This window comes from Anolis sagrei, chromosome 1 (genome assembly GCF_037176765.1).
Source record: "Anolis sagrei isolate rAnoSag1 chromosome 1, rAnoSag1.mat, whole genome shotgun sequence".
NCBI classification, from domain to species: Eukaryota; Metazoa; Chordata; class Lepidosauria; order Squamata; family Dactyloidae; genus Anolis; species Anolis sagrei.
In genome coordinates this window covers 279,465,070-279,749,046 of record NC_090021.1, presented here as the reverse complement: position 1 = coordinate 279,749,046, position 283,977 = coordinate 279,465,070, and the positions used below count along the sequence as shown (strand labels likewise).

Below are 283,977 nucleotides of genomic sequence, written 5' to 3'. Positions count from 1 at the left end.
TGTACTGCGTTATTTTACTAGTCAAAAGCTTGGTTCCATAACCATATCTTTGCTCTCTTTCTAAAGGACGGGAGGAAGGGTGCTGATCTAATCTCACTGGGGAGACAGTTCCAGAGCTGAGGAGCCACCACTAAGAAGCCCCTGTTCTCTCGTCCACACCAACCGTACTTGTGAAGCAGGTGGGACCGAGAGCAGCGCCTCCCCAGAAGATCTTAACCACCTTGATGGTTCATAGAGGGAGATGCGTTCGGATAGGTAAGCTGGGCCAGAACCATTTAGGGCTTTACAGGCTAAAGCCAGCACTTTGAATTGTGCTCGGTAGCAGATTGGCAGCCAGTGGAGCTGACATAATAGGGGAGTTGTGTGCTCCCTACAGATTCAGTTATGCACAGATTGAAAATAAATATTTTTAAAACTCAAAAAGCAACTCTATTTTGCCATTTTCTATAGGAGACACAATTTAACTATGCCGTTGTATACAATAAGAGTTGATCATCTGTGGATTTTGGTATCTATGATGGGATCATGGAACAAACAGCAGATACCAAGGACGTATTGTGTTATATTTAGGATATATAGCAACAAATGTGACACTATATCAACTATGGGATCCACTACTTTGTTGCTATAGGGCCTAAATGTAGTAGGTCCTTGGTATCTGCTGGTATTTGTTCCATGGCTCCTTCATAGATACCAAAACCCATGGATACTCAACTCCTATTGTATATAATAGTGTGGTGAACTCATAAATATACAGCATATTCGTGTCAATATTCTGCCATGTGTATTGACTATTGTTGTAATGGTATTCTCATTTTTTTAAAAATATTCCCCATGCCCTATGTCTTTTCCTAGAAAAGGAAATGCCATTAGAGCAATAAGTCAATATACATAATGTATTTGTGATACCAGTTCATGGCGATCACTTCTCAATATCAGTCAACAGACTGTATTTGTTCATCTAAAGCTACTATTTTTATGGAAAGTTCAAAGTTAGTATAGATTAATGTAAGGCTACCTCCCCAATGAAAAAGCATATCAAGAGGAAAGAAAGGCTTTGTTCCTTAAGAAAGAGGTTTAGATGGGCAAACAATGAAATACCTTACAGGTTGAGGTGATGCAGTTCGAAAAGAATTACATCCTGTAATTCAAATCCTGGTTGTGTTTAATTCTTGGCTTCTTCGTGCAGGTGGGACTTTTCTGCCAATTTCTTACATAGAAGTTTTGCTATGGATTTCAGCACTTGAGAATTTCTGCCTTCTGAATCTTGAGGCATCTCCAGATGCTCAAAATCTGGGACAAGTAATTGATTACCTCCACTACTAACTCTTTTCCTCCTCCCCCCATCCTGCCCTGTATGATTCCAGAGTTCTGGTGCACAACTCAGCAAGGAAATAGTGGGGAAATCTGCATTCTCTGGATGCTGCCAAGCAGCAGATGCTGCAGATTCTGGAACCAGTTCAAGGTCACATTTTATGGTTAATATAATCACCTTCCTGGCCTCAAACCTGTTCTAGAATGGCCAGTCTCATTGTCCGTACAACAAAATTAGTTCCAAACCAAACTAAGTGGTTAGTGTACATGAGCCCCAGTTTAAATAATAACGGCAACAATATATTTAATTTGTTACCTGCCTCTTCCTATGGTTTGAGACAGGCACAACACTAACACATCATCATAAAATATATTCAACAAAATGCATATATTAAAACACAACTCTATAAAATACACATATTTAAATACATGGAGCAAAGATTAAAATATAATCGTCATGGAATGTAAATTTTAAAATTAATAGTTAAAATTGACTAGATAGGCCTGTTGTTAGAGATAGGTCTACAGTTGTATCTTGAATTCTGACAGCTGATTTAGCTGTCAAATCTCTTTCTGCAGATCATTTCAGTCTTGGAGAAGCCAGTTATAAAGCCCTGTGGTTTTAAGTTACAGGAGGGTAGATTTTGAAACTAATTGCCTAGATAGGTGGCTAGGTTTCTTCTCTGGATGTCTTCAAAAAGTTGGAGAGCCTGCACTGAGCAAGGAATTGGACTGGATGGCATATGAGGCGCCTTCAAATTCTTTGATTCTATAGTTCTTGTGCACACATAATTATTATACAAGTTATACCTTGAGAAGCCAGACTTGGCCACGGTGGTCCACACTCTCATTACATCTCAAATAGACTACTACAACATGCTCCGCATGGGTTTGCCTTTGAATACTGTTCAGAAGCCTCAAATAGTCCAACGGGCATCAGCCAGGTTCCTTACTGGAGTGGCTAACACAACCCCCTGTTGTGTTAGCTCTACTGGCTGCCAGTCTGCTACTGAGCATAATTGCTGGCTTTAGCCTATGAAGTGCTGGCTTTAGCCTATGAATCCTTAAACGGTTCTGGTCCAGCTTTCCTGTCTGAACACATCTCCCTTTATGAACCAGTTTGAGCATTAAGAATGGCTGGGAAGATCCTGCTCTTGCTCCTGCCACCCTCATAGATGTGATTGGTGGGGACGAGAGAGAGGGTCTTCTCGGTGGTGGCCCCTCGGCTGTGGAACTCTCCAGAGAAATTAGATCGCCTCCCTCACTCCTGGTGTTCAGAAAACAACTAAAAACCTGGCTGTGCAAACAGGCATTCGAAGAGTGATAGTACTACTGAAACAGTTAAATAACAACCACGGGATTGGTGCAACATCTAAATGTTTTAGGTCCATGTTTGATGTTTCTGTACAGTTTTTAATGGTTTTAATTCATAGTTATATGTTATTGATTTAGATATGTTACGTATGGCTTTTATATGTTTGTCTGGCATTGAAGTTTTGCAATTTATTATGTTGTACACTTCTTTGAGACCCCCCCCCCCCCGGGGTGAAAAAAAACCCAGTATAGAAATGCAATAAATAAATAAATAAATAAATATGTGTGCAGGCTGTGTACATGTCTTCTCAAGCCCTGGGTCCACCAATTTCAGCAACTTATTAAAGTTGCCTCTACATCCTGCAAGCTAAAACATGCAAAAGATATTGAGGATTCTTTGGCATTTCTATAACACGTTTACATTATCAGAGTTTTTACATATTCTGTCTATAAAAACACTCTTGAAATGTGAAGGGGTCACATCACTGAATCAGTCTTAGAAAATCATAACTGTGGGCAGTGGTTTTCTTCTGGAAGGAAAGAAGAATCAATCAACAATCTCTGTTAAATTACTAGCATGCCAGCATCAAGGAGGTAAAACGCCAACAAGTTCAAACATTGTTCTTGTAGTCAACAACGACAGCAAAAATTACACCAAGCATATTTTAATCTATGATTGATGCTGCACTTGATTAGTTTGGCTTTTTAATCAATTCCATTATTTCAGCTCTAATTCTTTATGATTTATTTCAAATACATAGACCTACAATCAAAGCTTGTGTGTTTAAATTAGAAAGGACACATTGGCTATACAGGCTGCTTGGTTACAGTTACTTCATTGTCTTAACAAGGCCCAAAGGGAATCTTTTACCGGGGATAATTAATTCCTTTTTATCCAATCAGATTGCAATTTGTTCTTGCTTTGTCTTTGAAAATACAATATGCAAAATAGATACTCTTCTGAATTTGCAGGCCAAGTCAATTCGTATTTACTCACAATTAGGTCTCACATTGTTCAATGGTTGCAATGGAATGTACACAGTGGGGCTGTAGTTTTGGGACCGTCTGTCAGAGACAAGAGGGAGAACAAATGTTAGTAATCCTGGGAGCAGAATAAGATAATGATTTAAAGACTCAGATATGTGGCTTTTTAAAAACGAAAAATTAGAGATTATGTACTTTCTTTACTTGTTATGTTTTAAAATTTTCAGACTGTTTTTCATTCAGTGCTGTTTTCAATATGATACTCATTTAACTTTTGTATTATGGTTTATGTTAGCTTCACTTCCTTTTAGCGTATGTTATAAACCACCTTGAATCCCACACTGGTAGAACAGTAGGAAATAAATAAATAAATAAATAACAATGTTTTGACAAACAATTAAGAAATATCTTTTGCACCATTTATTCTCATAACGTTATTTATTTATTTATTTATTTAATCATTATGCTGGCTTTTTTCCAATATGGGCATCAAGGAGTCTGACAATATATGTTATAAGAAAAAATAGATATGCACAATTCATACTAGTTTTTTAAAAGTTAAAAACCATAAAATAAATTATTCTATTAAAATAGCACTAATTCAAAACTATTTTAAAACTCAAAATATAACAATGTATAAATTGCAAAGTATAGCTATTGCACAACGGTCTTTCCATTGTGAGTGCTATACTTTGCAATTTATACATTGTTATATTTTGAATAACTCATTAATGGCCAAACGTTTATGGAAATAAAATGATCTTTGGGTTACTGTGAGTTTTTTGGGTTGTATGGCCATATTCCAGAAGCATTATCTCCTGACGTTTCACCCACATCTGTGGCAGGCATCCTCCTAGGTTGTGAGGTCTATTGGAAACTAGGCAAGTTGGGTTTATATATCTGTGGAATGTCCAGGGTTAGTGAAAGAATTCCACAGATATATAAACTCCACTTGCCTAGTTTCCAACAAACCTCACAACATAGGAGGATGCCTGCCATAGATGTATGTGAAACATCTGGAGATAATGCTTCTGGAACATGGCCATATAGTCCAGAAAACTCACAGCAAACCAGTGATTCTGGCCATGAAACCCTTTGAAAACACATTGAAATTATCTTTGCCTACTGAAAAAAGGAAGCGGGAAAGCAGCTTATCCTTCCCATGGCAGGAAATTCCATAGCTTGAAGATAACCACCAAGTCCTTTCATGTGTCCTCATTAGACATATGTGACAGTGATGAAGCTGGCATAAAACCCTCCCTTGAGGATTAAAAAAATTGATAGGATCACATAGGAATGTATAGTATTTCAGCTATGGACTAGCTGATAGGGATTTCTGGGTCAAAACCAGCACTTTGAATTGTACCTGGAAGGAAATTACTGTATATGCTTCCCTATTACAACAGCTTCAGTGGTAAAGAAATAGACACTGGTAGTAATAACAATAGGAAAGGCCTCTGCTGGAAGCTTTGAAGGGCTGTAAAACTGAGAGCATACTTTGCATGTTCAAAAGGAGTTCAGCCAAACAATAAAGGAAGCCATGAAGTTTAAAGAAGCTGAACAGGCATCTGTTACAGATGTTACTGTATATTCTCTCAGAGTACATGACTTAGTGAATTGAATAAACAGATTGACTATGAAGCCAGAGTCCAAGGTTAACTTGGGGTATTCCCTCTCTAATTGTGCTTGTACTATGCAATTTTGGTGGGAGCATTTATCCTCTTTCAGAGTTCTGGAATTTAAACTGTTGAGTTTGGCATCCAGTAGTTCCTGTTTTGATTTATAAAGGTCATTTCACCGCAAGCTTGCTGCTAACTCAATCAATTTCCATTCATTACCACCTGCAGTCAACCCATAGCAGAGAGAAGTTGTATCAAAATCATGCCAAGAATGTGAAAGTAAAGTGAAAGGTCACGTTTGCGTTGTTTCAATTTATTTTTCAGTATCTTAAAACTCTAATGAAATGTGTATATTATAGTATGGTATATAGATCTAAGAATCTGTACATGTGTAATCATGCTAATTAGAGCAGATTGTGCTTTGGATACTATTTTTCGTTGCAAAGAATCCAGAGAATGCCAGCATTCATATATTAAAGGAGGATGTTTCTAGCTTTCCTTTCAGGGTGAGGTGGGGAGGAAATTGAAGTGTACATGATTTGAATGCAGAAGGTCCCAGGCTGAATAATCCCTGGCATCGCTAGTTAAAAATGAAGAAATGTGTCTGTGTCTATTTTTTAAACTGCTCTTAAAAGCTGTACATGCTGATTGAGTGGTTATTAGTGTCCATTTAAATGCACTTTGGCACAGTTGTTAATGATGACTTGGTTAATTGGTTTCAAGAGAATATGTAATTCAGATTTTATGTACATCCTAAAGGCATCAGAGCTCATCTGATCTAGGAAGCTAAGTAGGGTCATCTCTGGTTAGTACCTAGTTGGGGGACTGCCAATGAACACCAGGTGCTGCAGGATATATTTCAGAGGAAGGAACTAGCAAAACCACTTTTGAGTATTCCAAGCCTTTTAATTTCATGGCTTGGCATAAATTGGGATTGACATAAATTATGTCAATTGGGATTGACATAAATTGGAATTGACATAAATTGAAAGGTTTAATGAAAGCACATACATTCAGAAGTAAATCCCAACAAGTTCCCTGGAACTTATTCTGAAATTCATGTTCATAAGATTGTAACCATAGAATCTAAAATATCAGAGCCAGAAGGGGCATCATAGGCTATTGAATCTAAATCCCCTGCACAATGCAGAATCTCCAGCTAAGTATCCCCTTCAGGAAGTTGTCCAGTGTCCTTTTGAAGACATCCAGAAAAGGAGAACCCACCTCCTCTCTAGGTTTCAATGCTAAACTGCTGTTACTGTCAAAATGTTCCTTTTAATATGCAATCAAAATTTACTTTTCAGTAACTTCACACCATTTGACCTGGTCCTATCCTTTAGGGCAGCAGAGAACAGGCCTGCCATTTCCCTCTGTGACAGCCCTTGAGGTCCCTAATTACTGCAGATCATGTCACTTCCCAGTCTTTTCTTCACCAAGATGAACAAGCTTGGCTCCTCTAACCTTTCTTTATATGTTTTGTTTTTCATTCCTCTTATCATCCTTTTCGACCTTCTCCGAACCTGTTCTTACAGTTGTCTGTATCCTTTTTAAAATGAGGTGCCCAGAGCTGAATGCAGTACTCCAGATGAGGCCTGACCAGCATAGAATATGGTGGGAGTATTACTTCCCTTGACTTGGAAATATCAAAGATGCAAGAATTAGTAAATTAGTAAAGAAATCTTGCTACCAGTATTTAAAAACTCTAAAATCAGGACAGTAAATAAAGAGCAACACTCAAAAAACAGGGGAATTCCAGATAAGAATCAATCAGGGCGAGCAAACACCTCCTAACAAAGGACCCCCCAGGCAGCAACAGCCAGGCTTTGAAGCTGCAAAGCCATTAAATGCTAATAAAGTTGGCTAATTGCAACATTCACACTTGCCTCAAGCAGACAAGAGTTCTTTCTCCCGCCCTGGACATTCCACAGATATATAAATCTCACTTGCCTAATTTCTAACAGATCTCACAACCTCTGAGGATGCCTGGCATAGATGTGGGCGAAACATCAGGAGAGAATGCTTCTGAAACTTGGCCATACAGCCTGGAAAACTCACAACAACCCCAAAATTAGTAGTTTCATAAAGATATAAGTTTTAATTGTAAAATGTAGTAAAAGAGCACAGCAACTAATGTATTTCATTCATTCATTTTTAAAGGTCTTCGCATAATGATATTACCCAAGCCCTCTGTAACTAACCTTGGAATGAGAGACCTCATAACCTCAGAGGATGCCTACCATAGATGTTGGCAAAATGTCAGGAGAGAATACTTCTGGAACATGGCCATACAGCCTGGTAAGCTCACAGCAACCCAGTTATTCTGGCCATGAAAGCCTTCAACAACACATAGAAGCCATTCAGTTGCTTCCCATATTGTGCCCCCTTTAATTATGTGGGTATTAAGAGAATAGATTCCTTCTGATTTGCACCATAGTATATAGATATGAATAGAAATTAACTGAAAGATAATTATATGGAGGTGAGGAGCATGGCACTCTTAGTTGGCAAAGGGATGTATAAGAACTTTCAAGCATTTTCCTTATACAATGTGTGCAGAGTGACTTTCACTTATCACTGAGCAGCCAGCTACTAGGCCTCACCCATTTCTGATTAGGAACAAAAGTATATAGAGTACAAACACCAGTAACTTTACATTTGGAAACAGGGGTCTTTTTTATTGTGGCATATGAAAAAATAAAATAAAAGCTGCATCTGTGCCATATGTAATAAGAAATAATCAAGACCGTAAGTGGTAGTGTAAGCAGAAGAAAAAGGTTGAACATGAAAATACTGCAATTAGTTTTAAAAATGTCAAGTGGTCATTAAACTAGTTCAAGGAAAGGAGAAAATGTCTCGCCAGTCTAGAAGGCCCAAATGGCTGTAAAGGGTTGGAAATGAAAATGTTCAGGATGTGTCAAAACATTCATAGGGCATTTTACAGTGTTGCTGTTGGTTTTAAGCCCCAAACTGAGGAAACCTGGGCCATTTAAGGGCAGAAGTCGTTTACTACACGTTTAAGATAGTTCTTTAAATATGGCAAAAGAAGTGGAGACGGAGGGGGTGGAAAAAGACATGTTGGCGACACCTGTGGTTACTCTTCAGCTACATATTTAATCCTTTGCTTTGGGACAACAACTTATTGGCTGATACCCATTGCCAGTGGAGAAGTCAACTGAGCTGCAGAAAAGGTGAGCTGGCTTCCAAAGAGGACAGTGCCAGCAGCTTCACTCTTGCCAGCCTAGTCACACCACTAAAGACAGCTTGAAATGACTCAGGAGCCTGGATGAATCACAGCTTTTTCCTTCTTTGGCAGGGAAAGAGTTGGCGAAGCTGAGCCAGTGCGTCTTGGCACTCTCCTGCCCATTGCAGGCGAGAGAGAAGCACTGGCCCACCCTGCTGCCTTGTTGCCTTATGAGCTCCAGCCCAAGAAAGAAGACCCTGCAGGACAGCGGCAGCCATTGCTAATCCCCTCCACTCTATTTATCTATCATAGTGTTTCTCAACCTAGGGGTTGGGAAACCTGGGGGGGGGGGTGTCACGAGGGGGTGTCAGAGGGGTTGCCAAAGACTATCAGAAAACACAGTATTTTCTGTTGGTCATGGGGTTCTGTGTGGGAAGTTTGGCCCAATTCTATCGTTGGTGAGGTTCAGAATGCTCTTTGATTTTAGATGAACTATAGATCCCATCAACTAGAATTCCCAAATGTCAAGTTTATTTTCCCCAAACTCCACCAGTGTTCACATGTGGGCATATTGAGTATTTGTGCCAAGTTTGGTCCTGATCCAGCATTGTTTGAGTCCACAGTGCTCTCTGGATGTAGGTGAACTACAACTCCAAAACTCAAGGTCAATACTAACCAAACCCCTCCAGTATTTTCTGTCGGTCAGAGAAGTTCTGTATGCCAAGTTTGATTCAAGTCCATAGTTAGTGGAGTTCAGAATGCTCTTTGACTGTATGTGAACTATAAACCCCAGCAACTATAATTCCCAAAGGACAAACAATCCTCCCCTCACCCCACCCCCACCCCCAACCCATCAGTATTCAAATTTGGCCATATCGAATATTTGTGCCAAATTTGGTCCAGTAAATGAAAATCCGTCCTGCATATTAGATTCATAACACTAGTAAAATTACAGTTATGAAGTAGCAACGGAAATAATTTTATGATTGGGCATCAGTACAACATGAGGAACTGTATTAAGGGGTCGTGGTATTAGGAAGGTTGAGAAGCACTGATTTATTGCATCAGAAGTGAATTGAGAATATGGTTATAATGCACACAAAAACCACAAACAAAGTTAAAAGCTTGACATTGTACTAAATTTTCTTTGACCAGAAGCTGGCCACTTCTCTCTGCCCTGATTTCAGCTGTTCAATTTATGAATTAGAGAATGTTATTTAAAAGTAGAAGTGTGATTAAATAGTATTATCTAAAGCACTATTTTTAAACTGCGGGTCTTGACCCCAAATGGGGGTCCCCCAATGCGAGGGTCATGAAAAAGGTTTCTGACCCATTTAAACAGAAATGCAGTGTTTACAGTGGACTCAGCAAATAATGCATCAGCTGTACTCAACAAAACAGCCTGTTTAGAAAGCCTTACAAATATGGCTCATGACTAGTATGCTTGTGTTTTTTTAATACTTGGGATCTTATACAAATTTCTCAAGCAGAAAGGAGTCACGAGTGGAAACAGTGTCAGAAGCCCCGATTTGAAGGGTGGGGGGTTATAAGGGGCTAAAAATCAACGGGGAAGGAGTGTGAGGTTCGTAAAATAGTTTTTGCAGTTCTGTGTTTAGTATGTGTACATTAATGTAGGTATGCGTTAGGTTGGTGAGTTTTAGTTTTGTAAGATGTAGTAGTAATAAATAATTGAAAATGAATAAATAATTGAAAATCCCACCACTTGTTTTCTCTTTCTAAGAGAAGGGAAGAGGGAGATGAAAATGACCAAAGGCTTGGAAGCCATGCCCTGTGAGGATGGGCTGAGGGAGCTGGGTATGTTTAGCTTGGGGGAAAAGAAGGCTGAGAAGGGACATGAAAGCCAGGTTCAAATAGTTGAAAGAATGTCACATTTTGAGGAGGAGACAAGCTTGTTTTCTGCTGCCCTGGAGACCAGGAAACAAGGGAGCAAGGGATTCAGATTCCAAGGGAAAAAGTTTCAGCCTAAACATTAGGAAGAATTGGGTTGTATTGTAGAAGGCTTTCATGGCTGGAACCTCAGAGGATGCCAGCAGCCATAGATGCAGGCGAAACATCAGGCGACGTTTCTGGATCATGGACATACTGCCTGAAAAACTTACAACAACCCAAGAACTGGATTGATGTGAGTTTCCTGGGCTGTATGGCCATGTTCCAGAAGCATTCCAGAAGCATTATCTCCTGACGTTTCACCTACATCTATGGCAGGCATCTTCAGAGGTTGTGAAGTCTGTTGGAAAATAAGAAAATTGGGTTTATATGTCTGTGGAATGTCCAGGGTGGGAGAAAGAACTCTTGTCTGTTTGAGGTAGGTGTGAATGTTGAAGCCATTGAAATCCACAAGCATGTGGACAATTTCAACAGAAAGGAAGAAACCATGAAAGTGAACAAAATCTGCCTACCGGTATTAAAAAAAACCCTCTAAAATCAGGACAGTAAATAAAGAACAACACTAAAAACAGGAATTCCACACAAGAAAACTCAGGACCAGCTAATCACCTCCCAACAAAGGATTCCCCACAGGCAGGAAGCAGTCAGGCTTTGAAGCTGCAAGGCCATTCAATGCTAAACAAGGTGGCCAGTTGTAACATTCACACCTACCTCAAACAGACAAGAGTTCTTTCTCCCACCCTGAACATTCCACAGATATATAAACCCCATTTTCCTATTCCTAGTTTTGAACAGACCTCACACCCTCCGAGGATGCCTTGTCATAGATGCAGGGCAAAATGTCAGGAAAGAATGCTTCTGGAACAGAAAACTCCCAACAACCCAGTGATTCCGGCCATGAAAGCCTTAGACCAGTGGTTCTCAACCTGTGTCCCCCCAGGTGTTTTGGCCTACAACTCCCAGAAATCCCAGCCAGTTTACCAGCTTGTTTTTTTGTTGTTGTTGTTTGTTTTTAATGCAATACAACTGTTTTGGTTCGCTTCTGACACGATAAATAAAATAACCAGTTGTTTGGATTTTTGGGAGTTGAAGGCCAAAACATCGGGGAACCCACAGGTTGAGCACCACTGCCTTGGACTATACATTTGGAAGAATTTCCTGAGCTGCCTCAGAACCTGGTGGGATCTGCCCTTCTAAGGGGTTGTAAACCGAGGCTGGATGGCCATCTGTCGGGAGTGATTGTGCTTTCCCCGCATGGGCTGGATGGCCCTTGTGGTCTTTCCCGGCTCTGCAATTCCGTGAGTTATGCCTTTAGGGAAGAGTGGAAACTTCCCTTGCCGACCAGTCGAGAGAGAGAGCCGAGTTCTGGCTCGCGCTGCCGTGGAAAGTCACGCACTCTTGCCACGCGCAGAGGCACTCTCGCGGTTTGCAAGGCTTCAGAGTGTCCAGCTCAGCCCCCGCTGGGCCGGGCCTCTGCTCATCCCCGGGCTAATTGGATCAGGCGCCGCTTCCCTCCTCCACTTCTTCCCTCCTGGAGAGTGGCAGAAGAAGACCCGGGCGCTCCTTTTGCGCCTCCTCCTCCTCCTGCTCTCCCAAGCCCCCCGGAGAGGCTCCAAGGGGTCTGCCTGACCCCGCCCACGGCTTGGGAAGGGGGCTGGCCCGGGCCTGACCCTCCCCGCCATTCCCCGGAGCTTGAAATACGGGGGAGGGGCGAGGGAGAGCGGGAGAGGGAGCCTGTGCTCCAGCCCGGAGAGCAAGAGAGGGAGGAGGCAAGGCGGGCGGGAGGCGGACTGAAGCGCTGGAGCCAGAGCCTCCCCGCCGGCCCCCACCCGCGGATAAAGAGGCAGCCCCTGGCTCCGGACGAGCCCCGGGGCTCTCCCTCTGCTGAGCGGGAGTCTCCACAGCAGCCTCCGAGAGAGGTAAGGGGCGCTTTCGTGGCGGAGTTGCGAGAGAAGAGGGAGAAGGGACTTGGTGAAGAAGTCGGATCCGAGTGCCCCCCCTTCCCTTTCCCTTTCCCCTTCCCTTCCCCTTGTGCCTTGGGCTCCCTTAGCAACCCACGAGGTTGCAGAGCAACAGTCCTGGCTCGCTTTGCCTTTGGGAAAGGCGAGAGGGCGATTGTCTTTCCTCGCTCAGGGCAGACAGCTGTTGCTGCTTAGAGGAGCTCTCTTTCTGCGCCTCCTTTGCTCCCTTCCAAGGGCTTTGGGCTCCTCCTGGGCTCTTCGGTCCCATTCCTCTGACGGGTTTTGTTTTTTATTTATTTTTAACCAAGGGCCCGAAGAGCCCAGGGGCCACCCAATGCCTCCTGGGAAACACCCCCCCCCCCGCCCATTTGGGCATGAGTTTCTCTCCCCCAAAGGACAGCGAGGCGCGCCCAATTGGGAGTTGTTCTTCTCGAGGAGTGAATCAGCAGCGTCCTGTAATGCCTTTTTCCTTCCTCCTTTATTTCCTCTTCCCCCTTCCCTAACTCTTCTCTTCTTGAAGTAGGGACCCCCCCCCCCCATCTCTCTCGGAGCAGCCTCTTTTGATTAGTGGGGAATGGGAGAGAGAGAGAGAGAAGGCCACAGAGCTCCTTTGTGAAGGCTCTGCGGTGAGCTTCCTCCCTTCTTTCCTTCTTCCCACATGGAAAAAAGTCAGGCCTCCAGTGGAGTTTGGCAGCTCCAGGAAGAGGCGATTTGGGGCCCTTCCAGAACCCATTTTCTTTAGTTCCAAGGGGCTACATTTTTGTATTGTCGAAGGCTTTCATGGCTGGAACCACTGGCTTACTGTGAGTTTTCAGGGTTGTATGGCCATGATCCAGAAGCATTCTCTCCTGGACGTTGGCAGGCATCCTCAAAGGTTGTGAGGTCTGTTGGAAACTAGGCAAGGGAGGTTTATATATCTGTGGAAGGTCCAGGGTGGGAGAAAAAACTCTTGTCTTTTGGAGTCAAGTGTGAATGTTGCAATTAATCACCATGATTAGCATTGCAAAGCCTTGCAGCTTCAAAGCCTGGCTGATTCTTGCCTAGGGGATCCTTTGTTGGGAGGTGTAAGCTGGCCCTGATTGTCAAAGGCAATTGCTGGCTTGCTGTGAGTTTTCCTGGCTGTATGGCCATGTTCCAGAAGCATTCTCTCCTGGACGTTTCGCCCACATCTATGGAAGGCATCCTCAGAGGTTGTGAGGTCTGTTGGAAACTAGGCAAGGGAGGTTTATATATCAGTGGAAGGTCCAGGGTGGGAGAAAGAACTCTTGTCTGCTTGAGTCAAGTGTGAATGTTGCTAGCCCTGATTGTCGAAGGCTTTCATGGCTGGAATCATTAGGTTGCTGTGCGTTTTTCGGACTGTATGGCTATGTTCCAGAACCATTCTCTCCTGATGTTTAACCCAGGCATTCTCAGAGTTGAGGGGTCTGCCTGCCATAGATGTGGGCAAAATGTCAGGAGAGAATGCTTCTGGAACATGGCCATACAGCCCGAAAAACGCACAGCAACCCACTGGCCCTGATTGCTTCAGAGTGTTGTTTTTATTTACTATCCTAATTTTAGAGTTTATGAATACTTTTTTTTTATGTTAGTGGGGATTTTTTTATCATGTCAGAAGCAACTTGAGAACATACTTCGAGTCGCTTCTGGTGTGAGAGAATTGTCCATCCATGGAGACGTTGCCCAGGGGACAGGCAGCGTTTCTGTAGATGGCCAATTCTCTCACACCAGATGTGTTACCATCCTTCTGGGAGGCTTCTCTCATGTCCCCGCAAGGTAGAACTGACAGATGGGAGCTCACCCCGTCTCGCGGATTTGAACCAGCAACCTTCAGGTCAGCAACCCAACCTTAAAGTCAGCAGTCCAATCGGCACAAGGGTTTAACCCATTGCACCACCGCAGCTCCCTGTTAGTAGAAATGATCATATAGAACCAGAGCATTGGAAGAGACGACAAGGGTCATCCAGCCCACCCTCCTACCATGCAGAAAAATACACACCCAGAAACTCATATCTAGACCAATTTACCCATAGAGGAGCAAAATCGCTTCTTTAAAAATAGAGGGGGTGGTTTGATTTGCCTACATAGGAAACTCCAAGCGCAATAGCATTTCAGATTGCCGCAAGCTTTGGAAGGATAGAGACAGACTGAAAGATGTGCTTGGCTCTCCTGATTTCTGGTTTGGCATGCTTTGGGAACTTGCATTTAGAGCCAAACTCTTTCATGGTCCTAAACCAGAAGAAGCTATCCTTGGGAAAAAAAGATATAGTGGAAAGATGGACAAAAGGGGAAAGGAGGAAGGAAAGAAAGATGTGTGTGTGGGGCGGGGGGTTGATTCCAAACTATACCTTGTACAGATGTGAATCCAGTGTAAACAGTCCTCTTTTTGGCATAAGGGAACGTGATGAAGAACCACACTATTGCGGTCTTGCTCTGACAGATCATGTTGACAGCAACTACCCCTTGTGATGCTAAGACTTGTGTTTCTGTAACTGCAGATATTGTAATTTGTAATTTATCTGTAGCATTCAGTTGAAGACTGAACTGTGAGCACATATTTCCTATGTGATTGTGTTAAAAAATATCTAGCTTTAGAAGTTTTGCGTTATTCTCGCCTGTGGAGGAAAGATGCTAATGTGCTGCCCTGGTATTCTTGCACAGGGGAACTTAATATTGATTTGGCCAAGGGAAAAGACCATCTGTGGTTTGTCCTTTCTTGGTCTCAGAAGAGGTCAGAAGCGCCTCAAAATAAATGTCAGAGGAGCTTTGCAAACTGTACATGCTGTGAACCAGTTTGACAGCTTTCTCTGCCAGCTAATTCTTTCCTTGCTTGTCGCACTTAACAAAATCTGTTTCGTTGAGGGGTTGGTCAGAGAGAGAAGGTTGAAGGCTCCAAGTCACTTCTTCATTTCTCATTCAAAGACAAATACCAAAGTCATACTAAAATCAATCAGAATCTATTAGAACATCTTTGGAAATGTCTGATGTTCTGGGGATTGTTAATACAAATCTCTCAGAGTATCACTTCCATCTTCTTAATTAAAAAGCATATGTTCATTTGATTAGATTGACTCAACATTCAGAGGATCTGGAACTGTGATACAGGGAGGTAAAATGAAAAATCCTGGTTGGAACTACCTGTTTCTAGGAGTCCTTCCACACAGCCCTATATCCCAAAATATCAAGGCAGAAAATCCCACAATATCTGCTTCGAGCAGGGTTATCTGAGTCCACACTGAGATAATGTGGGATTTTATGCCTTGATATTCTGGGATACAGGGCTGTGTAGAAGGGCCCTTGGTGTAAGCCGTCCCTGGAAGGTTCAGAAATTGAATTCTTCTGAGCCCTTTGCACAACTAGAAGAGATTTTTTCCTCCTAGTCTTTTAATGAATGACTGTTGAAGAAATATTTAACAGTGACTGTTATACAGCAGAAATCTTCCTCCTTTCAGTGTATATCTGGATCAGCCACCAGTTTGAGCCATACCTTATTTATTTATTTATTTTGGCAATAGCCTAAGTTCAAAAATGCATGACACCCACATGCTTCAGTATGTCAAGTCTTACAACAACTCAGACCACTAGCTGCTGCTTGTCATCCTTATATGTCGAAGCCTAGCCACTTTGAGGTGTAAACTGGCTTGGGTTATTTGGAGAGACATAGTTGTATCCATTATAAGCTCAGTATGCCACTTTGTAAAATGTAGAATATCTCTGCCTCTGTGCATCACACATAACTGCAATGCATAAGCAAAACAAATGTTTACTGGAAACAGCTTGGTTGGCTAGGAAAATGTACGTGAGCTAAGTTAACAGATTTCCCATTGATTGCACAGGGAGGTATGTGTTCTTCACTCTTTTGGATAACTGAAAGCAATGGGGGTACTAGAGGTTTCATTTAAATTTTATCCGGCCCAACACATGTTGGGTCAGATCACACTTTGGTCTTGTTTGTCTTGTGGGTCACATGTTGGTCTTGTGTTCTTTGTTGCAAAGTTCCAGAGCTACAGGAGCCAGTCCCTTCTGCCTCCCTTTTTATTTGCAGAGGCTACTAGTTTGACATGGACTTTCTAGTCTTGCTTTGTTGTTGGCTTTAGTGCTGAGTTGGCTGCTATGTTCTGGACTTCCAGAGAAGGCTTTATGAATTGGGAATCAGGAGACTGGTGGCCTGATTGCACCTGCTTTCTCTTCTCCCACGCAACTGCCTTAGAGCCATCAGCTGTGATGTGTGGGAAGCCTGAGAAGCAGAGAGCAGTATGACTGAGTAGCTGCACTGGTGCACTGCACAGGCGCCGGAGGGCAAGAAAGTGCCCAGTCTGGGCATCTGCTTTGGAATTTGGCGACCCCAAAGAGAGCTGTTTCTCTCTCAGTGGAGAGACCCACTTCTATTCACGAACAAGGTGAGACTACTGAATTTGTTAAGTGGGTGACTGACTGAAGCCTTGCTTAAAAATTAAGAAGTAGGCCAGGAGAAAAAGATTGCAAAGGTCTCCAATTGAGCTGAGTATACAACATCACCTCTGGAAAAAATCCCCTCCCCCTGCAATTAACTTCACCCTAAGATGCAGTACTTCCTTTTCAGATCCAGTATTATGTGCAATCTTGTCTTCTGTACTGACTAGAAGTTATTAAATTATGGGTAGACTAAGTTTACATTTTGACCACTTGCATGGCTGTATAGCCTATTGATCAGATCTGAGCTCTGGGTCTGATTGATTCAGATTTCCTGATGGCTTAGTTTCCTACAGATGTTGTTCTGCTGAAGAAAAGTGTTTCTGCCTGGGTCTCTGTTGAGGGCCACTAATATGGCCTCACCCTAATCTCAGAGGCAGGTTTGTTTCTTGGTGAGCTGCAGTAAATTAATATTTTGGCCAACAGTGTGAATACAAGTTGGGGAACATTTGTGAATAGCATTACTTAAATACTCCTCAAAAAAGGGATAGGATTTAGTTTCTGGTTGTGATTGTAGCTTGGTCGTGTTGTGTCTGTGGAATCCCAATCAGTTGGCTTGATTGTGCAATTAAAACCCTTTTTATTTTTCCTCTCTTTTCTTTTATGCTTCTTAGCCTTTGGAATCAGTTGACAGAATACACAAAGGCTTAGTCTTAGAAACTTGTGTTGGGTTTTATAAAATCATTCACATTAATTTCATCTTGGAATGCAAGATTTTGTTGAAGTTAGAGATGGACAGAGTGAGAACTTGGACTGTTTCTGTTGTATTGTAGACTTGTATAATCGGGAGATCTGAAAGGCTCCTAAAGATGGACACCTACTACAGATCTTTTAGAGACTAAAATCTGTGAGATCTAGGGTGCTTCTATGTGAGCTCTTGTAATCTTGAGCAATTACTGCCATGTATCTAATACTCCAATATTGATCTAGATGTCAGAGAACTGCTTGCTCCTGTAGTACTCCAAAGCACCTGCCTAAGCATTAAGATCTACAATATGGTGGTTTGGTTTGCCCACCATTAGTTAGTGGCATGGCCCTAACTCTCATGTATTAGGATATAACATTGTCCAGAGTCCCGCCTTTCAGAACAATCCACATAGAAGTAGATTTACAATGTAGATATTCAGTAATTATGTCTTTGAAGAATTGTAAACAGGGTCTCTAATCTAAGCCACTTGCCATGTACATTTTTTAGACAAAGCTGAGGAAAAAATACTGTAACAATTTGCTTTAAAGCATTAGGACACCTTTTCTACCAATCATTACAATGTATTGAAATGAGAAAAATCCCATGCCATATTTCTACAAACCATGATGCCAAGAATCCATGTTTAATATTTGGAATGTCAGTAGGTTGCCCTCCTGGGGCAACGTCAGAATTTAGAGTGGATTCAGGAAATAATTGAAAGGTATTGTATGCTAATTCCTATTGCTTTCTTGACTACAAGCATAAACATATCTCTAGTCTTTGATACATTGTAACTTCAGCATAGTCATAACTCACTTATTAAAAGTTCGGGTTTTTAAAATTCTGGTGCATGAGAGTTAATACCAAAGGGAATTTGATCCTGCCCTCATCTAATTCTGATGTGTCTTTTAAGCGAAAGCTTCTATTTTATACACTTTTGTATTTCCTAAATATACTTAATATACTGTTATTAATGTAAACAGTAATAGCTCATAGACTCTGTTTTCTCGTAGTCAGCTATTTAAAATTTATATCCATCACAGAAAAGATAGCCTGTCTTTTCACGATGGGTCTTTTTATAGGGGAGAGTGAAACATTACTCTGTCGTGCTTTAGTTAATTAGGTTATATGTCAAATGAGTAAAAGTGAAGCACAAGTTCAAACTTAAACAGGCTATTTGTGGGCCATACAGGACAGAATGTCTTGGGCAGAAGTTGCAACTTTGCCTACAAGATTTTCCAGAGGTTTCAGTAATTTTCACCATTGATGGCTAAAACCATCCTGTAGCTCTATGCAGCGGTTCTCAACCTGTGGGTCCCCACGTGTTTTGGCCTACAACTCCCAGAAATCCCAGCCAGTTTACCAGCTGTTAGGGTTTCTGGGAGTTGAAGGCTAAAACATCTGGGGACCTACAGGTTGAGAACCACTGCGGAACAGCAAGATTCATATATGGTGTCTTATCCAAGAGAACACAATTGCAACATAACAGCATGTACTAATGTGTTTTGTTATGTTTTTGTTAACCTGCTTGTAACCTTTAACTATGAAAGATATTAGTCTCCCTTTGAAGATACAGTTATAATAGCTTTGTGAGACTTCACACTTCACATAAAAAAGGCCAACGTTCTGATTCTTGTTTTCCAAACTTGGGCTAGCAATATCATAGAGGTTTGATTAGCAATTATATTTGTGTTGATTAGCAAATAAAGTTCTGGAAAGCCAGAGGTTTTAGAAGAAAGCAAACTGCATCTTCCAAACTCCCTCAGCCATCTTGACCAGTTGGGGGACAGTGTTTTTAAAGGGTACCTTTTGGATGTTTAATTACCCCAAAGGCACCAGATTCTGTCTGATCTTGGAAAGTAGTATTTGAATGGGATGCTGCCAATAAATACCAGGTGCTATAGGCTATATTTCAGATAAAAGAACTGGCAAAGCCACTTTTGAGTATTCTTTGCCTTAAAACTCCCTATAAAATTCATGTGGTTGCCATAAATTGACACACACTTTCCCCAAACATTGGAATAAATGCTCTTCAGAATGTAGAAGTTGGCCTTCCCATCTCTAGCCTTTTATACTGACATATTACTTGGCATTTGCTATTTCTGGTGGGAAGAAGGGAGAGGTGAGAATGCTGGCTGCCTGCCCCGGTATCTAGTCATTTGTGCTAAGACTTGCCTTGCTTGATCCACAGTCTTTGAGCCCAATGCTGACCACAAAATGCTTTCTGCACAATTGTTTCTAGCCAATTATGGGCCCAGTACTAACCCATAATATTGAGCTGCCATGTCAGCAAATGAGCAGAGACATAATTTAGCTTGTTTGTGTCAGAACTATACAGGAAAATGCCTAAGGAATGCATGCTTTAAACAGAAAGCATTGCCTTGATTTTTTGTTTTGTTTTTATGTTTTACAGTGTTGTAGTATTGACATTTCCTTCTCTAGCTTACCACAATGGTGCAAATCAGCTTTTCTGATAGGTTGACATGTTGTAACTTCATTACAAGTTAAGGCAAGATCTGTGTTCTGCTGCATCTGAAATAGCTGTGCCAGGAACAATCTTGTCAAAATCTCTTGCACAAGTCATGAAAGTGAGAATTTAAAAATGGCTAGAAATTTGTATGGTGCTCTACTCTAAAAAATAATCTAGCAGACTATAGCCTGCAGGTTGATAGGAACTCTTACATATTCATCCTTCTATAAGTTGCCCTATCAAGCTCTTTTACATACACTGTCTCAGTGATCTTTAGAAATATCTCTTTCCCTTATATCTCCCTCAATTTATTTGGTATAAAAGTATGGATTGGGTACTGGTGTAAAACTCAGAAGCCTAAAACAATATTTGGGATACAGTTTGCCTATACAATATTTAGTTTGATACATTCCAGTCTTGATATTTGTGTATTTCCAAATGAAAATTGTGATAATTCTGATTCAATATGTTTAGCAACTATCTTAGGTGACACATGTAAGAGTGAGCAGAAATGTATATGTGTAATTGCCAAAATTGCTCAAATGCTAGTATAAACTGTTAGATTGTTCTACTTAAATATTTTATTGGTTGTCATACTCTTTAAACGTAATTGCCCTGCTGATTTGTGTGAATAAACTGCCACTTTGCTAATGGGCACAATTCAAAGTGCTGGCTTTGGCCTATAAAGCCCTATATGGCCCTGGACCAATTTACCTGTCAGGACACATCTCCCTCTATGATCCATCATGGAGACTAAGATCGTCCGGGGAGGCTCTGCTCTCTGTTCCGCCACCATCACAGGAGCGATTGGCGGGGACGAGAGAGAGGACCTTCTCAGTGATTGCCCTTCGGCTATGTAACTTCCTCCCTGGTGAGAGTAGATCAGCCCCCTCCTTCCTATCCTTGAGAAAGATGGTCACCAAAGATGGGACCAAGCCTTTGGGACAGTGCAATAAGGCAAAATTAGGAAACCCACTCTGCTGATTTGAAATTGCTTAAATAATTGATTTTAAAAGTGGAGGTGACTGGTTGTAGTGTTTATGTATACTTATAGTTTATTTTGTTTATGTTATGTTCCGGCATTAAATGTTTGCTGGAACATATAAGACTACTTTTTAACCCAGGAAAATCTTCTCAAAAGTCAGAGGTCATCATATACACCAGGTGTCATCTTATAGGACAGGTGCTGAAACTTCCGAGCCAGACTGGAGGATCTGCAGTCACTACACATGGTAGGGGGAAGCTAAAAAATGGCCACAGCCGCATCCCCACCGTGTGCAGCGACTGTATGAAAGCAGCAAGGTCAGTGCTCTACAAGTATGGTAGAAGAAAATCCACTCACCAGGATTCATGGAAAAAAGGGACTTAACACGGTCCCAATGATGAGGTGAGGGAGAACCTTTCCAGGAAGGTGTAAGTGAAGGGTGGAGCAAGCTGCAGGTGTTCGGGATGCCCGGGTTATGGAAAAAAGAGATAGAGCGGTGCTGTGCCTCTTTCACCTGTCTGGCCCACCCGTGTATCTCATTATTGTATTTCCTTCTCTGCCTCTCAGATCTCGCTCCTGAGGACTGCAGTGAAGCAGTGCAGGTGCGCATGTGTGAGATCTGAGAGGCAGAGAAGGAGGTATGATAATAGGAAAATTACCATATTGAAATCAAATCTGATGTTTTTTAAATTTTTATTTGGTGTGCATTGGAAGAGGGGTAGCCTTATATGGTGACTATATCCCAAACTTTATATTTTAAATAGAAAAGTTGGGGGTCATCTTATACACCCAGTTGTCTTATACGCTGGAAAATATGGTATGTTGTGCTCCGCCCCGAGTCCCTTTGGGGTGAGAAGGGCAGAATATACATGTTTTAAATAAATAAAGAATAAATAATCTGGTTGCTAGAAAAATAATTCAAAGTTGGTCAGAACACAGTCCACCAAGCTATAACTGAATGCATAGTATGTAGCCAACTTTCTGGCTCGTAAAAGAATTGCTTTAAATTTGGTTTTTATCCAGCTCAGCATTCTGAAATATTTAACTACCAAAAGGATTTTGCTTGAAGAGAGCAACAGCTCAAAACCAAAGCAATGTATTTTGTGTGAGTGTTTTATTCTGTTTATTCCTTGCTTTCTTGTAGGATTGTTTTGTTATATCTCTCTGCTTGGGAATTTGGGATGTAACACAACAATGCAACCCCAAATCTATGGAGATTGGAAAATGAGTTCTTCGTAAATTCCCTGATAAAGAATACTGTTTTTAGAACAAAGTAGTATGCTGTAGCATATTTCCAAAGAAAGGCATACATTTCTTTTTGCATTTTGAAATTATTATCCCGATATTTTTATAGAGTAGGTTTTCTGTTGTTAAGGGTCCCACAGATACTGCTTTTTCCAGCCGGAGGTCTTTGGCATTTGCCTGTGCCTTGCTATGGCAATGGCTGCAACTGCTATTCTAGGAAGTCACAGGGTGTGCTAGAGGACTTTACACAGAGCTTGCTCTCTCTACATCTACTCTCTTCTGCCAACATCTAAATGAAGCTGGTTGCACTCATGAACAGACTTAATGATCCAAAACTAGAGCCTTCTTGAGGAGCAGTGCCTCCATTTATATTATGGCTGGCTGACAGAAGGTTAGAGAAATGGTGACTGAAATAGAAAACCTGGGATTAAAATTGTGAATTGGACAGCCCACAGAGAAGTGCTATGCTTCTGGAATGAGATCATGAGTCTTCGTTTATAACTGGAATGTGTTGGGTGAGGTGGAATGGGGAGTGGGACCAATGTGCTGGCAATGCAAAGTGTCTGAAATTTCTTCTCAAAGTGTGGGTGGATGACTTAGGGTCACTGGGGGTGCAGTAACCCTCCTTTTGGGGTTTGGCTCAGTTGTGGCCACTGTGGAAACTGACAGCATTGCATGAGCCATACAGCTAGTTCTTCATATTCATGGTTCTCTTTTATGGATTCAACAAACCATGTCTTGAAAATATCCAGGGGAAAAATTACAAAAAGGATATCTTGATTTTACTGCTCTCTGAACACTATAGTGATATACAGGCATACCTTGGTGTAGCCACTCTCCATTACGCAGACCCACAGATTCTCTTTAGCACTTGATTGCCATTTGATAAATGGAATTCCATTTTACTACAGTATTGTATACATGAGATGTAAACATCCATGGATTTTGGTAGCATCCTAGACCAAACTCCAGCAAACACTGGGGCCCACTGTATGCTGACAGGGGAGACAAAGGACCTATAGAGTATGCTTGTCAAGAGTGGTAATTACATTATTTGAACCAAGACTGTCAACTAGAATGGTTTTGGTTCAGCTTTTCTGCTGTCGATGAATACTGGTGATGCCTTTCCTCTTGAGCCTATGAACTGCACACTTCTTAGTGTCACACTTCTTCAACCATGTGCATCATATGTATGTGCTTGATCAATATGGTGATTGTTTTAAAGTAAACAAACCGCGTTCTCCAGTTATAGGACATGTGACTACATTGCCAAGGAGAGAATATGCTATGGTTTATTTCCTGTGCCAAAATCCTGTCTTTTTTTAAAGTCAGTGTAAATATTTATCAAAGAAACACTTTAAGAGAAAGTTTTACATTACACAGTTGTGCCTGATTGATGAGTATTATGTGGGAGTATTTTTTTTTCTTAAAGGGGAATTAAGTCCAGCAGTGGAGCAGTTTTAGGATCACAGCCTGATTTTTAAAATGAAAATTGTTCTTCGTGTCCATTGTCTTAAGAAAGTCATTGTTGGGCAGAAATAACATAGCTGCCTCTATGCATCCTGGGTTCCTGAGCAATAGTGAGGTCTCCAAAGCTTTGTTTGTATGTGGCATGGTATACAATTTTGGTAAAAAGTTAGATTGTTTCTATCAGCTGTTGCTCTGTGCGCAAACAACAGGTTTCTGTAAATGTAAGAAAGAATGAATCTAGCTTGGCTTTCTTTCTGATATGACCTCTTTTGTGAACACTTAAACACATTAAAGCAGTGTTTCTCAACCTGGGGGTCGGGACCCCTGGGGAGGTAATGAGGGGGTGTCAGAGGGGTTGCAAAGACCACCAGAAAACACAGTGTTTTCTGTTAGTCATGGGGGCTTTGTGTGGGAAGTTTGGCCCAATTCTCTCATTGATGGGGTTCAGAATTCTATTTGATTACAGTTGAACTGTAAATCCCAGCAACTACAACTCCCAAATGTCAAGATCTTTCCCCAAACTCCACCAGTGTTCACATTTGGGCATATCGAGTATTTGTGCCAAGTTTGGTCCTGATCCACCATTGTTTGAGTCCACAGTGCTCTCTGGATGTAGGTGAACTATAGCCCCCAAACTCAAAGCCAATGCCCACCAGACCCTTCCAGTATTTTCTGCTGGTCATGGGAGTTCTGTGTGCCAAGTTTGGTTCAATTCCATCATTGGTGGAGTTCAGAATGCTCTTTGATTGTAGGTTAACTATAAATCACACAACTACAACTCTCAAAGGACAAAATCTATCCCCCCAACTCCACCAGTATTCAAATTTGAGTATATCGGTATTTGTGCCAAATTTGGTCCATTGAATGATAATACATCCTTTATCAGATATTTATATTATGATTCATTACAGTTCTAAAGTAGCAATGAAAAATAATGTTATAGTTGGGGGTCAGCACAACATGAGGAACTATATTAAGGGGTTGTGGCATTAGGAAGGTTGAGAACCACTGCATTAGAGGATGTTCAGAAACAAAGCTTGACTAGCAAGTGATAAAATCTATGTAAAATTTGCTACCTGTCATATAAACCAGGCTAGAAGGTAGTGGAGAACTTTATTGGGCTTTTAGATGCAAAGCCCCTCTTGAGCAAAATGTTGAGCACACTGTCTCACAAAGCGTAAACAGGTTTGTCTTGTAGCAATCCTTCTACCTCAAGGTAGGCAAATTATAAAGAAGCTGTAATAGGTTTCAGGACATAGTTTAAACAGAAGTAAAAAAAAATTATAGTACTATCTAAATTCCTTCAAGGCACCAGATCCTGTACGATCTTGGAAACTAAACAGTTATGGTGACTATTTGGACAGGAGTCCACAAAGCTATAATTGAATGCAGATGCAATAGGCTACATGTCAGAGGAAGGAATGGGCAAAATCACCTCTGAGTATTCCTTACCTAAGAGAATCCTATCAAATTAATGGTGTCACAATAAATTAACAGGTGTCTTGAAGGTTCACACATACACACAAAGCTATTACCAGGACATTCTGATCAGTCAACAGCAAGATTTCAGATACAGGTGTCTGTTGTACCAAACTGAAAGGAGGTAGTAAGAGGGGCAGTGGGCCTTGGGGCCTAGTCGGGATTGTGCATTGAGGAACTGACATGTATCTTCAGTGCCATGCACAATAAATGTTTGTTACACTCAAATGGTCTAATTGTGTCCTTTTCAGATAATGGCTTCAAGTTAAATATGCAGGATTTTCAGAACATTCCTAAATCTTTTAGTTATTTGTTGGATGTTACTTCTATTGCAAGAGTAGATAATACAACTTGTTTTATATTGAGAAGCACTGATAAACCATTTATATCTGGGCTGCTATAGAAACATCATCATAGTTGCTCATAGGTGGTCCCTCTCTGAATCTTTCCCATCTGTTCTTTCCCAACATGCTTGTTCCAGACCCTGAGCTTCTAAATTGTTCAGAGCAGGCTGGTGTCCATCTGGTGACCCCTAGAATTGCTGCGTCTGGATGGCTCTGAACTTTGCCTTTCATGTTGGTTTGGTTTTTTTCTTCTTCAAGGAAGCAAACTAATACACTTGCTACAATGACCGGCATGGAAACTATGACTCTCTTCCCATCATCAAAGTGGAGGAACTGATCACAATGAGTAACAGAAATAAGACGTTGTTCTTCCCTTTCTCTCTGCCTTGTTGTGTAATAGGGAAATACTCCTACAGATTCAGGAATCCACAGAGAAATCTGCCTCTTTGTCTTCAAAAGCAAATCATAAAAAGTCCATTAGTTAGTTCTTTAATATATATATATATATATATATATATATATATATATATTACATAGGAGTTTGAAGATGTTTTGCAATCATTTGATTTATTCCACTAAGTAGTATAACACAAAAAGTTTGATGTACAAAGTTGTTAATACTTTTCTGAATACAGTATAACCCCCCCCCCCCTTCCATCTTCGGGTTCAATATCCACGGTTTCAGTTAGTCCAAAAATATCCCTCCCACCAAACATGCTTTTAGGCCTCTGTAGGTCCTCCAGTGCGGTTCTATGGTATGCTTCCAGTCTAAGTATAGTCAAAATAAACAGTGTATTTTAATGCTGAGATAAATGTTTTTAATGTTTATATATGCATATAATGAATTCATGTCCTGGCATTGAATGTTTGTGGTTTGTATGTTGTGCTCCACCCCGAGTCCCCTTTGGGTGAGAAGAGCAGAATATAAATGTTTTAAATAAATAATAAAATACTATCATAGTCATAGGGAGGAGGTAGCAAGCTTGATTTTTGCTGCCCTGGAGACTAGGATGCGGAACAATGGCTTCAAGCTAAAGGAAAGGAGATTCCACCTGAACATTAGGAAGAACTTCCTGACTGTGAGAGCTGTTCAGCAGTGGAACTCTCTGCCCTGGAATGTGGTAGAGGCTCCTTCTTTGGAGGCTTTTAACCAGAGGCTGGATGGCCATCTGTCGAGCGTGCTTTGAATGCGATTTTCCTATATCTTGGCAGAGGGTTGGACTGGAGGTCCCACAATGTCTCTTCGAACTCTATGATTCTATGAAAATACAGGGTTTGCTTATTATCTACTGTTTCAAGTACCTACAGGGGTCTTTGAATGTATCCCCAATGGATACAGAAGCCATACTGTATACCAAGATAAAGTACTGAGGTTAAAAATGTATCAACAGTACTCTTCTGTATTAATCATAATAATAAATGAAGCACTGTAAAGGGAATTAGTGAAAATTGTGCCAACATGGCAGGGTTGCTGGAAAATGTGGATGGGTTGCCTGACTGATGCAAAATCTGAGTCCTGAGCAATTTGAAAGGGACAGAGAAACTCATAGACATGATCTTCACATTGAATTAGATTCTGAACAGGATTTATTTACTGACATGTGTCCTTTTTTTCTTTCTTTCAATGCTCCAACAATTAAAAATGAAACACTAAAATTACTTTTCATTTTTATGTGCTGAAATAAAATATTCATTTAGCTTCATGGGTTGGTTTTTGGGGGGTGGGTGGTTTTTGTTTTTGTTAATGCACATTTTTTCTGCTCTACTTGGCTCAGCTTGTTCCTTGGCTGGGGGACAGTGCTCAGTTTGTGGCATAATTGTTCACAAAAGTATTTCCAAGGATAGAGAAAACCCAGGAAAGAAACAGGCATTCTACACTTTTGAGAGGGACACGAGAATACATCTTTCCTTGGAGATATAATTGTCTGGTTCAGCACTTGGGGGAGAAAAGAGGCCAAAGAATGTATGATCAATTTCTATCACTGATCAAGTACAGAAAGCCTTGGAGGTTTCAGAAATCAGAAAAATGTAGATTTAATATTAGGAAAAATCTCTAGTACTGGCATATGGTGCCAAATAATAAGAGAACAGTTCACAATTGAATAGATGGTTTGGGGATTAAATAACTCTTGTCACAACACAGAAATAGGAGGGAGGCAAATCAACTAAACTTTTCCAGTTTTAAGGGACCTTGAACAAAGTCTCATTTAGAGGCCAGTTTTGTGTTCAGTAGAGATTAGAAATGTACACAGCAGAAATCACAAAGGAAATCATATAGTCACACTGTGGAGGTGAGTCATTATAGACCATAATATTAAAGATAATGGTGCCTTTAACTTTGATATGTAAAGTTTCAGCTGATTTGGATGGCAACTAAGAAGTATTGTGATTATATATGCTCTAAATTGTGGAAAATTGTGCTATTTTGGGACTTGTAGTTTAAAGGTTTGTACTGTCACTTGTTATGGTATACTATGTTTTTGGGCAATTCTAAATGATTTTTTTTTTCATGTCAGGAGTGACTTGAGAAACTGCAAGTCACTTCTGGTGTGAGAGAAGTGGCTGTCTGCAAGGACGTTGCCCAGTGGACACGTGGGTGTTTTGATATTTTACCATCCTTGTGGGAGGCTTTTTTCATGTCCCTTCATAGGGAGCTGGAGCTGACAAAGGAAGCTAATCTGCACTCTCTCTGAATTCGAACCTCTGACCTGTCAGTCTTCAGTCCTGCTGGCAAAAAGATTTAACCCTTTGCACCACTGGGGGTTCCTTCTAAATGATGATACTTGTGTTTCTTCCTCTAGCATGGATACATTTGTCCATGGTTTTAAATGTCATGGCTCTCAATAAAGAAGGGAGAAGTCAGAGAGAGATCAGATATCACAATAAATGTAAAATACCTTGTAGGCCACACAGTCCAACTTCCTGTCACTGCAGGGAAGTCCACCACTACCCATGACAGAGGCTGGATGACTACTTGCTTTCTAAGAAGGTATCCAATGCTCCATTATCAAACAGTATGGACAACCAGGAAGTACCGTATTACCTAAACTTTAGTCAAAATACCCTGCTCACTGTTTGAACTGGTTGGCTCTGGCTCTACCTTTTAGAGCAGCAGAAAATGAAGTTGCTCCATCATTTACGTAACAGTGATACGAATACTTAAACATGGATGTCATATTTCCTGTATAGTGATTCAGCTCGCTATTAACTCTACGTAACAGTATCACCAAAAAGGCCAGTATCATTTTATAAGCATGCCAACGAGAATATTTCAGGGGATTTTTGGAATCAAACTATAAACCAACCATAACATTATATACCAAGCTAGCAACTATTTGCATTCTCCTCCAAGCTAGTTAGGAGAGAAAGTTAGTCTTTCATTACTTGTTCTTTCCTAAATGTTCATAAACTGACTGCTTAATAATCAGTTATTCTCCTATATTCTTTATCAATGTCTTAGATGATGGAGTGGGGCTAATCTGTATCAAGTTTGTAGATGATACAAAACTTGGAGGGGTTGCTAGCATATTAAGAAGTTATGAACAGAATTCAAAAGAACCTTGATAAACTAGAACTCTGGACAGAAATTAATAAACTGAAATTCAATAGAGACAAATCCAAATTACTACATTTAGATTACAGAAACCAAATGCACAAGTATAGACATTGCTCAGCAATACTACAATGTGAAAGGGCCCTTGGGATTACTATTGTTCATAAGTTGAACATGAATTAGCACTATGGTGTTGCAGTAAAGGAGGTGGGTGCTATTTTACCCCGCATTAATAGAAGCACACAATAGTTTCCAAGTTGAGGGAAGTAATAGTCCCAGTATATTCTGCATTGGTTAGGCCTAAACTGGAGTATTACATTCAGTTCTGTATGCCTCATTTTAAAAAAGATATGGAAAAGTAGAAGCAGGTTCATAGAAGAGCAACAAGGATAATAAGAGGCATGAAGAACGAAACTTAGGAGGAAAGGTTGAAGGAGTTGGACTTGTTCAGTTCATCAAAGAGAAGATTAAGGAGTGAGACGAATACACTCTTGAAATACCTCAAGGATTATCATGGAGAGGAGGCCTGATTTGTTTCTTCCCCCAGAGTATTGGGTCAGGTCTAATAATCTGAAGTTACAGGAGAGTAGATTTCATCTGAAAATTAGAAGGAACTTCTTGACAGTAAGAGTTTAGCAGTTGAACCAATTGCATAGAGCAGAATTTCTCAAACTGTGCTCCTCCAGATGTTTTGGACTTCAACTCCCAATATTCCTAACAGCTGGTAAGATGGGTGGGATTTCTGGGAGCTGAAGTCCAAAACACCTGGAGGAGCACAGTTTAAGAAACACTGACTTAGAGGGTGGTGGGTTCTCCTTCTCTGGATACCTTCATAAGGATTCTTTAACTGGAGATCTTGTATTGGTCAGGGGTGGACTTGATGGCTCCCAAATCACTTTCTAATTGTATGGTTCTATCTGTAGAACTTTTCCAATAGTAATGTCAAGGGGATCGATTAGTAATTGTTTCTTCAGAATTTCCTGTTGAAGTTTCCATGTTAAACAGAATCCTTGAGTTGGAATGGGCTTTAAGGGCTGTTTTGTCCAGATCCTTACCAGAGGCCATGTTGAAAAATGCCCATCCAAACTTTGTTTTAAAATGTCCAAAGGAGAGCTCACCCGCTCCCACCTCTATACAGCCTATTCCACAATCAAGCAGTTCTTTCAGTAAATAAATTTCTCCTAATGTTTTGATCTACTCTCCTTTCTTATATGAATCTACTGGATCATCAGAAATGATTTTAGCCAGCTGCCTTGTTTCTTTTTTAGATACCTCCCATTTTTCTTTCTCAGTGGAACCATTGCAGTTGTGCCTTCAGTATTTTGTTTCTGGGTCATCCATATCTACCTTAAACTCATATCTCCACACATGTTTCTGTTCAAGGGATCTTATAAAAGAAGCAGCAGAATTTGACTTCAGGGTGACTGAAGTCTTCATTAATCCGATATATTTCATCCTTTAAAGGTGAGCCATCTGATATTAGAAGATATCAAGCAAGACTTCTCCTGACTTGGCAGTCTGGAACAATGTACTACAGTACATAAATACACATAGATGCACATAAATTATTATATGTTTTTCCATAAAAAAACTGTTCATGTGCTCAGCTGACCTTCCTCACTCCAAATATAATAATAGTAATAGTAGTAGTAGTAATAATAATAATAATAATAATAATAATAATACTTTATTTATACCCCGTCACCACCTCTTATAGGGATCCAGGGAGGCTTACAAAATAGCACAAAAGATGCTATACATAAAATACATAATACATAAAATAAAATATATCAACATGAAAACAATAATACATTACATAAACCAGGTATATAAATTGGATAAAACAACCTCTATTAAAATGCAATCAGTTAAAAGATATAGGACCCTCTTGGTGCAATGGGTCAAACCCTTGTGCTGGCAGGACTGAAGACCGACAGGTCAGAGGTTCGAATCCGGAAAGAGTGCGGATTAGCTCCCTCTGTTAGCTCCAGCTCCCCATTCGGGGACATGAGACAAGCCTCCCACAAGGATGGTAAAACATCAAAACATCTGGGCATTCCCTAGACAATGTCCTTGCAGGCAGCCAATTCTCTCACACCAGAAGTGACTTACAATTTCTCAAGTCGCTCCTGACATGAAAAAAAGTTAAAAGATCCATGCAATCAATATAACAGCCCAGCTGGATGCACAGAATGTAGATATAAAGTGCTAAGTGGCAATCAATTCTGGTTACTTTCTAAACATTATAAAATATATGGATATCCTGATAAATATGTAAGGTTGCCTATCTTCCTGTCTGATCTATTCCTTTTTAGTAAGGCATATCTTTGGGTCATTACATTTGGTAGTCAGTGAGAGCCTCTATCTACACTGACAATTTAATGCAGTTTCAGTATTGAAAATAGCAGTTTCATTGTGCAGATGATTACATAGGAAATCCTGGAACCATTTTGAAACCTGTATGGTAATTACATAATGCACAGAACACTGATATGCATCAAGGGCTTTCTTTTTTTAATGCACTTTTGTGGGAGTTTGTTGTCCCGCTGCTGAAGTTTGAAGCTAGCTTAGATGTGCATTAACTGGTCAGTGTAGATGATGCCATGGAATTCTGTGAATCTAAAGATCCTCCATAAATTTCTAGCTAACAGTTGTGATGAAAATGAATGGATAATATTTCAATGAACTGTTGTAAAGAAAAGTGGTTCTGTTACTTGACTGTCCAAATCACAGTATCTTATAATGAAGGAATATGTATACTTAATATTTGGAAATGAAACCTCAGTCTAAAGATTTAACTTGGAAAGCAGGAGCTTGGCTGGGAATATAAACTGTGGCCCAGAAATTGATGTAAACCAGGGCCAGTACATAGGCTCATGGGTGAGCTATTTTGAGTAGACACACCCTCTCAGCCTTAGGCATCCAATTTCATTCAGTATCCAGCTCTTTGGGGCATTTAAAAATAGAGTTCTCTGGATCCTGTTATGTATCTAGGTTTACTATTGTCTGCCTTACCTTTGCACCAAGGTTTCTGCTGAGGAAATGTCATCCAGTGTGTCACCTATGGGGCTGCAGCATTTGGCTAGAGCCTTTCTAAAACTGGATTAGGCAGTTCAGAGAGGCATTGGTTTCTAGGGAGAGGCCGGGAAAAGGTTGAATCCTGGCTACCTTCTCAACCAGGTGACTCCTCCAAGGGAGTTTCCCCCTGCAGAAAAAAAACTATTGCAAACATTTGCATAGGACATTCTTACTGCTGTTCAGCGTAGCAACAAAGACTGCTTTGTGGAATGCTAGATGATGAAGCTCCTCTTTGAAATCACACTGCAGTAAATACACTGGGAAGGAAGTGAATTTTGGGCACTGAAAAAGTGTGAGTACTATTTTGGTCTCTGCATTAAACTCAGTGATAATAGCAGCGATGCGGGTCTTTTCTCCAGACTTTTTAAAAATTGTAATTGAAGTGGACACACTAGAAATTTGAATAATTGCAATGTTAGGTTCTTCGTTGTCCAAAGCCATACTACCCCCTTAATGCAGAACAAGTTTAATCCCCAGTAATTTACATTGACATCTTTGCTAATATGTTAAGCAGATCCCCTTTTAACTCAAATAGTCAGGAAAGATAAAGGACTGTTGCCCCTAGGTAATGTGTCACGGCAAAAAATAAATTAAAAAAAAGGCTTCTTGTGTCTGAATTCATTATTCAAAGTACCATTATACATACGGTATAATTGAATGTTGGTGTCACTAATGTTTATATTATTGAGTATTGGTGTTGAGCTTTTGTGAGGAATTTTTTGTCTTGAGACATGAAAGGGAAAGCAAATGATAACTAGTTGGAGATCCTGTTCGGTTCCTAACCCAAACTATTCCAAACTAAACTGCCTTATATTCTGTTTTGTTTAAAAGGTAGAATATAGATGGTGATGATTATGCCCATTGTTGGGATTCAACCCCACACTGCCCAAGTCTCAAGTCCTCAATGAGGAACATTTTGGTTAGTTCCGTATAGACTAAGGGTTTCCCTTCTCCCATGTCTCCTGTATGATAGTTGGGAATGTATCTATTTCTTTTCCCAGTTTCAGCACTTATTCTGATTGCTTATGTAAAATTGAAACTTTTCTACTGCAAGCTTTTTTTGAATCTGACTTCTGCCTTCTTACACTTTGGTATGGAGAGTATGTGCTGTGTGCTTTGAGATCTCTCTCTGCTTGTGTGATTGAGTTTTCGCCTCTCTTGAAACCTTAGCAGAGATGGGTGTTAGAGTAGCTCAGACCCAGTTCTTGATTATTAAGATATGCAGTTATTTCTTATTATTGCAAATAAACCTTTTTTTTAAAAGATTGGACTCTACATGTTTGCCTCTTAAGCTCCGAATTCTTTACGGCCACATCACTTCACACTTTGCTAGCTGTGAGCTGTTACTCAACTTTTGTATCCTGTTTGTTTTTGGATGCTCTGCTGTATATTTAGGGTAGTTTTCCCTAACAACCACAACCACTTCATCTTAGTTTGGAAAATACACTGGTCTTTAAAAGAGAATGCAGATAATCATCTAATTAGACTATGACCTGAAGTCCTGAAAAGCAAATCTTTTACTTGTTTCTGCACTATATAGTTAGATGTAACATTGGCTGATAACAGTTTCTATCCATAATAATAGTTCTCTCATTTGTTGTTCCTGAAGGGCTATATATACATCTTCCCTGGACGGAGTCTCCCCAGAGAAGGCTTATCTGTTGCTTTGTCTGTGTTCCTGCCTACTTTGAAGGAGTCCACTACCTCATTGGCAGAATGGATTTGCTTCTTTAATACACCCAGAAAGTGCCTGGGCATTTCAGTGGAAACATTGCAGGGTGGTGCCCTGGGTGAGGCTGTTTTTCATTAAAGCTACAGAGGTGGATAATTACTGGACAGGCTTCCTAGAATATGTAGGAACACAAGAACAGTTCACAGATCTTCAAACCTGTTCAGAATAACTTTTTCTGTCTTCACATTTATGTAGCATATTTTGTGTTTGTCTCAAACTAAATCGAGAAGTTCAGTCTGCACAAACATTACAAGAGCACATTTATCTGCTGGTGCTTCATGAAACAACTCCCATAATTTCGTAGCATTTAGACATGGCAGTTACAGTGGTGTCAAAGTGCATTAATTCTACAGTTTAGATGCATCCATAGTTGAGCTGAAAGTTTGACTGTGCTTCTACGGAGCTTCTTGCTATATTATGCAGTTTCATGCTTTTGGACCTGAAAAAAGTTTGGGTAACAAGAAGCCTTAATGGATGCAAAGTGGCTGTGTAAATCTGGCATGGGAAGCCTTGGAGAGGCATAATTACTGTATTTTGAGAATTATAGAATCTTAGGACCATCTAGTCCAACCCCCTGCCATACAGAAAATGCACAATCAAAATACCACTGCCAGATGGCCATCCAGCCTCTGCTTAAAAGTCTCCAAAGATGCAGCTTCCACCACACTCCGAGGCAGAGAGTTCCACTGTTGAGCAGGTTTTACGATCAGGAAGTTCTTCCTAATGTTCAAGTGGAACCTCCTGTTCTGTAGTTTGAACCCATTGCTCTAAATCAGGGGTCCTCAAACTTTTTAAACAGAGGGCCAGGTCACAGTCCCTCAAACTGTTGGAGGGCCGGATTATAATTTGAAAAAAAAAACATCAATAAATTCCTATGCACACTGCACAAATCTTATTTTACTTTAAAACAATACAGTAATTAAAATGAAGAACAATTTTAACAAATATAAACATTAGTATTTCAGTGGGAAGTGTGGGCCTGCTTTTGGCTGATGAGATAGGATTGTTGTTGTTGTTGTTGTGTGCTTTCAAGTTGTTTCAGACTTAGGTTGACCCTGAGCAAGGGCCGGATAAATGACCTTAGAGGACCATATCTGGCCCCCGGGCCGTAGTTTGAGGACCCCTGCTCTAAGTCCTAGTCTCCAGGGCTTTAGAAAATAAGCTTGCTCCCTCTTCCTTATGGCATCATTTCACATATTTATACATGGCTATCATTTCTCATCTCAACCTTCCCTTCTACAGGCTAAATATACACAGCTTTTTAAGGCTCTCCCCATAGAGCATGGTCTCCAGACCTTTGACCATTTTAGTCACCCTCCTCTGGAAATGTTCCCGCTTGTCAATATCTCTTTTAAATGGTAGTGCCCAGAATTGGACACAGTATTCCAGGTGAGGTCTGACCAAAGCAGAATAGAAGGACACCATTACTTCCCTTGATCTAGAGAGCAAGGGTTCTCAAACTTTTTCAGCCACAGAGCCCTTTTTGAAGCAAAAGTTTCTCATGGAGCTTTAATAAATGTTTATATATTATATATCATATTATATTATAGATAATGTATATATATCAGGCATGGCCAAACTTTTTGACAATTGCATTTTAAAATTTGACAGATGGGCCAGGCCAGTGGCAGATGGATGGAGAGGATTTGGGCAAACTATTTGAAAAAAATGAACAAATTCCTACACACACTGTGCACATCTCGTTTATAGTGCAAAAAAAAAAGGGGGGGTGGGGAGAGAGAAAGAACAATACAATATTTAAAATGAAGAACAATTTTAACCAACATAAGCTTTAACAGTATTTCAGTGGAAGGCCCCAGGGGGCATTCAGTTCAACCCCTTTCTGCCATTCAAGAAAAACACAATCAAGGCACCCCCAATAGATGGCCACCCAGCCTTTGTAATAATAATAATAATAATAATAATAATAATAGGAGCAACCCCAGGGGCCATTCAATCCAACCCTTTCTGCTATGCAGGAGAAGCACATTCAAAGCACATTCAACAGATGGCCACCCAACCTTTGTAATAATAATAATAATAATAATAATAATAATAATAATAATAGCAGAAACCACAGGGGCCGTCCAGTCCAATCCCCTTCTGCCATGAAGGAAAAGCAAGAAAGAGAAATAGGGTTTTGGAAGCAAGCAAGGCAACGGGGAGAGAATCTGGGTGGCCAGGAAGGTGGGAGGGGTAGCTTTTGGGGGATGAGGGAGACACAGGAGAGGGAGGAGCAGGAAAGAAGAGGGAAAGTTTGGAGGGGAGGGGGGAACCATGGAGTCCTTCAGAATGCTTTGCCGAGCCCCAAGGGCTCCACAGAGCACGCTTTGCGAACTGCTGATCTAGAATCTAGACACTATACTCCTTTTAATGCAGTCCAGAATCCCATTGACTTGTTTCACATGTAGTGTTCTTGAGCCAGGCCTCACCCATCCTGAATCTGTCCATTTAATTTTTCTGCCTAAGTGTTGTATCTTACATTTCTCCTTGTTGGCATTCATTTTATTACTTTGGGCCCAGCTCACTAATCTGTTAAGGTCGTTTTGAATTCTAATTCTATCTTCTGGAGTTTTAGCTATTCCTCCTAATTTGGTGTCATCAGCAAACTTGATAAGCCTGCCCTCTAAACCTTCATCTAAGTCATTACTAAAGATGTTGAACAGTACTGGGCCCAGGACCAAACCCTGTGACACTCCACTAGTCACTTCTCTTCAGGGTGAAGTGGAACCATTAGTGAACAACCTTTGGGTTCAGTCACTGAACCAATTGCAATTCTTTCTAGCAGTAGTACTGTGTAGCCCACATTTTATTAGTTTGTTTGCAAGAAGGTCATGGGGGGCTTTGTCAGAGCCCTTACTCAAATCAAGATATGCTACTTCCACAGCAGTCCCTGTATCTACCAAGCTTGTAACTTTATCAGAAAAAGAGATAAGATTAGTTTGGGATGACTGTTTTTGAGAAATCTATGTTGATTTTTAGTGATCACAGCATTTTTTTCTACATGATTACAGACTGCCTCCTTAATGATCTGCTCCAGAATCTCTCCTAGTATTTATGTCAGGCTGACTGAATGGTAATTGTTGGGTCTTCTTCTTTTTCCCTTCTTGAAGATAGGGACCGCATTTGTTCTCCGCCAGTCTGCTGGGACTTCTCCTGTTCTCCAAGAATTCTCAAAGATTATTGCCAGTGGTTGTGGAATGACTTCTGTTAGTTCCTTCAGTACTCTTGGATGTAGTTCATCACATCTTAAAGAATTGAATTCATTTAGAGTAGCCATTGTCAGTTATTTCTTGACTACTTCTTTACCTATTTTGGGCTGCATTTCCTCTATAGCCCCATCTGCCCCATGTTGCTCAGGTTGAATACTGATTTTCTTTTGGGAGAGCCTGAATTCATTTTGTGCCTTAGCCTTTCAAACCTTTGCCTTACATTTGTTGTATGTGTTTCTCTTTGGTGATTTCCCCCCTTTTCCATTTGTTGAACATATCTCTTTTAAATCTTAGCTCAGCTGAAGGTTTTTTGGACATCTGTTCTGGTTTCTTTACACTTCTCCTATTTTTTCTCCCTGCTGGCACTGTTTGCAATTGTATCTTCAGTATCTCACTTTTAAGAGACCGCCATCCATTGTTATCTTCCTTTTAGTATTTCTGTCCATGGGATCATGCTCAGTATTTCCTTAAATTTTCTGACGTCTAGAATGCATGTCTGACTTCCCTTAGTTTCCGCTTTCCTTGTATCACAAATTCCAAATTCCATGGTCACTCCCAACTAAGGATCCTACCGCTTCCACTCTATTGACCAGGTCCTCAGTGTTGGCTAGGATCAGATCCAGGAGATCTGATCCCATTGTTGTGTCTTCCACCTTCTGGTCAATAAAATTGTCTGCAAGACAAGCGAGGAGTTTGTTGAACTTTGGCAGAATTTGTTTTCCAACAAATATCAGAATAGCTGAAATCTTCTATTATGACTACATCTCTTCTTTCTGCATATTTGGTCATCTGTTTAAGGAAGGCTTCATCCAGTTCTTCAGTCTGGTTTGGAGGTCTGTAATAGGCCCCCACAACTACATTTTAAAGAGATGAACATTCTTAGAACAACAAACGATTTCCATTTCCATAATTTGAAATGTTTACGGTTAACAAAAAGGATTTCTACATGAACTAAGAGTGACGAATTCCAGATTTTGTCTGTCAGAAGAACATTACGTTTTCATGATTTGTCTGTGAGTTACCTTTTTTTAGTTTACAAGAAATAAGTTTTGCCAATCGTTGATACGTGTAGATTATATAAGTATTTCCCCTTTTCAGAATTCCCATGTGTTATTGTGCACCATTTGTGTATAATTTTTTGTTTTCTCATGTGGGACAGTCAGTCAGGTTTTTGAATCAGAAGGTTGGCGATTGTCCCCCCCCTCCCCAATTTGGAAGGATAGATAAATCTACGCATCACCAGTCATATAACTAGGCTTGGACCATCTGTATCTATCATATTTTGTCCTAGTTTTGGAGGTGTACTACATCTTAAATCATATTTATAGCCTTTCTATTTGTAGAAGAAATGTATGATAGATAATTGCTGAGCATATTTTTCCTTCCTGTGTGACAAGCATGTGATGGGTTTTTCAACATTATAGTCACGTTTGGTGCTTGAGCACTTATATAATAAAGACGACTGTTTTGAAGCATCTTACTATTCCAAAGAGCGTAGGCCTAAATCCAATTGCCAGTTCCAACTAGAATAGGCCCATTGAATCAGTCACTGAATGGTAACTCAGTCTTTATGCAAATTCCTTCAGTGGGTCCGTTCTAATGCGGACTTGCAATTCAATTTAGATGATAGATTTTCTTCATTCCGATCTGGCAATTTCTTTTTTGTTTGTTTGTTTGTTTGTTTGTTGTTGTTTGTACGAGTATTTAAAAATTCAAAATAATGATAAAGTGCTTCTAATAGTTGTGGGACTTGAAATCTATGAAATCTTGATCGTGTTCCAAACAAACAGTTGTTTTCCTCACTTAAGTCCCTCTCCAAATTACCCTTCATTCCACTGATATTTTTTCTTTTCTGTAGAAGAACACAGTCCTTCTGTAAGGATGCAAGACTGGGGTAAAGTCTTGATATTGAGATTTCCAGAATCATAAGAACCCCACTGACTTTGGTGACTTCTGGATAGTGTTCCCTTCCATATAGACTCAAGAGGTGTCAGGTGAAAACTATTTGTATTTCCCTTTGTAAATAATTTTTCTGAATAATTATAACTTAATTCTGGTTATTGTGACCTGTCTATTTTAATTTAATCTTAGTAATTGGCACGTATTTATGTTTAGCTGTCCTGAAAATATTTTGTATTCAAGTTTTGAAGATATATATCTGCACAAATCACCCTTGCACTGTGGCAGCAGAATACCCAGAGGAGGAAGTAATGAGGATTTATAGGGGCAGGTGGGAAATCTGGGTCTGCTGCCAGGGCTGCCCTGATAGGAGATCCATGTCTTGTGTTGGCTTTTTCCGGTTGATGAAGGACTGTTGCTTTGTTCAGCTGTTATTACTATGACTAGGCCCTTTTCCTGCTACATGTCGTCATGCCATCCCAATGTGTCTAAATGCTGGGGTCATATCTTCTTACGTTTGGATATGTCATCCCTCCGGGATACTGAATAATGACTCCTTGGGAAGCACGGGTAGCTGATGCTGTTATTTTGAGTATGCCCCTCCCTGAATTCCACAGAAAGCAAAAAGGACAGTCGTAGTTATCAAGTAACTATTTGGGTCAGACCAAATAGTATAAGTTATAAAGCTCTCCTGACACCTCATCTTCCAGCAAGAACCTAGAGATTTTCCTGCCACCTCTGGTACCTGTTCTTACTTCTGGTATGCAGGCTGGTAACCAAAGATGGGAATGTTGCTGTCTGCTTTGTAGAAATCAGGGAAAATGAATCCATGTAGCTATATCTCTTCACTTGTTTGAGAGGTGATTTTGCTTTCTTGTAAAGCTGTTGGAATTGTCAATATTCAAAAGGCAGGGGCATGCATTTTTTAAAACCTTTCCTCGTGTAATAAGAGAGAGCTGATGTGGCAGGTAGTGTAAACTGGCTGAATGTGTTTCTGAGTCTCTCTCTCTCTCTCTAAAGGAACCCTTCTGAGGACTTAAACTCATGGAAAACAACATGTTCAAGGGAAGGTGAAACATCAGTCCTTTGTGTTGTAGGAGTTCTGCCTTCCCAATGGGGGCAAGTGGATACCTTTCAAGGGTGCGGAGGAGCTTTTTATAGCCAGGAATGCACAAGAGGCAATGAGCAGCAACCAAGCATGTCTGCCAGTCATTAACTATGAGCTAATATTTAATGGGTTGCTCTCTAATAAGGGGGCAAAGGGGATTCTACTGTCATCAAAACAGCCAGTGATGGATGCATAGGAATTTCTATTTTCTGTAGGCAAAGCATTTTGTCCAAATTGTGTGTGACACACATGGTGTGTCACACAACCATTATATCTACAGCAGGTGGATTAGCAAGACTCCAAAATTATCATCCAAGTGTATATGGGGCAGTCTGAAAAATAGCCAAGTGCATTGCAATGCAAGCACTCTGCTGATGTTAGGACAGGTTAGAAGTCATAGAAAAATACAATTATTCAAGCCTGCACATCTTCTTTTCATTGATAAGCAGCATTGGATGGACGGACACTTTCACAAAACAAAAACAAAAACCAAAACAACAAACAATAGTTGGTATAGGGCCATAAGAGTAGTAAGGGAAGAGGTTTTTTGGATACAGAAAATCTTGTTCAAATTGCTTATGTCTGGTGGCTACTGCCCCCAGGAGTTGGAAGTATATCTCTTCATTGATGATATAAGCTTAGGAATAAATAACAGCCTTGGAAATATCAATATTCTGCATATTAGTCTCATTTGATTATTTACTTGGGTAGAGGGAAGACCTTTCTTTTGATCTATATTACTATCTAAACCTTTTAAAGAAGCTAATACGCATCTTAAATGACATTGCTTTTATCCCATAGATCTTGCTGTCTGTTATATGTGGTATTTTTAATCCTCTTGGCTTCACATTAAGAAGCCTGAAGTTTTCTGTCTGGCACAAACATTACTTGGCAGAAGCATTATCAGTGGCCTGTTGCCTTTCTTATATGCCCTGGTGATTTGGAAAAAGAAAAGAGGTGCATTTCTTGGTTCTAATATTTGAGAGTATCATAAAACTGAAGTCTGCAAAATCATGGAGGATAACTGATGGCATGTCTCCCATTATAGGATAAGAACCCATCAGCATTTATTTAGGATGTGAATTGAAGCAACACATTCAGTCCCTGAAACGTCTATAGAATGTGTTGTTTTAACGGATAGGGCCATTGTTAAACCAGGTCCCAGCTTTTCATGTAAGGTTGCATAGAAAATAAAACTATACTGGTCTTTCCATAGGTGTCTTATTTCCTGCAATATAATCAAGAAGTGCTGTTGGGTGGGTATGACCTGGAACAGGGGCAGGCAGAAGATAGATTAGATTCTACTGGTTATCACTGAATGGTTAGCAATAGATGTGCTAAATTTCAGATTCCAAATCTTCCACAATAACAATCACAAAATAATTCTCCTTCTGCTCTTGATTATACGTCTAAAATGGCAAAAACTTTGGACAGCCAGAAGTGAATTTTCCTATGTATTCAAACCAAATTCCTGGGTTTGAAATTCTTTAAGTCAAAGTGCATGGCAATTGTACCAAACCCCATGGTTTTGGGAGATCCTATGAGGTATTTCTGTCCATTCCATTTATGATTGTGTCTAAAGGTACCCAGCTACCCTGGATGTCTCATTTTGGCCTTGAAGAGCACAATTAAAGACTTCTCACTTATGTGATATTGGTGGTGCTCGTAGACCTGGAACTCCCCAGCAAAGGACCCTTCCGTGTTCTCCTTCTGCTGACAAGGAAAAACCCTGTATGTTTAGTCAGCTGGCCAGTTTTTGAGGAAGAGGCTTCTTATCAGTTCGATGTTGTGTTTTCCTTAGTAACTCCTTTTTAAGAGTTAATCTAATTTTGGGTTTTAATTTAGCTCTTCATTCCGTATTATAGTCCGTTACCTTGATTTCCATTTTCGAGAGAAAGGAAAGACATCGAACCCACGAAGTGAAGGTTGGGGGAGGGGGGAACGAGCAATATCTTGTTGGAGTCAGTGTATTTCCTGATTTCAGCAACACAGGTAAAATATTATACAGTGGTATGTATATTTGCTTCATGTATATTGTTTTTGTCTTCACAGCTGCATCATAATCTGCAAAAATTCTTTGCTGCAAGGAAACCGCAGTGATGTCAGCAGAGGAGGATGCTGGTGGGGAAGTGCCCAGTGGCAGTTTCTGGGAGGTAGGAATGATGAATGAAAGTTAGGGTGCTCATTTGTGAGGAGGGGGTGGAGCAATGGTTAGAAACACTCCTTGTGGTCTAAATATTTCTGAAGATAATGAGCAAGCCTGAAGGAACTCTAGGAAAAGCTGACACCAGCTGTTCAGAAAGATCTTTAGTGCTTTGTAATAATTATATTTAGTGTTGTATAGTGATAAAAAGTCTGGAATCTATTACCACAATATCCAATCCAACTACCACTCCCTATTCTCTACCCATTTTGAGAATTTGGGTAGGGTCTTGAATGGAAATGTTTCTGCAGTTTGGAAGTCTTCAGAGGGATATGTGTTCTACATAGGAGCAAAATGAATTGCCTCTGATTCTGAAGTTAATTTGTGATACAATAGAGTCTCACTTATCCAACATAAATGGGCCGGCAGAATGTTGGATAAGTTAAAATATTGGATAATAAGGAGGGATGAAGGAAAAGCCTATTAAACGTCAAATTACATTATGATTTTACAAATTAAGCACCAAAACATCATGTTTTACAACTAATCGACAGAAAAAGCAGTTCAATACATGGTAACGTTATGTAGTAATTACTGTATTTGCGAATTTAGCACCAAAACATTGCAATGTATTGAAACAGCTGTGGATTCAGGCAGGAGGCAGGCTACGTTGAATAATACAGAACGTTGGATGAACGAAGGTTGGATAAGCGAGTCTCTACTGTAATTGCAAGAAGAACTAATGCTGCTGTCTAATTTCAGCCTGGCAACTACAAGAAGACAGTGAAGCGAGTGGATGATGGGAACCGGCTGTGTAACGACCTTGTCTCCTGCTTCCAAGAGAGAGCCAAAATCGAGAAGAACTATGCACAGCAGCTAACAGACTGGTCCCGCAAGTGGAGGAGTGCTGTAGAGAAGGGTATATAGTACAGGGGTAGACAGCTTTGGTGGGTCTAGATTGCCTTCACCCCAGTAGTTTGACATAATTTGAACCCCCCCCCAAAAAAAACCCCCAAATAGTGGCATGCAGTAACAAGTGATCTGAAGGAACCAAAATACTTGCTTTGTATGGGAACTTTCCCAGGTTCTAACCAAATTCAGTGTACTGTATTGATGTGCTCTAGTTTCCAGAAGTATGATTCCTACTGGTTTTTTTCTCAGATCACCACATTTCCCAGCTAGTGGAGTAGAAGGTGTACATGTCTCAGGATGAGACTACCTATTGCCTTTTGGTATTCAAAAGCTCCTTGTGATACTGAGATGCATGTTGCTAAATATTCACAAAACAGACATGTTTTATTCAATTTCTCCAATATTCAATACCACAGGAATGAATTATCTCCCTTAATAATTATTCTACAAGCAGTAGATTTCTTACATTATGGAAAGTTAATGAAAGATTTTGGTTCTGAGGGTCTCTTCAAAAGGTCCATTGGTTCAATTTAGAGAAGCAGTTCCTTCTTATAAGAACCTCATGTATAGTGGTTTTCAGCAATTGGGTGAATGCCAGTTCTCCCAGCTTAGGAAGATTTTGTCAATACACAGAATATAAGGTTTAGAGAAAGGAATAATAACAACCTAGCATAGTGGAAAGGCTATGCATGATTATAAGTACGCAGTCTTGGGCAAAGCCCTTCTGACAATAAGACTTGAGAAGAGTGTCATTTTAAATTGAACAATCATTTCTCCAGAGCAGAATGTTTGTTTATTGAATTGCAAAGTTTGCAAGTCCAAAAAGTCTTTTTGACACAGAAATTAAGACAGGCTTTTAATATACCCTCATTGCTAAGCATAACAAACCATATGCATGTAGGAGGTAGTCACTTCTTCTGTCAGCATACGTTCCTCCCATATTCTTATTCTCTAGACTGCTGCTTCTTAAACTGTGGGTCCCGACCCCAAATGAGGTCCCCTTAGCTCAATGTTGGAGTCATAAAAATTTGGCAACAGTAAAAAGTTTCTGAACCATTTACACAACTCTGTTAGCAACAATATGCAATGTTTACATTGGACTCTGTAGAAAATGCTTCAGCTGTACTCCATAAAACGGAAAATAAGCCTGTTCAGTAAGCCTTGCAAATGCTGATTTATTATCAGTAAATGTTTTATTTTTATATCTATTTTATCTACCTGGAGTTGCGCAAGAATTGCTTGGATGGAAAGGGGTCTTGAGTGGAAAAAGTTTAAGAAGCTCTGTTTTAGACCAGTGGTAGGCACCTGTCAGGAGATAGGGGATTAGATTAGTCTCCTAGAATATTTTTTTAAAATTCCAAATAGGGGTGTGTGAAACGGCAGAAATCCGTTCTGTTTTCGTTTAGAATTTTGGGTGCCTCCTCCTGGTTCTGTTTTTGAGAAGATTCTTCCTTGAAACGGAAACAGAACTCCAGATCCTGAATTACAAATCTGAACGGCCCCCCTCCTAATCTGGAATTTTCCTGAAAACGGAATGGGGGCAGATGGGATTCAAAATGAAAACTGAACGAAAACTGATTTGGAATATGAAAATAATTTTGGCATGCTTTGGCGGATCTTCAGTGCAGTTTAGGCCCAGAAGAGGGTTTTTCTACAGCAGAAAGTGAAACAATTTTGGGACGAAAAAATTGCAAAGTCCCTGGCAGCTACAAAATCTGACATGTAGAGCATTCATTTTCCCCATGTCTGCTTTGGACAGCACACATTCCACAAACCTTTGTAGTATAAACAGTTTTGGGGATAGATGAGGTGTAGTTTCTGAATCTAGTTCCTTTGTGCCTGCCTGGTACCACTGTACTATCATGTTGTTTTTGTTGGTTCCTCTAGGCCCTCAGTATGGCACTCTGGAAAAAGCTTGGCATGCGTTCCTGACTGCTGCAGACAAACTTAGTGAGATCCACCTAGAAGTCCGGAACCAACTGGCTGGTGTAGACTCGGACAAAGTGAAGGCATGGCAAAAGGAAGCCTTCCACAAGCAGATGATGGGTGGCTTCAAAGAAACTAAGGAAGCAGAAGATGGATTTCGTAAGGCCCAGAAGCCCTGGGTGAAAAAGCTAAAAGACGTGAGTGAAAAATGCAACCAGGAGATTGGTACTGTATGGAAAAGGAGAGCCTCCTAAGATTCCTGAAGATGATTAGTCTGGGTACCAACACCTTAATTAGTTGAATATCTGGTGGCTTCACAGGGGACTAAAGTGCATTCAGCGCATTGCTGCTAGTTGTAGGATGGTTATTGCTGAGATGTGGTATGATTTTGAAGCTGGACAAACTCTTCATGTATTTCAACTTGAATATGATACATTTTTTGCATGCGTAGGGTTTAGTAGAATGTTTTTAGCATTCCCTCTTATGTCTGAAAGTATGGATGCTTAATCCTACCCCCTGCATTTGATTGGATATGTATAGTTCCCAGTCATGCTGGAAAATTCTATTTTTAAAGTGCAGTCCACAATCACAGTTTTCTATTCACATTGAAGTGAGTGTCGGTAGAGCAACCTTCAGGCTATGCTGGTCAACGAAATAACATCCACATTTTATTTATTTGTTGGATTTATATCCTGTCTCCAATGGGATTCAAGGCAGTTTGAGAGCTGGTAATGATGTGTATTCCCTTGCACCATGCGGACATGAAAAATATACTGTATTCAGGTTGAATGGGTAAACATGGCTTATATCTGTGCGTGCGGGATTGATGTCTTCACTGTATGATTGGTAGACAAAGTTAGGAAGTCACTTCCTGTTGAATGGCAGATGGGTATGATGCATATGATGTGTATGATGAAAAGCAGGAGAATATTCAATGCAATGTCTTTTTAGGTGGAAACAGCAAAAAAGAATTACCACACTGCTCGGAAAGAGGAGAAGACTGCACAGACAAGAGAGAATCATGCCAAAGCAGATTCTTCTGTGTCACAAGAGCAGGCGCGTAAACTGCAGGACCGAGTGGAGAAATGTACACAAGAAGCAGAGAGGGTAGGTCAAGTTGGAGATGGTATGTGGGTGAGGGAAAATCTTAAAACTAGTTTTGGAATTAGAGACCAACCTGGATTTTGGTGCATGGTAGTGGACTAACGTCTGCGGATGGGGAACATATGCAGTTTAATGGCTAGGTCTTCAAGTCTTGAAATACTTGGTGATGAATGCATTGCTTGCCACATCTTAACCAGCTGTAGAACTCAAGGGACCAACACACACACACAAATACACACACTGAATGGAGTCTAGATAAGTCGCCTGCTAGGTTTTTCCTGAAAGGATAAAACTAGTGGTATAAACAGGAGGATAATATTTGCTAAATATTGGCCCATCCTCAGTCCCTGATACTTCTAAGTAAAAATTGAGATCTAGAGAGATTTTAGGATTTTTTTTAATGTCACATCTTTCAAGAACTGAGCAGTTTGTTCTCTGCAGTGCAAAGACCTATATGAGAAGATGCTGGAGGAGCTGAACCGCTACAACCCTCGCTACATGGAGGACATGGAGCAGGTCTTTGAGATCTGCCAGGATGCTGAGTGCAAACGCATGTGCTTCTTCAAAGAGATGTTCTTGGACCTGCACAATCATCTTAACCTGTCCACCAACGAAAGGTATAAGTTCTAGGAAAAACAGAACTCTCACACATGCAAGACTATTTTTGTTCTTTTCACAACCTACTGTGAGCTAAGTATAATCTGTCATCTTTTCAATGAAAGGCTACGTCTTTGTGTTATGGAAAACTATTCTAGCATTGTCAAAAGCTTTCATGGCCGGAATCACTGGGTTGTAGGTTTTTCGGGCTATATGGCCATGTTCTAGAAGCATTCTCTCCTGACGTTTCACCTGCATCTATGGCAGGCATCCTCAGAGGTTGTGAGGTCCTTACAACCTCTGAGGATGCCTGCCATAGATGCAGGCGAAACTTCAGGAGAGAATGCTTCTAGAACATGGCCATATAGCCTGAAAAACCTACAACAATCCAAACTATTTTAGCATCAATGTAGGCTCCTATTCTACATGCCAGTAAAGTAGAGTTTCTTATACTTACTGTTGTGTTATGTTTCCTTCTTCCCTCCCCTCCTTACCAAACTGCAGCTTCCATGCACTTTACCGGGATTTGCATCAGGGTATAATGAGTGCAGACGACCAAGAGGATCTGAAGTGGTGGCGTAATACCCATGGGCCAGGCATGGCTATGAACTGGCCTCAGTTTGAGGTAGGCTGTTTCTCTCCAGCAGTAATTTCCATGAAATGACATCTTCCTTGGGGTACAAATTCTGTCTTGACTTGTCCCATTTTACTGAAATTATTGTGCTTTGGCAGAGTTCTTAAACAGAGAGCATCATAATATAAGCACAATAATAATCAAGGAAGCTGCCAGACAGACCATTGGTCACCCTATCTTCTCCCAATGACACCAGCTTTCTAAGGTTGCAGGTTCCAAAGTTCCCATTGTCTCCTAATCACACTTTTTAAGTGGAGATTTCAGGAACTGAAGCTGGCATATTTGGTATGTAAAATATGTGTTTTACAAAATAAGCAGTCTTTCCAGTCATATCCCTTTTGCTTTTGATACCAAGCTGCAAATTGGTGGCAGGCCTACTGACATCATGGCAGCACAGCCTGAGGAGGACTGTGCAAACTTCCAACCAGTCTGTTTCCCATAGTCACGATATCCTATGTATCCCAATGCCCCCACCCTCTCACTCAAGGATACACATTAATTGGAATTCAGCAACTATGTGATTTTGACATATAGCAGACCAGGTCTGTCGACATCACTTCTAGTTTGGCCTTGAGTGTAGTCCCTAAAAGTTTCTGTTTCCTTTGATCAAAATTTGCCATTCCCTTGATATCTGGGTGTGTGTGAATTTCAGTGAGCATTGGACTTTTATGAAGCTGAGGGTCAACATGTTTCTCTCTCTAGGAGTGGTCTTTAGAGACACAGCGGCCCATCAGCAAGAAAGAGAAAAGTGGCAAGAGTGCAGAAGATGTGACTTTGACCAGCATTGTCCCTGCGGGAGACGATGTGAAACAGAGCCCTCCACCAACAAAGCAAAGGTAAAGGTTGCCATCAGCACAATCCTGCATAGGTATAGGTTAGATGGCTAACTACCCAGAAATGAGTGTCATTCTATCGTTGAAGACTTTCATGGCTGGAATCACTGGGTTGTTGTAAGTTTTTTGGGCTGTATGGCCATGTTCCAGAAGCATGCTCTCCTGACGCTAGGAAAGAATGCTTCTGGAACATGGCCATGCAGCCCGAAAAACGTTCAACAACCAAATGAGAGTATCATTGTTTTTTTAAAAAGTCTTCTACCCCCACTATATGTGACTTTCTGAGCATATTAGTGGCTGTTGGACCAACATTGCACAATAAATAAAGTATTATAGGAATTTACAGCCCCCTGTTCAGTTGTCATAACACTTAACTGGAATGTAAGATCTGCTTTGTTGACGTGAGTATCGATGGAAGAAGAGGACTGTGACCCAGTCTTATCTCTTTCCTAATTTAAAGGGTTTATTTGCCAATTCGCAGGTTTTCATACCAAGAGGAACAAAACAGCCACCTCTATGACACCCTGAGAGCCTCAGCTTGTATGAAGTTAGTATGAAACTAAGATTTTTTAGGGTAGCTGTCCTTTTGCTTCTCATTTCTGTAGCTCTTCCAGTGTTTTCTAGTGAAGGAACAATGCAGCGTATATCCTCCCCACCCAAATAGATGTGGCCACTTTGTCTCCATCCTGCTGCAATAAGGAGTCACATGTGGGGCTCTTTATGTTGTTCAACACAAGTCCAGATTCCTGGAAAATGGAGTTGTTGAAAACCTACCTTTCTGCTTGTTCTCTTGCTTTTTTCAAACAGGGCTAACAATGACTTCATTGGGATATCTCTGCCTTTCCTTTCTTGCACCTGCCTCTTATTTTAATTCTAGAAAACTGCATGATTTGGGTGGTGGAGCACTTGCTATAAACTATGAACTTGAAATTTGGTTGACTTCCTTTCCCCTTCTCTTTCTCCCTCTCCTCTGCATAGCGGAGGGAAAGAAGAAATCGCAGAGTGGTCAGATGAGGAAACTCCCAAGAAGTGCCTGGACGTTAATGGCCATGAGGACATAAAGGTACCAGGCGTGCGGGTGCGAGCCCTGTATGATTATACAGGACAAGAGGCTGATGAGCTGAGCTTTAAAGCAGGTACATATGCACTAACCTTCTAACTTGCTTGCTACTGTGTTTTGGGCTGATGGATGGAAAGTTCACAGAAAGATCTGGATGGCCCCGGGACTTAGCTCACCATTATTTCAGGTCTTCAGGAAGAATCCTGTGTTAACTAAGCTGTCTCGAAAGAGTTGCCGTTGAAGAGGGACAATTTATAATTTCAGCACTTTGGAATTGTGAGGCAGGGCAGGAAAAATGTTAAGAAATTCATGTTAAGTCATTTGCAGAAGGATGAGAAAAGCACAGACTGAATTAGAACATGTCTTGGGCAATCTGTTCTAAAAATCTCTATTAAAAAAGAGGCACGAGTGCTTCAAGTTTCTGTTCTCCAGGCACCTGCTATATATATACCCAGGCTGTTTCTTCACCACTTGTATACATTATTATTTTGAATGTACAGTGGTCATTGCTTGACTTTCTGGAACTTTATTCCCTTGCTTATAGTATAAGCTTTAACCAGAGCCATGCTGGCTAGGGATTCTTAAAGATATACAGTAGAGTCTCGCTTATCCAACATAAATGGGCCAGCAGAATGTTGGATAAGCGAAAATGTTGGATAATAAGGAGGGATGAAGGAAAATCCTATTAAATGTCAAATTACATTATAAATTTACAAATTGAGCACCAAAACATAATGTTTTATAACAAATAGACAGAAAAGGCAGTTCAATACACAATAACTTATATAGTAGTTACTGTATTTACGAATTTAGCACCAAAACATCACAATGTATTGAAACAGCTGTGGATCTGGGTGGGAGGCAGACTGTGTTGGATAATACAGAACATTGGACGAGTGAAGGTTAGATAAGTGATACTCTACTGTAATTCAAAAAGTATTTTTCTCCTCAAGCCCTAAGGAGATCGGTGACATAATCCTAGCTTTCTGGACTTCTAGCCAGTAATGTAGTTGGTAGATAGCCTTTCTGTATTAGGAAAGAGTATTTAGAAATCTTCACCAGAGGTTTGGTGCCTCCTAAAACTAGAAGGTGCAGTTCTGTGGAATGCTAGAGTTTATATAGTATGAAAGTGTGTAATGTGAGATAAGAATTTTCTCTACCATCCAGATCTATGGGGAGAGGTGCAAATTGCACATGTACAAAAGGGGCCATCTGGAAGTGTGTTTCAGTCATGCCATTAAAAACCACTTTGTTCCATAGAAATGTGAACTTTTCCTTTTTCAGGTACTAAAACCTTTCAGACCCAATGCTGGGACTGCATGAGGCCTGTATCTGGGTCACTGAGTTTTATCTGTGACATGCTATTAGTAGAAGTGCTTGCAGTGATATAACTCAAACTAAAGTGTCATGAAAACCTCTGTAGCATGATGGTTAAAGGATGATTGTACAAGAACCAAGTCACTTTTGGGTTTCCCTTTGTGTCCATCCCCCAAATGCCACATCTGTTATGCTAGGTTAAGAATGAACCAATGGCTTTTGGAATGCAAAACCCTTCTAGGTGCTTTTTAATTGTTTTTTGTGGTCAGCCTTCCTTTTTCTGTTTGGTAGGGAAGGATAGAAAAAAGGAACATGCCCTATCAGTTTGTGTTTGCTGTGCAAATTTCAGAGGATATACCCAAGGGAAATAGGCCACTCCTTTTTTGAAACCTGCTGGCACACTGGAAACATATTTTCCTTCATACATGCCACTGTAAACTTGTGTCCATATTGATAATACTGTACATTGGCAATTTCCCAATGCCTATCCAATAAGTATACAAGGTTTTTGTTGCTCCTGGGAACTATTTTAAAATAAACACTTCTCCGTGAACACAACATTGGAGTATCTAGCGGTTGGGTTTCTAGCACATTATCTGGTAGGGGGTAGTTACACCATGCTCACTAATCACGTCACTAATTGCTATGTTTGAGTTCTGCATGGTGCCTTGTAAACTAGAAGGTTGACTACGCAAGGTACTCCTGGTCAGTCGCAAGGCCGAACAGGGTATAGGGTTACAGCCTGTGCTGGATGGGGTCGCACTCCCCTTGAAGGCGCAGGTTCGCAGCTTGGGTGTGACCCTGGACTCATCGCTGAGCCTGGAGCCTCAGGTTTCAGCGGTGACCAGGGGAGCATTTGCACAGCTTAGGCTCGTGCGCCAGCTGCGCCCGTATCTTGGGAAGTCTGACTTGGCCACGGTGGTACACGCTTTGGTCACATCCCGCCTCGACTACTGCAACGCTCTCTACGTGGGGCTGCCCTTGAAGACGGTCCGGAAGCTTCAGCTAGTCCAGCGCGCGGCAGCCATGTTGTTAACGGGAGCTGGACGCAGAGAGCATACTACGCCCCTGCTGTCCCAGCTCCACTGGCTGCCGATCTGCTACCGGGCCCAATTTAAGGTGCTGGTGTTATCCTACAAAGCCCTAAACGGTTCCGGCCCAAAATACCTTGCAGACCGCATCTCGGCCTACGAGCCCACGAGGGCCTTGAGATCTTCCGGGGAGGCCCTTCTCTCGGTCCCGCCTGCCTCACAGGCACGTCTGGCGGGGACGAGGGAGCGGGCCTTCTCGGTGGTGGCCCCCCGGCTGTGGAACACCCTCCCTGCTGAAGTTAGACAGGCGCCCTCCTTGATGGCCTTCCGTAGGGGCCTGAAAACATGGCTCTTCGAGCAGGCCTTCAATTGAGTTGTATTGAATGACATTGGATTGAACTAGGACTACGAATTTGGCTATGACCCCAGGACTTGACGAAACGGATTTTTAGTATAAGTATATGTTATGTTGTATTTGTCTGGTTTTGTATCGTCTTGACGCACTGTACACTGTCTTCTTCTGTTGTTGTTCACCGCCCCGAGTCGCCCTCGGGCTGAGAGGGGCGGTCAATAAATGCAAAAAATAAATAAATAAATAAATAAATAAACATGAGTAAATATTGGATAATATGGATACCACAGAGGGAAGAAGGGACAAGAAAACATCTCCCATGTGCTCATTTCCAAGAGCCTAGTGTTTTCTTCAGATGTGCCTCTATAGAAAGACTCTTCCAATAGGCCACAATGTTGTTTTTGAAGACATTTGTGCAAATAGTAATTTTGAAAATGAGATCCATGGAATTCACTTCATATGACTGTATGCTGTGCCTCAGACTCAGATTCATTTCTGTGTGTGCATGAACAGGCATTTTTAAAAGCAGGAATGTTGAAGGCTCACTTTAATGCAGAGGCGGAAAACCTATTTTTTGTCAGAGGCACACGTCAGCAGTTGGCAGAGCCAAAATAAATCCATGCCAACCCTCTTTTTTCTTTACATGTCTGTCTTGTCTAACTCTCATCCTTCCTGCCTGCTCCACAAGCAAGTTGGGGAAGGGTAAGATAGCTCTTGAAAGAAGTCTGTACAGATTTCCATTCATAATTCTCAAAACTTGGAAAAATCACTTTTGGGGGTATAATTCCAAGAAATCTTCAGCTGGCTAGAAGAGTCTTACTAAAGTAAAAGGACAAAAGTAGCAGGTCACACATCATCTGTACTAGCTTCCCATCACTCGCTTATTTTTTTTCCTTTTTCACCAGTTGAAATTACCGCATCTAGAGAAAGGCCCCACACTTATTTTCTACCATTCTGTTTCTCTGCTGTCACATTTTTCACTTTTGTTCACCTTTTCCCCTGGGTTCTTTCTGCCTACATGGAAATAGCAGCATATACCCAAAGAGACACGGGTTGCCCGCCCCACTTTAGTGAATGCCCAAATGCCACTTAAAAAGAGCTTTGTGGGTCCTTGGTTTGTTTCATTTCAGCTGGGCTGTTTTCCTCCCGTTTAGGAGAAGAGCTCATGAAGATCAGTGAAGAGGACGAACAGGGATGGTGCAAAGGCCGGCTTCTGACTGGTCAAGTTGGACTCTATCCTGCTAATTATGTTGAGAAGGTCGTTTCATGATTGCTTCCCCATTCCCCCATAACGACCTGAAGGTGTGTAGCCTGTGTGCAATTTCTCCAGAGGTCACCAAATCATTGGCCTCTAACTTGCATCAAAAAACCATGTGCAAAAATTTGGACCTTTTTGAGGTCATTCTTTTCTTGTAACCTGTACTTCATTTTAAATATCTAGAAATATGGTGATCTTTTTTTCTAATAAAGTATATAAAACCGTTCCGGCTCTTTTGTGTATTCTATAATTAAGGGAACAAGAATGGGAAAGAGTTCCCAAGGAGCAAAACTAGCATGCGGGATGGGGAGGGGGTTGAATAAGCAGATAGGGATCCGTATCACCACTTATAGCAATAAGGGCAAAAATTAAAAACTTTTCTTTTTAAAGTTGTTGCAGCCATGTTCCATACTACCACTGCTACAAGACAGACTGAGTATCCTTCCTAGTCATAAACATATAGTTGTGGTAGTTGGATTTTGCCCTAGGAACAGAGAGCGAGATGCAGGGAAAATATAAGCAACCCCAGAATACTTAACATGGTATGTCATTAATCTTTGGTGAAGGATTTTTCCTTTTTATGCTTCTGCAACAAAACTCTAGAGATGTCTAATAGGAGTACAGGCCACAACTCTCTGAAGAAGAATGCAACACTCACCCAATAAAGAAAACACCTGACTCAGAAATATAGGAAAGTGCAGATATAGCACAAAGACTCATCTTTCAAGGGTCCTTTCTACCTTTTAAATGGCATACAATTGACTTGAATATGAAGGGGGGGAAGGGTAGTAGAGATGTAAAGATTGGGATAATAGTGTGTAGTTTACTCCCACTGTAGCTTTGAAACTTGTTTTAGGACTCAGATGTCATATAAGATTGGCTCCAATTTAGTCTTAGTCATTTTTTAGTTGTAAGCAACCAATCGGATGGAATGAAGATGTGTATTTTTAAATATAATTGCAATGGAGAACAGATCTACATGCATCAAGACAGATGAACATTTTCTATACTGTGTGGAATTTATGAAGGGAAGTATTAATATAGCTTCCAGAGGTACTCGAAGTCTGCAGCTGCACTGACCCTTCAAAAGGAAAGGAACTGCACTCCAGGCTATGCCGCAGTTTGAATGTTTGAGCTGCCTTCTTCAGCTCTCTTCCTGTTGGCCTATGGAACTATTTCAGAGAAAATCAGGCAGAGGGTGGGGACTCTAGCAGGCTTGCCAAAAGCTGCACAGGCCACTGGCTGTAGCTGGTGTCTTACTTAGCAGACAAGAGAAGTCTCATGGCTGAAATTTTGGAGCAGGTGCAGGTCTGTTGAAATCCCGAGTGCAGCTGTTGTACAAGCAATCTTGCATTCCTGTCTTGTTTACTGACCTGGCCCAAGGCCTGAACCACTTGCTGGACTTTGCTTTCTGACATCCAAAGGTCAGAGCTTTGGTCTAATTTGAGTTAGTATCTCAGCTTTGCTTCTGCAGAGCAGGGTGGAGCTGGCAGTAAAAAAAAAAGTCTTGGCAATGAGGGGTGGGGGAGAAAATAATTTGGGGGACTATTGATTAAATGATAAAGGATTCTAGAAACATCAGAGCCAGAACTGTTTTAACACAATGCAGGTTTCTTCACCTCAAATGTATTGGTGCAAACTTTTTTCTTTACTCCCGTTCTTCTCTTCATTCTCTCCGGATGCAGAACTCAAGGTTTCCTATTTCATGGCACATAAAAATGGTGTTGTCTAATCCAAGTTTAACTAGATAAATTAGAGCTTGGTATCTGAAAGGTGTTTATTTTTAAAAACTTACATATCTCTATCCATAAAAAAAATCATTAACAATAGGAGATTTCACACGATGATTGTTTTGTGACACCCGTCTAAGAAACTGAATGACAACTGGCAAAAGCCATTCTACTTTCCCAGCTTTAGGAACCTTTGAAAGAAATATACCATCATTTCTGAAACATAACGGATACAGGTGGGCAGTCTTTCAAAACCCATCTTGTGGTGATATTGGTACTGACTCGGTATGGGACTTCACTGAGGTCCTTAGTCTTGTACCCAACATGGCTATTCCTATGATGTTTCCTGATCAACAAATCCAAGGGTTTTTGCTCTGGACATGCTGCACAAGTTGCAACGATACAGCATGTATCGTTGCAGATTAGGAATCCCCATCCCAAGTCCTAGATGCACTTTAGCACAACTATTGTTGCTGCACACCGCACTTTTAATCTTACGTTCCTCCTGCCATCTCAGCACTTTTAACCCTGTACCCCATTGCGCTGGCCGAACCAGTTTTAATAGTGTCTTGATGTATTGTCATTGTGGTTATTTTGCTTAATTGTTTTGATTTGCTTTGTTTATTGTTGTGTTATGTTTTCTATTGTATTGTATTTGAGGCTTCGGCCCGTGTAAGCCGCATCGAGTCCTTCGGGAGATGCTAGCGGGGTACAAATAAAGTTAATAATAATAATAATAATAATAATAATAATAATAACATAATTTCAGATTTGGAGAGACCTTGTGTAGGCCCTATCAATAATCACCATTTTCAATTTCAGTTCATTTAAATTTAGCTCAGCCCCAACAGCTATCCAACAAAACATGACACAATAGAATCAATACCGGAACTGCATTCAGAAACAGACAGCCAAAAGAAACCCCCAACGATCAGCTTAGAAAATGTGCTGTGGTTCCACCATTTGAAACCTCAGGAAAGGCGTCAAACAAAGCTGAACACAGTTGGATCTTATCACTTTCGCCCTGGGGCTGGTCTTTCTTTCCAAAATCATCATCACTTTTCTGGTGCTAAAATTAAACATATCTTGAAACTACACCATTTGATGCAAGTTTCCCGAACCAACCAACTGAAATTCATCTTTTACACAATGTGCTGAGTAAAGTCAATGTTTACCTGTCCCACATAGCAGATTCTGCAGCCAAACAGCTTTGTTGACCTCTGTGGACCTCTCAAATTTGGAATTCCTATAAACCTTATGTCAAGATATGCAGCACAAAACAAGCATTTTGTAGAACACATACCTGTGTCACTAATACCTCCATTGTGGGGTTCCACTGTCTGTCTCAAGCTAATTTTTACAACCTATGTAAGTTAATATGAGTCAACAAGCCTGCATATTGCAGAATCACTCAAAATCATACAATCAACATAACCAATGTTATTTCTTCCTCGTGTAGTCTGTGAAATGCGCACTAATGGGTTTCTGTGCGCATGCGCAGAGATTTCGGAACATTCTAGATAGAAAGATTTTAGGCGGGAGTCCCGCCCACCCTCCCAATGGTATAAAAGGCAGTAGGCGGAGTTCCGCTTCAGTTCTTCTTTCCGCGCGACAGCAGAAGCATTTCGGACTCTCCTCTCTGTTTTACTTACCTCTTATTGACTCGGACTTCTCTCGACGATCCTCCATTCTCCTACCCTCGACTTCGGACTGATCACGGACAGGCTAGCTATGTCGGCTTTATCTTTTAAAAAGTGCTCGGCTTGTGGAGTTAATCTCCCAGAAGCCGATAGACACAATAAGTGTCTTTTGTGCCTTGGGGAAGCCCATAATCGCTCTGCATGTGAGATCTGCAGAGCATTTACATCTCGGGCTCAAAAGAGCAGAGACTCCCGTCTTAAAGCTCTTTTATATGAGCAGGCACTGGCCCCTGAAGAGACTCGCCAAGCCGCGCATAGTCTCTCTCAGCAGCCCTCTCCCTCCCCCCTCTCCGGGGAACGGCCGGGCTCCTCCACTCAGCTGGAAGGAAACCCTGTGGCTGAAACTCCTCCCCCTGGGGACGAGCCGCCGCCGAAAAGACCCAGGGCCTCCAAACAAGCTGCTCATAAGAGCAAATCTAAAGAAAAGCAAAATAAGAAAAAGGGAAGGCAACTCTCTGGCTTGCAGCCCCTGAGTCCTCCCGCGCTGGCGCCGCCGGCCCAGCTGCTTGAGCTCTCGCCGACGGAGCAAACCGCTCAACTTTTGGAGCTTCAGGAGCCCCCGGAGCTCCTCCCGATAGATCTCCTGGACTCCCAAACCGAGCCCAACCTGCCTTCCTCTCCCTCCCTCCTCCAGCCTGCCCAGCCTCCCAGAGAACAACCTCCCTCCCCGGTACCGGCCCCTCCCACCTCCCAGGCTGAGCGTGGCCACTCTCGGCCGAGCCGCTCCAGGCGCCGGTCCCGATCCTCCTCCTCCTCTCACTCTCGGTCCCGATCCCACACTCCTCCCCCCAAGCGCTCGCGCGGACGCGACCCACGCGATCGCGATCCGCGCTTCCCTTCCCCGTACGAGTATCCCTTTCCCCTCTATCCCCCCCCTCCCTTCTACTACCCTTACTATCAAGGAGAATACTCGAGGGACCATACCCCTCCTCCTCATCCTTATCCTCATTCCTACCCTCCTCCTTCCGCCACTATCTCCAGGCCCCCTCCCGAACCTCCTATCCTTCAACACCAGGGGGCACCACCCCCGGATCCTGCTACTCCTCAACAGGACCTCCAACCTGACCCAGAAACGGTGGACGCTGAATCCTCCAATGATTCTCCTCCCACTGCTGCTCTCCAAACTGAACCAGATCCAGACCCTCTACAAGCAGAAGAGTTTAAGAACTTTTCTGCTTTGTTAATCAGACTCTCCAGATCACTCAATCTGGCCGTTCCCCAGCCTACTAAGGCTGTGGATGACCCCTGCTTTACTTCATCTGAACAACAACGGCCCATGTCCACCATATTGCCCACTTTACCTTATCTTTTAGAGGTTCTCAAAACAGAAGGTGTTTCTCCAGCCCTGGTTCCAGCCACGCCTAAGCGGGCTGAGAATCTTTATCGCATTGACCTCACGGCAGCTTCATGGCTTGCCAAACTGCCCAGAGCCAATTCAGTTGTTACAGACGCCCAACCCAAACCAGTTCAGAGGAATCAGGCTTCCCCCTCAGACAAAGAAGGGAAGAAACTGGATGCTATGGCAAAAAAGTTTTATTCCTCTGCCTGCCTATTTGCCAGAATGGCACATTATGGCGTCTACATGAGTGTATACCAGACACACCTCTGGAACAAAATCTTGCCTTATCTTGATCTCCTACCAATGGCTGATCAACCAATGGCAAAGGCCTTTGCTCAAGAAGCACTTCTTCTCTCTAAGCTCCAGAAGGACTTAGCGAAAAACACAGCTGACACATCTGGCAAACTCATTGCTGGAGCAGTGGCCTTGAGGCGTCACGCCTGGCTCAGGGCATCCACTCTTTCTCCTTCAGCTCGCACGCTGATTGAAGATCTCCCTATGGATCAAACAGGATTGTTTAACCCAGAAACAGATTCCCAGTTAAAACATTCCCATGAGATGAAACAAACGGTCACTAAATATGACCAACAACCTTATCAACAGAGGCAGAGATGGGGCAATTATTATCATTACCCCACCTATCAAAGAGGCCGTTACAACCCTCACTCCTACAGAGGAAAACAACGTCCTCATTCATCTCCTGCCACCACCGGGAAGCCACCTGTTCCCTTTAAGGGTCAGTATCGGGGCACTAAACCACCAGATAACAAAAAGCGGCGTTTTTAGCCCCCCTCCATCCCCACCATTGCATCTACCTGACCCTTCCCCACCCTCCACGCACACCACATCCATATCACCACTGTACCTCAACAGACTCCATCCATACTTACCTGCTTGGCAGTCCATAACCAATGACACCTGGGTCCTCCGCATAGTAGATGAAGGTTACGCCATTGAATTCCATTCTCTCCCTCCACTGGGAAAAGTTTTACCAACTCAATCCTCTCCCATGCTCTGGGACGAGATCTCCTCTCTTCTACACAAAGGGGCGATTTCCCCTGTACATCCCGACCTGGCTCACACTTGCTTTTTTTCCCGCTACTTCCTAGTAGACAAAAGGGACGGAGGTCAACGCCCCATCTTAGACCTCCGAGGCATTAACAAATTTATTTCACCTCGCAAGTTTCGCATGGTTACACTAGCCAACATCCTTCCTTTCATCACGAAGGGAGCATGGCTCGCCAAGGTTGACCTCACTGACGCATACTTCCACATCTCAATCAGACACGATCATCGCAAATACCTCTCCTTTGCACTGGACAATCACATATTTTCTTTTTCCGTATTACCCTTTGGTCTTTCCTCTGCCCCAAGGGTTTTCACTAAATGCATGTCAGTAGTAGCTGCTCACCTACGCCAGAACGGTGTAACAGTTTTTCCATACATAGATGATTGGCTTTTTTCAGCGAAATCTCGCTCCCAGCTCCTCTCTGACATCTCCTTCACCTTGTCTCTCCTACAGGAACTTGGACTTGTCGTAAATTTCGACAAATCCCACCTCATACCTACCCAGCGCATCCATTTCATTGGTGCCCTGATAGACTCCACATCCCAACGGGCTTACCTGCCAGAAGACCGCTTCTCCAATCTCTGCCAAGCCATCAACAGCCTGCTTTCTTCAGGCCGGTCCTCTGCATGGGCTATCCAATCTATCCTTGGCCACATGGCGTCCACTACAAGTGTGACTCCCTTCGCCCGGCTTCGCCTCCGCCCACTCCAGTCCTGGTTCCTGGGCGTATTCGATCCCATTCACGACTCACAATCCATGGTTCTTCAACCTCCCGCTCACGTCCTGAGCTCCCTCCTGTGGTGGACAAAGGAATCCAATGTGTGCTCAGGTCTCCCATTCACACCCCCACGCCCGTCTCTGTCACTCACAACAGACGCCTCCTCCCTCGGCTGGGGAGCACACCTCCGGGACTTGACGATCAGCGGCCGCTGGTCTCCCTCAGAACAGGAACTCCACATCAACGCACTGGAGCTACTAGCTGTGGGAAAAGCCCTCCGGGCCTTTGCTCACCAAGTCTCCAACCGCACCATCCAGGTAGTCACAGACAACACATCAGTAAAATTTTACCTCAACAAACAAGGGGGAACTCACTCCCCAACACTCCTCTCCATATCATCAGAGATCTGGGAATGGTGCATTCGGAGGAACATATTCCTCATTGCAATCCACCTTCCGGGGAAAGACAATATCCTGGCGGACTCCCTCAGCAGGACTCCGACCACGACCCACGAGTGGCACTTGCACCCCAGAGAGTTCAACCTCTTGACCCGTCACTGGGGCCAACCACAAGTAGATATGTTTGCCTCCCCAGACAACACACAGTGCACACTCTTTTGCGCGAGGCTCCACCCTCACGTATTCCCAGGCTGCTTAGGAGACGCCTTTCTCTTTCAGTGGTCTCAGGGGTTCCTCTACATCTTTCCTCCCCTTCCCCTACTCTCCAGAGTAGTGGCGAAGGTCATCACAGACAAGGCCAATTGCATCCTGATAACCCCATGGTGGCCCAGACAACCATGGTTTGCCCCTCTCCTTCACGCATCACGAAGAACGTTCCTTCGCCTACGATCCAGCCCGGATCTCCTCACCATACAAAACGGTCTGATCTGCCACCCAGATCTGCCAACTCTACGCCTCACGGCGTGGAGGATCACACCATGACCCATCTCTCTGAGGCTGCACGACTTATCATCCAGGCAGCCCAAAAGACTTCCACCAAAAGAGCTTACACCTATAAATGGTCAAAATTCAAGTCTTTCACTCACCCCTTGGGCTTTGAGCCTGACTCAGCCCCAGTACATATCGTATTAGACTTCCTAGTTCACCTATCCTCACGGGGTTTTTCCCTCTCCTCAATTAAGTGCTATCTCGCAGCACTCTCCTGGTTTCGGAGGAAATCAGGACTACCGTCCCTTTTTCAAGATCCGTTGATACAGTTATTTGTTAAAGGTTATAAAAATGTTCACCCCCCAGTTTCCCCTCCACCCCCGGCTTGGAGCCTTGAGCTTGTATTGTCTCAACTCTCCAAACCTCCCTTTGAGCCCATGGCCTCCTGTGACATCTCCCATCTTTCCTGGAAGACGGCGTTCCTAGTGGCCATTACCTCGGCAAGGAGGGCCAGTGAGCTCGCTGCTCTTCGCTCAGATCCTCCCTTTATTAGGTTTCATGAGGATAAAGTAGTCCTTCGGACTGACATCACCTTCCTTCCCAAAGTTGTCTCCAAGTTTCACATGTCCCAAGACATCACCCTCCCTGCTTTCTTTCCTAACCCTTCCTCTCCCTTGGAAGTTGCACTCCACGCGTTGGATGTCAAAAGAGCCCTCTCCTTCTATATATCCAGGACAGCCTCCTATAGGAAATCTCCTAGACTTTTCCTAAAATACCGGAAAGATGCCTTGGGGGAGCCAGTAACATCTCAAAGACTATCATCATGGATAGTATCCACAATTCGCTTAGCTTATGCTTTGGCGCACAAAGAGCCTCCTTCAACTATCCATGCCCACTCTACGAGGTCACTTTCAACATCTCAAGCCTTTCTCCACGGTGTTCCTGTCCACGACATCTGCAGAGCAGCAACCTGGACGACACCTTCTACCTTTGCCTCTCATTACAAGCTTGACATCCTCGCCAAGAGAGATGCAGCCTTCGGCAGAGCAGTTCTTTTCTCCTGTGTGGCATGACCCACCTCCAGGTTGGTAGCTTTACAGTCACCCATTAGTGCGCATTTCACAGACTACACGAGGAAGAAATATGGGTTGCTTACCTGTAAACGTATTTCTTCCAGTGATAGTCTGTGAAATCCGCACGTCCCGCCCGTCCTCCCCTCTTATGTCATGCCTCTTTTCCTGGCTGCTGTCTGGCGGCAAGGAACTGAAGCGGAACTCCGCCTACTGCCTTTTATACCATTGGGAGGGTGGGCGGGACTCCCGCCTAAAATCTTTCTATCTAGAATGTTCCGAAATCTCTGCGCATGCGCACAGAAACCCATTAGTGCGGATTTCACAGACTATCACTGGAAGAAATACGTTTACAGGTAAGCAACCCATATATCCTTCATATCACAATAAAACCAGTAACACCGTCCAACACACATGTTGGTGCCTAGGACCAATGGTGGCATAATGGGTTAAATCCTTGTGCCAGCTGAACTGCTGTCCTGAAGGTCGGCGGTTTGAATCTGTGAGATGGGGCGAGCTGTCTGTCATCTCCAGCATCCCATGCCGGGACATGAAAGAAGCCTCCCACAGGATGGTAAAACATCCAGATGTCCTTTGGGCAATGTCCTTGCAGACGGCCAATTCTCTCACATCAGAAGAGACTAGTAGTTTCTCAAGTCACTTCTGACATGGAAAAAAAGGTGCCTCTAATGTTAAACCTTTTTCTGGGTATATTTCACATGCTGATCACAAAAGCAGTGCTAGTTTTCCCCTATTAGCTGTTGTTTTTGAGATACAGAATACATGCCATATAGCAGTCTTCAGCTGCTTGGCCATAGAAAGTCATGATAAACATATCTATGAAATTACTTCTGATGCAGTCTAGCCAATGCAATTTTCTGAATCAGTGCCCCAAATAGCCCCATAAACAGGCTTAAAAACCAAGACACACTTTTTTTTTTTTGGTTGGGCTATGTAACTGTACCACACATTATAATTTCCTTCATTTTGCAACTATCAGAATATTGAAAGTGTAAATACAATCTATTCTTCCTTCAGGTTTCTTCACTGTGATGTCATGTAATCTAATAATTACAATTGACATTGTTAAAAGCAGTATTGGCCCTACAATATTTATCCATTCTTTGTATATCTAGAATGTTTCCAAGTCCTGGTGGTGACAGGTTAGAGTTTAGATGTTTTTAGACATTTTTTTTCTCAGAATTCCTCACCATTTTACTATTCTGGTTAGGTTGCAATCCCACAGTATCAGAAAGGCTGAACTTTGCCCTTTATCCCCACTGTAAACCCTGCAATTATGATCAGCAAAGCCCTTATCTCACTTGGCCACATGTGTGAGCGCCGTTGCCCACACCATGCAACAATTTTACTTGAAAAGCTGCCTCTAGAAAGGCCCTTCTGTATATCGATTATCCTTGCCTCTATTTTTGCATTCCCAACAACACCGTCTCACCATTTTCTATGAGCTTGTATCCTATGAGCTTCCTTTTCACTCACTAGGTCGCATACTGGTATTTAGAAGTGAACTCTTGTCCATCTTCAGAGAGCTCGGTACCATTCCTTGAGTCCAAGAATTTCCTGGGGCCACTTCCAAGGGTGTCCCAAGGGTTTCCTGGGGCCCCTCATGCTTTGCTTACGGTCCGCCTCCTTCGTGGAGTGACATTCTTGAGCCACTGGCATGCATTGTGGTCCTTGCACTAACTTAAACCAGAGCTCCAAGAAGGTTCTCACAAGAGCCTGTAACAAAGTGACATAATGGTTGGAAACCAAAGTGTTGCTCTCAAAGACATGATCCACCAGGGATGGGAAAAGATCAGGTTCCTCGCTCACTTCTGCCAAAATGGCCAACTCCTGTGCTAAGTGCCCATGACGCCAGGAGTTTTTGAGAAACAAGGAAGAAAGGCCAACAATTTGCTTTGCTCTGCAGATCACTCTTTGCACAGACTTTGCTGGGAGATATTTTCCACCCTTGCTCTCCACAAACATCAGGGCAGAGTCTGTAGGCACTCCTCCACAAGGGCGCAAAAGGGCAGCGCGGCATTTGGCACAGGACAGGAGTGGCAGCAGCTTCCCCAAAATGGCACAAGAAATATAGGTGACTGTGTCTTCCTTTAACTCAGCCAGAAAAGCTGGGTCTACACTTACATTATTCATTTTTTGGGGAAAGCCAGACCCCCATTGCAACTGCCAGATTTGTCCCTGTCCTAGAGGCCAAGAGGCCTGTAACTGGAGGCTAGCCCGTCTGCATAAGGATATGTCGAGCAGGTTTGGTGTGTCGAGACCCAGACCAGAAACAGCTTTATTTAAGACCAGCTTATATGCATCCTTGAAATTCCCTGCTGTGGCAATGTTCTTGGTCCCACACTCTTTCCGTATGGCTCCTCTGCACCATTCCAGAGCATCCAAGCTCCACCAGCAAGGAAGCAGATAAGTCATGGGGCTTTCTTCTACCAATAAATGGGCCTGCACCAGCCACTGCAAGCTGCGCAGATTCACCAGGAAGCCTAGGAAGCCCCATCGATGCTTACTCAACTCCAGGAACTCCCCTGAGGCAGTGCGCAGTTTGCGAAGCAGGTTCTCATACTCATTGCAAAGATTACTGAGAATGTCCACACTGGCAGAGGATAGTGGTGCTTTGGAGCCTTTCCCAAAGGCACTCCAGCTGTTGCATATATCAAAAACATTACTCAGAAGTCCAATGAATTGAGTGGTTGCCTCATGACCTTGAAACTGGGGCAGGCCTAATCTGGCAGCAAAATCCAATGCCTGAACAGTTCCCTCGCTAAAAACCTGTGTGGTGCCATTTAGCCAAACTTGTTGATCCTGCAGCTTGATCCCTCCAGCATAACATGCTGCCTGGAGCAATTCTGTTTCCTGCAAAGCCCCCAGACGTAGAAGGTAGTCCCAGCAGACAGCCTTGCTGCTCACTTGAAGGCTGCCATTCGTCTGCAGAAAGTTATGGATTAGTGACAAGAGATGACTAGAGTCAAAATAGTATGCGATTTCCAGCATAGGGGTGGCTGGATGGAAAAATGTAGACTTAACAGTGAGACCATCTACCACTACTCCCAATCGCCTGGCAGTGTCAATATTAGGAGCTGTGGCATCAGATGTCACTGAGATTACCTGCACGCCAACATTATGCAGTTTGAGGATACAGTGCCGGAGGAGCTGGGCCTGTATGTCACCTCTAGGAGTAGCAAGGAGGAAGTAGCCCAGAGGCACAACCCACTGATGTTGAAATCCAACAGCCACAAACAGGAGTGCTTCTCCTGCTGCCAAAATCTCATCAGCATCATAACTCCCAGCACCAAAGTCCACCAGGCCTTGGAGACGCCTGGTAGATGGGTCATAATAGATTCTCTTTTCCAGAGGCATTGTGCCAATAAGGAGAGAGCACTTCTTGCAGGTTTGTTGTGCTGGTTGAGACCTCTCAGCCAAAGCAATGAAGGCTTGTTCACTGAATCCCGGTTTGCAATCTGAGTTTGAGAGCCACCTATCATGGAAGAAGCATTGGAAAAGAAAATGATCAAACCCTAGTCCTGAACAAGGTTTATGTATTAATCATAAGTATGGAATTAAGACTCCGCACTTTATAGGTTTTTAATCTGTTTTTATTGTCCTATGTATTTTATTTGCTTATGTGTTTTAATTGTTTTATAGTTTGATGGGGTACGTTTTTATTGTTCTGTTTATATGCTGCATTGAATTTATGCCAGAGTTTGTAAGCCTCCTTTCTCACAGTGTGGGGTGAGAAAGGTGGGGTATAAATGAAGCAAACAGATAAAAATAATAGTGCTTAGTTTAGACAAGCCTCCAACCATCAGTGTTTCTGGACGGAGTTAAAAACATGGCTTTTCAAACAGGCCTTTGATAATGGCTAAGACACCAGCTAAATTAGATGACCAAACAAACAGATATTGACAGATATCAACAAGCTCCAAAACTGCATGCTTTCATTTCCATATTAACTGGGCAAAATGGACTTATGATGAAGACATAACAACAGTTCCACATAGGGAGGCAGAACGTGGGTGGATTCTGCTTTTGATGCTGAAATGAAGGACAGAAATTCTATGTATACCTTCAGGAGAGATGTAAATCTGTTTTTTCCCCAGCCTTCTCAGTGTACAAGTAAAGAAAACCTCATCGTGAATAGTCATGATAGATTTCTTAGTTTTAACAACACTTCTGGCATAATAAGTATCATACTCTGTTGTTAGATGGCACAATGGCATTGGAGAGATATCATCCAGAAATATATGGGAAGCTTAAATGCTCTATATTCAAGACCTCAAGTTCCTTTTCCGGCATGACAAAATCACACATTTTCAGACATTTTATTCTTATTTCTTTTATCTTAAAATGCTGCATAAAAGAAAATGAATATCTTTTACCACCTTAAAATTCATAAGTAATAAACAAATTGGTATATTATCACTTTATGAGTTTGACACCCTCATTTCAGGTAACCCAAAAAGCAAAACATATACGTAAAAATACATACGTGTGCAAAGTTGCAGTCTCTGGAAGTTGAAAGGTCTTCTTCATGAATTCATAGGCCTTGGCTGAGAACAAGTGCAGGGAGACTGCAAAGTTGCGGGTGACAGTTGGGTAGCTTTCACACCGTGCTTCCTCATATTGCAAGCTGAGTTGCAGATCTGCTGGAACAAAGAGAATACCTCAGATATCTTATGTGCTCATCACACTAGTCAGTTGTTTTTAGTTGTTCCAGCTGAAAACCACTTCTACAGTCTGAAAGGAAGCAAAATGGCAATGTACTCGTTCGCACTATCAATACGTTTGTCTTTCAATGGTGCTAGTTCTCGTGCTTGATTTATTGTATTTGAAATATGACTAAGTCATCTACACCACCCTATTTGCTCCATTCCTGCTCTATGATTGACATTTTAAATAAAAAGGTGGGAGTAATTATTTCAAGTAGGAAAAGAGTCAATTTCCAAATGACTCAATAGTACTACAGCATGGTACAGCACTGGGAGAGCAGCAACAACATCCAATAAGCTCCAGTTGAAGACAGGACTAAGTGGAATTGCAACATAACAATGTTGAATGATAAGCTCCTCTTTGAAAGATGGATCTAAGTTTCCCTGTCTGTTTTTGAATGGCCCACTTAGAAACCCTGAATAATTGCACCAGTCTCGTTATAATACACCCTGACATTGAAGGAGAGCCATTTTGGCAATCCTTATAGCTCCCTGTGCCCATATTCTGTCTCACCGCTGAACTGAGATTTCAGCATGTGCTCGGCCTCCTCCTGGAGGAGATGCTGCTCCCGCAGGCTCCCCAACACGTTCCATAGCTCCTGCTGGTAGTAGGAGAGGCGGCGCTGGGCTGCATCTTTCCCCCTTTCACTCCCCAGCTTTGGGCCAGAGAAGCCAAAAGATGTTGTTCTTCCATCCATCAGTTCATTCAGACTGTACTGATGTTCAGCTTGGATGAGTTCCACCTGCAAAGCAACACAGGAAATCTAGTTATCCAGCCATTTATTCCTTACCCGTAACATCCATGTCCTTCCATATGAAATGTTCATCAGAGTCTTTAGGTTGTTCCAGAGTCTTTAGGTTGTTTGTTTACACATTGAAATATAAGTCATCTGCTTTACTCTGAATCTCCTGTAGCCCTTCCTTATGATCCTGGCCATTATAAAATCCTTCTTGACCACAAACAGAGAGTATCTTTACTGTTTAAAGCTTATCTCAGGATATTGTGCCATAAGTCAGCTTCTGGAACTTGTACTACATGCTTGATAGGACAGGGATGCTGAACCTTTGGCCTTGGTTGTTGGTGGAGGTGCATCTATTTATTTACTTTATTTCTTTATTTACTTTATTTCTACCCCGCTGAATCTCACCCCGAGCGGCTTCCAATTTTGGCAAACATTCAATGCCACAATTATACATAAATCAAACAATACATAATACAATTAACCATTAAAGTCAAATAAATGCATAAAATACAGATTAAATCCTGTTTAAAACCAATAAAAACATATTAAACATAGCACCAATCCTGAAATCATTGTCCAGGTTGCTTTTATGTTGGTTCCGTGAAAGTCTATTGCACTTTAATTTTTCTACTCGCCAAACGCCTGCTTCCACAGCCAGGATTTCACTTTTTTCTACCCTATAGAATGAATGCAATCCAACATCACTTTAACTGCCATGGCTCAAACTACGAAACCTAAATTGGACAAAGCATTAACAACTCCTTGCCAACATACATACCACTTTGGATTGTACTGGAGATGTGTCAGCTGATGAAGCCGCCTCCCTAACACTGGCTGCTGGACAATGGATGCCCATGGCTTTAAGGGACTTTGATGGATGTTGCCCGTCAGCGAGTTCCTGCATTAAGAAAGAGTTCAATTAACTGGATATGGCAGTTCAACTATAAGGACAAAGATCTGCCTGAAACTGAGATAATGTTGTTGTGTGGCTATCAAACATCATCTTGATCATCTTGGCCACTGCATCCCTATTCAATTCTGATACCTCCCCTTCATTTACTGTCCTAAAGAAGGAGTTTGCAGTAGCACGATGGACACAATGGGTTAAACCCTTGTGCTGGCAGGACTGCTGACTGACAGGTCAGCGGTTCAAATCTGTTGAGAGTGGGTTGAGCTCCCTCTGTCAGCTCCAGCTCCCCATGCAGTGACATGAGAGAAGCCTCCCACAAGGATGGTAAAACATCAAACGTCTGGGTGTCCTCTGGATAATGCCCTTGCAGACAGGCAATTATCTCACACCAGAAGCGACTTACAATTTGTCACATTCCTCCTGACATGAAAAAAAAATGTCCTAAGCTCTCAAAGCATACCTTGCAAGTACCTTATGGCAGGGAATTTGTAAATTATAAGTTCTTCTTGTATTCTTGACAGCAAGATGCACATCTTTGGCATGATCATAACCATTAAAGTTCTCCCTTCCATAGCTCAAAGATATGGGATCACAGGAGTTGTAGTTTTGCGAGCTATTTAGCCTTCTCTATCAAAGAGTGCTGGTGCCTAACCCAACTATAATTTCCAAGACTCCATAACATTAATCCATGCCAGTTAAAGTGATATCAAACTGCATTAATTCTATAGTGTAGAATTAATGCACTATTCAGTGGTAAGTCAACACTTAGGTAAATCCTGACTCACTGGATCTACTTTAGTCACAATTGGGTTTAGGTCTCTCCCTCACCCCACCTAAGGCCTAATGTTGTTTCATAAATACTAATTTTTCCTTTCTGGTTACTATGTTTTCCTTCTTAAGACACACAATTATAAACTGAAGCAGATTACACACACACACACCCAATCATCATTCACATTTGCCACTCCAATAGATTTCATATTGGAAAATGTTCCCCCACACTCATTGGGATTCAAGGATAAACACCACTGCCCATAGCTTATTTCAATTCATGCAACTGTTATATTGTAATAGATTCTGTGGGAATCCATCAGTTCCTGAATTGTTTTGGCCCTAGAGAGGTCCTGGTACTGCTGCAATGGGAATTTATTTTTTCTTGAAAAACCTGAACTGAGCCATGATCTGCCTCGGATGAAAGTCTAGGGAAAAACAGGTTCTGGTTAAAGGGATTTGGAGATCAGGAAGCAAAGATAAATGTGAAGCTCAGAAACCTTTGCATATGACAGATTTCCCAAGTCCGTCATCTGCCAGAAACACCAAGATGAGTTTATCTGCGCTGCCCGACAGCATTCTCTGCCAGGGAACTGCCATCAACAGGAAGCTTTGCCCGTCCTGTTCAAAGAAGTAATTATCACATTTCTGCTGCTTTCATGGAAAAGGCAGGGGTGAGATCAGGAGGCAGCTGTCTCTGCTGTTCACTTTTGCCAAAATCTAGGGCTGTTGATGGAATGGTTCTTTTGAGGGACTCAGCAAAGTATTTGGGGAAGACAACTAGACCTTTTGTTCCTGCGTGACTTCTCCTTTCCCCCTTTAGAAATAGGGCAGCAGGATGCCTTGTCTTTCCAACACACATGAGAGACAAGCTCATGGAAAGTTATTGCACTCTATGGACTATTCAATACTGTACTATTTTCCCTTTTGTTATTAATATTTAATTGACATCCCATCTCAGTGAATTCACTTAAAAGTTTCAAGAGGAAGCAATGAGACTAGACTTTCCTCAGGCAATCATTTTTGGACTGAGATAGCAAACTGCATAGCACTAGTGCCTTCTTGCAGGGTGTTATGGTTATATCTCTAATCCAACCCAGATGTTGAACATTGGAAAGTCTTTTGCCTTCTAAAAGCAGTTATCTAGTCATCTCTCTAAGAAATTTTGAACAATACCAACAGGGCATTGTTCGCACCTACTTAATTCTTCATTCAGATATGTCAACATGCAATTTAAAAGGTTATAAAGCAGACAAGCATGTGGACAATTTCAACAGAAAGGAGGAAACCATGAAAATGAACAAAATCTGGCTACCAGTATTAACAAACTCTAAAATTAAAACAGCAAAGGGAAAACAATCAGGGACATCTAATCACCTCTCAACAAAAGATTGCTCCAGGCACTGCCAGGTTATCAAATGCTAATCAAGGTGGTCAGTTGAAACATTCACACCTAGCTCCAGCAGACAAGAGTTCCTTGTCCCACCCTGGTCTTTCCACAGATATATAAACCCATTTTCCTAATTCCAACAGGCCTCACTACCTCTGAGAATGCTTGTCATAGATGCAGGCAAAACGTCAGGAGAGAATGCCTCCAGAACATGGCCATATAGCCCGAAAAAACCTACAACAACCCATAAAACAGACTCTTTTGCAGCCATGAAGCCATACATGACTGAATACCAGGATGCATCTGGATAAAATCATTCATCTCCAGAGGCTGTTATGTAGCTTTGAGATGCCTTAGGTGTTCCATTAAAGCCTGGCCTCATTTTCCTATCTGTTCTATTGTTGCTATCTGGACATCGTAAGAAGCTGTTGAAATATCTTATATCTTCTGGATAAGAGTTTTCAAATATATAGAAGAGCAACACCATAATACTGGGCCAATCTCTAGCATCTCAAGCTAGAGATAGGAAAGAATATAACCTGAATCCTATGGGAGCTGCTCCATACCAGGGTTGCCAATACAGTAAAGTTCTAGGAGCAGTACCCACAGTTTCATTTATCTTGTCTGAAAAAAACATATCCTCTTTAGCAGTGGTCCTCAAGCTTTTCTTCACCATAGAACCCCTTTCTTCAGTATATTTTGTGGTCATGGACCCCAAAGACCAGGAATCATCAAATGCAGCCCTCCAGCTGTTTGGGCCTTCAACTCCCAGATTCCCTGAGCTTGTTCAATTGTCAGGAATTCTAGGAGTTTGAGGATGCCTGCACAAGACTTAACTCAAGACTTAAGGCGCTAGACTGCATCAAATCATTATTTCAATTTTCTCAAAGGTCCTTCAAATTTAGAGAGAATGGGATACAAATTAATCTGTTAATGCTCACACTCATATTTTGATTATAATGATTTAACACAAATTTAAAGTAATAGTATAAACACTAATAAGAACTCATAATTTAATCCTTTGCAGACCCCCAGGGAATTCTGGACCCCAAGTTGAGAACCACCGTTCTACAGGAATTTTCTAGATCTGCTAGAATAGTGGTTCTCAACCTGTGGGTTTCCAGGTGTTTTGGCTTACAACTCCCAGAAATCCCAGCCAGTTTATCAGCTGTTACGATTTCTGAGAGTTGAAGGCCAAAACATCTGAGGACACACAGGTTGAGAACTATTGCAGCACCATTCTATGGTATTCTTAGGCCAGAAGTCCTTCATTTCAATAGGTTTTGCACATCCACATGCAGTCCAGAATTGTATCTCTTGCAGATACGGGAGTCATACTGTACTGAATTAGCGCATCAGGGAAATTGTGGAAGCAGAGAAGGAGGTGCTATCCCCCCACCAAGAGAGCTTGGACAGATCCATCCCCACCTCACCTCCTTGTATTAGAAATATGAATCAAGATTTACTCTCAAATACAGCCAAACACACTTGGGAGGGTGGGGGCAAGTAGGACCCTTTCATGGTGCTTTTGTCTCCTCTAAGGTCATTTCAGGCCCTGAAGAGGCCTCCTTTTTAGCTACAGGAAGATAACGAAAATCACATCCTGTTCATTTCTTTTTTCTTTTTAATAAAGAGATTATCCTGGGCTGAAAATAGTCCAAGGGACAAAAATATTCCCTATCCTTAATACAGAGCATTTCCTCCAAAATATGTTTTTTTTTTTCAAAAAACTGACCCCTGGAGGTCACAAAAAGGCTCCACACCAGAGTTTTCTAAATGTGTGTCATGTTACTTTAGTCTGTCTGCTGCAGTGCGTAGGAGTGCCACACGAACATAGTGAGTCTATGTGAAATAAACAATAAATCATATATTTTTAAAATATGTATATAAATGAAAGGTTGAGCTATGTTTCCTTATTAACATTTCCTTATTACAATTTATGTATGAGTCTGTATCTCTCATAAGGGATTGATTCAATCTCCGGTTTGCTAGTAAAACTGAATTACTGTGTCACAAAATGATGCAAGTTTAAAAAGTGTGACAAAAACATGCAATTATATTACTGTTTATATTAACATTATATTAATATTATAATGTTATGTGCTGTTTATATAATTCATGTTTAATGTCTATTATGTTTGATTTATGTTTCTATTTGTGTATTGGATCTGACATTGATTGTTTGCCATGTTTTGTTGCAATTTGCCCTGAGTCCTCTTGGAGGGACTTATTATTAAATGCTTGGAACGCTCCGCTCTAGGCTGTGTATGGGCCCATGGTCTGCACTTTGCCCATTCCTGGGCATAATAAAAAAGTATTGTAGCATAAGGCAGCTTCCTTCTAACAGACACAGCTTGCATTATTTAGAGATGAGACATAATGCAGGACACTGTCCTAAATAAACATTTGCAAGTTAAGAGCAGAGGACATCTGTCATGCCTCTAGAGGCACACAAATAACTCTTTCCAAAGGGGGGGGGGGAACAGAGCTGCCAAAAAGGAAGCTTCAGAGGACCATACTTTGGTGAAAGAGAGAGAGTGCAAGGAAGGAGGGGGAAAGTCCCACATAGCAGTATATGTTATATCCCCTATTGTGGCAAAATCAGATATTTATTCTATGCCTACTGTTTTAAACTAGTTAATTAAAAACAACAAACCTACAACTTGTGTGGAAAAGAAAAAGAAATCAAATAACTAAACATAGTTGTTGACATTGTCGTCATCATCTTTGTTTTGCATAAGAAATTCACACTAATAAGAATGGCAACAACAGATATGAAACACAATTTTAATTCAATTTATATATAAATCCATACAGCTTCAACTGAGACTTTTAAGCCCTCAAGAAATGTAAAAAGGTAACATATCCTTAGTGTAATTCTTCTCATGCTATCATTCATTACACAACAAACCTCACTGGGTTTTTTTAGAGATGACTATCAGCAAGAAATACTAACAAATCTAGTTCTGCATTTGCTCAGTTTGCATCTGTTGTGACTGCCGCTTCCAGAAAATGGGCACATTCCTATTTAATTTAAGCCAACAAAGATGGAGCTGGAAACACAACAATCAGGGTGTGGTGAACTGTACTGCAAGCTCAGTAAAACTTCACACAATGTGGCCATTGTCTGCTTACCCATCATGTGTGGGTTTGTGCACTTCAGCATTCCCTATCAACCACCAGAAAATTCAGCATTCACAGACATCCCAATAGAAAAGGTTCACTCTAGTGAAAGAGAAATCTCTAGTGGGATATATTTAAAGCCCTCTCAGAAATGCATACTGCTTGGCTGGTGCCAAAACATTTTGGAGGAATTCTCAAGAGTGGGCAATTTTAAAACTGGAAGTAATACATATCTGGTGTGACAGATCCCTTTACCAAAGATGACCACAAAACTCCTACCCCTAGAAATCCTGCCCATCACCATGCCCTTGTTCCCCCAACTGCTTCCTTACAGGATTGGGTCCATGGGCTTCAAGGCAAGCCCTTTAAAGGGGATCTTGTGGCTGTGTTTTTGTATAGGTTCTTCGGTTTTGGGATGTGTGGCCTGAATCCAATTCAGGTTTGACATGGAGCCAGAGAAAATTTTAGAACAACAACACATTATTAACACAGCAGGATAAATTAACCTCTAATATTAGGAGTCCCCGGTGGCACAATGGGTGAAAACCTTGTGCCGGCAGGACTGCTGACCAAAAGGTCGGCGGTTCAAATCCGGGGAGCAGGGTGAGCTCCCGTTTGTCAGCTCCAACTTCCCACGTGAAGACATGAAAGAAGCGTCCCACAGGATGGTAAAACATCTGGGCTTCCCCTGGGCAATGTCCTTGTAGAAGGCCAATTCCCTCACATCAGTTTCTCAAGTCGCTTCTGACACACAAAAAAACCCACTCTACTATTATATTCCTTTAGCTTTCCATAGGTAGTTCTCTCCTTCTCTGAATAAAACCCTGTTTCTATCAACTTTTGGCTGTGGGGGGGGGGGGGGGGATGAAAAGCAGATTTCCTCTTTAAAAAAACTCAGTGCAACACTGGGATGGTAGCATGTAAAAGAGCGTTATGAGCTCTGTTCCTCCCCTCCCCTCTTTTGTCCTACTTATCTGAGTTTTTTGGTTTTGGATTTTTTTTCTATAGCAGCATAGAATCATAGAATCAAAGAGTTGGAAGAGACCTCATGGGCCATCCAGTCCAACCCCCTGCCAAGAAGCAGGAATATTGCATTCAAATCACCCCTGCCAAATGGCCATCCAGCCTCTGCTTAAAAGCTTCCAAAGAAGGAGCCTCCACCACACTCCGGGGCAGAGAGTTCCACTGCTGAACGGCTCTCACAGTCAGGAAGTTCTTCCTAATGTTCAGATGGAATCTCCTCTCTTGTAGTTTGAAGCCATTGTTCCGCGTCCTAGTCTCCAAGGAAGCAGAAAACAAGCTTGCTCCCTCCTCCCTGTGGCTTCCTCTCACATATTTATACATGGCTATCATATCTCCTCTCAGCCTTCTCTTCTTCAGGCTAAACATGCCCAGTTCCCTAAGCCGCTCCTCATAGGGCTTGTTCTCCAGACCCTTGATCATTTTAGTCGCCCTCCTCTGGACACATTCCAGCTTGTCAATATCTCTCTTGAATTGTGGTGCCCAGAATTGGACACAATATTCCAGATGTGGTCTAACCAAAGCAGAATAGAGGGGTAGCATTACTTCCTTAGATCTAGACACTATGCTCCTATTGATGCAGGCCAAAATCCCATTGGCTTTTTTTGCCGCCACATCACATTGTTATAGAAGATGAGCAGCAAGAAGGATGGGCTGCACAGAACAGAAGGGAGGAAGGGAAAATAGGAAAAGGAAGCCTGAGATGCATTAGCTTTGGATACAGAATGAGAAGGAAGGAAGTGGATGGAAGCATGACAGGAGAAAGAGATAAGACAGAACAGAGAAAGAGAGATAGGTTGAGAGAGTACAAGGTGGGAAACATACAAAACTAGAGACAGAAGACGGGGCACATAGAGGAGGGAAAAGACAAGAGATTGGCTGGACAGAAGAACATGAGGAGAAGTGAGACAACCTAAAAGGGAATGAAGTTGGTGAGAGGGAGAGAAAGAGGCCATCCACTGGTTGCAAAGGAAGGCAATCCAGGGAAGGATGCTCAGAATCTGGGTATGAGGTAGGTCTGTTTTTTTGTTTCCTACATCCTTCCTGTGTATAGGTGCATTTCCTTTTAACTTCACTCATTTCCTTTCAGTTGAGAGACTGGGTTTTCAAAAAGAACTCTTTCCTTTTGCTTTTTCCTTCTCTCCCAAGATCAAAATCAAGATATATGGGAAGGAATAAAACAGTTTGTGGACTTTTCCACTTGCATTCAAGTAAGATTTTAAAGGGAATGTTATGTAAAAGTAAATGGTAGATCAGAATTAGGTGAATTAAAATAAGTGACCGCCTTGCAATATGAATTCAATCAACACAATTGGGGGGGGGGGGGGGGGTCGACAACAGGATTTAAGGTGCATCTACACTGAAGAATGTATGCAGTTTAAGTGTCATGGCTCAATGCTATGGATTCATGCCAGTTGTTGTTTGGTGAGGCATTAGCACTCTCTGGTAAAAAAAGGCTAAAGACCTTGTAAAACCACAACTCCCATGTTTCCATAGCATTGAATCTCTACATCCAAAGTGGTATCAAACTACATTAAATCTACACCCAGAGTGAAAAGAGCCCCCAGTGGTGCAATGGAATAAACCCTTGTGCTGGCAGAACTGCTGACCTAAAAGTCAGCGGTTTGAATCTGGGGAATAGGGTGAGTTCCTGTCTGTCAGCTCCAGCTTCTCATGTGGGGCATGAGAGAAGCCTCCCAAAGGATGGTAAAACATCTGGGCGTCCCCTGAGCAATGTCCTTGCAGACAGCTAATTCTCTCACACCAGAAGCAACTTGCAGTTTCTCAAGTAGCTCCTGACACAGAAAAAAAAACCAGAGTGAAAAGATAATTTAATGGTATTTTTCACTAAGCATTTTTTGGTGTTTACCATAATTGTAACACAGTAGTAATTTTTCAGCAACTTTTGTATCTCTGACTTATCTGTAGAAGGATGTATGTTATATTCCTGACATCTCAAATTAAAATGATGAGAGCTCTGGGAAATCGGTGAAATAACTACTGTAGAGCCAAAGAAAATACAACAGAGCTGGAAAAATGCACAACATGTTTCAATGTAAAGCAGTCTTCGGAATTGGATAGATGATCATTTTAAATGTAATCTATCCAAAAACTACATCTACAGAGCTGCTGGGTATTTTTAATATCCTTGAGCGGGAGTATAAAATAACCTTCCCACTCTGTGTATAAAGTGTACATGAAACATAAATGACATTTGTCTTTAGACTTGGATCCCATCTCCAAGATACGGCCATGCGGGTATTCAAAAATATGGAACTTTTCTGGTCCCAAACATTTTGGATAAGGGGTTCTCAAATGATAGTCTCTTCCTTTCAGATAAGGATAAAATGTAAAGGTAAAGGTTTCCTCTGACATTAAGTCTAGTCGTGTCCAACTCTGGGTGGTGGTGCTCATCTCCATTTCTAAGTAAAAGAGCTGGCATTGTCCTTGGACACCTCCAAGGTCATCTGGCCAGGATGACTTCATGGAGCACCGTTACCGCAGCGGGAGCTCACCCTGTTCTCCAGATTCAAACCGCCAACATTTTGGTCAGCAAGTTCAGCAGCTCAGTGGTTTAACCTGCTCTGCCACCAGGGGCTCCTGTGCAGATTTAGACTTGGGTATTTGTCTGAAATTGCTTCATTAGGTTTTATAAAAGGTAAAGGTTTTCCCTTGACATTCAGTCTAGTTGTGCCTGACTCTGGGGGAGGGTGGTGCTCATTTCCAACCCACTGCATCACCAAGAGACCCTCAGATAAGGGCTACTCAGCCTATACTCTCTTCCTTTCAGAGAAGGGATATTTAACTCATACTTTCTTCCTTTCACAGAAGGGATACCCAACCTACAGTCTCTTCCTTTAGCTGAGATACCTTGAAGGAGAACACAGAGGGGATCACGCCGGCCTTCAGCCTCTTCTGACCTCCATAGACCTCAAACTCCTCTTGGTTGAAGTGCTCTGAGCAAAGGCAGGCGCCAGAACCGGGGATCCACAGCTTCCTGGAGCCGGGTTCAATGCGGTTCACAGCAAGCATCCACTTCTTCCTCAGTTCGTGAGCCTTGGGGAAGCTGCAGGGAAGAGAAAATGTTTGAAACAGTACCACAAGAGCCTCAGCCTAACAATGGAGCTTACATCGGGGGGCATGGCCACACCGTAGAATTCATGCAGTTTGATGTCACTTTAACTGCCAGGGTTGAATGCGATGAAATTATAGGATTCATAGTCTTGTAAGTTTTCTCTGTCAAAGAGCGAAAAGACTAGAAATCCCTGTATTTCATAGTATTGAGCCATGGCCATCAAAGTGTTGTCAAACTGCATTAACTCTACAGTGTAGATCAGGCATGGGCAAACTTGGACCCTCCAGGTGTTTTGGACTCCAACTCCCACCATTCCTAACAGCCTCAGGCCCCTTCCTTTTCCCTAAAAAACCTAATGAAAAGGAAGGGGCCTGAGGCTGTTAGGAATGGTGGGAGTTGGAGTCCAAAACACCTGGAGGGCCCATGCCTGGTGTAGATGCATCCTCAGTCCCTTGGGCCCTATCACTCTACACTATTATATCTCTACTATTCTACTTCAGTTGCCATAGCAACATTCTATAGATTCCTGAGGCATTTAGGTTTATCAGCCTGGCTAAGCTACAAACTTCAGAAGACCACAGAATGTTGCCATGCCATTTAAAGCGGAGTAATAACGATATAACAGTGTGATAAGGACCTTATTGGAGGTGGCCATTCAAAACTCCTGACCTGTGGAAAGAGAGGCCTTTGGCCCGGTTCTCCCGGGTGTCCCGGTTGGGGCAGTTAATGGCCGAGCAAGCTTTGGGCATCGCTCCCCCTCTGCGCTCTCGCCTACTGTGCCTCAAGTGTCATGGCGGCGGCGGCGAGGGCGCACTGCGGATTGACCCTAGCGGGGACCCGTTGCTGGGAACGCCCCGCGCGCGGATTGGCTCCTGGCGGTGACCCGTCGCCGGCCGCGGTGGCTGCTGGGAGGAAGAAAACATGGCGGACGGGCCCAGCAAGACGGAAGTTCAGACACTGTTCAAGCGGCTGAGGGCATTGCCGCCCAACAAGGTATTTCGAGAGAGGGGTGAAGGCTGAAGGGTCGTTTTTGCGGGGCGGAGGCCTCTCTTGCCTCCCTTCTTGGGGTGGTTAGGACAGCCCTTTAGAGCGTGACATTGTGGGCAGGTTTAAGGCAAATAAAAGAGCCGGCCTATGAGTTGGGAAGGATCGTCGGTCAGTGGGGCGGCACAGCATCTCTCTCTCTCATAGTGCCCGGGTTTATATTCTCGCAGTTTCTCTCATTTTGAAAGGCTTTGTAGTATTAGGTCTCTTCCAAACAGCTGTATAAAATCTCACATCTGCTTTGAACTGGATTATATGGCAGTGTGGACTCAGATAAGCCAGTTCAAAGCAGAAGTCATGCTCCCCCTCTGTTCTGCCTTGGTTAGACCACACCTGGAATATTGTGTCCAGTTCTGGGAACCACAATTGAAGACAAAGGAGATATGGCAGGAAAAACGAAATGCAAAGATACAGAATGGGGGACGCCAGGATTGAGAGCAGTATGTGTTAAAAAGATATTGGGGTCCTCATGGACAACAAGTTAAACATGAGCCAACAATGTGATGTGGCGGCAAAAAAAGCCAATGGGATTTTGGCCTGCATCAATAGGAGCATAGTGCCTAGATCTAGGGAAGCCATGCTACCCCTCTATTCCGCCTTGGTTAGACCACACCTGGAATATTGTGTCCAATTCTGGGCACCACAATTGAAGAGAGATGTTGACAAGCTGGAATGTGTCCAGAGGAAGGCGATTAAAATGATCAAGGGTCTGGAGAACAAGCCCTATGAAGAGCGGCTTAAAGAGCTGGGCATGTTTAACCTGAAGAAGAGAAGGCTGAGAGGAGATATGATAGCCATGTATAAATATGTGAGAGGGGGCCACAGGGAGGAGGAAGCAAGCTTGTTTTCTGCTTCGCTGGAGACTAGGACTCGAAACAATGGCTTCAAACTACAAGAAAGGAGATTCCATCTGAACATGAGGAAGAACTTCCTGACTGTGAGAGCCGTTCAGCAGTGGAACTCTCTGCCCCGGAGTGTGGTGGAGGCTCCTTCTTTGGAGGTTTTTAAACCTGGTCATCTGTCAGGGGTGCTTTGAATACAATTTTCCTGCTTCTTGGCAGGGGGTTGGACTGGATGGCCCATGAGGTCTCTTCCAACTCTATGATTCTATGATATTGTGTGTGGATTATTTGCCTTGATATTCTGGGTTATATGGCTGTGTGGAAGAGCCCTCAGCCCTCAGCTAAATAATAATAATAATAATAATAATAATAATAATAGTAATAATAAACTTTATTTATACCCCACCACCATCTCCCCAAAGGGGACTTGGAGCGGCTTACATGAGGCCAAGCCCAGCGATAGATTACAGCAACATAAAATATAAACTACAAAATAACATCACAATAAAATAAATAAACCAATCAAGTAAAATAAACTGTACAAAATAACATAAGGAAAAGTAAAACACAGTGGGCGGGCCAAAAGCACGACATAAAATGATAAAACTCTGGATGAGATAGCAATGAAAAAGTACATTTGTGGAGGTGGGACAGTAAAAACATGGGATGGATGGTAGCCTGAATTTGCACTGCTCCAGAGCTTCTGGAGTGCGTCTGCCCTGTAGGATAAATGCAGTTTGATACTGCTGTGACTCACTGCTATAGAACCTTGGGATTTGTCGTTCAATGAGGCAAAATAACTCTTTGGGGTCTTCCACATCCCAATATTCTAGGAAATAAAGTCAGGAAATCTCACATTTGGATTTGTGGACTCAGATAACCCAGTTCAAAGCCTATATTGTGGGATTTTCTGCCTTGATATTCTGGGATATTAGGGCTATGTGGAAGGGCCCTTTGTCAGAAAAGGCTAAAGAGCTTTTTGAAACTACAACTCCCATGATTGCATAGCATTGAGTCATGACAGCTAAAGTGGTGTCAATTGCCTAACTATGGAGGCAACCACGGAATACAAATGAATACACAACAACAGACAGGAAACAACCAGGTCCAGCTAACACCTCCCATCAAAGTTTTCCCCTAGGCAGGAAGCAGCCAGGCTTTGAAGCTACAAGGTCATTCAATGCTAATCAAGGTGGCCAATTGCAACATTCACACAGTGTGTGGAATTCTTTCACCCTGGACATCCTACCTCACTTGCCTAACTTCCAAGAGACCTCATAACCTCTGCGGAAGCCTTCCATAGATGTGGAGAGAATGCTTCTGAAACAGCGCGGAAAACTCACAACACTCCAACAAGTATATGGACCCCCAGTGCAAGGCTTTCAGCTCCCTTAAGAGTCCCATCAGGCCTAATACAGGTTGAATATACCCCATAAAAGATATTTTGAATTTTTTTGGGGGGAGGGGGATGTTCAGTAACCAGTATTTGTATGTACTTACTGGATTTCTTCACTTCTAAGATTCACTTTTCCCCCCATATAAAATGGAAAAACAGGGGCTGTTTTTTTTCCTGTTGGTACTGGAATTAGTGTCCATCTTACAATTGATGGCATCTAGGAATCAACGAAATACATTATATAACAAATTATCTTGAAGATAAGATCCAGGCCTAAGCCCAGATTCATTGATGTGCCATATATCTCTTAAATACATGGTCTGTATTTTTCACAATATTTTAATTATTATGTGAATAGAAAAAAAGGTGGTGTGCACTGAGCCACCAAAAAGCAAAGGAATCACTGAGGGCCCTTCCACACAGCTCTATATCCCAGAATATCAAGGCAGAAAATCCCACATCATCTGAATGTGGGCTCAGATAACCCAGTTCAAAGAAGATATTGTGGGATTTTCTGCCTTGATATTCTGGGATATAGAGCTTTGTGGAAGGGCCCTATCTCAGTCACCCATCTAGACAGTTTTGATTTGGTAGTACAGGCAGTCCCCAAGTTATGAACAAGATGGGTAGATTTGTTCTTAAGTTAAATTTGTTTATAAGTCGGAAGAGGTACAATTTAAAGTGTATCTCCAGCCATATTTCATATGTATGAGCAAGCTTTGGATTGGGAAGTGTTAATGCCCCTATGGTGTTTGTTTTGCTGTCTGTGCCCCCTGTTCAGAACATTCCTCCCTACTTTCAGCCTCTGTGATAATTGGATTTTGAAAAATTTGGCTTTTTAGGGAAACAATGTAGATGAATGTGAATGAATTGTTTATTGTACCAGCCATAGGCCATGACATCAAATAATATACAACTTTTAAAAGTACAATAAGCAATTTCCACTATAAACATTAAAACTTATTCCTTATACTGACTCTTTAAAATTATATTAGCAGTGATATGATAACAATAACAAATGTCTGATTTGTATCATCCCAGACTATCTCAATTGGTGAGAAAGCTTCTGTGGAGACACATTTTCTCTATATTTCAGATTTTGGAATTCCAGATAAGGAATGCTCAGCCTGTTGTAGGAAAAAAGTAGGAGAAACAAACCAGAGTTTTGAAAACCTGGCCTGGTGGATTAGCCAGGCCTATCTCATTCTCATCATCAATAACCAGATTCTGATCATCATTCTCTGGTTTGCCCTTCTCTGTGAACAGTGGATGGCCTCCTTTCTCTCTGTCTCTCCAATCTAATTCTCTTTTAGGTTGCCTCTCTTCTCCACATATCTGCCCAACTAATCTCTTACATTTTCCCTATTCCATCTGTGTGGTCACTGCAGTACAGTGCAAATGTGTCAAGGTATCAGCTTTCAGGTTGCTGGCGAGATCTTGGCAGCCTGGGAGCGACTGCTCTTGTTAAAGCTTGGGGGCTTCTGAATTAATCTAGAACAGAAACAAAAAGCAATATGGCTATCTTTATATCAGCAAGTTGCAAAACAAAACAAAAGGAAGGCAAACTGTTAAGTGTTGCTCCATACTGGTAAGCTCCTGGATAGAGAAAAAAATATTTGAATGATTGATCCAGCCCTCCTGGCTAATGAGAACGTTTTATAGAATGCTGTGAGGATAGAGGATACTGGGTTAGATAAGTTAGTATACACACATTGTGCTATGTACATTCCCCCTGCTCTCTTGGTACTACATTGCTATCTTGTAAGCCTTTCTTTTTTTTTTCTTGTAGTCCTGCTTTGACTGCGGCGCAAAGAACCCAAGCTGGGCCAGTGTTACATATGGAGTGTTTCTCTGTATCGACTGTTCTGGAGTTCATCGGTCTCTCGGTGTGCATCTCAGCTTTATCCGGTGAGTGCTGGTTTTCTGGAAGGATGACTTGTATCAGGCATAGGGCTCTCTTTCACCTCTTCAACTTGGGACAGATTGTTGCCATGCTTTATAATAATAAATAATAAAAACTTTATTTGTAACCTGCCCTGTCTCCCCGAGGGGACTCACAGCAGTTTCCAACAGAAAAATGGCAAATGTTCAATGCCAAAGATGAACAATAACCAATAAACAACCAAACTAAAACCAATAAACAAAACAATATAAGAACTTATGACAACAAAACAAGATATTCCAATAGTTAAATTGAACATAATCCAAATCAGTCAAACATACACCCACATAATAAGGATCTAATAAAACTGAAATAATTTAAAATTATTAAATAAGTACTGCAGCTCAACAAGCCAGGGTAGGTCAGCCTGTTTCCAGTTGAACATATAATACATGATGTTCTATTCCTCCTCCTCTCCATAAGCACATAATTGTGTTTTCAGTTTTTTTAAACAAGAGGAAGGTGGAGGACATTTTTACCTCTTTGGGGAGAGAGATCCAGAAGCAGGAGGTGATAATGGAGGAAGCCCCCTCTCTCGTTCCCACCAGCTGCACTTGAAATGGGGGTGGGACCAAGAGCAGGGCCTCCTCTGCAGACTGCAGTGCCTGAGCCGGATTGGGCCCAAACCATTTAGGACTTTATATGTAATAACCAGCACTTTGTATTTAGGCCAGAAGTGGACCGGCAGCCAGTGGAGCTGCCGTAACAGGGGAGTGGTTCTCTCCGTATACAGTGCTCCAGTTAGTAACCTGGCTGTCAATCTCTAGACTAGTAGAAGCTTCTGAACTATTCTCAGCCCCACGTAGAGAGCGTTGCAGTAGTCCACAAGGGATGTGATTAAGGCATAGACTACCATGGCCAAGTCTGGGGTTTCAAGGTACGGGTGTGGCTGGCGCGCAAGTTTTAATGGGGTTCCAAGTCAGCAGTGAATCCAGGATCACCCTCAACTTGCAAACCTCTCTCTTCAAGGCTGTAACCCTATACCCTGATCTGCTTTCTGGCTGACCAGGAGTACCTCTGTTGGCTGACTTAGTTAGCCAGGATGAGCAAGGGTCTAGAGAACAAGTGGTTGCCTTCATTTACTGTATGTCTCCAGCATTTTGTCTGATTGTAACTGAATTGATTTTACATGTTTTCTGAAGTCTTTTGCCCATTTTAACATGTTTGGTCAGTTCATCTTTGAGGAACATAACAATAGCAAAATCCTCCTCATATCCTAATTTTGATATAGGATTCATAGTAAATACACATTTGTTATACCAAAATCCTTCTTGATTATGATGTAAAAAAGGGGGATGGTTAAATGTTGGTTTTTGCCATTAGAGGAATAGAGAACAAAGTTTACTAGGAGGAACTTAAGTTTGTGAGCTCTACCTGAGCTTGAGAATCACCAATCAGAGTCCAATAAAAAGACATTCAATTAAATTTAGGACATTTATTGCATGCTAAAATCTGTTTCTTGTCCAAAACATGCCTTGATTCAGTAGAATTTTTAAAAAGAATATGAAACGTTTTGGCTTCAGTAACATCATTTATTTTGTTTTACGTTATAGATAATGCCTTACATGTTTCTACCTGTACAAAACTTAGAATGTCATGACATAACTATTACAGTTATTAGGAAAATAATCTTCCTTACTTCTGTTTGGAGACAGTAACTGATGTTGCAGTAGTTGTAGCCACTAACTGATAAATTTATTCTGCATCAAAAGTATGGAGCTGTAGCTAGTGTCTGTTTTCCCTGATTTTTCTCCTTACATTTTTTCTAAGCTGAATAACCCTGACTTGATCTTTCCACATAAGGAACTGAATCAATCTCTTGATCCTTTTGCTTGTCCTTTTTTATATCTATTTACTTGTTTCGTTTCACTATTTTGTTGGAGATTGAAAGCTAGCACTTAGTGTCCCAGAAGTAGGTCAGATAAAGATGGTAAGAGTACCTGCACTGTTTCTACTTAACTCTACTCCTTGATCTTGTAGCATAATCTCTTTAACCCTTAAATTTCTTCTCTATTTAAAATGCTCACAGCTTTAATAAATAGAAGTGAAATTCTGTGTTTGAATTGAATCATGTAAATAGAAGACCTTTATCCTCTTGAGACTTAAGGCATTTTGGATTTGTATAAACCTCTTCTCATTGCTAGATCATGTGACAGAAATGTGAAAATTTAAAAAAAGATTGATTTCTAGGTGTCTTACAGTAGATTGGACCATATCGAGATAAATGGAATCTTGAGATGAGGGCAAATATCATGGGTGACAGAGAACCAATTTCTTGTGCCTCTGAATTCTTGGACTTAAATAAATGTGCAAGGCAAGGCCACAACATTTTCAGCAGGAACTCGGGTTCTCTGAAGGTTCTGTCCTATTTCTCCATTCTACACCAGAAAACAACTCCCATGAACTAGAGGTAGGGCAACAGTGGAGGCAGCACAAAGTCCTGACTTCCATTCTTCAGGGTCTCCTGCTTCTGGTGAACCTGCTCATTTGTCCTGCAAGGGACAAGCAGAAGCACTGGAGCTGCTTCCTCAAAGGCAAACATGGGTGGCTGGCATGCTCTCAGAGGGAAGGTAGCCCAAAGAATGGCAACTGACACTTGGTTCCATCTCCCCTGGTGTCCTATACAATTTCATTAATAGAGACTTGAGCATTTGGTTTTTTTCTTATCTGTGTGGGGTTATCAATTATCAAACCAAACTCCTGTGGATACTAAGAGCCCAATATAATTACGTTAATTATGTTCTTATTGAAATATAGACAGTAGATTTAAACAAAACTTGCAAGAACATGTATAAGAAGTTGATATGAAGTAGCTGTCAACAACCCTAGGGTCTATGCTGTATTACTGAGAGTGAAATGCTTTTCAGTAAGTGCTGAAGAATATAATGTATTATTTAACAAACAGCTTTCATGTTTGTTGATATGTATGAATTTACCCATCTAGAAATTTGTAGCTCTTTTGGGGCTTTGCCATATCTCTTTTTAGTAGTTTGGCATTTGATCTTTTATGGTAGAGAAGAAAGTTTGTGATCCAAGATAGCTAGGCATATTTAAATAATAGGTTCATCCATGTGTTGCCTAATGTGAACACTTTAGTAGCTAAATAACAGTCTTTACAACACCTTGAATTCAAGACGAAACAAATATTTGACTCTGATCTGAAACCATGATTTCAACTTTTCTTCTCTTGTCAGATCTACAGAGCTTGATTCCAGTTGGACCTGGTTTCAGCTGAGATGTATGCAAGTGGGAAGTAATGCTAATGCGGTAAGGAGCCATTTGAAGTTGTTCTTTGATTACAGGCTTGGACTTTTGGGGCATGTACTTTTTTGAAGGATGCCATGATTGGGGGAGATGTTGGTATTGTGTTCTTGAAAAAGTACCCCAAAAGCTGTCGATCTATAAAGTGAAACAAGTTGATGAATTCCAATGAAATGCTAAATTATTGCAGCTACATGACTGGAATTGGGTTCTTTAGTTGCAAGGAATTTGTTCACTTCTTTGACTAATTTTTTAAAGCTAAAATTGCATTTCCTCCCCTTTGCCCAGATTGCTTTTTTCCGCCAGCATGGTTGCACCACCACAGATGCCAGTGCCAAGTACAATAGCCGTGCATCTCAGACGTACCGAGAGAAGATCCGGCAGCTGGCAAGTGCTGCCATGGCCAAGTATGGGAATGATGTAAGTGCAGATGAGGCAGTTTCTCCTTAGAATGGAAGAAGGATCATGTTGCTTGCTGTAAATTCATTGGGTCATCTTCTCCTGTTTCAGCTTCTAATTGATGGGCTGAGTGGAACTCCAGGCCACTCCCCTGAAAAGAGTGATGCTGATTTCTTTCTAGAACATACACAGGTAAGAGGCATCAGGTTGGAGATTCGCTTTCTTTCAGGGTTTCTTGATCGCTTATCTGGGAGCATTGCATAAAACTATGAATTGATTATTATTTTTTTTAAAAAAACTGGTTTTTGTTGTTCAAAATCAGTTTGAATAATTAATCTTGTATGGGTCTGGCATATTTATTAGGTTTGCTCTCCAAAAGTTGTGGACTTAATTGACATATATGAAGTTGTGCCACATTGAGTCAGAATGGTGGTCTGTTTTGCTCAGTGGTTTGCTGGCGTGTCTCAGGCAGAGTTGCTATTTCAAGAATCTGTCTGAAGACATTGGGTGCTGAATGCTCACAAAATCTATGCTTTTCCATGTAACTTCCCATATTATATAGTCATCCTTTATAGTAGTAGAAGCAAAGCAGATGATTGTTCTCCCCCCCCCCCCCCCCCCCCGGTCGTGCTTGTAAGTTTCCAAGACGTCTCTGCATGGCCAGAAAAGCTGTGTAATCTTACACATTTAGCTGTAACGTGTATATAGACCTCATACTCAATGTGCAAAGATCTAGGAATCTGGGTATGATATTTGTTGCAGGGCTTAGGAGCTTGCACACATCCATACTTGTGAAGAGGCACAGGGCAGTAATGTGTTTTTTGTCTGGAATGCTTCCTCTGTGGGATAGAAACAAGATTCTGTTTTGACCCCTCAGCTGGAATCCCCATTAATTTAAGTGGCACTTCTCGGTAAATATTTATAGAACAGTATTGCTAGTCCCAGGGGCCTTGTCATGGGAGTATAACTGTGCAGCTGTTAACCATCCAGGGAATACTACTGGATTTAAAGAACCCTGTATATACAGTGTGGTGGCCTCCCCTATTTCTCAGGAGCTATGTTGTGATTGCTTTGGAGCATATAAAGGACATTGATGATAATTGCTAGCTCCTTGTTTACTTCATTTTAAATTAGTACCTCATTAAGCCAGGATTTATAATAACCCTATTGCTCCTTTGGGTTGTGATCTAATTATGATGGTTTATCAACATTATTGATTCTTCCTGAACGTTGGCTCATTTTCTTTTAAGGCTTGTAACACATGGGACGTGACTGAGATAGGCCAGGGCATGACAGAAGCTTCACTGGAGCTGGAGAAAGTATCTAAACCACCTGAAAGCAGTGAGGAAACCCCACGTGAGTATCTTTACTGAAAGCAAATGCTTAGCTTTTCTTTGCACTTCATCTCCCTAGGCGTGGGTGGAAACAGGCTTGAGTCGGAAATGGATGGTGATTAAAACTTTGACGTAGTATGATTAAAGGAGAAAAGGAAATTGCTTTATTGACTGATGCATGCCATAGCATCTCCCCAGGAATTTTTAACATTCTGATGGGAATTTGTTTTTTATTAAAAATGAGGGTTATTATTACAAGTCAATTGTTTTGTCAATATGACTTCCAGTGTTTTCTGAATGGTGGTATTGTTAGAGATGAACAATATACCTAGAACACCAGTTTCAAGAGGGAAAAAGAGGCTGGGACCTCTAATAGAGAGATGGGCAACTGCATGTGAACTAGGGCCATTTCCTGCCCTGACTCCCCATGAGCTGCACCCCCATCCACCAAAATACCTCAGTTTTCCTCTCTTGCCTCCAAAATGGGGGAGGGAACAACAACTTTGCCACTTGTTGTAGCTATATTGTACTGGAAACCAGAAAAATGGAGGCATTTGTGGAATTTGGAGTTGGATTCTTTTTTTTAGCACAATCAAGTCACTTCTGGTGTGAAAGAATTAGCTGTCTTCAAGGATATTGCCCAGGGAAGGCCCAGATGGTTGATGATTTACTATCTTTGTGCAAGGCTTTTCTCATGTCCCTGCACGGGGAAGTGGAGCTGACAGAGGGATCTCATCCCACTCTCCGCAGATTTGAACCGCTGACTTATTGGTCAGCAGTCCTGCCGGCACAAGGGTTCAATCCATTGCGCTACCGGGGGCTCCACGAAGCCCATGGAATTCTTATTCCACACTTTGCTCTAGTGATTCTAAAATGCAATTACAAGTATCCAAGGAACTGTAGCTTCCATTTTAAAAAACATACTTGCATATTTTTATTGCAGAGTCTGATCATGGTCCTTCTATTGATTTACTGAGCACTTCTCCCAAGGGGCCTCTTGGTAAGTATTTTTTAAATCAGAAGTGCCTCACCATTCAACTTCATCAGGTAGTTTCCATTAACAATGCTACTTAATTTAAAGATGCTGTATAGGATAATCAGCATTTCTGATATCAACTTTATCTGATTCTTCTGGCACTGTAGGTGGATTTAAGCCATTAGGCTTTCTTTGCAGAACTATAGAATCATAGTATGGGAAGGAATTCAAAGATCCCATAGCCAGAATCATTGGAAAAGCAAGAAATCAATAGCTACAGCTTCCCCACCTTCAGAAACTTTCAAAAAGGAGAGTCTGTCCCTATCCATGCCGTTCTGTTTTTAAATTAAATAGCTCACACCATTCGGCCCTTTTTTCTTTGAGCTTGAGGAAAGAGTATGCATTTAAAGGTTTAAATTTAGTATCCAATATATGCATGTCTTTTTTCCCTTCAGACGCATCCATGTGTCTGTCTTGACAAGGGGCTGCTCCTGCCAGAGGTAACTGGCTAACAGCTTACACTGGCTACTTGTGGTGCCTTTGCCTTCCCTTTCTGAAGTTCTGTGCTACAGCCCAGTGTTTGCCTGTTTTTATTCCAAATGAGAAGGAAGTTGCTATATGTATCCTCACCAGTGAGATTGGGAATACATCCTGCTCTCTTTACACTTTTGCAGTCAGCTAGTTGGAAGTACGTGGCTAAAGTTGGGAGGCCCTTAACCTGATAGCTGCTTTAGTTCTCTGCAGTTGCTGGGAAATCTCCCAGAAAACAGCTCTACAGTGTTGCTCTATTGTTGGACTCTTCTCACGGACAGATCCAATGCCCCCAAACTCTGAATTCCAACACAGCCATTTTTACTGTAGGGCCTGTTATTTCTTGGGCAATGAAGTCTCTTTTCTAAACTGTATTATCTGAAGCACAGCTTCGTGGCATGACCTTTTGTGCTGTTTCTTGACCAGGAGAAAAGGCCCAAGAGGAGATTACTCTGGCATTGCATGGTGTGGCCTGTCAGGCTGGGTGTGCATTCCTGCGCTTTGCTGCTGGGTACATTAACCATGCATATGGCACACTAGCAGCCCCTGTGCAGTACAACTTTTAAACTATTGCTGCAGGCGTCAGTACTAACAGCAGCTTATCTATTGCTGTTTTGTAACCCTGCTCATTCTTCATTATTCTTGTTGCAGAAATAAAACCTTCCCTCATTGGAAAGAAGAAGCCTGGGGCTACAAAGAAAGGGGTATGTCCCCTAAAGGGGGTTTCTCTCTTACTGCAAGCATCCACTTTTTCCTCATGGGAGTTTTGCTTCTTGGTCCATTCACAGCTCAGTGATTCTTTGGTGTCACACTTTGCCATTGCATTCCAGTGAAAATTTCATATCCTATTTTATCATCTTTATGTCTTCTGTATTCTGCATATACCTTCTGTAAGTCTATACAGCACTTAAAGATGTAATGGAGAACAATGTCATCATTTAGGCAATGGTCACAGCACCCGGTTTGTAAAGTTTATAAAATATTGGAAAATAGAAAAAAAAATTATTTATTTACCCTATTTATACCCTGCCTTCCTCTACCCTGAAGGGGACTCAAGGTGGCTTACATATAGGCAATTATTCAATGCCTTAAAACATATACAATTCCAGTAACATTAAAATTAAAATTATATTAATACATATTAAGCATTTAAAAAACATTACATTCAATATAAATCACGCCATTCATAATTGTAGTCCAAAGACATTCCGTAGTCATTGCACATATCTGTTATTGCACTATACTATTCTCCAAAAGCCTGATCCCAAAGCCAAGTTTTTACAAAGTACTGGATATAACAGCGAATCATATTTATTTAAACGTATTTTGACATGATTTCTAGACTTGAGGCATTAGACTGCTTATGACTTAGCCTGTACCACTTAATGCCAGCTCAAACAAGTTTCATCCCAGAAATGCAGAGACTCTAACCTCCAAAGACATTGTTAACACTTATTCCTCTTTGCTTTTTGCTGAGTTTTGGTGACTTAGCAAAAAGCAAAGTGGAAAAAAGCCCTCATAGCCACAGTGGATAGGCTAGGAGAGTGCCACTTAAAGTGGGGGTCTCTAGACTGGTGCCAGTCCCTAGCAAATTTTCAGGAAATAAAAAATAAATAGCTGCCAAGGGCAAAAATATGGTGTCAGTCAATGGTGCAATGGGAAAAAACAACCACTGGGCTTGGAGGTGTTTTGAAATACATCTAGATTCCATTAACAGAGATAAAGCTCAGTCCAGTGTACAAAAAGCTCCAACTTGGAATAATAATTGAGGATCAAGAGAATCAACCAACAGCAGAGCCTGCAAATGATCAATTCAGGTTGAGTGCCTTTTTGAGATGGGCAGAATTTGACTCATCATTTGATATTCTTTATTACAGTATAATTTTGGATCTGAATTACAGTATAATTTTGGATTTCTCAACAGAGAATTGTTCACTTAATGGCTATTATAAATGTCTGAACTGACAAAATGTCAGATTTCTTACCAGACTCTGATGGTAAGAAACATGTCTAGCTGTCTCTGAAAATCAAATCCGTCTGTTTCAAGTTTATTGAATATAGGGTCACTTAAGAGCTGTGAGCCTCTTATCTGGAAAAGGCAGATCCAGAGAATTGTTGGCCTCGTGGTCTGTCCAGGATCACTGTTTCATTCTTGCCTGGATTTCATTACAGTTGACCGTGACTGCTGTTCGCCTTTCAAATAAACTGGTTTTCTAGGATTTTTTTTTTGCAAAATTTGTTCAGAGGGGTTTTGCTATTGCTGTTTTCGTAGTATGTGACTTTCTTAAGGTTGTCCAGAGAGACTTGAATTATTAAATGGGATTCAAACTCTGGTATCCCAGAGTCCCAGACCGTCACTCAGATCACTAGACCACACAGTGGATCTATTGTTTCCCATGACAAAATAATAATAATAATTAATTTCTATTCTGCTCTATCTCCCCAAAGGGACTCAGGGCGGATATAAAGAAGTGAGATTGGGAAACCTGGTATGTGTCAAGGCAAACACTCAACATTTCAAGTATTCATATCCCTTCTTCCAGTATAGCAGGCAAGGGAACAGTGAAACCTCAATTTAGCAGTCCTTATGATGTAATACAATTATCACTTGTTCTTTCCTTCCTTTTCAAGAAGCAGTGAGTTACTCAAATGGATCAGGAAATGGCTAAATAAACAAACTCTAGATTGGGTTCTTCGAAGAGGCCCCTAGCACAGCTTCCTTTTAAGATACCCTTGTAACTCTGGTGCGATGATTTTAATGACTCAAGAGGTTTGGGGAGTCCTGATTATGCTTCTTGTTCTTCTTCTTCCAGCTGGGTGCCAAAAAAGGCCTTGGAGCACAAAAAGTGAGCAGCCAGAGTTTCACTGAAATTGAACGGCAAGCACAGGTGGCTGAGAAACTGAAGGAGCAGCAGGCTGCGGAGTACAAGAAGCAAGCAGAGGAATCCTTGTGAGTGGAAACTACCTGTAACAACTTAAAAGAAAGAGAAATTGGTCTATTTATTAACCTGACGAGCTGCTGCTTTGAAGAAGGCGAAAATAAAAGGGTTCTCAACCTTAGTCTGAGCATTTTTAAATGGCTAGTTCTTTGCACAGATATGTCATGATACCGCACAGTTTCTTTTACAGTTGGCCCTCTTCAATTTTGTGTTTTACTTTGGTTGATTTAATTCATTAGTCTCTCTAGGAATCTCCCAACACAACTCTATGGTAAGCGTTGGGTAGAAATTGACCTGTTGTTGCATTGAAAGTGATACACATACATAATGACACAGGAAGAAATTCCTAGAGGAAATCTTTCAGGTCCTCCAGTGTGATTCTGTGGTCAACTTCTGATGGAACTCAGAGGCTTAAATACCACTTATATCAGTAAATACATCAGTAATTATAATAATCATGATTAATTATTAATCAGGGGTTTATATCATGTTTTATGTAAATTTGTTTATGTAAATTTACATTGCCATTTTTATATGCTTATGCACTTTATTGTATTTTGTGTATTTACTACACTACTGAGTGCTTTTGTAAGCTACCCGAGCCCCCTTTGGGAGATGGTAGCATAATAATAATAATAATAATAATAATAATAATAATAGTTATTATTATTATATAAACCTCTTAAAAGTGCAAACCTCAGAATTTGAGATATTGAGAATAAGGTGTACGTATCATAGAGAAAGTCCATCTGAACTCCATGGCTAATGGATATTGCTGCCCTTTCAGAGTGGCCTCCATGAGACTGGCGTATCAGGAGCTGCAGATTGATCGGAAAAAGGAGGAGAAGAAACTTCAAAACCTGGAAGGGAAGAAGCGTGAGCAGGCAGAGCGGCTGGGCATGGGCTTGGTGTCCAGGAGGTACTTGCTGTTCTTAAAGAACAAGAGGAGGGTGCATGTTGCAGCTGTTTTTCTCCTGTCTCAATACATATGACTATTGTAGTTTAGAAAACCATGCTGAGGGAACACAAGTCTATTCTGTTAACTGTGAGTTGTGGAAAGTGAGCCTTGTTTTGGAGAATATGATCTGTATCACTGCCCCAGTCTTTCCAAAGGAGTCTGTCTTACTACATCAGAGCCCCTTTATTACATTCTATAGGATTAGAGTCCTATAGAATGTAATAAATCCAGATGTATTAGAAGAATATGCAGTACTGTCATAGCTACCATGCAGAAAATTTAGAGGGCTTCTTCATGATATACAGTACATGTGTCAAACTCAAGGGCTTTGGGCCAGATCCGTGTCATTTTAGATTCTGGATTACAACTCCTGTATTCCTCATCATTAGACATCATGACTAGAACTGAGGGGAGTTGGGATACAGTAACATTTGGGAGGCTGTAGTTTGTTCTGTTTAGTCAGGGTGGGGGTGAATATAGATAAGCCATAAGCTGCTCCAAGTCCCCTTGAAGAAATGGAGCATTGTTGAGATTGGCTTGATACAGTTTTACAGTGTTTTTATATTTTGCCATTTTCACTTGTTTTAATTAGATTGTTTGTTATATTTTGTTATGTTTTTAACTGTGTTTCAGCTGGTAAATTTTGCTGTATGTTGGGCTTGGTCCCCATGTAAGCTGCCCCGAGTCCCTTCAGGGAGATGGTGGCGGGGTATAAAAATAGTTGTTGTTGTTGTTGCTGTTATGGATTGGGGTACAAATAAAGTTTTTTATTATTATTATTTGTGAATATGATGTCTGACTTGCAATTCTCATCATCTCCAGTCCATATGGGGATAATGGAGTAGTTATTTAGTAACATCTGGGGCCCAAATTGCGCACTGGCCACTATGGTAAAAAAGTATACTTGTCCCTCTGTATTCAGATTTTCTGTCCATAGATTCATTGTCCCTTTGAAGGCATTGTCCCTTTGATGTGGCCCTCGATAAAATTGAGTGTTTGACATCCTTGAGAATAGGGTTAATAATGACAAAGCTTTCCATACTACAGTCAGAATCCTATATATGTTTGTGCTATGATCTCTATGAGCTGGCCTAGGTCAAGGCACACTCCATAAAAAACAGTGTAGTAGCCTTACTGAAGCCAAGCAGTTCTGTTTAATGCCAGAACAGCTTTCAACTTTATGCTTTTACTTGGTGCCTGCCATGTTGGAGTCTTTAAAGGAAAGTGAGGTATAAGGATAATAAATCTAGTCCCTTTTGTAGCAAACTGGTGCTAGTGTTGAGGAGGAAGTATCCATTGATGAGTGCTGTTTTAATTGAATTTTTAAGTTGTCATTTAATATGTCTATACATTTTTTCAACTGTATTTTAAATTGTGTTTTATTTTATCTTCTGTTTTTGGCACTTGGGCCATGTGTAAGCTGCCCCGAGTCCCTTCAGGGAGACGGTGGCTGGCTATAAGAATAAAGTTATTATTATTATATATGGAGTTCTACTCGACATTTATTTGGTGCTGCTTCCCCACTCCCTCCCCAGCTCCATTTCTCACTCTGTCCTCTCTGAGATGCAAGTGATAGAACAAGAAACGCCAGTAACTGCAAAGTCCACACGGTCCCAGCTAGATCTCTTTGAAGACACCGGAAGCTTCACATCTGGACCACCAAAGTAAGACAGCTTTGTAGGCAACTCCTTTGGTCTTGCTTCATCCTTCTTCATGTGGCTTGCATAAATCCCCCTCTCTTCTTTGTTCTCCAGGTACAAGGATAATCCCTTTTCATTGGGCGATGCCTTCAGCTCACAGTGGGAGACAGATAACTCCTCTTGGGGGATGGACAAAGGGGAAGAGGAGGCAGACATTGCCATCTCCAGCATCCGGCCCATTGGTGACAGGTAGAGTGCATGAGATACAGTCACCTTTACTTCTAGAGAGTCCTTACAGGCATGTGGTGTCACTGTTCAATCAGCGGTTGAACGTAAACCACCCCTTTATGCTTCACAGTGCATCTGTTCTGAGCACTGTCCAAATAACAAAAGGAGTCAAAACACTTGTAAAATGGAGAAAAAATAAATAATTTGTTGAACTAAATATTTGAATTTCTAGGGGATAGAATGAATGTGCTGTTGTTGACTTAAGACAAGAATTGTTCTTTAAACCAGACTACTTTTGAGACTGTGGGTCCCATTATCCCCAGCCAGCATGCCTATTATTGTGGTGGTTGTAGTCCCAATTCATCAAAGAAGTGGTTCTCAACCTGTGGGTCCCCAGATGTTTTGGCCTTCAACTCCCAGAAATCCTAACAGTTGGTAAACTGACTGGGATTTCTGGGAGTTGTAGGCCAAAACACCTGGGGACCCACAGGTTGAGAACCATTGATCTAAAGTGTCCTAGATTGGAAAGGCTGGTTGATGAACAAGTATATGGCCTGTCTCTTAGCAGAGAAGATGGTTTGACATAATTCAATTTGTCATAGTTGTGGCTGTATTTGTCTGTATCAAGCAGGGCACAAGGCATGTTCTTTACTGTTGTACTGAATGCTCTTTAGTGTCTCCTCCCTTGTCTTCTGCTCAGACCCATTAACAGAAGAGAGACAGAGAGCAAGATATCGGTAGTGGAGTCCAATGAAGCTCGGCAGAAGTTTGCAGGGGCCAAAGCCATCTCATCTGATATGTTCTTTGGACGGGAAGCTGATGCTGAGGTTAGTTCTGTGTGATTCCTCTATCCTTTAGTCTCCTTCAAGCCATCTCCAAAACAGTTTCCTGTACCTTGCATTTTTTTCTGGTTTTCCAGTATGAAGCCAGATCTCGACTCCAGCAACTTTCAGGCAGCAACGCCATCAGTTCAGCTGATCTCTTTGGTGAATCTGAGACAGTGAACTCAGGTAGGTCAGCAAACAGTCTGAGAGAAGTGTTCATTGGGAGCCCTGTGTTGGGGGACAGTAGCCAAGGGACTAGCACAGTCCTTCTACCAATGCTGTGGGAAGCTAGGTGGTTTTGACAACTCCTTTCATTTGCCTCTTGGTATGGAAGATTGAGTTAAATTGAACTTGGGGTTATGAAATGTTGTGAATAAATCTGAACACAGGTGTGCAGGTGGTGGGCTAGGTTTTTGTAAGAAATGCTACTTCTTAATCTAGTGCAGTTGTCTGATATGATCCTGTCATCATTATTTTCCTATAGACATTGAGGTCTGCTGGAGGGGTCCTTCTCTGTGTCCTATCAGTCAGGACAATGTGCTGGTGGGAAGAGAAGGCCGCCTCTGCTGTAGCATCAGTTGTGAAATGCCTCATCTTAAGGCTCAATTGGTGCTAACGTTGCTGTCATTCCAGCACCAAGTGAAAACATGGTTAATAATAACAACAATAATAACAATAACTATTATTATTATTATTATTATTATTATTATTATTATTATTTAATGCCTGCCTCTCCTTTCAGCTTGAGGTGGGGCACAGCAGTTTGCTCAATGTTTTGGGGCCTAATTAATTGCTTTTGTGCACATGCACACATAGTAAACTACTATAGCTCATTTTCTGTTTTCTTTTAACTTATTAAATTGTTTGATATGATTTAATAATAATAATAATAATAATACTTTATTTATACCCTGCCATCATCTCCCCAAGGGGACTCGGGGCGGCTTACATGAGGCCAAGCCCAACAACACATCAGTAAAACAACAAAGCAGCAAACAAATAAAACAGAACAAATAATATAACTAACATATAATCAGTAACACAAAAAAATTTAAAACACCATGGCCGTGCCAGATGTAATAGATTAAAAATTTAAAAACAAACACTGGGCGTGAACAGAGGTAGGGTATATCTAAGCAGGGGTTTTAAAAGGGTAATGTAGGGAGATCAACCCAACAGGTAGATAGTCCTTCTGAGGACATTTGGCAGCGATTTGGTCAGAACAGGGCATTGTTTCCTTTATTCAGAGAAGGCACACTGGAACAGCCGCATTTTCAGGCTCCTCCTAAAGAATGCCAATTTGGGGGCTTGTCTGATATCCTTGGGGAGTGAGTTCCAGAGTTCGGGGGGCCACCATAGAGAAGGCCCTCTCCCTCGTCCCCACCAATCATGCCTGCGAAGGGGGCAGGAGTGAGAGCGAGAGCAGGGCCTCTCCAGATGATCGAAGAGATCACGTGGGTTCGTAAACAGAGATGTGGTCACACAGGTAGGCAGGTAAGAACCTGCACCTTGAAGTGGGACCAGAAAATGAACAGCAGCCAATTGTTGTTTACATTGTTTAAAAAATGTGTTGTGAGACAAAGGGCTATGCTGCTTCTGATAGGGTATCCCATGTTTACATTGGTCAAGTTGATTTTATTGTATGTTGTCCTGAGATCTTTAGATGTCAGGCAAGATTCTAACAGTTTAATGAAAATAAATAATTTTAATAGGTGGTGTGTCAATTGGAAATGTACTGCCTGCTGCTGATATTGCCCAGTTCAAGCAAGGGGTGAAATCCGTCGCTGGCAAGATGGCTGTTCTGGCCAATGGTGTGATGAATTCTCTCCAGGTGAGATATGGGGAAATAGTACGTATGTGCAGTGTAAGAATGGCAAGTGGGTTTATATAATGTACTCCACTGAACATGTATTGTCCAATGTCACAGTGCTGGAATCACCATGTGAGTTCTACAGATTTTCTTTTGTTCAAATGTTAGCAGCTTACAACATACATATATACTTAAATTAAAGAAACAGATGTTTTCCTGGGTATTTAACAGAAACTTTAGTACCAGAGGCAGAAAGAATATGGAAAGAATGGGGATAGGATCTACACAAAAAGAAGAACAATTCAATGTGCTTCAGTAACTATTTTATTAAAACAAATAATATCTATATGTGAAAAAAATCAATGTCTGAAGAACTTTAAAGTGAGTTAAGATTTAAAAGGACCATGTAGAAAAATGGAAAAAGTGGGAAATCACCAAAGAAATTCAGAAGACTAGCTTATATGTATAGAGAGTAAGTCAGAAAATCTAAAGCACAGAATGACGTCAGAATTGCTAAATATGTTAAAAACAATTAAAATGTCTTTTTTGGCTATGTCCACAGCTGAGGGGAAAAACAAGGAAATGGTAGGGCCACTATGTGGAGAAGATGGCAAAATGCTAATAGGAAAACAGTGCTACACCTGGGGGAAGCGGAAAAGACAGTACAAGAGGGAAACACAACATAGAATAGACAAAGAGATTTATTTATTTTGTGTCAAAAGCTACTCTGAATGAATTCAAGCCTAGAGCCAGTTGATCTACATCCAAGATTATTAAAAGTATTGGCAGAAGTAATCTCAGATCCTCTGACAATAACATTTGAGAATTCTTGAAGAGCAGGAGAAGTCCCAGTAGCCTGGAGGAAGTTAGATGTTGTGCCCATCTTCCACATGGAATGCCATGACTACTAAAAGTCAACATTGGTTTCTTCAATCATGTCAGGCTTCTTTCTTTCCTGCATAATGCTGAAAGTTCAAAGGGCCGTTAGAACTCATCTCGATGGACTTAATTTTTTCATACCTGGAAATGTATCTCTTGGCATGATATTCAGCTGATTGTTTTTGGACTGGATTTAGTGTGCACACACCTAGACGGCTTCCAATTTGCTAAGCTTTCTTTCTTTTTTCTCCCCCAACTCCCCCTTTTCTTTATTTTAAGGATCGGTATGGTTCGTATTGATGACTCAGGGGAATGTGCATCTCATAGCTGCTGGTGAAACACCACTTGCACCTTGAGCTCACCTGGAAAAATCTCAACAGGATTACTTTTCAGCTGAGCATGATTGGGGGCTGCTTGAGAACAGAAGGAGAAATGGACATGGCTGGCATTTGCTCAAAACCTCTATGGACATTGTTTTGTAATAGACACAATATTCTTTCAAAATCCAGCTTCCAGTCAATGGAGTTCATGGGTCCTTCCAGAGAACATCCCTCTGGGCCACGGTGGAGCTACTCTTTGCGCTTTTAAACTGCTCCCTGGTTGCTGTTGGTGTAATGCATGTTGTGGAAGCAGGAGGTCGTCTTTAATACACTTCACACTTCTGCATGGGGAGAAAGGGCAGTAAGCAGTGCACTGCTGGGGAAGTCCCTAGCATCCAGGCTGTCCTCTAGAACAAGGGGAAGTTCCCACTTCTGCCTAAGATAATTCTTACGGCTTCTTTGAACTAATGTGACAGGCGTAGCCCTTTTGAGGACTATGACTTGAAAGACAAAACCTAAAACAAGCAGTAACGGGTCATGACATGTTTGAGCTTAGAAAATCCTCACAGTATTGTGCAACCATGGCAATGGCTGGAGAATTATACCCCACTACGGCACCACACCGCCATGGAAGGAGTCTCTTCAGTGGGAAGGAGGGGCGATCATCAGATGTGTCATTTCATGTAACCGACTGCTTTGCCTCATTGGTAGTTTCTGATTTTTTTTTTAGATCTTTTAAGGAAATGGAGAATGAAATGAGCGGGTTTATATCTCCCACTCTGCTCACTTGCACACTGTTCCCATCATGCAACCATTGCTTCTCTGCCCTCTCTGAATTTTGACTTGCCTGGATGTCACAGCCTTTCTGTGTGCTTGCGTGAGGAAGGGAAAGAAACGCTTCTCCTTTTCAAGATTGATTGCTGTCCCTTTGCTCCTTCTAACCTAGAATTCTGGGATTTTTCTCAAACCAGTTCCACTTCCATTAGTGAAAGAGGAGCTGAAGCAGGTTTAAAATTAGTGCCCCTTTCCATACTACAAGGCTGCTTTCCCACTTGGGGGGAAGTATTCTACCCCGAGAGCACCCTGTTGCGTCTGCATGCTTTATCCTATCTTAAAGTTGGTTATACTTTTCCACTGTAAGTGGAATATTCTCAATGCACTGGAGCACTAAGTCCATGTGAAACAGAGCTTGCTGTTGTAACCATTTTGCACTTAACATTGCATGATTCATGCAGTTGTGAGTTCATCTTGAAGCTTTCATCAGTCTGCTGTATTCCATGGAGTACGAAACCATGAAATGGGAGAGTGACCACTAGCAGTGCAGTGGAGCAATATCAGGGATTTCAGTAAGATCCCCTGGCTGGAGAAGGAAGTGAGCTTACAAGGGGGGCTTGACCTTTTTTTTTGAAGAAACGGCACGTTGCCCACTTTCATATTCACCAGTATTTGTTAGTGCAGTTGACTTCCTCTTATGCTTCCTAAGAAGGTAAATGTCTGCATGGATTTGCTGGAAATCTCTTAGGCTCCGCTCCACTTCTCAGTTTTTGCTCCCACAGTTCTGAAAAAGCACTGTTTGACTATTGCAAATTTGTCTTAAAGTACTTGCTCCTTTCCTGGGCAAAAGAGTTGCAGAACTTCAGTTTGGCCCATTGCTGTCTATTCTGAGATGGGAAGAGGGTTCTCTTCTTGGGCTTCATGTACTTTGAGTTAATGGTAGTATTAATGAGCTTTGTGTGGCCAGGGTTGGGCCTCTGCAGTGTGGGGGTCTGAAGGGGAGTGATGTAGGTTTCCCCCTCAACCCCTCAAGTGAATAAAATCAAATACCTGTGTGTTCAATCACTGTGGCTGTTCATTTCTTCCTATGTAGTTCTGAAAGCCATTCCTTGACTTATAGAAACAGGAACTTGATTTCCTATACATTAAGGATGGGTGAGCAAGTTAAAGGGAGGAGGACAAAGTTCACCATCTGGTAATAGGCTAAATATTCGATAGTTTGTGATAATTATGTGGAAGCGATTTGGAAAACATTCTACTCCACTAAGATACAACTTTAAATTTCTCCCATAATTATTATCCTGCGTAGAGCATATTACCTTCAAGGTGGGATTGCACCTCTCCTTTTTGGGCGGTGGAAGAAATCAGACAACTTCCTTTGTTCAACATGCTTTATTTATTACAGTTCACATTCGCATTTAAATGTTTTAGAAAGTAATAATAAATAATGTTCTACCATTGTCTCCTAAACAAAGGCCAGTAAGAATGGGCTGAAAATTATCAATCGCACAGAATTCTCTTAGCTAGATGTCCTGCAAAGATCATGCAACATTGTCTTAAATAGAACTGAGTTTCTGGAAGGTGTCAGAGTAAATAGGAAATGTCACATACAGAAAAACTACAGTAAACCTATTTAGATAGCAAGGGTCAAGGTGCTATGTTCTTAAAAACAGGTTGACATTGTAAGTTAGACATTGGTAGGTTTATGTTCTCATTTGTAGTTCTATTGCTACAAGTAGAAATGACCCTGAAACCCACCTTAAAAACCAGCTGTCTGGAGCAAGAAAGGTTTCTACTGCTAGTGATTGGGGGCACCGCTGGATGAATGACCAACAACCTCCAGCAAGTGACACTCTGAGAAGTGAAGAAAACACCATTTGCAGGGGGCTGTTATAACTTAACTGCAGCTTACTTCATTGATGGGTGAGAGCCGGTCACATCATCCTTCAGGACTTGCCAGGAGAACAGTCTCCCTATTGCTCTCTCTGGCTGACCAGCTTTTAAGGTGGGCTTCTGGGCTCAAATGGAGACAAAGTAGAGCTGCTACAACATCATGGCTACATGTTTGATGCCGAATCCTGATCAGGTTTTCTTCTATCCTGGTTGAGGATGAAGAAATGCTGTATGGAGCACAGTTTCAGGATTTGGATTGATTTTTTCAAAGCTGAAAATAAGACACACTCTGGCTGTAGGGCAGTGGTTCTCAACCTGGGGTCCCCAGATGTTTTTGGCCTACAACTCCCAGAAATCCCAGCCGGTTGACCAGCTGTTAGGATTTCTGGGAGTTGAAGGCCAAAAACATTTGGGGACCCCAGGTTGAGAACCACTGCTGTAGGGCAAGAAAAACTAATTTGTTTGCCACAAGAGGGCAATAAAACCCTGCAGTTGTAATCAGCTTTATTTAAGGTCTACCCAGTACATAAGCGAGTATTCCTTTACCAGTATTATACAAGAGGGAACTTCTGTTTAAGCAGAGAGGGTCAGGCTTCTTAAGAGGGAGATTTATGAGTAATATTTTGCGACTGGGTGGAGAAAGAAGTACATGCATTCCTATTTCACCCTCTTCTTCAAAGCCCATGTTACTTTGATCACAATGACCTGGAATGAGTGAGCACACTCCCATGCTGTTCATCAGTTCTCAGAGGAATCTGTCTCTTCTGTGGAGCCATCACTTTCAGCATCCATTTTCCTGCGATGGTGGAGAGGCCTCCATGGGGAGCTGATCCGGGAAGGAGGTCGGGAAGGCAAGTTTGCATTATCCCCACTAGCATTAGCAGAATTGGATAGAGACAGCCCTGATACTTGGGTTATTCTGAAAGAATAATATGCCAGGGAAAAAAGGTTTGATGTTGGTTACATGCATTCTTTCTGAAGTAGAATGAGGCAAGAGAAGCAAAGAACTGTTAACACTTGGGGTGGTAATGGAGGGAGGGCACTTAGTTCTCAGCCACATAGCGATCTTTGCATGTAAAGACATCATTTTTTTTTAAGCCATGAACTTTTCTTCCCCAAACTGCTCTTCACTAGTCAGTAGTCTAGTATAGAGTCCAGAGGCAACCACTAGCCCTAGTCTTCTGCCCCATCAGACATGCCTTTGAAAGTGGGCACACTTCTATGTGAAGCAGTGTTCAGTCAGACCCAAGCTACAGTATATAGGGTTTTACAATACTTTTACAGTAAGTGAAATTGTAAGAAAGGTGTCCCCAGTTAATACTGGGGTGAAATATGCCGACAATGTCATCTATGCTTCTTTAGAACACCATATCAGTTATCAAGAGGAGAAAAATAATTTCTTTTAAATTTTCCTCTCAACTGTCTCAACCAGCATAACCAATGACATAGGTTATGTCATATTCCAACACCTGGAATGACATTTTGCCCAGTCCAAGCCCCCTTTAGATGTTGTAGTTTATGTAGCTCTTCTTCCAGGATTCATACCTACCCTTTTGCTAGTGATGTGCTATAATAACCACAGAGAGATAGTGGCTGGCTGCTCAGCCACACCTCTGCTTTGTGAGCAGATTAAAGAAAATGTGATACTATATTGCTCATTGCCCTTGTTACTTAAACCTTTAAAGTAACTTACAGTTTCTCTAGTTCCTGATCCATAAGTGGGTCAACTAGCAGCTCAGCTTTGTCTGGGAGGGCTCCTAGAAAACAGTTGGAAGGAAAGGATCAATGTTGAGCCAAAACAATGGTCACATACAAGAAGTACAAACTATGTGTATATCTTTGCTCTTCAACTGAATTGTTCGTAACAGGGTTGGTGGTTCAAATACAATTATCTGTGCAGTGTATCATACACTTCATTCCATATGACAGCAATCAGTTAATTTTTGGGCATGTTTGTCAGCCTGCCTCAAAAAATAACAGACTTTGTAGGCCCACATTTATCCCGCTCACTGACAAATTACTTCTTTTCATCATTGCTGCATTTTCCCCATTGTGAAGTCTGCTGGTTAGGGATATTGGGAGCTGTAAGCCAAAGTCTCTGGAGGGGCCACAGCTGTTCACTCTTTAAACCCAACTCTGGAAGTCATTTGGGGGGCAGGCTGGATTCTCCTATAGGAAGGATGGTGTCAAAGGGCACAACCATGTCTCCATCTGTAGCCAAACTGTTGGTTGGACCTTTCCCACCTGGCACTTAACTGTGTTTTCGTGCACTCTCGTAGACCCTTGGCAATGCTGGTTGAGGGCATGCCGCTGGTCTGAGGGCATGTCGCAGGAGCCCCATAAGCCATTGTTCACTGTTAGGCACCCTCTGTCTCACTATCATGAACCCATCCCAGTACTAGCCTAGTCCGTGCCTTTGTAAGGAGGATCGAAAGACCTGGAGGGTGCTCCAATCTCTTGGGAGCATTGGCAAACAATACTTAAGGAGGGCTGAAAAATCAATATTGACACAGGCTTTAGGCTGGGCACTGCAATCCTCCTGACACACTCATCACAGCCCTGTGCTAATCCCCAGCCTGCTCTTCCCTTTCACGGCCCTGCTGAGACTCAAGGGAGCGTGGGCCCCTGCCTGAAAACCCCTTCCCGCTCTGAAGCTCTCGCCTGGAACTGCCCTCGCTGCAGGGCTTTGGGGAGCCTGTGATCCCCCGCAGACCAAAGCCTATTCAAATCAGCCTGCGTGCAGCAGGGAAGATGAAAAGGCACCAAGAGAAGAATCTGCCTTGCCTTGCCAGGGAGAGAGCACCTGTTCGACTTGCGGCAGCTGCCCCTCCCTCCGCGAGGCCTCAGCAGGAGACTGGCGGTGGGCCAGGAGGACAGGCCTTCCTGAATGAAGGGGAAACCCATGCACTTTGTACATGGCACGGTGGGCAGGGCTTTCTCAGCCCATCTGTTTTCTTTGCACCTTGCTGGAAGAGAAATTTGCGAGAAACCAGGAAGAAAAGCCTGGCTGGGTGCAATCCAGGCGGCCCGTAAAAGCACTGCTCTCTAAGCCTGTTTGCAAAGGGGATTGCAGGCTTGTCTGCATGTCCCCTTTGATATATAATCTATGTGGTGCTGCTGGGTAAACAGCCCTCCATCAGGAGAGCATTAGCAGCTCAAATGGTCAGTAGGGGCCTGGGGCACCGGGAAGCAGAGAAGAACAACACTGGTCTGTGTTGTGATGATGACATTCTGCTTTGACAACAAAGCAACAGCCAGCAGCTCTGGATGGCCGTTTGCAATGTCCAAAAAAGGGAGCACTCGGGACTGCATGTTCAAAGCTACATTCAAAAGGATCAGTAACAATCCCCAGCAACATCCCCCCAAATACTACCAAACCTAGTTGGAAAAGTATATTGGGCAGTGTTTTCATTGATATGACTAGCTGTCCCCCGCCCCGCGTTGCTGTGTCCCAGTCTGTTGATCTGGAAAATAAAGTAATGAGAAAGTGTTGGTTTCTAATATATGTAATTTCTTTATGCTTGTGGGTAAACAGTATTTCTTGCTGTTTCTTGTCAGTGTTGATGTGGAGAGTGTCTGGTTTGCCCACCTTGGAACATGCAACATATCATTGTCCTTCTTTAAGGGTCCCTTTCAATTCTATGATGCAATATCTCTCTGTGAATCATATCTATTTTTAATGTGCAATACTTTTATGAGACTGTACCTCACTCTCCTTATGCTAGTGTATGACGGTAATAAAGATTTTTTGAACTTTGAACTTTTGAATGTGCAAAACCTCTAAAGGCAGAGGGAGACTTCATGGTGACATCGCAGGAACTGGCCAACCATAGTCATGCACATCTGCTGCATGCTTGTAGAGCTGATACTCAGTTCCCCAAATGATTGAGCCCTGAAATGACTGCATCGAGAATTAAATTTGGAAGAATTGAGGCAGAAAAGGTAAACATTTAAGGATTCTAAATTCTTAAACATCCCTTTTTTAGATGTCACACTTGCCCTGTTATGATGCACTACTATGACACCTAAAATGTAATGTTTGAAGAATTTATTAAACATCGAGAAAGAATGAAGATAATTCTGAAAGTGATTCCTCTGTGTTGCTTGGCACCAGGAGGCCTGGGTTTGTTGCTTGAGCCATCATAGGTTCATTGTTCCCAAAGCACTTTTCTACAATGCCTCTACACTGTACTCATAGGATAGTGGGATCCTGAAAACGGTAGAGATATTAAAAACCAGCCATCATTTCTATATAATCCAACACATAATAATGGAAGAGACATTTCTTTACCAACAGCTCTGTTGATCCCTTGATGCTTTGCAAGAGCCATCAGAAATTCATAGAATGTCAGTCTCTGCATGCTGCTCAGAATTTCCTTGATAACAGCCGATGGAGGACAGCTAGACAAACAAAGAGCAATACAGGAAAATATAGCAATGTGGCATCAGTTAGTACAATGGTCCCGTGTTTCAAGATACACCTGTAAACTCCATAAGACCTAAAGACAATTGGATTTCTTTCTTAGCTGGGCATCCCTTGCCTCTCCTGGTTTTATGGTACCTAAAAACTCCTACCAGCAATTCTTGTATTGCAAATGACATATGGAATAGGTTAGCATGTTTACAGAGAAAGCCATGGACATGCCAAACTCTCCCAGATTTTTTGCAGTCACTGGGGATTTTGTGGAAGTAGCAATGTGCATGACAACAAATCTCATGAGCATTCTGGTAATTTAGATTTAATGTATGAAACCACTGTGAGATTCCATCCTACTTTTTGGTTAACTGTAGATCTGAATGCTTCCAAACAGGACCCGAAATGAGAACGCTTTCTCCTCAAAGTACTCCCGTGGTTTCATTCATCAATAGACTACTCAATTACAAACACATGGTAAAAGTAACAGTTAAAAGATAAAAGGGGGGTTTTTTTGTTTAGTTTTTTCCCCTTTTCCTGGTGCTAAGGTGCCCACCAAGTTTTCACTTTCTTCAACTGACTTACATTTCAAAGAAAATATTCTCTGTGGGGTTTTGTGTATATGTGCTTGTGTGTGTTTTCTTACTTTCTCCCTCTCATTCTTCACTCTCTCTTGGCTATGTATGGACAAATGAACGAGAATACAATATAGAGAATTGAACCAAAATAAAATACCAGCAACGGATGGCACACTTAGCATATTATTATTGCCATGGTGCAGCCTCCATGGCTGATACTGAATGAGAGACTCCCCCCTGGGCACACAGAAGACTAGGTGTCATGGAAGGTGCTGAACAGACTGCGCTCGGGCAGAGCCAACCTTGCACAGTGAACCTTAAGAAATGGAGCAACAAAGTGGAGTCCACGACATGTGAGTGTACAGAAGAGCAAAGCACAGACCACCTATTACAATGCAGTCTGAGCCCTGTCACGTGCACAATGGAGGACCTTCTTATAGCAACACCAGAGGCACTCCAAGTGGCCAGCTACTGGTCAAAGGACATTTAGTATAATGCCAGGTTTAAAAACTTTGTGTTTTTAAATACATCACAACTGTATTCTTGATTCGTTTCTGATACAATAAATAAATAAAAACAGTACAAAAAAGGAAAAAGTATCTGTAGACAATATACACTTCCTTCCAAATTGAGGGTTTTTGCTTCTCATTCTTGATATTTGTCAGTAGACTATGGCTACTAAGTAATGGGGAACAATACTTTGCTTCTTCTCAGAGACACTCTTCTCCATAAAATATTAAAGGTTTCATTTCTGGCCTCAGCATTTGTGCAGCAATGTAACATAGATAGTAAGTCCAAAGAAGAAGACTAAGGCAGGACATTTCACAAATCTGGCCAATATTAGCCAGTAGTTTCATTTCTGATATCCATATAAACATATACAGTACCATTTTCCTTGTTTCGGGAAGCAGAATGACAGCTGATGATACAAAGCAAGGCAAGCCACTTGGCCAGCATCCACCTTACCTGTACTTGGACCGGTCACATAGAGACTCAAGGCACTGGTAAAATGCAGGTGCCTCCACCCCATCAAGAGGGCTGCTCTCGGTCAGAACTTGGCGTGAACGATGCTGCCCTGAGGATGACGTTGGCACAATGACGGTGTTGGGATTCTTACCCGTCAAGAGTTCTTGATAAATTGCAGCCACACTTTCCAGGAACTCTGAACAATAACATAGAAATTATGGGCATCAGCCTACATGGTGAAAGTCACCTAGCCTAAAATATTATGGGTTGTGTAACAAACTGATACTATTTCTATTCTTTTTTGTTTAGTTTTTTAGTTTAGTTTAGTTTAGAGGGTGACTAAAATGATCAAGGCTCTGGAGAACAAGCCCTATGAGGAGCGGCTTAAGGAGCTGGGCATGTTTAGCCTGAAGAAGAGAAGGCTGAGAGGAGATATGATAGCCATGTATAAATATGTGAGAGGGGGCCATAGGGAGGAGGGAGCAAGCTTGTTTTCTGCTTTGCTGGAGACTAGGACGCGAAACAATGGCTTCAAACTACAAGAAAGGAGATTCCATCTGAAAATGAGGAAGAACTTCCTGACTGTGAGAGCTGTTCAGCAGTGGAACTCTCTGCCCTGGAGTGTGGTGGAGGCTCCTTCTTTGGAAGCTTTTAAACAGCGGCTGAATGGCCATCTGTCAGGGGTGATTTGAATGCAATATTCCTGCTTCTTGGCAGGGGGTTGGACTGGATGGCCCATGAGGTCTCTTCCAACTCTTTGATTCTATGATTCTATGATTCTTGCAACTATGCACCCATGGAATCCTCTTGACAGCACAGATGGTATGAAAGAATACGATTTGACTTGCCTTGCTATGCAACGAGATGCTCCCAGATCTCACAGTGATATAGTCTAGTAACAAATTCAAGATGTTGTTTCAAATTCAAGATGGGACAAAAAAAGTCCACACAAGGTTTACAAAGGTTGATCTCTAAGGGCCTTGTGGATGGACTATGTCAATCTTTTTCTTTGACCAAGGGTTTAAATTAGACTGTTTTCGTTCCTTTCCTTGTTGATTCTAAGGAGGCAAGTGAAAGTCAAAGCCACCCAATCAGAGTAGTGTCATAAACACGCAAACCTCTGTGGTCACAGAGATAAACACGACGGAGTCAGAAACAGGGCTGTTTAGAATTGTTGGGAAGCCAAAGGAGGTGGATTCTGCAGGCTCCAGTCGGCATCCCAGTCTTCTTCAGTACAGTTCCAAAGTAAATACAACATGGGGCCCAAAGGGAAAGATGAGGGGAGAAACTGGCCAAAAGCACTCTCCTCCAGGCTCCAAGCCTCCCTTGCTGTTTATTCCTAGAATCTAAATTTAAACAAGACTGTTTATGGACCTGGCGGGCCATTTACAGATGTAGATTCCACTCAAGAGTGGTTTGTGTCCATGTGGGTCGGTAGAGTAGCATGGAAAAGGGCTGAGTGTAGTTAATGGAAAGAAGAATGGGCATGGGGTTCTGTGGTTTGGATCTGCAGAACTTTACACATGACCCAACAGCCTGGAATACGTACAGAAAGGAATGGTGTCCAGTTAAGGATGTTTTGATGGCTAGCAACTTTTCAAGTATGATACCTATATAAAATAGTCCCTCCTTTATTCTCCTGCTAGTTTTGCTCACAAATGACACTCTGTGTAATTGAAGTGGTGACAGATCCTACAAAGAAGGTATTAAACGCTATGATGCTAGATTTTATCCCTCTCCAGACGAACAACAGAAAGACTATGTATTGTCGAAGGCTTTCATGGCCGGAATCCATGGGTTGTTGTAGGTTTTTCCGGGCTATATGGCCATGTTCTGGAGGCAATTTTTCTCCTGACGTTTCGCCTGTATCTATGGCAAGCATCCTCAGACTTCATTACCTCTGAGGATGCTTGCCATAGATGCAGGCGAAACGTCAGGAGAAAAATTGCCTCTAGAACATGGCCATATAGCCCGGAAAAACCTACAACAACCCAACAGAAAGACTGCTTCTGAGAATGAGTCTTAAGCAAAGCACAAATCCATTTTCAGAAACAGTATGACACAAATAAGCATTTGCACATGGTTATCACAACTTAAATTGTGATTGGAAGGATTCTCACGAGATAGTCCCTATTGCCCTTGTTCAGCCTCTTGTTTTTACTAAGTTACAAGCAGAAACAGAAATGCTTTCTAAAAGGTCAGGCCTGCTTTGCATTTTTCAGATTACTTTTATACGACTTGTATTGATGAAGGAGGTGTGAAAACTATATAAAGATCAATATATGTGGTTACTGTCTATTGATATGCCTTTTGGTATGGTTTTATCTTTGCAATCGCATCTTCCACTATGAACCTGCACGAGCTTTAAGATCTGCTGGGGAGGCCCTTCTATCGCTCCCACCTCCATCACAAGCACCGTTAGTAGGGACGAGAGAGAGGGTCTTCTTGGTGGTGGCCCCCCAGCTCTGGAACTCCCTCCCCAGAGAGATTAGATTAGCATCCACTCAGTCCACTTTCCAGAAAGACCTAAAAACTTGGTTGCTCCATTGTGCCTTTGATTAATTGGTTCAACAATTATTATTTACATTCCCACTAAAGAACTGGGGATTTGGGATGAGTGGGAGGGGTATTCCTCCCCCTGGAGAGCAGGAGTGTGTATAAGCAATTTCCACAGCATGCAGACCTTCATTCCAAAAGAAAAGTTTAAATGCTCAACAGAATGTGCTTAGACCTCTTCCTGAATCATGGAACCAGGGCTTGTGATTAGCTGGAATGAAGTCACAATCTGAAAAGTGGATTTTCCGCCTCCACCCAGCACTATCAGGATGACAGGTTACAGGGAGGTTTCTACGATTGTTTAGCCGAACACAGTTATAATTCCCCTTTGGAATATCCCACTTAATATGGGAAGGTTGGCAGTGGAATGAGTGTATGGGATGCTGCTGAAGGTAGGTCGGGAGAACATGGGCTGAAACTAGAATTTGCCCAAGTTCCAAGATTGGCTTACGGTCTGATACTATTTTAATGGAGATATTTCTCAGATGTTTTGTTTACTTAAGCTTTTTCATTAAGCTGCTTTATAAGGGTTTACCATAAAAGACATCACAGACATGACTTAAATATATAAAGACACAAAGGAACCAGACAGACAGGTATCCAATGTTCACACATGATGTTTATGCTTTATCTTCCATGGAAGCATTACACTGGTCAACACACATTTGGGTGCTTCAAATGTTAGGTGTCTTTCCAGGTATATTTGACCTGCTGATTCCAAAAATGGCACCAGTTTCCCCTGGTTTCATCTATGCTGACGATCGTGCCATTACTGCTCAAGCAGGGAGCTTTGAGATGGTAGAACAGAAGCTCTCCGAAGCTCTAGGTGCTCTTACTGCCTATTACAGGGAAAACCATCTGATCCCTAATCCATCTAAAACACAGACATGCGCCTTTCACCTTAAGAACAGACAAGCATCCCGAGCTCTGAGGATTACCTGGGAAGGAATCCCACTGGAGCATTGCAGCGCACCCAAATACCTGGGAGTCACTTTGGACCGTGCTCTGACCTACAAGAAGCACTGCCTGAACATCAAACAAAAAGTGGGCGCTAGAAACAACATCATACGAAAGCTGACTGGCACAACCTGGGGATCACAACCAGACACAGTGAAGACATCTGCCCTTGCGCTATGCTACTCTGCTGCTGAGTATGCATGCCCAGTGTGGAACACATCTCATCACACTAAAACAGTGGATGTGACTCTTAATGAGACATGCCGCATTATCACGGGGTGTCTGCGACCCACACCACTGGAGAAATTACACTGCTTAGCCGGTATTGCACCACCTGACATCCGCCGGGAAGTAGCAGCCAATAGTGAAAGGACCAAGGCAGAGACATCTCCAGCTCATCCCCTGTTTGGGTATCAGCCAGCACGTCAACGACTTAAATCAAGACATAGTTTTCTTAGAACTACAGAGACACTCGCTGGAACACCCCAGCAAGCGAGAGTCCAAAAGTGGCAGGCCCAAACCCAGCACCTCAATTCATGGGTGATACCAGATGAGAGACTCCCCCCTGGGCACTCAGAAGACTGGGCGACTTGGAAGGCGCTGAACAGATTGCGCTCTGGCACCACGAGATGCAGAGCCAATCTTAAGAAATGGGGCTACAGGGTGGAATCCTCGGCATGCGAGTGCGGAGAAGAACAAACCACTGACCACCTGCTGCAATGCACCCTGAGCCCTGCCACATGCACGATGGAGGACCTTCTTGCGGCAACCCCAGAGGCACTCCAAGTGGCCAGATACTGGTCAAAGGACATTTAACCAAATACCAAATTTGCAAAGTCTGTGCGGTTTTTTTCCCCTTTTTTTTCTTTTTTTTTCTTTTTCTTTTTAATCTCTGTGTTTGTTTTGCTCTGTTAGAATTGTAAAACAATGGTTGCTGATGACACGATAAATAAACCAGTTTCCCCCTATCAGCTCTAGTTTTTAGGATGCAAAACGTATGCCATGTAATTGTCTTCATCTGCCCGCCCATTTGTACACATAATAAAAGTGAAATTATGTATGTTTGTGTGTGGCTCGGGTATCCACTTACACAGACAAGCCCCCATTCCACAAATAGCTATAACTTCCACTACTCTGGAGACACCAATGGCCCTCCCTCCAATGACACTGCAGATTATAGAGAGAGCTGTAAACATGTCCAAGAGCCCTGCCAATGTCCTCCACAAACGCTATACTTCCTACCACCCAAGTGAAGGCTTTCATACGGGGACAATTTCATCCTAGATTTTCTGATTTTCCTCCACCAAAGACATCCCAGTGTTTCTTACTTTCTCCATTGGTGTGGAATTTACATGACTCCGCCCACTGCTTCTCCCTTAATCTTTTCCTATTCCTTTCTATGGCACACAGCAAACAGAGGAATTGATCAGCAACTGAACATACTAGAGAGATTTGGGGAGAATTCACCATGATTTAAAGGAGTTGTAGGTTCAAGGACACATAGTTCACCTGCAATCTAAGAGCACTCTGAACTCCACCAATGATAGACCTAGAACTAACTTGGCACACAGAACCCCATGACCAACAAAACATACTGGAGGTCTTTGGAGGGATTTTATAGGAGTTGTAGTTCACCTACATCCACAGTGCACTATGAACCAAAACAATAATGGATCTGGACCAAACTTGGCATGCATACTGGATATGTCCAAATTAGAATACTGGTGGGTTGTAAGGGGAATTGGCCTGGACATTTTGGAATTTTAGGTACTGGAATATATAGTTCATCTGCAATCAATGAGCACTCTGAACTCCACCAAAGATGGAATTGGACCAAACTTGGCACACAGAGCCCCCATGACCAGCAAAAAATACTGGAGGTCTTTGGGGAAAATTCACCTTGATTTGGGGGAGTTGTAATTCACCTACATCCAGGGAGCACTGTGAACCCAAACACTGATGGATGTGGACCAAACCAGATACGCATACCTGATATGTTGAAATCTGGGGGGAACTGGCCTTCTTTTCTGAGAGTTGCAGTTCACCCACAACCAGAGAAACTGTGACCTCCACCAATGATGGACCTGGACCAAACTTGGCACACAGAACCCCCATGACCAACTGAACCTACTGTAAGGGTTTGAGGGGGCTGACTCACCATAGTGGGAGTTGTAGTTTACCACACTGCCAGAGAGCACACTGAACCCCACCGATGATGCATCTAGAGCACACTTTCCCAACATAACAAACTTTAAGTACTGATGGAGTTTCTTGGGGTTAACCTGGCATGATGTCAGTTGTACTTAATCCACAACCTTATGTATTTTGTACAATTAAAATTGACTTTTTCAAATAACTGGGGCAAACTAGCTTAAAATAATTATAACCATATCTAAGAAACTTGTGCTGATGTGGTCTATCCAATACAATTTTGTGGATCAGTGCCCCAAATAACCCTAGGAACAGGCCTAAAAACCAAGACACCAAAATTTTTTTGTCGGGCTATGATCTGTAAATCAATTGAGTTTGAAGTAATCCTCTGGTTCATATATTTGCAACTTCATGTCCCTTGAGTCATTTTGTCTCAAGAATTTCAAACTGTTGAGCAAAACTCTAGCCCAACCCTGTAGCTTCTGCCCAGTTGACTGCAGCTGTGTGGCCTGAGACAAGAGAACGTATAAAGGGCTCACCTGAGTAGTAAAACTGGATTTGGAAGGCAAATAGGAAATCCGAAAAAGACATCAAACAGTCTACAGCATCATCCATAAGAACAATCCTGGAAACAAGAAGGAAAGAGAGAATTCAACAACAACCACCTGCTATGCTAACTAACCTGTCAGTAAAATACAATTGCATGGAAGGAAGCAGAGTCACAAAAGGGACTGACAAAAGGAAGCTCAAGTCCTGTTCTGTACTGGTCTTATTTTATTTATTTATTCAGATATGTACTACTTCCCTTTACCTCTAAAATGGGACTGGTCACAACTATGTTGAACAAAATGTAATTAAAACAAAAACAACACCCAAAAGTTAAAATACAATTAAACAAAATCACAACTTATTACAGTGTTATTTGATACTATTTTCTAATACATTGACGAAGTAAACAGAGGACTCACATGGTAAAAAATCCTTTACCAATAGCTGACTAGCTGTCTGACTATAACTACCTATTTAACTTATATCTTGCCTTTCTCTCAATGAGATATCCAAGGCAGCTAAAAATAAAACATTAATTTTATGCCATTTTAATAACAACAACAACAACAACAACAACAACAACTTTATTTTTGTGCCTCGCCTCCATCTCCCGAAGGGATTCATGGCAGCATACATATGGCACAATATGCCTAAAACAACACATAAAATAAACACACAATACAATAAAAGATAAAACCGATAAAAAGATAAAACTATCAAATGAAATAGTGTGCCCTATTAAATAGTGTGCCCTATTAAAAACTGTTCTTCAATGGTCAATTTACAATTGAAAATTGTTCAATTTATTTCCAGTCTGCAGTAAGAAAGGTATAAAAAGTTCTCCTCAAATTAGTTTCAGGATCTGCATATTTCATGTCTGCAGAAGGAGCCTTAGAACTCAATGAAAGTTAAAGAAAGACTGCTTTCAAGATATGGAATACTCTGAGGATGAGAACCTCTAAAACAGGGCTGTCGAACTCTTTTTTATGGAGGGCCACATCAGCCTTATGATTGCCTTCAAAGGGCCACTGAATCCATGAAGAGAGAATTCATCGAAACAGAGGGTCAACTATAATTTTGTTTACATATCAGTCAGTGATCTTTAGTTTTTACCCTATTTGGGTCCCCAGATGTTACTGAATAACAACTCCTATCACTTTTGTTTATCTGGGGATAATGGGAATTGTGGGCCCCACTGGTGGCGCAGCTGAGCTGCTGAACTTTCTGACCAGAAGGTCGGCAGTTCAAATCTGGGGAGCGGATGAGCTCCCGCTATGAGGCCCAGCTTCTGCCAGCCTAGCAGTTCAAAAACATGCAAATGTAAGTAGATCAATAGGTACTGCTTCTGCAGGAAGGTAACAGTGCTTCATGCAGGCATGTTGGCCACATGACCTTGGAGGCTTCTATGGACAACACCAGCTCTGTGGCTTAGAAATGGAGATGAGCACCACCCCCCAGAGTCAGACACGACTAGACTTAATGTCAAGGGAAAACCTTTACCTTTACTTAATGGGAGTTGCAACTCTACAGCACTTGTGGCTCTGATGTTTGGGAAGGGTTAAGGAACATTTTGAAGTGCCACATTTTAACCACAAGCTATGTATCGAAATCCAAAGCCCACTCTCCTGACTAAACAGAAGCAACAGCAGTCTCTCAGTTGTTACTGTATCCCGATTGCCATTAGCTCTAGTCATGATAGCTTTTGTTGTTTATTTGTTCAGTTGCTTCCGACTCTTCATGAACTCATGGATCAGCGACAAGGAATACAGGAGTTGCATAAAATGACACAGCGGGTCGGATTCGGTCCATGGACTTGAATTTGACACGTGCTCTAAAATCTCTGGTTCTCAACGGCAGTACTGAAGAGTGATGATGTGGAGTTAGGGAAATATGGCCTCTGTACTTTGAAATCTCATGAACATCCAATGCTAGGATGATAGCAAGGCAACCTTTTCCCCAGCACATTTCATCTATCCAGTTCTAAAGTGGCAAAATCATCATAATCTATGTGACATTAACTTAAAAGCTAAGAAACAGATTATTGAAACAAATCTTTCAAAAAAAAATCAGTTAAAATAGTTATTCTGATTAGCAGGAAAAGCAATCTGAACTCACTTCTGCTTAAAGTTGAAGTAGACTCCATTTTTTTAAGGGTGGTGTTGGAATCTCAAAGAGACCAATGATGTAACACTTTTTGCTATCAGGCTTTGGCACAAAATTTTAATGCATTCTGCACTCAACGGCTAAAAAGCAAAACAAGATTACAGCAACAAATTCTTCCTCTTTGCTGCTTTGACCCTGGACAAACACAGCTAATGCCAGCGGGCAGGGAAAAGGCTTTACTGTGCTGATTTAGGTTGCCGTTCCAAACAGCGCTTGATATTTATTAAACCAACAGAATGAGATGAAAGCTAAACCTGGGATGCCCTTAACAAAGGATTCAGGGAAGAATCCTTTTGTTCCCTTCATCTCTCAAGAATGGCTGGAGTGAGCTGGGACGAATTAAAAGGGCATATGTGAGTGGAGGGGAAAGAATTTCCAGGAGTTTATGCGAGTGTTAATTTGTGAGGGTTGCCTGGGTGAATGAAAAGAAACCCACCAAGGTCAGTGGGTGACATATATATCATTGCAAGGGGAAGGGGGAGGAATATGTCTTTTTCTGGGGTGTATGTTAACTGTGTGGGTACCCACAGTTGGGCATCTGGCACAAAGAAATGCTTTTTGTGGTGTTTAGCACAGACAAGTACAAGTCCTCAGAACTTGGAAAAGTTTCTTTATGGATTGCAACTCCTAGAATTCCCAGCCAGCATAGCCAATGCATTTTCAGTCTTGGATACCTCTTACGCCAAAGAAGACTTATGGTTTCATATCTCCCATATGTATTTTGTTTCTCCCAGGGCTTTCCCAAGATGTTTTACTGCCTGAGGTGAAAGAGAAGACAATGTCACCCTCCACCCCATGTGCAAACATGGCTAGAACCTTACTTCAACCCTAGTAGCAAGACAGTGTCCTCCAATGCAGATGATAGGATCAGGCCAATTTAGTGGCCTCAGGGTTGGCCAAAGCTTTGTCTACTCTCCAATATGCAGCATGTGCTACCTGACATAGCTAATCCACTATGAAATAACAACAACAACAACAATAATAATTTTATTTATATCTCACCACCATCTCCCCTAAGGAGATGCCACACACATAGAATGCACAATACATAAGCATATTAAACTGAGCATAACATAAATTTACATAACAATTTCTCATAAAAACGTCACATAACAAGATTTAAAATTCCATAGAATGCAACAGTGCCTTCGAATAAAAATGGCTGTCTTCAAGTATCAGTCCAAAGTGCCGGAATGAGGCAAATCACTAAGTCCTTGAGTCTAACCATTAAAAGGCCTGCTTAAAAAGCCATGTTTTCAGATTAGAACAAAAAACTTGGAAAGTGGGGGCTAGCCAAATCTCTCTAGGAAGAGTATTTCAGAGCCGGGGGGCCACCACTGACGCCCTCTCTCTCGCCCTCACCAACCATACTTGGGGCGGAGGTGGGACTGAGAGAAGGGCCTCCCTGGCAGATCTCAGATCCTGCAGTGGCTACACATTTTGTGCAGCAGTGATGAGGAAAAGGAATTAACTCCTTTTTAAATTAAGTACCTCCAAGCATCTTACTTCCCCGGGGCTGCAATAGTTGCAGCCTTTTTCCTTCTTCCAGGAGAAATGAAAGGGAGACACACCTCAAGAAGTTAAATGAATGCATCTATTCACCTATTGAGCACCTTGAGACATGGGTCCAGTGTTTTTTCCTGTTCATTTTATTCTGTGTTCATCAAATTTTGCTTGCTGGCTTTTTCCTCCTACCACCACTGCTTATGCCCAGACAGTTGTACCAGCTTACTGCATTAACAAGGTTGCAGCTACAGAGGTATGATAACAGGGATAGCCTTGTTTTCTCTCTAGGCAACCAGCTAGTGACGTAAATGACAGCTGTCATCCTCTCAGAATATCGATTTTCTCTTATTCTTCATCAACATTTTAGACAAGAGTGTGAGCTTTTCCTCCACACTAAAACTCTTGGCATATTATTTTTGAATTCAGTCCAAAGGCAGACGACAGTCTATTACACTGTTAGCATCTCTCTCTCTCTCTCTATCTATCTATCTATATATATATATATATATATGAGAGAATGTATTTTGGAAATGGTACAAAAATTACATAGTTCTGGACTGTTTAAACTATTTTTAAAAACTACTTTTTATCATTGTTTAAAATTGTTTTTAAACAATTATTTTAAATTGAATGTTTTCAATTGTTTTAAAATGCTGTTGATAGTTTAATTCTGCTTTAATGTTAATCTTTTATACATTCTTAGCAATCTTGCAATTTAATTTGTAAGCTACTATACAGAGTCAGTATGGTGAAATTGTTCAAATGTTGGACTAGAACTCTGGAGACCAGGTTTGAATCCCTGTTCAGCCACGGAAATCAATTCAATGACCTTCGGTAAGTCAATTTCTCTCCTATCAGAGGAAAGCAAGGCAAATCATCTCTGAAAAATCTTGTCAAAAAGTCTGCATGATAGGTTTACCTGAAGGTTGCCATAAGCCAAACTCTGCTGTATTTTATCACATAATAGCAGCAACCTCCCCCTTTTTGGGGGGAAAAGAGAGATGTGACTATTACACAATGGTGACTATTACGTGGTGAAATTGTCAATATGAAGGTACAGCCGCTCAGGTGAGTGATCATTCACTCACCCATGTGGCTGCGCCCTCAAAGGAAGCACCGACACAGATGGGTGATGCCCCACTTGTTCATGTGGCTGCTCTTTTAAAGGGGCAGCTGTGTAGGCAGGTGATGCCCAACAGGTACCCCTTTGAAGAAGCATCTGCACAAGTGTACTCTCAAAGGGTCTGTCCCCTTGTCAAAAGGGAAAGAGGTCAAATGGTCGAGATGGTGGCAAGTGAATTAACTCCCCTTGCCAGCTGTCTTTTCCTGGCGCTATGAGGCTTGACTTGGCTCCCATCTGATTCAAGCCCCACAGCGTTAAAAAGCCAGTCACACCCTTGGCTCACTTGCCCAGGTGAGTGAACTAAGGTGCAATTATTATGTGGGCAAAGGCAGAAGTCCCATGTTTCCTTCCTCAAAGGGGTGGGTGCAACTAATTTGTGGTGATGACTATTATGCAGTGAATTGCAGTACTTGAAGGCACACAATATTATTATTATTATTATTATTATTATTATTATTTATTTGTACCCCGCTAGCATCTCCCGAAGGACTCGATGCGGCTTACAAAGGCCAAGGCCTCAATACACAACACAACAATACACTCAAAGCAAATTAAAAACAATTAAAGCAGTATTAAAACTACAAAACCACAAGCAATAAACAATACATCAACAAGATAAAACTGGGCCAGGCCAGAGTAAAGGGTACAGGATTAAAAAGTGCTAATGTGACAGGTGATATTATAGGGCAAGTGCAGTGTGCAGAGTGTGGCAGTCTTAAATTCTAATAAAGTGCTTCTGGGACTTGGTATTGGAAATTTCCTAATCGGGGAAGGCACATCGGAACAGCCAGGTCTTCAAATTCTTTCTGAAGACTGCCAATGTAGGGGCCTGTCTAAGATCTTTGGGGAGAGTGTTCCAGAGACGGGGGGCGACCACGGAAAAGGCTCTGTCTCGTGTCCCCACCAAACGTGCTTGCGACGCAGGCAGGACCACGAGCAGGGCCTCTCCAGATGAGCATAATGAACGTGTAGGTTCGTAGATGGAGATGCGGTCACACAAGTAGGCTGGTCCCAAACCGTTCAGGGCTTTGTAGGTAAGCACCTGCACATTAAATTGGGCTCGGAATATAAACGGCAGCCAGTGGAGCTCCTTGAACAGGAGGGTTGACCTCTCTCTGTAGGGAGCACCAGTTAACATCCTGGCCGCTGCTCGTTGGACAAGTTGGAATTTCCGAGCCGTTTTCAAGGGCAGCCCCACGTAGAGCGCATTACAGTAATCCAACCTAGAGGTGACCAAGGCATGGATCACCCCGGCCAGATCAGCCTTCGCAAGGTACGGTCGCAGTTGGCGCACGAGTCTTAGTTGTGCAAAAGCCCTCCCAGACACAGCCGACGCCTGAACCTCAAGCGTTAGCGATGAATCCAAGAGGACTCCCAAACTGCGGACCTGTGGTTTCAGGGGGAGTGTAACCCCGTCCAACACAGGTTGCCACCCTACACCCCGGTCAGGTTTACGATCGACCAGGAGGACCTCTGTCTTGTCGGGATTGATCTTCAGCTTGTTCCTCCTCATCCAGATAGACACAGCGGCCAGGCACTTGTCCAGCACCCGAGAGGCCTCCTTGGAATTGGGTGGAAATGAGTAGTAGAGTTGTGTGTCATCTGTGTAGAGGTGGCACCTAACTCCAAAACTCCGGATGACGTCTCCCAGCGGTTTCATGTAGATATTAAAAAGCATGGGAGACAGAATGGAGCCTTGCGGGACCCCACAGGTCAAGGGCTAGGGGTCCGAGCAGGCGTCTCCCAGCTTCACCAAATGGGATCGACCCTCCAGAAAGGATCGGAGCCACGACAGAACCGTGCCCCCGAGACCCATCCCAAAGAGACGACCCAGAAGGATACCATGATCGATGGTATCGAAAGCCGCTGAGATGTCCAAGAGAACCAACAGAGTCACACTCCCCCTGTCCAGCTCTCTACGGAGGTCATCCACCAAGGCGACCAAGGCTGTCTCGGTGCCGTGACCAGGCCTGAAACCAGACTGTGACTGATCTAGGTAGTTGATGTCATCCAAAAAGCCCTGGAGCTGAGAGGTGACCACCCGCTCCAGCACCTTACCCAAAAAAGGCACCTTACCCAATAAAAACAACAGTGGCCTTGAGTCCCAGTTCTGAAAAATGGCAGGGGATAAATAAAGTTGTTTATTGTTGTTACTGGATAAAGACTTCATTTAGTCGACTTGATTGATGAGTGAGACACATACACACCAGTTTTTGTCAGTGTCTAGTTGTATGCAGAGTGAACTGAAGTCATCCAAGCAGGAACTCAATCTACTCGGGACAGACTGGGTGTTAAGATTCCCTCGTACTCACTGGCCCTGAGTCAGGATGGTTTACAGAAGAGGGGCAAAGAAACTGCACAGAAGAAGGAAGAGGTGGAAGTGTTACAGGACATATCTGCGGGAGAAGCTTTCCTCCCTGAGATTCGGACCAGCTCAGTTCAGTGAAGCAAATTCAAGCCCGCAGAGCAGCTTGAATTAATTACTGCAAAGAAGAAAGGGTAAGGCTAAGAGGGTCCCCAGGAGAAAAGCCAGTATTTAAAACAAAACTCTTTGAAGATGTCAACATGCTTCTGTTTTATTTATTATGTCCTAGAAACCTCCTCCTCCTCCTGTCTAGAGCAGCAGCAGCAGCTTCGGTTCTTAATTCCCACTAATAAGCACATTACAGAGACTGTCAGTGGCCACATCAAGAAACTGGCTTTGAAGCTGGCAGACAGGACATCTTCCATCTCCCAGGCAATGCAGCACAGCCACTGGCATCTGAAACCACTCTTCAAGTCCCGAATTGCTACAGGCCACATCACTGACTCACAACTCTGTCCCTTTCTTTGCTGCCCAGGCTGTCCTCATTAAGACGAACAGCACATAGGCCAGAAAGGCGTTGTCAGTACAGTTCTGTCCCTGGGTCAGGGGGTGGGCAGGAAAGGAAGCCTTTAAAAAAGATGAAAGAGACATTTCTGGGAAAATGGCTGTATCTTGTTATGCCAGGAATGTGGAACATGTCGACCATGCACTCACGTTGAGGCCTCTCTCACTAGTACAGAATAATTTGTCATCACCAGCTTCTAAATCACCACCAACAAGGGCAGCTTCATTGCCACAAGGAATGAAAAGGCAATTCTATGGTATGACAAGAAACTCTACCATCTTCCTGCACCATAAAGAGATTCTATAGTTATGCTTGTTCTAATGTGTTGAATGGGAAAAGAGACTCAACACAAAGAGCAGCTGTAAGCAAAGGACAAAGTCCTGATATGACCATATTCTGTAGTTTGAAACAGACATAAGTGCCAAGCAGGCTGGCCTCTGGGGTGGATTACAGCTTTCCCATCTCCCTCTGGTTTCCAGGAGTATCGCTGTGTGGATTGTGATATGCAAGTATTTGGGTTGTTGCTGTTTATTCATTCAGTTGCTTCTGACTCTTCGTGATTGTTGGGTTTCATATCTGACTGCACAAGTCTCCAGCTCTCAATGAGCAGTAAGCCTAGATAGATTAGAGTGAGGGATTCCTTCCCCAATTTCCTCAAGCAAGCTTATCTTAAGAAGGGGCTAAGAAGGGGATTTGTCTTTCTCATCTTGCATGCCACTATCTCCTCCCCTTTGAATACTTAGCAATGTGATCTCTTCAGGGAAAACATAGCTTCCTCTTTAAAGATATTTTTTAATTGCCCTAGTGAGGCCATGTGGTCAGAGTTCTCTGTCTTGCTCTACCCTTCTTTCTTTTGTCTTCTCTAGAGTGAGGAGGCATCTTGCCTTTATCCAGGCAAGATGTAGTAGATATAGCTGTTTTCTTATTTTTCCTTTTTCCTTTCCTTAGAACATATCTCAGTGAAGCTAGTTAGCTCCAAGAACCTTTCCTATCCAGAATGGATTTCTTTTATCTTTAATAAACATATTACTTTTGATCCAATGAAGCTGTGGATCTGCAATCCTGTTCCATCCTGTTGAATAGAAGCCAATCCTTGCACACCACATGCAAGTGTCTGCTGTTTATGAACCATGCATCTGAAACCCTGCTATATTTTTGTGGAATCACTCCCAAGTGAGGGTTATTTTGAGCCTAACAGCTCCTGATTCCCAACAGTGACCTCATGGACTGGCCCACACCAGAGCTCCCTGTTGGCTGGGCCACTCCCAGTTCTTTCAAAGTCAAGCCAGTCGCTTCAAGGATACCATCCATCCATCTTGCCCTTGGTCGGTCCCTCTTCCTTTTTCCATTTTCCCCAGCATCATTATCTTCTCCAAGCTTTCCTGTCTTCTCATTATGTGGCCAAAATACTACATCTTTGCCTCTAATATCCTTCCCTTCAGTGAGCAGTCGGGCTCTATTTCCTGGAGTATGGACTGGTTTGAACTTCTTGCGGTCCAAGGCACTCTCAGAATTTTCCTTCAGCACCAAAGTACTTGAGGTCCTTACTATATTCTGAAAGACTCATTTAATAAATTCACCATTAAACAGTAAGATAAGGAATGGACATGCTACCTCATTTAACTCTTTGCAAAGACACAATATTCAGTGAATGAGTAGATATTCTCTGGTGCGTATGACACACTTTTGAAAGCAGGGCTTTCTGTGGATGAGCAACTTGATAATTTGAAACACAGACAGCTGGGTTGTGGTAGCTATGAAGATCCCATGGTATCTTCATATAAAGGTATAAAGGTTATGGAGGTCATGCATTATCTCAAGATAGCCTGGTAGATGGTGCTGAAGCAGAGTCAGCAGTTGTGGTACACATTGGTACCTGTAGTGTGCATAAATGAAATAAACCACCTTATCACATTGAGAAATTTCCCAGTCCTGGACACTTCAGCCTCTATTCAAACATGGAGAGGCACTGAGCTCATCACATAAGTTGAACTACTTCTGGCAGTCATGCATAGCCCTCCGTGGTTGAAAAGAGGCAGAAGTGTCCTGAAAGGAGGGAACTCTGGCAATCAATCTCATCACAATTAGAAATTTCCCCCTCATGGGACACTTCAGCTTCTTTTCAAGCATGGAGAGGCACGGAGTCCTAAAATGTTCCACGGTTGAAAAGAGGCTAAAGTAGCCTGAAAGGAGGGAACTCTGAACATGGGCCAGCAATTGTGTTCAGAGCTCCTACCTCTTATCACACTTTACTCACATCTTTATAACTGAAAAGAACAGAATGAAAATAACTGCACCAAGGTTGACTGGAAGCCACACACTTATCTATTTTTATCTCAACAGTTTAGGATAAATCATCTATAGGAGATGAGAGTGAAATACTTTTGATTGCCCAAATGGCACAGGATAAAGTCCACAGCAGAACATACTTGGAAACTGCTTTGAGCCCCGCACCGCCCCCGCCCCCTCGGGTGAGAAAAGCAGTAGGTATACAAGTGAAGTAAGTAAGTAAATAAATAAATAAATACTGCTGAACAGGATAATCAGTCAAATAGGACATGTTAAAAGGCATATGCCAGAGATAGTTGGTAAGAGATATATGATTATACGCTGATGCCAGTTGGACTTTAAACAAGTGGACAAAATTAAAAACCTAGTGGAATGAAGAGTACTATAGAAAATGAATACTCAATTAGTTCTTTCTTTGGTACAGAACAAACCTTAGCTGTGACTTAAAATGCAATGATTTAATCCTACTCTTAGAAGTTTCCCTTCCTTTGTTTTCATTCTTTCTGCTCTTTTATCAGTTCCTGTCCACTTAGTCTTTATCTTTCTATCTAGATAATTTAAAGAGTCTTACAGCGAGAAATGATATGATATTCCATGAATTATTTTTCAGCAGTGACACTGAAAATGCCAGCTTTAGAAGTGATAGTAATAGCAGTTGATTGCTAACCAAAAGGATGTTCTGGTTCTAGCTGAAATAATTTTCTTGCTCCTCCCAAAAGAGTTTAGGAGGGCTCCAATATGTTATTTAAAAAGTTCCCAATAACTTCAGACATCTAGGACACCACCTGGAACTAAGTGAACTCCCACATTCTTTTGCATAACCTGGTTTCTGATTGCTAAAAGGCCTGATAAGCAGCTGATGAATTAGGCACATAATCCTGCTTTTCCGGTACTGCCACCCAGAACACCTCTCCTCTCCTGAACCCAAGCAAGTCTAACTGGGTTCATGTCACACATGTCTCTATATTCTGTTTTTTTTTAATAATCTCCTGCCATGTAGATAGACAGAGAAGGAATTATAAATGGTGCTTGCTGCAGAAAATAGTCACAAACCTTTGTTTTAATATGGATGGATACACATATAAACCATGTGGTATACATACATTTCTAATATGTATGTGCTTTGAATGCGATTTTCCTGCTTCTTGGCAGGGGGTTGGACTGGATGGCCCACGATGTCTCTTCCAACTCTATGATTCTAATGTCCTGATATTTTGCTTCTGGGCAGCACATTGTTCATTGCCCAAAATAAAAACAAATTGAAGTCACATACAGCGGAAACAAAGATAAAACCTGCAATATGGCCAATTATTTGATAACAAATGTAGCAATTAGCCCATCTTCCAGGGCTAAGTGTAAATTATACATGCTTGCAGTAAGCCTGAGTCCTTAAACATCTGTCTGTCCAACTAATGGGACAGAATGTAAAATGCAATGTAAAAGGGGGAATGTGGATGAGAGTTGAAATGCAAAGATACAGAATGGGGGACACCTGCTCGACAGTAGTGTGTCCCCCACTGCTGGAGTCCTTGTGTACAACAAGTTAAACATGAGCCAACAATGTGATGCTGCAGCTAAAAAAGCCTATGGGATTTTGGCCTGCATAAATAGTATAGTGTCTAGATCCAGGGAAGTCATGCTACCCCTCTATTCTGGCTTGGTTAGACCACATTGTGTCCAATTCTGAGCACCACAATTGAAGAGAAATAGTGACAAGCTGGAATGTGTCCAGAAAAGGATGACTAAAATGATTAAGGTTCTGGAGAACAAGCCCTATGAGGAGCGACTTATAGAGCTGGGCATGTTTAGCCTAGAGAAGAGAAGACTAAGGGGAGATATGATAGCCATGTATCAATATGTGAGGGGAAGTCATAGGGAGAAGGGAGCAAGCTTGTTTTCTGCTGCCTTGGAGACCAGCTTCAAACTATAGGAAAGGAGATTCCACCTGAACATTAGGAAGAACTTCCTAACTGTGAGAGCTGTTGAGCAGTGGAACTCTCTGCCCCAGAGTGTGGTGGAGGCTCCTTCTATGAAGGCTTTTAAACAGAGGCTAGATGGCCATCTGTTGGGGTGCTTTGAACACGATTGTCCTGCTTCTTGGCAGGGGGTTGGACTGGATGGCCCATGAGGTCTCTTCCAACTCTATGATTCTAGAGTTGCTGTGAGTCCCACTCAGACCCCGACCCCCCCCCCCCCCCCCACACACACATAAATAAATTTCTCCCAGCCAAGTTTAATTCCTTAGAGCACTGGGCAAATGTTCTGATATCTCCCATCATTCTTTTGGCCCTTTAAAATCTTCATTTAAAGAGCATGATGATATAACAGCATCACTTATACACAGCACTTTACAATTAAAAGAACATAGCAGTTTCCTGCCAACATGACAATAAAGAAAAAGGAGATTGCAGTGTGGAAAAGGATTAGGTCTAGCAGATACTGCCTCTTCTTCAATCTCTCTCTTCAGTGAGGACAGTGGCAATTGAGAAGTAGGGAGACTTTCCTGCTTCTTGGACAGGCATGATGGAGCTGTGTCTGCCCTTCTCTCTCTTCTCTTGTGACCAGAGCATTGAAAGTTGGGATGGAGGGGGGCTTTCATCTGCTTTGGGCCTTCACACACTGGAGCTGTGCCTGCACCCTCTCCCTCTGTGGCCAGAGCAGTGGAAGTGGGGAGGTGGAAAGGGGGCTTTTCATTGGCTTCTGTACCTAGGCTTGATGGAACTGTGTCTGCCTCTTCTCTCCCTCTGTGTTCAGGGCAGCTTGCTGCTGTTGTGCATACACTCTGGGATCCTCAGGATCCCATCTGCATCCATGTTTCCTCTCCTGTTTGGCCTAATGTTTTATTATTTATTTCTATTCTAGTGTTTGTTATCAGCACATAGCAACAGCCCCTGAAAGAGTGAGCTGTGCTGTGAAATCATCTCAGCCATGCAACCTCAAGGATTCTGAAAGATTTGGAAGCTTCAGAATGATGCCTGCCTGTGAAATCATAGCCCCCAACATGTATTCATAGGTTCTGTCATTGTGTAGTAAACATAATTTATAACCCACTATGGAAGCAAATACTCAGCTGGTAGAGAGCTCTGGAAAAGTATGTAGTGAGTGCAAATTGATTGGGCATTGTAAAGAAAAATTATTCCATTCTCACAAGTTTCATCTTTTTCCCTTCTGTCAGAGAGATAATGGATCATGGAGTAAGAGGAAATGGGGCTTGTGGCAGAAAAGCTCTGATGTGTAGGTAGGGGCAGATGAGAAAACCACAAATAAGGATCTCAGAAGGTGTAGAAAAGGAAGGAGAGAGGAGGACAGTTCCAGATTTAAGCCTATATCAAGTAATCTCAATTGACTAGCTCTGAAGGCAAAAGCAGCATGTTCAGTCCAGGGGGGCTCTCAGCCCAGGAAAAGGAAAGGCAGTGAGATCATCCCCACCTGAGCCAGGCCGCCCGAGAGACACACAGATCTCATTTTTCTCTTACACCTGCTGGCTCAAAGCCCCCAGCTTGTCTGTCTCCAAGGCACGTGCACACAAGAAAGGAGTTGTGCAAAGGCTGCCCCTCAATGAGGCCTCAGGTTTACAATGGCTTTGGAGATTAAATTCCTCGAGACAATCATCATCATCATGCTTTAGGTTTCAAGAGTCATGGATTTAGATTTATAGCTTGACTTGTGGAGGCTGTGGACCAATAATGTTCTTCCCAACAAGTTTTCCTAACCCTCTTCACAACTAGCTTCTGAGGTTGGCTGCTATTAATTTCTCTTTTTTTATAGAATACCTAAGTGCTTGATCAATTTACTCATTCATTTAAACTATTTTTACACTGTGCTTTGAGGCAAAAAATTCCCTAGACAAGCTTCACAGGCTGAGCAGCGTTTAAACCAGTAGTATCCATAAAGATGGTGTTGGTAAATGCCTGTCAAGGCAAAAGGAAAATTCCCAAGAACTAACAGGAACCTATCCAGACCCATCAGGCGCCTGAGGTGGCCCATATTATTTGGTCACTCACCCCACAGAGACTCTCACACCAAGCAATCTAATTCTGCCAAGAAGCAATCTGTCCATGGCAATTGAACAATAGAAATATCCTTTCTTCTCTGATCACTATCATCTACTATAGCAGGGGTTGCTAATGTCCCCCACCACCTCCCAAAGCCACCTCCAAACAAGTCCAAAAGCCTCCTTTTTCCTCTGCTTCTTGTTGCTATGTTTAGACTATGAAGGAACATTGAAATATTTAGGGGTTAGTGCTGAGGTGTTCATAGGGGTGGGATGTTTGTGGGATTCTGGGGTGCTTGGAGGGGTGGGTGAAAGATTTCTGCACATTTTCACATATGGGATCCTTTTTGCATGTTTAAGGGGCAAAACTGACCAAAACAGCATCATTTTTAATGAGGAGTTAGGGCTCCAGGAACCACAACAGTGGAGTCCAGGGGATGCCTGTCTAGAGTAGGCCTGAATCACCTGTGGCCCTACGGGTGTTTTGAACTTCAACTCCCAGAATTCCTGACCATTGGACAAGCTGTCTAGGGGTAATGGGAGTTGACAGCCCGAATATTCAGAGGGCTATAGATTGTGCAGTCCTAGTCTAGTGCATGCCCAGTGGCATGAGTGGGGCCATACATCATTTGGAAGAGAAGTAGAATGGGTGAGTAGTTGAATGAGTGCTACACCAGAGATTTCCTAATCTGTCCCAGTCAATTACCTTCAAATATATATTCACACAATGCCAACTAAGGGATAAGATTTGGATGGAATGCTCCCCACCCCCAAACCAGTGCTATTTCACACACCAATCCCTCTTTGATTTAACTTGCTGCAATACAAAGCAAAGCTGAGAGTGATTAACTATACAAGTCAAGTCAGCATGCTTATCCAGCATCAAGTTCTGAATGGCTGTTGTTGTACAATTCTTGGCCACACACTGATATTGTCATATGTTCTGCAGTTGATGGTGGTTGGTGATGAAAGGGTTAATGTGAGTATTAATTCTAGAGGGTTTGGTAATCTGTAAGTGGGAGTTCATGGGTGAAAGCAATTAGGGGTGGAGGTGTGCAGGAGATGGGCTGCAGCTGGGTGTTACTGGATTTAAGAAGTTAACCTTGAGACTGATCTTTGGGAGAAAAGTATCTGCTGTATTTTGGTGGTGGATGGTGCTGGTTTTTCCCCCAGGTCTGTTGGATTTTTCGGTATCCTGACCTGTCTCTTGTAATCTTGGAATCCTGGAACCTTGAACCTTTGGACTGGCTTTTGACTATGGTATAGACTCTTGATCCCTGGACTTTGTTTATTGAACTCTCGGCATTTGACCACTGGACTGGACCCTTTTGACTTCCAAGTTATTTTTGCTATCAGTTTTTGTTTATTCTGTAGCTATGTGCTATCTTTGTGTTTTATATTTTGGACTATAAACACAGCCAGCAAGTAAGTAAGTGCTGTTTTAATTAAACTGTTTGTTAAAACTGGGAGTCTGATTAATTTCTACCTAAACAAGGTAGAGCCCTAGCAACATGACAGATATTTCTTGGTCACGATGTCCTTGTTTTCACCTGTGAAATGTTGCAGGATAGGATATTCCCCTGCCCAAATAGCCAATCCAATAATGTTAGGGGACCTAAACGGGCACTTGCTCACTTGTCCTAGACCAGTGATTCCCAAAAATCACATGTCCTAGACCAGTGATTCCCAAAGTGGGCGTTACCTCACTCTGGTGGGCGCTGCAGCAATCGGGGGGGGGGGGGGGAATGGTAATGGCCACAAGTGCATTTGGGGGTGATGAATAAATGTAAAGGGGCAGTGAAAGCATAAAAAAAGAAGAGAAGATTTAGAAAAACAAATTTCCCAGAGGATAGGCCAAATAAGTTTGGGAACCACTGTCCTAGACTAATGTCTGTTTTGGCTCATTAGTACAGGAAGAAATTAACTCAACAAGTAATTATGAGAAAGTTTGAATCTAGTTTCCTTGGAGTCAACCCTTCTGAAGAAATAATCTGTGTCAGCTGTGAATCCCAGTCTCCAATCTCTTTTCTTTGAAAATATTAATTGAACACACAATTGGGACCAGCTCCTGATAGCCTCAGTCTGGTCTCCACAGCCGGCAGCAACTACTTTAGGCAGCAGATTTTGGAAATCACAAAATGTTACAATGTTTTATTATTTCATTTTTACTGCTGGGTAGGGAGAAGCACTTAGATAATTTTCCACCTTTTATGCCAATTCAACTTAGTTGCCTTTGGCTTCTACACACCTTGACCAGAGAGGATACACAGAAATATGGACATACAGGATGCACAAGTGCTTTTGAACTTAGATTATTTTTCTTAGACAAGTATAAAAAGAGAACATTTCTCTGACTGTATAACCAAAGTCCAAATTGCAAAGGGAAATCACGAAAACTCACCTTGCTGCTTTCTGAGTAAGATCCATAGGAAAGTCAGGGCAAAGCAACTGCAGAAGGCAATGGTACTCCTTGGCTGTCAGAAGATCTGGAAGAGAAAGAGAAAAACAAATAGAAGAATGTGTCTTTGAAATGGATGCTTCCCTTCATCACTCAACCTGGGCATTGGGGTTTCTTTTTCATGTTTGTCACTTAAAGAAAAAGCATGGTGTTGTGGTCCGAGTGTTGGATTCGGACTCCAGATATGAATCTTCCTTCAGCTATGGAGACCCACTAGGTGTTTTTTCATGTCACACTTTCTTCCTTGTAAAAAAAAAACCTTGGGAGAAAGTCATTATAAACTGAAGTAGTCATGTAACAACAATAAAATGATACCCAATTATTTCTTGGATAATTCATACCAAAAACACTTTAATTGCATTTTGCTTCATTTCAGTTTAATCTTGAGTTGGGTAAGGCATTTGGCTAAGCAAAATTCCACACATTTCAATAGCTGGGCAAAAAGGTCACCAAAACGATGATGGGTTGGCAATGATCTAAGTATGAGAGATTATTTCTTGCACTGGTTGTTTTAAAAAGCCTTTGACCGCCACTATTAATGGCGAGCTGCATGTGTGCAACAGAATGGACATGAAAATACAGCTTTTGACATATTGTCTACATGGTCATTCCTTTTGGGCAGGATGGAACAAACATGATACAGCATTATGATTCCAATCTTTAAGAATCAGTAATATTATAATTTATTGTGTTTGATTATTATAATTTGATAGTTTTATTTCTACTTGGTTTTTTAAATGTTAGTCACATTGAATCCAATCATGCAGCTAATTCTTTCATGAAAAATAAACATGAAGCTCATAAGGTGAAATACATACAGGCGTATATTATGTTTATTTATCAGAGCAAAATTGCAGTTGGGATGTGCCCTTAAAAAGATTTTAAGTCAGGAGCTAAAGTTAGCATACCGCTAATAACCTGAACTGGGAAGTGGTTGTTCTTGGCTGAAATACAATGTGGGTGGTTAGGCAAGCCATGATTATTTGTTACATGTCTCTCACGTCATCTGTAATACAGGCAGAATAAAACTTAATATCTTCACATAGTTTTTGAAAAGTTTAGTAAGGTAATATATGGAAAGTCCATGATAAAAATTCTATGTTTGTGGAGATGAGCACTATAATAAATCACAGCCAGAAACTGTCAGATAAAGTGCCCTATCACCTTGTGCAGTCCTAAATACAATTGGTAGCCCCAACTAGACTCAATTTCCATTTAGTAGGTGTACTCTTGCTGGAACTACCAATTTATGTAAACTCCAACGATTCAACAGGTCTACAAACCCTAGCTGGAACTACCAGTTTATGTAGTTTCCATTGATTCAACAGGTCTACTCCACTGAGATTAACAACTGGAGTATTTCAGAAGCACTTGCATCTACAGCACTCAGAAAGACTAGTAGCAATTCAGCAGTAGAAGTCCCCCGCCCACCCAAACTATCCTCCATACTATCCAAATGCCCCTTATTTAATTGCACATCACTTCCTGCAATCACACTACCAAAAGAAAATCTACAAAAATGCATGTGTGCAGTTCACATCAGCGAACTGCATACATGCATTTTTGTAGATTTTCTTTTGGTAGTGTGATAGCATGACAGCAATGGCTCTTTTTAAACAGGAAAATAATAAGGGACAATTGGGATTCAAGATGGACAGAAATGGGAGCGGCAATACACTTCTTCCTTCACTAGATATTTCACCATTTCAAATTTCCTCCCAACTGGTTTTTTTTCTTCTGAAGGCGTTTGCAAAGGACAAGACACATTGGAAACCCTCTGGTGGAGTAAAAGCTGCTTGAGAAAGTCAAGATGGAAGTTGGAAAGTGGAAGGTACCAGCTATTTTTTTGGACTACAGCTTTTGGGAGTCCAAAAATAATGTTTCTAAGCTTCTAACTCATGCACACATGAACACCACAGCTCTCCAATGGCCCCTCTGGACACAGCTTTTCCTGATTAAAAAGAGGCCATGATGGCCATGTCATACTCATTTGTATGCAACATCTATTCTGGCCCTGAAAGCTGCTGAAATGTATTAAAAATCACTGGCATGGTAACATCTACTACCACATGCTTGGAAAAACATCCAGGACACATCTGGCAGGCTTTGAAAAGGCAAACAAGTTTGAGGGACATGTATGAAGAAGTGTAGAGCTTAAAGCCACAGGCATTATTTCTTTGGCATCCAACAAGGCAGCTGGATGGCCCCTTTTGGAATTGCGTGTGCAAATCTGGTCACTATATTAAAAGAAGGCAGAGGGATAGGATCCAAAACACACAAGGCAGCCAACCCCATGATTCATCTCTCAGAGAGCTGCTTTGTGAGAGACTGGCAAAGAACTGCCTCTGTGGGTTTTCGAGGGGGAGGGGTGAGAGAGGTGAAGCTCAGGGACATTTATGAGATCTAAAGAGAATGGAAACACATTGATGTCAAAAAGCTGTTCTTGATTGCATGTTCCCTGTCCAAAAGCCTGTGGACTGAAGTTAAGAAGAGGGCTGGCTGAACAGCAGTAATTTTGCTGTATTTCTATATACAGAAGAATGCAAAGCATGGAAGAAAAGCCAATAGTAAAACTAGAGCCAGGAAGCAGGCAAGGAGTGACTCCCAAGGGCACAGAACAAGAAGATATGGATGGACTCTTCTGCTACCCCTTAATTTTTCTAAACATTGTTCTAATACGGCTATGAGTCGCCTTAGGGCTGAGAATGGTGGTATACAAATGAAGTAAATAAATAAATAAATAATAATTAACATGACTGGTTCCAAAGGAGACGTGTGCATGCATGTAAAGTAATTCCAATGCACAGCATTGAGATAACCCATTTCTCCTTTCACCTGCAGTTCATCATCCCTTATACAAAACTGCTTATTCTAGAGCTGGAGTGGACAAATGTATAGGCACTAAGGGCCACCTTCTTGCTCCCCATCCTAGAACCTCTCATGAGCAGACCCTTCCTCATGGTTGTTACGGTAATTGCTATCAAGTCAGCTTTGATGTATGGCAAACCTATAAATCAGCAGTTCTTAAAGTGTGCTCCGTGGAGTCCTTGAGGATCCAAGAACATACTGAGGGGCTTTGCGCTTCCCTCCTTCTCCTCCCCCTTCAAGCATGCATGACGGACTCTCTGCCCCAGATTGTGGTGGAGGCTTCTTCTTTGGAGGTTTTTAAACAGAGGCTGGATGGCCATATTGCTTTGAATATTTTTCTGCTTCTTGGCAGAGGGTTGGACTGGATGATCCACAAGGTTTCTTCCAACTCTACGATTCTATGATTTCCCTCCTTTTACCTGCTCCTTCCCCTCCAAGTGCGCTTTCCTGCCTACAGGGAGTGAGCAAGTGAGGGAATTAATGTGGGCCCGGAAAGGAAGGAATTGCATGAAGGGAGGAAGGCCCTGCCAAGGCAGAAGGCCTGTCTGGGGCTCAGGTTCTGTGGCCAAGCCTCCTTCCCACTCCAACCAGCAGCCGCAGCAGCAGTCTCTTCCCAGGGCACAGACCATTTCTCCTGTGCCCCCTCACTGCCCAGATGCCTCCTCCTATGCCCCCTGGTCATGCAGACCCATTTCCCCCGTGCCCCCTCGCCATGCAGACCTTATTCCTGTGCCCCCTCGCCATGCAGACCTTATTCTTGTGCCCCCTTGCCATGCCAACCCTTTTCCTGTGCTCCCTCACCATGCAGGACCTTTCCCATGTGCCTTCTTTGCTTCCAGAACCCTATTTCTCTTCCACCACTCTGAGGGTGCTTTAATTGTGCATCCCCTGGGGCTGCTTCTATTACTATTACTACTACTACTACTACTACTATTATTATTACAAAGGCTATATGGCCTTCTGTTGGGGGTGCTTTGATTGTGCTTTTACTGCATTGCAGAAGGGGATTGCACTGGATGGCTCCTGGGGTCATTCCTGTTATTATTATTATTATTATTATTATTATTATTATTATTATTACTACTACTACTACAGAGACTGGATTGTCAACTACCAGGAGTGCTTTGTGCTTTTCCTGCATGGCAGAAGGGTGTTGGACTGGATGACTTGGGTCTTCCACTGAAACACTGTTACTTTTATGTTGTTTTAAATTGTTCTTCATTTTAAATACATATTGTATTGTTCTTTCTTTCCTTTTTTGTTTTCACTGCAAACGAGATATATGCGGTGTGCATAGGAATTTGTTCTCCATCCATCTGCCACTGGCTTGGCCCATCCATCAATTTTTTAAAAAACAATGCGTGAAAAAGTTTTCTCATACCTGATATATATGTATTATATATAATATATAGATATTTCTTGGGGCTCCATGAGAAACTTTTGCTTCAAAAAGGGCTCTATGGCTGAAAACGTTTGAGAACCCCTGCTATAAATGACAAAGTCTTAAGATGTCCCTCTCACCAACAGTCCCGCAAACTCAGGACTGTGGTCCCTTGTAATGCGGGGTTTCTCTTTTCCTAATGCCTCCCATTATGTCTTTTCTAATAGCACCAAATACTTATATTTTGCTTTGCAACCCCTCTCATAATGATGGTAAGGCATGGCATGATTTTACATGACACAGAAGTGGGAGTCACAGCCTGCACTAATGTACCCCATGTCTAGAGGATCCTACAATTCCCTGGAAAAACTTTTCAAAAGAGGAGCAAGAGAACGCAGTAGGAAGGGGATTCTTTGAAAATCTAGCAGGTATGAGACTTCTACATTTATATTTATAGATTATATTTCTAACCTGAATTTCAATCAAATTGGGAAAATGTATGTTTCCTTCTAAAGTTGCTGGTCTGCAATCCTCATCATTCCTCATCACTGGCTATGTCGGCTAGGGCTATTGGAGGTTGCAATCCAACAACATCTGAAGTAGTATGATTCCCACCCGACTCAAGCAGAGGTTGAATGGCCAACATTAACTGTAGCTTTTCTGTACTGACAAAGGTTGGTCTAGATTAGAAGATGCTTGGTGTTCCTTTCCATTCTACAGTTCTAGCTCAACTCTACCAGACTGCAGTGGACTCCACATTCTATCACAGTTCTTATTTAGCAATTTCCCAGTATACTTATGTTATACTTTTGTATGTACAAAAATGCTAAGGGAATGATCAGCAGAAAGAATACAAGATCTTTTAAAAGTTATTAGTAGCATTGTTTCTACTTGTCCTGTCTTTTTTTGTGGCAATTTATGAAAGATGACTGCTTTCTCTGCAGACGCCAGTAGAAGCAGCTATTCCTTCTCTAGCAGTTACTCATGCTTCCCATGGGCAATGAATCTCCGTGGACTCCAGTTTCACTCCAATCCCTCCACACTGAATTTTAATAAATATTCATTTCCTGGGTTCCAATGACTGCACAAAGCTGCCATGACTAAGGAATCTGAAAACCCGACACCATCTCCAGAGAGGCAAGGGGGGGGGGGGTGCCCACCCCAGCAAAGTTTATAGAAGCAGGTGTGGTTGTGCAGCAGTATCCTCCAAGCCGCAGCAGCTGTGTGTGTCTATGTATTATCCCGTGCTGAACACTAATTCCTGGGGACTGAGTCTCAGTAAAATGATATCAAAGGATTTTTCGTTAGCTGCAGCACTGCTCCCAGTTTTTTGTATCATATCCCCAGAGATGTACAAGCTTTTCTATTCTCTGGGAAATGTTCAGTAGATCCGCTGCTGAGGAATACAAGACAATGAAATGATGAATGGTCCTTTGTTGTACAAACTTCCTGGCAAGCTCCAATCCAGTTCTTTTTTTGGTGTAAAGCAGGGTGTTCAATCTTTTGGCTTTCCTGGGCCACACTGGAAGAAGAATTGTCTAGGGCTAAACACTACCATAAAACTGAAGCCTCCACATGCGTTCAAATAACAAGAATGTGTGGTGCATAGAAGTACTATGCCTAGTACAGCACACACAGTTGAATTCTTTTTCGCAATTCATTTTACACAATGTTACAACAGAATCATAGAATCATTGAGTTGGAAGAGACCTCATGGGCTACCCAGTCCAACTCCCTGCCAAGAAGCAGGAAAATCGCATTCAAAGCACCACCGACAGTTGGCCATCCAGCCTGTTTAAAAGCCTCCAAAGAAGGAGTCTCCAACACAATCTGGGCCAGAGAGTTCCACTGCTGAACAGCCCTCACAGTTAGGAAGTTCTTCCTCATGTTCAGGTGGAATCTCCTTTCCTGTAGTTTGAAGCCATTGTTCGTGTTCTCTTGCTCTTTATTTTATTAGTAAATTTTAACAGTTTTATTGGAGGTTTTTTTTCTGGCCAAACTGTTTGCAATTATAAAACAAATTACAGATAATACTCCAAGAATTGTGAGTATAACATACTATGATTATTTCATTCTGTTCCTTTGCCATCTGCAAAGTTTGTGCTTAAGAATTTTTTGCTATTTATCCCCAAAATAGCAAAAAAAAAATCATAGTGTTTTCAGTAAGTTACACTATTATTTTGGGTCAAATTCATAGCTGTCCTGGGCCACATGTGGCCCATGGGCTGTGGGTTAGATAAGCCTGGTGTAAAGAAATTGCAAAATGCTAAATGAAACTATGGAAACCTAGACCAATGAGAGTGTTTGCATGGTGGGGTAGTGAATATGCCTCTTTTCCCATTTGCACAAATGTCATATTTCCCTTCAACTGAGGGGAAGAATTGTGTGAACTTAGCATCTACCCAATGAGATGTGGTATCATGGAAAGGAAGGAAAAATGCTCTCTCCATCACAGCTCAGGATAAAAGTCTGATGGCAAAGAAGTATATATTCTACCACAGTACAAGCTGATAGGAGAGAAATATGGTAACTGCATCACCTAAAGCCATATTATCCCACAAAAGTCTGAAATGGGCCACTGTTTCATGTTTTTGGATTGCTATCTTCATACCCGAGGGCTAAGAAGCTGCTTTAGGGAATCAAGAACCTGGAGACAGATTTATCTGAAACATAAAACATTTATATAGTCTTGGGGAATAACAGGCCTCTTTGAGACATCCACAGAAATTCCATAAGCAATTTCATTTTAGAGTCTTCTGTGACCCTGTGGAGAGAATATTTGATTTGAAGTTCAATCTACCATACATCCCTGGCCACTTGTAGAAAGAGGTTTTAATATCAGGAACAAGAATAATATCCTCATTTGCATCTGAATATCTTGCCAGCACACATAGATCCATCTCATATTGTTTATTCATTTAATTAATAATTTTACACACACACACCCTTGTATCACTATAGTTTGTGATCTCAAACTGTGTATAAACACATAGAGATCAAAGATACCATATGCTGCTTAACATTACACTGAGACACACTACAGAAACCATAGCTAATCATAATAGTTGCTCATCCTCTTCTATTTTACAACAAATTAACACAGTCATGAAATGTTTTTATCATGTGATCACTCTAGGATAAAGTCATCACTCATTGTTCAGTTATCTTGTGGGCACAGCCTATCTCCATGACACAATTTATGACTGCAAATAAAGTTAGCTCTACAGCTGCAGGTGAATTCCACATAGATTTTAATCCTTCATAGGAATTTGGATTGTTAAAAGACATCATTAAGACTTATTATGAAAAAAGCCCAGAAAGATTCCCAGATGTTTTATTGTCATTTTTCAGATCATGCCCAATCTATTGTGTATTCTTGAATAAGGGGGAAAGGCTCATAGAAATTTCAACTGATAAAGGCAATTTTGCAATTTTGGACAGAAATAAATTTTCACTGTTATCAATATACAGATCTCATGACTGAATTGCTTCAGAGCTTAGGCAGAATTTTTTTGATCTTGAATTTTGAACATTGCCATTCAATGTTCAAAAAAGTTACATTTTTTGAAAATTCTGTCCATTCAAACTTTCACTTCACAAATTGCTGAGCACTAGCTATGCTGGATGAGGCTTCTGAGAGTTGAGCGTTCAAGACAGCTGAAGGTCCAAAGATTGGGAATCTCTACTTGAGAAGAAATACATTTTTCCTGCCTGATTCCTATACACACAGCACGTACAGTATCTTGTTTGTAGTGCCAAAAAAGGAAAGAAATAAAGAAATATCAACACAATATTTAAAATGAAGAACAGTTTAAATCAACATATATTTAACAGTATTTCAGTGGAAGACCCCAGGGGCCATCCAGTCCATCACCCTTCTGGCATGATGTAAAAACACAATCAAAGCACCCCGAGTGGTGGGAGGGAAATTTTGTCCTGGAAGGAAGGAAGGCATGGGGGAAAGGGTGTGCATGGCAAGGGAATGAAGAGGAAAGGGTCTACATCATGAGGAGACACTGGAAAACGGTCGGTATGACCAGGGAACACAGGGGAAGGGGTCAGCATGGCAAGGGGAGATGGAAGAAAGGGTCTGTGCCCCAGGAGGAGCATGCTGCTGCCGCTGTGGTTGCTAGGGGGAGTGGGAAGGAGGCCTGGCCATAGAGTCCGAGACAGGCCTTCCACCTCTCTCACTTCATGTGATGCCTTCCTTTCTGGGCCCACAGTCATTTCTTTGTTTGTTCACTTCCTGGTGGCGGGAAAGCACTTGGAGGGGGAGGAGCAGGAAAGAGGAGGGAAAGCCACTGCCACCATGCACGATTTGAGGGGGAGGAGGATCAAAGAGGAGGGATGAAGGAAAGCCTCCCCCCCCCCCCGCCATACACTCTTGGAGTGGGGAGGGAGGAGAAGAGAAATGCAGAGCACCTCAGTATGCTCCCAGAGCCCCACTAACTCCACGGAACACACTTTAAGAATCACTGTCTTAGAAGATTCTCTGTAAACAGGTGCAAGTTTTCATCCTGTTTTGAAAAAAAAAGGAAAGTTGTCAGGATTTAATATTAACAATGAGAAAGCAACAAACACCAAGAAAGTAGTCAATGTTTAGTGGTGGTGGTAGTAGTAGTAGTAGTTTGGATTTTTTATATTGGAAAAATGTATTTGTTTTTGTCTTTATATTTTGTGTTATGGTTTGCATTTTTGTTTTTTTATGTCTGTTTGCAGATTTTGTGTTAGTTTTTTTTAAATAAAAATGATCAATAAAAACAAACATTTTTTTTAAAAAGAACCAAACTTGCCAAGAAAATCCTGATAGGATCACCTAAAGCTAGCCATAAATCAGAAAGGACTTGAAAACACACAACAACTCTGATGACAAGTACAAAAGAATGCTGCTATAATAAATACTGTGGTTTTTTTAATTCTGGCATACAGCTTCACTTATAGATGTTATAAAGGTGTATGTCAGAAAGTTGAAATGGCTTGGTCAGCCATTGACAACCCTTCTGATGAGTTTTCCAAGAAGAGTTTAAAAGTTATCAGAAGCTTTATTCCTACCTGTCTTGTGGCAACCACCAAATATGACTCAAATACATCTATAGCAATGGTTCTCAACCTGTGGGCCACGAGAATGAAAATCCAGTTTGCGAACCTCCTTCCTCTTTATTTTTTGTTTTATTTTTAAATTTTTATTTCTGCTCCTTTCTGCAGAGCTGACCAGCTTCACCCCTTTTGGTACTAATGTTGGAGAGTGGTCCCTGGTCAAAGTGTCCCCAGTCAAAGTGTCACTGGTCAAAGTGGGCTCAAGTAAAGTGGACCCTGGTCAAAGTGAGCCCTGGCCCAAAATTTTTTGAGAACCACTGATCTATAACATGGGTATACAATCTTTACAGTCTGAAGGAGCACCTCTGGTTTTATCTGGGAGCATTATGTGTGCATACATACACATCTGTGCATACACATCTAGTTTCCCCATCTCCCATCTGCCAGTTTGCCAACAAGAACACTGTTTCTCTGCTACCAACCGTGGGAAAACAAACATCTTGGAATCTAGGTTGCTGTGGGCCAAGTTAAAACCAGCAAACTTCTAAATTGCTGTTTTCCTATCACTAACAGTGACTAGAAAATAGCAATCTCAGACATCTAGGCTCACAAACACTATTTCCCCCACTCACAACAGGAATATAAGACAAAACATGGAAGGCTTCCTGCTGGCATAGGAGACCACACAGGGAGTCACCAAGAAGCACATGCAAAACCAAGACAACAAGCTGAGAACCCTTGAGAGAGAATGACTGGGATTTCATGTCTGTACTGTAACCACCCAATATGAATTGACATTCTGGGGCTTATATTCAGTGCCCTTTATCAATTCAATAATTTCTTCACATAAACCAGCTGCTCTGGGCTAAATATCTCTTCTCAGAGAAACCATACTTCTGACTGTAAATTTCTGATTACCGATTCTGATCATATAACAAGAGGAGATCTTGGTACTACAGTAGTCCAAATCATTATCTAGGGCAGTGATTTTCAACCTGTGGGCTCCACGTGTTTTGGCCTACAACTCCCAGAAATCCCAGCCAATTTACCGGCTGTTAGGATTTCTGGGAGTTGAAGGCCAAAACACCTGGGGACCCACAGGTTGAGAGCTTTTTGACTGGTCTGAAATTCCCATCAATATGGAAAGCATAGACCAATTCCTTGACTTGTTTGCAACCATGTAAACCAGGCAACAAAGATCCTCTGTAACTGTTTCTCTAGTTACTTTTTCTGCATGAAATTCTGTAGATGGAAACTCATCTCTATTATGTCAAGTTTAACTAAGTAGTCTTCATATTTATCTGAAAGTCCACGTAGGATAGTGTTCTAATACCTTTTGTGCTACATAGGTATTTCAGAAGTTTATGTCAAGTTCCATATCTTTTAGATCTTGGCAATATTAATAGTTGGGATTACTGTTCTCAGAATTTCCTACTTAGCAGTGCTAGGTGACTCCCTTCCATTTACTGAAATAGATTCTATATAACAGAAAATTGAAAATATGATACCAAGATCAAGAAACCCACTTGACCCATTTATGAGCAGAAAAGGATGCAGTGTAGCTTCTTCTGAGGGCCACTTAACCCCCTCCCCAAAGTTTAACCAATTCATATTTCCACGTTTGTCTTTCTTCTAAGATAAATTCATATTGCTCAGAATGTGAGGTGCAGTGGCCTCACTGAAAACACTTGAAAAGGATGAAAGTCAGTTCATTCACATTCTTCTCTAATCCAATCTGAAGAAATTATAGCACCCTGTTTTGAGGAACAATCTGAAATCATTTTTGGCCAAGTACTTGGTCTTTCCCCTTGCTCCTGGTTACAATAAGACCTCTGTACAATCAGCCCATATACACACCTAAAACTGTCTTGATGTTGTATGGATCTTCCTAGCGTAATATATCCTTTATTTGACAGTGGGCAAACTCAAAGACACAAAGTTAGCTTCTTTCTCCCATGTTCTCACCACTGTTCTTGCGGTACTCTCCACAGATCAGCAAGACCCCTGCCACAATAAGAATGTGGGGAAGGACTCACAAACAAGCAAGATCATTTTCTAAGTTAATTACTAATTGCACAAGAAAGGTTCACCACTGTCCTTAAGAGATGTCTGCTATTTGTTGTGATTACTGGTTTCCAGTTAACTGTAATGAAGTCACTAAAGGTCATGTAGGAAAATGGTTGTTCCTTGTTGACCTATCCAGTCTGCCAAGGGCTGCCCAGAATAAACAGAGGCAATTCGGGTACATGACCGCACCGCTCCTTCCTGTCCCTGGGGCCCTAAGCCACCAGCCAGGCCACAGTCAAGTCAACAATGCTCATTGTTGTTCTACAAGGAAAACCGTGGCAAGATGAAGAAAGACACTGGTCGAAACAAATAAAAACTGGAATGCATAAGTGGCACAAATTATCATTTTTTTACAAAAGGTCACACTTGTGACACACAATAATCAATTTAACACAGAGAATTCCATTTGGACCTCCAAGCTTCTGATACCACCCATGAACTCCAAGAGAGATATGGAGTCACTATTGAAGCATGTGTGCTTTTGGGGTTCTTTGATAAGTAAATTTAGTTCTCTTGTACAGAAACTGCCACACAGTTTATACAGCACACATTGTTCAAATTAATCACCAAACCACTGCTTGAATTATAAGAGGCCAGTGGAAAGTCAGTAGGCCGATTTTACAGACTTGTGTGTATAGTTCTAGGTTATTATTAGGATGTCCTTTGAACCTCTCAGCACCTGCAACAGCTTCAATGTTTGGGAAATAGCTATTTTGTCCTTAGAAGTGACATCTGAATTAGACAAATGTTAAGAACTAACCATAGTTTGCCTCCCAAGTTACAACTATGCTTTGAAATTAGTTCCCAAATCTGTCTTGGAAGTAAAGAATACTTAGCAGACATTATTCATATGTTGAGTAAAAAATGTTCTTGTTAAGTAAAATATACTGAAGAACATTGGACTGTGGGAGCACAATAAAAATAGGAGAAGTGCATAGAGCATATTAATTGGTCAAACCATGGTTTGGCTCTAACATTTGAATTGAGCTATAAAGTAACAAAAATGTGGAAATCAAGCCACAGGGGGGGAAATGTCTTAAGCTCTTCCAAAACAAAGGAGATGAAAAGATTGTTTTAATTTAAACACAATGTTAAGAGATCAGAATTAGGTCTACATTTCACTATTTATATACTTTGTTATTTAGTAATGTTATGAGCTATCTGTAGATAGATCTTTTTCTCCTTAGATGGGGTTTATTTAAATAAAAGATCTGAATGAAATATATGGACTGTTTATGTGACTAATTTGCTTTCTGAATGTCAAGGCCAGCTCTAAAATAAATACAAACCAGGGGCAGAGAGTACATTTGTGGAACTTTTAAGAAGTGATTTTCCAAACACACAAAAACTGAAACAGCAGTTGCCTTAATTGTTCCCATTGCTGAGGCTGAACTTTAAACAAGGACAAACTGAAATGATATTGTATAACATACATACACCAGAAAATGCTTTAGGTGATGCCAAGATGACAACAGTAATCAAGTGAAGTGCTACAAAACCAGTTACCTATTTCTGAAGTAATAAGGATGGAAAGAGCTAACTGCACAGATACAGTTACCCATTCAAAACAGCTTTGATTTTTACACTTGTGCAAATAGATAATATTGAGAAAAGTGCCAATCTAGAAATTCTTTGTAAATTGTCTGCTTTAGATTCCAGAATAGCGGGCAACTTTAATCCAACAAATAATTTTGCTATCATGTTAGAAGTGCCAAGATATGGTGGATCCATTCAAGGCATCACCACTCCTGTAACCTGAGTATCCTTTCTTCTCTTCTTTCTTTTTTGTGGACTTGGCAATCCAAGCTACGCAATCATGTACAAACTGCTCCACTTGACAGAAGAGTAATCATTATGGATAGGACGAGATTTTTGAGGAAGGAAATATCTGTCACTCTGGGAGAGGTGATTACCACAGTGGGATTTTGATCAATCACTTGGGTGCCTCGACATGTGGCCAGCAATTAGTTTAACTGGTGCACCACTTTGAATGCAGGGCAAGAAGCCAAACTCCCCATCTCAGTGGTCTGTCAACAAGTCTAGCCCCACTCTCTTCCTCTCCCCCTTTCCCTTCTATACAGACATAAAACATCTGAGGGGGGAGGAAGCATGCAAGCAACAGAAGGAGAAATCTTTTTCCATAACCCTCTCTTTCTGCCTTCACAAGTCATTTCTCAACTAAAAAGGCACCACCAGAGGGACAACAAGGAAATAAATGTGCACTCTTTTTGCTTCTATTCCCCTCTGTTCTTGATTTGGCATCCCACATCCAGCTGTGAAAGAAAAGAGCAAGGCAGTAGGGCACACAAGGCAGGGGAAATTATCTTCCTTATACATCTGTCTGTCCCACTCATCCCTTCAAACAGTTTCAAAAATCCTGGAAATGGATGAAGGAGAAGACTGCTCCTCTGAGTGAGCAGGTTCCTAGTATCTGACCCTTATGTTACAACAATGTTAATAACCATAACCAGTAATTAATAACAAATATTCCATAATTTAAAAAAATCAGATATACCACAGAAGCATCTGGCATGCAAGATGTTTACAGAAACAAGGCATATTTTTTTCATGAGGATGTTTGCAGCAATTCTCCAGGAAGTAAACGTGACATCTGAAGAGGCCAATCTGACTCCTAAGGCTTGGAAACAAAGCCAGCGGTTCTGCTGCATAATAACTCTTGCTTAAGGCAAGAGCTTAATAATCATTATGTGCAACAACTGTATCATAAAGCTTTCTCCAGTCCTTGAGACTTGACCCCACTAGTCTGGAACAGTGCCTCTGGCCTAACATGTAATTATGAGGTCTTATGAATGGATACTAGACAGTACAATATTTTCCTGCAAAAGCAAAGAAATTAAACCACCCAGATTATCTCTTTATAACATCAAGGCTAAATCCTGAGTCAACATCCATGAGAAAGAAAATGAAAAACAAAAGTTAGGACAACCAAAAACCCCTCCAATTAAAGAAACCAGAGCTAACATAACACCACTTTTCATCCATCCTGTCATGTCAAGGACCTCGGTATATGGATACTTTACTGTACCACTACAGTATTAGCCAAGACCTGTTTTGCATTCTGGTAGGAGTAAAATAGCACTGGGCAAGTAAAGAAACTGACTCTCATGTTTGTGGAGGCAAGACTGTCAGTAGAAATGTATGCTCCATAGAAAATACGTTGAAGCCAATTACACTATCAGTTCCCCAGAGGGGAAAAAAAACCCCAAAGACCCAAGGAAACTTTCCTTTATGAGGAAACGTTTTTGACTTATGCTATCCTTCTTTTGTCTTCAAATTCTGCAAATTCGGCATTTCTTTTTAATATGACAAGCAAGTGGGTGAAATTCTCTTTGGACATCTGAGTGAATTTATGCAATTCCTCCATTAATGTTTATGCTAATTAAACTGATACTTCTAGCAAGACTGGCATTACTGAAGACTGCAAAAAGAGAGTGACAGCAACAACTCAACCTTTCTGAAGCAGTATTGAAAACACTGTCCCCTAATCACGTATCATTTAGAAAAATATTAATTTGTACGTAGGAATATCTGGAAAGTAGTTAGAATTTTGTTTAGATTTATTATTTATTGCATTTCTTTATTGCATTTCTTTATCACTTTTCTCACCCCTGTGGAGACTCAATGTCTGAAATAGGCTATTTTCCAAGAAGTTCGAAGGGGATTCGGTGAGTTTTCCCAACAGCAACTTGTTCTCTCTGTTATATTTAATTAAAAATATTTCATTGCTACTTCAAAATTTTTACTTGTGATGGAAATCTGAAAATGAGTGTCCTTTAAACTGCTTTTCCCAGAATGTTCTTCTTGTTATAATCAGAGCAGGCCACTTCTTGAAAACAATAAACATCTAACATGAGGGTAAATCACAGACCAACTTCATTCTCACAAGCCACGTAAACAAATTGGTCCCCCTTTCCCCATTAACCTTACTTGTTTAAATCCATACCCAACATAGGATCCAACAGAAGTGGCCTAATCCACATAAAAGAAGACCTGAAGGTTAATTTATGTCCCCATCTCTAACAACATAGTTTCTCATTCTCTAGGTCATTTTTACAGATCAGTGGTTCTCGTGGAGTTTCACTTGAATGTTAATCCATTCTTCTGTAATTCTCTAAAGGTACTTTCTCAGAAAATGGATGCTGGAAAACTACTATTCCACAAAGGTCTCTAACCCATTTCCATGCTTTCCATCATCTAAATCAGTGGTTCTCAACTTGTTGATCCCCAGATGTTTTGGCCTACAACTCCCAGAAATCCCAGCCAGTTTAACAGCTGTTAGGATTTCTGGGAGTTGAAGGCCAAAACATCTGGGGATCCACAGGTTGAAAACAACTGAAATGAACGCACTGGGAGAGGTTCAAGGAAGTTTTGGCAATTGAAGGACTTGAGATGCACTTTTCCAATTTGTCACAATTTGGAGGGTGAGGGTGGTTAGCATGGGTCCAGGATTATTTTATTGCAATCTTATTGGTGGTGTGTATTTTTGTGGACTTGGAGCATCTCGCCTGACATGCAATTTTCTTCCACTTCAGATTTTAGTCCAGTGTTTTGAATCCTTACGCTTTCTCAAATGCACAAATAAACAAAAAAACATAATATATCGAGAAGCAGTGGGACAGAGCAAAGTGTTTTCCCCTTATGAACTGTATTAACTTGCAAAACCACTCCTTAACTGGCACTGCAGTCATTGGGAGGTATGCCTACATGCCATCAGATAATGCCATGCATGGTAACAACATTATGCACACAGCCCAACATATGCAATGGCCTGATCAGCACACTTTACCTCCCTCAAAAAAAAGAAAAGAAATAAAAGTCTGAACTTACTATGACTAATTTTGATCTCATTAAGCAATAGCTAAATGTAAACAGAGGAGGAACTTACACAGACATGTGAGAAGCGATGGACATATTTTACGAGGCTAACATCAGGTTACTCTGTCTAAGATTAAGGCTAAATATAACTCAGTCATTTAATCAGTGTAGTAACACCCTATGTACACAAACTTTAGATAGCACATCACATATCCAAAAAGACAAACACAGTTCAAATGTTTGTAATTCATATTGAGAAATACTGGGTATTAAAATAAAATTTATTTTAATATTAATTTGATGTTTTACTGACTAAATGAAAATGATTCTATGAGTCTATGAAAAAGCAAATGACAAATATATTTCAATGAATTCCTATATTGTGAAATACAAACAGAAACTGAGCCCTTAACAAGATAACCTGAGGATACCTTTTAAAAACTGTAAGTATACTGTCAGTCTTGTTCAAACATTTATTAGATGATGTACCTACACAAAAATGTAAAAATGCATATATGCTTTGTGCTGCAGATAGCTGGCTGTTTCAAATTGTCACTTCATAAGCACCTGATTTTCAGCATGATACATTTTGAAAATCAGCATGTATCATGCTTTCACCTAAAATGGCCAGGGATGGGCTAGTGGACAGAGGATGGAAGCAGAATCAGGTGGTTATTCCATTCCAGGTATGCTGTCCCATATGCCCCCCATTTGGCTCTATTTTCAAAATCCCAGTTTAAAAGTTTCTTCTGGTAACACTCCTTCATGAAATAATCTGAAAGAATGAAGCTTGTCATTTGTATTTGTTCTGTGTTTTAAAACTGTTATCATCTGTCTAAAGACTGTCCTTGAAGTGAAGTTCTAAATATTGCCCTAGGAAATGGGAACCTAAATGGTGGGGGACTAGCTATTGAGGGAATGAGTGCCAACTCCATGCTTTCAACATTGTTACCAGCTGCTCCTCCTTTTTCTTACCATTGCTACCATTTGCTTGGGTGGAGGTGGAGAGCGCCAGTGAACAAGCAGGCAGTGGCCTCTGGTGCTCCTCTTTCTCACTATCATTGTCATCGGCAATAAAAGAAGCCTTTTGTCCTTTCCATTCTTTTCCTGCCTATCAGCTTAATTTAAACAAATACATTGTATCAGAAGAAGACAACTCTTCCTCTTCATCAAGTAAGAGAACAAATAAGTTGTAATTTTGTTAATTATGTCAGAAGTCACTTGAGAAACTGCAAGTCGTTTCTGATGTGAAAGAATTGGCCATCTGCTAAGACATTGTCCAGGGGACGCCCGGATGAGTTACCATCCTGTGGGAGGCTTCTCTCCTGTCCCTGCATGAGAAGCTGGAGCTGACAGATGGGAGTTCACCCCGTCTTGTGGATTCAAACCACCGATCTTCAGGTCAGCAGTTCAGCTGGCACAAAGGTTTAGCCCATTGTGCCACTGCAGCTCCTAATAAGTTGTAATGGTGAAGAGGAAAAGCAGGTCCAGGAGATTCTGGTTAGTGGGCTTCTGCTGGGATGTAGACTGTCAGCCAGTATCCAACTATGCCAACCCAAGGTAGGAGAGTCTCCTATTCTTATAATTGTAAGACTTTGGAACGGGAACTGATATAAGACATGTGAGTGAAGCTAGAAAGGGAAATCAGAAACTGGAAGGTGACATGATGGAGACTGTTCCAGAAGGCAAAAAGTCCAGAGGCCAAAAAAGATATATGGAAACCAAAAAGACTAGAAGCTACATTACATGGATTAGGATATACTGCTTGCTAAGTGGCTTGATTAAATTAGAGAAATAGTCTAGAAAAAATTTCCATGCTCTTTGTTATATCCTAATTGCTTTTATGGTTAACTGCCCAAATTGTTTTAAACTCTGGAGTATTTTCCCCTAGAAAAGGAAGGAAGAAAGAAAATAAATAAATAAAAAGCAACTGCTTTAAAACTTTTATTAAAATTGTTGGCTTAATTCTGAGCTTATGTATGATTTTCACCACTACACCTTGGTACCACATATAGTGATTTGACTGGATCAATGAAAAGCCAAATTCAGTTCAAACAGGCAGCAACTGGCAACACTATGGACCTTGGGAAGGAAGAGAAGGTGGACAGGCTAACATCTGCTCACATTTCTCCCTTTAAATAGTACATTCTGTGGCTTGGGAGTAGGGAAACAAATATTTTCCATATCCAGGGTACCAAATATTTTCCATCTGTGCCAGGACTCATTCATTCAAAGCCTTACTTTTTTCAAAATTTAATGGGATCCCCCATTTTAAACAAATCTAAAAACTTGGGCACCCTAAGTATAATTTTGTCTATGTCTTCTTTCAGAGGGCAGACCACCATGGCATAATATAAATGGCTTTGAAAGGCTGCTGACACCTCATTTTCAAAAGCAGTTTGTCATATGGCAGATATAATTTCCTTCAGCATTAACATGAGGATAAACAAAAACAAAAATGACAAATTTCCATGACACATGCAAAAACATGTGGTAAAAACACATTGGGTTTAAAAATTCTTAATGGCTAAAACAGCCTTTAGAGACACAGTCAAATCAATATGTAGGAAAAAACATATGTGCCACCAGAAGGTTTTTTTTAAAAAATGACCAGAGAATATGTGTTTTGCTCTAGTTTCTCTTAAAATTAAGGAGAATGTTTTACACTAAACCTTGGCAATTATATTTTGAAGGAAAGAGTAAAGTGACAGGCATGAGATGGGAAAAGATTTGGGTACCAATCCCTTCTGAAGAAATATCCAATGCTCTTCATAAACTTCATAAATTAATCCGGGATATCTATAATGTTGATCTGTTAAAGTTAGCTATAGCAAGACTCTACATGTCCTGAAGGGAAATTCTGAGGTGTCGGAAGACAGGAGACTTCTGCAGTTACCATGGTCTGCTTAAAAGATAAACAATTATGTCTAAGCACAGGTTTACACTGACTGATAAATCCAAAGGCAGACACACCTGGCCGAATCAACTGCAGTGGTGCCACATTGTCGTCTATGCAGACCAGCCCTACTGTATCACCACCCCACTCCTACATTGATGGCAGAACTAGGCACCTGTGATTGACCATGAGCTACGTGTACACCTGGGAGCAGCAGCCATGGTGACACAGGCACGATCCATCCAACATTTCAGCTAGACAGCAGATTGGTCTGAACTGGACACAATGTCATTCAAACGGCACTGAAAATATAGGATACTCCCAGGCTATCCAACAAACTCTGGAGTAACCCCCGACTTCTCAAAGAAGGGCAAAACCAGTTTAACCCTGTAAAACCCACAACATGTACCAAAAAAAGGTGAATGTCATGAGACTAGCCAAACATGCCTTCAGGGTGAGTTTGTCACCTTATCAATGCAGACTCAGGGCGAGTCCTGCAATCTCACTAGAAATAAAGATGATTAAACAGAGGCTGTTGTACTTTGGACATATCATAAGGTGACTCAATGAAAAAGATTATAATGCTTGGCAAACTGGAAAGCAGTAGGAAAAGGCTATATAACAGAATGATAGATTCAATCAAGGAAGCCATAGCTATGAGTTTGGAAGATCTGAATAGCATGACCAGGGCTCTTGGAGGTCTTTCACTCATAGAGCCACCATAAGTCAAAGTTAACTTAATAGTAAATAACCACAACAAAAGAAATGTTGATGAAACCAGGCAAGTAATAGGCATAAGCCTCAGGGATCCTCACCATCTCTACAAGTTAATTGCGACAAGAAATCTATTTATCACAGGTAAATCTGATGTGGGGAGAGATGGTGATATACATAACTGAACTGAATATGGGAAGCTATTGAAGAAAGAATTATTTTGAAGCATAATCTGGAAATGAGTGTGAGAATTGATTTAAATTTACCAGGGTGCAGAATAAATTGATTTCTGATTAAAAATGATGACAAACTGCAGGCAGTCCTCAAGTTATGAACAAGATAGGTTCTGTAGGTTTGTTCTTAAATTGAATTTCATACAAAGTCGAGACAGGTACATTTTTTAAGTCTAACTCCAGATATAGATAGATAGATAGATTTTTTTTATTTCATATCAAAAGCATTGCATAAATTAGTATAAAATTGATAAAAATAGAAGGTGTGCAGACGGTTAAATATCTTTTGACCAAAAATGGGCAACAGCAATGGCATTGTCTGTAGCCTCCAAGAATTCCTCCTCTGTACATGAGGCAGGCCACAATGGCCAAGCATACAGATGCAGAGTTGTCTGTTCTGCTCCACAGTCACACAAGGTATGGGATTCTTTTAGGTAGTCCCATTTTGCCAGGTTGTCTTTTGATCTGCCCACTCCACTTCTGAGTCTATTCAGGGAATTCCTGGTTGCCCAGTCTTGGTTTGCCCCTGGAGGAAAACACTCACAGGGGGGGGGGGGGCATCCAGTTGGGATTTCCTGATTTAAGTGCCCAGAGGGATGCCCTTGCTGTAGCTGGAGGGAGGCCAAGAGGAGTGGTAGTTCTCATAAAGCTTTTCCTTGATTGGAGTCTACTGGGAGGAGGCTGGTAGCCATGTAGTGGATGGTGTTCACAGTGTTCAATCTTATTTCTCTCACATTTAGCAGCAACTTCCCATTGCACATCGGGGGGGGGGGGGGGGCAATGCCAGCTAGCTTGTAGAGTTTATCAACAGGTGTAGGTTTAAGACACCTTGTGATTATTCTGCATGTTTCATTCAATGCTATGCTCACCTGCTTTGCATGGGTAGACCTATGCCAAACAGGGCAGGTATACTCAGCAGTCGAGTAAGACAAGGCTAGGGCTAGGGTTCTTATTAATTTTGAGTCTGCACCTGGATAGTGACCCTCTGGTCAATTGTGGACATGCAAACATAACACCAGACCTGAGAGCACACCAGCTAATTCAGAATGAGAAAACCAACGGCAGGACAGTAAAGGTGATAATCAACAGGGTGCCAGAACTTGAAATCCACCAGTTGACATCTTCCATAAACCTAAAGACCTCAGAGAAACTATTAAGTGATCTAAAACTTGTAAATCACCTGACCTAGATGACTTAATGATGGAGCAAATCAAACACTAGGGGTCCAAAGCTGAAAACTGGCTTCTGAAATTTTACAAACAGATTCCCAGACTATGGAGGAAAACTAAGATAATTGCCATTTTAAAACCTGGTAAAGACACTTCCAATCCCAGGAACTACCGACCTATCTCGCTCCTATGTCATCTATATAAAGTATATAAGAGGATACTACTAAATAAATTAGGACCTGTAATTGAACCCTAGCTTATTGCCCAACAAGCAGGTTTCAGACCAGGGAAAAACTGTACAGATAGATAGATCGAGAGGCTGCCTGTTTTGCTGTCTGTGCTCCTGTTCAGAAGATTTCATCTCATTCCCTGTACTTGTGATAATGGGACTTTGAACATTTTGGCTTGTTGCGGAAACAAGGACTGGTGAGAAAGCTTGAGTGGAGACCCTTTCCCCCCATGATAGCTCTTTCAGAAGTGAATTTCCCTTCCTAGGGGTAGATTTCTCTCACTTCCTATTGTCTCACCCCCATTCTTAACTATCCAATATATATCACTAGACTATAAGTTACAGGAATCCACAGGTTGGAGCCAGGACAATAAAAATGGCATCGAAGTGCTATCAAGTATAGAGTGTATACATTCCAGGTCTGTTTGAAAAAATGCTGATAACAGATCATGAGCACCAAATAATAAAATGCCCACAACAGTGTAAAGATTTAGAAAGCTATGTCACATTACTTCTAGGAGTCAATTTGGCAATACTGGTAATTAATTGTATTCTCACTCCTTAACTGTTGTTCATAAATTGGTCCCTGAGAGCTTTTTACTGTGTTCTATCTGCACTTATCAGCACTTTCCCTTCTATATGGCTGACAGAGTGATAATCAAAGAAACATCATAGGAAAGATGGAGATCTTAATTACTCTACCACAAGAAGTATTAGGGCTAAAGAGCCAAAGGAGACATACAAACTATAAGATGAAGTTGTACAAACTTCATAGTGTTATGAAATTATACAGCTTTGTTACTAAGTGGTGGAAATGCTGCATTACATGTACCACTGTAACACACACACAGAAATGAGTTGCATTTTTTCTTTTATCAGACTGCTAACAAGGACTGGTGAGAAAGCTTGAGTGGAGACCCTTTCCCCCCATGATAGCTCTTTCAGAAGTGAATTTCCCTTCCTAGGGGTAGATTTCTCTCACTTCCTATTGTCTCACCCCCATTCTTAACTATCCAATATATATCACTAGACTATAAGTTACAGGAATCCACAGGTTGGAGCCAGGACAATAAAAATGGCATCGAAGTGCTATCAAGTATAGAGTGTATACATTCCAGGTCTGTTTGAAAAAATGCTGATAACAGATCATGAGCACCAAATAATAAAATGCCCACAACAGTGTAAAGATTTAGAAAGCTATGTCACATTACTTCTAGGAGTCAATTTGGCAATACTGGTAATTAATTGTATTCTCACTCCTTAACTGTTGTTCATAAATTGGTCCCTGAGAGCTTTTTACTGTGTTCTATCTGCACTTATCAGCACTTTCCCTTCTATATGGCTGACAGAGTGATAATCAAAGAAACATCATAGGAAAGATGGAGATCTTAATTACTCTACCACAAGAAGTATTAGGGCTAAAGAGCCAAAGGAGACATACAAACTATAAGATGAAGTTGTACAAACTTCATAGTGTTATGAAATTATACAGCTTTGTTACTAAGTGGTGGAAATGCTGCATTACATGTACCACTGTAACACACACACAGAAATGAGTTGCATTTTTTCTTTTATCAGACTGCTAACAGAGTTTCTTTCATAATGTTTTGGTAAACAAAGCCTGCAAAGAGGGTGGACAAATTTAAAGGAACATGATGAAATAATTATTGAAATTACTCTCAAGAGACTCGGGGATGAGTACATGCATTTTACTTCCAGGGCTGAGAAACTATGGTGCATTCAAATATACATATTTAGTAGAGAGATCAAGCCACTAAAAAACTTCACTCATTTTTGTTCAGATGTACAAATTTCCATATAGGATCATGTTTAGGAGAAAATGGATTTGATAATTTGCTAAGCTCTGAACTTAGATAGTCACTGTTATCTATCTGCACCGAGGATTTAGCAGAAAAAACTTGGGCTTTTTAAAAGCTTTCCTAATTATTTTTTAAACTACTAACCCAGCAAGAATATTGAACAAATACAGGGCAGTTGTATATAGGCATCTACTCAGAAGTTTGTTTAAACATGGAAATGCACCAAAGCACTGACAACAGAAGAATGATCAAGGTTGCTGAATTAGCCCCACTTGTCAAATTAATGTGTGTTTTAAAATATAAACCCACTGAAGATTTTTTTTAAAGTATGGAAACCATTTATAGACTTTTTGAGCAGCAGGAACCCTAACGATGTAATAATCTATGCTTATTCTTGGATCTGTGCGATGAATTCCCTACCTTTCTAGACCAGGGAAAGCCCAGGAAGTAGGCCCAGGAAGTTCAGCAGCCATTTTAAGGAGATGGTGAAAGGAGGCAGCCATCTTAGAGCACCCAGTTCCTAGAGGGGGTGGAGCTTAGGAGCAGCCTAGAGGGAATGTGGGTATTTGTTATAATTGGCTGGGAGAGAGTGGGCGGTGCTTAGCTGGAGAGAAGAGAAAAAAGCCTTGAAGTAGTGAAAAGGAAAATCAACATTTGTTAAACATGATACAGTAGCAGTTATCACAACACACTGCTAAACTTAATAACATTGTGTTAGTCTAATATTTGCCTGTAGCGATTTCCATAACATCATGGTTCCCTTGGTGCTGTATCACCATTGAGTTATTTGGAAATGATTCTTTTCCCACTTGGAATAATCTACTTGGATCTAATTTAGTAACTCCTTTGAATGTAAATGTTACGTTCTGCATCATAGCAATATTGGAACCAGAATGGGCATGATGTAAGTGTGGCTTCATTGCTCCTTCCTTGGGGATTTCTGGGGATCTCCAGCAGGGAAATCCCAGACCACTTCCAGTGGTTGAAACAGGAGAACAGTCAGGTTCCCAAGAGAATGGCTATATATACTCCATTCTCTGGTCTGATGGTTCACACTATTTTATTTCTAAACAATTTCAGTGGCATAATAGTGTGATCCCAATATAATCCTATTAAAGATTAATTCTCAGAGAAACCACAAGGTTCAGAAAAGTTCAAGCACTAAATAAAGAATAAATATACACATGTTTTAAGAGTAACGCAGAAGAGCAGAACTAGTAAATGTTAGTTTGTGGGGTAAAGCATAGAAAAAAATGATGAAAGTAGAATGGTATGTTCATCTTCCCAATTGTGGATTTGAGGGATGGGACTGGTTCCACAATAGGATCTGTAAAATTGCACAGTTACAGATTTAATTTTTTTAAACCATGGAATGGGAAGTGGCAGAAACAGGATAGCAATATTGTGGTATTTCATGTGCAAGAAAGTGAACACAAGAACTAAGGCAATTGAAATGCAAATGCAGTGAAGGCGCAAAAGAGTATATCAATGGAATAACCCAAAACAACTGACTAGTGTTATAAGCACCAATATTGGTATGTTTGATTCTTCAGCACAAACCTTTAGTACAGTGGTTTTCATGCCAGGAGTTTTTGGATGAATTTTATCACTTCAGAAGAAAGATTGGACATGGGAGACAACCATCCCTAATAAATGGCATGCTTAGTATTAGCGGTCATTCCCATCAATGCATAACCATAACATAGGTATGTTTCTGCTCATACGGTGTAACAATAGGGCCCAATACATCTGGCTGTTGTTTCATGTGTGTTAGTGCATCACTATTTTTCACAGCCTTATGCAACACACAAGGATTCTGTTAAAATCGTGCAGGGGGTCAAATCAACATGGAATGGATTCCCAGAGGGTTAGATTAGGTAATCATACCTCTTCAGCTCTCACTCTCAACACTGGGACGCCACAGGCCTGTGTGTTGAATCCTCTGCTTTTCACTTTGTATGCATATGATTGTGCCCCCATCCAGCATAACAATATAATGACCAAATTTGCAGATTATACAACCGTAAGTTGGACTTATCTCTGAAGAGGATGAGTCTGCCTATGAGGTGGATCAGTTGCTGTCATGGTGCAGGGACAATAATCTGGTTCTTAACATCAATAAAACCAAGGAGCTCATAGGACTATAGGAACAACAGATCAGAAATTCAGCCCTCAATCAATGGAGACCAAGTGGAGTAGTCAGTCAGTTTTGAAGTTCTTGGCTGTTACTGTTAAGGAGGACCTGACCTGGGACACCCATACAGCAACGTTGGTTAAGAGGTCTCAGAAGAAACTGTACTACCTGAGATTTTTAAAGAACCAACAACTGAATGAAAAACTACTGGCGACTTTCTACCACTGTGATTTAGAGAGTATCCCAACCTTCTGCATCTGCGCATGGTTTGGTAATGGCACAGTGGCAGATAGGAAGGCGCTCCAATGAGTTATTCACAGAGAATCATTGGTTGCCCTCTCCCCTCTGTGGATGAACCTAAGAAAGCTCACAGCATTCTTGGGAATCCATCTCACCCAGCATATTCTTTATTTGAATGATTACAATCTGGCAGATGATTCAAGGTGACAAAGGCAAGGACAAACAGACTGGGAGACAGCTTCTATCCTAAAGCTGTGGCTATGTTGAACTCCATGGTTTTGCATTGATGTGGCATTGGGGGCTGTGGGGTGGTGGTGGGATGGATGTGTTGTTTTATGGTGTATGCTGGAGAAACCATTTAATGACAATAAATTTATTCTATTCTATTCTATTCCATTCCATTCTTTAAAAATATAATCCTAAGAAAGAAGAAAGTGTCTGAAGTTTTTTTCTACATGGAAAGAAATCAGTCCCTAGAGGTATAATCCTGGACATCTATTCCCATTAGCTTTAGCTAGCATAGCATTGTGTTAGCAATGCTAGGAATTCCAGTCCAACAACATCTGAAGAACTGTAGTTTGCTCACCTTGGGCTAATGGAATGAGAGTTTCAAATAGCTATATAAGAGCATGCAGACTTACACAATGAGATTACAGAACATTGTGTGGCACTACAGGAATTAAAAGAATAAATTCGCATATTCTATAATAGTCTTTTGAAATCACATAAAATGGACTGAGGTAGAAGCTAGTATTCCTGTGTGGACCGTACGTGCATAAACACATGCATCCCTCACTGCCAAAAGAGCATTTGTGTACAAGTTCACACGGAGAGAGCAAAAGGCAACTGAAACATCCCTTCCAGTGCCAGGCTTTACATTGGACATGCAGCCTCTTTTCCAAAGATTTCCTTTCCTAAACCAGCATACATAATTAGCATCTGCTAAAGCTGCATTGGGGGGAAGACTTACAGCAAAGCTATTTGATATGGCATCTAAAAGTGCTCCTGTTCCGGGCTGCGTAATGAGTAGAGGATGAAAAGCAATATTTTCTCTTAATGTGGAGCTCAGTGAAGAACGTTCCAGGCCTGCTACACTCAACTTCTTTAATAATGCAACCCAGTGCCTTTGATTCCAGGAACACCGGGAAGAATAAACAACCTATTAATCTGAGTTTTCTAGTTTTCCTCAAAGTACAAAGCAGCAGTGAATAAACCTCTTGGCTAAACCAAATGTACTGAAATACAAAGTCGCTTCTCCCCACTCCTGCCGAATTACTCACAGGGAAATAAAACAGAAATGGCTTTAATGATGGCTGCTCAATTACAACAGAGGGTGCAAAGTAGTCTGAACAGAGCTGTTTTGTGTTTTCACATGAAAGCACTTTGATATAACCGGATACACTCAAGCCAATTATGAAAGGTGCAATGCTATCCAACCCAAGGAGTGAGAATCACCAGCTCAGCCAGTTCTCAGTGCAGCGTCACTAACTACACAGAGGGAGGCAGCGATAATTTTGTGTGCCTCACATTCTCAGGGATTTATTTGTCTCCTCCGTGGACTGTGAGTGAATTATACATTTTGTATGTCACCAATATGAAACTATAGGCATACCTCTGTTAAGAAAGCCTCTGACAAAGAAGCTAACTTTTACAAAGTCTTTTTACGCTAGCAAGGCCCCTTTTCCCCATCTTATCTGCTGTCTTGCTAGAAGATTTTTAGCAGTGTGGGATGATAGTGAAGGAGGACTCAGTAACACCAAGTATCAAGTTGTAGCAGTGTGTCTGCAGTAAATAATACAAGAAAGCTTAGGCTGGGAAAGAATGAGATTGGACTATAGTTGATTCTAATGTAGCTATGTGTGCCTGCATACAGAGGTGGCCCTAGGTAATTTTCAATGGTAAGCAAACAGTATTGGCACGCCCCCCCCGCCCCCCCAACCAATCACTGATATATATTTTCTGTTTGTTGTGGGAGTTCTGTGTGCCATATTTCGTTCAATTCCATCATTGGTGGAGTTCAGAATGCTCTTTGATTGTAGGTGAACTATACATTCCAGTAACTACAACTCGCATATGTCAAGGTCTATTTTCCCCCAAGAGTGCCTCAAGAGCGCCCCTGGGGAAAATCAACTATACTGCAACTGCTTACTTTGCGTAATGGGTTGAGCCGCCCCTGCCTGCATACAACAGGTAAGGCAAACAGCCATTGCCTCCAGAATCCTTTTCTGATCATGTGTAAACAGCAACATAGGGAGAAATTGGGGAATTAGATAAATCCGCTTCACCAGCTTCACCCGCATATGAAGCACACACACACCAAGAAACACAGCTCTGGCTATCAAAAGAGAAATCTCTCACGCACAAACTGGAGGCTGATGAAAGAAAGAAAAAAAAACATAATCTTTGGGTCTATTTGGGTTGGATAGGTTTACTTATGCAAGGCTTACCTGACCTGATTGTTTCATTTCACATGTGAATATTGTTACTTTTGATTGAAATATCTACTGAAATATGTTGGAGTGTTCTCCCTCAGAGTATTTATTTATTTATTTGCGCCACATCTGCCCCACCTTTCTCAACCCTGGAGGGGACTCAAAGCGGCTTTACAACAGACAGCTATTTGATGCCATTATTACAACAATGTAAAATTACAGTAAACATTTAAAATAGGATTAGAAAATACATCAGATCATTTAAAACATTAAACCAATATCATCACTGTTAAACCACTCTATTCACAAGTATAATCCAGGCCATTCCAATAGTCCAGGCCATTCCAATAGAGAAATACAGTCATAATTTGTCTATTGCATAGATTCTGCAAAGGCTTGATCAAACAGCCATGTCTTTCTGACACAAGAAACTATCCCTGTATTCCACAAGTTTTTTCTGCCTCCAGTACCAAATTTTCTGTTAAAAAGTATATCTGCTTTGTTAACTGAGGTATATCAGTATGCATTCTGCTCACTACTGCAACGCTGCAAGCGAAGCCAATTGAAAGACTGTAACTATCAAGACATACTGCAATACATTTTTGCTGAAAACAGTCTTTATTTCTCCCAGACAATGGCGCATTCCCATCTTGTTTTCATCCATGTTCTGGATTTTCAGCATACAGTATTTGAATAAGAGCTGGGTATCAGCCCTTAATATTTCTGCATGACCAATCCTGTTTCAATGTAACTTAAAACACAGCACATAAACTACAATCACACTGTCTCACAAAAAGTCCATCCTACATTTGCTTAAAAGGAAACCTGACAGTACACCCGCACAGAACTACAATGCAATTATTATTGTAATCAAATACTCCTCTAACAGAAAAACTGATAGATGCTCCAGCTCCATTACAATATTAAAATTAATTTCTACTTATAGGGTCTTATAAGGGTCTCCTTCCTTTAAAATGAGCCAACAATTGTTATGACTGAATCGTTCAGTGCAATTCTCATCCAAATGTTTCCTTGCTTTCTTTCATTTCAATATTTTTATTAAACAGGACGGAACATCTCTTGCCTTGAGCAAGAATGCATTGCAGCCAGCTCCACCCAGTTGTTTCTAGAGCACGAGGTGGAGAAAGGTGTATCTCCTTCAGTCAATTCCATAACTGCCTAAAGGTCTCGTACAGGAGTACAAAAATGTGTGCTTGTATAACAGTATGACTTATCTCTTTGAAGTATGAAAAATTATTTTTAGAAAACTATTCATCTTTACATTGGTTGTGAAACATAACAAGACTAGGAATAAATTACATCTTTTAATAATACCTTGTGCAAAAAAGCATCAGTAGTGGCTTATTACTGATTCATTGAAGTCCAGCTTTTAAAGTAAACATTTTTTCACAACATAGTTTACATTTAATATTGACTTTTACAATAAAAGGCCAGGATCCAGCCATGAACCTCTACCAGGGTATGCTACTCCTGCCAATGAAATCAGGATTCATTCTCTCTGCCAAAAACCTGCAGTAGTGAGTAGGAGACCTTTGGAGTGGGTTTAGCACCATAAAGGGCTGTGGGAGAGAAAGAAAATCACAGTTCTACTAGTTCCACTTATGGAAACTGGAAATAGAGAAAGTACACCACTGGACTCTGACCAGAAAGCAGTAAATGTGGTAAAAATATATTACAATCTCCTTCTGTAATGCCAAGGATTTCTCCCAATTAAAGAAATATCAGTTAATCTGTTTATGCAAATAAAGTTGAGCAGATTAATGCCCAAATAAGCAAAGAGAAACAAATTGGCCAATGATTCTACAGAAGTACTTTAAAGGAAACATGTAGTTCTTGTAGCAGGCATTATAGTAGAAGAGATATTCATTTCAGGGTGAAAAAAAGGAAGAAATGCTTCCTTTTAGGAGAATGCTTGCAACATGCTCTTTTTAAGATAAACTTCTATGAAATAACGATTTTTAAGCATGTTGTCTGATTAATTGGCATACTCTTTTATCAAAATATTGATTAAACATATACTCATATATTGATTAACTCATTTGTTAAATATAAACTCATAGGCAAAGGTAAAGATTTCCCCTTGACATTAAGTCTAGTCGTGTCCGACTCTGGGGGGCGGTGCTCATCTCAATTTCTAAGCTGAAGAGTCGGCGTTGTGCATAGATGTCTCCAAGGTCATGTGGCCAGCATGACTACATGGAGCACCACTACCTTCCCACCAGAGTAGTACCTATTGATCTACTCACATTTGCATGTTTTCGAACTGCTAGGTTGGCAGAAGCTGGAGCTAACAGTGGGAGATCACCCCACTCCTTGGATTCGAACTACCAACAAGTTCAACAGCTCAGCCATTTAACCTGCTGTGCCACCAGGGGCTCTATAAATTTATGAGTCATTTTTGTAAGCTACTTTAAGTTCCTTGCCAGGAGAAAGGCACGATATTCATTAATTATAACAAAAATGTTCCTCTGGGGATAACCAGGAAGTCAAGAATGTGTGAACAGACACCAAAATCAATAGATGAAAATCAGTTACACCTTGCAGTCCTTAGTATACACATATTTACATTATAGTTTTTAATGATAATTTTGCATGTGAAGGCAGCCTTTATCTGACAATAATATAACTCAAAAGTACAAAGTGGTAATATAATAGGCCGGAGTAGAATTCCCTGCTGGTATGCATATGCTTATCAGGATGCAACATCAACAATCTGTATTTCAGACAGAGAGCTGTACATCTATATTTTCAATATATATCAAAAGCCTGACTGAATCAATCTCAAAGCCAAATAATCTACAGAACAAGGTAAGGCTCTTCGAAAAGTTAGGGCATTACTTATTAGTGTATATTTATCAAAGGGCTACCCAGTATGAAGTTTTCAATTAGCTCCCTACACTAGGCTCTTTACATAAAGGTCACCACATATTTTATTATATTTGACATATTTTATTATAAGTATGGTGAAAAACAGGGATAATCATAAAATGTATCCTAAGTAGGGCATCAGAAGCTAGTTCTTATATCATGGCATGTGCCGTTACGCCCAGACGCTTTAAAATAAAACTTTGACGTGCTGCTATCTATGTCTGGGCGAAACTGCTGGGGTCTTTCTTTAGGCAGATTGAGCTTTCTGGAATAACTGAGTCCACTTCAATCTTAAACAATAAACAGGATATTTATTAACAAAGTCCTTGTAGACTTGGCTCAGCTTATTAATGTTACCAAACAATCAATGAATAATAAATTGCATCTATATTAATAAACTCTATATTCAGTTAATCTCAATTACTCTATCTATCTATATCTATATCTATCTATCTATCTATCTATCTATAATCTATAGGTCTCAGTTAAACTAAATTACTCAATCTATCATACTAAATTACTCAATAAATCTATCTATAACTAAATTAAACTCAATTACTCAATTGTTTTTTACAATGATATTTTCTGAGGTACCTTGTCTGCCAACAGCACATCATGGATTCTTTCTAAAACTGAAGGGGCAGGGAGACCTCCAAAATGGCTGCTTCTATCCTGGAAACAGGGGCGGGCCCAAAGAGCTACTCTTTGGCCAATTATGGCAGAGGGCCTGAAAACTGGCTTTCCTGCCTCTGGCTGCTAACTTTTTAGGCCTTTGCAGAGGCTGCAGAGGCCTAGGCGAAAGGCAAGGAGAGGCTGTTTCCAGCAACTTAAAGGTAAAGCAGAACCCATACTCCTGGGAGACGGAACACTCCCCGCTTAAATTCTCCAGGATATGGGAATTTACCACTAAACATATACAAACTCCTTTGTATACATAACACTAAAACAGTAAAAACATTAAACACTATCCACGAGCAATACAAGATCGCTGATTGGTCTGTCCAGGACAGACATTTTGTCCTTGTTGTAAGTCTTTAATTGAACTTTCCTGACCTTACCGTCAGGGCAAGGAAAGGTCTTTACTATGATGCCCATGGGCCAAGCATGGCGGGGCAAGTCTTTGTCCTTGGTAATAACAAACAAGCAACAATGCAATGTGACTATTGGGGGGGTATGATAATGGGGTTTCTTACACATATCTTAAGTTTAGCCTTAGCTAACCTTCCTCCCACTCCCAAAATACCCTCCCTAGAAGACTGGCTCTGGCCCCAATCAGGGAATTGTGCAGTTTGGCTGGAATGGAGACGTCCACTTCTTTTATGTTAGCCAGCTCCCTCTGGATGGCCAGGATGTGGTCCCGGCCACCTTTGCAATTGACCTTCTTCCCAGTTTTCAGGATTACCTCTGAGTTGCTATTTTCTATGGGGAGGTCAATCTTGGTATTGGTTTCCTCTCGAATCTTTTTGATGTTGGCGCCTCCCTTCCCAATAATGTTCGTGTGGAACTGCTTGAAGATAGGGACTGTTACTTCAGCTACCATCACACTCTTCTTCTTTAGGGACTAGAGTCTTTTCTCTGCCACATGCCTGTTGTTTGGCAAAATGGTCCTATTTGACTTAAAAGGCAGAGGGGCTATCCAATTTCCCTCTGAACTTCGAGAGACTTCAGAGTCCATAATATCCAAAAACCTTTGTTCATCTTTTGAGAGCGCCAGGACTTCGTCTCTCTCAGAAACCTCAAAGATGGAGGAACGCTCCGGAGCTATTCCTTGGCAGCAGACTGAGATGTGGCTCAGGCTGCTGTGCATAAGCGTGGGACGTCCACCTTTAAGCACGTGTGCTTGTTTGGAGTCCAATGATGATGGAGGGTGCATCTTTTTTATGAACACTGGGCCTATAACTGTCCAGCCCAACGGCAGTAGTTGTGCAATAGGCGCACCTGGAGGTCCCTTAACTTGGTCGTTCACGCAGAACAAGCTCGGGCAGTCCGCACCAAGCAAAAGGGCAATGTCCACATCTGGCTGAAAAGCTGGTATGGCATTCTTCAGCCTTCGCAGATGAGGATGGGCCTCCACAACTTCTCGGGTAACAATCTGCTTTTTGTTCCGAGGGATGGAGGAACACTCAATGAGGTCTGGCAACTTGAACTGTCTCTTTTGGTCGCAAGAAGAAACAACAAAACCAGAAGCTACGCGACCCTGCAACTTCTTCCTTCCTACACACGTTGACATAGTGTAGTCAACCGTCTTGGTTTTTAGGTCGAACATTTGGAAGAACTCTGGAGTAGCCAGGGAAGCGTCGCTCTGTGAATCCAAAGCCACATAAAGTCTCTTTTTCAGCCAAGGGCTTTTTGCTGGATACACATCTGCCAGGCAGATGGGATGGCAGACTCTGAACTGATGCGCGTCAGAGCACAGCTCAGTGCAGGCGACTGTTGGAACATCTTCCTGCATCGGTAGTGCACTCTGCTTGTTGGTGGCTTCAGTAGGTGGCGTTTCCTTTGCAGACGTGTCCCCTTTGGTGTGGGAGACAGCGTTGGAGTTGTGCATTGCGGTGCAATGCTTGGGGCTGTTGCACCTTTCGCACTTGATGCTTTCTTTGCACGTGGACGCAAAATGTGGAATTGCTCCACAGCACCTAAAACAGATGCCCTGCTTTTGGACTAACTGTTGTCTTTCTTTGTATGGCTTCTTGCCAAATTCCCGGCAGTTGGCCAAACTGTGGGGCTTTTGATGAATGGGACAGAGCACCTCTTTCACCTCCGACCTAGGTTCGTCGTGTTGAGTTTCAACCGCCTTTACACTGATTGGTCTTTTGGCCTCTCTGGGTGGTTTCTTGTCCACTTTAGGTGCCTTCTCTGGCTGGACCCCTTGGTACAAGGTGGGAAGGCCCGTCTGTGGATCGTTCCTTTCTCTGGCCGCTCTGGTGATGAACTGGACCAGATGAGAGAATGGAGGGTAAGCTTGAGCGTGGGCTTCTTTGTAGTTGAAAACTTCCTTCCCCCAGGATTCTTGAAGGGTGAAGGGAAGCTTACTCAGGATCTGCCGCTGAGACAGGTACTGATCGAGGCACTTGAGACCAGGCAGCTCTGGATTCTCCTTGGCCGACTCTAGCTCTGCCAGGAGGTCGCTGAGATCCCACAAGAGCTTGAAGTCTTTGAGCTTCAAGGTTGGAAACCTTTGGAGCTTGTCCATAAGAGATGCTTCAATCTCTGTGCTGGCTCCGTACCGCTGCTCCAACCTGGCCCAGGCCTTTTCCAAGGCTTTGTCAGGATTGGCTACATGGGCTGCGTAGATCTTCTTAACCTGTGAAGATGAATCTGGCCCCAACCACGCAGCCAAAAGAGTCAATTCTTCCTCAGGCAGCAACATTAAGTCTCTGATTGCTCTCTGGAAGGTGACCTTCCAGAGAAGAAATTCCTCAGGCTTGTCCGAAAACTTTTCGACTCCCTTGTCTTTAAGGTCCCTTCTGAGGCTCCTGAAGATGGAAACAATCTGGGATTCGGGTATCGACGGGAACAAGTGAGGCGTTGGCTGTTGTGGGGTGAAATCCTGCCGTGCTCCTTGTGTTGACCTTTGGCTCTTTGAAGGGATGACATTTCCTGCAGATGAACCGATGGCTCCCTGTGAAGTTGTCTGTAGAGCCCAATTGGTGCTAGGCCTTGATGCCCTGGTTGGCTGTCCTGGGATCTTAGTGGGAGGCACAGGCAACACGAGCAAGGATGAGCTCCCCGCTATGACACTCTGCTCTTCAGGGAACTCGGAGGCAACTTTAGGGGCCTGCTCTGGCAGAGGATAGAAGTCTTCATGTTCCTCATCCGAAGGCTGGCTGTTGATGCTGTTGAGGTGCGCAAGCACTTTAGAAGAAGGGTCCTGTGTTGGCAACTGACCTACATTTTCTTCTGTGAGTTGTCCACCCAGGACCTTAGCCAAAGTCTCAGCCTTTATCCTTTTGGCAGCAGCATCCATTTTTAGTTTAAGCATCTCTAATTGACTTTGTTTTTGGGCCTGTTCTAATTGTATTTCACTTTGTCTTTGGGCCTGTTCAATTTGGAGTCGCTGTTCTTCTGCTTTAAAAAGGAGGGTGTGGTCAGCTATCTTGGCGTCAGCTTCTGCCTCTGCTATCTTACTTTGTAATTCAAGACGCGCAGTTTCTTTAATGTGCAATGCCGCTAGTGAGGAGATGGCGCTTCCAGCAGTGGAAGACTTGTGGCTGTGCTTAGACAAAGCATGCTCCCTTATTCTAGATGCCTGGCTAGAAGGGCTGGACTTAAGGCTACATGAAGGAGACTGTCTTTCATTGGATTCTAGGGCATCTAAAGTAGCCCTCACCCTATCTTCTTTCTCCCCAGTGTCAGCTAAGAGACCCACTATTTCTAACTCTGAGTCCTCTGCATTTATGCGTTCAACAACTTGAATTACCTTTGTCACCATACTCTTCCACAGACCGAAAGTTTTTTCAAGGTCTGACTTTAAAATGGATGGCACCTTTGTAATACCTAAGCTTTCTATTCTGGCTATCAATATTGTGATGCGCTCCCATGCTGAACTTAACTTCGCATGGAGGGATTCCTTTTCTTCCTCAAGTTGGGCTAGTAACTTGGCTGAAGGATGTTTAATTCTTTGGGGCCTCTTACTTTCTGCCTCAGCAGTAGGCATCTCACTTGCACCCTTTTGAGATTGCACAGACATTATGAACCCTTACAGCAAATAAAATTACACAAAGTCAAATACAATAAATAACACAATGCACAGCAATTTAAACTTACAGTAAAAGCAAATGCAATGAATTACGCAAAGGCAAATGCAATATAAAATACAAAGTACAGCACGTTAACACAGCACTATATATCATTTGAAAACTATACTTTGCAAAATTAGGACTTTGGCGCCAAACTTTGATGGGCAAACTGCAAAATGGCACCTGATACCTCCCCTGGAAAAACCAGGAAAAGAGGGAGGAACCTTCTTTGGTCGAATGACGCAAACTGCTAAGATGGCGGCTTCACCAAATTTTCAAACACTTCGTGCCCCGTGGCTCCAAGGCTGGCTCTGGAGGGGTGGAAAGAAGAAACTCCTTCTCCCCGCTGTGAAGGGAGGTCACCACCGAAGGGCGAAGAGGCAAACCACCGCCGGCCGACTATTCCGGCCGAGATCCAGGTGAGCCACCGCTGGCCGACTATTCCAGCCAAGATCCAGGTGAGCCACCGCTGGCCGACTATTCCAGCCGAGATCCAGGTGAGCCACCGCTGGCCGACTATTCCAGCCGAGATCCAGGTGAGCCACCGCTGGCCGACTATTCCAGCCGAGATCCGGGTGAGCCACCGCTGGCCGACTATTCCAACCGAGATCCTGGTGAGCCACCGCTGGCCGACTATTCCAGCCGAGATCCTGGTGAGCCACCGCTGGCCGACTATTCCAGCCGAGATCCGGGTGAGTCACCGCTGGCCGACTATTCCAGCCGAGATCCTGGTGAGCCACCGCTGGCCGACTATTCCGGCCGAGATCCTGCAGCGGAGTTGCCAGGCCCGTCCGGATTCTGACCTGGTTCTGCTGGGCTCCACGCCTCTGTGCGAGCCAAAAGAACTGCCGCTGGAGCTCTGCGATTCAAGGCCTACCGCTGAAGAGCTCTGAGGGTTGCTGGGTTCTGCACAGCTGTGCAAACCCAGAGGCAGCCGCTGGGCCACGCGTGCACACGCGAGCCAAAGAGTAGGGGACAGCGAAGGCTTGTAGAAAATGGAGCCCCACTCCTTCACTTTCTTTCAGTCTGGCAGCAAGCTTCACTGCAACAGACCAACTAAAACTAAAGTCTTTATGGCAGAACAGGCTAGCCTCAGGCGGAAAAAAACCCCGCTACCTATGTAAAAACTGTGCCGTTACGCCCAGACGCTTTAAAATAAAACTTTGACGTGCTGCTATCTATGTCTGGGCGAAACTGCTGGGGTCTTTCTTTAGGCAGATTGAGCTTTCTGGAATAACTGAGTCCACTTCAATCTTAAACAATAAACAGGATATTTATTAACAAAGTCCTTGTAGACTTGGCTCAGCTTATTAATGTTACCAAACAATCAATGAATAATAAATTGCATCTATATTAATAAACTCTATATTCAGTTAATCTCAATTACTCTATCTATCTATCTATATCTATATCTATATCTATATCTATCTATCTATCTATCTATCTATCTATAATCTATAGGTCTCGGTTAAACTAAATTACTCAATCTATCATACTAAATTACTCAATAAATCTATCTATAACTAAATTAAACTCAATTACTCAATTGTTTTTTACAATGATATTTTCTGAGGTACCTTGTCTGCCAACAGCACATCATGGATTCTTTCTAAAACTGAAGGGGCAGGGAGACCTCCAAAATGGCTGCTTCTATCCTGGAAACAGGGGCGAGCCCAAAGAGCTACTCTTTGGCCAATTATGGCAGAGGGCCTGAAAACTGGCTTTCCTGCCTCTGGCTGCTAACTTTTTAGGCCTTTGCAGAGGCTGCAGAGGCCTAGGCGAAAGGCAAGGAAAGGCTGTTTCCAGCAACTTAAAGGTAAAGCAGAACCCATACTCCTGGGAGACGGAACATGGCATTTTCAACAAATATGTTGTTTCATTTGACTCACAGATCAAAGCATATTGGAGACTTGGATCCAATTCAGACATATTATCGGAAGCTACATTTAGGGATCAAGATGATGTCGCCTCTTCAGTCCTTCTTTTGCACCTGTTCTGTCATTACGTAGGCCATGTCAACTAATCCAGATCCAAAAGAAATCAGGTACACTTCAAACTTACTTAAAGAATTTCATCAGGGTACTCAGATTGAGTTTAGAAGTGCTTCTAGTTAGAACTTGGTAAAATTACATTTTGGAACATTGGGAGTTAAAAGTTCAAAAAGTAACTTTCCTTAACTGTGAATCTAGTTTCAGTTCAATCTGAGTTGACAAACTAATACACAATGCAATGGTGGGATGTACTGGCAAGAAAAGTAGAGGAGGAGAATACACATGAGCCCATGGCCTATTCCTGATCCCTGAACCTTGGCTTGCCATCAAGACTTCTTAGTTACTACATAACTGTTGGGATAGAGTTATAAACATTCTCTTGGAAGTAATGGAATAATACTTTCTCCTCAGCAGCAAGATGCTCAGTAACACAAGTGCCAAATACAATTGTGTAGCACTTAGTCTGTTAGAGCCCTTGGAGGAGACTATTAATATTAAAACTATGCAGTACTCCACATCATTTCATGTCTATTTACAACTATTCTTCTCAAATGCTAATGAGGACATTGGCTCTTCAAAGGAAAGAGAGAAAGCTCGCTTCTCTTGCCAGTCCCTGTCTTGGCAGTCTCTGTCCTTGAAACAGAAGTTTTCAACAAGGGACTGGAGCCAAGGAGTGGGAATTGAGGAGAGAGCAGAATGATGTGAAAAGAATGCCTGCAATTTTATAGGGCAAAGGACCCAGCTGCAAGCTTACCAAAATGTCTTAAGCTAGACACACATACAGAGTATTATGTTATAGTACAGTACGTATCAGATCACATACTTTCAGGACAAAGAAATGTCAGAAAGTGATCAACCCCACCTCCAGGCTAAATCTCAACTCCCACTATGTTTTTGTCATGCATGTACAGTATATCTTAAAATTAGGTCATGAAATAATGCAGGATATAATAATTTTCATTCAATAAAAGCAGGTTATTATTTTCTTACCTGATCATTTAAATATGTGTTACAGCAGGCTTTTCTTTTTTTAAAAAAAGAAAATAATCTCATCTGTATAGGAGAACATGAATCAAGAATATGAAACAACATACACAGTCCCTGAGTGTGTTAGTTTTGCAAAAAGTAAACAAAGGAGGCCTCTTCATTATGCAGGGTCCATCTGTCCATGGAGAATATATATCTTCCAAAAAAGGTGAACAGAATGCTGAGAGAAACTCCAAAGATATTGATGATGCCTGCTCAAATTTATTCAAAATGAAAATTAGTAAACAGAGTTCTACACACATATCTACACAGGTAGCTTCCTCCATTTGGAATTTTCTTGATGAAGAATGTTATATTCACCAAGAAATTGGAATAATATGAATGTAACATATCTCAATCATATTTTGCACATGAAGGTGGGCCCATACAAGATATAGCAGCGCCAGGCAAAAGTATTAGGGATTACAACAGTGGGCTCCCACTTTCACTCAGAAACTGAGTGGGAGCCAGTTGATCTATTTGAGACTGACTGGAATGTTTCATTTGTAGAAAGTGATTTTACATGCATGTGTTTTGGGGAAGAGATTCTGAGTGAAAATTGATTTTTACAAAAATCAAGTCCTTAGGAATACTTAAAAGTAACAGTCAACCTGGACATGAAGCTTCTTGGAATATGTTGGATTTCCCCACAGAGCCAGTTTCAAATTTGTAAAGCAGAAATGTGTTCATTCATTCATAAAATGTTATCTTTGAGAATCAGAGCCTTCCCCAAATAGGCATGTCCAAAACAATTCATGAAAATTCAATTAAATGACAAAACAGCAAAAATTAATAAAATTAAGAAGCACCAGAAATAAACTACTAAGGCCAAACAGTATGAACATTGAAAAAATTAATGCCAAAAGGAAAAATTGTCCAAAGAAACGTTCAGGGAAGGACCAAAGAAAACAAGTTAGTCTTCCCAGAGTCACACCCCACCTCAAAATGTCTAGTCTATGGAATCTATATAGTACATTATTCCAGAGATGTACCTGCTATGGAAGAGAGGTTCTCTGATGTAATTGCTCAACTGTACTCAAACATGGGCAAGTGAAAAGAGTTTCGGATGCTGATCAAGGGACTTCCTTCCTCCATTTTATGCCCATATGGGTGACGACCTTATACACAATATATTTCATACATTTGTTCAAGTTGGCTATTTCTATCAAAAACTTGCGGTATAACGAACTATTAAAACTGCACTCTTAACTCCATCTACTTGAATTCAGTGGCACTTACTTTTGAGAAAACAGACATAAAACTGTAAGCTTTTTAGCATTTGAAGACATCATATACTTAAAGGTATAACTAGTTGTTTTAGCTTGCTATATCTATAATCCAAAGTCAGGATATACAGTACACAGAAAAGTGAAAGACCATATGTTGAGCCAAAACATTTTATGAAATTCTTTTGGCAGCAAAATTGCCCAGGAAAGAAAGCACTGCTCATTTCAAATTTGTAATAGAGATTTAGTTTTCTTTTGGATTTCAGCAGTAGTTCTACCAGAATATGATTGTTAGATTGCTTAATACTATTTGGGAAAGTTACAAAGGAAGAAAAGTTTTTGTTTTTTTAAACGATCATGTGTATATCCTCAAGAATATCTGCCTCAGCAAAACTTCAGAGAAAATGCCCATAAGCTTGGCCCTAAGCTACAAGAATGTCAGTTGTTATGCCAATAACTTAAATATATGCTAGACAGCTAGAACACAAATACATGAGGTTGCCAAAGAGTCTGGTATGGTAATAGTCGTCACTGTGAGATGTTTCTTTATAACTAGCAGACATATTCAACTTTGCAAGGTACAACCTATATAGTTCAGGGCCTGATTAAGATGGTACGAAAATATAACAACTAAAATCACCAAATTGGAAGTCTGTAACTGAAGACGCTGGTGCAGATTACATTTAAATTTATTACACTGCCTTCTAGTGATTGAAGGTGGCACTGAAGGCTATAGGTTTATATTGATTATTATAACATGTTTTAAAAAGTAAATAACCTGAAGGGGCACACCACAAAAATATGCAAGCCAAGTTTCAGGGGGTCTCATGGTCTTGGAGCTATGACAAGGACACACTTTCACACACACTGCTTTGTGTGTATGTGTGATGGACACTTTGATAATTCAGGATTTTACCCATGTAATTTAAAAAGTGTGTATTTCATTTAACAATCATGGCTGTTCAAAAATAAGAGGAAGGTGAGAAAGGATGAGAACTAAAAGTGAGAACTAATGTGACTGTAAGTCAGGGAGCTCCAAAAGATCTTTTCTTTTTACTCTAGGAAGAAGGAAGGAGAGCAACGTAGTGAACCTGGAAAGCTGTTGGGAAAGAAAAAAAGGAACCCTACATTTCCTCCCTTAAATATAAGAGAGTAAAGGGGCACAAATATCCTTAGAAGCAGGTTAAGCATAAAACAAAGTTCAAAGATGAGACTCGGGCCTAGCAAAACTTCACCAGGCAGAGTTTACATGAAGTGGATATACAGAAAAATCAGAGTTTGGGATATTCCTTTTTGAAAATGGCTAGTAATTAACTGAAATAACTAAGAAATAATAACTAGGAAAATGTTAACCAGTCCCCACTCATTATATTGCAAAGTACTTGACTCGAGGTAACATGGTACAGTGATTTGAGTGTTAGACTAGGACTCTGAGAAACTGAGGATCAAGTCCCTACTCAGTAGTGGGTGACCCTGAGAAAGTTACACTCTCTAAGCACTGACTAGAGAAGGCAATTGTAAACTCCTCTGTCTAAATCTTGCCAAGAAAACCTTATAACAGACTTGCCATAACTTAATAGTCAACTTTGAAGATATAAAACCACAGTAAACATTACTATTAGTAGGCTAGGTTAATTTTCTCTCAGTAAGTGCCATTTCTGTATAACCTGGAGTTCAGAGATTAGACATGCAAGGACAGGCAGTTATTCAGAAGCTCCAAGCACTTGATTAACCAGAGAGTACTCCCTTTGAAAACTCTCGACAGAAGACAACTAGACTACAATTCAATGGATTCCCTGATCAGTACCCATCATATTTGTATATAGGCTTAACGTGTAAAGGGGAAGACTGGAGAAAAGTGTAGTAACTGCTACACAGATACACACAGCAATATAATAATAATAATAATCTTTATTTATACCCCGCCACCATCTCCCCAAAGGGGACTCGGGGCGGTTTACATGAGGCCAAGCCCAGTAGTGCATTACAATATAATAACATAAAAAGCATAAAATAACATCACAATAAAGTAAATCAAGCATAAAATACAATAAACAGTGCAAAGCAATACAACAGATAATCAAACACAATCACAATGAGCGGGCCACATGCGCAAGATACAGTATTAAAAACTCAGGATGAGATAGAAATTATCATGCTTCTAAAGGACACAGGGATCTCAACACAAATAGGAAGGTGACTCTCCTACAGATATTTACCTCCAACATTTGGAATTCAGTGGGCATGGTCAGACAGAGCATCTTAGTAGTATTTTTAAAAAAACATCTGGAAATACCCTTAGAGGAAGTATGGAAACAAATCCAAACATGACTTTAGTCAAGAACATTCCAGACTAGATCCTTACTCATAAACACTGCTATTTCAAATAAAGTCAATGTAACAGAAGCTTGGGAAACCACAGCATATGCTGAAAAGAAAAAAAAATCCATTTTCCCCAACTCAAATTGAAAGATTGCCCTAAAAATCATGAACAAATTTAGGAGTCCATTCTTTATCATAAACATGATGTTAATGAACATACTTAAAATTATAGTTTATCCACCCATGCAAAATTATTTACCTGAGGCAAGTGGGTGAGAGGAATTTGGCAAGTTTGAATTAATTAGTGTAATTGATGACTATCAAGGCAGAGTACAAGGGAAGGGCAGGAGTATCTGTACAAACAATTGTTATGGTATTACATTACATATTGAAGTTAGTTTATTCCTTGTTTTTGTATAAAATAGTAATATACCTAATAGTATAGCATCTGGCTATAGAATGAAGGCAATACTTTAAGCCAGAACTGAAGAAGTTCTGGCATCCAGATAGACGGCACTGGATTCCAATCCTCACTATCCCCTATCATTTGCCAGTCCAGAGCTAATCAATACATGGAGGCCCGCCTCTTCTTCATTCCCAATTTAAACACAAGAAGCCATAAGCAATCAATATCATAATTACAGAAACTTACTCTGGAATGGGGTCCTTCAGCCATCCAGATATTCGGAGCTTTTTGAGATACAGTGAGAGAAATGAGAGTGAAATGCTCCTTCGGTCAATTTTTTTTTATTGAATTCCATTTGGTATTTTAATTAGCATTTTCCCAAATCCACTAAAAACTTCAAGTATAAAAGGAAACAGAATAAAAACATAAAGATAAAGATAAGGTAAGATACATAACAAAGTAGGTAAATACATTAAGAATAGAAGTAGCTTCCACCTTTTTCCTCATGGCCTATATCAGACATAACAATCAAATTTCTCTCAATATTACATGTAATATGTATTTTTCCACATTTCAGATCCTTAGTAATTATGAAAACCCACAGTTATCAAATCATTTTTTTCACAAAAAATCCATAAAATGAATTCCATTTTGTTGATCAGCAGGCCCTGCTTTTGCTCTGTACCTTCTTCATTTAGCTAGGATCTTGGCTTCATGTCCCAAACATATTTATCACATTCTGATAATCTTTTTACAAAGTGCCAAATATGAGGAAGAGAAGTCTGAGACGTAGTGACTAGTCCATGGGAAACTGATAAATTTTCTAGCTGAGCGGAGATCTAAATTCCTGTCTCTGTGGGTAAGATCTAAACCTCTTGCTGCACTTATTGTCACAGAATCTGTGTAAAAATTTGGTTTATTTTTCAACTTTATTCAGAGTCATCTAAAACCAGAGCCAGGACTTTAAGGTATATGGAAAAAAAATTGCTTTGAGATGGAAAATCTTGCATGCCATTTCTTCCTTACCCTGAATGTCTGATTGTCTTTTCCCTTCCAGGTCACTTTTGCTAATTAGGATTCTAAATATCCGCTATATGTTGAATGGCAAATGTGTTGCAATTTTTTTCTGAACACACTCAAAGTTCCCTACCATATAAGGATTGGATCAGGTTCTAGAATCCTGTGCTATAAAGTCAGGGAAGCCCTGATACAATAAAAGATGTTATGAAAGATTAAAAAAAATCATTACAATAGAGAATGAAATAAATCTGCTATTGCTGCAGCCACTGAACAGATAGTTTCATGACCTGTGAAATTGAGGACATTTCCCATTAGTTATTTAGCTGCCCATTGTGTAAGTCCCAAAGGCATAGATTTCTTGTCTGCATCCTTTGCTCCTTGCCAAACAGATCTCCTTGGAACAAATATGTACACTAGGTTCTTGTGGGTTTTTTCAGGCTATAGAGCCATGTTCTAGAGGCATTTCTCCTGACGTTTCGCCTGCATCTATGGCAAGCATCCTCAGAGGTAGTGAGACCTCACTACCTCTGAGGATGCTTGCCATAGATGCAGGCGAAACGTCAGGAGAAATGCCTCTAGAACATGGCTCTATAGCCCGAAAAAACCCACAAGAACCTAGTGATTCCAGCCATGAAAGCCTTCGACAATAAATATGTACACTCTTAAGAATCAGTTATATTTTTTATTACAGATTTATATTTTTATTACAGATTTGTTCTGGCTGTCAGAAAATTAAGTGTCAGGCATTCAAAAAACATTAATAGCAACATTAATTATATTTCGTTGGAAGCGTTTCGTATTTATGTTTTTAATATGGAGGTAAATCACTATGCCCACTGTATTAGAAGGCCAGGACTTACTATACATTTTACTATTAGATATAAATGACATATTAAACTAATTTATGCTTTTACAAAGCAGCTGTTTTCTGTGCAACTGTCATATTCCTGCTTTGAGATGTCCCTGATAAAGTTTGCTATTCCCAGATTTGACTACAGCTGTAAGTCTTGAACACTTTTTGTCCAAATTACACGGTTATATTTTGTAGAATATTTGGCTAATCTTCTTTTACAATTCTGCAGTTGCAGCATCAGGCAAAAGAGAGTTGAACATGGTTAGTGAAAAATAACCTGAACAAATATTTCCTGAGTTTCAGAAGTGGGTTGTATTTCTCTTCTCCTTCCCTTCTCTGCTTGTTTGCCATCTTCTGAACTAGCCAAAGGTGACAAAAAGGAGACAGCCCTATTTGATCTAAAACCTTCAGAGTGGCCTTGGCTTTTAAGGAAACATGCACAGGATAGGGCTGTAGAAATTTGTATCCTTACCTATATGTTCCACTTGAATATATATGACCTACTTCCAATGCCTTATAGGATAAGATTGCAAAGTTCTAATAAAATGCTTATGTAAATATGGTGAACAACTGTATTCACATTAACGCTCTGCCTTCAAAAGGATACTTTAAATATGAAATAATCCACTGGCACATTTACAGAGCAGCTGGTAGTACACTAAGGCCCAATTCAGCCATTAAATAAGCAAATAATCAGTGGCTTGTTTCAGCTAAACACAACTGGTCTACTTGTACAAGCAGGACAGCACATGAGGAGAGAATGCTGGTTAACAATGACGTTCAAACACTTTTATCATGTTTTAGGGTTGTTTTGGTATTGGATAGTTTCTCGCGATCCACGGTACCATTGCTAGAAGACAGTCTATCCACAGAAGACACTTAAAGTGTAAATATTTGGCCAACTCCTAAAGGTATATACTCCTCTGATATTATAACATGGATATTAAAGTTTGTATCCAACCCCAATATGCAGGTTTTGTCACCTCTGAAACAAATCAAAGAGACAAAGTCAATGCTTCTTATTCAGGCTTCCAACAAACAGCTGGGCAAATAAGCTATTAGATCATGGATGATGGCATAGATGCCACCAGTGATATGTGCAACAGGAATTTGCAGCACAGCCGGTCAAGGCAGAGGGCCCCAATGTATTTTTCTACTTTTGGCAAACACACAAAAATGAAAATCCTAATTATCCCAGTAAACGTGCAATGAGACAAATAATTTTACAGCATTTAGCAGGAAATCTTACAAACCATCTTCCCATTTCCTGGCAGTAAAATATAGTAATAGAGTAATAACTAACAATTTGCTGTCTACGTAATATAGTCATAATGTAGTCTCGATTTGTTATCTGAGCCCCTTTGTACACTGTCCTTATATCCCAGAATCTGATCCCAGGTTATCTGCTTTGAACTTGATTATATGAGTCTCCACTGCAATATAATCTAGGATACGCTGATAATCTGAGATCAGATCCTGGGGTATAAGGACAGTGTGGAATGAGTCTAGGGTAGAAACTTCCCTCTCCCTAGTGTTAAACTGATCCTGGAACTTTCACTGCTATGCAGTCAGCTTCATAACACTTCAACTGCCATGGCTCAATGCTATGGAAATCTATGGTTTGTAATTTGGTGAGGTGTCAATGCTCTGGTAGAGAAGGTTAAAGACCTTATAAAATTACAACTCCCATAATTCCATAGTGTTGAGGCATGGCAATTAAAGTGGGGTCAAACTGCATTCATTCTTCTGTGTAGATGCACCCCTAGAGATTTCTAGAGAGGTGTTCTCTTTGGGAATCTCTAGATCAGTGGTTCTGAACCTGGTTCCCCAGATATTTTTGGCCTACATCTCCCAGAAATCCCAGCTCATTTACCAGCTTGTAAATGTGGAGGGCTGGCTGTATTTTATCTTGCCTCAGCAGAATAGCAGAAAAGCCAAGCAAAGGCTCTTACAGCAGCTCCATGTGTATTGCTGTGTTCCATACAGTAGCACTTTTCTCATGATTTCAGTTTGATCGATGATGAATTTGGCAAAAAATTGGGGAGGAAAAGATGACAAATGTCCCAGTTTACTTTTTTTTCCTAAATGACGAAATACATTTGCCCAACAGAAAGAAAAGCTACATATGTCAAAAATTAGTCCTTTCAAAAAGTAGTTTCACCGCCTTAATGGGTAAATCAGACATGAACCTAATGGGGATATGAGCATGTCCTCATACTTGATTGGGCATGCATACATTTTCCACACAGGCATCTATACCTGGATACAGAAATCAAAGCGAGATGAAGCCCTAAGGCAATATCACTGTGTATTTGGGTTGCTATGTTTTTTTTTATGTCATGCAGTTGCTACTGACTTTTTAAATATTCTTCCTGAAGAATATCTGACAATCCACCCAAAAAAAATAAAGGGGTGGAATAAGAAAGCAGCCAATACGAAAGTTGCCAATCCGTGTCAACAAGTTTCATCTATTGTGGCTGTCATCACCACACCACCTATTCATAGCTGAGAATTACCATGCCATTATTCCAACTTGAAAAATAACCTGATCAAACCAGGCAAAGCCATGAAATTCAAATGACATCACTGAATAATGAGCAACACCTGGCTAATCCTCTCTACATGGTAATTTCCTCCCTGATTATTTCTACCCTTTCCTCTGTAATTATTATCCAGTTTGGTCACTGGATACTTCTGAAAACTAAGCTCCCCCCATCAGCCTGTGCCATGACAATGAGGGCATAAAAGATAAATATAATAGTTTGCTTACTCTGAAAAGCACTTGCTGTGTCTTAAAACAGACAGTGCATCTGGGTGCTATGCCTACAACTTCTAGCAGTGGAGTTTATGACACAGATATAGATAGATAGATAGATAGATAGATAGATAGATAGATAGAATCTATCACTTCCTTAAACTTGTGTGTTACTGGAAGTGGAAAACAAAAAGATGTCAGCAATAACAATGCTTCCAAAAACACACTGACTATTTTTAATATGGTTTTATTTAAGTCCATTCTGCTTCTCTTCCACCCTCTATCCACATAGTGTGATTTAATGGACTGAAATCCCTTTGACAAGATAAATGAGATATCACTTCATATGCATGCTGAATTTTGTAGATAACATTTTACTAAACTCAAAACCAAGGAAGTACTTCTTGTGCATTAGTGGTCAGGTATCAGACTAAAATCATAAGTGGAAAGTACTCCATGCATATTACCACGATTGCACATGAAGTAACCTATCAACTGTATGCTTAAACTACTTCCCCAAGGGTGTGATGGCTACCAGAATTAGAAGTCAGGCACTCCCAACACTTGTAGTTATTGCCACACCTTGTTTTGCCAACTCCTAAGATAATCAAGTACAACTTTTGATTTCTTTTACTCTTCATAAATGAACACGCACCACATGCTCTAAATATAGTATCAGTTGAGCATTTTCTTGAACTTACACAGACCAAGTAACTTGTGATCATCTCAAATAAGAAATAAAACATGATGCAATTAATCTCATTTAACTTGAATTTACCTATATTGCTAAAGGAAGAATGTGAGCTTTTAAGAAACTAGGGGGTCCATTACTAACCCTGTTTTGGAGACCTTGGAGAGCCACATTCCTATCACACCTAATAATAATAATAATAATAATAATAATAATAATAATTTATTTATTTATTTATTTGTATTCCGCCCTATATCCCCTAGGGGATCCAACACATTCAGTTTTATATGCCTGAAATCTCCTGTGTTACATGGGTACAAAAAGTATTCAAAAGAATGTGTTAAACATTCATGATTTTTTGCAAAGTCTTACAGAATGCTTTGGCTTTGGAAAGAAACAAAAAGAAATCCAGAAAAATCAAGAGAGTACTCTTTTCTCCTAAATTAATAGATAGACCAGACTAAAAACATCAATCTGTCAATGGAATATGAAGCAACCTCCCTCTGTTGAAGACCAAACTAGATAATTAAATATATTATTGTATTTGCTTGCCTTCAAATGCAAACACATGCAAATCTTTAAGATATGTAGAACCAAATTCTCTCTTGAGGCAAAGAGCAGGAGGAATTATTGTTGGTTTTATGTTATGGGAGGAGGTGGCTCCTTGTTTTGTCAATCCAGCTGGACAGGATTTCTCAGGAAAATTATTTATGTTATTAAAATGTGGCAGTTTAATTTATTATCCAATTTGGCCCATGTTGTAGGTAGAGAGAGTAACAAGAGGAACTTGAATAGGGCATCACCGGAAAAATCCATTCTATAGTATGCCTGTTAATCTTAAAAGATGCCACAACTCTCTGTTGTTTGTGCTAAACAGCAAGCTAGTTAATGTAAGTATGCAAGATCTAGGTATAAAACTAGTTAGCCCTGCATTAAATAGGCTCATGCAAGCATACTTCCAGTCAGTAAGATCTCCTATTCGATGACTATTCATAAAGTTAAAGGGTGGGAGACATACTCCAAGAAAATAATGGCACAGACTCTCCCTCCTTGGGATTCAATGGAATCCTATAAGCTTCGTTTGCAGAATACGGCATTCCAAAAGGCATTCTCCTGCTATTTCCCAAGAAGTCAATCATTCTTACAGAAATGCCTGTGAAAAGATGGGCAGAGAAGGGAACAAGATGGAATGAACACCCCTTTCACTGGTATAAGGGAAAGCATTTCCATATTTGAAAGCTGTTACACAAAAGCTGTATACAGCTGTATACCTGGTCTAGCAGGGAGTAAAAAGGCTTACCAAAAACTTTCAATAGCATTTCTGGATGCCGTCCAAAGGTATGAAAGTCTATGAAGAAGTTTCAAGGGACTTGGAAATTCAGTGCTCTGAGACAACTGATACCTCGACAAAGATTTCCCCCTTTCTTGCCCTGGTATAATTGTGTATAGTCGTTAAATTAAATCACATTTTCTAACAAACAAGCAAAAAGGTATGATGAACATAAATCATGCATTATTCTAACATTAATCATTATGCTTTTCAGAGAAGAAAGGAAAAACTTTAGGTTCCCAGTCACCCCAGGGAGACAAATTCACTAATTAAAAACCCTATTAGGAGAAGATATAAAAGTTTTAGATTGAACACCTAACAGGTGGTTTCTTGTTCAAACACCTGTGCTTTTACCTCATAATCTGTTCCCATTGAAGGGAACGTAAGCATCTATTTCACAAAGATGTTTAGCCAAAGAAAACTTTCATCAGCCAAATTGTCTCTTCGTTGTTAGGGATTTTCCTCCATTTGTATAAATATTACACTAAATCAATGGTAACCCTTTCTGCTTAAGAAAGGTGCATTTTATACTTTTAGAAAAATCCCAACTGAATTCAGCTACAAAAACGGCAGTCTGTTTAATAACATGCTGCAATTACTTTTTCAAATTTTGGCTTATAATCATAGCAAAGAAAACAGTACATTACAGAGTTTAATTTTTGACAAGGTAGATTATAGAATATACTTACTTACTTACTTGCTTACTTACTTAGGCGATCCCTCGTAGTCCGAGGATGATAGTCCTCCAAGTGTAGTATCCTGAGGGTGGGTCCGTAGGTGACTGTAGAGCCCTGTTCTTGATCTGCATCTTCTCTCGCAGTGAGAGCATCAGTTTCCAGGTGGAAGGTGGTCCCGGTCGGGGTTGGCTTGACGCCCCTTCCTCTTGGCACGTTTCTCTCTTTCACCCTCCATTCGTGCCTCTTCAAATTCTGCAGCACTGCTGGTCACAGCTGACCTCCAACTGGAGCGCTCAAGGGCCAGGGCTTCCCAGTTCTCAGTGTCTACGCCGGAGTTTTTAAGGTTGGCTTTGAGCCCATCTTTAAATCTCTTTTCCTATTTTATTTCTTGCATTTATTAACCGCCGCTCTCAGCCCTAGGGCGACTCGTGGCGGTGTACAATACAAAAAATACACTTTACAAAGCAATCAGGACAACAAACTAACATCACTAATACACAACATTTAAATTACACTAAAAATCCGCTGCGTCATATTATGGAATCATAATCAATCTCGTAGTCGTAAATTCATTCCGGTTGTCATTTCCAGTAACATAGCACTCAGTTGAAAGCCTGCTCGAAGAGCCACGTCTTCAGGCCCTTACGAAAGGCCTATCCTCCAACTTTCTGTTTTCCGTTCTTGAGTTCGGAATAGAGCAACTGCTTTGGGATACGGTGGTCAAGCATCCAGACAACATGGCCAGTCCAGCGGAGTTGATGGCGGAGGACCATCGCTTCAGTGCTGGTGGTCTTTGCGTCTTCCAGCACACTGACATTTGTCCGCTTGTCTTCCCAAGAAATTTGCAGGATTTTTCAGAGGCAGCGCTGATAGAATCGTTCCAGGAGTTGCATGTGATTTCTGTAGACTGTCCACATCTCACAGGCATATAGCAGGGTTGGGAGGACAATAGCTTATAAACAGGTACCTTGGTATCGCTACGGATGTCCCGGTCCTCAAACACTCTCTGCTTCATTCAGAAAAATGCTGCACTCACAGAGCTCAGGCGGTGTTGTATTTCAGTGTCAATGTTGACTTTTGTGGAGAGGTGGCTGCCAAGATAGCGGAAATGGTCAACATTTTCTAATGTTACACCATTAAGCTGTATTTCTGACATTGGAGAGGGATTAGCCGGTGACTGCTGGAAGAGCACTTTGGTTTTCTCGATGTTCAATGACAGGCCGAGCTTCTTGTATACTTCTGCAAAGGTGTACAGAGTAACTTATAGGTCTTCTTTTGAATGCACACAGACAATGCTGTCATCAGCATACTGGAGTTCTATAACAGGTGTTGTTGTAACCTTGGTTTTGGCTTTCAGTCTGCTGAGGTTAAATTGCTTGCCATCTGTCCGATAGATGATTTCCACTCCGGTGGAAAGCTTCCCATCAACAAGGTGAAGTATCATAGCGATGAAGATGGAAAATAAAGTCGGGGCAATAACACATCCCTGTTTGACACCTGATTCCACCTTAAATGGGTCACTTTGGGAGCCATTGCTGTCCAAGACTGCCATCATGTCATCATGGAGGAGCCGCAGGATGTTCACATATTTGTTAGGGCACCTGAATTTTTGGAGGATAATCCAGAGAGAGCTGCGATAGAATATATGGAAAACAGCAAATCTTTGTTTATTGTTATGTATGGCAACCTAGCAGTTTGAAAACATGCAAATGCAAGTAGATCAATAGGTACCGCTTCTGCAGGAAGGTAACGGCGGTGTTAACAGACAATGCTGGCTATTTGGATTAGAAATGGATGAGCACCACCAACCAGAGTTGGACACGACTAGACTTAATGTCACGGGGAAACCTTTACCTTTTTATACATTCTCTTCTTCCTCTGAGGCCTTCAGAGCAGGGTTTTAACCAGCACATCAATGACTTAAATCAAGAAATAGTTTTCTAAGATCTACAGAGACACTCGCTGGAATACCCCAGCAGCGAGAGTCCAAAAGTGGCAGGCTCAAACCCAGAACCTCAATCAATGGCTGATACCAAATGAGAAACTCCCCCCTGGGCACACAGAAAACTGGGCGACTTGGAAGGCGCTGAACAGACCGCGCTCTGGCACCATGAGATGCAGAGCCAACCTTAAGAAATGGGGCTACAAAGTGGAATCCACAACATGCGAGTGTAAAGAAGAGCAAACCACTGACCACCTGCTGCAATGCAACCCGAGCCCTGCTACATGCACAATGGAGGACCTTCTTATAGTAACACCAGAGGCACTTCAAGTGGCCAGCTACTGGTCAAAGAACATTTAATCAACTACCAAGCTTGCAAACTTTGTGTTTTGTCTGTTTTTATTTGTTTGTTCCTGTCAGATCCCCAAAATCTGGAGGAAAGCAAGAGTCATCGCCATCTTGAAGCCAGGCAAAGACCGTAATGACCCAAAAAGCTACAGACCAATCTCCCTGTTGTGCCACCTCTACAAAGTTCTGGAGAGACTTATTCTGCATAGAATTATGGAAAATATAGACCCCTGTCTGATCCCACAGCAAGCTGGCTTCAGAAAAGGCAAAAGCTGCACATCGCAAGTGCTGAACCTGACCCAGCACATAGAAGATGGCTTTGAAAGGCAGCAGATCACAGGAGCTGTCTTCATAGACTTGTCAGCAGCCTATGATACTGTGAACCACCGCCTCCTCCTGAGAAAAATGTATAATATCACAAAGGACTACCACCTCACCCGCCTCATAGGAAACCTGCTACAAAACAGGAGCTTTTTTGTTGAGTTCCAGGGCCAGAGAAGCAGATGGCGGAAACAGAAGAACGGCCTGCCTCAGGGGAGCGTGCTTGCTCCATCCATGTTCAACATCTACACAAATGACCAGCCACTGCCAGAAGGGACAGAAAGTTTCATCTATGCTGACGATCGTGCCATTACTGCTCAAGCAGGGAGCTTTGAGATGGTAGAACAGAAGCTCTCCGAAGCTCTAGGTGTTCTTACTGCCTATTACAGGGAAAACCATCTGATCCCTAATCCATCTAAAACACAGACATGCGCCTTTCACCTTAAGAACAGACAAGCATCCCGAGCTCTGAGGATTACCTGGGAAGGAATCCCACTGGAGCATTGCAGCGCACCCAAATACCTGGGAGTCACTTTGGACCGTGCTCTGACCTACAAGAAGCACTGCCTGAACATCAAACAAAAAGTGGGCGCTAGAAACAACATCATACGAAAGCTGACTGGCACAACCTGGGGATCACAACCAGACACAGTGAAGACATCTGCCCTTGCGCTATGCTACTCTGCTGCTGAGTATGCATGCCCAGTGTGGAACACATCTCATCACACTAAAACAGTGGATGTGGCTCTTAATGAGACATGCCGCATTATCACGGGGTGTCTGCGACCCACACCACTGGAGAAATTACACTGCTTAGCCGGTATTGCACCACCTGACATCCGCCGGGAAGTAGCAGCCAATAGTGAAAGGACCAAGGCAGAGACATCTCCAGCTCATCCCCTGTTTGGGTATCAGCCAGCACGTCAACGACTTAAATCAAGACATAGTTTTCTTAGAACTACAGAGACACTCGCTGGAACACCCCAGCAAGCGAGAGTCCAAAAGTGGCAGGCCCAAACCCAGAACCTCAATTCATGGGTGATACCAGATGAGAGACTCCCCCCTGGGCACTCAGAAGACTGGGCGACTTGGAAGGCGCTGAACAGATTGCGCTCTGGCACCACGAGATGCAGAGCCAATCTTAAGAAATGGGGCTACAGGGTGGAATCCTCGGCATGCGAGTGTGGAGAAGAACAAACCACTGACCACCTGCTGCAATGCACCCTGAGCCCTGCCACATGCACGATGGAGGACCTTCTTGCGGCAACCCCAGAGGCACTCCAAGTGGCCAGATACTGGTCAAAGGACATTTAACCAAATACCAAATTTACAAAATCTGTGTGGTTTTTTTTTCTTTCTTTTTTTTTTCTTTTTCTTTTTAATCTCTGTGTTTGTTTTGCTCTGTTGGAATTGTAATACAATGGTTGCTGATGACACGATAAATAAAATTTGTTTGTTTTGTTAAAAATGTAATACAAATGTCTAGTTGCTCCTGACACAATAAAATAAATACTGGCTAGCAAATTTGGAATGGATATTAGACTGAAAGATAGGAACAATTTGTTCATAAAGGTGCCTCCATTCATGCAAGTATAGGTAATGGCTGGTGTCTTGCTTGACCAAGGCAATATGTATTAAATGGTACCTCCACAATATAGACGTTACTAGGCTCAACTCATGTGAAGGCAGTATCTGAGCTGCTACATGCATGAATCAACACAGTAAATTGCCCGAGGCCACCAGAGCTCTGAAGTGGAAAAAAAGCCCCATCAGAGTTTCTATCTATCATCCTAAGCAAGTACTTTAGCCACTTGCCACCCTAACTGCTTTAGAATATAAAAATGCTAAATTTCTTTTCATCTTGGCGTGGAAAGGTGTAACTCATGGTCCAAAGGTATTTTTGAGGCTCCAAAGGCCAAAGGCTATGGCACAATAGGAAAAGGAAATGGCAGCTGGAGAGGGGGTTAAGTCCAGGGGATACTGCCTCTTCTTCTCTGACTCTGACGCCAGGGCAGTGGCAGCTGGAATGGAGGGAGGAAGGGCCTTTCATCTGCTTCTCGGCCTGAACAAGATGAAATGTGAAGTGTGTTATGAAGTGTGTTAGCGGAAACAAAGATGGTTAGTGTCTGAAAAGGGCTTATGAATTTAAAAGTCTTTCCTGATGTTACAACATAAGACAGCATTCAGCCAAAGTATCTTAAGTCCCAGGGAATTAAATGTGATAGTGAAGATTACATTAAACTTTTCCTCCACTGAAACCCATCCAATATAATGGTCAGCATTAGATAGGTTATGCCTTTGATTTATTTATTTATTTTGCAGGGGAGAGGAGAACACCTGAATCCCTGCAAAAGATCAAGATACTGTCTGTCCTCACAGAGAATGCCTCCTTCCTGTGTGATGAAAAGGGGTAGGGGAAGAAATGAAAGAAAGAAGAGTTTCTCAAGCAAAATGTATTAAATTGGATTGGCTGAGGAGTACTAAAAGAAAAAAATATAATAATTAAAACCAGAGAATTGCCAAGTCTTGCAAAGCATGGGGACTGGGAGAGGCACGTGCTGACCTCATGAAACTCCACAGGAGATCTCTGAGGGACTGTTTATACTTGGGAAATACCATTTTAATTAAACAGTCCTGAGGAACAGACAACAAACTCCAAAGACCGGGTCACTTAGACTCCAAAGGTCAAATGAAGAGAAAGCATAAAGGAGACAAGGTTTTTTGATCACACTTTCTTCTTTTGTAAAGGATCCTATGGATACAACCAATTTATATCTGTTCTTCTGTGATAAGATTTCATACAATCAGAAATATAACAGGTAATTGCCTCCAAGTATTATTATAAATAATGTAACCTTTTAAATAGGCACATAAACTACAATGTGTACTTTATTTTCCAAAGTCCCATGATTCAGGGCATAGGACACTGTTCATAGCAAAGGCAAATTGATTCCTGCCCATGTTCCCTCCTCAATTCTTGAAAGTATTCAACATTTCAAAATCATTGATGAATGCTCTGTCACTTCACACACACACACAGCCTTTATTGGCATACAACAACAAAATTGGCATACAACACTGGTATATACAAGAGGAATCACAGATAAAAAGAAAACATATTTAAAGTTATTAATCTCATGGGTAAAATTTGCACCAATCTCTCAAAAGAATGCATAAGAGTTGTTCAGAAGATATGGAATCTGATAACACCCTTGCCATTGAGAACACTGTGAAAAAAATGCAATTCCTGCTTTGCATCCATATATTATCATATTTAGGGCAAACAAACAAAGAATGATGAAGTGTTTCAACAGAGACCAAGTCACAAGAACAAACCTTTAAGAAACGTTCCACTCTCTGCTCTGTCATTTAAAATACTGGCATGAACTTCACATAGTAGTTGCCTTCAGCTTGTATTGCTATATGTACAGGCAGTTCCCGACTTACAAATATCTGACTTATAAATGACTCATAGTTACGAACGGGGGTGAGACAACAGGAAGTGAAAGAAATTTGCCCCTCAGAAGGGAAATTCACTCGTGGGAGAGTTATCATGGGGAAAACATGTTTCCACTGAAGCTTTCTTGCCATCTTTGTTTCCACAACAAGGCAAAAATTTCAAAATTCCATTATCAAGGTTACAGGAAATGAGGTGAAATCTTCTGAACATGTGCAGACAGCAAAACAAACACCACAGGGGTGTTAACCCTTTCCTATGCTATCCAAACCTAAAATATATACAGTATACTTTTGGCTGGAGTTACACTAAAGATGTACCTGTTCAGTCTTTCAAACAAATGCAACTTAAGAACAAACCTACAAAACCTATATCGTTCGTAACTTGGGGACTGCCTGTACTAAGGTGTGCTACACTGTCAGTTCAGTTATACTTTTAAAAACCACATAGAAAGCGATGGACGGGGCCAGCAATCTAATCTTGCAACACAAAACATAGCTATGGGGGAGTCTTCAGGATGCAAAGTAATATTTAATTATTTACTTTCTGTATTTATATCATACTATTCTCAACCCTGAAGGGGACTCAAGATGGCTTTACACATAGGCAACTATTCAGTGCCTTAAAACAATGTATAATTAAAATAAGCATTTAAATTAAAATACATTAAAACATTTAAAAACATTACATTCACTATTAAAAACGACAGTATCCACAATAGTAATAGTAATACAGGGTGAGGCAGCATAACTTCCTTTTTTCAAAACTTAATAAAACCCATTGTATGAATCAGAATTTTTTCCCCTTTTTAAAATGTAGGTGCATACCTAAAGTTTTGTTTTACGTAGTTTTGAAGATCAAATTAGGTAGGTGACGTCCCCCATTTTCCATTCTCCATACAATGAGTAAACCGATTTCTGGCGTTTGACATGACTCTTGCCAGCATAGCAGGCGTTTCTTCCTGGATGTTGGTCTCCAAATCTTGTAGGGTCCTTGGACGGTTCACATAAACACGGGATTTCCAAAAACCCCATAGAAAAATATCACAAGGGGCCAAATCTGGAGAGTGGACCAGCCACTCCAAATCCGCTCGAAAAGTAGGCATCAGCGGCAAAAGCACGCTCCTCACTGTTCCAATGCATGATGGTGACTGAACTATGTCAGACAAAACTTTATACTTCCGCCTCTCGAATGAGACCACTAGCACTCCGCTACGTATTCAACCAACTGAGTGGCATGCATTTAAAAAAGGAAGTTATGCTGCCTCACCCTGTAGTTTGATGAAACTAAGCTGCCCAGATGTGCAACTGCACCATATTTAAAAACTAGCATGCAGCAAAAGTGAAAGAACTAAAAAAGATGAAAAGTAGAAACTGAAGTTTTAGTATTCACATTCTGCTATATAAGCAAATGAACAAAACCAACAAGAATCTACTGAAGTCATACTTTAATTCATTCTAGATGGAAGGGGTTGGATTGTCTGTTCATTTTTTGCAGCATGCAGCATTCATGGCTCAGTGGGTCTACTAACCTTAACTGGAGGGAGGGGGGTTTCTAAACAAAGAAAGAGTATTCTCTAAGACATGCCATATTTATCCCAAAATTGTACAAACAGCAAGCTGGTTGAATGGATAAGTCAGCCCGTTGCTACATTTCTAAGCGGGGTGAGTCAAATCCTCATTTCTGGAGTAAAGAAAGCTTATGCCGCTACAAAATATCATTTTAATAACATCCCCTTTCTGATTAAAGTTCTGCACACAATTTGAAACTATCTTCATTGCCACCTTTCCCAGAGGGGAAAAGGCTGCATCATTTAAATATATATTAAAGTATGTAAATATATATAGTATTAAGCTTGCCCCTTCCATTGAAGTTTCATTTCTAAAAAGATTATGAAGCAAACAAAGAACATGTCTAGTCAGAATGCGGCCTCACATTGATGCTCATATTTGGACAGGCTCATACAGGTGAAAGCGGTCCTGCAGGAGCCTAGCTTCAAAGCTGGAAATGTTGTTTTTGGATTATAACTTCCCAAACCTCTTAGTAAACAATTGTCTATGCTGGTGTTCATTACAATCTAGTGTGAGTTTGTATTTGTGAAAATCAACAGAGATTTCCCACTACAAATAGAATTTGTCAAATGAGACCATGGCATCAGATCGAATTATCAACCAAATTAATGTACACATTTAATTTGATGTGAAGAAATATTTAAAAAAATAACAACTGACGATTCTTAAGCAATATACAGGCATGTGGAAACAACTTTCGGGTACTCTTTAAGCAAACAAAGAACTGAAAATGGCAGACAAGTCACAATACCATCAGAGTTTCATAATAGCTTTTAATATCAGGCAGATAAATGACTTCTTCATACATTTTTTTACATGCTCTATTCCTTCTGTTATACAGGGACATTCTACACTTGAACACAGATTCAAATCTATCTGCTTCACTATAGCAAGCAGATGGAGACTGGTCTATGAAAAGCTAACATCCACACCCTGTCAAGGAATGCTTATCCAAAGTTAACTGGCAAAAAGAAAGCATATTGTCCTGCTAACAGTTGTACAAGTGCTTAAGGGAGCAAATAAGCAGAAATAATCTCCAATGTAATGAAGTCATACTGAGCTGTATAAGCACTTATGCAATCGCTTTTGCAAGAGTAAGCAAAGTACTGTATTTGACACCTGTGCAATAACGACCATTTAAAAAAAAGGCTTGACTGGTAAAAGGCTGATGTTTATCAATAATTCTATGTGTGTATATATCATAAACTCCTTTGGTTGCTTCTGCTTACTTCCTAGGGCATGTTAGAATCTAAATTAGTACCTATTAATTAAGACATCTGAAGACATGATCGTTCCTTTATCAGTGCAGGACTTCAAGATTGATCACCGCTGCCAGTTTACCCTTCCCATAGTTGAGGCTATCCAGTCATCACTCCACATTTGCAATTTTGACTTTTGCAGTATTGATTATTTACAGAGTTTCTCTAGGAATCTCTAGGTTCTCCAGAATGACTCTATGGTCAATTTCATCCAGTCATGTTCATATTGGAGGACCTAGACATTTCTAGAGAAAACACCTCTCTCTAGAAGAGGTTGAATCTTAGATCCTCCAGTGCAATACTATGGCCAGCTTCCAGCAGAAGTTGACCATACAATCATGATCAAAGACCTAGAAAGGTCTAGAGCTGTATTCCCTCACAGGTGAAAAACCTGTGAAAGTGAGCAAAAATTCAAAGTGTACTTCTCTAATTTGACTATCTTTCCTTAAAAAGCACACTGTAAATCACAGCAGTTATTTAATTTGGTCATCACAATCTCTTTATTTCAAGCTTGTCTGTCTCTTGTAGTTTAATAACAATTCTGCAAGCTAATTCTTCAGATGCTGATGAGGTGGATAAACCCGCCAGGTCAAAGCATAAGACATGGTTAGTTTCAAGTCCCTTCCAGCTCAGATTCTGTAAGAATCTGACTGAAAGAAACAGACCTGAACCAGTAGAATAATTTGAGGCTCAACTTTTGCATTACATCACTGAAGCTCATGTTTCCTGGGACTGTGACACAACATGACATCTGGAATTATCACTCCATTAACAAAAACTAAGCCACAACTACCCCAAACTAAAGCTACTACGCCAGGCAGAATATTCCAGACTCCAATGTCCATTTGTAGAAAAACAAATGCCGACGTTTTTAAAGCTTCTAAATTGGTTCTGAGGTTTATAAACTGAGGTATGTTCGAAATAAACATGCTTGTAATGACAAAGAACAACAATGGTTCTAAGATAAAATTGAGAGAGCAATAATTAAAACAAATTGGTTAAAGAAGAGGGAGAAGTCTGTAATGCTTACGCTAGATGAATTGGAATGGGGTGAAGAGAATTAAGCCTTCCTTTAAATTAGATTTTTGATTTTTTTTTTTTTTACAGAGGTGCAAATATTAATTTTTATACAATACAGGTTGAGCATCCCTCATCTAAAATGCCTGGGACCAGAACTGTTTTGGATTTTGTTTTTGTTTTTTTTCAGAGTTTGGAATACCTATATCTGCATATATGTACATAATGAGATAGCTTGGAGATGCGACCCAAGTCTAACCATGACATTCATTCATGTTTCATACAGATATTTTATACATAATACCTTTAAGAATGTTGTGCATGAAACAACATTTGTGCATACTGAACAACCAGAAAATAATCGTGTCACTATCACAGCCACACATGAGGACCATTTCAATTTTGGGAAATTTTGGAATTTGGAATTCTAGATAAGTGATACAAAGCCTATATGATAAACTATTATGTATTCTTTTATATTTATTTATTAATAAAAGGGCCCTGCTTGAAACCCATAATATCTTCTTTCTTTTGAATCCTTGCTGTATACCATTTCTCATCGAAGGAGAAGGGGTGTGTTAAAATAGATGCGGCAATCTTAACTGCTGTTGTACACTCCTATTCAGTATGGTGGGACTCCCGTGAACTATAGGTGTAGAAATCTTAAATATGACAGATATACCATCAGGATAACAACTACAGTTTGATGAAGATTCAGGTTCTTTTCCAGATACCCAAGTGCCAGCCCCAATTTGTTTGCAAATTCTTCATTATTTCCTCCTCTGCTGCTATTTGTCAGCTTGGCCATTTGGATATAATTGTTGCAACCCAGATCAGGAAACAAGACCATAAGATTAAATCCACCACACTTGACTGTGGGAAAAACAATCCTTTTTTATTGATGAAAAAATGGTTACAAAATAGAGGAAAATGCAAAGTCAAAAAGCCACAGTAAAACTCAGCAGTCAGGAAAATCTCTGAACTAGATCAAAATTCCAAAAGCAACACTATAGAAAACCTGGAACCTCACTTACCATACTTGGAACTAGAAGCCTCTGGGAATGCAGGCCATGGGAAACAGGAACTCAGCCAAGGTAATGCCTCAGTCTAAAACGATGCTTGATCTAACAAGACAGCCTGGGGGGGGGGGCACTTTAAACTAAAGAAACTGTTTCGGGACACGCCTCCAGGCTTGGAAGCCTACTTCTGCTTTAATCTACTTGACCTTCGCAGACTCTGTGATTCACTCCTGTTTTCCCAAATCTGCCTTCTTCTATCCTCATTAAAAAGGCAGGTGTTAACTCCTCTGGAGAGTTATCACCGCTTGACTCTGAAACATCCTCATCAGGATGTTTAGTTTCACTTTCCCAGCCACTGCCCTCAGAATCATCAGTTTCCAAACCATCAGGGAAAAATACATGTTCAGTTGCATCAGGAAATACAATCATAGAATCAGGTTCAGGTTCACACGGAGGCTGAGGGTCAGGCTCACACAGAGGCTGAACCCCAACAATAATCTACTAATGAATCTCTCCAATCTTTAATAGTTCACTCTTTTTCTCCCTTCCACATTGTAGCTATTATTAGTCTCGCAGTAACAAAGCAATATTGACAAATTTCTTCATCTTCTGCGCTAATACACCTTCTGAATAGTCCTAATAAGCACATTTCTGGGGTTCTCTTGACCTTTTTGTCGATCATATTGTTTGTTTGTTTCACCACTTTTTTACATAATTCTTGAACTGCATTACAGGTCCACCATGTGTGGAAAAAAGATCCCATCACCTTCTTACATCGCCAGCAAGCCCCTTGTCCTGTTTTCTCTATTTAGGCAAATAACTCTGTATGTAAGTTCTATAAAACATTTTAAACATATTTTCTCTAATTGAGCCTACCACTAAAAATGTAAACTCCTTTTCCAAAGATGTTTCTAATCTTCCAAATCATTTTTTCTGTCTAAATCTTTAGCCCACGTAATCATAATAGTTTTATCTGGTTGTCTATTATGTTGTATTCTAAAACATATTTATAGAACCTGGAGATTAGTTAGGCCTCTGTTGCCTTTCTCGAAGATACATTCTAACTCTGATTTTTTAGGGGCAAATCCTACCTTTGCGTCCTAAGGGAAAGCAATTTCCCATACATAGCCTGCTAGGTTCAATGCCAGCTTGTAAGAAGAGAAGGTCTTCCTTTCCTCCTGCTCTGGGAGCTTTTTCAAGTTTAAAAACATTGATATAAACTTAGCAAACTCCAAGCTCATAGTTTTCCTTTCCGACTGAATATGCAGCTGAAGAACAGAAGTTTGTTTGAGATCCTGTGGGTCCTCCCAAAATGCCCTCACATCCCACAAACCTCAATGATAGAGGAGAATAGATTAAAGACTTTTCTGATGCTTCATAGGAGAAGGCTGTGAAGTTAGCTCTCTTTCTCCCTCAAAGAAAGAGATCCAAGAACTCCTACAGCCCAGGGGAACACTGTCTCAGGAACCACAGAATTGTAGACTAGCTGTTTATTAACAAATTTGACTAAATGCTGCTTTTCATTTTAATGCTTTAATATGTGTTTGAGCTGTTTCTATTTATGCATGTTGTAAATCAGATCGATCCACACCCAATTTTCCCTAGCATAAGACAGGTTTTGATCTGCAACCTTGCCTCCTGAAACCCCCCATCACAGGAGCTACTGGACTTGTTTTACCTAAAATGCTAGGGAGTAGCCAGTAAAAACCCATGGGGAAAATATAATTGAAAAGGTCTTCCTAGGTGAAAAAAGAAATTGCAATCAAGATAAAACACCAGACGTAAGTGAAGAATGTTTGCTGCCATGGACAAAAGAGATGAGAGCAGACATGCACATAATGTTTAGATGATCAAAAGGTTCAGCTAGTAAGTTAAAAACATTAAAGAAAAAAGCTCTAGTCTTAAGTTCTAATCAACATATTAAAAGAGTACAGGAAGTCTACCAAGAAAGAAGGAAAAAGATTTTCTTTTTAGACTCACCTCCATTTTTCCCCACTGTCCTGAAACATCGCCAGAAGATCCTTAGAAAGGATGCCCGATTATGCGGCGTAGCTTGGACAAAGCTGAACTCTCGGAACAAAATATGAGTTCCTTGACGCACACTGCTAAAACTACGAAGAGAAAGTAAAATATTGGTGTCAGCTGAAGCAATAATAAGCTAAGGTCAATAAGAAATCCTGTGCTCAACTAGAAAATACACAACATCCATAGGTCTACACCTTTTGAAACTACCAACATATACTTTATGCACCTGAGATTTTGGTACATGAGTCCCTTTGGGGAGGTGGGGCAGTATATAAATTATTATTATTATTATTATTATTACTACTACTGCTACTACTACTACTACTACTACTACGTTATGGATCCTCAAAAAATTATAGTACACGAAAGAGAAGAACATTTAGGATAATGCTATTCAAAGTGACAGCCATGGACCAGTGCCAGCCATTAGCAAGTTTCCAAAAAAGAATATATTGCTGCTCGTTGTAGCCAATGAGCACAAATATGGTGCTGGTCTCACATGCTCTAGAGAAAATAAAATACTGCTCTACCACACCAAAGCTTAAGAAGCGCTAGTCTAGGAAATTCTTGCTTTTAACAAAACTCTTGCTAGAGACTTGATAGTAAACAAGCCACAACATTGATTCAGAATCCCTTAACACCAGGACAAGAAAGAGTTAGAAATTTTAGTCGAGCACAACCAACAGAAATAAATTCCCTCTGTTCAGTTCCTGGTCCAGTCTGCCGAGAAAATATGAAAAAAGCTTTGTTGTTACATAATTAATCCCAAAGTTAGGTTGAAATGGATCTAGATCAGGTATGGACAACCTTCGATCCTCCAGGTGTTTTTGGACTTCAGTTCCCACAATTCCTACCAATCGGTAAGCTGGCTAGGATTTCTGGGAGTTGGAGTCCAAAACACCTGGAGGATTGAAGTTTTCTCATACCTGATCTAGATCATCCCTTTTGTCCAGAAATGCCTAGATGTGAGATACCAACATACATTCAAAATATTTTGCATAGGAATAAAATTGTGTTGTTCTTCACAGACATTCTAACTATAAAATGTAGAGCAGACCTATTTAACTTGTAAAGTCAACACTCACATATGTCCTACTGATTCAATTTACTCTGGTTAGGACTGACAATCAGTTTTAACTCCATGCCACAATTAATTTCACAATCTTACTGCACCTGAACCATGCTGAAATAAAGTAAAATGCATATTTCTATGCATTTGAGGAGTTCCTCCTCCTTTTCCCCCAGATCATACCTCAAACAACCCCATCAGGTTGTTATGCTATACTCCACCCTAGATGCCATATGAGAAAAAAAAGTATTATTGGGTTTCTAACAGATAATATCTGAAGATTTTAAACACTAAGAAAAAACAACCTAAAAACTATCTTGCTTTATCGTTTAATTCACTAAATGGAAAATTCAAACCAGTGAATACATGAAGGATGTAGCTAAATATAACATACACACACAATTAGATCACCTCCATATTTGGCAAGTTGGCTCAAGATGGTGGCTGGATATTCTACCTCCAAGTTGTTTGGTTATCCTATTGTCATGAATAATGCTAGCACAAAGAATGGCCTTTCACAAAAGATGTGACTAGTTTGGATCTCCAAGTTCTTGGTGTGGCACTAGCTGGACTGCTGACCCAATTTATTCAGAGTGATAATTTAGCACAAACATCCATACAAAATAAAGTCAGCTCTCTACATCTGTGAGGTTGACTTTTGTGGATGTGATTAATTGCAGATTTTATTACAATGTTATTTCTAGGAATCTCTAGGTCCCACAGTGACTGTATGACCAACTTCCACCAGAGGTTGACTTTAGGTCAAGCCTGCAAAACTTGCAACCCTCCAGGTGTTTTGGACTTCAGCTTCCAGAATTCCTGCCCATCGAGCAAGCTGGCTAGTATTTCTGGAGTTGGAGGTCCAAATATCTTCAGGGCACAAGTTATACAGGTGTGCTTTAAAGCCATGATGGCGAATCAAGAGATTCCTAGAGAGATATTCTCTCAGATAATATTTTTAAATTTGTGCTTTTTCCACATTTGTGAACGTCCTGTGCCCTTAATACAAATGTGTTAAGCAAATGTGGGTGGCTGCCCATAATTTTTCATTATGTACATTAGACATAGCATATTTGCAATATTATATTTTTTAAAAGTGAAAATTCCATTTGACGTGTGAAATGCATTTAATTACAAATTTCAGATATTGAGTGTCTCCGTGAAAGGAAAAAGTGGGGTATAAATACAAATATCGTAGTAATAAAGTGATAAATTCCATTTTGCAAATTAAAATTTTAATGATTTTAACTTGCAGTTATATGTTATTGTTTTGAGATATGTAATGTATTGTTTTTATTCATATGTGAGGCATTGAATTTTTGCCAATTATTATGTTGTACACCACTTTGAGTCCCCCCAAGGGGTGAGAAAAGTGGTATAGGAAGGCAACAAATAAATAAATAAATAAATAAATAACAATTTCGTACTTGTTCAGTGTAAGTCCCAAATCGATGGGGGGGGGGGGAGGTATGAAGAGGGGTTGCTATGTGTCAATTCCACCATATTTTTTACCAAATGGAAGTTATTCTCTGCACTGAGGTATATTTTTGCAATGTCAGATGTGCAAGAACAAAAAGTAAAGATTTTTGAAGAACAATTGCTCTGGAATGTAAACAAAAAGACTTCCATAACTAATTCATGTAAATAGATCACTCTGTCTGGTGCTTCCTTGCAAACAGTCCACTGCAAGAATCTGGTGGGTTTTCCTTTTTTTCCTTTCCTGGCTCCCAACTAAGATAAAATCTGTATTAAGTAGCTTCTCTAGTTTAAACTGTAACCAAATGGTTTGACTGAATATCACTCACACTTGCTTATTAACTTCATAGGCAATATGAGAAATAGAAATTTTATTCTTATACAATGTAGGCTATGGCTTTTCCATGACAAAGCAGCATGTGGGTGATTGTCTGGATCTGAATATACCAGTGCTGTGGAAAAGGAAAACTCGAAAAGATGTGTGTGTATGTTCTGTCAGACAAGAACTAATGAGTCTGTCTGGAAATAAATAAATGTACTTCCTTGACACCCATTTTAATTATCCTGGCCTGACACTGCATGTTACACGTCTTGCTTGGTTCTAGTTAAATGAGTATGCTAATTGCTTCTTCGTTTACCTGATTCTATATTCTACTTTTACCTAGTCTTTCCCTCCTCTCTCTTAAGATTTCCTAGCTTTTCCTGAGAAAAGGAGGAAGGCAGGGCGGGGAAAGATAATAATAATGTAGCAGTTTTAGAATGAGGTTTCATGGGTATAAACTCACTTCTACACATGCAGTACAGAGTGATATTAAACTCTCAAGAATAAAGCGTATTTACACAGTTATGGGAGTGGGATAGTTTTTCTATCTCTGAGTTATTCAGAAATGGTGGTTTAGGGTGGCAGAAAACTGAGCAGACACCAGGATGAGAGCATACAGGTATATTTCTTTTGTTTATGAAATTTTGCCCTCAAAATAGAGCTGTTCAAGAGCATGACTTGGACTGGGTTGTTGTAGGTTTTTCGGGCTGTATGGCCATGTTCTAGAAGCATTCTCTCCTAATATTTTATTATTATTATTATTATTATTATTATTATTAAACTTTATTTGTACCCCGCTAGCATCTCCCGAAGGACTCGATGCGGCCTACAAAGGCCAAGGCCTCAACACACAATATAACAATACAAAACCTAAAGCAAATTAAAAACAATTAAAGCAATATAAACAACAAACAATAAACAATACACTAAGACACAATAAAACTGGGCCTGACAGTTTTTAGGTGTGGCTTGTTACTGCCTGGGGGAATGCTTTGTTAAGAGGTGATTAGCTGTCCCTGATTGTTTCTTGTCTGGAGTTTCCCTCTGTTTGATTGTTGTTCTTTATTTACTGTTATAATTTTAGCGTTTTATAAATACTGGTAGAGTTTTTTTAATACTGATTAGGAGAGAATGCTTCTAGAACATGGCCATACAGCCCGAAAAACCTGCAACAAGCCAGTGATTCTGGCCATGAAAGCCTTAGACAATACAATGACTTGGACTCTTTAAATGTGTAACAATGTTCTTTTGAAAAGGCAATGTTTTGGAGTTGGGCTATCTGTGTACAGAACTGCAATGTCCAAAATGAGGCACATCTGTTAGATTTTGCAGAGCTGAGATGTTTGTGAATTAGGGAGAATTCTTTGAAATAAGAGCCATCTGGTAACTGAACAGTTTTACTTCCAGAGCCTATTACAAAGCTTCGATTTCTTAGCTGTGAACACTGCAGGCAATGTCATTTAATAAGGCTTTTGGTATCTGATGCAGTTTCTTTGTTTCTTTCAGAAGGATCTTGGAAAGCAGCAATATCAAATTTCATGAGCATTTGAAAGTGCCCCTCTAAGATGCTATTAAAGTCCAACATACAAATTAAACAGTAACATTAATACAAACAAAAATGAAAAGCAAAGGCACAATAAGAAGTGCCTTAAAGAAAAAAGGATTCATCCTGTGCATGACCTTGTACTTCTCTGAAATTTGGCAAGTGTTTCCAATCCCCCAGAGGGATCATAAAAGCCTTTCCCTGGGAGAGCTGCACTTACTAAGTCTCCTGTGAGAAAATTAATGAAAAGATGCATGCTTATCCTCCGTGGGGGCAGATCGTCTCCATAGGTAGCTTCTCCACAATAACCAGAATCTATGGGCTAACAGGGGTCTCCCTTAGTTCTTTTGCACATCATACTGTAAGATCCATTTATTAACATTTGACACACTAACGGTTCAGTTACAAGTCAATTCTCCTCTAGAGAACTTTCAAAAATGTTTTAAGTTCTTTCTTGTACTGATCTCACACACTCAAAAATATTAATAACATAAAATTTAAATTTCTGCTATGAATCTAAGAAAAAAAATCAATGGATACAGAAAATATATTCACTTAAGTCAAAATTGCTCATTTGTCTAGTGATGCATCAAAATAATACTAAACAGCTAGATTTAATTTTCCTCCCTTTCACTTCAACCTTTTGCTATTTTAGGCAAGTAAGTATAACAGTTCAGAATTACTGTCCAGTCAGCTTCATGTCAATAGCAGGCAAGAGTCTGGAAAAGATTGTTAAGGAAGTGGTCTGCAAACACTTAGAAATAAATGCAGTCATCGCTAATAGTCAACATGGATTTATCAAAAACAAGTCATGCGAGACTAATCTCTTTTTTTCAAAACATTTACAAGCTGGATAGATGCAGGGAACACTGTGGATGTAGCGTATCTGGATTTCATTCAGGCCTTCGACAAGGTCCCCATGACCTTTTGGCAAACAAACTAGTCAAGTGTGGGCAAGGCAAAACTGGTTAGGTTGATCTGTACTTGGTTAAGCAAATGAAACCAATGGGTGCTCACCAATGCTTCCTCTTCAACCTGGAAAGAAGGGATTAGTGGAGTGCCACAGGGTTTCGTCCTGGGCCCAGTCCTGTTCAACATCTTTATTAATGACTTAGATGAAGGGTTAGAACGCATGGTCAAGTTTACAGACAACATCAAATTGGGAGGGATAGCCAATACCCCAGAAGACAGGAGCAGAATTCAAAACGATCATAATAGATTAGACATGGGCCAAACCTAACAAAATGAAGTTCAAAAGGGACAAATGCAAGATACTCCACTTAGGCAGAAAAAAATGAAATGCAAAGATACAGAATGGGGGATGCCTGGCTCAACAGCAGTACGTGTGAAAAAGATCTTGAAGTCCTCATGAACAACAAGTTAAACATGAGCAAAAAATGACATGTGGTGGCAAAAAAAGACAATGGGATTTTGGTCTGCATAAATAGGAGTCTACTGTCTAGATCCAGGGAAGTCATGCTACCCCTCTATTCTGCCTTGGTCAGACAACACCTGAATACTCTATCCAATTCTGTGCACCACAATTGAAGGGAGATGTTGACAAGCTGGAATTTGTCCAGAGGAAAGCAACTAAAATGATCAAGGGTCTGGAGAACAAGCCCTATGAAGGGTGGGTTAAAGAACTGGGCACGTTTAGCCTTCAGAAGAGAAGGCTGACAGGAGACATGATGGCTATGTATCAGTATGTGAGGGGAAGTTATAGGGAGGAGGCAGCAAGCTTATTTTCTGCTGCTCTGGAGTCTAGCACGCGGAACAATGGTTTCCTGTCGTAGTCAACTGCGAAATCGCACTTATGGTATTCCTGCGCCCGCGCAGGCCCAGCTTTCGGAACCTTCTAGACTTAAAAAGAAACATTTTGCTCCCCAGTCCCGCCCCCCCTCCCCCCGAGTATATAAGGTCCGTGGGCGGGACCAACCGTAAATTCTCTTTTTTCCGCCGAGAAATAGGCATCAGCTTAGTGAACCTTGTGATAATTTGGATATTTGACTTGGACTGACTTCGACTATTCTACTATCTGGCTCCCCGAATCTGGACTGAACGACTATTCTTTGACAAACTGGCACAGGCAATTATTGAAATGGCGACTACTTCTTTCAAGAAGTGCACCAAGTGCCCCAACGTGTTACCAGACACGGATGGGCATGAGTTATGCCTTGCCTGCTTGGGAGAAATCCACCTCTCCCAAACCTGTGCCATCTGTGCAGCCTTTACTCCACAGACGCGGAGGAACCGTGAGACGCGTCTTAAGGCGGCTTTATACGAACGGGCCCTGCTTCCCCCTCCGCCTGTGAGGTCTCCGCAAGGGCCTGAGGCATCCTCCTTACCTTCTGAGGCTGTTCCGAAGAAGAAGGCCAAAAAGCCTAAAGAAAAGGCCCAAGATGGCCGCACGGAGCCCCAGGGCCGCAGCGCCTCCAAGAAGGAGGGAAAGGCCCCACCGGAGGGCCGACAGCGCCCCGTGCAGGCGCAGCCTACAGCGAGTCTCCTCTTCCCGCCAGGAAGGCTGGCTCCGCCCCGGGACCCGAGCGCGAAGAGCGCGCAAGCTCGAGTGTCCCTGACGCCGCCTGAAGCCCTCCCAGCGTCTTCGAGCCCGAGCCTCCCTTCTCCTCCTCCAGCCAACCGAGAGGCTCCCGAGACCGTGGCTCCAGTGAGAGGGGCGGGTGTGGGCGCCTCGGCTAGCCCCGCCCCCACAGACCCGGCCCCGCCCGGGATGGGAGGAACAGCTGGCGTAGAGGGAGGAGGCGCGGGCGCGCAAAGAGGACCTGTTGCCGGCATCGAGGAATGGGGCGGACCGCTCGAGATCGCGGGCCCCTCGGTATCGCCGAGCCCGAGAGGAGTCCTCTTGCCCCTCTCGAACCCGACTCCTTCGCTGGCTTCGCCAGGGAGGGAGGAGCGACGCCGCAGACCTCGGAGGTCGAGATCTCCCTCCAGGCGAAGCAGGTCTGCATCAAGGCGAAGCAGAGCTTCCAGCCGTCGATACCGACGGGGATCGAGGGGCCGATCCAGGAGGACATCATCGTCATCTTCATCCTCCTCGTCCTCCTCTTCCTCCCCCGCCTCCAGATCGGCCAGGAGGAATCGTCGGGCCCGCAGATCCTGCTCCTCTGCATCTTTGAGGCCCCAGTTCACACCAGGCCCTTATCCATACCCGGGCTTCTGGCAAATGGCCCCATCAGGACAAATGTTGTTCCAGCATACGCCTCCCTTTGCACCTATGCAGCACATGGAGGCCATCCCTGGCATTGCACAGAGGGGCTTGGGCACATCAACCACTGTATTCCCTGCCCCAGCCTTAATGACACCACCAACTACAACACTGACTGCCAGACCACAAGAAACTGTTTCTCGCCCAGAGGGCGCCCCCAGAGTGGGGCAAGAACTATGTGCTGGGCAGAATGTTTGTAATGATCAATCTGTTAATGTGATTCAATCTCTGTATATTGATCCTGCTAATGGTGTTGAAAATGCTAATGGGGGCTCCACACCTGTGCCAATGACCTCGGCCCAGCCTGCACTGACTCCTATGGGAGATGTGGAGGACCCTGCCCCACAGGTGGAGCAGAGGACCACTGAACCGGAGGAATCAAACTCCGATTCAGAGGCTCCTGACCAAGTAGTGGTTCCCAACGCCTCTGAACCGGGTCCCTTACCGCCTGACTTTAACAAGTTTGCATGTCTGGTAGACAGAATGATTAAGGCCCTCGACATTCCGGCCCCTAAAGCCCCGGAGCATGTCGAGGACCCTATGTTTCCTAGTGAGGAACAAAATGTGGTCATCTCAACAGCCCTACCCATGCTCCCCTACCTGCTGAAATTAGCGAAGATACTAGACATACCACCGGCCGCAGTGCCAGCTGTCCCCAAAAGAGTGGACAACATGTATAAGATCGACCTGACCAAAGCGAAATGGGTGACAAATCCTCCCAAACCGAATACGGTGGTAGCCGAGGTGGTTAAGTCAAAGCGCCCAAAGGGAACCCTCTCTGCTCCCCCAGACAAGGAGGGCAGAAAGGTTGATTCCATGGGAAAGAAAGCTCATGTTACGGCCGGGCTACTAACAAGGATGTCGCACTACGCGACTTATATGAGCGGGTACCAGAGCTTTCTCTGGAATAAATTGCTCCCATACCTCGACAAGCTGCCTCAAGAGGAACAACGTTACCCTAAGGCCCTCCACACGGAGGCGCTAATTTTGTCAAAAATCCAAAAGGATTTTGCCAAGCATTTGGCCGAAACTGCGGGCCATCTGTTTGCTACGGCCACTTCAATCAGGAGGCACGCATGGCTTAGGGCTGCCAACTTGTCCGAGGAAGGGAAGGCCTTAGCCGAAGACCTACCTCTACACGAGGAAGGCTTGTTCAATCCGGAAACGGACGGAACACTGAAGGAAAAGCAGGAAGTACGCCAGGCTGCTGGTAAATTCGGTTACACCTGGCAGCCCTACAACCAACAACGATCAAGATGGCAACCTCCTGCGGGTAATTTCCGTAAGAATTTTAACAATTCTTATTCAGGGCCCTTCAGGGGAAGGAATTCGTCGTCCCCCAGATATCAGGGTAATAGGAGATCCTCCTATAATTCTAAACCACGATTCCAGCCCTACCAAAACAAACCTAAGCAGGGCGCCTCGCGGAAGCGCCTTTGATGACAGGGACCCTATCACCGAGAGCCCCTTAAGCAACTCCTCCGCAAGTTTGAATGTTGAACCCCTTGAGGTCCAAGGGGCCCCGGTTGTTAATGTTCCTTTCCCGAGTATTCTAGCTGATTCTCCCCCAGTGTTCGGGGATAGACTGGCTGCGTTTCAGGATTGTTGGGAAAGTATCACTACTGATAGTTGGGTACTGACTATTGTTAAACATGGTTACACCATTGAATTCAATGAGACCCCGGGAACGGGCAGGGCTACGAGCACGCAACCGTCTCCGGCACTCCTGCAAGAAATAAATACGCTCCTGCAAAAAGGGGCCATTTCACCTGTTGCGCCATCTATGTTCCCGCATTGTTTCTTCTCCAGTTATTTTGTAGTTGAAAAGCGCGGAGGAGGTTTTCGGGCTATTATGGATCTAAGAAATTTAAATAAATGCATCATTCCAAAGAAATTTCGAATGGTCACTTTGACTTCAATCTTACCCCTGTTAAGAAAAGATGTGTGGTTCGCCACCATCGACCTTAAAGACGCATACTTCCACTTTTCAATAGCACCACACCACAGGAGGTTCCTAACATTCATGGTGGGCTCCCAGGCATTTCATTACAACGTACTCCCGTTCGGATTGAGTACGGCCCCGAGGGTTTTCACCAAGTGCATAGCAGTGGTAGTGGCGCACCTACGCACTCAGGGCATCATAGTGTACCCCTACATAGACGATTGGCTGATTGTATCCCAATCGCACAACCAACTGCGTCACCATATCTCTGTCATTCTCTGTCTTTTGCAGTCTTTGGGGTTGATTGTCAACATGGAGAAGTCGTCCCTGACGCCGTCCCGACAGATCCAATTTATTGGAGCCTTGCTGGACTCTCACACGCAGAGAGCGTACCTACCTGGAGACCGGGCTTCCAATCTTCGAGAGCTTATCAACCGGTTCCTGGAGTCCTCCACGGTTTCGGCCAGACAGGTCCAGGTCCTACTGGGCCATATGGCCTCCACCACATCGGTAATCCCGTTCTCGAGACTCCGGATGCGTCCTCTGCAGGCATGGTTTGGGTCAGTTTTCAACCCCCTCACAGACAACCAGAATGTCAGGCTGTCCCCTCCGGAGCAGGTCAGGTGCTCCTTAAGATGGTGGACGCAACCCCAATGGATCGGTATGGGACTCCCATTTCAGCCTCCCTCCCCTACACTAACTATTACAACAGATTCCTCCCTGTCGGGGTGGGGTGCCCATGCGCAAGGACTTGTCGCTCAGGGAAGGTGGTCTCCAAGCGAAAGCACGTTACACATAAACGTTCTAGAGCTCATGGCAGTAGGAAAAGCTCTAAAGTCCTTCGAAGGCATGGTAAGAGGCACAGTAGTACAAATCCTGACGGACAACACGACCGTCATGTACTACTTAAACAAACAGGGCGGCACTCACTCACACCAGCTCCTGCAACTTTCGATCAGCATCTGGGAATGGTGCATCCAGAGGGGAACGTTCCTACGGGCCTCTCATGTCCCGGGGGAACAAAACTCCCTTGCGGACTCTCTGAGCAGGAGTCCAATGGGGAACCACGAGTGGTCTCTGGATTGGGAAGAATTACGAAAGATCTTCCAGGTGTGGGGTTATCCGACCATAGACCTGTTCGCATCCACGGAGAACAGGAAATGCAAAACATTCTGCGCGAGGACTCAGCCGTCCCTACAGGGGGACTGCCTAGGGGACGCGTTCCTCAGGGACTGGGGGGGTTCCCTAGTCTACGCGTTTCCACCATTCCCTCTTCTTCTGAGGGTAGTAGCAAAGATACAATCGGACAACGCACACTGTATTCTGGTGACCCCGTGGTGGCCACGGCAACCGTGGTTTGCACCACTCCTTCAATTGTCAGGGAAGGTCTTTGTGAGGCTCAGAGGCAAGCCGGACCTTCTAACCTCCCAACAGGGACGGGTTCTCTACCCGGATGTCCAAACTCTGAGGTTGACCGCGTGGCGGATTCTTCCACCAGAGTGAGCCGTGAGGCTCCCTTTTCAGAGCCTGTTCTAGCCATCATTGATGCGGCCCATAGACCATCTACGAAGCGCTCATATACATACAAATGGGCACGATTTAGCAGATTTGCAGCAGCAAAGGGGGTGCAACCAGAGTCCGCACCTGTCTCAGTGATTTTGGATTTTTTGCTGTCCCTCTCAGAGGCGGGCATGTCTAACTCTTCCATAAAGTGCTATTTGGCGGCCATCTCATGGGCCAGAAGGAAGACGGGACTTCCTTCCTGTTTTGTGGACCTGTCGGTCAAGGCCTTTCTGAAGGGGTTAGCAAATGTCAGACCGCCAACGGCTCCGGTTACTCCCTCTTGGAGTCTGGAACTGGTTCTCTCGTCACTGACGAAGGCTCCATTTGAGCCCTTAGCATCAACGGACCTAGCGTCACTCACTTGGAAGGTAGCCTTTTTAGTGGCTATTACTTCGGCCAGGAGATCGAGTGAATTGTGTGCTCTCAGAGTGGATGAACCGTATTTGAAGTTTCATAAGGACAAGGTGGTCCTACGGACAGACCTGGCGTTCTTACCCAAGGTATCCACTCGTTTTCATAACTCGCAGGAAATAATTCTCCCGGCATTCTTTCAGAATCCGGAAACATCGCTGGAAAAGAATTTACACTTGTTAGATGTCAGAAGGGCACTGGCCTTCTACATACAGAGGACTAAGGAATTTAGGAAGTCCCCCAGGTTGTTCCTAAAGTATAGGAAGGACACAAAGGGTTTGCCGGTCACATCACAGCGGTTTTCCGCTTGGATTGTATCTACCATTCGCGCCTGCTATCGTTTAGCGGGCAAGGAATTGCCGCAGCAGGTGCATGCTCATTCAACAAGGGCAATGGCCACCTCAGTGGCCTTTTTGAGAGGAGTTCCCTTGGAGGAGGTGTGTCGGGCGGCCACGTGGGCGTCCCCAAGCACCTTTGTATCCCATTACAAGCTTGACGTGAGGTCCAGGAGGGATGTATGCTTCGGCAGGAATATACTCTTTTCTGCAGTGGCATGACTCCCTCCATCCTGACTATAGCTTGCTAGTCTACCATAAGTGCGATTTCGCAGTTGACTACGACAGGAAAATATGGGTTGCTTACCTGTAACCGTAGTTTCCTGAGTAGTCACCTGCGAAATAGCACATTCCCTCCCTTCCTCCCCTCGAGTGTCATGCCGCGTTCCTTCTGGCTGCTGTGCGGCGGAAGAGAATTGACGGTTGGTCCCGCCCACGGACCTTATATACTCGGGGGGAGGGGGGGCGGGACTGGGGAGCAAAATGTTTCTTTTTAAGTCTAGAAGGTTCCGAAAGCTGGGCCTGCGCGGGCGCAGGAATACCATAAGTGCTATTTCGCAGGTGACTACTCAGGAAACTACGGTTACAGGTAAGCAACCCATATCTTCAAACTATCTATCTGAACACGAGGAAGAACTTCCTAACTGTGAGAGCTGTTAAGCTGTGGAACTCTCTGGAGTCTCCTTCTTTGGAAGCTTTTAAACAAAGGCTGGATAGCCATCTGATGGTGGTGCTTTGAATGTAATTTTCCTGCTTCTTGGCAGGAGGTTGGACTGGATGGCCCATGAGGTCTCTTTCAACTCTTTAAACCACTCTGAGCCGCCTGAGGGCTGAGAAGGGCAGTATACAAATACAGCAAGTAAATAAATAAATAAACTCTATGGTTCTATGATTCTATGACTTGCCTAAAATAGTAAAAATAATTATACATTCTTCTATAATTATCAGGTACTTTCTGTTGTATACAACTCAGACACAAGTTGTTACCCAGAAGCAGATGACAAGATAAAGAGATAATCAGAATCAGACTGCAATGCCCCAAAGGCCTGGTTCAAAATCTACTAAAGTTAACAAAAATATTCCACCTTCCTCAAGTATAGGATCAAGTTCCAGAAATGTTACAATGGTTGAATCATATAGTTCCGTTTTTATAAAGACATAGCTATGATGTTTCTTTATAAAACACTCCTGAGCATAATACAATAAAACAGCACTCTTTTATTGTACTATGCTCAAAACTGTGCAGTGCCTAGAAAGGTATAAAAAAGATCTGAAAATAATAAATAATAAAACAGCTATTGATCCACCAATTCTGCATCTACCTAAAAGCACTCATAGGTAATGCACACCTACATTGATAATAAATAGATGTCTGGACTGGCATCATGCTATGCTAATCTTAAACTGCCTGATTATCTATGGGAGTACATTGGCCTTTCTTGCACACCAATTCCCCATGCCTATTTTCTGAGCAAAGCAAAATTGGAGCTATAACTCTGCACACAGGTTTGCTAATCCTGGTTGTCATCAATTACATTTCAAAAATTTGGTTAGAAATGGGTGTGAATAGGCCAGAGTGAGCAGAAATGGCAACTGAGATTAGCTGTGATAATGAAGCGAAAGGTGCACTGATGAAAAAGGGGGAAAGGAAAGCGAGAACTTCACAGAGAGCTCTCGTTTCTGAATAGATGACGACTGTACACATTCATATACAAGCTGACTTTATGACTAGATTTTGGAGCCCAATTTATGGATTCTGATACAATTCATTGAGAGGAGAAAGCACCAATACTGCCTCAGGAGGGCAGCCGCTCCTGGCCACTGCTGCCATTTTTCCTTCCCAGGCATCTTTAGGCCTATTTGATATTTTAAAATAGTAGATTTGAGAAAACATATTGAGGATTAAATTGAAAGTTTGGAATTTTGACTGGCAATTTTTAAATTCCAAAAATGCAAGAAAGTAGATTTGGTGAATTCCAGTACAGACGACTCTCCATATCCATGAGTTCTGCATCCATAGATTCAACCAACCATGGCTCAAAAGTATTAGGGGAAAAACCTCCAAAAAAACCCCAAACCTTGATTTTGTTATATACTGAGTAACTATGCTGTTACGTAGCCATATCCTGCTGTAGCTTTCTGCCATTTTCTTAGGCTCTTTCTGGCACTCATTTGAATTGTTTGCCAATTTATATAAGAGACGTAATTTAGATTCTGGAGACAAATACCAGCAAATACTGAGGGTCCATTATATTTTATATAAAGAATTGGAATAGTCATAATCCTTTTTTGTAATGCTGCCTTTGTATGCACCCGAAATTATACAACAAAAGAAGTAAATGATCTCATTTCATTAGATATTACAATTTTTTAAAGTAAGCATTTCTTACATCTACTATATTCTCACAAATAAACAAAGCCACCAAACAAGTTAGATATATTTTACATTGTTCACATCCAGGTTTTTACAAGCAAAAGAGATAGAAAATGTCACTGTCAATTGAAATAGCAGTGGTCTAATGCTGAGGAGAGGGCTCCCTTCCTCTCCCATTTTGAAAGGATACCGAAGCACTCTACTATATTGGTACATTAAGTAATCATCATCATCATCATCATCATCATCATCATCAAATTACAATAAATATTTCTGGAAGCCTTGCCACCAATTATGTAAGTGGCAACTGGCCCCCAGGCTTTCACTGCACCATAGTCCACTGGGCACGCCAAAATGCAATAAATACCAGAGGTGAAGAAAAGTAATTGTCTTTTTCCAATGGCAACAAACAATTGTTAAAATACTGGAATTTTTGCCATTTGACTTGTACATTTATTGCTATATCTATTATGTAAGTCATGGAAGATTGGTTGTTTTAAGGGTGGACTGTAAATTGTGGTGACAAACATATTGAAGTGTATCTTCTGTAGAGAATACATTTTTTCTGTTCAGCTATAAGTCTATGATTTTCTCCTTCCTTTGCAATCTTATATCTTCCCCTCCCAAATATTTCTCTAAAATCCTAGAAGACATCAGCTGGGGCTAAAGAAGAAGCAGCAATTCGTGAAAATAACTACTCTTTCCTTCCCACTGGTGTGAGTTTTCTGAAAAGACTTTCACTCAGGAAATGCTCCTGCCAAAACAAACAAAACTGCATCCAATTCATTAACCAAGTTAACAAAAACTATTTTTCCCATGCACTAATTACGCCTTTGAGATAAGCAGCTGAACACCTTTCTCTGGACAGATCAGAAGGAAAGGTGATTTCCCAGCAAAACTCTTCAAAGTTGTTGGTTGTTTTTTTCTGTATCATGATATCACAATTTGGGATCACAGACAGGGATTTTTTTAAACCACAGAAATAATAGGCAAGATAGAATTCAGTTGAAAATGAATAATCAGGAAGGGGGCACAGTTTTTGAGCCGGTAGATTATGCTAAATCTTAATTTTCCATATACTGTCCAAAAGCTTGAAGTTTGTTAGCACACCATGTCAAAAATAGTGACTTGTGAGCCCCTAATTAAAAGGTCACAACCCTAAAAAGACTGTAGTGATATAGTCTGAAGAGTTTTGTAATGGCTGGATATTCCCATAAATGGGAATTTTTCTACCCCACTTACAAACATAGGACAAATGTAAATCTTCAATTTAAAGAGGGACATGACAGCAGTCATAAGCAACACTAATGTAATATAAACATCTCTGCGAAGGAAATTCAGTTATTTCTAAGATTGCTAAAACTTTTTCTTCTCAACTCACAGTCCAGACTAGGGATAGGAAATAGGACAGTACAGACTTTTTGACTGTAACTGCCATAAACTTCTACCAGTATAGTTTAAGGCCAGAGATAGTGCCAGGCTATTTGTCTAATCACATCTCCCTGTATAGACCATCACACGCACTGCGATCTACAGAGGAGGCCTTTCTTTCAGTCCCGCCCCTGTCAGTTGAGGGGAGCAAGAGAGGGGGCCTTCTCTGTGATTGCTCCCCGTCTCTGGAACTCCCTCCCTAAAGAAATAAAAATGGCCCCATCCTCCTTTCCTTTAAGAAACTTCTAAAAATGCATTTATGTACTTTAATGTATGGAGAGGAAGAGCACTAGTGCACTTTAAACCATTGGAATCTGGCTAAACCATTTGTATTATATAACTACTATGACACATCTTAAATGAAGCACCGGTGTCAGCCATTTTTAATGTACTGTTTCTTAATTTGCTTTTAGGGTGTATATTTTAATGTTTACTCATGTTGTAGTTCTTTATGTCTTAGTGGGTTGTTCCTGTTTTATTTTTATTTCAATGTTCAGTTCCTTCATTGTAAGTTTACTATTGTTACTATCCATTATCCTGTATTACTTTAATCTGTTTGTACCCATTTCGAGGCATTGAATATTTGCCTTGTTTATGTGTAAACCGCCCTGTGTCCCTCTGGGGGGAGAGGGCGGTCTAGAAATAAAATTATTATTATTATTATTATTATTATTATTATTATCATCATCATCATCATCATCATCACCATCATTGGTATGATCTAAATGGCATTAAGCTACCTACATCTCTGGGGTGGCACAGGGCTGGAAAATGCATGGCTCTTCAGATGTGGTTGAACTACAACTCCTATCAGCCTGGAAGTTAAACAACACCTGGCAAGCTACATTCTCCCCATACCTTTTCTAGGAAAAAAATAACAATAAAAGCTACAAGCATGTGGATATGACCTTCAGTTCGGCTCTCCTACAACTTTTTGAGCCTCAATAAGTACCATTTGACTCAAAATGAACTACATCAGACATCATTGTAGAAAAAACCGAGATTATATCAAATGTCACATAATGTTTACCACCCAAAGGATACATTATTTTTCTATACAGATTATTTCCCTTCCAAAAAAATTGAAATTCTGATAACCTTTAAGACAGATTTCTATTTTAGCTTGTGTTTTTGTGAATATCAGTCCACTTCTTTAGATGCACCAAACTCTGAATCCTAGTAATTGGTTGTGCATTTTCATCTTAAAAAGTGTATCACAAAGAAGTATAGAAAATTAGTAGAAGAATCTCTTTGAGCAGAACAAATCTCTTCCATGAGTACTGCCAATAGGTGTAGCCCTTTCAATGTCAGAATGACAGCCACTACTTAGTTATCAAACCTTCCTGGTGAAGCAAGAGACTTTACATTTGCCTGGTCCTTCCCAGAACCACTGGGAAGACAGGCAAATTAGCACATTAAGCTGAAGTTACCATGGACACAATTCCCAACTTGTCTACTTGCACTAGCAATTAAAACTAAAGCCCTCATTAATATACTTTAAGCAATTGCATTTCCCTAGCATTTTGCTAAGTTGATGGGCATTCAGTTCAATGGAAGTGGTTGCCTTTCACATCACAGTGGTAGGAGACGGTTGTAGAAAGGGAGGAGAGGAGACAGGATTCAGGCTAATATTGAAAGTTGTGAAAAGGCCTTTACAGCACGGCAGTTAACAGCAAAATAATTCCACTCACAGACCTCGCCCTTGCATGCTGAGAGAAGACAAACCAGACAGGAATCTCCTTGGGATGCCAAGGAGTGGGAAAGACATGCCTTGCAGCATACTTGCTCTATGCACATGAATGACAGCAGAAAGTTTGAGGACTCTGGAATCATGAAGCCAATGTTCTTTGTTTGATGAACATGCGTGAAGAACACTACTACTCAGGTATAGCTTCTCTGAAAACAGACTACGCTCTTAACAGAGCTTTACCTGCCATTGCCTAATTACATTTAGGCAACCTGCCAGGGCTCAGAAACTTCCAAGCACTCCTTTGAAATCTCTGGACTTTTAAAAATAAGTTGCAAATGTTCTGGGATGGTAACATCCCAATAAAAACCAGGCCCTGACATTTGTTGCTGACCTCAGCTTGCAAGAGAAGGCCAAACACTTGGTAAGATCTTCTAAACCCCTTCCTTCAGAACTTAGAAAATGCAGCTCCAGAGTAAAGCACTGATCAAATTTACAGGATGTGTCCCCATATCAAAGGAGCAGTAGGGAATGTGAACTATGTCTAGTTCTTCATTTTGCAAGACTTTTCATTAAAGTGAGGGTCACATCGCACATTATTTATTCCATGATGAGAAGATAACCTTCATATAAAAAGAACACTTGAGCAGCAGTGAGCTATTTTCTCTGTTGTGTTATCAGTTCTCCTGCTGTGGCGGGGGGGGGGGGGGGGGGGGCTTTATGCAGGGTGAAGGAACATATTAAGCAGACTTGAGAACTAGAGAAAGGAAAGAAGAAACTTAAATATATAGGACAAAGCAATATGTTGTGCAAATGCAAAAGGCACGGAAATATCCCAGACTAAATTAACCAAACTTAATTATTTGACAATCACATGAAAACAAACAAACAAAAAAAAGTAAAGAGAACAAGATCTATTGACAGAAAATGCTGAAAGGTGACACTATTCAGTAGAGGTTGAGTATCTGAAATACTTAAGACCAGAAGTGTTTTGAATTTTAGATATTTTTTTTTGCATACGTGAATTTGCATATATGTACATAATGAGATATCTTGGAGATGGACCCAAGTCTAGACACGAAGTTTATGTTTCATGTACACTTACCCTGAAGATAATTTTATACATAATAGTTTTAATAATCTTGTGCCTGAAATAAAGTGAGTGTTCAGTGAACCATGAGAAAGGAAAGCATTATTTCAGACACTCATGTGAATGACTTTGGATTTCAGACTACTTTTGATTTCAGAATTCCTGCTAAGCAATGCTTAACGTGTAGCAATCTTACATTTTCAAATTTGTGGAGATGTTGTCAATAAACTGGTCTGCCATATAAATATTAACTAAACCAATTATGCTCAACCAGCAGAAAACGTATGCATATACACATGTACATAAACATACACTAAACAATGAGCTGATCTTGCAGTTATTACTCAGTACACATTTGGTTATCACGCTCACTTGCAAATGAAACAGTTTCTTCAGTCAGTTCTAACCATCCTTGGTTCAACATCCTCCTCCTAGAACGTCTCCAGTGAACTGAATGTTAACACATGAAAACAAGTATCCTATTTTAGCTTAATTGCATTGTTCCAGAAAACACTGAGATGTATGAATAAAAAGGTGTTATACTACCTTCTGGCTTTTTTCTAGTGATATTTCAACAGCAATGTTAATGAACTGTGACCAGTACCTTGTGTTGCTTGTATTTCCATAGCCAGATCTGAACATAAAAACAGAACTTGCTGTGCAAAAAAACATGTTTCCTTTTCTTACTAAAGTAGGATACATACACTCCAATATCAGGCAGCCATTTTTTTTGTTTCCTCTAATATTCCAAGGTGGACTGCAACACCACACTCAAAAATGTCTTAATTAACAGTATAATAAAAAGAGGGTTGGTTTTTGTTTCGTTTTTTGCTGTTTCAAGTGCCCCCTACTGCAACGCACTCTACGTGGGGTTGCCTTTGGAGACTGTTCAGAAAGTTCAACTAGTCCAACGGGCGGCAGCCAGATTACTTACTGCAGCGACATACAGGGAGCATACCACCTCCCTGTTATGTCAGCTCCACTGGCTTCCAGTCCACTTCCGAGCACAATTCAAAGTGCTGATCTTGACCTATAAAGCGCTATACGTTTCCTGCCCAGCTTACCTGTTGGAACGCATCTCCCTCTACATCCCGCCTCGTAGTTTAAGATCGTCCGGGGAGGCCCTGGTCTCCATCCTACCAACTTTGCAAGTGCGCTTGGTGAGGATGAGGGGCAGGGTCTTTTCGGCGGTGGCCCTCCACTTGTAGAACTCGCTCCCCAGCTAGATCAGGTCGGCTTCTTACCTCCTTTCTTTTAGGAAGAAGGTTAAATCATGGTTCTGGGACCAGGCCTTCAGACAACAAGCGTAACAGCACTTTGGACGTTGAATCAGACTGGAACTGGCTATATGGTTTGATGACAATTTTAACTTGTTTTTAACTTAATGTTCTATTTATTGTTTGAATCTATTGTTACATTTGTTTATATCTGTCTTATGTTGTATCATCGAATTGTTGCCAGTTATAAACCGACCTGAGTTGAGAAGGATGGGATAAAATGTTGGAAATAAATAAACAATTAAATAAACTAGGGGGTAAATGTGGTCGCTTGGAATCAAATGGAGTTTAGGAGAAAAATACTCCCTGCAAACAACTGGCTAAAATCTGTATTTTTTTTAAAAAAATTCTAAAACTCAGAATAACTGGGAAATGAAAGAGGGCTTGTGGCCTGTAATCACACTGATATTTGGAGAAATTCAGAGTGCCTCCAATTTGGAGACATTCTGGGTGAATTGCTTCTCAAGCCCCTTCTACACTGCCATATAAAATCCAGATTATCTGCTTTGAACTAGATTATATGGCAGTGTAGAAGGGGCTTCGGTCACTCTAGAGAACAGCTCAAGATCAGGAGCAAGCCTTGACCCATCTATCTTTTTGCACTTTCCTCACCACAAATTGTTAAAAACAAACTGGCTACAGGTGAACCTTACTGACATTGGTGGCTACTGTAGCAAGATCTCACTTCATGCTCCTGTGGGATAAGTCACAAAACTCTAAGCTGTGCATATACAGAGGCCTATCATCAAGGAGACATGCAACAGCGATTGTGCCTTATTATTTGTGTTCCATGCTTCTAGTTTGTTAGGTACGGTTCTAGCAAAGTAACGGCTTCTGAAAATGAGATATACCATTTCCCAACACACAAGAGCTACAACCAACAGTGCAGATGATTGTTGATAGTCCCCTTTTTATTATTTTTTTTCCCTCGCCACCTCTATATTAGGTCAAGAGATAGAACGGAGAAGTAGGTCAGTTACTTAATAGCCTGATCACTCCATGCAAAGCTCACAGAATTTTTTTTCTGTGCTGAATTATTGGACCACTATATTTAAAAACAAAGAGAGAAACAAACAAAGAATGAGAAGAAAGAAAGAGACTTCTAAAAAAACAACAGAGGTCTTTTGATCAGAGTTGCATAGTACAGCTTGCTGTAATTCAAGCTGGCCATTCTTATGTGGCAGGAATTAAGGGCTCCCCCTGCCAGGCAGAGGCCTATTAAAAGACAATAGCTGCTTGAAAAGGATAAGCAAGCTGATATGGATATAATAGGCCACATATAGTGCACTCTTTCTACTCTGAAATAAAGCATTTTAGAGTTATGAGTTGGGAAATCCAGTATGCTGTAGATAGCTGGCCTATCATATAAAAGGCTAAGTAGCCATGGAGAAATGCTTGGAGATAGCTCAAGGAAAAAGAAAGAAGAGTTCCCAGCAATACATCAATAGTTAAGAAGTAGTGTTTTCAAGTGCTATGCACTGTTCCATATAGACCACATCACCGCAGTCCTGTGTAACTGGCAAGGACACCCAGCCTTCCATGTGGATATTAAAAACGTATTGTAAGGAACAATGGAAGAATATTCGATCACCTTCTAATTACTGATAGTTCTGGGAAAATAGGACCAAAATTAAACTACATTACATTTCCCAAGAGTATCGACTTGCTTTGGTTTTCAATAGGTGCAATTTCAGCCCAAGTCACTGTGACATTTGACTCTTCTTTCCATGCTTCACTGACTACAGCAGAGAATGCATGGGAAAGCAAGTTGGGGCATATATAGCGTCATGCCTCAGTTTCCCTCGGCTATAAAATGGAAATAACAAATACTCAGAGTTCGATGGGGTGAGAGTGATTATATTGCTTGTTTGAAGTTCTCTCAGGGACCCGAAAACACTTTAAACAGGGACACTATACAATATACCTCTTCTTTCAGACAAATGACCCAAAGACAGTTGATTTTAATTCTTTTGCAGGTGTAAAGATAGTGATATGATAGGTTACAATCTGTTATGATCCACCATTACTACCATTTTTGTAATGCAACACAGCTGGACAGATCCTCCCAAGGGTAGATTCTGTTGTTCAACGTTTTTCTTCTACTGACAAATACATATTAAAAACATTATGTTGAGATGCAAAATCTATATGGAGGAAAGATCTATGAGCAAGCGCAAGCAAGAATCCTTATGTTTATGAATTATTTCTGGAAAACCTATGTGGAGTCTACATTCCAATGTGACAGGTTTCACATTTATTTATCCACAAGAAAAAGTATAATCTTGCAATCGAATTTCAGTATTTCACAGTATATGTTTTACAATGGTAAGATGACCACTATTTGAAAGGAATTTCTATTTTTAATTTTTTTAATAATTAATTTTTAATTTTAAAAAGGTAATACACCGACCATATACATTGCAGACATATACACATACACATACATAGACAACCTGCCACCCACAGTATAATTATCCCTCAACCCACCCCCAGTGATACCCACCACCTTGGCTTCCGTCACTGATCCCCACAGAGTTTATGCACGTTTTGTTTAAACCTCTATACTTCTAAATCAATAAATTTCTCTTGTTTTTATTTATTTAAATCACCCGTCAAATATGCTAAGGCCAGCTTCCAGTTTCTTTCAAATATTTCATGATTTTCATATTTCAAATTGCTAGAAATCTTAGCCATCTGTGGATAATCCCTCAGTTTATCCTTCCAATCTTTAATGCTTAATGTTTTCTCCCCTTTCCAATCTTTGGCAATTGTAATGCATGCAGCCGCAAAGCTGTACAGACAAATTTCTCTTTCTCGTTGTTCTAATCCAGTGGTTCTCAACCTGTGGGTCCCCAGGTGTTTTGGACTACAACTCCCAGAAATCCCAGCCAGTTTATCAGCTGTTAGGATTTCTGGGAGTTGAAGGCCAAAACATCTGGGGACCCACAGGTTGAGAACCACTGTATCTATCTCTGAATAGCCCTAATAGGCACATCCCTGGATATATTTTTTTACTTTGTTGTGGATCATTTTATTTGTTTCCTTTATTATTCTCTTCCAATAGACCTGCACCAGTTCACAAGACCACCATACATGAAAAAGACCCCTTTCTTTATTTTACACCTCCAACAGGATCCTGATTGTGAGTTGTCTATTTGGGCTAGGAGGACTGGGGTTGTGTAACATCTGTAGAACATTTTATACACGTTGTCTTTAATTGAAGCCGCCACTGTAAATTTAAAGCCTTTGTTCCACAAGTTCTCCCAAATGTCAAAATCTGTGCTTCTCCCTAGATCTTTTGCCCACAAGATCATGGAGGTTCTAACATGATTATCTTCCAAGTTGTAGTGTCGGATATCTTTGTATAGTCTGGCTATTAAGCCTTTTTCCCCTTTGTCTAATATAGTTTCCAGATCTGATTTTTTTTAAGCAAATCCCCTCTTCTCATGCTTTTTAAATCTTTCATATAATTGATGATATTGAAACCATTATTTAATACTCAGTTCATCTCTCCCCCTCAGTGCCCACTGACCACTGAACCTGATCAGTAATTCCCCAGTAATTCCCCATATATTCTGACATCATTCTTACAGGTGGGTCTCCCAATAGCTTCTATTGGCCTCAGCTACAGAGGTGTTTTTGGTTCCATTCCTAACTTGTATGTGTTCCAAACATCTATTAGGCTTCCTCTAATTATACATTTATTAAACACCTTATTTAATCTCTCTCCATTTTTAATTGAAGAGTTTTCCAATGCATTTCATGAATATGAAAGGGAAAAAATGTATCACTCAATGATAGGCTATCACTATTATGACCACCACCCATTATGTATTCATTATGAAATTAATATGATCACATTAACCAGAAAGCGAGCAAAGAGAAATATTAAGATCAGTGGTCAAAGAACAGGAACATACAATTCAATGGATACCCAATATCAAGTTGAATATGGCATCAGGAATATTCTATGAATATTAATAAAAATTAATGAAAAAGTATAATCCACAAGAAAAAATACTGAGACAATTGGATCAATATACATATTGCATTGTTCCAAAAGACAATTTGCCATCATATATACTTCAACATAGTGCCTTGGGTAATCCCAGTTCTCTGAGAAGTCTACATGCATGATAAAAGAGTTTTCAAACTTCTGTTTATCAGATTGATATTAACTTTGCAAATATAGAAGTACATCTGAAAAACACATATTGGCTGGAATCCTGTTAGTGCAAAGATGGATATAACTATGTCCAAATGTTTCACATTTAATTCTCTGGATGCTGCAACGGCCAGCAACCCCAGTACTCACTTCTGAATAACAATATGAATGGAAAATGATGGTGGGGCTAACAAATGTGTTTGTACATTTGTTAGTCCCACCATTTTTATGTTCACTTTGGAATCATGTCAGGGATACACACACACAATTCCAGATTGGTGTTTATTATAGCATTTATCTTTTTTAGACATTATCCAAGCTGTTGTTCACTGGCTGTTCAAGAGTTATTCTCCAGTATGTTGTTAGAAAACACTGCTCAATTGCAGTCGGGGCAGGTACTCCTTGGTTACTCTACCCCCATTTCCCAGTTTCTCTGCCAGTAAATGGCCATGTTACTATCCTGGGACTCAACAGCTGCTGGGGCAGAACTGTATGTGCAGAATGTTACACTTTTCACACTTTAATCAAGGATTATGACCACTTAGTGCTCTCCTCTTTTTTTCCTTTTAAATAAATCACAGTTGTAAAAAGAAGACATGAACAAACTTTGACTATTCTAATATGTAAGCTTCAAAAAAACACTATCATGATGTCCTGTGAAGATTCCTTTGTTCTGATAGGCCTTTGGCTTGGCAAATGTTGACTTCAACTGATCTTCATTATTATCTTCGTTTTAATTTTGTCTTTGGCTTGCTTTTTTATCTTTTCATTTTTAATGTGCTGATATTTACTATTTTGGGCATTTTAGTCTGAAATGGAATAGATGTTTTAGTAACTTATTTCGTGTTAACCAAATTATCTTTCTAAATGATGAAGTGTGGACGTTGGAATTCCTGAAACCCGGAAGCAAAAAAACATAAAACATTCACTGCATACTAGAAATGCAAACTAACTATTATTAAAATATTTTCTTCAAAACAGACCATCTAAAATTAGTCCAGCGTTACATACAATTTTTACACTATATATAAGCATTAAACATTTAATGGGCTCCAATGAGTCCACATGAACTGAAGAACTCTCCAAGTTACAGTATTCTAAAAGGAGAAATGGAGGAAGTAAAAGGAATAGGAATAATGTCTACTTGATTATCTTCTGTAACCATGTTACCTGGCTGATCACTTCCTAAGATTAAGTAGCAGTGCTGACTAGATGGGCGAGTTAATTCATGCATTTCCTATACAAAAAAGTCATATTTTACCTAGAACATTAACAATCAGCTTTATCACTCCTGAATATCTTTTGTTTTCAAAGGAATACAGGGGGGGGGGGTGCTTAAGACCTAGGAACTATGGAGACCCGCATGCACATGCCCACAGAAAAACATTATTTGCATTTTAAGTACCCCTAATCACAATCCTGCAGTTGCAAATGAATAATGTATATACATACATATACATAGTTACACAGCATTGCAAATACGCTATTTTCCTTTTTGCCCCAACTCTTAAAAAGCTTCCGAGGTGCCAATTGCTTGATTATATACATTATGCATAAAACATAATATTACAAGAGAAATTCAAAGAAGAGCTCCTGCTGAGATGGAAATCAGTCAAGTCCTTCATCTCCAGATTGAGAGCAGTGATTTATCTCTCAGAATTTTTGCAAGGATGACAAAAAATAAGAACAAGAGAAAATTATTGCTTGTGCTCATCTTGCATGGCTTATCAAGTGGCTGTGGTTGAATCAAAGAATAATAGAGTTGGAAGAGACCGCATAGGCCATCTAGTCCAACACACTGTCATGCAGGAAAAGCACCATTAAAGTACCCCCGACAAATGGCCATCCAGCCTCTGTTTAAAAGCCTCCAAAGAAGGAGCTTCCAACACACTCTGAGGTAGTGAATTTCTCTGCCAAACAGCTCTTACAGTCTGGAAGTTCTTTCTAATGTTTAGATGGAATCTCCTTTTTTGTAATTTGAACTCATTTGCTCCCATTCCTAGGCTCCAGGAGACTGACTGGTGGGTGTGGTCAATGTCTTGTTACAGCAAGGCAGGTTTCTAATGTGTAAAAAAGGACGTTGTAAGCTCATTCTGTTCTTTAAAACTTGTTCTGAATCAAACCATAGATCACTATGAGTCAGTGTACACTCAACATTTTGAAATATGTAACTGTAGAGTGTGGCAATGTCCAAGCACCCTGGGATTTCTAGTTTGGTGAAGCACCAGTACTTTTTGGCAGAGGCAGCTAAAAAAATTTTAAAACCATATCTTCTGCAATTTCATAGCACTGAACCACGGCAGTGGAAGTCTGTCAGGCCGCATTAATTCTACAGTGTAGATACACCCTAAGCTCCAGAAAGAGGCAGGTTTTTGATGTTCCAGTTCACTTTGGCTTAGTTTCAGGTCTTGCAATGGCATGGAGACAGCTTTGATTGCCTTGGGGGATATTCAGTTGATAGAGAACTGGAGAGAGGAAATGTAGCCCTCTTGATTCTGCAGAACCTCTTAGTGGTTTTTGGAATCAACCATGGCATCTTAAATACGACTCCTTCCTAAAGGGACATGGTGCTCAGGGATTACCGTACTGCTCAACAATTTGACCACAGGTATGTGACATCCATCAGAATTCCGTTTTGCATTTCATGCATCAGGTATTGCACATATGCATGGATTGGATGAGAGAGAGGGAGTGGAGGCTTGGGGTTCATTACCACAAGTGTGAAAATGACATACATTTCCTCCCCTTTTCACCAAATTTTGAAAAAAGCTGTAATAATTCCAAATCTATTTCTGGCATAAATAAGAGACTGGGTCAGGGCAAATAAACTGAAGACTAATCTTGGCAAGATGGAGATGCCCTTGGACAGTCAAAAGGCAAACCAAGGAATATATATTCATCCTATCTAGGTTGTAGACGCAGATTTGCTGCTTGATAGTGTTTGGATACCTGGATTTCTGACATGGGTGGATGTATATTTAGATAGGTAGTTAATCAACTATGGCCATTCCTGGAGATATCAGATCTGAGTATAGAAATACATGTCTTAGATAAGTGGTTATCAATCTGTGGGTCTCCAGATGTTTTGGCCTTCAACTCCTAGAAGTCCGAACAGCTGGTAAATGGGCTGGGATTTCTGGGAGTTGTAGGCCAAAACACCTGAGGACCCACAGATTGAGAACCATTGTCTTAGAAACATTCAGTTTGGATTACTGCAATGTGCTATATATGGGCTATCTTTGAAGGATGCTTGGAAACTTTAACTGTCCCAAAGAACTGCAGCCATCATGTTAACTAAGGCTGGTTATGGCGAACACAAGACTTCTTGATACAGCAGCTACACTGGCTACCAGTCTATTTCTGTACACCAACATTGCTTTTGACCTGTAAAGCCCCCAGATCAAGGCACTAGCATAAGGACACAGCATAGTTCAGGTCAAGGCTATTTGATTAATGGTATTCCACCAAACAAGATAATATGGATCGAGAGATGTTTAGGAGAAGCCCTTCCTTTGGTCCCACAACCTACACAGGCACATCTGTTGTGAGTTAAGAGAGAGCTTTCTATCCTCAGTGATAGCTCCAAGGCTGCAAAGCTCCACTCCTATAAAGGCTAGAATTACCCCCTGCCCCAGTTGCTATCCTTCTAACAATAAGCAGATTTTATCTGACAAGCTTTGCGGAATCAATATTTTAAAAGAATAGGTTTTTAATAGGGTAATGTACCATTTTCCAACTATATTTAATTGTTTCTTTTTAATGTGTTTAATTGTTTTTAATAATATTAATTTGACAATTTAAAATCAGTTTAATTGCATTTTAATGATAATCTTTTATATAACGATCTGCACTGCATTTGTTTTAACTTGAAAGCAGCCTAGAGCAGCATATTTGCCAATTAAAAATACCATAAAGATCCTTAAGAGGAGCAGTGGCAAAACTAGAGCAATTTTGCCTCTATTCTGGTTGTGCTTAACATTCAGAATTGACCTACGTATTTTTCTTGTTATGGATCAAAGTTCTGGCTCAAGAGGTAACTCTTCAGGGTTGGACAAAATATTCAGTCAAGCAAGTGTAAGATAAGATTTTTATACAGTCTGCCTTTGCTATAGTAAATATGAAGTACAATTTCTAACACAGAATACTCTACTGTATCCACACTGTTAATAAATCACTATTATCTTTCAGTTTATACCAATCAATTTTTTAAAAATAACTGAGACATGCTTTCACATGCTCTGCATACTGTATATGTTCAATTATACTGGAATCTTAGGGTATTTTCATGAAGAAGGACACATAATCATTTTTAGAGATTAATACAAAGGCCCAGCGAAACACCCGTTTAATCTGCAACTAAACAAGTCTTCTTATCGAACAGATACCAGAAGACATTTTGGAGACCAATTTTGCTTTCTAAAAGACCTGGATTCAATCTTATAAATTTAGTGTATTCATTACATGATTAAAGCCAGATTTATCTATACAGCTGAAAATATTATTCAATATGCACAACTGAGTGACATAGCAGTAACAAAACAGAGTGTCACATTCTTTCCAAACAAAATTATTCCTAAATCAAATTATTATTCTGGGTAAGAAAAGAAAAATATTTCCCAGCATAACACAAATTCCTGATTTTACAAAATCTGAAAATGAAATCTTAGCCATCTCCAAAACAGGTAATACAACAGAGTAGTTATGCTGTAAATATCAGGGTTCTCTTCACAATCATTATTACGATCGCAACATTGCAGATTCTATTTCAGTCAAAAGTCCAATCACACTTTCAATCAGGCAGCAAGCATCACAAAAGGAAATCCTGAAACTTACTTAAAGTTTTGTATCTAATTTCTCATGGGTCCAACTTCCTCCCACACAGGAATGCTGACTTCAGTAATTACTCACCAGCAATAGGTCTTTATTTTTTTTATTTTAAAAAAACCCCTAAAAACATTTTAATCCCTTTTTTCAGTTGAAAAGGCTTCCACAGTAGCTTATAAAGATGAGTAATAAAACAGTCCATGTCATCAGATTTATAGTCTAAAAGATGCAACACAGAAAGGAAGCAGATGGATAAGGGAGAGAAAAAGAAAATTCAAGCATAGTTCCTATTCACAAAATTCCTATAATAATTAATGATCTGATGGAATGTAAGAAGTGCAAGGAGAAAAGGAGCTAAAATTTCTTTCTTTGCAAAACAAGGCTAAAATAATAGCCTTTCCTCCTTCTCTCCCTCACACATTTCAGGAAATTGTAATCCCAATTGTAGCAACATGAATGCAAATATCAAATAAATGCGATATGCACCACACAGACAGGATAGACCACAAACTGCATATTCCTGCCATTACTTTATAAACTGATTATTTCTTATGCTATATGATTTCTCTATGCCAACTAGTGATGGTACAGCTTTGCCTCACTGAGCATAAGTAAGTGGCCCCCAAGAGCAGAGTGTGGAGAAGATGTCAACACTCAAGGCTTTAGCCTACATTTATCTCAAATCCTTTATACACTTACTTAACAGAAAGGGAATCCCAATTAGTGGAAGAAACACAATGTGGTTACAGATCATCTTTGGCTATCAATCATACGAAAGCTTGATTGTAAATTCAGAATAAGAAAAATAGGTGATAAACCACTACACCAAATTTTACTCTAGTGAAATATTTTCAGAAGAAATTCAGAAGGAAAAGCCTACCATACATGGAAATAAAGATACTGAAGTAGCTGAGAGTTTGGCAGGATGACAGCATTGCTGATTACTTCCTTCTCCTAACTGTATGGAAAATGAAATTCTTCAAACAGTTAAGAGAGAGAAGAAGCAAAAGTAAAAGGTGACAAAAGGATCAAATTCCTGAACTCAACTATTCACCAACCTCTGAGCAGGGACAAAGAGAACTACAATGGTCAATGAGAGAAATAGAAGATACCAGTAAAAGGGCTTCTTCCTCAAGATCCAAGAAATCAAAGGAAAAATTAAACCAAAGATAAGGGTGCTATACAATTATCAGGAGAACACACTATATGATCAAGAAGAAATTAAAAAGATGATTGAAACAATATACTGAGAACTACATAAAAGAGACATAAGGATTCATTCAAAGAAGAACTATTTTAAGATGAACCTCCAAGTTTAGAAAATTAAGTGGAAACTACACTCACTTGGGAAGAATAAACCACCTCAAAGAAAAGGCATTCCAATAGAGCTTTTCAAGCTACAGAGGTAGAATTCACTCAAATTTCATTAAAATCTGCTAACAAATAGACTAGAAATGCTCATCCCCAAGGAGGGCTACACCAGAGATTGCAGTAAGCATAAAGCCATCACCTTTATCTCCACTTCAAACAATATATAAATAAATAAATAAATAAATAAATAAATATGATGCCAAAAAAGAGCAGATTTTTACCATGTATGGGATGAGAAATGCAAGGCATCCAAGTTGGGTTCAAAAAAGGAAGAGACATTAAGGACCATATTGCAAACATTTATTGGATAATGAAGTGCATCAAAGAAGTCAGGGGGGGACGGGGACGGGACTAGCCCATGCTCTATAGATTTTGTTAAAGCCTTCAGTGGACTAGCTCAAAGAAATGGTTATACAGTACAATGATTTTATTTGTCCTTGTGTATAGCTTTTACTCAGGTCAAGAGGCCACTTTCAAGTCAGAATGTTGAGATAAGGAATAATTTGCCATTGGCAAGAGGGTTATAACAAGGCTGCATCTTATTCCCCAATCTAATTTATACATGTACCACACAGAAAACTGAATAAGACTTGAAGGAAGGAACATCAAGATATGCGGGTGACCCTATACTAAAAGCAAAAAAAAAAAAAAAATGACTTGTAATGACTATTGAAGAAAGACAAGGAAAAAAGCCCAAAGCTGGATCACAATTTATTTATTTTTACAAGTATGATTTTATATAGAATTCTCATTAAAAGAATTTTCACCGTCTGCATTTCTTTTCTAGCCATAATTATTAATTGTTTCATTTTGTGATTACTACTAAAAATAATTTTGTTGTAGAGAGGAGTGGGGTGTAAAAAATGATCAGCACCAAGTGTGAAATGTAGTAGATACACTACTGTATTGATCCAAAGGGGAAAAGTTTAATATAGATACATCATCAAGCACAAAACATATTAAGACGCTTGTCTTTATAACCTGAATTAGACCTAAGAATTGTAAGAATAAATCTATGATTATGAACAGAACCTTTCTGGTAGGCAAATTAGTACAACAAAAAATACAGGTAAGAGAAAGGAGGAAAAAGCAGCAAGGGGCTTGGCTGTGGATTATCCTTTAGAAACTGCTCACATCTCATAGATGTCAGCGTCTAACCCTCAGAAACATTGTGTGTCCATGCATGTGAATAAATGCATATTTGTGACATCTCAGACAGTGCAACACTCCTAATCTCAAGCAAACTGGGGGATCTGCTGCAGCATGCATCTTACACATTGAAACTATGTAAAATTTCAGGGAAGTATGTTCCACCATTCCTTCCCTTGTATGGATCCCTGGGATATCAAGGTACATCTTTGTTAATTAAGGTTCCTTTTGAGTACTGTTGGGAGCAAGGAATCCTGAACAACACTGAAGACTTGTTAAGAGTGAACAACACAGAATCCCAGTGGATGCTTCGAGCTGAAAGGATCACTTCACAGCCAGGAAGGTGACAGCAATAGCTTCACACCTGTCACACTGCTTGTTGTAGCCAGTCAGTGTCTGGGAGACAACACTGTCATCTCCGAACTGGATCAGGGACAATGTGGAGGCCTGGGGGAGGAGTAAGGAAGGAGATAAATTAAAAATACACACATAAAAGGCTCAAAGAAAGAAAGAAAATACACTGGACAGGGGAGGAGAGCTACAGAAAGCAAATATCAAGAAAGGGTCTTAAGAAGCTCAACAGATAATGGAAATCTGATCCATGATCACCAAACCCTTCTGACTGAGCTTGAGGAAGAGAAAAAACAGACTTCCTGGCCTTAGGGCTATTCTACAGCTTGTTGTCTGGTGGCGCAAACATAGACCGGAAGATTCTGCTGTCACTTCAATTACTATTTTTACTCTTCAATGACTCCCCCACCTCACCAAAACAGGCTTCCTATAAAATAATCTAGAGGAAATTAAAAAACTTCATAACAATATTTTCGATCAGATAAACATGTACAAACATTTTACTATTCCTTCTGAAAAGCTAGGGGAGTGTTGGGACACTTAATTTACTATACCTTCACTGAAAACAATGTATTTTCTGAAAAAAATTAAGATGAAGAACACAAAAATATAAATAAGTCATTTTCCTCCCAGTGGTGTAGAAACTGGGCTCTTAAAAAGTTTCATGTTTCAGTCTCATCTTCATAGCAACATACATTAAAATCTAGACACCAGTATGTGTTTTCCATTACCAGAAATGGCTCCATGATTTGATTTCACCCCCCAGGGATGGGGAAAATGCAGGCCACATGCCATCCTTTTCAGTGCGTCAACAATGCACCAATGTGGACTGCCAGTAAAAATTGACTCCTCCATGTATCTTTAATTGGCCATTAAATTTTGAGAATTTCAACATCCATCCTTCTCTTTTCAGAATACATAATTCTGGAAGCTGTAGCCCCCCCCCCCATAAGTTTTTTTTTTTAAAGCTCCAGTTTTGCCCATACAGAAGCGAAACTCACTAGTCACACTCAAATCCTTCGGTTTTGGTCATCAGCACCCAAAAAAAGTACAGACCTTTTTTTTTTCTTTTTTTTTCTTTTGGCAAACTGGCATGTTGGAAAAATAACATAGGTCTCAAAAAGCCACAGTCAGGCTTATACTGTATCCCACATCCATCTCTTCTCCCCAGCCTGAGCAATAGCAGATCCTATAGACCAGTGGTTCTCAACCTGGGCTCCCCAGATGTTTTTAGCCTTCAACTAAAATCCTAACAGCTGGTAAACTGGTTGGGATTTCTGGGAGTTGTAGGCCAAAAACATCTGGGGTCCCCAGGTTGAGAACCACTGCTATAGACTCTATCAGTATGTTGATGACATCCAAATTTATCTCTCCATGTCTTCAAAAAGAAGTTAAGGAAATGAATGAATGCCTGAAACAGATACTGGGTTAGATGAGGAAGAACAACTCAAGTTGAATCCAAACAAGACAGAAGTGTTTTCTGTCAAGGGCCTAACCCGAGTTTAGATGTGCTCAGTCCTGTGTGGGATTACATTTCCCCTGAGAGAGGGCATTCACAGCTTGGAAATGCTTCTGGATCCGTCTCTTCAAATGAGAACCCGGACAGATGCAATGTCTACGATTAGCTTTGGGTGTTAGGCCAACTGTGCCCCTTCCTAGAACTGGAGGTTCTAAGGATGGTGGCACATACACTGATACTCTCTAGGCTGGACTTCTGCAATGCACTATGCATAAGTTACCTCTGTACCATGTTCAGAAACTTCAGTTAGCTCAAAACATGACAGGCAGATTGAATACTGACACATCTAGAAATTATCATCTTACACCAATATTAAAACCACTCTGCTGGCTGCCAATTAGCTCCCAGACAGATACCCTTAAAGCCCTACAGAATTACATACAGACGTGCCTTTTCTCTTATAATCAGCTCAATACCTCTAGGGAACATTTATTTCAGTTGGTCAGTACTAGGCTGGCAATCATCACTCAGAGGACTGGTTTTCCAGCCATCCCATTTGTGGAATGTCCTTCTGGAAAAGATTTGACAGCTAGGTATATTGTTTGTATTTAAGACAGCACTAAAATAACCCATTCTTCTGGCACCTCTATCCAGACAATTTTTAAATGGTAGGTTTTACAAGTATGAATGGATTGTTTGGCTGTACATGCTCTTTTAAGTGGTGTTATGTGTTTTTTAACTGGTTTATCTGATTATCTGATTTTAATTGGTATTTTAAACAGTTCTTATTGTGTTTGCTCTGTTCTAATCTGTTGTTGGTCCCCACCTGAGTAAAGAGACGGAGGTAATAAACAAATAAATAGGAAAAAGGTAGCTTCCAAAATGCATTCTTATCAACTCGTAAGGCTGAATAAAAACTCTTTGGCAAGAAACACGTAGGAGCAAAAAACAAAAACATTTAAACGGTGCCTCAGCTGCTTCCTCTCACTGTGTGTCCCATCCCCTTGGGATAATGACATGTCCAACTGCAATTGCCAAAATGAAAATTATACTAGCAGCACCTGAAAAAGTGTTCTTCTGCACAAATTTTGCAGAGACACTAGGGAGCATTCTGTTTCAACAGAAACCCCTTCTGGAATTCCAAATTCTCTCTTCAAGAGTGTTAGAGAAATACAATCCCATTTTCGAAAAGTCTTGATCTATAAAATCCGAGCACTTTGACAATCATTCACTCGTGTTCTATGCTGGCTACATATTAATGGAAACAATTGTAGGGTTGTTTGACCAGACTCAAACACACAGACAACCAAACAGATCAAGAATTTCGAAGTTGGGGAAGGTGAGAGACGCTAGAGATTTTAAGATCATAAATCATTACATTTAACAATTATAAAACGTAAACATTAAAGTAGATACAGTTTATGCTTATACTAATGCTTGTGCTGAAGAGCTATGCAATGACTTCAACAGCCTCCTTGCCCACAGCAATGACAAAATAAACGCTCAAATGAGATTCAAATAAGGATGGGAAACTCTTGTATAATTTTCATTTTGGCAATTCATTGCATTTTTCAGAACCCATCTAACATTCTCATGCCATCCAAGCTCCTTAGTAAAGGTAAAAGTTTTTCCCTGACATTAAGTCCAGTCATGTCCTTATTGGGTTGCAAATCTCAAACTGAAACATGTACATATATGGTGAGCAGTTTCTTATGTAATAATATAATAAAACTTTATTATATTATTTCCGCCCTCTCTCCAATTCACAGAGGATTTCAACAAAAGACGGCAAACACTCAATGCCAGATCCAATTCATAATTAAGAAATATAAAACAATCACTTAATTGACATCTAACATAGCCGATATTAAACATAAATTACATAAACAACACTTAACATTCATTTAAAATAATTAATAAAATATTATGCAGCCAATGAAGCCAGCAATTAATATTTTAACATATTTTGTCACTTATCTGAAACATATTTGTGGGCATATTTTAAATAGGCATATTTTTAATCACACACCTCTAGTTTCTACACAGCAAGACTGTTATCACATGTAATGTAGCATCGTGTCTAACAACTACGGTAATTTCAAAATGAAGCAATTTTTTGAGAAATGCCACAACTGTAATGTGATATGAAATTAATACTACTGCAGCTGATTGAATACATTCTTAAATTAACATTGACAACTCGGAGTAGCCCCGAATTATGTGATTTTAAATTGTTGTTTAATGTGATGTTTTAACTGGTTGGTTTTAATGTTTCAGTGTGTTTATGTATCGATGTTATGTGTACACATGGCTGCCTGAGTCCCCTTCAGGGTTGAGAAGGATGGGATATAAGTGTGGTAAATAAATAAATAATAAAATAAAGAAGAAAATACTAGATTTCAGTTAGAAATTAGAGGAAATAAAAATAAGTTGATTTTTTTCTACTCAAGCTTATAGACCCCCTGAAATTTTTCCACAGACCCCTAAGGGGTCAATGGACCCCAGGTTAAGGACTCTTGCTCTGAGGGGATTTCTGCTTCTCAGCCCTTTCCAACTGAAAACAACCTTCTCCAAGTTGTCTTTTCACCAAAGTGGAAGATGAGAAAAGTTTGCCCGTATTCCCCACTTTGCCAAATGATTGAACTATTGCCTGGAAAATTCTAATTTTGACTGAATAAAGCAATTAACTAAGGAAATGTTCATCTGTCACCCTGAACCCTACCCCACATTCTCCGTCCAACTGCAGCTTTCCCTCATCTATTTTTAACATTTTTTTAAATGTGGTGACTTTGCTTAATTTGCCATTCACTCCCATTGTACAGAAGGCACTGGAAGGATTCCCTACTTCATGTCTTTGCTTGGATGGAAGATTTTACTGGGAAACAAAGTGGAATGTTAGGAATGCCAACAATGTTCATTACACAAACAGCCACCTGTGCCACACACAGCATGGCATTTCCCAACACTGTCATTTCTCACAAGCTGTAACCTCCCTTATTCCTATTGACCTGAAGACAAATGCATCATTCTTGCAACTATACTATTCCTGTTCAGTAGTTGTGTTATTCAATGTGATCTTCACATTGTCTTAGGTACATTAAGGATTAAGGAATCAAGAGAAAATTCCTTCCCATCTCTTCAAAAACAATTTCTTTCATTAGAGCTTTTTGCTCCTTTTTAACAATATTAAATCGGGGAACGGGGGGGGGGGGGGGGAACAAAGTCGGATATATTCCAGAAATAGAATAGTGAAGGTAAGGAAAAACATGCATAGAAAATAAAATAATAATAATAATAATAATAATAATAATCTTTATTTATACCCCGCTACCATCTCCCCAAGGGACTCGGTGCGGCTTACATGAGGCCGAGCCCACAACACATCAATAATAAAACAATAGCAAACAAACAATACAAAACAGTTAAAATACATCTCATAAACAGAAATAAATAAAATATAAGCAGAACAGTAACACAACAAGCATTTGAAAAGAAATAGGAAAATGAAGGGGGGTGGGGGAGAAATAATGGAATTAATTTCCAGTCTTCTCAGTTGGTATTTCTCTTTGTCGTGCTCTCTAATTTTGTTTTGTCACTATTCCCTCTTCATGTCTCATCCTCTAGGGAACGGATTTTGCTTCAATAGGTAATTTCTTCTAGCCAGTTCATTTGTTTTGTTTCATAACATGTATCATTGTAGACAGATCTGCTATATTTTTTTCTGTATGTCTTGAGCAGTCGCCTGTGTTAGTATGTCCATTTTCAATACATCTATCACTTTTAATATCCATTGTTCCATTGTTGGTAGTTTTTTTTATTCACATTTTTGGTCATATATTATTCTGGTTACTACTGTTAAATAATGGGGGTAGTTTCTCCTCATTTTTCTCTATTTCAAAGTCTATAATTCTAGGTGGAAAGTACTCAAGTTTAAATTGAAAGTGAATATTTTATTTATTTATTTATTTATTTGGATTTTCTCATATATTTCTTTACAGTTTTTTGCTTTCTCACATAATTACCACATATGGTGAAATATCCTGGTATTCTCTCTTTGCACTTCCAACATTTGTCTGCAGTATTTTGATAGTATTTTGAAAGTTTTGGGGGTGTTAAATACTATTAGTACATCATCTTGACCTAGTTTTACTTCAAGTCATATGAATATGTGTATTTTAATTTTTATTACATTTTTTCTCATTCTTCCAGCCTTATTGTTTGCCCTATATTTGCTGCCCATTTGATCATACAATCTTTGATCTGATCTTCTTCTGTTGACCAGTCCAAGAGCTTTTCATATATTTTTGTAATTATTTTCTTTTCTGTAACCATCATTTTTCCCCAGAATGTGTCTTTTTCCATAAATCCCAATTTTTATCTTGTTGTAGCTTTCTCTTATTTGTCTATATTGAAACCAGGATATATTTTTATCTATTTCTCTAATTTCCTCCTGTATTTTTAATATCACTTCTCCTTTTTGTTTGTTTTTTTACAAGTTCTCTTCTATATATGGTTTCCAATGGAGAGATCCATAATGGTGTTATTCTATATAGCCTTTTTTATATTTTTCCCAAATTTTTATCAATGCCGATCATATAAAATGATTGCCATTTTTTTCTCAATTCATATTTTACCATGGCACAAGTATGCATGCCTGCCTGCCTGCTCTCAAGTCGTGTCCTTCCAATGTCAATATACTTGTATCTTTTAGTGTTGTCCATTCTTTCACCTAGGCTAGTCCGGATGCTTCATAATATAATTTAAGGTCTTTTTGCTCCTTAGAATCCTCCAGATTGAATTTTAAAAAAGCTAAATAGCCCACAATTGTAGTCAGTCACCTTTGTCTATTTTATTATTTAAAATAGAAGACAAAGGAAAAATTAGAAAGTTATGTATGTTACAAAGTTCACCAGATTCTCTAATCCAAGGACTAACGATGAAAATAATATTTACTCCACAAGTGGGAAATTTGTGTCCCTTCAGATGTTCCTGGGCTGCCATCCCACCATCCTCAATACTCAATTCTAACTAACTAATAATACTAACCATGCTGGCTAAGGTTACGATCCAAGATACATCACATCATCACTTCATCCTGCTTTATGCAAAAATCTTTCTCATACTCATATCTCCTCTGGCAATGTCGTTTCAGACAAGGAGAATTGTAAATACAGATATACCTCTGTTACACAAGGATATGTTTCAGAGCATAACTTCTTTAACAGAGTTTGGTATCAAAGGCAAAAATAGCATGGTAAGAACAGGGATAAGATCCTGCACCAGAAAAAGAAAGGGAATTTGACGTTTTTCAGTAATTCTTTTATGCAAAACTAATAATATGTACTTGTAAAATGAAGCAATCCAGTCTGGTAATCTCGACACAAATAAATAAAAACATTATGTACTACCTGGAGACATCTGAAAATCTACCACAAATGTGTGTAGGGATTTTTTTTCAGCAAACAAACATATATACATATAAGCTTCAAGACAGCATGCTCATTCCCATCTAAGGATCCTAACCACTTCCTCCCCATTAACGAAATCAACACTGTTGGTTAGAATCAGATCTAAAATAGCTGGATCCCCTTTGTTGCCTCTTCCACCTTTTAGACAATGTAATTATCTACAAGGCAAGTGATGAATTTGTTGCGCCTTATATTGCTGACAGAGATTGACTTCCAACAAATATCAGGATAGTTAAAATCTCTCATTACTACTACAACTCTCCTTTCTGAATGTTTGGTCATCTGTTCCAGGAAGGAATCATCTTAAATCCTTAACCTAGCATGAGAAGACTTTGTATAACATTTGGGCTATTATCTCCAGCACTTGGTGTACTCAAGAATACTGTCTTTCTCCCTTCAGAACACAGATTAAAATCTTCCTGATTAGATGTTAAGATTCTTAGCAAAAAATATTCCTGCCAACTGCTTTGAAATGCAGCCTTTCACTTGTCATAAGTACATCTTCATGAAACTGAAGACCATGGTTCAAGAAGCCAAAGTTTTTCTGGAAGCACCATCTGTGGAGCCAGTTGTTCACCTCCAGTATCCTTTCTGGGCCATGCTCTTCAACTGACAGGAGGGACAAAATGATACCTATGCATCAAGGCCCTCCCGCTTCCTACCCTGAGCTTGACAATCCTTTTATGTTATCCTGAAGGCTGTGTTTTGTGGTTTCATTGGCTACCACAAAGAGTTTTAAAACTTTTTATGTTTCTAAATTTATTTTAAAATGTTTTATAAAATGATTTTAATTGTTTTTAAAATGTTGTCACAAATATATTTAGTTTACTGTCTTGGAAGCCACATTGGATCTCACTCTGGAAGGTAAGATATGAAAGGAAGGAAGGAAGGAAGGAAAGATTCATTCATCATTTAAAAAAGAACGATTTAATACTCAGCTCCTTTGAAAATAACGTAACTTTCTACTATACTATCTCTTACATATTGTTCTCCCACTTTCCATGTATTTATATATAACTTTAATAAAATTTATAATAATAAAAAAAGAAAATCACGTAACTTTCTGCCAAATATTTACTAGTGACATGACTGCATATTTCTCATAGTAAAGCAACCATAAACTAATTGTATAAATGTTTTCATTAAGCTGAACTGGACTTCATGGTTTACTTTAATTGAGGCATGTCCATCTGGCATTTGCTGTCTGTGTCCAGGAGTCATTTCCAAGCTGTTCCTGTCGCAATATTTCCCAAGTACTTACTATTCAGTGAAGAATCTGGCAATACCATATTGGCTAATATCTTCTCTGCTTTCCAGAAGCTGGCTCACAGCATCTTCCATATATGTGATGACATGTCTTTGAGCTTAAATATAAAATAGAACGAATTCAGAAACCTGAAATGTTATGGACCATTGAATTTGCACTTCGCCTATCAATACATGACATAGATTTTTTTTTATCTTATTAATGACAATGACAATTCTCTTCCTGGTACTTGCCTCCTTTTCCCAGCTTCTCAGTATAGTTAAACACTTCTGGATTTGTCCTTGTTTTATGCCATTAGATTCTGGATCATGTAATCAGTACTCTTATGTTATCAGAGTAATCACATGTGTTGTATAAAGCATGAATTATTAATGCTATATCTGATTTGATGCAATTTGGCAGAATTTTTTTCTAGATACACGAGTACTAAGGGTTTATTTACATGATCATTTTTCACATGTCACTAATAACTATCATGATGTCACAGTTGGGTTATAAACATTACTAGTGTGCTTACTTATCCATTTTAGTGTCTAGAATAGATAAGTAAGCATGCTAGCAATTAATGTTTAAAACCATCACAAACTTAATTGTTAAAAGTGTGCTGTATTTAAGCTTCAAGGTGCTGCACTTAAAAAAGACTTTGGTGTTTTTCTTATTCTACAACTTCAGAATAAACAAGCCTATGCTTTTAAATGCTGGTTTGTGGACAACTCTTTTGAACAGTTCCAACATACTTGTCCTTTGAAGACACGCAAATGGATACTTTTCCAGGAACAATTGGGCACACATCAAAGAACTGTTTATATAAGCTGACACATCACAGCCCAAGTGGTTCACCAAACAGCATATATATATTTAAAGAGCGGGTGTAAGGGTTGAGAATGCTCAACAAAGGATACCATTCATTTCATATAGATGTTTTGGACAAGTGTGACTTGGGGGTTGTCTGCATCACCAAAATAATTCAGCTACTGTTTGACTATTCTGCCCCAGAGCTGCCCTGGATTCACCCGATTAGAGCATCACCAACTCATATTATACTGGTCTGAAATTGTATTCAGAAACACTGATCTCCCCTGTGTCAACCACGCAGCAAACGAAAAAGAGAAATTATTGATAATAAAATTGGATGTATAGCTTTTGATTCAGTAAACCACCAATATTTGTACCAAGTATGCAAGGACTTTAAATTGGGAGAAAAGTTTTATCAAGTAATTTACTATATAAAGACCACCAGGCAAAATAGTAATTAATGGCTCCAAATCAATAACCATCAAAATTAGAAGAACCACAAAACAAGGGTGCCCACTCTCACCAATCCTATTAACAATAGTAACAGAACAATTAGTCAACTTCATCAGGAAGAATTAAAATATCAAAGGGTACTTGATTTGAGACAAAAAAAATCAAAATAAATTTATTCACAGTATTACTAGGTTCTTCAGAGGAATCGGTAAAGGAAGTAATAATAATAATAATAATAATAATAATAGTTTGAAAAAAAATTCAAGTCTAGCCATAAATATTGGAAAATCAGAGATTCTACACAATAATCTACCCCGGAAAGAGTTAAAAGAAGTTCAAACCATTCTGGACACAAAATTGGGCAAAAAGAAGCTGAAATATTTGAGAGTCTATATTCCCAAGAATCTTAACAATATAATACAAATAAATTATACCCAATTATGGGGGGGAAAGTTAACAAGCAAATGCTAAATTGGAAAAAAGTGGAACTGGGATATAACAAAATAGAATTAAGATAGTAAAAATTGTGATTTTACCCAAGTTTTTATTCCTTTTCCAGGTTTTACTATATAGTATTCCAAGCAAAATAATTAAGAAATGAGATATTTCAATTAAAAGTCCAGCCATGAGGGTTTATCCGGCTACTACCTTGATTACATCGTTTTTTTAAATTTTGTTTTTAGTTTTGTTTTTTGGGGTTTTTTGGTCATGTCAGGAGCGACTTGAGAAACTGCAAGTTGCTTCTTGTGTGAAAGAATTGGCCGTCTGCAAGGACGTTGCCCAGGGAACACCCGGATGTTTTGATGTATTACCATCCTTGTGAGAGGCTTCTCTCATGTCCCTGATGAGGAACTGGAGCTGTTAGAGGGAGCTCATCTGCACTCTCCCCGGATTCAAACCTGCGACCTGTCGGTCTCCAGTCCTGCCGGCACAGGAGTTTAACCCATTGCATCACTGGGGGCTCTGATTGCATAGTAAGGTACTTGCAACTTGACCAGTCAAGGTCTGTTGAGCAGATGCCTGCCCAGAAAAGCAATGGCAATGCTTAGTGGGGATGAGCCCTACCTCCAGATGAAGAAGGTGAAGTGCTTAAGGCTAACCGTGACTGGGAAGCAGCCTCCAGGAGAAGGAGAAAAAACTATTTCTCCTTGGGGGTCCCACTGTTGCCTTCTTTACCCTACACTATTATTTTTAATTCTTCTCTGAGCTTTCACCACCACATACACCCATCCAAGCCAAGCTATGAGATCTATGGTGAGCAAGGGAGTCAACCGGGCTATCATCTCACTATTGATCCTATGTCTGAGTGTCTGCAACTTCACCAGTAGGGCTTTGCCATGGTTATGCTGGGCCAGGAAACCAAAAGCAGTGGTCCCAAGGAGAACAACATTTCATACCCTCACTGTTGATTTCTTGGCTGAGCTCAGCCTAGGAGTGCATGGCAGCCCAAATGGTCATTATTAATAAATGAGGTGTTAATACTAAACCCCAGCAAGTAGCACCGAGTGCTCTGTAAAAATAGCAACATTTACTGGATGAAACATACCACCCACCAGTCTGCCCCCGTAAACCCAATATCACTCTGCTTCTATGATGGACCTATGTGGCAAATTAACAGTTTTTCTTAGAAACTGTGGAGTATTTTTTTAATGGTATCAAAGCCTAATAGAAGCACTTTTACTGCTAAAACAGCCATATGTTGTAGAATCATAGCATTGGAAGATGTTGCAGCTATGGTGTTGCTGCTTTATAGTTGGGGTTGATTTCAAGCATTCAAACCCCCTTCTCGGAAGCTGCGCCCCGTTAAGAAAAATAATACAATCCACAGAAGACAAACTTTCTTCCAATAAAGTAAATGTTTATGCAATAGTCACAAATAACAGTTTCAATCCATCGATCCCAATATTCTAGCAAACCTTCCTTAAGCTTTTATAGGAATCTATTCCTCTTCCTCTAGCTCTTGCTTTCTTCACAGTCTCACCATCAGCATTCTCTGCTCATACTCTTCTCTATCTCTTCTCTACTCTCTACATTCTCAGTCTCTCAATTTGTAATAGCTACGTTTCACAGGTGGCTTGACTGTTGCTGGTCATACAATGACTGGACATGATTCTTGCAATCACTTACCCATTTTTCACTTAAGAAATGATCTAAACAATATAAAACTCTGACAGAAGAAACTTCATGTGCCATCCAATCCAACCCCCTGCCAAAAAGCAGGAAAATCATATTCATAGCACCCCTGACAGATGACCATCCAGCCTCTGCTTAAAAGCCTCCAAAGAAGGAGCCTCCACCACATTCCTGGGTAGAGTTCCACTGCTGAACAGCTCTCACAGTCAGGAAGTTCTTCCTAATGTTCAGGTGGAATCCCCTTTCCTGCAGTTTGAAGTCATTGTGTGTTCCTACAGCAACAGAATAGAGGTGGGTATGGCCCTGCTGTAAAGGGAGATAGCCTGATTGTTTGAATTGTACTTTTTATTGATAGAGGTTAGATGACATGAGGCAGATGCTCAAATAATATAAAAAGCGGATCGGGTTTGTTGGGTTTTTTCCAAGTGACATGAGATTTGAAATGGCATGTAGGAAAACAGATTATACATTCATTTTTATTAGGTAAAGATAAAGGTAAAGATTTTCCCCTGACATTATGTTCAGTCATGTCCGAATCTCAGGGTTGGTATTTATCTCCATTTCTAAGCCAAAGAGCTGGCGTTGTCCGTAGCCACCTCCAAGATCATGTGGCCGGCATGACTGCATGGAGTGCCGTTACCTTCCCTTCAGTGGTACTCACATTTTCATGTTTTCAAACTGCTAGGTTGGCAGAAACTGGGACTAACAGTGGGAGCTCACGCCGCTCCCCGGATTCAACCCTGCGACCTTTCAATAAGCAAGTTCAGCAACTCAGTGGTTTTTATTGAGGGAGTTAAATTATTTCAGGCATATGTTCAAGCAATTACAAAGGTGAGTACACCATTTCTAATATAAAGAGTAGATCAAGAAGGTATACTTAAAAAGAACGGAGAAGTCATTTTAAAGAGCTTATGAAATATTCAGAAGCCTATTCCAAACTTCAGCTAGTTTAACTGTTACAGTAAGATGCACAAAATGTGAACTGCACAAGGAACATATTCTGGGATTAGAAATGGCTGATGCTGGGTTTTTTTTCTTCCCTGCCAACCCCCCCCCCCCCCCCCACACTATTTCTCTTCCCCAGTTGTGGTTGTAGTTGGTTAGCACACAATGGAAAGCCCTGATACCTCAGTATGATTCACAGTTGGAAAGGAGACCAGGTTGACTTAAGAGGAGACCTGGAGAAGGTAATTAGCTAGTTGGCACTATGATTAGAACTTCAGATACATTCTGGTTACTATCAGGTATTTTCTCTGTCTAGAACACTAGGAATTAGCACAACCGCAGGGTGGGTAAAGCACACCCTGGAAAATACCTTGCAGCCCATAGCCAAGACTGAGCCAGAGGTTCAAAGATATTATCTGGCAATAAAAGGCACAGGGTGTAGCTTTATTTAATTATTTTGATGCAAAGGAATAAATTTTAATGTATGTGAGCGATTAAAGAAAAATAACTCTGCGCACCTGTGTCGCCTTAGGGAGGAACAAGTCGTGCAACTCAGTCAGTCGCACTCCTAAAGTTAACAGCAACCAGGTTATTTTAATCTTCTCCCCCACCCTTTTTTCCTGCATGCCCAAGTTCTCTACTCAGAGATCACTCTCCCAAAAATTAACTGAGCCAAGAGTGTTTATTCAATCCAAATACAACATGCCAATCAACAGGCTTGATCCCTTACTTACACACCTCTTTCCCCACTGCTAGTCTCAGTTCCCCCACTTGTTGTTAATTTGTCTAAGACCATGCAAATGGAAATGCTATTCTTTGTTTGGCCTGGTCTTTCGCCTAAGAAGCCCTGACCTCTGAACATCAGTGAATCGTTACACATACAAAGTCATGCCACACATGCAACTGAAATTGGAGCACCAGAAAAGCTGCACTTAACAAGATTATACTGTTCAACCTGTATTTAGAGGAGTTTAATTTGCTAGGCACACTCCTAAAATCCTGATCTTTAGTCTCAAAGTTCTGCTACAATGGTTGCTTTTAATACTGAAATGCACTTCTTAATCAATTACTTTTGATTTGAATGTTTTGGACTGTGCTGTTCAACAAAAAAGGCTCCTATCTAAAGGACACCACCAAAAAAGGAATTTGGGTGGGGGGGGGGGGAAGCACAGGCACTAATTCTTAGTTATGATTCTTTGACATTAATCAAATAAAATGCAAGTACAGGCACTCCCCAAGTTGCAAACATCCAACTTACAAATGACTCATAGCTAAGAGCAAGGGTAAGACAACAGGAAGTGAGAGAAATCTACCCCTAGAAAGGGAAATTTTCTCCTGAAAGTTATTATGTGGAAGAGGTGTCTCCACTGAAGCTTTACCTCCAACCCTTGTTTCCACAAGAAGCCAATCTTTTCAAAATCCAATTATCACAGACACAGAAAATGAAGTGAAATCTTCTAAACAGGGGCACAGACAGCAAAGCAAACATGAAGGGGGTGTTAACCCTTCCCCAGGTTATCCAAAGCCAATACAGATTTGCCAGGAGTTACACTTTATAATGTACCTGTTCTGACTTACATACAAATTCAACTTAAGAACAAACCTACAGAACTTCTCTTGTTCGTAACTTGGTGACTGCCTGTACAGTACTTCAAGACAAGAAGTCTGCTGACCTTTCAAGAGAAATGAAGGCACAATCCATTATTTTGTTACAGCTTGATGTAAAGGTATCTGTTTACACAAGTGACAATTGAGTAATCATCATTACTGCAGATCACAGCAAAAATGTATTTAACAGTCACCTGTTTAAATAAACTGTTTTGCTTTGCAGAATGTTTTGAATAATTAATTCTGAAAATTCTCTACCCATCTTTTGCGTATCCTCATCCCTCTTTTTTCTTTTAAGGTGATGGACGACACAATGTTAACTGATACGTTGACCACAGCAGATAACACATTCAGGCAAAAATATCTAAAGAAAGAGGGGACAGATAGGAACAAATGGGACATAGTTGTATTTAGCTTTGAAGAAGATGAAGAAATTACTTCAATTGTTTACATTCTAGGCAAGTCAATGGTTTCTAGTAACCCCATTTTTCCTCAACACCTTATTTTTTGGAAGTCTCCCAGGTAATAATAGAGATTTACCAGTTAAGTGATTGATCTGATTTGGGAAAATTCTAATCAACATTTTATAGTTCAACTGTTCCTTTTATATGGCTTTGCTACTGATAAAGTTCTTTAGGAGCAATGTTGATACTTCTCAGAAAACTGAGAGAATGTGATTATTACGGCACAGATCTATAATATAAAATGATCAAAAGGGTCTGTTAATCTGAGATAAATAATTAACCAAGTAGATGGAGGAACTTACCAATTACATACACAGCAATAAAGCTGGGGCAATTGACGTCTATTCAATTCTAGTTGAACATACTAAAGATAAGTTTTCCCCAAACTTTTAGTAGCTGCTTTCCTGCTTTCATTATAGGATTGAAAGACTCAAACTTGAGCTCTATTTTTATTGCATTTTAAAAGAAAACATGTCAAGTGCAGTGGCAGGCTTGGTGGAAGAAATCACAGCCAGCAAATCCCTTGTATAGTAGTAGATCTAGAGACGGAAAACAATTTGGATGGTATCCACATAATCTCACATAAATCCACAAGGTTTCCAGATCAGTGGTTCAACAGCAGCAACAATGAGAAAAAGATGAAAACTCCCATCTCAAATCTCAACTGCTCTAATAAAGTACAAAATACTAAGAATATAGATGTGGGTCCTGTGTAAAACAAATGCTAATTCATTTCTACTGCTAAACCCAAATTCCTGAGTTTAGCATAGCATAGAGCTGGAAGAACCCTCAAGAGCATTTGCCCTCCTCTAGTCGCTTGGATTTCTCCTGTTCTCCAGGAATGAGAAAGATGCTTGCCATTGGTTCTGGAATTATTTCTGCAAGTTCTTTTTATATTATTGGATGTAATTCATTTGACCTTAGAAACTTTTATTATTTAGAGTAGTCAGATATTCCTGTGCTGCCTCTTTACCAAGTCTGTCCTGCACCTCCCCTACTACATCATCTCTTCCATTATACTCAACTTGGGCATGACTCACCTTTTGAGAGAAGACCAAGCCAAAGAAGATATTCAATAGTTCTGGCTTTTCTCTGTTGCCTTTTAGCATTGCACCATTACCTATACACAGTGACCATCACATTTCTTTGTCCTTTTCTTTTGCTACAGACATAATAAAAGGTTCCATTTTGTTTTTAGCCTCTTTAGTAAGCATGAGTTAATATCATAGACTCAAAGAGTTGGAAGAGACCTCATGGGCCATCCAGTCCAACCCCCTGCAAAGAAGCAGGAATATTGCATTTGAAGCACCCCTGACAGATGGCCATCTAGCCTCTGTTTAAAAACCTCCAAAGAAGGAGCCTCCACCACACTCTGGGGCAGAGAGTTCCATTGCTGAATGGCTCTCACAGTCAGGAAGTTCTTCCTCATGTTCAGATGGAATCTCCTTTCTTGTAGTTTGAAGCCATTGTTCCGCGTCCTAGTCTCCAGGGAAGCAGAAAACAAGCTTGCTCTCTCCTCCCTGTGACTTCCTCTCACATATTTATAGATGGCTATCATATCTCCTCTCAGCCTTCCCTTCTTCAGGCTAAACATGCCCAGCTCCTTAAGCCGCTCCTCATAGGGCTTGCTCTCCAGACCCTAGACACTATGCTCCTATTGATGCAGGCCAAAATCCCACTGGCTTTATTTGCCGCCACATCACATTGTTGGCTCATGTTTCACTTGTTGTCCACGAGGACTCCAAGATCTTTTTTCACACATACTGCTCTCGAGGCAGGCGTCCCCCATTCTGTATCGTTGCATTTCGTTTTTTCTGCCTAAGTGGAGTATCTTGCATTTGTCCCCGTTGAACTTCATTTTGTTAGTTTTGGCCCATCTCTCTAATCTGTCAAGATCGTTTTGAATTCTGCTCCTGTCCTCTGGAGTATCGGCTATCCCTCCCATTTTGGTGTCGTCTGCAAACTTGATGATCATGCCTTCTAACCCTTCATCTAAGTCATTAATAAAGATGTTGAACAGGACCGGGCCCAGGATAGAACCCTGCGGCACTCCGCTCATCACTTCTTTCCAGGATGAAGAGGAAGCATTGGTGAGCACCCTCTGGGTTCATCCATTTAACCAATTACAGATCCACCTAACCGTAGTTTTGCCTAGCCCACATAGGACTAGTTCTGATTTACTCCCTACATATGCTAGCTATGTGTTTGAATTCTTCTTTGGTGATTTCTCCCTTTTTCCATTTTTGTACAGGTCCCTTGTATTTATCATTTGTTGGTGTTAGTCTCTCTCATCAATTGCTTGGCTCAGGTCTTGCAGATTCAGACTGAGTCTTCTTTGAGTCTATTCACTCAGAATGTGGTCTTCCTCTTCACCTGCTGCCTTCTACCTTACCAAATATTATTGTCGTTTCTAGTTAGCCATGCCTTTTCATGATATGACCAAAGAACAACAACCTTAGTTAAGGTCATCGTAGATTATAGAGAGGGGGGGTTCAGGCTTGATTTGCTCTAGGACTCACTTACTTGATCTAGGACCCACTTAGCAGTCCATGATATCTGTAGAACTCTTCTCCAGCATCATATCTCAAAGGAGTTTATTCTCTTCCTACCAGCTCTCCTCAATGTCCAGATTTCACAATCATACATAGAAATCCCATGAACAACTCTAGATGTATTGTTCTATAATACTTATTTACAAGTCACTACTTATCATTAGAATCCACTATACTTTGGAAAAAAATAAGATTTTGGAAGAATTAACTGTATGGTGTTTAAAACATAATATTCAATGTCAATTTATCAAAAAATTTCAGAAATGTTGTCAGAGTTCAGTAATCATGAAGTCTGCTGTTTTATCCAATCATTTCCTGAAGAATCTATCAGCCTACCTGAAACAAGATATTAGCAGGTCTCTAACATATTCATAAACATTTCTTGATGTTTATGTGTGACAAGAGTGATTCCAAACACTATAACATTTTGCTGCCAATCAGATAAGAATTTGACAACCAATGTTCTATTCTGTTCTGTTAGTTTGCATAACAGAAATAAAAAGTACAGGAACAAATTCAGTTACTACAGTGATACCCTGACATAACTTAAAATACTTAAAATAAATCTTAATAATAATAATAATAATAATAATAATAACTTTATTTATACCCCGCCACCATCTCCCCCAATGGGGACTCGGGGCAGCTTACATAAGACCAAGCCCATGGAACAATTACAATAAAATAAAACACAAACACACAAGAATGCAGTAAAATACAAAAACATATGAATACAGTAAGCAATACAAAAATATAAAATACAATATCCACAATTACAATGACATTGAATGGGCCACATGTACAAGATAAAACACTAAAAACTCAGGGTGAGATAAGGAGGAGCAGATTATTTATGAAGGAGAGCACATAAAGGAGTGGGTTTGTAAAAAAGGGGCATTCATATACCGGGGATGAGTGCTCCAAGAACAGAGACATTGAGAAGAGTTAAAGAAAAAAAGACAATCTGAATACAATCATCAGTGGGGTTCACAGAGGTCTTGTCAAACTGCATTAAATAAAGTATTGTTGAACTGCATTAATTCTACAGTGTAAATGCAGATGAAAAAGACCACTGCACATAGATCAGAAATCTTTTGAAAAATTTGTTAACTAATTTAGTAAATACACTTCCTGTTATCCTTCATTGGGCAGATACAGTTTAATAACACCAGAGTATTTTAAGTTCAACAGAAGATACTCTCTTAAAAAACAAATCAAAACAAAACAAGCAAATAGAAGGCACTGGAAGAGAAGATCTACTTATGTATGTGAATTCGGACAACAATGTCACATATTGTAGAAAACTTAGTTTTTGTGTGCTGTATCATTATCAGATCACATCAGTGAGCCTCAATACACACGCAAAGCCTCCATGCTAACAGTTCAGCACAAAATATTTTCCTTTTCCCACTGCTGTAATACTTTGCAACTTTGATGCCAAAAGCTTAAACTGCTCTTTAGCAAGTGGGAAGGTTAGCTGAGCATTACATTTGGTTGACATTACAGCCTGCCAGGAGCACATTATTGCTACGGTTCATTTTCTTAGTGCTGATTTCCCCCCTCTGTTTCAAGGTTTCAGACCTTATCTTCAAATGCCTGTAGCCAGGCTATTCTGGCTGACACTCAAAAAACATGTCCTGCCACAACAGCTACAGTCCACTGAACTATTCAAGCTGTCAGCCAAGAGGGAACGAGAGGGAGACGTGCGCGTGAGGGCAGTTCTGTCTTGGCAGATGATCCCATGCTGGCAAAGCTGAAGGTGCTGATAGTCAGGAACAAGCTGCCTTGAATAATAAGAGCAATCTTTGTTGGTTGTATGCTTCACTAACTGAGGCTATGATTCTAAAACCACTTAGCTGGGAGTAAGCCTTGGTGAATTCAATGAAAATTACTTATGAAAAGAACTCTAGCATTGCCTTGAAAGGTCTAAAAATACAACTATTAGACACAGTAGAAATATATAAGATTCACCATGTTTTTGTTTCAGAAGCCACTGAAATCTGGATAGCATCAACTGATTGGAAAACTAAAGCCACAATTGGAGGGGTGTTTTTAAAAGTTAGATTAATATGAGCCTGGGATGAAATAGGCAGGTTTTATCATTCAATTTGTTTAATTTGAAGTTTGTACCAGTGATGTATGGGAAACTGGCCACCCCAACAAGTGTTTGCAGCTTGCTATAATCCACCAGTTAATAGCTATACAGCAGGCTTCTGTGTCAAAACTCCATTTTCAGCTATGAGGAGGCTTCTGCTGATTATGTCTGCTCATTCCAGACAAGTATGCTATCAAATGGAGTTACATTGAAATATATCACATTAATAACAAATTTCTCAGTCAGACTAGGCCATGGTAGTCCACGCTCTGGTTACATCCTGAATAGACTACTGCAATGCGCTCTATTTCGGGTTGCCTTTGAAGACTGTTATGAAGTTTCAGATGATTCCAACGGGCAGCAGCCAGGTTGCTCACCAGAGCAGGGTACAGGGAACACAAAACCCCCGTTACGCCAGCTCCAATGGCTGCCAGTCTGCTACCAAGCACAATTCAAAGTGCTGGCTTTAGCTTGTTGTTCATTCGTTCAGTCGTCTCCGACTCTTCGTGACCTCATGGACCAGCCCACGCCAGAGCTCCCTGTCGGCCGTTACCACCCCCAGCTCCCTCAAGGTCAGTCCAGTCACTTCAAGGATGCCATCCATCCATCTTGCCCTTGGTCGGCCCCTCTTCCTTTTGCCTTCCACTTTCCCCAGCATAATTGTCTTCTCTAGGCTTTCCTGTCTCCTCATGATGTGGCCAAAGTACTTCAGCTTTGTCTCTAGTATCCTTCCCTCCAGTGAGCTGTCGGGTTTTATTTCCTGGAGGATGGACTGGTTGGATCTTCTCGCAGTCCAAGGCACTCTCAGAACTTTCCTCCAACACCACAGCTCAAAAGCATCGATCTTCCTTCGCTCAGCCTTCCCGAAGGTCCAGCTCTCACATCCGTAGGTTACTACAGGGAATACCATGGCTTTGACTAGGCGGATCTTTGTTGCCAGTGTGATGTCTCTACTCTTTACTATTTTATCGAGATTGGACATTGCTCTTCTCCCAAGAAGTAAGCGTCTTCTGATTTCCTGGCTACAGTCTGCATCTGCAGTAATCTTTGCACCTAGAAATACAAAATCTGTCACGGCCTCCACATTTTCTCCCTCTATTTTCCAGTTGTCAATCATTCTTGTTGCCATAATCGGTTTTTTTGACGTTTAGCTGCAACCCGGCTTTTGCGCTTTCTTCTTTCACCTTGATTAGAAGGCTCCTCAGCTCCTCCTCGCTTTCGGCCATCAGAGTGGTGTCATCTGCATATCTGAGGTTGTTAATGTTTCTTCCAGCAATCTTAACCCCAGCTTTGCATTCATCCAGCCCCGCACATCGCATGATGTGTTCTGCATACAAGTTAAAAAGGTTGGGTGAGAGTATGCAGCCTTGCCGTACGCCTTTCCCAATCTTGAACCAGTCTGTTGTTCCGTGGTCAGTTCTTACTGTTGCTACTTGGTCTTTAGCTTATAAAGCCCTAAACCAGTGGTTCTCAAACTTATTTGGCCTACCGCCTGGAAATCATTTTTTCTAAATCTTCTCTTCTTTCTTTTATGCTTTTACCACCCCCTTACAGTTATTCACCTGTGGCCATTATGCCCCCCCCCCCCGGCATCGCTGCAGTGCCCACCAGGGGGCAGTAACACCCACTTTGGGAATCACTGCCCTAAACAGTTCAGGCTCAGCTTACGTGTCCGAACATATCTGCCTCTATGAACCATCTAGGAGATAAAGATCATCTGGGGAGGCCCTGCTCTTGGTCCCATCTCCTTCACAGGCACAACTGGTGGGGACAAGAGACAGGGCCTTCTCAGTGGTGGCCCCTCGTCTATGGAAATTACCCCTACTTGTTTAAGCCAGGGGATGAGGGGTTGGTTAAAGATTGGTACAGGGAAACTTTGCAACTCAAATGAAAAGGTCTTTATGTGTCTTTCCTGACCTTCAGGAAAAAAACATAAGATGTGGCTTTGGGACCCAGCTTTTGACAATTAATTTGGAACAGTGCAATAAGTGATTATGAATCAATGTGATTGACAAATAGAACGGCCCTGGATTATGATTTGGATGGCATGATTTTAATTGATGTTTATTATTTTATGTTTTAATGGTTTGGTTTTTAATTGTAATTGTTTATTTTAATATGTGTGTGTATGGCATCCAATTGCTGCCTGTTGTAAGGCCACCCTGAGTCCCCTCCGGGGTGAGAAGGGCAGGGTATAAATGTGGTAAATAAATAAATAAATGGTTTTTAAAATTACAGTTTTAAATCACCTAAAATTTCTGACAAAAAGAAACTTATGACAACTTAAGAACTAAATTCTTGGGCATATGTTTTAAGCATATGTTTTTGTGTACTACACCCACTTCATCAGATGGGCTCTTGCCAAATTAAAGTTGTTAGCCTCTAAGTCTCCCCAAGACACTTTGCTGTTTTTTTGCTACAACTGACTAAAATGTCCCAACCACAGAAATTAAAACATTAAATACACAAACAAAAATTTTGTCTATTCAATACAACTGATTTTTTGGCACCATCTTTTATATTTATTGGAAAGAGCAAGGAAGGCAAGGCAAGTAACTAACCAAGACAAACAAAACATATCTAGTTTCTTGCCAACATATAATTTTGTCTTATTTGATTTTGTGACTCTAACACTTTATTAACCCTACTACAACTGTTTACAGGAGGCTTCTATATTCTTTGGAAAAATGCACTGGCATGGCATGTCATTCCACATATAGTGTTACTATGCAGAGTACATGTTGCTGATCTACGACATGTGTTGTAAGACTATACAATCTGGCAGAATTTTACCACTAAGGACAACATGGGTCAAATGGAATCTAAATTAAGAACAAAAGCATTTCTCAGCCTTGAGCTCAACTGAAAACAAGCTCTTCTATGTTAAGCTAACTAGTTTAGCATTAAGAATGAGCAACCAATGCAGACAGACCATTTTGTAAATATCACAGTCTTTCAGTGTCTCCCTCCCTTTTTTGTTTAGTCTTAAATACAAAATATAGGTAGACATTGGATAACAATGTAGATCTGCTCCTAGTAGTAGAGGCAGAAACAACACGGAAAGTATTGAGATAAATTCCAACATCACAAAACAGACCAGTTGTACATTTTCAGAAAAGTTTATTCAAAATTGTAAATATGAAATGAAACAATCAACTCAGATAAGCCTTACTGAAGTACACAAAAACATTTTGAACCCATTAGAGAACATTTCAAGGCTTCTTTGAAAATGCACGGGGTTTTTTTTAAACTTTCACCAGCCCCCAATTTTCTTATGATTTCCATTTTGGTGGCCAAATGTATATACTAGATCTGGTTTATTAACATGCTTGGGGGAGCTGGTGAGGTCTGCTTATCCTTTTTCTCTCTGATTTGCTGTTTGCACATACTCAGGAAGGGAATCCAGAGGCAGCTGCTTCTTACCTTGCCTATTGTATGCCAAGCTTACATAACTACAGTAACATTGACATGGGTAAAATTCCATTCTTTGTTGGCTGAAGTTTTATTGAATTGTTTATTTCTTTAACTCAGAAAGAAGAACCTGTCTCCTCAATTCTAATGTTGTTTTTAAAAAATCCAACTAGACAAAGGGAAAAAAGAAAGAAAAATAGACAACTAGGTGAACAAAACAACAACAAACCAAAAGTTCTCTGGAATTTTGTTGTCTAAATGTTAACTGATGCATGCCTGTAGCATGTTCTCCTTCATGACAGCAAGAGAAGTAACATAATATGTAAACTAGTAATCAGTATATTACTGTAACAAAACACTTAATGCAATGCAAGCCAGGATTGTCTTATTTTCTAATAAACCAGTTCCTATGCACTCATCGGACTTTATAAATTTACGACTAAGGGGCTGGAAACACCCTTCTTCAACTATGGAGCTGAGAAATGAGATACAGTATTCCTAAGCAAAGCAAAATACAATTCATACATTTCATGATCTGAACTTTTGTTTATGCAACCTCAAATTCTACCAATCACACTGTGTACAAGCAGAGGGAATATGCCTGACCTGCAGATGCAACTCCCATTCTCTTTCTTCATTGACAAAGGCGATACAACCAGATGGGAGTTGCAGTCTAACCTCTAAATACCTACACCTATCTTGTTCTGGCTCTTTTTCGCATGTACTGGCAATCTGCAGTACAGTGTAGGTACCTTTGCTTTCTCTTGTCTCTTCTATTCAAGTTATTCCTTTAGGCTGAGGAGGCTTTCTTAGCTTTTCAGTCTCAAACATTTTGGATTTAGAAGCCATATTAATTCTATTTATATCCAACTGAAAATAATGCATAGTGTTAGTAATGACTTAACTGTGACTAAGATGTCGTGTGCCTTCAAGTTTTTTCTGATTTATGGTAACCCTACCATGGCCTTTTATTGGCAAAATTGGTTCGGGGGGGATTGCCTTTGCCCTCTAAAGCTGAGAGTGTGACTTGCTCACCCAGAAGGTTTCCACATACAACCAGGATTTCAAACCCTGTTCTCCCACCGTCCTAGTCAAACATTTAAACCACTACACCATGTGGATAAGTAAATTGGCCCAGCTGCAATCCAATCTCTAAGTGTAACTGAAACAGCAACATGAATTACTAGATTAACTAAAATAAGTATCCAGTCCATGTACCTTTGTTGTCTACCAAATTTTTAACTATTAGGAAGGCAAACAGCTGGCCCTGAAAGACATTGTAGCTGCAGCTGTTGCAGTGCATCAAACACATCTGCAGTGCTCCAGCAGTTCATTTTCATGCACTAAAATGAAAGGAATCTCTATCTGGTAATAGTAAAATTGTCCCAATCCTCTACACCCCATTTCATAAGAGAGCATAACATCTGTGGCATCAATGTGTCCTGGTTTTAGAAAATGTAGAGTTTCCCTGGCAGGGAGGCTCATGTTCTCACATGTCCTCAGTTGGCACAAGATGAAGGGGAAAGGGTTTGGCTAGAAAGTGGAAAGAGAAGAATGTAACTCAAGAGAGAAAATAATTAAAAGTTTCAAAATTGCTCTAAAACAGTAAACCCTCAATTAGAGCTGGAATATGGGAAGAACTTCACTGAAAGGGCAGCTTTTTGTCAAAGGAACCAAGAAATTACGGCTGAGAAACATAATCGGTCCTGATGTAGTTGCTAAGAAAGCAAGCTTTACACTGAGGAGTTTCTTGCTAACTTCCACGAAATCACAAAGTGGCCTTAGAACAACCACTAGCCAACACGAAGAGAATGTTGACTAACTTGATAGAGTATTGTAAGTCTTATGGAACATATTGTGAAAAGCACGTTCAAGAAACTTAGTAATATTATAAGTATCCTTTTCCTAGACTACAGTTTCTTGACCTAAGAAAGTATCTAGATATTTTATACTCTGAGAAAGAACATCTTCAACTTGAATTAGGTGCCTCAAATCCATCCAGCTTCTATTTCAAAATAACCAATTTTCAGTTTTCTTTCATGTTTGCTTTGTGTTTCTCTTTTATCTTGAACTCACTCAGTTTTCTGGGTCTATTCTATTATTGATAATGTTCATGTCAAGAGGGAGACATTTCAACATAAATACGTTGGCCAAGAACATATGTATACCAGGGAGGAGAAAGTAAGTTCAGCTTGCCCTATTCTCTGTCCAGACATACAACTAGTTGTGTAACTGTAACAGCAGCATCTTTCATAAATGGTATATTGGAATATAAATGTCAATAATGACAAAGAGAAATGTCTAAATATTGGGGAAAGTACCTTGCTATTTAAGGGTCTAAAAATATAAACTTCGTATCTAGTCCTAAAAATATGTCACCATTATTATTAGACCTTGCATAGAAAATTTGCTGCTTCAAGTTCTTTTTTATGGCAACCATGTCAAAGAGTTTATTGGCAAGATTTGTTCAAAGGGGGTTTAACCTAGCTTTCCTCTGAGGCTGAGAGTGACTTGCCCAAGATCATCTGATATATAGCTATGGCTGAGTGTGCATTCATTTCCTGGTCCCCAGATTCACTGTCAAACATTCAAACCACTACAACAATGTGGAACAAACTGACACAGACATATGAACCAACACACATTGGGAAATGTTGAAAAGTTTATTGAAAGCATCTCCTAAAAGGATTGCCTGGCCTTTAGGTTTTTAAACATCGTTGTGTTACTGTTATTGTTGCTGTTTATTTTCTGTTTATGAGTTTTATTTTATTGTTACGTATTACTGTTGTTATTGTTTTTACTGATGTACTGTGGGCTCGGCCTCATGTAAGCCGCACCGAGTCCCTTGGGAGATGGTAGCGGGGTATAAATAAAGTTTTATTATTATTATTATTTAGCAGATGGACCTGGGTTTGACAATAGTTTGCCAATCTCAAAAGAGAGCAAGCAGAGCTAAGAACCTCTTCAAAGAGCACCTGATATGACAGCCTGGGGCAACAAACAGACATTTGAATTAGATTAATATGATTTGGTTTCGCCAATAACAATTACTTGTAGTCTTATAGCCAGATAATGCTATTAGACCTTGAGAAACACAATAAAGCACCTGGAGGAAGGTTACTTTATTGTGTTTAAATAAACGCAGGTTAACACAGAAAGAAATTCAGGAGTGCTTACTTGTCACTGGATTCCTACTAACCAAACAAAGTCTTCATCAACAGCTTTTGTGAAAAATACACAGCATCTCCCTTCTTTGTAATCAAGCACTTCATAGGAAGACAGATAGTTGGAACATTACATATATAAATGTGCATGCCTATGTAGAGAGAGATGTATACAGGTGTGTGTGCATAACAGGTGCTCTATATAATACAGAAACAGGACAAGTATGGAGGCAGAACCATTTATGCAACCAACATTTTATTTATTATGCTAGGGGCCCACTTCATAAGTTCCTCTGTTCTATGCAAAACAGAACAGAATGGTTACAGCTCATATGTTTTTTCAGCCCGCTCCTTAACAAATGTTCTTTGATTATATGCACAAGAGTAACAACAATAACAACCTAAACCAGGCATGGGCAAACTTCAGCCCTCCAGGTATTTTGGACTTCAATTCCCACAATTCCTAACATGCCTGACCTAAACAGATGAGTGCACCAAGCTTATCCACTAATTTATCCCCAGCTTACATTATGAGAAGAAAAAGGGTTGGAGATAAGGGACCATGGTTTATATTCTGGAAAGCTTGATCACCAAAGCGATGCCATAAAATGGTATAATCCTCTTTTATTCTTAAGTAATGAGTAAGCCCAAGAAAGCCCAATCCACCAGTACCTAAACAGACAAGTATTTGAATTGGGGACGCTCTTGGGGCAAGCTCTTCTTCCCCACTTTCCAAGGGCCAAGGATCAAAAAGAGCTTGGGTTGAATTTGCATTTTTGTATAATCAATTTCATACCTCCTATGACTGACAGTCGGTCAAAGCACATCTTCCATCAGAAATATGTATAATTCAGAGGCTTTGGTGGATTTCAATCAAGAAAAAAGGTAACACAAAACTATGTTTACAATTGAAGAATATCTATTATTTACTTTTATTGATTTATTATACAAAAATAAGCAGTCAGAGGTCTTCCAAATGTTTCTTGACTGTAATCCCCAGCATTCCTCACAATCGGTTTACTTGCTAGGATTGAAAAAAGTGCAGGCTAACAATGTCTTAGACCTCACTTGTCTTGCACTTGCCATCTGGTTTTAGACAAGTTTCTACTTACTAATCTTAACATCCTATCACAAGAAAAAATTGTGTCCTGAAATGGGTTTTAAGCAACTTTTAATATGAATATAAGTAATTTTAATGTTTGTATATATTTATGGTTTTATGTCCTGACATTGAATGTTCGTTGTATACATGTTGTGCTCCACCCCGAGTCCCCTGTGGGGTGAGAAGGGCGGAATATAAATGCTTTAAATAAATAAATAAATAAAAATAAGAACAACATTACTGAAACAAATGCTAGACAGTGTTTCCTAATATCTCAATGGTAGTAGGACACTTCTCATCTTTTGGGAATAGAGAGAAGTCTGTCTTGGTGCAAATCTTCTTCATGTAGCTTTTCCCCAGGTTTTATTTTAGTTCTGCAGATAGCAACACATGCTCCAAAGAAATGCAATTTCTTAAGGTCTGACAAAATACCAGTCCTACATATCAGTGCACACTTCCCCAAGTAACAGTATTTAAGACTGCACTATAAGGTTTCTTCCTCTACTGGCCTAATTGAAATATTTCCTATATCTCTCTCAAGAAAGGGAAAAAACACAAACTTAATACTGGTGCATGTTGCTCTGGCATGGAAAGCCTAATACAAAGGAATAATAATAATAATAATAATAATAATAATAACAATAATAGAAAGATGAAACTATGTTGCTCTGGCATTGAAAGTCTAACTAATAATAATAACAGAAAGATGAAACTACTGTATGTTACTCTGGCATAGAAAACCTAATATAAATGAATAACAATAATAGTAATAGAAAGATGAAACTATGTTACTCTGTCATGGAAAGCCTAATATAAATGAATAATAACAACAGAAAGATGAAACTATGTTGTTCTAGCATGAAAAGCTTAATGTAAAGGAATAGTAATAGAAAGATGAAACTATGTTGCTCTGGCTTCTTCTTCTGGTTGCTTCTGGATGGAAAGCTCTGGCATGGAAAGCCTAATAAAAATGAATAAGAATAAGAATAAGAATAACAGAAAGATGAAACTACGTTGCTCTGGCATGGAAAGCCTAATATAAAGGAATAATAATAATAATAATAATAAGATGAAACTATGTTGCTCTGGCATTGAAAGTCTAACTAATAATAATAACAGAAAGTTGAAACTACTGTATGTTACTCTGGCATGGAAAGCCTAATATAAATAAATAATAAATAATAATACAAAGATGAAACTATATTGCTCTGGCACTAAAAGCCTAATATAAAATGAATAATAATAATAACATATTGTTGAAGGCTTTCATGGCCGGAATCACTGGGTTGTTGTAGGTTTTTTCGGGCTGTATGGCCATGGTCTAGAGGCATTCTCTCCCGATGTTTTGCCTGCATCTATGGCAAGCATCCTCAGAGGTAGTGAGGTCTGTTGAAACTAAGAAAAAGGGTTTATATATCTGTGGAATGACCAGGGTGAGACAAAGGACTCTTTTCTGCTGGAGCTAGGTGTGAATGTTTCAACTGACCACCTTGATTAGCATACAATGGGCTGACTGTGCCTGGAGCAAATAATAATAATAATAATAATAATAATAAACATGAACATGCAAATTAATAATGAAAATGAACATGCAAAAATACTGTGGGATTTTCAAGTCCAGACTGACAAAGTTTTGGAACACAATACACCAGACATTACGATTGTGGAAAAGAAAAAAGTTTGGATTATTGATGTCACCATACCGGGTGACAGTCGCATTGAGGAAAAACAACAGGAAAATCTCAGCCGTTATCAGGACCTCAAAATCGAACTGCAAAGGCTCTGGCATAAACTAGTACAAGTGGTCCCAGTAATCATTGGCCTACTGGGTGCCATGCCAAAAGATCTCAGCCGGCGTTTGGAAACAATAAATATTGACAAAATCAAAATCTATCAACCACAAAAGGCCACCTTACTTGGATCTGTGTGCATCATTCGAAAATACATCACACAGTCCTAGGGAAGTGTTCGACTTGTGATTTTGTGATACGAAATCCAGCATATAGATCTCGTTTGCTGTGACATACTGTGTTTTTGTGTAAAATAATAATAATAATAATAATAATAATAATAATAGAAAGATGAAACTTCTGTATGTTACTCTGGCATTGAAAGCCTAATATAAAAGAATAAGAATAATCCAAAGATGAAACTATGTCGCTCTGGCATGGAAAGCCTAATATAAATAAATCGATATAAATAAAAATGTAATGTTCGTTTGTGGGATTAACAGAACTCAAAAACCAGTGGACCAATTGATACCAAATTTGGACAGCATACACCTAACAACCCAATGTATGTCCTTCACTAAAACAATTTTGATTTTGTCATTTGGGAGTTGTAGTTGCTGAGATTTATAGTTCACCTACAATCAAAGAGCATTCTGAACTCCACCAATTATGGCATTGAACCAAATGTGGTATACAGGACTCCCATGACCAACAGAAAACACTCGAAGGGTTTGGAGGGCATTGACCTTGAGTCTGGGAGTTGTAGTTCACCCACATCCAGAGAGCACTGTGGACTCAAACAATGATGGATCTGGACCAAACTTGGCACGAATATTCCATATGCCCAAATATGAACACAGATGGGGTTTGGGGGAAATAGACCTTGACATTTGGGATTTGTAGTTACTGGGATTTATAGCTCACCTACAATCAAAGAGCATTCTGAACCTCACAACCAAGAGAATTGGGGCAAACTTCCCACACTGAACCCCCACGACCAACAGAAAATACTTAAGCCCATCCAGTCCAACTCTCTTCATCAGGCCAAGAAAATGTAATCAGAGCCCTCCTGACAAAGAGCCATCCCGTCATAAATATAGATAGATATGATTCACACACACACACAGATATAATATCATAGATTTGAAAGGGCCCCCTAAAGAAGGGTTATGATATGTTGCATATTCCAGAGTAGGCAAACCAGACACTCTCCACATCAACACTGACAAAGTAACAACAAGAAATACTGTTTACCCACAAGCATAAATAAATTACATATATTAGAAACCAATACTTTCTCATTACTTTATTTTCCAGATCACCTGACTGGGCCACAGCAACGCGTGGCAGGGGGTGGCTAGTGAATAATGAATAGTAATCCAAAGGTGAAACTACGTTGCTCTGGCTTTGAAACCCTAATATAAACCTTCCTAAAGTGGGCCACAGAGTGAGGGGGGCCTCTGTGTTTTGGCCCAGCCAGGAGGGGAAGGGGCTCGACATGGGCAGGCCCTTCTCAAGGAGGGGAGGGGAGCATTTAGCCACAAAACCCCGGGTCCCTCTGGAGAAAGGCCGGGAGAAAAGGAGAGTCTCACCTAGATACTCCATCCCCGACTGCGAGAGGCGATCCGTGCTGAGCATCCTCTCAGTGAAGGCAATGCGCCGCCGCCTCTTCTTCTTCTTCTGGTCTCTAGGACACCAGACGCTGCGCTCAGGGAAGTGGCCTCGTGCCGGAAACACGTTCCCGCGCAGCTAGGTTCCTAGCAGCGAAGGCGCACCCGGAAATGGTTTCCCCCTCTATTCCTGTTTTCCTTTGATTGCAGGGCTCTGCCAAAGCAGCCAAGAACTACCCCGCCTCCCTGCATACATTTGCTGTTGTTTGAAATGTTGGTGCAATTGATATTTCCAGTGATCCCTAACCTCTCATCTTCCAAAGGTTTTGGGGGGATTTTAACCCCCAGAAGCCCCAGCAATCTTGGGAATTCGGAGTGTTGAAGTTTAAAACACGTGGGGAACCAAGACACAGCTGTAGTTCAGTGATATCCCAACTTTGGTCTTCCAGATGTTTTGGACTTCAGCTCCCAACTTCCTGTTCCTTGATCATACTTGTTGGCTGGAAAAACAATCCTTTTATTGAAGATAATTGAAAAGCAGTAAGGTTAAAAAAAACACTTGAAAGAAATAGGTAAATCCGATTAGGTAGGAAGATAAGCAGGAACAAAGTAGTCCAGGGTAATAGTCCAGCAAAGTCCAAAAAACAAAGTCACAACTTCCCAAAGATAATGCAAAAAATCAGGAAACATGCACCCAAGGCATGACTATAGAAGCATGAAATCCAAGAATCAAAACCATGAAACAAAGGCACTTAAAACACGAATTTCCCAAGCAAAACTTCCATGAACAAGAACTTGATTCGAAACAGTGCTTCATCTGACTATATATCCTGTACTTGGGACTTCTGTCTCCTCGTTAGCTAAGTCTCTAGCATTCCGAAATTGGTTTCGTTTTAACTGAGAATTTCTTATCTTTTTTTCTCAGAGCCTGGCAGACCGCTGAAGCCACTGTTCAGCTCTCCTGTTTTGACTAATCTCCTCGCGTCTATCTATTTGCTCATTATCTATTTTCTCATTAATTTCTTCAGCTGGGCCAGGTGCTGAGCTGTTTTCATGTTCCCTATCATGGGAATTCTCTGGTAACAATTCAGAAAGCACACCATCATCCCCACCCTCCTCAGGGACATTCTCATGGGAAACTACTCTTTGCACAGGGATATCCTGGTCATTCTCTGCATCAATCTCAGTGACCAAACCATTGCCATCTTGAAACTCATTGACATCACTCCCCACATCCAAAGCACCCTGATCCTGGAACACAATCACAGGCTGAGCTCCAATAGAAGGGTGACAAAATAAAGTGCTTGGAATGAGAAATATATTGGATTTAAGACCAGGCTGTGGCACAGCTAGTTAGTAGCCAGCTGCATTAAATCACGACTGACCAAGAGGTCATGAGTTCGAAGCTAGCCCATTAACAAACTAGCTTGCTGTTGACCTAAGCAGCCTGAAACACAGTTGCATCTGTCAAGTAGGAAATTCAGGTACCGCTTTATACCGGGGGGAGGTACGTAAGAATGAGGAAGTACTCCATCAAGGACTCGGTGTCACAAGTGGACAGTGAAGCAGCAGCTCCCCCTGTGGCCAGAATCGAGCATACCCTCATAAAACTGGAAAGCTGGAATGTTAAATTGCCTCTGTGCCTGTCTATATATGTTGTATGTCTAATGGCATTGAATGTTTGCCATGTATATGTGCATTGAAATTCGCCCTTAGTCCCCTGCAGGGTGAGAAGGGTGGAATATAAATACTGTAAATAAATAATAAAGAAATGTATGTTATTATTTATTAGCACACAAGCACATAAGGTCCAAGTGTCTGGTATTCGTCTCTGAACATCAGGCTTTTCCCAAGGGCCTAGGACGTTAGAAATATTTTCGTAGAATATATGTAGTTCCAAGAAGTGCTGCCTTCTGTAGCATGTGGATTGATGTTCTGTCCAAATTAAGGCTTTTCAAGTGCTTTTTGGAGTTTTTTGTAATGCTTCCAAGAGTACATTAAAATATTAGAAATTACAATCCTTAGAAGCTGGATGACACATCAAGTATAGACCAGAAGTATCATGCTTTTACTAGTTGATAGGAAAACACCACTGAAAGTCTGTGACCACAAGACTCGAATCTAAGGGCTCTTCCACACAGCCATATAACCCAGAATATCAAGGCAGAAAATCCCCCAAATATCTGCTTTGAACTGGATTATCTGAGTCCACGCTGCCATATATTCCAGTTCAAAGCAGAATATGTGAAATTTTATTTAGTTGTGTGGAATGGGCTTCACTGGATAGTTCTCCCTGTTTCCCTTATACTCTACTACAAGGGTTCCCAAACGTTTTTGGTCATGGAGCCCTTCAGAAGACATTTATTTTCTATGATTCTACTGCAAAATTACAAAGTGTGAAAGAACCCTTGGTTACTGCTTATCTATTCACTTCTACCCTGCTGAGTAGCTTCCAGTCAAGGGATACTCCGCCTGGTCCGTAATTGTCAATCCTGCTGTCAAAACCTTAATCCCTCTCTGCTTTCAACATAATACTATGAGTTGCTGCACTGTTAGCAGCTTTTCAAAATTAGGCTACCAGTAAAGCAAACATTTAAAAGAGATTACTGTCATTGTTTGCTAAAAATGTGCACCTGGAGGAAGCAGCATGGCTATGTGCAATACTTACTTCTATAGATATCTCCAAGATAGAACTCTGTGAACTGCTTCAGAGTTCTTCAAAGAATCATAGAGTTGGAAGAGACCACAAGTACTATCCAGTGCAACCCCATTCTGCCATGCATTAATACACAATCTATGCACTCTCAACAAATGGCCACACAGCCTCTGTGTAAAAGCCCCTGAAGAAGGAGATCCCACCACACTATGCCGAACAGTTCTTACCATCAGGAAGTCCTTCCTAATGTTTAGGAATCCATGTCCCAGTCCCTAAAACAAGCTTCACCCCTCCTTGATCTGACATCCTTTCAGATATTTGAGCATGACCATCATGCCCTCTCTCAACCTTCTTTTCTCCAAGCTAAACAGACCCAACCGGAGCACCTGGTGGCGCAGTTGGTTAAACCGTTGAGCTGCTGAACTTGCTAACCAAAAGGTCACAGGTTTGAATTTGGGGAGTGGTGTGAACTCCCACTGTTAGCCTCAGCTTCTGCCAACCTAGCAGTTCAAAAGCAGTGAGTAGATCAATAGATACTGCTCCGGCAGGAAGGTAACAGTGCTCCATGCGGTCATGCTGGGCACATGACCTTGGAGGTGTCTACGGACAACGCCGAATCTTTGGCATAAAAATGGAGATGAGCATCAACCCCAGATTCAGACACGACTGGACTTAATGTCAGGGGGAAACCTTTACCTTTACTAAACATACCCAGCTTCCTAAGCAGCTCCTTATGGGCTTTGGCTTACAGACCTTTTACCATTTTGGTCCCCTTTCTCTAAACATATTCCGGCTTATCAATATCTTTCTTGAACTGGACACAGTGTTATTCCAGGTAGGTCTAACGAAAGCAGAATAGGGTGGGGCTATGACTTTACTCAATCTAGACATTATACTCCTATTGATGCAGCCTAGAATCACATTGGCTTTTTAAGCTACTGTATCACACCGTTGATTCTCTAATAATTTTCTGATTAATATAGGTATTTAGGGGTTATGCAGACACCACAATGCTAGACAGATGGCACAATATCACCAATGAGATGGCCCAGTTACTTTCATACCCCATTCCATTTAATGATTTCATACTAAACAAAGCAAACCACAGACCTGTATTCTGAACATTATATGTCCTTTTTACATGACGTAGATTGTTCAGTATTCATGCTGTATTATATCTTGAAGTTGGAAAAGTTATTTCTGGACTACAGTCCCTAGAATTCCCAAACTACAAGTTTGTTGTAGTCCAAAAATGATTTTTGTAAGTTCTAGATATAGATTTAAAAGTCATGTTTTGGTATTTACACAGTTACTTTTCTTTCTGCCATTCCCCCCAAAATGTATGGTTTGCTAATATGAGGGTTTTATTTCCCTCTTAAAACAAGCTAAAGTCTTCTTTTGGGATGCAATGCCCATTTGTGGTTGTAATAATGACAAGTTTCAGCACTACTGGCGCCTGACTGTTAATGACTCTTAAAAACCCCAAATAAAAACAAGATGTTGCTTCTGGAGCCCTTAACACACTAAACTCTGCTTATTATCACTTCCCTTTGGTCTCCCAGTGGCTCACATTAGTTATTACAAAATTGACTGCCAAAACCACCTGCCCTTCTGAAAGTTAAGAGGTTTATCCGAGTTTTAGGGGCTTTTCCTTCCTAAGGCGGTCGTGGATCTACAGCACTTATGTTGTTGTTTTATAATCCTGACTCTCAAAACTACTGACTACAAATCAAGACACAAGTAATGATATGTGCTCTGTATTTCAGGGCAAATTCACTTTATATGCCTTTTTAGGAGTGTTAGGAAGAATGTTGAAGCTATCTAGATTTCCATTTCACATTGGCTATCCATCAGGTTCATGCTAATTGTTTAGCAAGTTCGTACTAAATCACTTCAAGCTCCTCTATTGATTGACTCTCTGCCTGTGACCAACCAGTCAAAACCAGGATGAAAACATTTGCCACAGAATCGTATAACTACATGTTAGTTGTTCATAGTGGTAAAGTGAGTTTAGGGCCACTGTAGTGGTGACTTCTCCCCACAAGCTGGCCAAGGGCATCAAGCCAACCTGCTCAGGAATTCCAAGTGGCTCCTAGAACGTTGTTTGTTTGTATATTGTCTCCATATGTTTCCACAGTAAGCACAGAGGACCACATAATGCAGATCAATGTGCCATCACTAATCCTCTGAAAGAAGGTTTAGCAGCTGCAGGCTGACTTGTAGTCTTTGCTCATTATAAAGTTTTCAGCCTGCTAACTTCTTCACAAACAGAATGGCAGCCCGTATCTCGACAACTGACTTCCTGACTTCTCAAAAGATTTGAGTGAACTCTCCCACAGACCAGTAACAGGAAGGAAGATCCAAGCTCAAAATCCAACCCAACCTTGCTCATAGCAACTAGCAGCAGATAAGCAGGTATTGACATCATAGGGGACTTGCAACAAAATTCATGACATTTTTAACAGAGTAGAAATGTGAGTGACACATGGGGACTATAACCCAGTTCCATTGAACAGTAGCATGCCCCAATTTGACTCTTATACTGCCTCACACATCAGTTTTAATATGAAATCAAGTTGGACAACCATGTGGGACCTCTTCCCTTAAGTTACCAAAGTACAAAATAGCATTATTATTTTTTACTGTAATGGCTGTTCTTTTTACCCCCTTCTCGTCATATAGAGTCACCCTCCAGATGCATGGATTCTACGATCACAGATTCAAACATTCACAGTTTCAAAAAAATTAATCCAAAAAGCAAAACTTGGTATTGTCATTTGATGTAAGTGCACCGTTTCACTATGCCATTGTATATAATGAAACTAAAATGTTTCTAGATTTTGGTACCCCTGGATTTTGGTCCTGGAACAAACCCATTCATATATTCCTTACAACCAGTAGTTTTTCCTGTTGGGTTGTTGTAGGTTTTTCCGGGCTATATGGCCATGTTCTAGAAGCATTCTCTCCTGACGTTTCACCTGCATCTATGGTAAGCATCCTCAGAGGTTGTGAGGTCTGTTAGAAACTAGGAAAATTGGGTTTTCCTTGTTTTCAGTCAATCTTACCACCCACCTGCAACTCTTGCAATGCAATGCCTCCTACGTTCATTTTGCCATGCCATGCCATTACACAGAGATCATGCCATGCCTCATGCCCAGATTGACGAAGGGTGGAGAGGGAGAGATCTGGAGTATAGTGGCAGTGATTACCACAAGCATACAGTAATGGAGAGTCATCCTAGTGCATCCACAAGCATTGTTCTGAAAACATTAATTCCAACAATAAGATTTAAGCAGTTAAAATTATTTTAACACTTATCCCAAGCCAACACACACCTGTCATACTAGATCAGTACTTGTTTTTATTTTTGTTCTTCTACCAAGAAATACCTTTTAATATTTCCTAGGAGGTAGCTGTGTTAGGATATAGCATCTACATGTATATATGCAAAAAATCCTACACTGATAAACCTTTTTGCATGAAGGTGGCTAACTGGCATTGAAGCAGGACAGCAATCACATGACACACAACCTATTGCCGTTCTGACACCTCCCTGTGACAAACCCATCCCCTGCTATTGATGGCTTATTGGGGTGTTTTTATAGATCTGTTATTACTTTTTGCCATGAATGAAACAACAGATGGAAAAAAGGTGATCCCATGACCGAGTGAGAGTGGAAGCAATTAGCATAGAGTTCAGAGACAGTCCTAGCAAAGGTGGTATGTCAACAGAGGTTGGAAAGAGTTCTTGCTAGTGGGAGTCTGTTTGGCAAAAGTATAGACAAGGCTGGTCTGGATACAGAAAATTAAGCGGCATTGTCAGGGTCTAGGAATCCAGCAGGTTTGGAAGGTAATCCAAGGGTCAAAGTCACAGAAGTCATGAAACAAGAATGCCAGGCAGAAACTAGACAACTCATTTCCAAAGCTGATGCTTAGATGAACTGCAACCAGATCCTCCTAATCAAGAGCACCTGTCATGGTGCCCGGCAAGGAGCCTTATTGACCATCTGTATTCTTCTCTTTTCTCCACTTGTTGCATCCATGGACTTAGAGGCTTCCTCAACTGATTCCTCTGATAAGTCACCTCCCTGTAGATCTTTGTTTTGTGCTTCCTGAGGCTGTCCTTCAACAGAGAGAGCTGAAGGGCTCTTTTCAGATTCAAAGTCTGAGTCCTGGCTCATGACAACTAAGTAGAGATTTTAATTTGAGTCTCTATCTTCAAATCTTTAAATGTTTTACTAGTTCCCTCAGATCCGTTGTAGCTATACAGGGATGTTATGAAGTTTGAAACATAGTGCAAATTTGCAAATTATATGCCTGGGTTTGAGGAAATCGAATATTACAACTCTCGGATGGGTACTATGTAGTTTCCTATGAGTGCAATAAATGATAGAGGCACCATAACACAGTGGAGCAGCTTGAAGGTATTCAGATGTTGCTTAGGTTGACAAAAGTCCCGAAACAAGAGGAATTATACCCTTTTGACCTTGCTCTGTCATGCCTTCCATGAGGGATATTGTATTCTAGAAGAACCATAATTAAGGTTCTGGTCTCTTGAGCCAATCTCACAGTCAGTGTTTGCTGTACCCATGCTAACCACAGTGAACTAAATTGGGCCTGCAATTCCCACTTTTTTACTTTTGTGGTTTTCTGGAGAAATTCTGGTAAGCACATATTGCAACCTTAGTGACTCAGAACATCTAACCACAAACTATTGTTGTAAAGATTTGTAGTAAGCATGCTAAATGGGATGCAGCAGCATAGATAAACATTGAGTGCAAATGAGATGTAGCAGCACATATATGCATGAATGTAAAGTAGGAGTCAAAAGAGAATTCTATATGCTAAAAACAAATAAATGAAAGAAAGAGAAATGCTTACGTTCTTGCATTTCTATAATTAGAGGCTTTCAGGAAAGAATGGTAAGATATTTGTCCCAGAGATTTTAAAATATAAACAAGCTTATGACCTGTTTTGAGACAGAGAATCCAGTTCTAGAATTCACTAAACTATCCCATTAGTGGAAAGAAGAAAGTGCAAAAACTGGGTTGCAGTTAAACATAAAAAAACCCCAAGATTATGGCAATCGGACTGATTGATAGCTCACAAATAGAAGGAGAAAACGTGGAGGCAGTGACAGACTTTGTATTTCTAGGTGCAAAGATTACTGCAAATGCAGGCTACAGCCAGGAAATCAGAAGACGTTTACTTCTTGGGAGGAGAGCAATGACCAATCTTGATAAAATAGTGAAGAGTAAAGACATCACACTGGCAATGAAGGTCTGCATAGTTAAAGCAATGGTATTCTCCATAGCAACTTATGGATGAGAGAGCTGGACCATAAGGAAGGCTGAGCAAAGAAAGATAGATGCTTTTGAACTGTGGTGTTGGAGGAAAATTCTGAGAGTGCCTTAGACCACAAGAAGATCAAACCAGTCCATACTCCAGGAAATAATGCCTGACTGCTCACTGGAGGGAAGGATATTAGAGGCAAAGATGAAGTACTTTGGCCACAAATTGAGAAAAGACGATAATGATGCTTAGGAAAACGGAAGGAAAAGGGAAGAGGGGCCAACCAAGGGCAAGATGGATGGTATCCTTGAAGTGACTGGCTTGACCTTGATTGAGCTGGGGGTGGCGATGGCCAACAGGGAGTTCTGACGTGGGCTGGTCCATGAGGTCACAAAGAGTTGGAAATGACTGAATGAATAAACAACAACATCCCATCATTGCAATGATGCTAACTGCAGGTGGCTCAAAGTCATAATGATAAAAGGAAGACAGGAGGTAGCCGCTCACACTTTAAAATCTATTGATGCACCCAACACGTTTCAAATGTTATTTTCTTTTTCAGACATTCTACCTAAACATTAGGAAAAACTTGAGCTGTTTGACAGTGGAATATGATGTTTCTGTGGAAGATGTTTCTGTGTGTGCTGTTTCTTTGCTTAAAAACTGGAGACTTTAAAGCAAAGTCTTCATTATTATTTGCTTCATTGATACCCCGCCTTTTCACCCCTGAGGGGACTTAAGGCAGCTTACAACTCTGGCAAAATTCAATACCATATACAACATAATAAAAACAGGTCACATCAACTATAAACAATTAAAACACATGGGCAAATAAACACATAGAGCAATAAACAGATTAAAAACATGTAATGTGCTTGATTCCATGGCCATCTTAAAGGTTTTGACTGTACTGTATACGGCTGGGGGTTGAACTAGGTGTGGTCTCTTTCAACTCTATGATTCTAGGTACAAAAGACCTTTTGGTGTATCTTGTGCAATAGCTAAAACAGATAAGAAATTCTGGGATTAGAGATGGTAGAATGGCTTATATGGAGAACGCCCCAGATTCAATTCCTACCAATTCCTACCATCTAAAACGAGGTGATGGAGAAAGACTCTTTTCCAAAACTACAGAGGCACTGTCAAAGTAGATGATACAATAAATTGTAAAAGTCTTTATTTATATCCTGTTTTCCTCCCTAACAGGACCCAGTACGATATACTACAATAGATGGATAAAGAATGAGATCTGCTCTAACTTCCTATGTGAGGCTCACAATTTCCAGACTTACTAACCTCACCCCTGCTCTCCTTTTACCAAATGCAGGCAAAGGCTTCTCTATTCAAACAGAGATTAATTGATTGCTGAGAGCGATTTTCATGGCAGTATACGCTATATTTTTAACTTTACTATTGCATTCCTAAATTATTTTACCCTTTAAAAAAGTAATAAGACCATTCTATGACTTTCATATGAGAACTTATTTAACTGTGCTTTAACTTTAACATTTAATAGGACTTTAATAGAACTTTCATATTATGACTTGCCTAATTGTGTGTTAGCTTTTTATTATTGGATTTTTAAAGGACTTTTCCCAGTATTTCGGCAACCTACTATGAGTTTTAGCGCAAGAGAAAGATGGGGTATAAGTAAAAAATATTATATTATACTTTAATTTTTGGCAACACTCTGAGATGTTACCTGCGCTTTTTGCTTTCCAGTTAGACCCCCTCTTCTTTTCATTTTTCTTTTTTTGCTACACAATGGAAATGCCCTGGAATCAGCCAACCAATTCCACTTTTAATTACTACATTTATAAATCACACATTTTTTTAAGGATTCAGATATAGAATGCAGGTTACTACTTTTTCCCAGTGCCAAATCAATTAACCAAAACATCACTTAAAAAGCAATCCTATAGTCCCTGGTAAAGAGCATGTTGTTATTAAATGTCAGAGATAAGCATATTTTAATTTAATATGAATGTTGTGAATACAAGTGGAAAGGAAAATAATTTAAGGAAAATCAGAAACAAAAACCTGATCCTGTATTTTCTTTAAGACACTAATTCCCCGCTTTCAAATAACTTAAAACTTATTGGTCCTCTAGGAATAGAGGAAATATTTTAATGGCTCAGTCGTTCCAAAGAATGGAGGAAACAATATTATTAGCAATACCTTTTGATAGAAAAATGAAAAGGGAAAGATTTATATTTGTAATTGGAAAGCTACCAGAAAAATAAATCACCTAAGAGTAATTACTTGGGTCAAATTCAAAAATATGTTTTTGCAAATAACTTCCCAGAAATAAATTGAAAAGGTAGAAACAATGTTGGCACGTGATCTGAACCTTATTAAATAAACATAAGTTGGTGGCACATGAAGACAAACCTAGATGAAAAAGGTTATACCTTATCTTCCTCCACAATAAGGCACATACAAAAGAATACATTAGCTTTTTTTTCCCTCAGCCACTGATTCATGCTCTAAAATTGTCACAAATTGGTTCCATTAGAGTTTCAGACTACACAGCTCTTCTCATCATTCTGTACATCTTGGTTGAGCAAAAGGCAACACACGTTTCTGTCTTATTGCAATCACCTGCAAGACGGGAAGGGAATATCAAGGATGGCTTGGTATATTAAATTCGAAAATTAATTTGATATTGGTAAACCTTAGAAAATGAAAAATTAATTCGCTAGCATAATTACTGATGACAGAAAGTTATTAACTTATTGTTGATCAAAACTTTGCTGTTGGGCCAAATCATTAAATTTATGGAAAATGGAATGGAGGTAGTCCCTGTTTACCTTAGGGAGCACATTTTAATATTGGCTCCTGCAAAATTATTCTGTTGAACTTTTTGATGTTGCTTTCCTCCCATGTTGAATTTTCCCCACATGGACTACAAAGCCCATAATGTTACTGTGGCTTGAGAATGGTGAAAATAATATGATTGTCGCTTGGAAATGATAGAAACTGAATTGGAGAAGACTATCTCAAAGCATGGAATCTAATCCTACAACCTCTTCAGTTAAGCGTATTACTTATCAGCATTTTCCTTTTCTTTCCACCAACATATATTTTCATTTATTCTTCAAACGCTTTCTTTGTTAAAGGCTAATAAAGAATTATTAATTTCAGTTAGAAAGTATGATCTACTGCATGTCAAACAATAAGGAGATAAACTACAGAGGCTGGTAAGTGAATCAAAATGGAACATTCTTAATCTAATTTTAGAGAATCTCTGAGCATATTCAGAATATTTGGACCTACTGAATTATTGTGTTCTTTCTGCCTACTCATTCTCAGTTCAGAAGTATCATGTGTGAAGTGCAGTGCAGAACACAAGTTTTTTATGCATGACTCAGGAATTCCAGATACAGTCTGTGACATCGGCAGTTTTATTATCAGGGAGAACAACCCCACTCTTACCTTAATTGTATTATTAGAACAAGGAGGAGAAAGAAGAAAAGGAGGATAAAACAAGAACGGGAAGGATACACATGGAAAAATAAGAAAAAATAAGGAAAGAACTATTGAGTTTGAGATAAACCTTTCACTTAATACAGATGGCCCCCCCATATCCAGAGGTTCTGCATCGACTGCATCGACCAAGTACAGCTTGAAAATACTTCAACCAGAGAAGTCAGCCATTGCAGAGCACCTGATGAACCAACCTGGACATAGCATATTATTTGAGAACACAGAAATGCTGGACTACTCTAACAACTACCATGTCAGGCTACACAGAGAAGCCACTGAAATCCACACGCATTTGGACAACTTCAACAGAAAGGAAGAAACCATGAAAATAAACAAAATCTGGCTACCAGTATTAAAAAAGTCTAAAATCATAACAGTAAATAAAAAACAACACTCAAATACAGGGGAACTCCAGAAAAGAAACAAACAGGGACAGCTAATAATAATAATAATAATAATAATAATAATAATAATAATAATAATAATTTATTTATACCCCGCTCCATCTCCCCCAGGGGGACTCGGTGCGGCTTACATGAGGCCAAGCCCATTAGTGCAGTACATACATTATAATACAAAAACATAACATTAACCAGAAAATAAAATACATAAAATGCAAAGAAATATAATAAACGACACAGGCAATATAAAACATGCAATTAAAAATTGAGGATTTCACTGGGCAGGGCCACATTCAAGGCTAAAATTTTAAAAACTCTGGGAGATCATCAGGATGAGGATCCTAGAATGAGGGAGGATTCAATTGCATGAACTTTAAATAAAGTGCTTCTAAGGACCTTTAGTGCAAAGTTTGATCAGGGAGTTTCTTACACTCAATCATTGAAGGCACATTGGAATAGCCAGGTTTTCAGGTTCCTCCTGAAGATTGCCTAATATCTCTGGGGAGTGAGTTCCAGAGCTGGGGGGCCACCAAAGAGAAGGCCCTCTCCCTCGTCCCCAAAAGTCGCACTTGAGATGCGGGCAGGAGCGAGAGAAGAGCCTCTCCGGAAGATCGAAGAGATTGTGTGGGTTCATAGATGGAGATACGGTCGCGCAGGTAGGTGGGTCCCAAACCGTTCAGCTAATCACCTCTCAACAAAGGATTCCCCCAGGCAGTAACAAGCCACCCCTAAAAATTGTCAGGCCATCAAATGCTAATCAAGGTGGCCAATTGAAACATTCGTACCTAGTTCCAACAGACAAGAGTTCTTTCTCTCACCCTGGACTTTCCACAGATATATAAACCCAAATTTCCTAGTTTCCAACAGGCCTCACTACCTCTGAGGATGCCTGCCATAGGTGCAGGTGAAACGTCAGGGGAGAATACTTCTAGAACATGGCCATACAGCCCGAAAAATCTACAACAACCCAGCTTGAAAATATTTAGGGCAGGGGAAATCTGCAAACCAAACCTTGATTTTGTCATGTGCTGAGCACTACACTCCGTCCACAATTGTAGGTATCCAGAAGGGGACCATATATCATATTCCTTGGGTTACAATTATCTACTCTTACAGTGGGTAGATATTGAGGATCCCCTGTATGGCATGAGTAATACATTAAAGAGTTGCAGAGGGTTAACTGCAACTCAAATAATAAGATATAATTGTATATTGAACAACACTGGGCTCAGGACAGGGTCCAGGGGCACCCCACTAATAATTTATCTCCAGGATGAAGAGGAGCCATGGTTGAGCACCCTTTGGGTCTGGTTAGTTAACCAATTCCCAACTCACTTAACAATAGCATTGTCTAGCTTACATTTTACTAGCTTGTTTACGAGAATGTCATGTGGGACTTTGTCGAAGGCCTTACTGCTGAGCTTTCCAAACTCTGTGGTGCAACAGGTTAGTGCAGGCATTGTGAAAGTGGAAGTCCAAAACACCTGGAGGGCCAAAGTTTGCCCATGCCTGGGTTAGTGTGTTGGCTGTAGTCTGTAGGTGTGTAGTGTAACAAGAAACCTTTGAGTTTATGTGAAATAAGGAATACATTTTGCATGCATTTTTACGCAGCAAAGGTGCTGGTTAGTATTAATAACTTTATTAATATTAGTAACAAATTGTTATTCATAAAGGACCAAAATGTATGTTATTATCTTACAAATCAATTATTTTCAATATATAAATGGAAGGATTTCATGAGTTATGTTGTGTCTCCATACATTTCGCCATTACAGTTTAAGTGCATGTTCATATCTCATTCAAGGGGTTTGTTTAACCTCCAGTTTGCTAGTAAAACTGAATCACTATGTTGCGAAATGATGCATGTCTAAAAAGCATAGCACCAACATAAAATGTTTGGAAAGCTCTGCTGTCCTTAATCCATGATATGCTACAGCCACAGCATTCACTGGACTCTGCTTACATTATTTCTTAAGAATTAGTCCATACAGTTGTTTTGAATATTTATTATTATTCCTCAATGACCGAGGTTGTGTGTAAACAAGGTTTTACTTATGACTACAGTATATCTCATGGTGGAAGCATTCAGACTCTGTTGGAAGCTAAATGATGTTTTTGGACTTAAATAGCCAGACTGAAAACTGCATAGGGCTCATGTATCTTTAATGGTTGGGTAGAAGAAGGGGTTTCAGCAGATACTGCTTGATATTCAAACAGGTAACAAGAAATACCTGCAAAACTCCCCTCTTCTACATAACCTTTCACTTCAGCAGTCCTATGAGGAAATACATACTTAGCCTCAATGAATATTGAGACTGAACACACCCTGATTTAGTAATAAATATGTATTTGAAATTTTCTAGCAGTCTTTACCCCACAAAACAGCCTTTCCCTTACAGAAACAAAAATCCTTGTGTAAAATCCTTGTGCTGGGTTCAGGATAGGAAGATGTAATCTGCCAAGTCACATAGTTCATACAAAGGCAGATTGCATATACAAAAAATCTAGTAGTGGTTGGTTATTACATTAAACTCAGGGGAGGTAATATTATGTCCATTTTAAGTCCAAACCATCACAGATGAAAGCCAATTTTTAGAGGAAAAAACAACTCAAGGTCTCTTGGTGGGTTCTGTTAAAATTATCTCTTCAGCACAGAAAAGGACACATCTTTAAAAGTACTTGAGTATCAGCTAATTACCCTTTACTGTTAGGAAGCTGCCTCACTAATGATGCAGAGATGAAAAACCGCCATTTCTGCCAAACTAAAAGTTTTAAAATGTTTGGTCAAAATAAATATTGCTCAGAAATCTTGGCATAGGAAACCTATCTGACAGCCAAGCCTGAGCTCACCTTGAGAGGCATCTCAGGAAGTCTTGGGCTTCTTATCCCAGAGTGGTTCCAGACAGCCCTTTATCCCACAAACATCTGCGTTAAAAACCACGTATGTTTGTGGGGGGCTGTCCGCACCCACACTAGAAAGCATGGGTGTCCAGATGACTAGCCCGAGAGAACGTCCAGAGGCCCTATCCCCCTCCCCCCTCAAGCCCCCAGACCCCTTAGAAAAATAGTAAAAACTTACCTATCCTCCATTAGAAGCCTCTGCAAGGTCTCCCAGCACGTAGAAATAAGGTTCTCCCCCCCCCCCCCCCACCTCTCCTGGCATGTCATTTTTACGCGTCAGGAGAAGTTGCCGAGGGGTCTGGGGGCTTGGGGGAGGGGTGGGTATTCCTACAGTTTACCGGGCTTTTTTAGCCCGGTAAAATGTGGGAATGGTGTCTGGACTGCAGTATTCTGCAGTCCAGACCCGGAAGTACTGGATTTATCCTGCGCCTTCCAAGAAGGCACAGAATAAATCCACTAACAAATTAATTTGGCACAAACCCTGGTTTTCCTTGTTTGTGCCGAATTAATGCAGGACAACCCAGAATGTCGTCTGGACAGCCCCCTTTTTATTGTGGAAGTTTTTGCAATAAAGGGGCTGTCTGGGTGGGCCCCTAGTTTGCTGAAAATCCCTTGTAATCTAGCACTGTATCTGTCCTCTTGTCTATATGTGTGGACATGGATGTTTCTGCCTGTAGGATGTGGAGGGGAAACACATAGTAAATATGAAAGCTACTTTATCCTCTTGGGTATCCCAAATAATAGTTTTCGAACGGAAGCATGCTTTCAATATGCAAAGTCTTTAAAAATTAATTACATGCTAAAATGAGTTGTGTATCTGTGATGTCTTCAGAGAAAATACGGAAGATACAGTCCTGCAGAAAGGCAAATAACCTAGCTTCCATTGTTTTACAGAATTGAAACTAAGAATGCAACTATACCAGGCATGGGCACATTTTGGCCCTCTAGATGTTTTGGACTTCAACTCCCACAGGGAGCTGAAGTCCAAAACACCTGGAGGGTCAAAGTTTGTCCATGCCTGAGCTACACTGTAGAATTAATGCAGTTTGACTTCCACTTTAACTGCCATGACTGAGTGCTATGGAATCCTGGGATTTGTAGTTAGTTGAAGCACCAGCACTCTTTGGCAGAGAAGGCTAAAAACCTTGTAAAGTGTACAGCTTCCGGTATTTCATGGTAATTAAAATTGTATTAAAACTGCATTAAACCTACAGTGTAGATGCAGCCTAGGACATGTGTGGCCAAGCAACATGAGAGTAAGATCAAGGTGGCAAAAGTCATTAATGAGGAAGATTTCGCTGCCTGTCCTTACTAACTTGGGACAACTAGAGGCTATGAAGAAAGCTGTGGGAAATATTTAGAATTAGAGAAATGGAAAAGAGTGGTGAAGCAAGAAAAGTGTTTTTAAGTGCTCTATTACCCTGTGGACCCCAATGTTGAGGTTGATAATGCTACTCTGAATTTGGACTCCATGTTTGGACTCAAAAGGTGAAATGGTTTAAGCAAGACGTTTGTCCCTGATCTCCAGACAGTTTTGGAACTTCTTGCTCAAAATGCCTTTTGGGAAAAGTCTTGGGCCCTCAACCACATCTTCTGTTCCAAGGAACAGAACAGAACAAGGAACAGAAACGTAGAACTGGAGAGTTTTGCTTCCTCAGAAATTGAGTGTACTTTAAAGTTACAAATAACTCTACTGATAAACAAGTTTAAACTTTTGATGCCATCCCATCCTCCCTCCTACTTGTGGTTTTCTTCTATATGCACCTGCTCCAAAGATTAATATTTAACACACCTGTTTGAGTGAGCTCCTGTCCTGGGCCCAGTATCTAAAAGCAGCTTTTAACCAAATTTCAGAGGGTCTGACTTTTCTTATCTGTCTGAAGATTAGTTAGCAACCCATTTGAGCTGGAGTCTGTAGGGTTATGAAAAGGTTGGTTTCTGAATGCTTGCCATTTACAGAAATCTGTTAGTAACAATGTGAAATGGACTCTGCAGAAAATGCTTTGGCTGTACTTCATAAAAAGACCCCCCCCCCCTCCCATTTAGCAAGCCTTGTAAGTGCTAATTTTGTTCTGGTACAGCTGTACCAGGAGCTCCAATTTGGTTTGCTTTGCATTTAATGTTTGTTTGCAGTCCTAAGTTTCAGGGACTCTGCAGATAGGTGGCTTCTTTTGGTTGCAGTTATAGGGCAAGCCACCTGTCCATCATCATTGAGTTTGGTCCCACCCCTTGCTCAGGGCAATTGGGAAGGGAAGGGAGCCATTTTTTAGTTAGTCTCAGCTAGGAAAGCTATGTACAGGATGTGTGTAAACTTCCCCTGTACAAAAGCTTCAGTCTTTAAGAATTTCCAGGAAAACAGCCCTAAAGACTAAAGAACTCCAGCTGGAGAACATCTACTGCCTTGCTGGTAGGTCCACTCAGCGTTCGAGGCGCAGTTCGACCCAGTAGCGGAGCCCATATCAGTAAGGGTTAGATTTCAGTCAGCCTGGGAGAAGTTAAAAAGGGGGATTTTCCTTTAAAGAAGAAGTTATTAAAGACAGTTGCCTGTCCTTTGTGGGAAAGATTAGGAATTCACCAGTTGCCTAAAAGCTTGGAATCATTTACTTAACTTTACTGAAGACAAGAGAAGTTTCTGTTTGATTGTTCATTAATAAAAGACTTTGTTGTACTTCTCAAGCCATCTAAAGACTGTTTGTGGTGGAAACCTCTGAGAACTTCTCCTTGGGCCCCTGGCTTCCCGTTGGGCAAAGGTTGCACGTCCTGTTTTAAAGACAATAATTTACAGGCCCAGCGCATGACAGAACATATTTATTTTCAGTAAATGTCTGGTTTTTTACCTATTTTATATATTTATATACCTGGGGTCAAGTAAAAATGTATAGCGCAAAAGGGGGTCCCAAGTGGAAAAAGTTTAAAGAAGCCCTGCTCTAATAAGTGGCTGAAGTCTTACTATGTCAGGATTACTTGTGCGACAGCAGCAGGACCAACCGCATCTTTGTAGTAATTCTTCACCCCTAAAACATTATTTCAGATTAAATACAGAAAAAATGTTTCATTCTATCCTTTCCTTTTAGGCCAGGTTGCAGCTGGGGACACTTATAAGAATGTTTATAGTATTATCTGTACAAAATGTAAAGCCAGAAGGTTTGGAGCATTATCTGAGGCTAGAGATTAAGATAAGAAGCAGATGATGGTCAAAATGAGAATCAGTAACAGAGAAGAAAGCAAAGAAAATGGGGGAAGATTGTTAAAACCATGGTGAATTTTCAAGGGTATTTCTAGAAGATGTCAAACAATTAGACGTTTTTAATATTTCCATTGGCTACAGCTCTTACATCACCCTCACCCCAAAACCAAAACGAAAATCTTTTGGTTTTGATTTTAGTTCTATATTTAAGTTTCCTCATGTGTGGTTTTTGCAGTGCACAACCAAAAGATCCCTACTAGGTTCCCTAGAGGTATATTAGCTACATCCATGATGGCTGTGGATAATGCAGACTGTAGTCGAAGACTTGCAGACTGGGAAAAAGCTGCCTTAAACTATCTAGTCCGGGTTCTGTTATCAAAATCAAGTTGCTTTTTAAGTCACAAACAACAAAGCACATCCTGGACAAAATCTATCCGGAATTTTAAATTCTCACAAACGCCACAAATTGTTAATGACAGTTAGGGGGAGAATCTTTTTGAAAATTAATTATGAGCTCTCATCTTTGGTGAGGGAGATCAAATACAAATCTAAATGGTATGACTTGAAACCATATTTATTATTTACCAGCACACTGATAAGCTCTGTACAGAACAAAGCAAAAATGACACAACCTCTTCACTGAGATCAGACAATCTGCATATTTAAAAATGCAGCAGATGTGCGCAGAAGGTTTTAGAAGTAAAGAATAGAAAAACCTCCATCCTAAACATGCTCTTTCAACTCCATTAAATGTAATGGGCAGCATTTTAAAAAGGCTTCTAGGTTCTCTGGCCTTTTTCATTTGTTTACCATCCTCTTTTTTTCAAAAAAATATATAGCCAGGATGTTTGTACTCCCAGTTAATCCTTAGCTGCATGCAAGATGTCAACAATTATTCTAATGCAAACTCCACACAACAGCAGGAAGTATATTGCCATCAGATGCCAAAACTAAAGGACCACAAGGTTGATGCATTCAGCAAATAGATGAAAAGCCGGATAACCACTTGCAAATGCTCTGTCATGCGTTTGCCACCAAAATTTTATTCAACACAAGCTCCAGCCATATGTACGAAATTAAATACTGGAATACTATTCAATATACATGCACCGTGGAGAATGTTATAGATTATTATATATGAGTGCTAGTGCATGCAAGGCCAAAGCAAATTCACAATGGAGTAAATCAAGTCAAGAAGATATAATGTATTTTTCATTTTCTTCTAAGAAGTAAAATAGACCTTCTACTTTTGTGCAGGCTAGGGGTGCAAGACTCCTGAAAAAGTAGGAAAAATGCAAATAAAAAAACAGCTATTTTTAAAACCATAGATAACACATTTTTAGGAATCTCTACATCCTCCAGGACAGCATTTCTCAACCTGGGAATTGGGACCCCTGGGGAGGTCACAAGGGGATGACAGAGGGGTTGCTAAAGACCATCAGAAAACATACATTTCTGGTGGTCTTAGGAACCCCTTTGGCAGAGAACGTTGAAGATCTCTCAGCCTGTCCTCCTCTTCCTTTTTGGATACAGACGGTGAATCCTCCCACCAAAAGCCCTCTTCCGCTGTGACTGGCCACCCTCTAAGCCAAGGGAAGGGCTGTTTCTGAGACTCCAAGCAGGGAGGGGAGAGCAGGCATGCTCAGCATGTGACAGCATGGTGTGCATGTGCAGGTGAGGGAGAGCATGCGAGGCTGGAGGGAGGCTCGTGCCACCGAGTCCCTTCAAGGCATGGGGGTTCTATGTGAGAAGTCTGGCCCAATTCGATCATCGATGGCATTCAGAATGCGCTTTGATTGTAGGTGAACTATACATCCCACCAACTACAATCCCCAAATGTTAATGTCTATTTTCCCCAAACTCCACCAGTGTTCACATTTGGGCATATTGAGTATTCATGCCAAGTTTGGTCCAGATCTATCATTATTTGAGTCCACAGTGCTCTCTGAATATAGGTGAACTAAAACTCCAAAACTCAAGGTCCAAACCCTTCCAGTATTTTCTGTTGTTCATGGGAGTTCTGTGTGCCAAGCTTGATTGATTTCCATCATTGGTGGAGTTCAGAATGCTAGTTGATTGTAAATCCCAGCAATTACAACTCCCAAATTACAAAATCAACCCCCCCCCCCTCGTCCCCCACAACCCCACCAGTATACAAATTTAGGCATATCAGATATTTGTGCCAAATTTGGTCCAGTGAATGAAAATGCATCCTGCATATCAGATATTAACATTACGATTTATAACAGTAGCAAAATTACAATTATGAAGTAGCAACAAAAATAATTTTATGGTTGGGGGTCACCACAACATAAGGAACTGTATTAAGGGGGCGTGGCATTAGGAAGGTTGAGAAACACTGCTCCAGAACAATTCTTCGGTCAACTTCTGGTAGAAGCTCATCATAGAGTCATTCTAGAGTACTTTGAGATTCCTGGAGACAAAGTATTAACCAAATTTGCTAATAATCAAATTCACCAAAGTTAAGTCTGCATATGAGGAATGTAGTACTTGTGCTTTTCATTCTCTCTCCCTCCCTTCAAGGGTCCTTTATTTGTATATTTAGAGTATTTGTACCTTGCTGTTCAACCACAAAAGCTCTCAGAGTGGTTTACAAATTGTCGATTTTAAAGTTTATTTTCTTTAGGTTTACACTCTATGGTAAATAACATAGTACACACAAGGAAAGGGAATGGCAGTGTGGGAAAGGATTAAGACCAGGCCTTCAAAGAGACTCATATTGAAGAAGAAACTACACCAGACTTATCAGTTTGAGATTATTAATATGAAGACCTTCACATATTCATTTTAAAAGCACTATTGCATGTTGAGAAAACAAACATGGCATACATGATGTGATTGGACAATGTTTTTAATAGGAGACCCTAATGTTAATGTTTTTATTGATTTTGTTTATTATCCCATTGTTTTTATTGTATTGATATTGTATTTTATGGTCATGGCACCAACTGTAAACGGTCCCAAGTCACTGAGAGGAACGGTATATAAATATAGTAAATAAATAAATAATACATTTTTCAGAAGCACAATTTCACAACAGGACATCAAGCAACAAGATGTGATGGCTGCTATCGGTTTAAATGCCTACAATGAGCAGAATTAAACAAAATCCCAAGGGACCGCTTTATCACAATGTTCACAATGGTTAAATGTGCTCCCGCATTCAAGAAAAGTATATTAATGATCATGATTATTGAACAATGGGACAAACATTGCAGAAAGACATTTATTTCCATTTCTTCTGTTGTTGCATTTCCATATGCAACAACAGAAGAAATCCCCAAGTTGACAGAGTCGAGTGTTTGGATGCAAATTACTTTGTGATGGCCATCTATCAATATATTTTTTGGGAGGAAACCCTAGTAATGAAGAGCTCCATCTGGAGAGAATGTATAAGATGGGGTATGTGTGTGTGTGTGTATAAAAATGTAATCTTTTCCAACAGGAGGATGAGAATTTTTCTGCCTTACTTGATTATAAAGACAAAGGGGTTGTTCTTACAGATGATTCTAATCATTTAGAGCCAAGCAACTAGTTCTTTTCTCCATGGCTGTATCTGGTAGCATTCATTAATTTATTGTGTCAGAAGTGAATTGAGGGTACAGTTATAAAACCACAAGCAAAGTTTAAAACTTGGCATTATGTTAGATTTCCTTTGACCAGAAACTGGCCACTTGGAGTGCTTCTGGTGTTGCTGTGAGAAGGTCCTCCATTGTGCATGTTGAAGGCTCAGACCGCATTGTGGTAGGTGGTCTGTGGTTTGCTCTTCTCTGCACTTGCATGTTGTGGACTCCACTTTGTAACCCCATTTCTTAAGGTTAGCTCTGCATCTTGTGGTGCCAGCGCGCAACCTGTTCAGCACCTTCCAAATCACCCAATCTTCTGTGTGCCCAGGAGGGAATCTCTCATCTGGTATCAGCCACTGATTGAGGTTCCGGGTTTTCGCCTGCCACTTTTGAACTCTTTCTTGCTGAGGTGTTCCTGTAGATCTTAGGAAGCTATTTCTTGATTTAAGGCATTGGCTTGCTGGTTGATATCCAAATAGAGGATGGACCAGAATGTCAGTACCTTGTTCTTTTCATTATTGGCTGCTACTTCCCGACGGATGTCAAGTGGTGCAACACCGGCTAAACAGTATAATTTATCCAGCAGTGTTGGGTGTAGACATCCTATGATAATGCAGCATGTCTCATTAAGAGCCACCTCCACTGTTTTAATGTGGTGAGATGTATTCCACACTGGGCATACATACTCAACAGCAAAGTAGTAAAGCACAAAGGCAGATGTCTCCGCTGTGTCTGGTTGTGATCCCCAGCTTGTGGTAGTAATCCAACTGAGTCCCCTGCTCATTCTCTAACATGACTGTTCAGTAAATGGAAATATTAACTACCAATACCAACCAACAGGGATTGCTTGCTATCATTCCCAGTGCTAAATAGCCCATGGTTAATAAGTGTGGCTGTGGGCCAGAGTCCATTGCTTGGTTCCTCAAAAAATTGCTGTCATAGAGCAGGTTTCTAGCTGTATCAAGTAAATTAAACCAAAAAAATATAATAATGAATTTACAGAATTTTAATATGAGATGCCAGCACACCTACAACCAAATCACAGAATATATGGACACAGAAGTGACCTATTGATTTTGAACTTCCTTGCCTTTTGTTATCACCTTTCTAACCTGTCTCCACACTACTTGACTTCCACTTACTTAGCCAATGGTACAGTACCGGTTCCTCTTTCTGTTTCCTTCTCAAGAAGATTGTTACAGGTCATCTGGGAATACCTCAAAACTAAACACAAGCAAAGTTCCAGCTGCTCTTATATTCAATTTCCGAAGTACACCACCAGGCACACCAAAAAATTAAAAAGACGGGCAACTGGAACTTTGCCAATGTTTCAGCTTTGAAGCTGTGCCATCAAATAATGGTTTTAAAATATGGGGGTGCATTTGAAGAGATTGAGACCTTGTGGGTATGGAGAGAAGTCTCTGCAGCAAGGTGGAAAAAGTAGTTTTTTAAAAAAAAAATCAAACATGAGTTATGATCCTGGCTCACTGCCCTAAATCATAGTTAATATTAATCACCGTTCTGGAAAAGACATAACAATAAGCCACATTTAATTGAAAATGGAAATTGAAGCTATCAGTCTCCTTCTCACAGCTGTGCCTAGGAAGACAAGGTAAGGGGAAACACAGGTGCCCGAAACCACATACATAATGCTAAACTAAACCAGATAAATGTCTTTGCAGTCAAAGCAGTAGATGCAGTGAAGTCAGCTTCCTTCAGAAATAATTAACTGTGATGAACTGGAATCAAACTAGATCAAGAGATAGTTTTTGCAGAAGTGCTTTCCCAAGTAGTTATTTTGAATGCATTCTGAATGTAGCATATTTTGTTTTGCCATGAGTCATTGGAAGGTAAAGACTGGCATAATTTGCAAGTCTGAATGATAGGGCATGTATATCTGCTGAAATCTCATTGTGAAAGGGAAAAGAGGTAAATGGTAGGGAAGATTAATTCCCTTTAATGGTTTAGATGATTCACCCCAATCAAGCTGAGATCTTATGCACTAATACACTGTCAACATTATGTAACTATGCTTATGAATCACGGCAAAGGTTGGCCTCTAAACCACCTCTAAATAACATCTTTGTATTGGGAGAATGGATTCAAATTGACTGAAATTCAAAGCTTATCAGTACAAATTGGTGAATTTCAGCAGAGCAATCGCAATTTTTTTATCATGGAATTCCAGCATAATTTCCTCTTCCTGTCATCCCTCCACCAAACATTTGAGTATTTGTAGAAAGCTTCCTGTGGACATTAAAGTACTGCAGATAGAAGAGTAATGATTTGAGGGATGTTTAGGAAATGAGTGGACTATAGAAACTTTCATAATGCTTTCATAAGTTGTTTGTACATCCTCATTTGGGAGCACTTAATAGCAAAGGGGTTGATGACTTGTATATTTACAGTTTAGTCCATTATCCCACTTCAGTAAACTATACATGAAATGTTATAGAGAAAGCAAATAAATATTAGAAAGACCACAGGGGAAGATACAAATGTGAAGAGGTTTCTTCAATTTGCTAAATAAATAAATCCATGGGCAATAGATTTACTGGCATGCAATGAGCAGAAAATTAGATGGATTTTCCTCCACTTTTCTGCATACCTAAATTGTGGAAACTGAAAGAGAAGATATATCCTATAGATTAAATGCAAAACATAGACATTTGGTAGAATATTGCAATATTGCACACAGATAGATTTTAGTATGTGAAGAGGACTTAAAGTTAGCCTCTGGGGAGATAGAGAAAGAAGCAAAACAAAAACAAAACCCCACTTTGTTAGAAAAATTCAGGGCTTGGAAGCAACTAATTTCATTTTGGCAGAGAGTCAAAACAGTATCTGTAAGATATGTTCGAAGAACATACACACAACCTGTGGATACTTGAAATCATGGATAATAGCAAATCCTATATTTTGGCTATACTTGGGCCAGAAGCATATCATAGAATTGCACTGAAGGACCTCCAGAGGACCACAAACACTTTGAAGGGGTATTTTGGGGGATATGAAACAATACATATTCAGTCCATGCATAAAGAGGTTATACCATAAAGCAAAGAAAGAAAGAAAGAAAGAAAGAAAGAAAGAAAGAAAGAAAGAGGTGGAATAGTGCAGTAGCACAATATCAGCCCAGCAGTACCAGAAGGGGAATGCTTAAATTAATGGTTTCCTTTTTAAATACATCTTAGGATCACATACTTGACAGGATAACAAGCTCAATGTCTAAATAGATCAGGAAATATGTATGCCATATTTTAATTTTTGATTGCCCTCAGAGTACTCCTAGGGCAGTGGTTCTCAACCTGTGGGTCCTCAGATGTTTTGGCCTTCAACTCCCAGAAATCCTAACAGCTGGTAAACTGGCTGGGATTTCTGAGAGTTGTAGGCCAAAACACCTGGGGACCCACAGGTTGAGAACCACTGTCCTAGGGGGACATGAGGGCAATTTGCCCTAGTTTTTGTTTTTTTGTTTTTTACATTCCCTGGATCATTTTAAGACTAGGAGGGATCTTTTTTCCAACAAAAGTTATCTGGATTAAAGCTTATGGTACCCTTCCTGTTGGAAAAACGTTGGTCCAGGACCGAAAATACCCCAGGGGACCAAAATTATGCAGAAAGTGCCTCCAGTATCCCAAGGGCAGTGTGGGGCAATTCTAGGGTGGGGCAATGGCGGGAGGAAGAGGAGGAGGAGGAGGAGGAGAAGGAGGCAGGGTCCTATGGATGTAAAACACTACTGAATGCTTACAATACATCATACTCAAAATGACTGTATTCAAAGTTGACTTATTGTGCCTGTTTGTAGGATATTGTACAGCTAGTGAGCAGCAGAGAAGGACAGAGGGCAAGCTGCTTCTAGAAAGAGCAAATATCTTGCACGGAGAGAAGGGTGTTTGGCTTGATGGTCTGGATGCTGCTCAGTGGCACATTAGAAATAGCAACTACTTATCAGTTAGTTACTATGAGTTAACCATCATTGTAACAAGTATCGATCTGTTGGGAATACAAAGTAGCAAATAATATAAATCCCGCACAGTCAGCCCTCCACATTTGCAGGTTTGCCTTCTGCATACTTGATTATGCACAGATTTTATTGAGATGTTATCTCTAGGTTCTGCAATGTCACTTCAACTGGAATATCATCATATGTTCCCAAAGACATCAGACTGGCCACCCCCCTCCTGTCCTTTAGAAGGAAACTCAAGACTTGGCTGTGGGACCTTGCATTTGACCATTGAATAGCGGCTTGTATGAAGAAGATATAAGCAATTTCGAAGTGACAATGAATTGACCCATACCCGGATTTTAATTGGCGTGTTTTAACAACTGTTTATTTAATGTTTTGTTTTAATTAATTTGATGATTGTTCTTATCATTATGATGGCACTGAATGGTGTTTGCTGTGAGGCTGCCCTGAGTCCTCTCTCGGGGATGAGAAGGGAGGGGTACAAGTATATGAAATAAATTAATAAATATAGCTGTGCTGGTGGAGCAAGAGATTCCTAGGGCCATCTACAATGACCACTTAGGTCAGTTTGGAATTAATTCAGGAAGAAACAGTTTCGCTGTGCAGGTGATTAGACTGACATGTCTGGAATGGGTTCTCAAGGTCAGAAAGTGATTGTCATTGAACCCAACTTCAGACCCCAATGCCTTTCTATCCTTTTCCCCAGAGAGATTCACACCAGCGCTTCAGAGGCATGTGAGTGGAGGCGGGGGGGGGGGGGGGGAGTGGGTGGGAAAGTTACAGCAGTGGAGGTAATCCATTACCCCTTTTGCTTGGGGCAGGAGTCCATAAGGCACTTCATCTTTTGCAGACCCAAATTTACCATGTGATGTGATTTAGATTTTGGGCTCACTGAAGCACTTTGATGTGCTTTAATCAGACTTTCCCTGATTTTGCTTGATGCACTTTACTCGTCTTGGTTTGCACTGCACTTTGCTTTGGCAGTGTGTGTTTTGCAGTTTGAAGTTGGCTTCAAATTAAATGGTCAGTGTAAAGGAGGAGCTGTGGGTATTATAACTAAGGTGAAAGAAGAAAGTGCAAATGCTGGGTTGTGGTTAAACATCAAAAAACCAAGATTATGGCAACCAGACTGATCAATAACTGGCAAAAAGAGGGAGAAATCTTGGAGGCAGTGACAGACTTTGTATTTCTAGGTACAAAGATTACTGCAGATGCAGACTACAACTAGGAAATCAGAAGACGTTTACTTCTTGGGAGGAGAGCAATGACCAATCTCGATAAAATAGTGAAGAGTAGAGACATCACACTGGCAACAAAGATCCACATAGTTAAAGCAGAGGTATTTCCTGTCGTAACCTATGGATGAGAGAGCTGGACCATAAGGAAGGCTGAGAGAAGGAAGATAGACGCTTTTGAACTGTGGTACTGGAGGAACATTCTGAGAGTGCCTTGGATCGCAAGAAGATAAAACCAGTCCATATTCCAGGAAATAATGCCTGACTGTTCACTGCAGGGAAGGAATTTACAGGCAAATATGAAGTACTTTGGCCACATAATGAGACGACAAGAAAGCTTGGAGAATATAATGATGCTCGAGAAAATGGAAGGAAAAAGGAAGAAGGGCCAAGCAAGGACAAGATGGATAGATGTCATCCTTAAAGTGTCTGGCTTGACCTTGAAGAAGATGGGTGTGGCTACGGATGGCAGGGAGTGCTGGTGTGGGCTGGTCCATGAGGTCGTGAAGAGTTGGAAGCGACTGAACAAATAAACAACATAAAAAGTGTCCCAGTGTAAATGTGCCCCTAGTGCTCTCTCAAGTTAAAGAAATTGTGTTTTTTACTTCATGGTTTTCCCACTTTCAAGGGGGTCCTACACTTCTAATCCCAGTGAATGTGGAGAGCTAACTAGTTCATAAGTAATATTACAGTCTCAGTGTCAGAGAATACTTCATAAGGGTTATGCAGAGTTTCTGCGCAGAAACAAAAGAACGAAATAATTTTTATTGGACCAAGATAAGATGTACACACCTCCAACGGTACATTATAAAGCTTTCATCCACAAAGATGTTATATAATACAGCACAGTATATTTACCTCAAAGACTCCATTCACATAAAATATATAGTTTATTATGGTTTTAAACTGTCCAGTAATCAAAGTTCCCTTCCTGGAGTACAAACATAAAATGCAATGTAACAATAAAATTATGGCTATAAAATGTGCCCGATAAGAGTAAGATAAAACAGGATAAGCACAGAGTAATAAAAAGAAACTGAAGGCATTTACTAAACAACAGGGGCTCATTGCTTCCTATCCTGACACCTTCATCAAAGGAAGGAATCCAGGCCTCCAGTGTTTGGATGGAAGTAAGATCTGAACATTTACTGTCCCAGATCGAATCAACAGTTGGTCATCAAAAATAACTAGCCATTGAAATCCACAAGCATGTGGACAATTTCAACAGAAAGGAGGAGACCATGAAAATGAACAAAATCTGGCTACCAGTATTAAAAAAACTCTAAAATTACAACAGCAAAACAGCAGAGAGGAAACAACCAGGCACATCTTAACACCTCTCAACAAAAGATTTCCCCAGGCTCAGCCAGGCCTTCAAATGCCAATGAAGGTGGTCAGTTGAAACATTGACACCTAGCTCCAGCAGAGAAGAGCTCTTTGCCCCACCCCAGTCATTCCACAGATATATAAACTCATTTTCCTAATTCCAACAGACCTCACTACCTCTGAGGATGCTTGCCATAGATGCAGACGAAACGTCAGGAGAGAATGCCTCAAGAACATGGCCATATAGCCCGAAAAAACCCACTAGAACCTAGTGATTCCAGCCATGAAAGCCTTCGACAATACAAAAATAACTAGATGTCACCTTTTCTTAAATCTAGTTGGAACCAGAGAGTTCTTGCTTAAAGGTGTCCTTTCATACTACTACTAGCGAAAACAATCTTGGAATCAAATAAATATAACCAGCTAGTGAGTAGTTATTATCCCTCATCCTTTTCTTTCTCACAATAAGTAGGGACACAATAAAGTTACATTATGATTGGTTAGCAATAACAACCAATTTTAGTAGCAAAATGGTAACTTTTACGGCCCTTCCAGACAGGCCCTATATCCCAGGATCTGATCCCAGGTTTTCGGGGCGGGGGGGGGGGGGAGGGGTTGTGTGTATGTGTCAGGAGTGACTTGAGAAACTTCTGGTGTGAGAGAACTGACCATCTTAAAAAGAGTGAGAAAATGGGAGAGAATCACTGGGTTGCTGTGAGTTTTCCGGGCTGTATGGTCATGTTCCAGAAGCATTCTCTCCTGATGTTTCATCCACATCTATGGCAGACATCCTCAGAGGTTGTATGGTCTCTTGGAAACTAGGTAAATGAGGTTTATATATGTGTGGAATGTCCAGGGTAGGAGAAAGAACTCCTGACCACAGCTACACCCCTGTTAAAATGGTGGCACAACATCTGTCCTGAAAATGGTATAGCTATTGGGAGGGAAAGTGGAAGATGCCAAAATGACTGGCAGAACAATAAAGGGAAAAAAAGCCCCTTCCTCAATATTCATACCAAAGTGTTAGTGATTCCTTTGCCATGGATTCTCTTTCCTTCTCCCACATATTCTTGCTCTATCAAGAAGCAATCTACCCAAAAGCAATCCTATGCATACTTTCAAGGAAAGATGTCCTGTTTA

At 40.8% G+C, this 283,977-nt stretch overlaps 4 protein-coding genes across 9 annotated transcripts; 2 read left to right on the top strand and 2 right to left on the bottom strand.

Moving 5' to 3' along the window:
- The first annotated feature begins 11,879 nt into the window (after positions 1 to 11,879).
- On the top strand, positions 11,880 to 53,385 carry PACSIN3 (protein kinase C and casein kinase substrate in neurons 3). Of its 4 annotated transcripts, none has more exons than XM_060763590.2 (11): positions 11,880 to 12,239; positions 42,046 to 42,146; positions 42,899 to 43,055; positions 44,936 to 45,171; positions 45,926 to 46,081; positions 46,520 to 46,695; positions 47,180 to 47,300; positions 48,012 to 48,145; positions 48,624 to 48,689; positions 49,121 to 49,205; positions 53,057 to 53,385. In XM_060763590.2, the coding sequence occupies exons 2-11, from the start codon at positions 42,093 to 42,095 to the stop codon at positions 53,069 to 53,071; spliced, it is 1,200 nt and encodes a 399-aa protein (XP_060619573.1). In that variant the 5' UTR covers positions 11,880 to 12,239; positions 42,046 to 42,092; the 3' UTR covers positions 53,072 to 53,385. The 4 variants fall into 4 exon arrangements, with proteins under 4 accessions (XP_060619573.1, XP_060619545.1, XP_060619563.1 ...); XM_060763562.2 differs by having other exon boundaries at positions 11,881 to 12,239; positions 49,121 to 49,278; XM_060763571.2 differs by lacking the exon at positions 11,880 to 12,239 and adding an exon at positions 16,344 to 16,678 and having other exon boundaries at positions 49,121 to 49,278.
- An 8,662-nt stretch (positions 53,386 to 62,047) lies between these two features.
- THAP9 (THAP domain containing 9) lies at positions 62,048 to 78,255 on the bottom strand. 2 transcript variants are annotated; one of them, XM_060763507.2, is made up of 6 exons: positions 78,103 to 78,255; positions 77,229 to 77,424; positions 67,922 to 68,041; positions 66,915 to 67,143; positions 66,181 to 66,334; positions 62,048 to 65,169 (listed from the first exon to the last, which is right to left on the bottom strand). In XM_060763507.2, exons 1-6 carry the CDS (start codon positions 78,180 to 78,182, stop codon positions 63,213 to 63,215), a joined length of 2,736 nt encoding a protein of 911 aa, XP_060619490.2. In that variant the 5' UTR covers positions 78,183 to 78,255; the 3' UTR covers positions 62,048 to 63,212. The 2 variants fall into 2 exon arrangements, with proteins under 2 accessions (XP_060619490.2, XP_060619509.2); XM_060763526.2 differs by lacking the exon at positions 67,922 to 68,041.
- A 56-nt stretch (positions 78,256 to 78,311) lies between these two features.
- ARFGAP2 (ADP ribosylation factor GTPase activating protein 2) lies at positions 78,312 to 100,592 on the top strand. The gene is made up of 16 exons (XM_060763550.2): positions 78,312 to 78,426; positions 82,505 to 82,623; positions 85,852 to 85,924; positions 86,207 to 86,338; positions 86,429 to 86,509; positions 87,568 to 87,673; positions 88,595 to 88,651; positions 89,810 to 89,862; positions 91,972 to 92,108; positions 92,885 to 93,016; positions 94,591 to 94,719; positions 94,810 to 94,944; positions 95,624 to 95,750; positions 95,843 to 95,933; positions 97,460 to 97,578; positions 98,716 to 100,592. Exons 1-16 carry the CDS (start codon positions 78,355 to 78,357, stop codon positions 98,734 to 98,736), a joined length of 1,584 nt encoding a protein of 527 aa, XP_060619533.2. The 5' UTR covers positions 78,312 to 78,354; the 3' UTR covers positions 98,737 to 100,592.
- Positions 100,593 to 100,907: 315 nt separating this feature from the next.
- CSTPP1 (centriolar satellite-associated tubulin polyglutamylase complex regulator 1) lies at positions 100,908 to 254,924 on the bottom strand. 2 transcript variants are annotated; one of them, XR_010908970.1, is made up of 10 exons: positions 254,779 to 254,924; positions 232,729 to 232,831; positions 192,893 to 193,023; positions 129,941 to 130,025; positions 113,585 to 113,670; positions 107,382 to 107,577; positions 105,715 to 105,824; positions 103,117 to 103,180; positions 101,858 to 102,342; positions 100,908 to 101,712 (listed from the first exon to the last, which is right to left on the bottom strand). XR_010908970.1 is itself a non-coding variant. In XM_060763601.2 (9 exons), the coding sequence occupies exons 1-9, from the start codon at positions 254,822 to 254,824 to the stop codon at positions 102,162 to 102,164; spliced, it is 1,002 nt and encodes a 333-aa protein (XP_060619584.2). In that variant the 5' UTR covers positions 254,825 to 254,924; the 3' UTR covers positions 100,908 to 102,161. The 2 variants fall into 2 exon arrangements, 1 of the variants encoding a protein (XP_060619584.2); XM_060763601.2 differs by having other exon boundaries at positions 100,908 to 102,342.
- Positions 254,925 to 283,977: the final 29,053 nt, after the last annotated feature.

Bases quoted from the DNA above. Each gene is read 5' to 3' on its own strand.
- PACSIN3 (XM_060763562.2), top strand. From the start codon at position 42,093: ATGTCAGCAGAGGAGGATGCTGGTGGGGAAGTGCCCAGTGGCAGTTTC. The intron at 43,056-44,935 runs GTATATAGTACA...TGGTTCCTCTAG, and splicing joins GAGGAGTGCTGTAGAGAAGG to GCCCTCAGTATGGCACTCTG. The intron at 49,279-53,056 runs GTACATATGCAC...CCTCCCGTTTAG, and splicing joins TGAGCTGAGCTTTAAAGCAG to GAGAAGAGCTCATGAAGATC.
- CSTPP1 (XM_060763601.2), bottom strand. From the start codon at position 254,824: ATGCTCAGCACGGATCGCCTCTCGCAGTCGGGGATGGAGTATCTAG. The intron at 232,832-254,778 runs GTGAGACTCTCC...TTTATATTTAAG, and splicing joins GTCGGGGATGGAGTATCTAG to CTCAAAGACATGTCATCACA. The intron at 103,181-105,714 runs GTAAAGAAATGT...ACTGTTTTCTAG, and splicing joins AGGGATCAACAGAGCTGTTG to GAGCCCTCCCAGACAAAGCT.
- ARFGAP2 (XM_060763550.2), top strand. From the start codon at position 78,355: ATGGCGGACGGGCCCAGCAAGACGGAAGTTCAGACACTGTTCAAGCGG. The intron at 85,925-86,206 runs GTAAGGAGCCAT...CCCTTTGCCCAG, and splicing joins TGGGAAGTAATGCTAATGCG to ATTGCTTTTTTCCGCCAGCA. The intron at 86,510-87,567 runs GTAAGAGGCATC...TTTTCTTTTAAG, and splicing joins TCTTTCTAGAACATACACAG to GCTTGTAACACATGGGACGT.
- THAP9 (XM_060763507.2), bottom strand. From the start codon at position 78,182: ATGCCCAAAGCTTGCTCGGCCATTAACTGCCCCAACCGGGACACCCGG. The intron at 68,042-77,228 runs GTATCTCAGCTA...TTCTTAATGCAG, and splicing joins CCTCTGTGTTCTCCTTCAAG to GAACTCGCTGACGGGCAACA. The intron at 65,170-66,180 runs GTATGTATTTTT...CTTCCATGATAG, and splicing joins GAGACTGCAACTTTGCACAC to GTGGCTCTCAAACTCAGATT.